Source organism: Nycticebus coucang, chromosome 3, assembly GCF_027406575.1.
Source record: "Nycticebus coucang isolate mNycCou1 chromosome 3, mNycCou1.pri, whole genome shotgun sequence".
Lineage (NCBI taxonomy): Eukaryota > Metazoa > Chordata > Mammalia > Primates > Lorisidae > Nycticebus > Nycticebus coucang.
This window is the reverse complement of record NC_069782.1, coordinates 147,595,430-147,849,607: the sequence shown is the minus strand read 5'-3', so window position 1 is coordinate 147,849,607 and position 254,178 is coordinate 147,595,430. Positions and strand designations below refer to the sequence as shown.

Genomic DNA, 254,178 nt, shown 5'->3' with positions numbered 1-254,178 from the left:
GTAAAAGTGTAAGAATTAATTCCATACTTTCAGAGTGAAGGAAGGAAAAATAGCCTCTTCTCCAGTAATTTACTTAAAAGCCAATGATTTTCTGTTAATGTAGATAAAGAAAGAATCCAAACCATCATTTGTGGTTTTTATATGACCAACATCTGTGAAGTGATGACAAGACTAAAGCCACTCCTTTGTTTTGCATGGTAGCCTATAATGGAATGTGGATACAATCTTAACAAAGTGGAACTGCATCTTAAAAGAAGAGGAGGAGGTGAGCTGCGCTGAATGCAACATCAAGAACCTTTATAAGCAGATGACTCATAGGTGACGTGGGATGGAGCTCCCAGGGTTTCAACACTGCTGCAATGACATAAACTCTCTTGCTCCAGAGACTGTGGGCCTAATTATTTTTGAGACTTGAGAATGAAGCTTTTATGGTATGTGAATATTTAATTGACCCTATAAAAGGAAAACATACTTTCTCCCTCCTTGAAGTCTCAGCTAGCCAGCTGTATGCTAATTGAAATCTAACAAATACCTGAAAAACATGATGCTTTGTACAGACTGCTATTTTTGGCAATTACCTAAAATGGAATACAGTATATAACTTTCCCAATTGATTTTCAGCAGTTTAATTCCCTTGTATAATAAATAGCATCCTATTGGCGGCGCCTGTGGCTCCGTTGGTAAGGCGCCGGCCCCATATACCGAGGGTGGTGGGTTCAAACCCAGCCCCTGCTGAAGTGTAACCAAAAAATAGCCGGGCGTTGTAGCAGGCACCTGTAGTCCCAGCTACTCGGGAGGCTGAGGCAAGAGAATCGCTTAAGCCCAGGAGTTGGAGGTTGCTGTGAGCTGTATGATGCCATAGCACTCTACTGAGGGCCATAAAGTGAAATTCTGTCTCTACAAAAATAAATAAATAAATAAATAGCATCCCAGAGCAAAGATGTGGATTGATGCACCATAGAAATGAGCTTGTGCGAGAACTGGCAGACATGGTTGGAGCACTCACTCCGCGTAGCTGCTATAGTCTCCTCCGTGGAGAGAGGATGCCATCTAGCACAGACCTGGAGAGCTGCAGCCAGCCCCCAGATGGTAAAAGCTCCTCATTTTGTGGTCTAAAATAGGTGTATGAGTATGTGAGCGCAAAACAGTGTCCATTACTGCAAAGGGAATTCTGCTCATGAAGTGGTTACTGGGTCACAGAACATATCCATTACTGATATTTCAAGTTCCACAATCCTCACATGCTTTAGGATCGGACTGGAATACCAAGGAGTCCACTCCCCTTCAGACTAAATCTGACTTCTCTGTGTTTTGGGGGAGGTAGGAGGAAAGTTACCCTGGAGAGACACTAGTTATTATTTGTCCTAGTACCTTAGAGCTGTTAGAACAAAATACCTTAGACTGTGTAATTTGTAAATGATAGAAATTTACTGCTTGTAGTTCTGAAGGCTGTGAAGTCCAAGATCAAGATACGAGCAGATTCAGAGAGTCTCCTGGGAGTTCTCTGCTTCATAGGTGGCTCCCTGTTGTTCACGTGGAAGAAAGAGCAAAGGAGCTCCCTCAGGCCCATTTTATAAGGGCACTAATCCCCTTCATGAGTGCTCCAACTTCATGACCTAGCCAACTCCCAATGACCACATCTCTTAATATATCAGGAGGGCATGAACAGGGGCAAAAGGCAAGATCAAGAGTGCTCTACAAGGTGTCCTTCCAGGTGAGCAGATCCTATAATGCGGAGGAAGGAGAAGTATTGCAAAGAAAGGAAATGGTTCCTGAGAGGTTCCTATGGAGCTAGGGAGGTGATAAAATCTGTGAACAGAACAGCTCACATGCTGCTTTGTTTGCCATGTTTGCACTGTAATTTCTGTCTATTATTCCTAAGCCTTTAGTTTAAAATGATTGCCAGTCTTAGCTTGCACTGGGGCATAAAGAGGAAGGCATGGGACCATCCTAGGCCCTAGGGGCATGTATAAGAAGATCAGTAGTGGGTGGTGCCTGTGGCTCAGTCCGTAAGGCGCCGGCCCCATATACCGAGGGTGACGGGTTCAAACCCGGCCCCGGCCAAACTGCAACCAAAAAATAGCCGGACGTTGTGGCGGGCGCCTGTAGTCCCAGCTACTCGGGAGGCTGAGGCAAGAGAATCGCTTCAGCCCAGGAGTTGGAGGTTGCTGTGAGCTGTGTGAGGCCACGGCACTCCACCGAGGGCCATAAAGTGAGACCCTGTCTCTACAAAAAAAAAAAGATCAGTAGCATCCCAGAGAGGCTCCTGGAGCAAGAAAAAGAGGGGAGCTGAGGAGCCCAGAGCAGTCTTTGTAGTGGGAGTAGACTGGAAAGATTCTTCCAAGAGGTCCTGGGAATGGGGGCTGGTGAAAGTGTGGCTCATTTGATAAGCTGAGCAAGCAGTGGCTTTAATTGTTAGACTTTGGAATATTGATGTTTGTGACATTTTTTGGTAGTGGCAATGGACTCAATGTTTGTGCCCCACCCTGGCCAAATTCTTATTGAAATCCTAAGCCCCAATGTCATGGTATTGGGAGGTGGAACCTTTGAGAGATAAAGTCATGATAAGCATTGAGCCTTCATGAATGGGATTAGTGCTCTTATAACAGGGACCCCAGGGAGCTCTCCCAAACTCTCCCCACCACTTAAGGATACAGCAAGAAGTCAGCAATCTGCAACACAGATGAGGGCCCTCACCAGCACTTCCCATGCTGTCAGCCCGACCTCAGACCTCCAGCCTCCAGACTATGAGAAACAAGTTTCTGTTATTTATGATCCACCTAGTGTACGCTACTTTGTGACAGCAGCCCAACATGTCAAAGCAAAATCCAATTATGAAAGGCACCAGTATTTAATCATTTGTTACCTCCTTTCTTTGGCCTTTTTTGAATGACTATTAAGTAAGAAGCATAGTTAGGCATCATAACAGACCACAAAGATGAGTAATGTTTTTTTATTTCATTTTGAAAAACATTTCTGTGAAGATGAAATCACATTATGTTGCCCGGGTTGGTCTCAAATTCCTAGCCTAAAATGAGTCTCCCAAAGTGCAGGATTACAGGCATGAGCCACTGCACTCAGTTAAGCCTTTTTTTTTTTTTTTTTTTGAGACAGAGCCTCAAACTGTCACCCTGGGTAGAGTGCTGTGACATCACAGCTCACAGCAACCTCCAACTCCTGGGATCAAGTGATTCTCCTGCCTCTGCCTCCCAAGTAGCTGGGACTACAGGTGCCTGCCACAATCAATGCCTGGCTATTTTTTGGTTGCAGCTGTCTTTGTTCTTTGGCAGGCCTGGCCTGGATTAGAACCCGCCAGCTCAGGTGTATGTAGCTGGTGCCACTTTAGCCACAGGCGCTGAGCCATGCCTGGCTATTTTTAGAGGCGAGGTCTCACTCTGGCTCAGACTGGTCTCAAACCTGAGAGCTCAGGTAATCCACCCACCTTGGCCTCCCAAAGTGCTAGGATTATAGGCGTGAGCCACTGTGCCCAGCCAGCTTTTTCATTTTTAGTGGAGACAGGGTCTCACTCTTGCTCAGGCTTGTCTCAAATTCCTGAGCTCAAGCAATCCACCCACCTCAGCCTCCCAGATAAACCCTTTTATTTATAAGCTTCTAGGTGCTCAAGATCAAAAAGTCACACACAGAAGAAATTGCAATAGAAGACAGACCAACGTAAGAAAGACTGCTGAAAGGAGAATATTTTAAACTGTTTGGATGCAGTGTTGGCAAAATCCCCCAGAAACTCTACTTTCAATCACTGCAGAAGGAGTATAAACTGGCCCAGTCTTTCTAGAAGGCAGTCTAGCAATACATATCAAAAATCACAAAAACAGGGCGGTGCCTGTGGCTCAGTCAGTAAGGCACCAGCCCCATATACCGAGGGTGGCGGGTTCAAACCCGGCCCCGGCCAAACTGCAACCAAAAATAGCCGGGTGTTGTGGCGGGCGCCTGTAGTCCCAGCTGCTCGGGAGGCTGAGGCAAGAGAATTGCTTAAGCCCAGGAGTTGGAGGTTGCTGTGAGCTGTGTGAGGCCATGGCACTCTACTGAGGGCCATAAAGTGAGACTCTGTCTCTACAAAAAAAAAAAAAAAATCACAAAAACACGTATAACCCTTCGTCATAGCAGTGGAGAAATAGATAAGAATGTGTGCAAAGATTTTACAAGGATGTATAAAGATTATGTTATTGGTTATCATATGAAGAAAAGTTGAAACACAAATTTCCAAGAATAACAGATTGGCTAAGTGAATTATGGAACAACTCTTCAGTGGTATTCCTGCCAAAAATATTTAACCTGAATCTAATCATGAGGAAGTATCAGACAAACCAACTGGGGGACATTCTGTAAAAGAGCCAGACTGTGTTCCTTAAAAATGCCAAGGTCGGGCGGCGCCTGTGGCTCAATGAGTAGGGTGCCAGCCCCAGGTGCTGGGCGGGTTCAAGCCCAGCCCTGGCCAAAACTGCAAAAAAAACAAAACAAAAACAAACAAAAATGCCAAGGTCAGGGAAGATAAAGAATGACTGACGAACTATCCCCATTTAAAAGAAACTAAGGGGCTAAGAAAACTAAACACCATGTGTGATTTTGGATTGGATCATGGTATAGGGCAGGGGCAGTGGGTGGCTAATATAAAGAACATTGATGGGGGCTGTGCACAGTGGCTCACACCTGTAATCCCAGCACTTTGGGAAGCTGAGGCAGGAGGATCACTTGACCTGAAGAGTTCAAGACCAGCCTGAGCAAGAGTGAGATCTTGTCTCTACTAAAAATAGAAAAATTAGCTGGGCATTGTGGCTGGCACCTGTAGTCCCAGCTACTTAGGAGGCTGAGGCAGGAGGATCACTTGAACTCAGGAGTTTTAGGTTGCTATAAGTTATGATGATACCACTGCACTCTAGACTGGGAAACAGAGTAAGACTGACTCCCAAAAAACTCCTTATTGTTATTATATAAGAGAATGTTCTTGTTCTTAGATTAAGGGGCTTTAAAAAAGTGAATTAGACAGCTATTCAATCTGCAAAGTAAGATAGACATCAGAGATGATTAAGAAACAAAACATGGGCTCGGCACCTGTAGCATAGTGGTTAGAGTGCCAGCCACATACACCCAGGCTGGCAGGTTCGAACCCAGCCCAGGCCAGCTAAACAACGATAACTGCAACAAAAAATAGCTGGGCATTGTGGCGGGTGCCTGTAGTCCCAGCTACGCGGGAGGCTGAGGCAAGACAATCGCTTAAGCCCAAGAGTTTGAGGTTGCTGTGAGCTGTGACACCACAGCACTCCACTGAGGGCACATAGTGAGACTTGATCTCAAAAAAATAAATAAATAAATAAATAAAATAAAATACATTGATCACCAAAAGAATAATGCTTATGATAACTGTCTTTTTTTTGGATTTTGGCCGGGGCTAGGTTTGAACCCGCCACCTCTGGCATATGGGACCGGCGCCCTACTCCTTGAGCCACAGGTGCCGCCCATGATAACTGTCATAGGCATTCAGGGAAAGGAGGTGTCAGCTTAGGGGTGTCGGAAGTGGCTACTCATGGTGTGTTTTTAGCTGGGTGGTCAACCAGATTTATCTGAATCTGCTAGGAGTCTGCCATGTGCCAGGGACTGTGCTGAGTGCTGGGAGTATAACAGTGAGCAAAATGGGCATGATCCTGCCCCATTAGGGCTTCTATTCTTAGGGTGAGCCCAACTAATACCCATTAAACAGACAGATAAAGTGATTACAATTGTAAGTTTCCACTCAGAGGAAACAAGGGCTGAGACAGAGAATGGCAGAAACAGTCACTGGAGAAGTCGTTTTGGTGAGGATGACAGCAAAGCCATGACCTAAGTGATGAGCAGGAGCTAGCTGGCTGTGAGTGGAAGGCAAGAGCATTTCAATCGAGAGGGCCACCTGTGCCCCAGTGAGGGGCAGGTGTTGGGAGGCAGAAGTAGAGCTACATGGCTGGAGCAGGAAAAGGGCAGAGGGACCCACAAAGAGATGTCTGGAAAGAGGCAGGCATGTGGACCTGCAGGCCCACAGGCCAGCTAGTACCTTCTACGGATTTGGGCTTCCCTCCAATAAAATGAAAGCCAGATAAGATGCCCTGGTTGGTGTTCTGAGAAGAATCACTTTTGCTGCTGGGCAGAGAATGGATTGGAAGGAGGTAAGAGTGAAAGCAGAGAGACTTAAGTAGAAAGCTTCAGGGCCCACGAGGGGGTGGAGAAAGGGAAGCAGTCAGACTGGGGAGGCCTCAGGCTTGGATTTGTGCAATGTCCCAGATAAAGTTCCATGTACTGTTACGGAGACAAGCTGATGGGACCGAAAAGATGGCGCCACCCCATGCCTATCAGCCTGGTTCCCAAGTCCAAGGTTTCTAGCCTGGAGTGCGTCGCAAATACATATTTCCACTTAAGTCCTATAATCAGCTGTGGGTGGCTTTTTGTACTATGGTTTTTCTTGTGCTGTGTCTTAGTTTGGGTTCCACTAGACCAGAAGACAAGGATTCAAGTGCAAGTGGCTTATATGGGAAGTTAGATAAGGGCGGGCAGCCAGTAAAGCCTGCATTAAGTCACTTCTGTGGATGACTAGGACTTAGTCTGTGGGGAAACTCTAGGAAGCATATACCTATTGTCCACCCAAAAGGCGAAGGAGCTGGTATTTCTTTCTTTTTTTTTTTTTTGTAGAGACAGAGTCTCACTTTATGGCCCTCGGTAGAGTGCCGTGGCCTCACACAGCTCACAGCAACCTCCAACTCCTGGGCTTAAGCAATTCTCTTGCCTCAGCCTCCCGAGTAGCTGGGACTATAGGCGCCAACCACAACGCCCGGCTATTTTTTGGTTGCAGTTTGGCCGGGGTCGGGTTTGAACCCATCACCCTCGGTATATGGGGCCGGCGCATTACCGACTGAGCCACAGGCGCCGCCCAGGAGCTGGTATTTCTTTTTTTTTTTTTTTTGTGGAGACAGAGTCTCACTTTATTGCCCTCAGTAGAGTGCCATGGCATCACACGGCTCACAGCAACCTCCAGCTCTTGGGCTTACGTGATTCTCTTGCCTCAGCCTCCCGAGTAGCTGGGACTACAGGCGCCCGCCACAATGCCCGGCTATTTTTTTTTGTTGTTCCAGTTTGGCCGGGGCTGGGTTTGAACCCACCACCCTCGGCATATGGTGCCGGCGCCGTACTCACTGAGCCACAGGTGCCGCCCAGGAGCTGGTATTTCTATACCAACACCCTCCACCCAGCCATTGCTGAGGGCTGCCCAGCAGGAATGTTAATTCACTAGTATTTCTGCCTTTCTGCAGGGCCGGACACACTAAGCTTGTGCAGTTCTGAAGACAGGCCTTTGCACAGACATGTGGCTGTTGGCAGTTGAACATCTCTGGGGTCCAAAGAAGTGGCAGAGTCCCAGGGATACCAGAGAGATGCAAAAGAGCCAGCTGTATCCTATGCTGTTATGCAGCTGTTGTTTACTTATAAAATATATCTCACATGGTGGAAGTAACCTAAACCTTTTTGACAGCCACCAAACCTTCAGAAGCACTGAAAGAGGAACAGGGGAGAAATGATGCTGGCCAGGACAGAGGTGCTGGCAAGAGGAGGTGGAGAAAAGACAGTGTGTCCTTTGGGTGCCGGCAGGTGATGGAAGACAGGGTATCACTGGGGTGCTGGTGGGCTGGGGTAGGAGGGAAAGGTGGAAACTGGAGGGGGAAGAAGGTTTCCTACCCATCTCTAGGTCATAGCTGAGACCCTTTATAACAAAGACAGATTAACGAGAGAAAAGCACACCTATTTATTTAATGAGTCCAATTTCTGAAGCTTCCAGAAATGGAGACCAAAGAAACAGAGAGAGCTGGGTATTGTCATGCTTAGATTCGATGAAGACCAGATGGTTGGGCAGATTAGACAAAGTGCGATTAGACAAAGGAGATGTGATCGCCTGGAAATAAACACAGGGGCACTTGGCCAGGCCTGTTTGTTCAGATTCTCCTCTCTAGAGATAAAGACATTCCTTCCTCTGGGTAGAAGGTGGGTGCCTCTGGAATGAGGGTCTCCTTCAGAGGAAGGTCGGAGGATTCTTTTATGGCCTGCTTCAGAGGTGAAGGCGGAGAAGGTCAGAGAGTGACCTTCGTCTTTTGCTGTTTTCCATATGCCACAGTGCCATGATTTGGGAATAGGTCATGCTGAACCCCATGGGAACCAAGAGGACTCCTAGTTTCTGGCTTGAATGGTGGTATGGATGGCAAGGCCATTTACTGACCAGGGGCCATTTGGGGAAGAGGGAAGCAAGGAGCAGATTTGAGGCACGAAAGCCAAGTTTGGGTTTGTGCTGAATAAGTTTGAGGTGCATAAAAGGCATCTGTGTGGCCGTGTCAGCAAGCTGGCACTCAGAGGACAGGCCTACACTGGAGACAGCTCTAAAAGAGGATCAGTTGCCAGTGTTAGGGGGAAAGGACAAAGCACAGAGGATTTTTAGGGCAGTTAACCTATTCTGTAGCTACAATAGCAGATACATGTCCTTACACATCAGTCAAAACCCACAGAACGTGCAACACCAAACCCTAATGTAAACCACAGACTTGGGCAGACAGCGGCTTATGGATGTATACTCATTGATTGTAACAAATACACCACTGTGGTGTGGGGTGTTGATGGTGGGGGAGGGTTCAGGGAAGGGGCTGTAGGAGAACTCTCTGTATTTTGTTCAATTTTGCTATGAAGTGAAACTGCTCTAAAAAATAAAGTCTGGGCAGGGAGATAGACAACAAGAATAGGGAGAAGGAAGGCCCAGAAGTAGAAAGACGGGCGGCGCCTGTGGCTCAGTGAGTAGGGCGCCAGTCCCATATGCCGAGGGTGGCAGGTTCAAACCCAGCCCCGGCCAAACTGCAACAAAAAAATAGCCGGGCGTTGTGGTGGGCGCCTGTAGTCCCAGCTGCTTGGGAGGCTGAGGCAAGAGAATCACCTAACCCCGAGAGTTAGAGGTTGCTGTGAGCTATGTGACATCATGGCACTCTACCCGAGAGACTCTGTCTCTACAAAAAAAAAAAAAAGAAGTAGAAAGACAAGCGATGGAATTGGAGAGCAGACAAGGGACCTTAGGGAAAGGATCTCACTGAGGCCTGGCATGCGCGTGCTTCATAATAAGCCTATGTGGTGAGGGTTTTTACGTGGAGACACTCAGGCTCTGAGAGGGGAAAGAATCCATGGGAGTTTGGATGGAGGCAGCTCAACTCCTTCCATTACTCCAGCACCTGCTTTGGAGCAGCACAAGGTCATCCTGGAGAATGCTGGGGGTAAGGATCACAAGAGAAGCCTCAGCCAGGAGACAGGACTCAGTTCCAAGACTTCCCTTTCCCTGAAACCAGGAGAGAAAAGTCTAGGGCTCCTCTCCAATGGCATAAAAGGGGGGTGGGGGTGGGAAATGAATGTTTTTCTTTTGCCATGGAAAGAGAAAGAACTCAGTAAAACCCAGAGCAATGCTTGCCATCTCTAATTGTAGCCCCAGCTACCAGAATGTTAACTTGTGGTTCCAGGGAGGTATTTTCCTAATCATCATAAAAAGAAGCATATATCTTTTCATTTGTCTTCCCCTCAACTAGGTCCAAATTTTTTTCTTTGGACTTTCCAGACTCAAAAGGGAGAATTTTAGTTATTTTCTATTCTTTTGGTAATGAGGACAAGGCCAGTTTGTCTTTTTCTTTTAGGGGAACAATTTGTATCCTTGTTGTGACAGCTCAAGAAAGGCAAATAAAATGATGTTTCTTTCTCGGAATGCATGTGGAAAGAACGTTTTGGCTTCCCTGCCAGCTGCTGCTTATTCATTCATTTGACAACCTTCTGAGTAGTCACTATGAACCAGGAGCCAGCATATCCATTGGGACTACAGAAATGAGTAAGACGTTGAGTTCACAGCTGGGTAAGACCCAGACAAGACAATAGAAGATTCCACTGCCACAGGACAGGGGCCAGGAGAGGATGAATGAGAAGGGCAAGTATGTGGTACTCCTAGGACCTGGGAGGGGTCACTGACCAGGATGGATGGGGGAGGTGGTCAGCGAAGACTCTGCCAAACAGCTGTTCATCCCCTGGGTAGAGTGCAGTGGTTCCATAGCTCACAGCAACCTCAAAGTCTTGGGCTCAAGTGATCCTCCCAAGTAGCTGGGACTAAAGGCACCTGTCAGAATGCCCTCTAGTTTTTCTATTTTTAGTAGAGATGGGGTCTTGCTCTTGCTCAGGCTGGTCTCAAACTCTTTTTTTTTTTTTTTGAGACAAAGTCTCACTTTATCACCCCACGGTAGAGCGCTCTGGCATCATAGCTCACAGCAACCTCAAACTCCTGGGCTTAAGAGATTCCCTTGCCTCAGCTTCCCAAGTAGCTGGGACTACAGGAACTGCCGCAATGCCCCTTTAGAGATGAGGTCTCTCTCTGGCTCAGGCTGGTCTCAAACCTGTAAGCTCAGGCAATCCACCTGCCTCGGCTTCCCAAGTGCTGGGATGACAGGCACGAGCCACTGCGCCCGGCAGGTCTCTAACTCTTGAGCTCAAGCAATCCACCTGCCTCTGCCTCCAGAGTAGCACCTCCTGAGTAGCTGGCACTATAGGCATGAGCCATCATGCCCTGCCTCCTAAGGCTGATATTGGTGACCAAAACCCAATCATAGTTACCTTTTGTTGGAATGAATAAATGGGGAACTCTGCTAGTCCTTCCAGGGATGTCACTCACCACAGATGAGTTGGAGGCCATTTGTTTGCAAATCTTAACAAGCCATTGGAAAACTCTCCTATGAAATTCCTTTGGGCCTTTGGGCCAGAGTCTAGCGTATTTCATTCCTTTTAGGAGAAGTAGCAGCAATCAGCAGACCAGGGATCTACACAGACATGGGCATAGGAACCCCTGTGTGACTTGAGGTAAGTATTTAGCCACAGGCAACTGCTTCAGATTCCTGTTTGGTTGAGAAGTGATAAGCAGTGAAACTTCATCTCCAATGGCACAAAGCCCTGGGAACTGGGTGCTCTGCTTGGTGCAAGGCAAACAGTAAAGTTTGTGGAGCATGTCTAGAAGGTCCGTGTGAAGAATGACTGTTGAATGCTTGAGATTTACAGAGGAAAAAATTACAAAATGTCCTACCTTGATTTACATTGAGGGGAAAAAGCAAAAAGATACCTGCAAGGCAGTGTGCTTTTTTTTGTAGAGACAGAGTCTCACTGTATCGCCCTCGGGTAGAGTGCCGTGGCATCACACGGCTCACAGCAACCTCTAACTCTTGGGCTTACGCGATTCTCTTGCCTCAGCCTCCTGAGTAGCTGGGACTACAGGCGCACACCACAACACCCGGATATTTTTTTGTTGCAGTTTGGCCGGGGCTGGGTTTGAACCCGCCACCCTCGGCATATGGGGCCGGTGCCCTACTCACTGAGCCACAGGTGCCGCCCAATGCATCTGAACTTTAAAATGAAGCCAAAATGAGCAAGGTTAAATTACGAGTGAAGTCCACTCTGCTGTGTTGCCTTGCTTTGCACCATGCTGTACATCTTCACTAAATGAAGTGCTTGCTTCAAAGTACCATGCTCACCACTGAGCACTTGGCTTTACTAATCATCAAACTGCCTGTGTATTCAGGCTAAACAATATGTGCTTACGATAGGACAGAGAGGCTCCCTCCAGAATCCTAGGAAGAGAGAAGAGGTGGGCAGCAAAGGACTGCGGGCATAGGGCCAAGCAAAACTCCCCCCTTGGCTTGACTTTGGTCCCTCCTCCCCATTTTTGATTTGAGCTACAGCAGCTAAGTATAGGGAGAAAACAAGAAGGCTGAAGTGTGGGTGATGTTGTCTCTTAAGATGGCTGGTGAATGGGTGGTGCCTGTGGCTCAAGAAGTTGGGTGCCAGCCCCATATACCAGAAGTGGCAGTTTCAAACTCGGCCCCAGGCAAAAACTGCAAAAATCAAAACAAAGATGGCTGGTGAAATGGTGCTGAGCCTAAACTCCAAGCCTGCATACGCTGCTCAGTCAAGAGTAAGGGCAAGTTCCAAGTTCTAGTCCTACCTCCGTTTCTAGCCAGTGAGGCAACTTTGAGAAGGTCTCTCCACCTCCCAAACTTGCAGTTATTTTGTCGATTAAATCTGTAGGTTAGGGTGGCACCTGTGGTCAAGTGGGTAGTGTGCCAGCCCCATATACCAGAGGTGGCAGGTTCAAACCCAGCCCCGGCCAAAAAAAAAAAAAAAAAAAAAAATCTATAGGCTAGACAGCACATAATTTTGTTATTGCTCGTCCTTATTTCTTCTTTAAAAAAAAAAAACAAGATGAAATTCACATAAAATTGACCATTTTGAAGTGTACAATTCAGCAGTATTTAGTAAACTCACAATGTTGTACAGCCACTATCTACTTTCAAAACATTTTTATCACCCCAAGAAATAATCCCTGCCTGTTAAACAGTTAGTTCCTGGCCGGGTGAGGTCTCACACCTATAACCCTAGCACTCTGAAGTTCAAGGCAGGAGGATTGCTTGAGCTCAGGAGTTCGAGACCAGCCTGAGCAAGAGTGAGACTCTGTCTCTACTAAAAATAGAAAAACTAGCCGAGCATTGTGGTGGATGCCTATAGTCCAGGCTACTTGGGGGCTGAGGCAAGAGGATCTCTTGAGCCCAAGAGTTTGAGATTGCTGTGAGCTGTGACGCCATAGCACTCTACCCAGGGTGACAGAGTGAGACTCAATAAGTAAATAAACAGTTCCCATCTTCCTCCTGCTCCTTGCTGCTGGCAACACTTGATTTGCTTTGTGTCTCTGTGGATTTGCCTATGCTGGATACTTCATATCAAAGAAAACATACAATATGTGTCTTTTTGGGTCTGGCTTCTTTCACTTAGCCTAACATTTTCAATATGTGTCTTTTTGTGTCTGGCTTCTTTCACTTAGCATAACATTTTCAAGGTTTATTCATATTGGAGCACATTCATTCCTTTTTATAGGTGAATAATATTTCACTATGAAGTATAGTATGATTTTGAGCTCCTAAATTATGATCTCCTATTCATTTATTTATTTATTTATTGAGACAGTCTCACTCAATTGTCCTGGGTTGGAGTGCCCTAGTATTGTAACTCACAGCAACCTCAATTCTTGGGCTCAAGAGATCCCCTTGCCTCAGCCTTGCAAGTAGCTGGGACTATAGGCACCTGCCACAATGCCCCGCTATTTTTAGAGATGGGGGTCTGCTCTTGCTCAGGCTGGTCTCAAACTCCTGAGCTCAGGCAATCCGCCCATGTTGGCCCCCCAGAGTGCTAGGGTTACAGGCATGAGCCACCTTGTCCGGCCATCTGCTGAACACACACACCTAACAAACAAGGATTAAATGTGAGGCAGGTGCTGAGGGGAAATGGTTGGGCGGTATTTAGGTGATAAGCACACTTGAGACACTAAGTTGGTAATGGAATGAATAGTGGTTTGGGAAATACCTACTTGGAGATTGCAATTTATCACATTTACTGTAAAGCCACTGTGTGATTTTTATCTGTGTTTGATGTACTTACTTCAAAGTACCATGTTTACCACTGAGCACTTGGCTTTAGTAATTGACAAAAAAACAAATTTTTAATTTCTCACTATTCTCCCAATTTGGGGAAGAGTTCAAAAGTGAAGCCCACACAATAAAGCTTTGCGGTGTCTGACCCAATTAGCTTATTAACGGACTAAAACTATGTTAGTAATAATATAACTTAAGCCAGAAGGCTTTACTGAGGCCAAAATAGGAAAGGGATCCTTTCTCAGAAATGGTAGTAACAGTAAACCACACAAGGGCAACAAAAAAACCAGTAGGAAATATGGAAATACTTAGTTCCTCTCCTGGATTAGTTCTTCTTAGTTTGGGCGACAAGTAGTTAGACAAAACGTCGTTTTCCCAGGCATTCAGCCCTAAAGGAAATGTCTCACTCAGGGAGGACGCCAAAGGCGGGGAGGCGTGGCTCTCACAAGCCCCTCCCCTCCCTGTAGGCCCCGCCTGCCTGCGTCTCCGACCTCCTGGTGACTCCCGCGCACGCTGAAGATGGCGGCAGCTGTGGGCAGGTTGCTCCGGGGCTCGGTGAGTGGCTGTCGTCTGGGGACAGGCGTGTAGATGCCTCGGTGACTCCAGGAACGTGCTTTCCACACAGATCCCGCTTCGGGCCTCGGGCCATTCGCTCTTCCTGGACGGTGTCAGCGGGTAACGGACCCAGAGGCCTTCTCCCGGGTCCTTGCGCCTGCGCAGAACCGCCCTTTTCCCTCTTGCCTCCTTGCGGTGTGTTCCCCAAGTCCCTACCCGCTGTGAGCCTCCGGTCCCCAACCCTTCTCCACCTAAGCATACAGTCCTGGCCCCGCTTTGTCACAGACTCTATGACTTTTTACTTAAGATGAAAGAACGATGCCTATATATCAAGGCATTTCTGTCAACAGCCAGTTAAATGACGGATAGAAATGTGCAAAGTGCAAAAGTAGCAAAAGGAGTCGTCTCTGGTCTCCATTTACAACCCTCCCCTTTCCCCGTGTGTCTCCGTCTTTGTTTGCCCTTATTTCCTGCTTTTCTCCTGGCAAAGCCCAGTGCTCTCTTGTTACCCACCTTTTTCATCAACGCAGGCCCTTCTTCTTCCTGAGTCATTAAAGTTGAGCAAACATTTCCCTTGAGCCCTGTCCAGACTCTCCCAGAGGTTGAACTTTCCTCTACTTATTTACTTGGTGGGGCTGGAGGCCTTGTCTTTTCTAAGAAGGCCTTGGCATAGTAGAACATGCTGAGCAGATAGTGCCGAGAAAGGGCTTAACATACACCGGGCCTGGTGGAGTCCTCCTGGTTTTTGAACCCTGTATTGCTTTTAAAAGCATAGAGTTTTTGATTGTTCAGTCTTTGTGTTCTTATAGTTCCCCTCCACCTTCCAGTCAGCAGAGGAGTGGGAGCAGAAGGCAATGTTAAGAACATGAAAACCCCTTCAATGCACTTAGAAGTTTTGGGTTTGGTATTTGGTTCACAGGGACAGCTGAAGCAACCATTGGCATGATGACCTTTCAGTGGGAGCAGCCTTCCTTAACTGTCCAGAAAAACTTTCTAATTCAAAGTGTTTCTCTTTCCAGGTTGCTCGACATGTGAATGCCATCCCTTGGAGCATTTCTGCTCCTACAGCCCTTAGGCCTGCCACTTGTGGAAGAACGCATTTGACAAACATATTGTGGTCTGGTTCTAGTCCAGCCTTTAGCACCAGTAAGTGTTATTATGCCTATGTTGGGCCCAGGTAAAGGAAACTCAAATCATCATTTTTAGATAGGGGCTGGCTTTACATTAGACTCACCAGCTTTTAAAAACATTGCATTGACCCAGTCTCATCCCCAACAATTTAAATCAATCTCTGGGGTGAGACCAGGATATCAGTATTTTTTTTTTGGCTGGGGCTGGGTTTGAACCTGCCACCTCCAGCGTATGGGACTGGCGCCCTACTCCTTGAGCCACAGGCGCCGCCCGATATCAGTATTTTTTAAAAGCTCCCTGGATAATTCTAATGTGCAGGCAGAGGTGAGAATCATTAGGGCAAACTGCCCTTGTCACATTTCCATTTTGGTTATCAGAGCATTTAAGCTTCTAGGTTGAGGAGCATAGGGTGGGGGAATTCAGATGCCTTCTGGGTCTGCTGTGAATGAGGGGGTGTGAGTGGTGGGCAGCCTGTGGGGACCTGAGAGTGTAGCTGCTTTAAGATTCAAACGTGTCTGCCTACTCCACCTAGCCTCTTAGGAGCCAGAACCATCTAATGGAATCCTCCATGATCTGAGTGAAGCTTAGCTGTTCTCTAGGATACAAGCTTTGCCGAGCTCAGCCTCCTTTAGATTTGTCTAGTCTTTGAAAAAGCCTTAATGGTTTGGGGGGGTATACTTCAGCAAAACCTTCATTGTCAGTGGAATGTTCTAAGACGTTTCTTACATTTTTACTACCTTGAAACTTTAAAATATTTCTAATAGTGACTTGATGCTATAGGTTAAAACTTTCCTCCACTAGTCCAATCTTCATCCCAGCAGTTTGCCCTGTTTCTGTTCATGGCTGTCCCAGGCATTTTGACATTGGATATCCTTTGTCCCTCATTCCCAGTAGAAGCAAGTCTTCTCCAGTTTTGACACATCTCTTGCATCCATTCCTGCCTCTTCTTTCTGCCACACTCCTCCCCTCATACCTCTTACTGAGATCACTGAAATCACCTCCTAACATGTGTCCCCTCTTCTTGCCCCTCTTACCCTCCTCCCAGACTATCTAACTAAAAACAGCTGCCTCCCCTGGTATCCCCTCCATGAAACCTCCCACGATTCCCTGTTATCTCTCCTGTTAAAGGCAGAATTGGCAGCCTGGTGAGGCCGCTGAAGCATGGCCTTCAGCGTTTGCTGCCAGCTTCTCCCTGTGAGATTGCCACAGGCATATGCCCTGTTCCTTCCTTCCTGCCACTTCCTCCTTCCCATGTGCTCTGTCCCATCTAGACTTGGCAAAATCTGAACCATGTTTAGAATCCATGTCTCCCTTAATTCTATCCTAATTCCATCCATACTTTTTTTTTTGAGACAGAGCCTCAAGCTGTTGCCCTGGGTAGAGTGCCATAGCATCACAGCTCACAGCAACCTCCAACTCCTGGGCTCAAGCGAGTTTCCTGCCTCCACCTCCCAAGTAGCTGGGACTACAGGCGCCCGCCACAACACCTATTTTTTTGTTGCAGCCATCATTGTTGTTTGGCGGGCCCAGGCTGGATTCAAACCTGCCAGCTCAGGTGTATGTGGCTGGTGCCTTAGCCATTTGAGCCACAGGCACTGAGCCCCATCCATACTTTTAATTTCCATAGTGCCTTGAATTGAATTTGTGTGCTATCTGGAACTATCAGGCTGGGCACAGTGGCTCATGCCTATAATCCTACCCTGTTTCCCCGAAAATAAGACAGTGTCTTATTTTAAGTTGTGCTCCAAAGATGCGCTAGGTCTTATTTTCAGGGGACGTCTTATCTTTCCTGTAAGTAGGTCTTATTTTCGGAGGATGTCTTATTTTCTGGGAAACACGGTAGCACTCTGGGAGGCTGAGGCAGGTGGATTGCACTGAGTTCACAGGTTCGAGACCAGTATGAGCAAGACCCTGTCTCTAAAAATAGTTGGGCATTGTGGTGGGTGCCTGTAGTCCCAGGTACTTGGGAGGCTGAGGCAAGAGAATCACTTGAGCCCACAAGTTTGAGGTTGCTGTGAGTTATAACACCATGGCACTCTACCAAGGGCAACAAAGTGAGACTCTGTCTCAAAAAGAAAAAAAAAATAAAGGTGTAATTTGTTGGGATGCACCCTTAACTCAGTGGGTAGGGCGCCAGCCACAAACACCAAGGCTGACGGGTGCTAACTAGCCCGGGCCAGATAAAACAACAAGGACAACTGCAAACAAACAAACAAAAAAAATAGCCAGGTGTTGAGGTGGGTGACTATAGTCCCAGCTACTTAGGAGGCTAAGGCAAGAGACTCTCTTAATCCCAAGAATTTGAGGTTGCTGTGAGCTGTGACACCATGACACTCCACCCAAGGCGACAGCTTGAGACTCTGACTCAAAAAAAAAAAAAGAACTGTAGAAGGAGAGGTTACGGTACAGTTGGCCCCCTATCTCTGTCATGAGTTTCTCATCATGGGTTTAACCAACCACAGATCAAAAATATTCTGGGGGGAAAAAAGGGTGATTACAGGCGCCGGCCCCATATTATCAAGGGGCCCCAGCCAAACTGAAACAAAAAATACCCGGGTGTTGTAGTGGGCGCCTGTAGTTCCAACTACTTAGGAGGCTGAGACAAGAGAATTGCCTAAGCCCAGGAGTTAGAGGTTACTGTGGGCTGTGACACCACAGCTCTCTACCGAAGGCGATAAAGTGAGACTCTGTCTCTTAAAAAACAAAAGGGTGATTATGTCTGTCCTGAACATGTACCGACTTTTTGCTTGTCATTATTCCCTAAGCAATACAGTGTAACAAGTATTTACATAGCAATTACATTATATATATTAGGTATTATAAATAATCTAGAGATATACATAAGGTTATATGTAAATACTATTTGGCAGAGCTCTTGAAACCCCCTCCCCATGAATATCAAGGGATGCTGTACCTAAGACATAGAATTGAACTGAATTTTTAATTGACTTATACTACTAATTAATTATAATGAGAAGTTTAAATAAAATCAAATACATGTGTAATGTAGCAAATGATGAACTACATATGTGGGTGGGTTTTTTCCAGGTTCCTCATACCACGCACCTGCTGTCACCCAGCATGCACCCTATTTTAAGGGTACAGCCGTTGTCAATGGGGAGTTCAAAGACCTAAGCCTTGATGACTTCAAGGGAAAATATTTGGTGCTTTTCTTCTATCCTTTGGATTTGTAAGTGTAATTTTTATGATGCTTTAATGTCATTCTTAGAGTGAGCACAGATCCTGCTTCCACTCTGAAATTGTCTACCTCTTGTTACTCTTTTTGTCAAGGGAAGGATTCTTCATGTGCCTTTCTCACTGATGGCCTTGTGATTACAGCTTGCATCTATAGCTAATTTACAAGTGATAAACTTAGAGGGTGGAGTGGTATTCCTTCTGGTAGAGTTGTCATATGGCTCTGGAGCAGTGGTTTCTTAAGTTAGCCTATAAAGAAGTTTACACTAGGCTCGGCGCCTGTGGCTCAAGCGGCTAAGGCGCCAGCCACATACACCTGAGCTGGGGGGTTCCAATCCATCCTGGGCCCACCAAACAACAACGACAGCTGCAAAGAAAAAATGGCCGGGTGTTGTGGCAGGCGCCTGTAGTCCCAGCTACTGGGGAGGTAGAGGCAGGAGAATCGCTTGTGCCCAGGAGTTGGAGAATGCTGTGAGCTGTGATGCCATGGCACTCTACCCAGAGCGACTGATTGAGGCTCTGTCTCAAAAATAAAGTTTACACTATTCGGAAGGATAAATGAGAAAAGTAATGATTATAAAATGAATTTTTCACTATTTGATTTAAATATAACTTTTTTAAACTTAATTTTTATTACATCATAACCGTATGCATTTATAGGGTACAATGATGGGGTACAATGTGATGATTCGATATACAATGTGGAATGCTGAAACCAAACTAATTAACATAACCATCACCTCACTTATTTTTGTAAATTTTTTCTTTTTATTTTTTTTTGAGACAGAATCTCATTATGTCACCCTCAGTAGAGTGCTGTGGTATCACAGCTCACTGCAACCTCAAACTCTTGGGCTTAAGCGATTCTCTTGCGTCAGCCTCCCAAGCAGCTGGGACTACAGGCTCCCACCACAACGCCCAGCAATTTTTTTTGTTGTAGTTGTCATTGTTGTTTGGCAAGCCCGGGCCAGGTTCTAACCCGCCAGCCCCAGTGTATGTGGCCAGCACCCTTGCCACTGAGCTACAGGCGCCTACAACTTTTTTTCTTAAAATGTGTCCTCTCCCCCATTTTTGATGCAATTCCTAAAAATAAAAAGGTGTAAGGAGATAGTGGTTCTTTAGCCAGTATAACACTGGAGTCTGGTGAGATGTTAATCATTTTGCCTTTTTCATTCTTAGGAAGTTGAACTAGTTTTGGATTGATAAAAAAAAAAAAATCCATGTTTTTAAATTCTCTGATGAGAACTTCTACCCTTTTTCCTAGCACCTTTGTGTGTCCTACAGAAATTGTTGCTTTCAGCGACAAAGCCAATGAATTTCATGATGTAAACTGTGAAGTTGTTGGAGTGTCAGTGGATTCCCACTTTACGCATCTTGCCTGGATAAATACACCAAGGAAGGTATAGTATTGTTCGACTTGCCTTTGCACTTGTGATATTAAAAACAGAAAAGATCCCATGAAAGACCAACCTAGAATTTGTCAGAGCATGACTAGCTGAAAGGGACTATTTGTAGGTCCTTGCCTCCTGGCAATGTCTCTTAAGCTCTGTCCTTATCTCTTTGGTGTTGCATATGTATTTACTACCTACTACACTGGTATTTTTTACGGTTTAAACATAATGGAAACAGGCTTTATGGGCAGGGAGGCAGCTGGGGTCCATTGCCGTCCTTCTCACCTGTACTCTGTAGGTCCCATGCACCCCAGAGGCTTACGAGGTGGTGGTTAGGTTCTCTGATTTCACTGTTTTGCGTGATTAGTATCCTTGCCTAGAAACTTGCTTGGAAGAATCAGAATTTCTAGCTATGCTACTAGACTATCAAGAACAAATTATTCAAAGTGGGCAGGGCATGGTGGCTCATGCCTGTAATCCTAGCACTGGGAGGCCTAGGATTGCCTGAGCTCATGGGTTCGAGACCAGCCAGAGCAAGAGCAAGACTCTGTCTCTAAAAATAGCCAGGCATGGGGCAGCGCCTGTTGCTCAGTGAGTAGGTGCCGGCCCCATATGCCGAGGATGGCGGGTTCAAACCCAGCCCCGGCCAAACTGCAACAAAAAAATAGCTGGGCGTTGTGGCGGGCGCCTGTAGTCCCAGCTGCTCGGGAGGCTGAGGCAAGAGAATCGCGTAAGCCCAAGAGTTGGAGGTTGCTGTGAGCCGTGTGACACCACGGCATCCTACCCGGGGGTGGTACAGTGAGACTCTGTCTCTACAAAAAAAAAAAAAAAAAAATAGCCAGGCATTGTGGCAGCTGCCTATAGTCCCAGCTACTTGCGAGGCAGAGGCAAGAGAATCTCTTGAGCCCAAGAGTTTGAGGTTGCTATGAGCTGTGATGCCACGCAGTCTACTGAGGGCAACAAAAGTAAGACTCTGTCTTACAAAAAAAAAAAAAAAATATATTCAAAGTGTTTCTTTATTACTCTTCCATTTTTTTTGTTTGGAAATTTGTCTTTTAACTAAAAGAAAGCTTTAAGAATTAGGCCAGGCATGGTGGCTCATGCCTGTAATCTCAGCACTTTGGGAGGCCACCAGGAAGATTGCTTGAGGCCAGGAGTTTAAGACCAGCCTGGACAATGTAACAAGATACTATTTCTACAAAAAATTTAAAAATCACTCAGACATGATTGTGCATGCCTGTAGTCTCAGCTACTCAGGAGGCTGAGGTGGGAGGATTTCTTGAGCCTGGGAGTTCAAGGCTATAATGAACAATGATGACGCCACTGCACTGTAACCTGGGCAACAGAATAGGTCCTATCTTCGAACAAACAAACAAAAAAGGACAAGGTCTATAGTAGTATCTGGTTTTAAATTCTGCCTCTGCCCTTTTCTAGCAGTGACATGGAGCAAATTATAACGTTTGTATGCCTCAGTTTCCTCATCTTGATAATAGTAACTATTCTAGGGTAGTTGCAAGAAGGAAGTAAGTTAATGGAAAGATTTCAGAATAGTAGTTGGCTCATTGTTAATACTCAGTTACTGTGACCTATTTTCCTTATTGTTGGTTTCAAACATTGTAGTACATAGTCAAGAATGTTGTGAGATCATACCAGGTAACAGCCAGTTGTGTTGCATTTTTATTAGAATGGTGGTTTGGGCCACATGAACATCGCACTCCTGTCAGATTTAACTAAACAAATTTCCCGGGACTACGGTGTGCTGTTAGAAGGTCCTGGTCTTGCACTAAGGTAAGATCCTGTTCCTTATAAACTTAAAATCACTTTCATGCATAGTATTATCCTTTTTCTTAGGGGATTTATATTTTCCTTGGTAAAGTATTTTTAAAATAAAATCCTTACTTGTAGTCTTTTTTTTTTTTTTTTGAGATAGCCCTCAGTAGAGTGCCATGGTTTCATAGCTCACAGTGACCTCAAACTCTTGGGCTTAAGCGATTCTCTTGCCTCAGCCTCCCAAGCAGCTGGGACTACAGACACCTGCCACAGTGCCCAGCTATTTTTTGTTGCAGTTATTGTTTAGCTGGCCCAGGCCGGGTTCAGACCCTCCAGCCTTGGTGTACGTGTTGTAACCACTGTGCTACAGGCACTGAGCCCAACTGTAGTCTTTTAATAAGCTTCCTGCAAGGGTTGGAAGTCTTTCAGAAGTGGGTGAGACTTGTATGCCCCCTCTGCCACCCTGGGTCTTCTTCTGAAGAAGGGTGTCTGTGTCTTGACGGTCACACTGCTCCATGTTCCCTAACTGTCCTCTGGGAGTGAAGCCATTGGACTGTTTGGAAAGGGGAGGGCTAGCTGGGTAAGAGTCAGTCTCCTGGGATGGTGGTAATCGTGGATGGCTCCTGGAATCAAACAGACTTGGGTTTGAATTTTTTTTTAAACTCAGCTACTTAGTTAAGTTGTATGACTTTTGGGCAAGTGATTTGACCTGTTTGGACCCCAGTTTTCCACCTCATGGGTTAGGTGTAAGAACTGAATAAGTGGGGTAGCTAGAGTTTTTAGCAAAGACAGCTGTTGTTAATGACTTCTGTCCCAGATTGTCATTTCTGTCCATTAAACTTAATCAAAGCCTTAGAGCTGGCATCCTGAAATCTAGTGAGAACAGAAGAGATTAAGCAGAATTTGACCTCCGGGAAGGAGGAGAAGGTCCCAACTTGATGTGTTGTGCCTCATAGTTTTATTAGGACCCGGCTCACCAGTTCTCTCTTGTAGCTAACCTCTGGCCTGTTCTCAGGGTGACATCTTGGCCTTTGGGCCTTTTTGACTCCAAGGTTATTGTCTTCCTTTAGTAACCTAGAATCTAGCTCTTTCACAGCAGGCAGTGACAGGAGAAAGTGCTAGCTGTTTTTATCCCAGAGTTCCCTTCTCTGTGGGGAGTTGCTAACTTTGCAGTTAAGTCCCTACTGGTTTTAATGTCAGGATTAACGAGGGAGAGAAGCTGAGTGTGGCTAGTAAGATGAGACTTTCTTCCCGGATTCCATGGGCCCTGCTCCTTCCCAGCTCTGCCTCTGCTTTCACCAGTGGATTCAACTGGATTCACCTCTAGGAGCAAGCACCAGGACCAGTTTAAGCCTCAAACCCTGGACCCCCAAGTGCCAGGCCTAGGGAGGGAGAAGAGCACCTCTTTACCTTGAGCTTTCTGTAACTTGCCTTTTCTCTGAGTGGTTAACACTTAGAATTCCCACATTCTTTTAAGAGGACTATTAAAACCTCTGGGTTAAACAGTTTGGGGCAGGTGTGCATGTGTCCCAGTTACTCAGGAGGTTGAGATGGGAGGATAACTTGAGCCCAGGAGTTCTCGGCTGGGTGAGCTATGATTGTGTCTGAGAATAGCTACTACACTCCAGCCTGGGTAATAGTGAAACCCCCATCTCAAAGAAAAAAATCAAAGCCCTCTAGGTTAAACATGTCTGTATGTATCGCAGTAACATAGGAACAGAAGGTGAACACAGACCATAGTCATCTCATTACATTGCTGCTAAGTGATGAAAAGTGATGGGCTTGGTTTTCTGCTCTGCATAACTTAGGGCTAGTAAATTTTTCGAAGATTTCCCTATGGGATTTTCTCTCATTTACCCAAGAATTTACTCATTTAATATATAACTGATTGAATGTAAATGTTTAATATACATCTCTTTCCCTTCCCATTTGCTTATGATTTCTTGCCCAGATTTGATATGATTTCCAACCCAGAGAATGTTTGCCAAATCACTAATAAGTAAAAAAGTCTTCACTCTAGTTCAGTGATTTTCAGATACTGTGTGACAGGGCACAATTACAAATTTGTAAATGTGACCATATCGCATATTTTCAATGGTGACCTGGTCCAGTCCTACCTTTGTTAAAACATCTATCATCATGAAGATATAATTTCTTGTACAACATTAAAAGCATATTATAGAGCTTAATATTTTTTTTTTTGCAGTTTTTGGCCGGGGCTGGGTTTGAACCTGCCACCTCCAGCATATGGGGCCGGCGCCCTACTCCTTTGAGCCACAGGCGCCACCCTATAGAGCTTAATTTTATTAAAAGGAGAATTAAAGATATACGAGGGCAGACGTTCTGGTGCTGTTGAGGTACTAATGAGGACATTCTGATGCAGAGGTCTCTTCATAATTGATCCCAATGGAGTCATCAAGCATTTGAGTGTCAATGATCTCCCAGTGGGCCGAAGTGTGGAAGAGACTCTCCGTTTGGTGAAGGCGTTTCAGTTTGTAGAAGCCCATGGCGAAGTCTGCCCAGCAAACTGGACACCGGATTCTCCTACAGTAGGTTTTTTTCCCTAAAAGCAGTGGGGTCCTATCAATGTCCCAGGTCTTTTCCAACTTGTGGGCTGTTGACCAGGAATATCCACAAAAGGGAGCTGACCCTTGAAGGAAGGATATAGATGGTGTGCAAATGGGTGAAGCTCCTGGTAGGTGAAAGGTGGGGGTGGGGAGGGCAGGGCACCACCATTAAGGCAGGCTCTTAACGTGACTTTCATCCATGTGTTTGAAAGGAAACAGACTAATCTTGAAAAATTTAAAGAACTCTAGGTTAGAAATCTGTAGCTTTCAACTCATTTTTGAGACTATTATCATGATAAAGTCATCTTTACCTGATAAAATGTTTTTGTATTTTCAGATCAAGCCAAATCCGACTGCTTCCAAAGAGTACTTTGAGAAGGTAAATCAGTAGATCACCCCATGTGTACCTTCTCATGCAAGAGTAGAAGCACAGTTGGAACCTGCTTTTAGCATTTCAGAGATGAACCAATTATGCTTGTATTCATAAATATTTCCCTAACTATTTTGTTTTTGTAATGCTGGCTAAAGCTTTTAAAATGTGGTTAGTTGCTAATATGAAGAGTTCTTTATTGGTAGCATCTTGATGGCTAACTAGGTAGTTTCTACAGAATGTTTAGTTGAGATCTTGTCTTTAAAGGATAAAGGAAATGCTCTTTTTTCTTAGCCTTACTTAAACCTTTGTCTTCACCAAAGTAGTACAACAAGCTTTGCAAGCTTCTGATCAAGGGTCCTGAAATTTTCTCTTTGAATTTCTTTGTATTACATGGAATCATCTTTTAAGGTAATGAAAGTCACAGTTTAGGGCGGTGCCTGTGGCTCAGTCGGTAAGACGCCAGCCCCATATACCGAGGGTGGCGGGTTCAAACCCAGTCTCGGCTGAACTGCAACCAAAAAATAGCTGGGTGTTGTGGCGGGCGCCTGTAGTCCCAGCTACTCGGGAGGCCGAGGCAAGAGAATCGCTTAAGCCCAGGAGTTGGAGGTTGCTGTGAGCTGTGTGATGCCACGGCACTCTACCGAGGGCCATAAAGTGAGACTCTGTCTCTACAAAAAAAAAAAAGTCACAGTTTAAGTCATTCACATCAACAGTCTAATTTAACTCTCGCAATGATGTATGTGTGATTGAAACAAATGTGAATCATGTTATTAAAAAACCACAGCAACAAAGTGACTTAACTGATCATGTGGGATCCTCATCCCTGAGATTAATAGTTCACATAGTCATTTTACTGATTTTATTCATTAACTAACTTAGTGTCTACCTATGTTTCTAAGTATTGATTAGGTGTGATATAAAGGTATTTATTGAATCCAGAGATTGCATTTTGAAATTATTATAATTCTTTTCTTTCTTGAAATGTTCATTGTAAAATATATAATAAAAACAATTTGCATTTCAACACTATTAACTGTTGAATCAGCTTATTCTGGGACTCAGCTTTTCCTTTTCTGATTGTATCAACAAACATTTATTGGGCATTTACCTCGGGGGCCACAAAGACAGATAAGATGCTGCCTCCACACTCAAGGAACTCAGTTTAGGGGAAGATACAAGATAGATATGGAAACATTTATTCCTTATTCAATAAATTCTTGAGTGCATATCATATGCTGTGTGCTGTTCAGGAGGCACAACAGTGAACTGAAAAAAGTCAAGCCTCAGGCCGGGCGCTGTAGCTGACACCTGTAATCCTAGTGCTCTGGGAGGCCCAAGCAGATAGATTGCCTGACCTCACCAGTTTGAGACCAACCTGAGCCAGAGCGAGACTCCTTCTCTAAAAATAGCCAGGCATTGTGGCAGACACCTGTAGTCACAGCTACTCAGGAAGCTGAGGCAAGAGAATCGCTTAAGTCCAAGAGTTTGAGGTTGCTGTGCGCTATGACGCCACAACACTCTAGCAAGGGCAACAAAGTGAGACTCCAAAAAAAAAAAAATAGTCAAGTATATTCTAGAAGGGAAACACAATAAAATACATAGAAGGAAAGTAAGGTGGAGTAAGGGACTTGAGCAGAAAGTTATAGGTGTTCTAGATTAGAGGGTTGTCCAGGAGAGCCTTAGGAGAAATCCCTCTGAGTCTGTTTTCTCACTATAAAATGAGGGCAATCCAATGAAGATCAAATGAAAGAAAACTAGAAAGTGAGGGAGTTAGACAAGGTACCTCAAGTGCAAATGCCCAGAGGCTAAAGTGGGCCTGGAGGAGATGCGGGGACTGAGGGGTGGAGGGGGTTGGGTAGTGTGACCAGTGGTGAAGGAGGGGATGGTGATAGGGGGTACAGAATGCCTTATAGGCAAGTTAAGGACTTTGGGCTCTGTTCTGGGATATGAAACATCAGGAAGGTTGGGCAGCACCTGAGGCTCAATGAGTAGGGCACTGGCCCCATATACCGAGGGTGGTGGGTTCAAACCTTGCCCTGGCCAAACTGCAACAACAACAAAAAATAGCCGGGTGTTGTGGCCGGCACCTGTAGTCCCAGCTACTCAGGAGGCTGAGGCAAGAGAATCACCTAAGCCCAAGAACTGGAGGTTGCTTGGGCGATAAAGTGAGACTCTGTCTCTAAGAAACATCAGGAAGGCTGTGAAAAGAATAGTGATAGTGACATCAACTTGTTCTAATGTCACTCCAGCTCCTTTTTTTTTGCAGTTTTTGGCCGGTACTGGGTTTGAACCCGCCACCTCCGGTATATGGGGTCAGCACCCTTCTCCTTTGAGCCACTCCAAAGGTGCCGCCCGAGCTCCTTTGTTAAGACTGGACTATAGGGGTCCAAAGTGGAGAAGCAAAGTCAGCTGGGGACTTTGTGACATGCTTGAGTATAGAATCAACCAAATAATACATTCCACTCACTACTGTGGGTGCCATAGATGGATTTCTGGGGCATAATGTGAACACAGGAGGGGGGGTCCTATTCAGCTCTGGAAGTCAGGGAAAGCTTCCTAGAAGAGGAGAGGCACTCAAAGGGCAGTGGTTCTCAGCCCGTGGTTGCAACCCCTTTTTAACAATGAAAATATATTGCGGGGGCGGCCCCTATGGCTCAAGGAGTAGGGCGCTGGCCCCATATGCTGGAGGTGGCAGGTTCAAATCTAGCCCCGGCCAAAAACCGCAAAAAACAACAACAACAACAAAAGAAAATATATTGCGGCATTAGGAAGGTTGAGAACCACTAGTTTATAGAAAGGTGAGCCAGGTCACTTAGGCCCCTGTTACTGGATGGAGGCCAAGGCAGGGAGGCATTGGCCAGCTGGATATTAATGGCAGATGCTGACACTTCCACTGGTTACTGGAAGGAGGGCCAAGGCGGGGGTGGGAGGGGGCACCAGGGGGGGCATTGGCCATCTAGGTATTAATGGCCAATGCTGACACTTCCACTGGGCCAGGAGCTGTGTTAATGCACGTACAGTTTTAGGTTCAAACAAAATCCTGGGGTAGGTACAATTCATCTCCTCATCTCACAGATGAGAAGTAGGCATGGAGGTATTGACTCGACCAGGGTCACAGAACTAAGTGTGTGGTGCCCAGGCCTCTGCAGGACCCCTGGGCACCAGAAAACACCGACCCGTGGCTTCCACGAATTCAAGGGCAGTACGCACAGCCTCCGTGCTGAGGAAAGGGGTGGAAGGAAGGGAGCCCATGTTTTTTTGCTTCAAATATTATCTATATGATCTGGCATTCAACAAAAGAAACTGGATTTGTCCCAACATCCAGGAAAAAAACTGTCGGGCTGTGACATAGTGCACTGTGCCCGGGGCCCCAGGCTTGGTTTAATGCTGTTGTCACCTTTTTGAAATTCTCAGTTTTTGAATAAACGGTGCTGCATTTTCAATTTTCACCAAGCCGTAAAAATTGTGTAGCCGGCCCCAATGTAGCTGACCAATACCGTGTACTCTTGACTCTATGGGCAACTGAAGGGATTTTCGAGGCTAATGTCCACGGGGCGAGGTCGTGGGGTACCCCCGGGGTCTTCGCAAGGGGTGCTGTGATGTGGGAGGAGGGCGGAGCCAGAACTGGAGGATTTCGCTCGCCAGAACGCGGGGACTCCGGGCAGGCGGCGCGGGTGCACGCGGGGACTCCGGGCAGGTGGCGCGGGTGCGCGCGGCCGGGGGCGGGGTTCTCCGTCGGGATCCTCCTACGCGCGCGGCCCGGCTACTGCGGCGGCGGCGGCCCCTCCAACCACAGCAGAGCTTCCAGGAAGGAGGAAGGGCTGGGTCCCGGTGGCTCCCTTGGTACAGGGGCGCGGCCGCCCGCATGGAGCCCAACGTTCGCTTCTGGATCTCCGAACGCCAAGTACGGCCCGGGCCAGGCGCGGCTGGGGGCGGGGAGGACGTGGGCCCGGCCGCGCTGCGCGCAGTGGGGCTGGCGCGGTGACCTTGAGCAGGCCACGTGGTCGCCCAGCGCCTAGTTTCCTGGTCCAAGATTCGGGCTTGGAGCGCGCACCACCCATGTTCCTTCCCAGCTTAGGCCGCGGAGGGGGACAAAGGGGCAGTCCAAGCTTGTCGAAGGCCATGGCCACAAGGTCCCCAGCAGATCTCCCTATCTAGTCTAAGCAGTGTCTTAAGCTGTGGCTGAGCAACAATCAGGGAGAAAATCAGGTCTGGAAAGGCTTTCTTTGGGAAGCTACTCTTCCAAGGGAAGTAACGCGGGCCTCACCTCCCTGTGTCTAGGGCAGAGCTGTCCAATAGAAATGTGATGGGAGTGGTCTCTGTCATTTGAAATTTTCTAGTGGCCACATTAAAAAAGTGAAAAGAAACAGCTGCAATTAATTTTAATAGAGTACATTTTGCCCAACAGGTGCAAAATGTTAACATATTAACATAAGGAATAAGAACATTAATGAACTATTTTACATCCTTTTTTTGTGCGGTCCTTGAAATCCGGTGGATGTGTTTTTCCTGCGGCACATCTGGGTTCAACTTAGCCACAGTTCTCAGCTCCACAGCCTTGGCGAGGGACTGAACAGCAGGGCTGTGGGGTATTCCCTTTTTTTTTTTTTTTTTCAGGTGGGGAACTTGGAGAAGGGACAGGGAGCTCAGGTTGCCCCCAGCAGAATAGGGACTTAAAGCCAGAACTACCGCGAAGTTTGGGTCTTGTTGGAGCAAACCACGTCTCCTTTCTGACCCCGCTGTGTTTATCTAGTTTTACTGGGGTGTCCGTTCTATATTACTGGAATTAAACCTCACCATGATCCTCAGAGTGAGGGACAGATTCAGAAACCTTCACAGATTCAGAAACCTTTTGAGGTCATACATGGAATATGAACAATAGGCTGTTTTGAACCCCAAAATCCGGGCTCCTAACCTTTAAGAGCAATCTGATGTTGAAGGGTTAAAACACAGACTGCTGAGTCATTTCTTGCTTGTGTTGCCTTGAGCTCATCACATCCACCAACCCTAAGCCTCAGCTTCTTCACCTGTAAAATGCGGAGTTTGTGAGTGATACCGGACTTTCAGGTACTTGGTCTTGGTGATTTGAAGAATAAATCCGCGGACCACAGATGGGTGGTAAGACAATTTATTCCCGGAAAAGAATACGTTTACACTAAAGCTCCTGGAGAGAAAACCCAAGTCGGGGAGAAAAGCTCTCTCTTGTCTAGCGGTACATATAGGTGCACAGGTTCCTTGGCCAGGAAATGAATGGACACAGTCCCTTCCGCTGGGGCAAGGTGAACGAATGTATTAATGAATGGACACAGTCCATTCACAGAATTGAGGCCTAGGAAACTTACATGAAATTGACCAATTGACCTAAGCATAGGAAATGGAGGTTCCTATTCAGTCATAAGTGTAAAGGGAAGGAGACACCCAGCTGCTAGTGTCTCCTCACCAGTTGTTTGTTCCTTTTGGCTATTGGAGCCTCCAGTGGGGGTGGGAGATTTCCCCCGCCCCCGCCTACCCTCCAGCTCCCTGGTTCCTCTGCCGGCTGCCGCAGCACCAAAACAGCCAAGGTGGAGGCAGCAGCTCTGCTGAGCTGGCTGGGGCGCCACCACCCCACCTGTCCTGTATCATGAGGATTCCAGACGATGAAGCTGGTTAAAGGCAGATCACAGGATAAGGCTCCAGTTTATAGTTTCTCCCCCAAAATGTCAACGTTCATTGTTACCATATAGCTTTAGTTTTCTACTGTTGTTAACCTTCTCTCTGGTACTTTTCTCTGTCTTCAGTCTTTTGTTCGACGATTTCTTCAGTGGACAGATTTATTAGATCCTCTGAATCTATTCATTTCAGTTGTAAGTATTTTCTTGTTTTAGAGATAATGAATTACATGTTTTCAAACTTGAAAACCATGTGTCCCCTTTATAAGCAATTGAAAGAACAGAATCTATATATGATTTTGTTTTTCTTGTGGAATGAGTGTGTTAGGTTGTAAGGGGATAAATAAAAGGCTAGTGTGGCAGCACCAGTGGGGAAGCAGTTGGGGCCATCTAGCAAGTGGGAGGCCTAGATCTGAATGGCACATGGGGCTGTCCTAATGGAACCTGTTGGGAAATACAGTCTCTGTAGCTACTTGTACCATTGAAATCAGGTGTGCAGGGGAAATACACTATGTGCTGGGGGTGAGCTTGTGATTCCTAAGTCTGTGGATAAAGCTGAACAATGTTGAGATTGTTTCTTGGTTTCTGATTATAGGAACAAATAGAAAAAGCAAGGCAACTATTGTTCACAAATGAAGATGCATCTACACAGGCCTTGGAGGACCAAAAGGTATGTCTTGTGTACACAGGTGTGGCTGGTTTCTGCCTGCCTGGTTTGAAATCAGGTGGAATTTTGGTGGCTAATTTTGTCATTGTTATATACTGCCCAGGAGACCAACTTTTCAAAACCAGGTTCGTTTTTTAAATGTAGTTAGAATTCCACAGGATAAACTAGACAGATCGCGGTTCCTCCTATGCAATGAAAACTGGTGGGAATTCTCTATAATTGAGTCCTGGAGGCCCTTGACAAACTGCAGAATTCAGTCAGAGTTTTCTGAAGTCAGAATCTATTTTCTGTTACGAGTTAGAGTTCCTGCCCAAAGGCTCAAACCAAGGATTCTTTTGAGACAGAGTCTCGAGCTATCGCCCCTAGGTAGAGTGCTGTGGCGTCATAGCTCACAACAACCTCCAACTTGGGCTCAAGGGATCCTCTTGCCTCAGTTTTTCTATTTTTAGTAGAGACGGGGTCTTGCTTTTTTGCTCAGGCTGGTCTTGAACTCATGAGCTCAAGCAATCCACCCACCTCCACCTCCCAGAGTGCTAAGATTACAAGCGTAAGCCATCACGCCCGGCCAAACCGAGATTCTTTATCTACCTTGCCATACAGAGCTCACAGACATTAGTCCCATAAGACAACCTCTGGGGAACTCAAATATTTAACTTGGTTTTTCTAAGAACTTGTTGGGGCGGGCGGCACCTGTGGCTCAGAGGGGTAGGGCACCGGCCCCATATGCTGGAGATGGCGGGTTCAAACCCAGCCCCGGCCAAAAACTGCAAAAAAAAAAAAAGAACTTGTTGGGGATTCTGGCTGACAGCATGGCTCTATTGTAAGCCACTTGGCTAGTGGCATAGTGTCACATCATCAGCTTACAGCTTGCTCTGAGTAGGGGCAAGGAGCTCATCTGAGGGATAAGTTAGGTGTTGGTCCTCTCCAAGGTTAGACATAGGACCTTTGTTTATTCATTTGATTCACTCATTTTGATTTGTTTCATCCATGTTGTAGAAAACAGTTCTGGCCTTCATTCTTGGGGCAAAGATGACCCCAGAAATGAGACTGATGAGATTCTTTGCTGCTAAGCCACTGCTAAAAGATACTGCTTTCTTTTCTCTTCTTGTCTTTTAGATACAAGAAGCTTGGAAGAGGAGTCTTGTAAGTTTCACCCCCTTCCGAATTTTTAGCCTCCTAAAATAACAAAACGAAACATCCAGCTAACCTTTGCGCCTCCCCTCTAAGTCAACAGTGCATCCTGACAGCAGCCAGCTGATCCCCACTCTCTTTCGACCTGCAGGTGAGTTGGTTCTAATTTTCTTTTTTTTTTTTTTTTGTAGAGACAGAGTCTCACTTTATCGCCCTTGGTAGAGTGCTGTGGCGTCACACAGCTCACAGCAACCTCCAACTCCTAGGCTTAGGTAATTCTCTTGCCTCAGCCTCCCAAGTAGCTGGGATTATAGGCACCCACCACAACACCCGGCTATTTTTTTTTTGTTGTTGTTGCAGTTTGGCCGGGGCCGGGTTTGAACCCACCACCCTCGGCATGTGGGGCTGGCGCCCTACCCGCTGAGCCACAGGCGCCGCCCCAGAGTTGGTTCTAATTTTCAGAAGTGGGTTGGAGCTTGGCATCCGTAGCAGTGGTTAGGGTGCCAGCCACATACACCGGGGCTGGTGTGTTCAAACCCAGCCCAGACCTGCTAAACAGCAGTGACAACTGCAACAAAAAATAGCCAGACATTATGGTGGGCTCCTGTAGCCCTAGCTACTTGGGAGGCTGAGGCAAGAGAATCGCTTAAGTCCAAGAGTTTGAGGTTGCTGTGCTCTATGTGCCATGGCACTCTACGGAGGGCAACATAGTGAGACTGTCTCAAAAAAAAGAAGTGGCTTGGGTAGAGGTGGTTTGTAGCACTAAGAAATCTATCTGCCTTATTTATGTTTTTTTTTTTTGCAATTTTTTGGCCGGGGTCGGGTTGAATCCGCCACCTCCAGTATATGGGGCTGGTGCCCTACTCCTTGAGCCACAGGCGCCGCCCTATCTGCTTTATTTTATTTTTAGTTTATTTATTTATTTACTTATTTTTAGAGACAGAGTCTTACTTCGTCGCCCTCGGTAGAGTGCGTCACAGCTCACAGCAACCTCCAGCTCTTGGGCTTAGGTGATTCTCTTGCCTCAGCTTCCCAAGTAGCTGGGACTACAGGCACCGGCCACAACACTCGGCTATTTTTTTGTTGCAATTTGGCCAGGGCCGGGTTTGAACCTGCCACCCTCTGTATTTGGGGCTGGCGCCCTACTCACTGAACCACAGGTGCAGCCCTATCTGCCTTATTTTAATATTTTTCCCCCTAGCAAGATTCCTAATGTTGAGTTGGGCACCACACCTTAAAAAGAATGCTCATGGCATCTGGGGTTTTCGGTGGAGACAAGCAGCCTCAGGACCCAGAGCTGTGTCCAGTCCTATGGAAAGATACGGACTTTGAGAATGGAGTGACAGGCCTGCAGGTGGATCCACCCTGCTCCCTCATGTACCAGGGAATGTAGCAATTACTTCATGGTTCTAGAACTCGTGCTAGAACTAGTATTAAGGATACCATTTAGGCTCTGCGCCTGTAGCTCAAGTGGCTAAGGTGCCAGCCACATACATCTGAGCTGGTGGGTTGGAATCCAGTCCAGGCCTGCCAAACAACAGTGATGGCTGCAACCAAAAAATAGCTGGGCATTGTGGCGGGTGCCTGTGGTCCCAGCTACTTGGGAAGCAGAGGCAGGAGAATCGCTTGACCACAGGAGTTGGAGGTTGCTGTGAGCTGTGACGCAACGGCATTCCACCCAGAGCTTGAGGTCTGTCTCAAAAAAAAGGATACCATTTAGTATTCTCTCTCATTTATCTTTTGTTTTTTTTTTTTTTTTTTTTCGTAGAGACAGTGTCTCACTTTATGGCCCTCGGTAGAGTGCTGTGGCATCACACAGCTCACAGCAACCTCCAACTCCTGGGCTTAAGTGATTCTCTTGCCTCAGCCTCCCAGGTAGCTGGGACTATAGGCGCTCGCCACAACGCTGGGCTATTTTTTTTTTTTATTTTTGTTCTTTTCTCTCTCATTTTTATCATATCTAAGATGAGAGGAATAAAGTCCAAGATCTTTCCAACTATAACTCTGTATCTGATATAAACAAGACACCGGAAACAACATGAATATTCATCGATTGAGACTAGTTAACTAAACTATTCTTTAAAAAGAATGAGGATGGCTTGGCACCTGTCGCTCAAGCGGCTAAGGCGCCAGTCACATACACCTGAGCTGGCGGGTTTGAATCCAGCCTGGGCCCGCCAAACAACAATGACGGCTGCAACCAAAAAAAAAAAATAGCCAGGCGTTGTGGTTGGCTCCTGTAGTCCCAGCTACTTGGAAGGCTGAGGCAGGAGAATCACTCGAGCCCAGGAGTTGGAGGTTGCTATGAGCTGTGATGGCACGGCACTCTACCCAGGGTGACAGCTTGAGGTTCTGTCTCAAAAAAAAAAAAGAATGAGGATGGTAGATGGAACACAGACCAAAAAATGAAAAAAAAAAAAAGTTAAGTCCTCTGTGCTCATATGGAAAGATCTTCAGAAAGTAGTTTTCACATAAAAAATGCAAAGCATAAAATAGTGTATGCTGTTCCTAGTTGTACGATTAAAGGCCATGTTTATGGGAGAATCTGTGGCTACCTTCAGGAGGGGGACTGGGATGGCAGTGGGAGGCCTTTCTGTATAATGTGCTGTTTTGATTTTTTGTCATAGTTACAGTAATTTTATGCACATGGTTTATGTTTTTATTACAAAAAAAAGAATGAATAATATATGTCCTCTGAGGTCTGTGCCTTTAGGAGGCTGGAGAAGAGGTTTGCAGGTGGGTGGCGCCCTCTCAGCCTCCTGCCCCGGCAGCTACAGGCACTGAGGTCTCTTCCTTCCTTTGCCAGCGTTCCTGCCTTTCACCGCACCCATGGTGAGTAAGCTGCTACTCGCTGTTAGGAAGCTGCCAGGGCTTTAGGAAGATGCCCACCCATCTCTTAAGCTCAACTGTGTCCCTCCAGCTCTGGACCCCTGTCCCGTGACTGCCTGATGGGTGGCTCTGGGCCCCACCTGTGACCACTGGCTGCTGTTCATGTGTGTAGTATATCCATTTCCCCATACCCCGCTTGCCCATTCGGACATCTAGGCCTCTCAAAGGCCCATAGCATCACACATTCTTTTTTTTTTTTAAACACCCACCACAGGTTGAGCATCCCTAATCCGAAAATCCAAAATACTCTAAAATTCAAAACTTTTTGAGCACTGATGTGACACCATGAGTAGAAAATTCCACAGCAGTCAAAGCTTTTTCACATGCACAAAATTATTTAAAATATTGTACAGATTACCTTCAGGTTATATGTGTAAGGTATATATGAAACACGATTTTTTTTTGAGATGGAGTTTCACTTGGTAGAGTGCCGTGGTGTCACAGCTCACAGCAACCTCAAACTCTCAGGCTCAAGTGATTCTCTTGCCTCAGCCTCCCAAGTAGCTGGGATTACAGATGCTCGCCATGATGCCCAGCTTTTTTAAGAGATGGGGTCTTGCTTCAACTCTTGAGCTCAGGCAATCCACCTGCCTTGGGCCTCCCAGAGTGCTAGGATTACAGGCGTGAGCCACCATGCCCAGCCCTCATAAAAGGATTTTGTGTTTAGACTTGGGTTTCCTCCTAAGACATCTCATTATGTATATGCAAAGAATTCAAAATCTGAAAAAATCTGACATCGGAAACATTTCCAGTCCCAAGCATTTTAGATAAAGGGATACTCAGCCTGTATGTCCAAAGCATCACAGAGGACATTACAGTGAGTTAAGAGATGTTCCCGGTCACAAGCTCCACGTAATTGTCTCTGTCCTTCTCTCCTCAAATCCTCCACTGATACAGCCCCTCCCCTGGGACCTGGAGTTGCCTTCCCAGCATGATTGTCTCACCTTGGCTCTCCGATGTGCTTTTGCCCACATCACTGGCCTGTGTCTGCCTCCCCTGTCAAGTGCCTACCTCCTGGCCACCCTGGGGGACTGCAGGTCTTAGGCAGGGCCCACTGAGCTCCTGGGTGTCCTCAGAGCTGCCAGTTCAGTGCCGTGTAGGTGTGCGTTGAACCTTGGCCTGTCTGCTACATGACAGCCCCTGCACCCCCCATTTTCCTCTCCCACCCCAGCTCCTAGGGGGCTCACTTGTACCTCTCCCCTGGAAGGTTCTTTGCTCCTGTAAGCTCTCCCTCTCCCAAAGTACTTGTAACTCTGCTGTACTTCTCTTCTTTAAAGGTATTTTTGTCGATGATGCCAGCCAGAGGGATTAAGTCCATAATTTTACCTCAGGTAGCAATTATTTCTGTCTCACGATTACTGAATTCTCTTATGCTTGAAACCAAAATGTGGTCCATCTGCCTCTGCTTCTTCAGGTTTCCTTGTACACGTACATTACGGCATTCACCTTCATCAATGGAAACGCAAGTTACGTGAGTATTATGAGTATACAGTGTTGTGTGAATGATGCCCCATGATCATATCAATGTGCACAGCTATGATTTAATAAAAAAAAAAAAAAATATATATATATATATATACAGTGTTGTATTATATTTCTTTGAGGAGAGGTTATGTGTGTGCTTTTTTTTTTTTTTTTTAATCCTTTCTGGGCAAATCTGTGGTATTTTCCAAATTTGTATTTTCCTTTTTTGGTAGAGTCACCATCAACCAGAAAGTTTATTGCTAGGAGCAGGAGCAGTTGTTTCTTCAACCTTCTTTGGGGTAGGTATTTTTATTTATTTTTATTTTTTTGAGACAAGACTCTCATTCTTTTGCCCTCAGTAGAGTGCTGTGGCGCCATAGCTCACAGGAACCTCAAATTCCTGGGCTCAAGCAATCCTCTTACCTCAGCTTCCCGAGTAGTGGGGACTACAGATGCCTGCCACTATGCCCAGCTAGTTTTTCTGTTTTTAGTAGAGATGGGGTCCCACTCTTGCTCATGCTGGTCTTGAACTCCTGAGCTCAGGCAATCCTCCTGAGCTCAGGCAAACCTCAATCTGTTGGACAAGTTTACATGACCTCTCTAAGCCCCTGTTTACTCCTTGGATGAACTTGGAGAGTGTCTCAATGTTACAAGAATTAAAACACAAAAATAGGTGGAGGGCACTGGCAACAGTCCCACCTGTGATAGAAACTAGGTCAATGTGAGCTCTCTGGTGTTAAGTATGTTCAGCTTATTTTTGGTCCTATGCAATAATGATTTTTCTTTCTTATTTTCTAGTTAATCCCTCATTTCATCCGAATGAAATACTTCCTGGTTAACCCTTTGATCAAAAGAGCCTTACCTGTCTTCTTTCTTGGTGAGCAGGGAGCATGCAGTCTGGGGCTTGTCTTTGTGGTCTGTGAGCCTTTCTCTGTCTCCAGAGACACCCAAGTCTATTGGCGACATTGTCATGGATGACAGCTACCATTTGTAGCCTGCTGGCCCCTCCCAAATTAGATCATTGTAGATACCCTATTAATTACCAATGGATGAACATAAGCCTGGAAGCACAACTTACATTTTAAAGACCCTCCATACAAACCCTCTACATGCATGATTTCACTTAAACAGCTCACAGGTAAGAAGTGTTATTATTGCCATGTACAGATGAGAACAAGGTGCAGGGATGTTAAGTCACTTGCCCAGAGTTGCATAGCAAGCAGGTGGCAGCATGGGGATCCCAGCCTGGTGGTCAAATGCCAGACAGAATAACAGAGATATTAGCTAAATATTTTGAGTTTGCCAACCTGCAAGCTCACTACACCATGCTCCAGATTTGGGTTTAGGAATCACAGCAGTTTGAATCATTGGCAGACTGACTTTGGTAGTGAAATTGGAGAATTATGTTACAGAAACCTGGTCCAACCAGCTTAAGCAAAGATGAGAGCTGTATGTCAAGGATCCTGGAGTTTCTTCTGGAATTCTGTCAGGGAGTTGGGCTGGGCCTCCAGGGTGCTGAGAGTTTGACCTAAGACTGAGTAGCCAGCAGTTCTGAGGGTTGGCCCAGCCTGTGGCAGGTGACCATCCAAGGGACAGGAAAAGGGCAGCCATGAGAGAAAGAGGCTGAAAGTGGACAGAGACCCGGAAAGATGTTCCTCAGCTGGACCAGGCCTCATCCTTCTGTTGTGTCCTCTTTACATCTACAGCCAATGTTAGCGCCGGGAATGTCTTGGCGTCCCGAAGTTTTGAACCTGTTCGAGGGATTCAGGTCATGGACAAAGAAGGCAATGTTATAGGCCATTCCAGAATTGCTGCGAGAAAGGTAAGGGACATGATGGAGCCATAGCTACTTCTTCTTTGGGCAAAGAATTGATTTTTCTGTTTTAGAGCTGGTGACAAATTACATCTACCTTCAGCCTATTCTTACCCTGCCCTCCCTACCAGTATGCTGAGAGGGAGGCTTTGCATTTTGTCCCCTCTCATGTGTAAAAGATGGGGCATTGGTCTGGGTTCTCCAAAAACACAGAACCAATAGGATATATGTATATACCTGTTAAAGGATTTATTTTAAGTAATTGGCTTGCACGATTGTGGCTGGTGAGCTGGCAATCTGCAGGGTGGGCTGGCAGGCTGCTCATTGTTGATGTTAATCACCTTGACCACATCTATAGAATATCCCACAGCGATACCTTGATTAATACTTGATTAAATATCTGGGTGCTATCACTAAGATGAGCCATGAGGCTGACCGTGATAGAGGCCATCTAGAAGGTTCTGGGATCCTCTCAGTTTGAGATCTTGTTCCTCAAGTTCCATATCTGCCCTCCCTTTTCCTCCTCAGCAGATTTTCTTTTTTTTTTTTTTTTTTTTTTTTATTGCTGGGGATTCATTGAGGGTACAATAAGCCAGGTTACACTGATTGCAATTGTTAGGCAAAGTCACTCTTGCAATCATGTCTTGCCCCCATAAAGTCTCAGCAGATTTTCTTTTTTTTTTTTTTTTTTTTGTGGTTTTTTTTGGCTGGGGCTGGGTTTGAACCCGCCACCTCTGGCATATGGGACCAGCGCCCTACCTCTTTGAGCCACAGGTGCCGCCCTCTCAGCAGATTTTCTTACGGACCAAGGAGATGGACTTAGGAAATCCAGTGCTGTGATCTAAAACTCTTAATAAGGCCTCAGTCTGAATAATTTTTACTTCTGAATAGTTTATTTTTTCCCTCGATTCAACACAGTGGCTTCTGTGTATATTCAACTAAGAACCTGCCACAGTCTCTAGTAGTTTCATTTTGTTTGTGGACTTTTAAATAATATGTTTTTAGCAGTGAGATCTTTTCTGGTCTTTGTGAAATGGTTTTAGCTGAAGAATTACTATGTGAGGCAGTTGTTTACAGATGCCACAAAGAGTGGCAAGGAACAGCCCCAGACACCAAGGGGAGGGACTGCCTGGGCATCTCCCAGGGTCAACACACAGGTGGATTAGCCAGCCAGACGTCCTCCGACTGGCCAGCATGTTTGTGGAAGACGACGAGGTCTGAAAAGTGGCTGTTCTTTCTTTTGGTAAATACATCATTATTTGGTTCCCAAAACATAGTACCCTAAATCCTGGAGAATGATGGATGAAGCTGAATGAAAAACCATCAGATACAGGTGAATTTCTGCTAGCCCATCTGGTAGCATGGCCCCTTTTTGAAATGAATTACAATAGGGATGTAATAATCATAAGTAGCAAGAAGTAGAAATTGCTGCCAGAAAGAAAATAGGTCTTGAATTTGAAGTGAAGGTTCTGGGCCTAAAAAACTACCCTAGTCTATTTAAAACAGTTGTGTGGTAGGCTGGGTACGGTGGTGCATGCCTAAATCCCAGGACTCCAGGAGGCTGAGGTGGGTGGATCTCCTAAGCTCAGGAGTTCGAGACCAGCCTGAGGAAGAGTGAGACCCCCGTCTCTAAAAATAGCCAGGCGTTGTGGCGGGTGTCTGTAGTCTCAGCTACTTGGGAGGCTGAGGCAAGAAAATTTGCTTGAGCCCAAAAGTCTGAGATTGCTGTGAGCTATGACGCCACAGCACTCTACCAGGGGTGACAAAGTGAGACTTGGTCTCCAAAAAAAAAAAAAAAAAATAGTTGTGCGACTGTCACAGCTGCCCGGTTGCAGAGCATTCATTTCCCTGTCTTTACCACATGTCAGCACTATGCTCCCTTTTATTAGCAAGCCATGTTTCATTGTGAGGATATGCCATTCTGCTTATCCCTTCCCTGGGCGACGAACCAGTGGCTTGCGTCCAGTCTTTGGCGTTGATGGGTAATGCTGCTCTTAAGGTTCACTGGCCCTGTGTATGTGGAGGTGTCTTTGCTTTTCTCCTTAGCTCAGTCTGAACTTTAGGGCATTAGTGTTGCCATGAGCTATTCATAAAGCCAGAGGGAGAGTGAGAGCAAATTTTTACTCAGCAAGTTGTTCTCAGGCACCTCCTTCCTGCCAGGAATGGTGCTGGGCTCTGGGGACACTCACCAGTCAGCCCCACCTCTCCCCAGGGGCACTAGAGAGGTGGCCTCAGTCCTGGCTGGCTGTCTGGAGCCCTTCACACCAGGAGGGACTTCTTTTTTTGCAAGAGAGCCAGGGTACTATAAAAGAAAAGGTTTAATGGTCTACTTAAAAAAAAAAAAAGTTTATCTTTCTCTAAAGAATGCAGTGTCTGCAACTGTGCGTAAGCATAAGCATTCTTTTTTTTTTTTTTTTGGCCAGGGCTGGGTCTGAACCCGCCACCTCCGGCATATGGGACTGGCGCCCCACTCCCTGAGCCACAGGCGCCACCCATAAGCATTCTTTTATCATTTCCCTGTCACCAAAAGGTTTATTTTCTTTGGCTGAAATTTCAGAAACTGCGTAACCAGCAATATCTGATTGTAATAGGGCACCTTTGATCAGATTTCAGGCAACTCGTGATGTTGTTTTCCCCCAACTGCCTCTCAGTTGCAGACAATGCCTCCTCATGACAGGTGTCTGGTCCCTGTATACACAGACAGACGGAGAGAGGCGGGCCTTGCCCCACTGACGTGAAAGCAGCAGCCACTTTCGTCCTGAAGTTAAGAGATTTTACTTAATATTCCTAAAACTTTGTCTTAAAAACAACTCTCCTAGCCAGGCACGGTGGCACACACCTATAATCCTAGCACTCTGGGAGACCGAGGCCAGTGGACTGCTTGAGCTCAGGAGTTCCAAGACCAGCCGAACAAGAGTGAGACCCCATCTTTACTAAAAATAGAAAAATAAGCTTGCTCTTATGGTGAGTGCCTAGAGTCCCAGCTACTGGGGAGGCTGAGGCAAGAAGATCACTTGAGGAGTTTGAGGTTGCTGTGAGCTATCACACTACAGCACTTTACTCAGGGAGACAGAGTCTAACCCAACCCTCCTTGGCTTCCTCTGTTGTGCCAGGGAAGAGGCATTCCCTGCCGAGGGAATAGCACCGCAGAGTGCTGTGTTGCCACAGTTGGGCAGAGGTGTGAGCAGAAACAGGGACCTCGGGCAGAAGTCAGGAGCCTAGGAAGGTTGTAGCCAAGTCATAGGAAATTGGCAGTGAAAGGAACAGGGCTCAGGGGCTGGGTGTACACATTTGTTCTAGACACAGGCGTGTGCTGTCTATGAGCTGTGTCCTGCTCAGCGACTGGGCTTTATAAGTTAACGTGTGAACCATTTCATAGTCAAAGTTTCCCTTATCTGTCTCTAGAATTCCTGGGGTTAAAAATATTTTTTCCCCCTAAAAGTCCTTTAAAGTGTCCTCAAGGGTACATGGTTTTGTGTGTATGACCCATGTAGTAAATTATGTTTAAATGTTTAATATATATTGGCTTGGTGCCCATAGCTCAGTGGTTAGGGCACCAGCCACATATACCGAGGCAGGCAGGTTTGAACCCATCCCGGGCCTGCTAAACAATAATGACAACTGCAACAACAACAAAAAATAGCCGGGTCTTGTGGTGGGCACCTGTAGTCCCAGCTGCTCGGGAGGCTGAGGCAAGAGAATCGCTTAAGCCCAGGAGTTTGAGGTTGCTGTGAGCTGTGACGCCACAGCACTCTACTTAAGGTGACACAGTGAGACTCTGTCTCAGAAAATAAATAAATAAATGTTTAATACATGGAGTAATGTACATTATAGAAAAGAAGATACAATATTATAAACTGTAGATACAGATCTGCAAAACAAAATTTTACAGCACAACACTTGCGATTACACAGTGAAGGTTGGGTACGGACAGGTGGCGTCATGTGGGCATGATGTCACGCTGCTGTATGTAGAGCTGGTAGGGAATCACTGGGAAGCTGGTTAGGATGGGAGGCCAGTGGCAAAGTCCTGGGTTGAAAGGACAAAATGGAGCGAATCTCCGTGGCAAACCCCACGTTTCCACCCAGGGGCCTGCCATTTGGTTCTATAGCAGGGAGTTGTCTGGAAGCTGCCTTTGCTGATACTTAGTAGTTTATTTGGGACGGTTTGGTGACCTGATAGATTGTGGAGTCAGGGTGGTACCAGTCCCAGCTGAGCTCTGCACACCCACACTGGGAAAAGGAAAGGCATGTATTTGAAGTGCAGACCTCCGGCATTCTTTGTCTGAGTAAGAAAGAGGAGTTGCTCTTTGCCTGTCTCTGGCAGCGTCGTAAGATCCCTGGGAATCATCTTTCACCTTGTACCAAGCTGCTCTTCTCATTTTCACTAGGCCGTAGCAGAAACTGCAACCTCCAGGGCAGTGCTGTTCGGGACCTCAGCTGTCATTCCCGAAGTCTGCGCCTACTTTTTTAAAAGGTGAGCAGAACACTCCTCTCTCCAGGTAGTAATAAACATTTTGACAATTAAAATTTGTATTGTCAGATGCTGACCCTGCTGAGAAAGGTGGGAGGAGGTTACCTCAGTAATGTTCCTGAAAGCTCTGTCACCACGGTTAAGATAGTAAGATTTAAGATTGACTGGGGGCAGGTGTGGCAATCCAGATGTGCGTATCCCAGCAAACCTGGAAGCCAGCCTAGGCTCTGTCCTCAGCTAGCTCTGTCCTCCGCATGTCCAAGGACCTGCTGAGGCGCACTTCCTCACTTCTATATCAATGGGTTCGGATGTTTGCAGGCTCTCCCGGCTCTTTGTGCTGTGAATATTGCTCAAACCTTTTCCCCATTCCAAGCATGTTTTAAATTAGCTTAAATGGCCCCCGATCTAGTGTGAAGCAAGAGATGGCCTGGCAAACAGAGGGCCCGGGAATCAGACAGGACGCCTGTGGTTGCCTGTGTGAACCAGCCTGCAAGAGTTTAAGCCAGAGGGAGATGTGGGGGTTTAGGTACCAGAACAGGCCAGGAGCAGAGCCTGTGGCAGCTTGGACAGAAGCTCCCCTCTAGACACTCCTCCTGGCCCTTGTGGCTCTTGGCTTCCGTCTGACCTGTTGGATCAGCTGCTTTATGTTGAGAAGGGACCCAGCCTTGAATGATTCCCAGCTCATGTCCTCAGAGCCTCCTAATCAGAGATGAAACACAGCCAGCCCAAGGGAGGCAGGAATGTTATCCTCTCAGTTCAGAAGCCCCCAGGGGAGGAATCGATTGGCTCGAGTTGGCTCACATGCTCACTGCTGCTCCCACCCACCCTCTCCAGGGTGGCATATCTGGGAAGCCTCCTTGAGAACCACACATGGAGTGTGTTCTCAAGAAGCGGGGGCGTTCAGGCGGCACCTGTGGCTCAGTGGGTAGGGCGCCAGCCCCATATACCAAGGGTGGCGGGTTCAAACCCGGCCCCGGCCAAATTGCAACAAAAAATAGCCGGGCGTTGTGGCGGGCGCCTATAGTCCCAGCTACTCGGGAGGCTGAGGGAAGAGAATCGCCTAAGCCCAGGAGTTGGAGTTTGCTGTGAGCTGTGATGCCACTGCACTCTACCGAGGGTGATAAAGTGAGACTCTGTCTCTACAAAAAAAAAAAAAAAAGGAAGAAGCAGGGGGCATCCTGGACAGGGCCTCTAGGTGAACCCAAAGGAAGGGTACAGAGATTTTTATTTTGTTAGGGGTCTCAAAGTTGGAGGTCTGTTAAAGCCAGAACCTTTGTCCCATAAGGCCCTCGTGGATGGCACAGTCTGCTTGCTGGGGGCAGGTGGTCCTTGTTTTCCAGAGCCAGGATAGGAGGTAGTACCTGAGTGGGAGTCACCTCGGTGGGCTTTCTAACTCAGTGCCCTCATTTTGCATCTGAAAAAAACCCACAGCTCCTTGGGGGTGAGCAGCTCCCCTGAGCTTCTACCAGACACCCTCTCATTGTCTCTTAATGCTTTCCGAAGGTCAAGGTAAGAATGTCACATGCGTGTCAGGATAGCTCAGGTCAAGAGCACCAGCTTGAGAATCTCTGACCTTCATTTTGCCATAGGATTTTGGGTTCTGGGGGGGTTTGAATTTTTTTTTTCTTTTTGAGACAGACTCTCACTCTGTCACTCTGCATAGAGTGCCATGGCATCACAGTTCATAGCAACCTCAAACTCTTGGGCCCAAGTGATCCTCTTGCTCAGCCTCCCAAGTAGCTGGGACTACAGGTGCCCATCTAGATACCCAGCTAATTTTTCTATTTTTATTAGAGACAGGGTCTCGCTCTTGCCCAGACTGATCTCAAACTCCTGAGCTGTAGCAATCTACCAGCCTCAGCCTTCCAGAGTGTTAGGATTACAGGCGTGAGCTACCGCGCTCAGCCCATAGATTTTGAATAAATTCCTTTACTCAGCCAGTCTATGCCTCTGTTCCTCTCTTTTGCATGAAAGGGGTAATGCTAACACAACGCTCACAGGCTCTGTGTGGACCAAGTGAGCGAGTGCAGGTGATGTGTTGAACACTACACTGGTGGAGTCTAAGCGCCCAGCCAGTGTCGTTGTGCTATTGCCGGTTAGTAAGTTGAGCAGGAATTAGCCGCCACTGGGGCAGAAGGCCAGCCTGCATGTGGCCCTGGATGTAGTGATGTAGAGTGATGTAGTTACTAAGTCATGTAGCTTAGCATCACTTGTGAGCTGTACCTTGTCTCTTACAGGACCCAGTTTTTCCTGAAAAATCCGCGGTCATTATGGACTTTGAAACTGTCTTGCACCATCCTGGTGATGGGACTGATGGTACCAGTGTCTTTCAGTATGTTTCCACAGATGGGGCAGGTGAGTGTCTCACATTCGACTTTCAGAGAAAGTTACTTATTTCCTTGTTATAAGAATAAAATAAATAAATTATTCTCCTCCTAAAACAAATCTGCAAAGTTTACAAAAGTAGAAAACAAAGTACCATTGACCCTTGAACAACATGGGAATTAGGGATGCCAACCTCTGATGTAAAATATCTGAGTGTAACTTCTGACTCCCCAGAAACTTACGTCCTAATAGCTTCCTGTTGACCAGTATTAAGACTACAAATCACACTAGCCTACATCTATCACCAATGACTCATACTGGTTCTTTCTAATGAATTGACCATTACATTTCCAAAGTTCTGAAATGGCCAACAGACCATAGAAAGATAATTCTTTAGGCTCCTGCTTGAAACCAACAGCTTCAGCAAACTGCTGGCCTTGATTCAGGGCCAGTGGAACCCTGTTTCAAAAAAAAAGAGGGGGGGAACCCGAGTGCGATGACCCACGCCTGTAATCCCAGCACTTGGGAGGCTGAGGTGGGTGGATTGCCTGAGCTCATGAGTTAGAGACCAGCCTGAGCCCGAGCGAGACCCCATCTCTAAAAAATAGCTGGGCATTGTGACGGGTGCCTGTAGTCCCAGCTACTTGCGAGTCTGAGGCAAGAGAATCACTTAAGCCCACGAGTTTGAGGTTGCTGTGAGCTATGACAGCACAGCACTCTACTGAGGGCGACAAAGTAAGACTGTCTCAAAAAAAAAAGGAAGGAAGGGAAGGGAAAGAGAGAGAGAAAATCCTGAGGAAAGTGAATAGAGTGAATGTATTTACCACTTACTAAGTGAAAGTGGATCATCCTAGCGGTCTCCATCCTCATCTCCTTCACATTGAGCAGATGGAGGAGGAAGAGGATGGCCCCGTCTTGCTGTCTCAGGTGGCAGAGTGGGAAGACAATCTACATATAAGTGGACCCACGCAGTTCAAACCCACGTTGTTCAGGGTCAACTAAGACAGTATTTACACACAATTCTATCCCCCAAATCTCATGTGAAATTTTGGATTCTACTTTCCTTAACAGTGTATCGTAGCATTTTTCTGGGGCATAATAAACCTGTTTAAAGATGCTTTATTAAAGAAACTTGACTCCATAATATTCTATATCAATGCTCCCTCCAGTGGAGCTTTCTGCAGTGATGAAAATATTCTACATCTGTGCTGTCCAACATGGTCATTACCAGCCACCTGTGACTGTCAAGCTCTTGAAGTGAGGCTGGTGTGATGAGGAACTGAGTTTTAAATTTAATTTTAACTTGTGCACCCATGTGTGGCCAGAATTATGGGTAGAATTCTGTGTAAATACTGTCCCAGTTGACCCTGAACAACTGTATTGGACAGCTCAGTTCTGTGGATGATTTGTAACATATTATAATTTATGATGAGTCAGGGTGCCTGGATTCAAGTTCCTAGCTGCTCAGTGACCTTGGTCAGTTAGCTCAGTTTCTTATCTTTTGTTACAGAGAGTTGAAGATAGTGGTATCTCTGCAAAGAATTGTTGCTCAGTAGGTATCAAGGACATTTTTTTTTTTTTTTTTTGGCCAGGGCTGGTTTTGAACCCACCACCTCCGGCATATGGGACCGGCGCCCTACTCCTTGAGCCACAGGCGCCCCCCTCAAGGACATTTTTTTTAAGTCAGAAAGCCGTCTTTTTAAATTTCTGAAGCTTGGCCATAAATTTCTAGGGAGTGTCAAGGACATTATTGATGCTGGTGGATATTAGCAATTCCTTGGCTGAAAATTTCAGTTGTTTGTTTCTGTCAATGACATTTATATTAGTAAGGTCTTCAGAAGCCTTTATGCTTAGACCTTATTCAGCACCTAAATTCTATAGATTTAGGTTTATAGCACATTAATTCAGGCAACCTTGCCAGCACATACGTGTAAGTTCTAAATTATTTTAAATACTTATACTTACTTTGGGGCTTAGGACATGGAGCCAGCATGTTGTTAAAATAAAATTTTGGAAGGTAAAAAAAATTTTTTTTTTTTTTTTGGAGATAGAGTCTTACTTTGTCACCCTTGGTAGAGTGCTGTGGCGTTACAGCTCACAGCGACCTCCAACTCCTAGGCTAAGCAATTCTCTTGCCTCAGCCTCCCGAGTAGCTAGGACTATAGGTGCCCGCCACAACACCTGGCTGTTTTTTGCTGCAGTTTGGCCGGGGCTGGGTTTGAACCCACCACCCTTGGTACATGGGGCCAACACCCTACTCACTGAGCCACTGCCTGGCCAGGCATGGTGGCTCACACCTGTAATACTAGCTTTCTGGGAAGCTGAGGCAAGTGGATTGCTTGAGCTCACAAGTTTGAGACCAGGCTTAAGAGCAAAATCCTGTCTCTAAAAAAAAAAAAGGCAGTGCCTATGGCTCAAAAGAGTAGGGCACCGACCCCATATGCCGGAGGTGGCGGGTTCAAACCCAACCCCAACCAAAAATAGGCATTGTAGCAGATACCCGTAGTCCCAGCTACTTGGGAGGTTGAGGCAAGGGGATTGTTTGAGCCCAGGAGTTTGAGGTTGCTGTGAGCTGTGACGCCATGGCACTGTACCGAGGGTGACAAAGTCAGACTCTGTCTCAAAAAAAGAAAACAAAACTTTTTTTTTTTTTGAGACAGAGTTTCACTATGTCACCCCCAGTAGAGTGCTGTGGTGTCACAGCTCACAGCAACCTCAGACTCTTGCGGTATAAATGAAGCCTTTTGGACGTATTACTTCTGAGTATGCTGGCACTCCCCGAGAGTAGAGCATTTGGCTTGTCTCCAGGCTGGCCTGTGCCAAGGGCCTTTGAACCTTGGTGGATCTCCGGCCCTGTCCTCTGGCGTCCTCCCAGTCTCTTGCTCAGGGCACAGATTTCCGATGGGGCACCTGCCTGGGCAGACCTGGGGCTGGGTGCCAGGATATAGCAGCAAGTGTTCCCTGCCCTATGTCTGCTGTTAAGGAGGGCTACTGTAAAAGAAGTGGTGACATCTGGGCCACCCAGGGCTGTGGTCAATGGGAGCCACAGAACCCAGGGACCCTGACCTAGTCTGGAGCCAGAATCTAGGCTCTGTGGTGTTTGGCATTAGCTGGCCATAGCTCTTGCCAGTTTTGTACTATTTTGAGTCATTACAAGTGGCAGGATTCATTTTTCCAGTACTATGAGTAACTTAGAGTCTACATCACATTATGATTTTTAGCCTCATCCCCTGAGACCTTTGTGCTGTGGCCTCTTTCTGCAGCTGGGCCCTGGCAGGCATGTGGTCTTCCCTCTAGAGGATGGGCCTAGTACATCCCCTCAGTGGTCGACGAGAGGCGGCCCTCCCCCTTCACTGCTACCATCCTCTGTCCCCCCCTGTGGGCTGAGGCCACTTACTGGCCTTCTTCAATCAGGTGGCCACTAGCCTAAAGTCACGGGGCTGCATGAGCTGTACTTGGTTCCTCAGGCCAGCAAGGGAGAGACACTCCTCCTGGCTGCTGGTGTGATAGCAGTGTAGCAGGATAGTGGAGGAGTGGAATAGTACTGTGGGGGTGTCAGGAAGGGAACAGCCTATGTGAAGTCACGGATTGTAGGAGAGGGGATGCCACAGTGTGCCTCCATTTCAACAAGAGTGGCTTCGGTGGGACTGTGCCTGACAATGTCTTCACAGTAACTCTTCAGAGTAAGCTTTGTTAGTCCCACTTTGCAGAGGCCTCAGCTGAGGCTCAGGGGAGATGTGCCGTCCCCCATCTGTTATGTGGCTGTGAAGCGAGAGGCCCTGAAGCCTGGGCCCAGCTGTGACCTGGCTGGTTGGTGACGTGCCTCACAGTTCCCATCCAGTGGTACAACTTCACGGTGGAGACAGGGAGGGAAGTGTTTCCAGGGCACAGCGGCTTATTCAGGTTGTGATTTGGAAAGATTCCTCTTTGGATCCTGGCTGGCAGGTGGACAGTTAGGAGGCTGTGGAAGTAACTCAGGCTGGAGGTGACAAGGTTTGGACTAGTCCATGTTGGCAGTTCAGAGAGAAATACTTGAACTGGATGCACCAGAACTTGGGAGCACTCGGATCAGGAGTGAGGGCAGTGATGCCGAGGAAAGGGTCAGGGCACCCAGGTTTCTGGCTGAGGGTGATGCCAATAGCCAGAAGAGAACCCAAGAAGGAAGCGCTGGCACTGTTACTAGCTAGGGTTACATTTGGCCATAACGGAGACGTGGAAACAGTGCCTTGAACTAGGAAGAAGTTTATTTCTTGTTCCTATAAAGTGTAAGGTACACGTAAGATGTCATCACATCATGCAGCCCTCAAGAACCTGTCTCCTTCCAGCTTAGCATGCTGCCACCAATCTGGGGGCACAAGATGCGCCATCCACGGTCCCTGCTGCCACGCACCACTCCGCTTTGCACTGGCCAGAACCCATCCTGTGCTGAGCCTTACTGTGAGGGGGCTGGCAATGAGGTCTTCGCGGTGGACCTGTTTAAAATCCTGCTGCTGTGGTGTTACCATCACACTTTGGGAGGAGCCGCAGCTACCGTAGCGGGCCCCAGTCACCATCACCACAGCCATGAGCATCAAGGTTGAGACCCAGCAGCTGCCCGTTGCCCTGCCCTCAGCACTGCTGACACCAAGCTGGGCACCACGGGCAGCAGCGCAGGGAGCAGTGGCCTGGGTGGCCTCACATTGGTAGTGCCTGCCAGCAGGGACAAAAAAGTCACCACAACAAAGGTTTTGGGAACAGTAAAATGGTTAAATGTAAGAAATGGATATGGTCTCATCAGCAGGAATAACACCAAGGAAGACGTATTTGTACATCAGACTGCCTTAAGAAGAATGACCCCAGGAAGTCCCTTTGCAGTATAGGAGAAACTGTGGAGTTTGATGTTGTTGAAGGAGAAAAGGCTGTGGAGGCACCAGGTGTTACAGGCCCTGGTGGAATTCCAGTCCAGGGCAGTAAAGACACAGCAGACCGTAACCATTATAGGCACTATCCATGTCGAAATTACCAGAATTGCTGAAATAGCAAGAGTGGGGGAAAGAACCAGGCATCGGAGAGTGCTCCCGAAGGCCAGGCCCCGAGTGCCGGCCCTACCGCGGGCGAAGGTTGTCACCTTACTACATGCAGAGAGCCTTTGGGCGTCGACCACAGTGTTCCAACCCCCCTGTGCAGGGAGAAGTGATGCAGGTACTGACAACCAGGGTGCAGGAGAACAAGGTAGACCAGTAAGACAGAGTATGTATCAGGGCTATAGACCATGATTCCACAGGGGCCCTCCTTGCCACAGACAGCCCAGAGGACCCCATGAAGAGAATAAAGAGAATCAAGAAGATGAGACCGGCTTGGTGCCTGTAGCTCAGTGGTTGGGGGGCCGGCCACATACACCAGGACAGGTGGGTTTGAACCTGGCCAAAGGCCTGCTAAACAATGACAACTACGACAACAAAAACAAACAAACAAACAAAATAGCCGGGCGTTGTGGTGGGCGCCTGTAGTCCCAGCTACTTAGGAGGCTGAGGCAAGAGAATCGCTTAAGCTCAAGAGTTGGAGGTTGCTGTGAGCTGTGATGCCACAGCACTCTACCAAGGGCAACACAGTGAGACTCTTGTCTCCAAAAAAAAAAAAAATTCTGCTGCTGTGGGAGACGAGAAACAGAGCAGGTGTAGTCTTGGTAGTCTGCCTTATATGGAAACAGCCGTTACTCAACAGTAAACATGGCTGAAATGCTATGGGGAGATTAGAGAAAAAACAATCACCCTGACCAGCAAGGCTTCATACGGGTGGCAGCTTTTAGAAATAGGTGGATTTTAACAGGCAGCAATGGGAGAGGGAATAGGGCATTCCCAGTGGAGGGTGCAGGATGGCTGAAAGGGCATGTGGGGCTGCATGTCACTGGCAGGGCGGGGGAGCCTGCACTGTCCGGCTGAGGAGGTAGGCATTGGGGGAGTCAGGTGAGGCTCGAAGGGGGCCCAACCCCAGTGGAGTGGAGGCAGGAAATAGAGTCAGTCTCCCCACACAACCCCAAATACCAAGTCTTGCTGGACCCTGAAAATACCCTGTTGGTCCAAAGTGGGCATGGAGGTATATGAGCAGGAGCCCTGGGATGGTGGGGGCCCCGACTCCTGGCCCCAGCTCCCGTGGCCGACTCCAGTTGCAGAGAAGGCCAAGAGGGGCTCCACCAGGCTCCCACCCAGAATGTCTCCTCAGACATACTATGGACTGCTGCACCTTTCAAGTCTGGAACCTTGAGGACCCTAACAGTGTTAGCTAGTACATGGATCACTACAAAAGTTTTGAGACAGGCTGTGTTAGGGTCCATTATTTCACTTCCAAGAAACACAGGCAACAGCATCCTTTCTGATTCACCCGTGCAAGTTTCAACTGGCTCAGTTTCTCGGTGCTGCTGGGAGGGCTTCATGTGCTTCTGTCTGCGTGGATTTTACGTTTCTTCATTTTTGTGTACCTCAGAGCTTTCATAATGACCCACACACACCTGCAACCCTGCTAGACTGGAAGTGTGGCTGGGTGTTAGGTGGTATTAGGGGATTGTTGCTAATTTTGTCAGATAAGACAGTGGCATAGTAGTTATATAACCATATCTCCATAAAAATGTCAACAAAGTCATGATTGCAAGAGGGACTTTACCTAACAATTGCAATCAGTGTAACCTGGCTTATTGTACCCTCAATGAATCCCCAACAATAAAAAAAAAAAAAAAAAAAAAGAAGAATGAAAAAAAAAAGTCAAAAAGTCTTTATCACTTGGAATTTTGTATTGAAGTATTTGTGGGTGAAATGACATATCTGAGAATTACCTTAAAATACTCAAAAAACTCCCATTACTGGGTACGGGGAGTGTTTGATGAAATAAGATTGCAGAATGTTAATAGGTACTGCTGAGTGATGGGAACATGAGGGTTCGTTACATTCTGTCTCCGTTTGTTTATAACTGAAATTTTCTATGAAAACGTTTTTTAAGAAGTTAGAGGGTTGCTTTCAGAAAACGAATTGTTTTTAGGCCGGGCACAGTGGCTCATACCTGTAATCCTAGCACCCTGGGAGGCCGAGGCAGGTGGATTGCTTGAGTTTAGGAGTTTGAGACCAGCCAGAGTAAGAGCAAGACCTCTCTCTCTAAAAATAACCGGGCATTGTGGCAGGCACCTGTAGTCCTAGCTACTTGGGAGGCCAAGGCAAGAGGATCACTTGAGCCCAAGAGTTTAAGGTTGCTGTGAGCTGTGATGCCATAGCACTCTACTGAGGGTGACAAAGTGAGAAAAGAAAATGAATTGTTTTTTAACTTGGCTTCTAAAGCAAGAAAAATTATCAATATTAATATTAGGAATTTGTGTTTTTCAGATACAGTGCAGTAAGCTGGAAGAGGCAATTCGGTCTTCAACAGAAGAAACACAACTATTCTATAACAGAGGGGTATAGGGGTGAGTTGCAGGTGAACTTGTTTGTTCCTGCTTGAAAACCACCTTCTTTCAAGGTTTCAGTTTACAGGACTTTGCCAGAGACTTTGCCCTGGGGACTCCAGAGGCGTCTGTACTAACATTATGACTTAAGATTGCATGTGCTGAGACCATTCCAGGCTGGTGTGTCTTTAATATGATGGGTGTATCCCCTAATCTTGACACCCCCATAGGCGTGCTGAGGCCATGGGTGGGGTGAGGACCAGCCCATGAAATCACTAATAAACTGTCTCAGGTTGAGTGTTTGAAGAAATATTCGATACAGGCGTTAAATCGCTAGTCTAAGGATAAACGTGACCCCTGTGGGGAGCCGTTTAAGTCCTCCACCCCCGAAAGCAATCCTGTTTCTCGACTCGGCTTACTTGATTCCAGACAACTACTTAAAATCTCTACCACCCTCCACCCTACGCCTTTCCTCTCCCTGGCAGAGGACTCTGCTTCCTCTTTTGCCAGGAAAATCAGGGGTATTGGCCAGTGGTGGGACTTCCTGGCTCTAACTCTGCAAACCGCCTTCCCTGTCCCCACCTTGTCCTCCACGCGAGGCTAGCTATCCCTCTTAACTGGTACCACATAAATGAGTCACCTGCTTCACTAAAAAAGCAAACCCCTTTCATAGCTAGACTTCTAAAGAGCTATCTACTCTCACAATCTCTGCTCTGCCTCCCGTTCTGCTAAGGCTTCTCTCATCCATGCCCCACTGCCCCTGCACTGCCACACTGCTGGGAACTCAGACTTGTCACTGAGTGGCCCATTTTGTTTTGCCACTGGGATGGATGTCCCACAGATACCTCAAAATCAGTCCGTTCAGACCTAGGTCAGCTTTCCCTCCCAGTCTCCGGAAATGACACCAGTTGTGTGAGACAGGATCGTTGGTGGCACCTTTCCCTTTCCCTCCAGCACCCCATTAGGTAGACAGGGCCCAGTGTAGTCATCTTAAGCCACCTGACGTCCACTGTTGCGGTGTCAACGCAGTCCCCTCCTGCTGCTGCCTGGTCTGTCTCCTGCCATCCCCTTCAGTCTGGGCTGTAGCCTGCTCTTCTAAACCACACCTGCGGAACAGCCTTAAATGCCTCGCCAGTGCATCAAGATCAAGACCAGATCCCTGGCCTTGCCACACCCAGTTCCTCCCAGAGACTGTAGTCTCTTCTCCCAGCCTTCACACGAGCTTGTCCCTCTGCTCCAGGGATACCTGCTTGTGCTTCAGGTCTGACTTTGACATTAATCACTCCTTCCAGGAGGCCTTCTAGCATTCACAGTCCTGAACTAGGTGTCTCAATACTGGCCATTCCACAGTATAATGGCCTGTTGGCTGATCCTGTTCCCCCAGGAGACTATGTGCCTTGATCAACAGGGACTGTCTTGCCCATCGGGGCAGCACTGGGCATGGCAGAGTAGGCACCCAAACATCTGTACTAGAGGAATGTGTTCAGCACATGCTACCCTACATCACCAAAAAACATTATCTGGCTTTTAATTTCCCCTTGGCCAGAATGATGGCTTTTTCCAGATATGATAAAAGAAGTTTCACAACAACCTAAAAGGACAAAAATCAATACAAATGATCTCCGTCTGGTCACAGGCTTACATAAAACGAAACTAAAGAAAATGCGCAAATTTATTTTTTGGCCTGGGGACTGATGCGGAAGATACATTTTTCTGCATAACTCAATCTGTACCTCCTTGCCTTCCCTTCTGTGTGACCCCTTACCCTCCCTCCAAAAAAAAAAGGTTAAAAATACCCAGTTTTGTTTTCCTCTCTTTAGTTCAACCCTTAACCCTCACCCCCATGTCCTTCTTAGAGATAAAGGAAACATCTTTCAGAGCCACATTAAATAAGAGAAACTGGTATACATTATTTTTTCTTTTCTTTTTAAAGATGACTCTTAGAACCCTGAAATATATATACGTGAGACAACAGATATAAAAGGTCTTCAGCCAGGCCCTTCTGAAGGAATCTTGTGCTAAAAATGCCTGCTTGTCTGACAAGCTAACTATTGAACATCTTTACAACAGTACCATGGTGGCTTCTCCTGGCTCATTTTGTGTAAGAAGTCATTGATAACTGCTGCAGGGCCTACACATCAGTTGTGATTGGTTTAAAAAATAGACTGGGTGTGTGTGTCACTCTTTGTTTCAACTGAATATCCTACTAACAAGCCTTACCTATTCAGTGAGTTTTAGCTGTAAATCTTTCATTCCCTTCCTCTTTCCATATCTTTTTTCTTTTCTTGTTCCTTTTCATTTCTCTTAAAAATTTTTTGTGTGTTATCAACAGAAATTCATATTTGGTGTGGCCTAACTGTATTTCAGAAGGCCATCAGATCATGAGACTGCTTCTTTGAAACATTTTTGTGCTATTGTTTAAAAAAAAAACAATTAAAAAACAGTTGGCATTAATAAAAATGTCAATGTGAAAAAAAAAAAAAAGAGAAAATGGGCAAAGGCTCCAGGAAATGGGGGATGGGAGACTTGGGCAGGAAAGAGGGACATCTGGAAGTTGTGGCTTCAACTTTGAATAGGTCTTTACTGATTCCCCAGGGCTTCTCCCATTGAAAAAGGTTTGTTTTTTGTTGGCTTGGAGTGGGCAGAATTAGACAAAAAGGGCACAATTCTTCACCTACCTAAAAAGTTTGTTGGGTATCAGAATACTTCCATTTTATTTCTGTATCATAGATTTGTAATTTTAACAACTTCGATCATTATCTAATGTAGTAATATAAAAAAAAATGAGAAAGAAGAAAATGTTAGTATTCATTTTCATAAAGTGCAGATTTAATTTCAATTGTTTGCCTCAGTAAACGTCACCTCATTTCAGGACACACACACCCCGCCCCCATCCAAATGAGGGGGGGAGAAAAGGGTATTTTTAATTTTTACTTAACAAATGTCTAATACTAAAAAAAAATGAAAGACCTAATAGAGACAAATTTTTTACAGACATGTTTCCAGGTAAGATTTCTAAGGACAAAAGTACTAAGTAAAAAATAATCTTTCATAATACGAACATACATAATAAAATAAGGAGTACATCATTTAGACCTCTATGCTTATTTGGCAATTTTAAAGTCTCCAATGATGAAAAAGGTACGTCGTAACTGAAAAGAAGTGGCCACGTTGCTTCATCAAAGTTGTCTGAAGACATTTTCTGGTTTTGGCCCCTGTAAGAAGTTAACGCTTATACTCCCTTACCATAACGTCACTGTTTTAGTCCTACAGACATTTATATTCAAAATGGGCTTCCCATTTTACCATGTAAGGACTGGCATTTTTTTTTTTTTCAAAAGAATATTATTAGCAACTGGGTGAGTATTAATTGGCTTAAGTTTGCCAAATGTTTGCTTCTGCGACAGTATAAATATGGATTATTACAGCAGTCTACTGAAGTATAAAATCTATGCACAATATAGGCAAAATCTTCAAAGGCCAGGAAAAAACTTTTTTATGAAAGTGCAATTACAAGATCTTTTGAATGATCTTCTTAGACAGTTCTGCAGAAAACTTAGTAGTTTGGCTCAGAAAATAAGAGTTCCTCAGGAGGAATTTAAGTTCTTCCTAGAAGAATACAAAGCAAAATTTCAGGCAGCTTTCTGAAAGTAAACCATTAGTTTATGGCTATACCATGAGACAAACTGGAACTTATAATAAGGAAGGCTTTCGCATTCATGGTGATTTGCACAAGAACTTCGCAGCTTTTTTTCTTATTCCAGGACACTGGGCCATTTGGTAATGTTATATATAGTAGTTACAGCACTTTGTCCAACACTGACAGTGGACAGGAAACTGTATCAGCTAGGAGAAAATCAGAGGAAGCGTTTTCATGTGCTTCAATGTTTTTAAGGTCAAATCATTAAAAATATAACGTTTCTCTGTTACTTTCAGTATTTTACATAGTTAATGGACAGAGTGAAAGGGTTTTCTATCAGTCGTCAGGAACACATTCTGGCAGAGTCAGATTTTCAGCATCTGTTCGGCTACTGCTAGATGATAAAGGAAGTTTTCTGTTGCTGGTGGAAATCGTTTCTGCTTCAGTGCCTCCAAATTGAGGACTCGCTTTTCTCCATCATCCGAAACTTCTGAAAACAGTGCTAGGTTGGCTAAGATTTCTCTGGTTTTTAGGGCAATATCCTTTAATAGAAAAGAAAAAGATGTAATATTTTAGTATTCAAAAATTTTAATAGCTATGCTCTAGAATTCTTCCTGCCATTTGAAAAGTTTATTGGTACCTAACAATTGCAATCAGTGTAACCTGGCTTAACAATGAATCCCCAACAATAAAAAAAAAAAGAAAGAAAAGTTTATTGGACTAACTTTATAAAAACTGAAACTAACTTAAAGTAATTTAGAAAAATCAGTGTGAAAGATTTTGTTTTTTACCACATCAACCATTTTTAAGTGTATAATTCAGCAGTTTGCAACCATCACCACTATCTAGACTAGGCCAGGCGGCTCACTCCTGTAATCCTAGCACTGTGGGAAGCCAAGATGGGTGGATCACTTGAGCTCAGGAGTTTGAGACCAACCTGAGCAAGAACGAGACCCTGTCTCTACTAAAAATAAAAAAAAATTGCCAGGCATGGTGGTGCATGCCTGTAGTCCCAGTTACTCAGTGGACTGGTGCAAGAGGATCTCTTGAGCCCAAGAGTTTGAGGTTGCTGTGAGCTATGATGACACCATGGTACTCTACTCAGGGCAACAGAGTGATATTCTGTCTTTAAAAAAAAAAGTGTGGGGGGGGCCAGGTGGTGGCCTACATCTGTAATCCCAGCACTCTGGGAGGCTGAGGTGGGCGGATTGCCTGAGCTCATAGGTTCAAGACCAGCCTGAGTTACAGCAAGATCCCACCCCTAAAAATAGCCAGGCGTTGTGGCAGATGCCTGTAGTCCCAGCTATTCAGGAGGCTGAGGCAAAAGAATCACTTGAACCCAGAAGTCTGAGGTTGCTGTTAGCTCTGACGTCACAGTACTTTACCAGGGGCAAGAAAGTGAGACTGTGTCTCTCAAAAACAAACAACAACAAAAGCAAAAATCCCACTATCTGTTTTCAGAACTTTTTCACCAACCCAAACAAACTTTATACCCAAAATAATAACTTCCCATCCCCCCTTCCTTACCTGTTTTACTTTCTCTGTGAATCTGCCTACTCTAGGTATTTCATGTAAGTGGAATCCTAAGATATTTGCCTTTTTGTGTCTGGGTTTTTTCATTAGCATGTTTTCAAGGTTCATCCATGTCATGGTATGTTATCAGATCTTCATTCCTTTTCAAGGCTAAATAATATTCCATTGTATGGACAGACCACATTTTACTTACCCATTCATCTGCTGAAGGACACCTGGGTTGGTTCTGCTTTTTGGCTATTATAAATAACACTACCATGAGCATTTACACACACACACACACACACACACACACACACACACACACACACGTAGAGTCACTTGCCACATAATGACATTTTGTACAATGACAGATTGCATATACACTCCTGGTGCCATAGGATTATGATACTATATTTTTACTGTATCTCTTCTGGGTTTAGATATGTTCAGATACACAAATAATTAGTATCATGTTACAGTTGCCTACAGTATTCGGTACAGTCACATGCTGTCTAGCTGTGCAGCTTTGGAAGCAACAGGCCACACCAGACAGCCTAGGTGTGTGGTATGCTGCATCGTCTAGTACACGTTTGTATACATGAAAGTTAACTCATTTCTCAGAGATATCTCTGTCATTAAGCAATACAACTGTTTGAATCCCTGTGCCCAATTCGTTGAATTATTATATCCAGACACAGAATTGCTGATTCATATGGCAATAATTCTTTTTTTTTTTTTTTTTATATTTTTTTTTTTGTAGAGACAGAGTCTCACTTTATGGCCCTCGGTAGAGTGCCGTGGCGTCACACAGCTCACAGCAACCTCCAACTCCTGGGCTTAGGCGATTCTCCTGCCTCAGCCTCCCGAGTAGCTGGGACTACAGGCGCCCGCCACAACGCCCGGCTATTTTTGGGTTGCAGTTTGGCCGGGGCTGGGTTTGAACCCGCCACCCTCAGCATATGGGGCCGGCGCCCTACTCACTGAGCCACAGGCGCCGCCCGGCAATAATTCTATGTTCAAAAAAAATTTTTTTTAAGACAGAGCCTCACTTTGTTTCCCCCAGTAGAGTGCCAAGCAGTAGAGTGCCATGGCATCGTAGCTCACAACAACCTCAAAACTCTTGGGCTCAAGCAATTCTATTGCCTCAGCCTCCCTAGTAGCTGGGACTACAGGTGTCCGCCACAATGCCCAGCTATTTTTTTTTTTTTTTGTAGAGACAGTCTCACTGTACCGCCCTCGAGTAGAGTGCCATGGCGTCACACGGCTCACAGCAACCTCTAACTCTTGGGCTTACGTGATTCTCTTGCCTCAGCCTCCCGAGCAGCTGGGACTACAGGCGCCCGCCACAACGCCCGGCTATATTTTTTTTTTTTTTTTTTTTTAAGAGATGAGGTCTTGGCTCTGCGCCTGCCACATTACACCTGAGCTGCTGGGTTCGAATCCAGACCAGGCCTGCCAAACAATGACAGCTGATACCGAAAAATAGCCGGGCATTGTGGCGGGCGCCTGTAGTCCCAGCTACTTGGGAGGGGGAGGCAGGAGAATGGCTTGAGCCCAGGAGTTGGAGGTTGCTGTGAGCTGTGATGTCACAGCACTCTACCCAGGCTGACAGCTTGAGGCTCTGTCTCAAAAAAAAAAAAAAAAAAAAGAGAGAGAGATGAGGTCTTGCTCTGACTCAAGCTGGTCTTAAACCTGTGCGCTCAGGCAATCCACCTGCCTTGGCCTCCCAGAGTGCTGGGATTACAGGGGTGAGCCACCTCACCCAGCCTATGCTTTAAATTTTTTTTTTTTTTAAGATACAGAGTCTCACTCTTATCACCCTCGGGTAGAGTGCTGTGGCGTCACAGCTCACAGCAACTTCCAGCTGTTGGGCTTAGGTGATTCTCTTGCCTCAGTCTCCTGCTGAGGCACTATGGGTACCTGCCACAACACCCCGCTATTTTTTGTTGCAGTTTGGCAGGGCCCGGGTTTGAACCCCCTACTCTCGGTATATGGGGCCGGCACCCTACTGACTGAGCCACAGGCACTACCCATGTTCTAAATTTTTGAGAAACCCTGCTATTGTGGTTTTTTTTTTTGAGACAGAGCCTCAAGCTGTCACCCAGGGTAGAGTGCCGTGGAGACATAGCTCACAGCAACCTCTAACTCCTGGCCTTAAGTGATTTTCTTGCCTCAGCCTCCTAAGTACCTGGGACTACAGGCACCCACCACAACCCCCAGCTATTTTTTGGTTGTAGCTGTCGTTGTTTGGCAGGCATGGGCTAGATTTGAACCCGCCAGCTCTGGTATATGTGGCTGGCACCTTAGCTGCTTGAGCTACAGGCGCTGAACCCCTGTATTTCCTACAAGTCTTCTGCCTAGAGTAAGTAACCCTGCACTTGCAACAAAGGTTTTGTTCCTGTGAGGCAGCTGAGGACTCACTAAAGCTCCCATTAAAATTGTGGGGTTTTTTCTCATTTGCTGACATTAATTCATTCAAATATTTCTGAACCCCTATAATATAGTGAGGACTTTCGCTCCCCCTCCCTAAGGTGTCAAACAATATACTGTCACCTGTTTAGCACTTAGTCCATGAAAAACATAATGATTCAAAACTCAAATTAACATTTCACTTACATTGTAAGAATAGTGTTGTTTTTCTCTCTTTTTTTTTTTGAGATGGGGTTTCACTCTGTCACCCATGGTTAGAATGTTGTGGCACAAGCATAGCTCACTGCAACATCTTAATCCTGGACTCAACCATTCCTGCCTCAGCCTCCTGAGTAGCTGGGATTGTAGGTGCACAATACCATGCCCAGCTAACGTTTAAACTTTTTGTAGAGCTTGGGTCTCACTGTGTTGCCCAGGTTGGTGTGGTACTCCTGGCCTGAAGCAGTTCTCCACTTCCGACTCCCAAAGTGCTAGAATTAAAGGCAGGAGCCACCATAGCTGGCCAGAATAAGTGTTTTTACTCTAATGATGGTGGGGGGCATGGACATGTGGTTTACATTGTAGCATCTTCAGAGTCTCAGTGTTCTTGTCCTTAGGGCAAGACCTGTCTACTTCTAGCCAAAGCAAGCAGAGCCACCAGCACTGACACGTCTCCTCCTTCAGAGAGCTGTCTCCCAGTCCCCAGTATTCTCAACCTCAGCCCCTTGTTCCTGTCATAGCATTTATCATGGGTCATGATTATCTTGTCATTTATTCCGCTACTGCACTAAAGTGCAGGCACCGTGAGGGCAGGGAGTTCGCTTCCCCTGCGTCCCCTGCCCAGTGTGACGCCTGATGCATGCTGAGCTCAGTGAACACTGCCTACAGTAAATGTGCTGGTGGGACCAGGTGAGCTGAGCCTGCGTGTCAGAGGGCCCCACGTGGCACAGGTGCAGATGGGGCAGACAGTTCTTCTGGGCCCTAGGTTCCAGGGTTAGAGACGAGCCTAGACCAGACAGGGCCTGGGAGAGAGGAGGCATAAAGCACATCCCCGCAGAGAGAAGTAAGGAGCTAGAAACCGGCCAAATGCAGATGGGCAGCAGACAGGAGGGGGCGGGCCAGACAAGCTGCAGTCACCACGTGGAGAGGCTCAGGAAATGAAACCCATTTGCCACCCCAGTCTGGCAAGGGCAGAGGCAACAGTGTCAACTGGTCCATACAGACACTTCGGTCAGCCTGACAGGTGGACCCCACAAAGGAGCCAATCTGCTGCGTGTGATCACGGAGCCTGCTAAGTAGGACAGAACCTAATTATGTGATTTCTGCTGTCCTGGAGTTAACACAGCAAAGCTAAATTTCAACAGTCTATTTAGGTCCCGGTGCTTAGCAGCAACCTTCTCTTTACAATTTGTTCCTTCATGAAAATTCTCCTAGGTGGAGAGAATGCACTGGCTGGCTCACAACAGCATTCCAGGTGACCTGGCAGTTACATTTCTCACTGACAGTGGTGGCTTCAGCACCAGCCCCTCATCCACCTGTTCTGGAGCCTGACTGGGCCGTCATTACCGTGGCCACCTGCAAGCCCTCCCGTGCACCTGCCTGCTGCCCTTTCCCCCACCTCCCACTCTGCTCAAGTGCACAGCTCCACCGCAGAGTACTGCTAGTGATTTGGAAGATGAGTTACCTGTATAACCTGGTTGTCTGATTTCTCCGGATCTTCTCCAGACTGAACAATTAGCTGACCAATTTCTTTGTGCAATTTGCCCATTGTCATGGCCTCTGATGAGATAAGAAGATAATGTGTTGAATACTTAGAAGTTTATATAATAAAAAATAACCATGCCATCTATCTGAAAACTTAAAAAGACCATACTGAGGCAATTTTCAAAAAGCAGCTGACAATCCCCCGCCCCCCATTTCCACTGAAGCGAGTATGACCGCACATTAGGACGTAAGGCACAATACAATCGTGATTGCTATTTCACAGCCAAAACACAACACATACCAGACCAAATTTCCCCATCACACCCCACTGACAGGAATTTTTGTTTTTCTTCCCAGACAAAAACTAATGAACAATTCTGACTACAGTAAGTTAGGAGTGTAAGCCAAGAGCCTGACTTTCTCATTTCAGTCTTCACAGTTAAGAAATTTCTCTTTCTGGGCGGCGCCTGTGGCTCAAGGAGTAGGGCGTCGGTCCCATATGCCGGAGGTGGCGGGTTCAAACCCATCCCCGGCCAAAAAAAAAAAAAAAAAGGAAATTTCTCTTTCTGGTGGGAAGGTTGCAAAAGAGCTTCCTGTCAGTTCTGCAGGAGCCCCCTGAGCACTCGATGGGTTATAGTCCTTAGGAATGAGCAAAGGAAACAGCCTGAGTGACATTAGTCACATACATTGCTACCATCTGCGGCAAGGAGGTTAACAGAAACTTCTGCAAGGGACAGGCTCGTACGTACCATGTGGTGCTGACTAGGATGAGCCCACTATGGGCTCAGAGTAATACAGGGCAGCAGGAGAGAGAGGGCCACCCTCTCTAGTGCCCATCACATTGGCTTTACAAAAGGCAGTATCTCCTGCAGATCTGATTCTATAGTTTGAATTTTTCACCATGATCATTCATCATGTTTGTAATTTTAAACAAATTAAAATCAAGTATAGTTCTATTAATTTGAAGTTGCTCAATAAAACCTCACATAATCAGATTCTATCCAACAAAAACCCCTAATGAGTGAGCATTCAGCTGTCCCCACTTTTAGGAAAGATAAGTGACAACACAAAAGTTATTATCAACCATCCCATCTGAAATCAAAACCTGGTAGAGGTCTGGGCTCAACACACATTTAACCTAGTCTTTTCCACTTTATGTAGCTGTAATTTAGGACAATTTAAAATTTCTAGGACAACACTAAAACACAATCATTAGCTCCAGAGCACTTTGATCCCTTGGGCTTACTGAGACGATTTCCATACAGGAGTCAGTTAACCCTTGAGTACATGCTCTTTAACACTTGTGTTTCTCTCCCTCATGTCAACTGGGCTTAGTGACTTGCTTCTCACACCACACACAGAAGAAGGAATAGTGTGTGGCTTCCAAGACTAGGCTATAAAAAAAGCACTGTGGCTCCTCTCTTGGGTCACTCTTGAGGAAGCCAGCTGCCATGCTGTGAGAACAGAGGCCCTATGGAGAGGCCTATGTGTCAAGGAGCTGAGGCTGCCTGGCAACAGCCACTGGGTCAGCCTGCAGGTGACTTCTAGCCTCACTTGACCCCTCAGATCTTCAGATGATTCTGGTGATAGCTTTTTATTTTAAAGAGGGATGAGGTCTTGCTGTATCACCCAGGATGGAGTACAGTGGCACCAACATAGCTCATTATAGTCTCAGATTCCTGGACTCAAGCCTTCCTTCCACTTTACCCTCCCAAATGGCTGAGTCTATAGGCATGCACCCCCATCTTTGGCTTTTTTTTTTTTTTTGAGACGGAGCCTCAAGCTGTCACCCTGGGTAGAGTGCCGCGCCATCACAGCTCACAGCAACTTTCAACTCCTGGGCTCAAGTGATTCTCCTGCCTCCGCCTCCCAAGTAGCTGGGAATACAGGCACCTGCCACAACGCCTGCTAAGTTTTTTGGTTGCAGCCATCATTGTTTGGCAGGCCCGGGCTAGATTTGAACCCACCAGCTCAGGTGCATGTGGCTGGCGCCTTAGCCACTTGAGCCACAGGTGCCAAGCCTATTTTTTTTTTTTTTTTTGAGACAGTTTCACTATGTTGCCCTCGGTAGAGTACCATGGCATCACAGCTCACAGCAACCTCAAACTTTTAGGCTGAAGCCATTCTCTTGCCTCAGCCTCCTGAGTAGCTGGGACCACAGGCTCCTGGCACAACACCTGGCTGTTTTTTTGCCAGCCTGGGTGTATGTGGCTGGCGCCCTACCCACTAAGCTGCGGGTGCTGCCTTCTTTTTAAAATTTTTTGTAGAGACAAGGTGTTGTTCAGGTTGGTTTAAAGTTCCAGACCTCAAGGATCCTCCAAGCTCAGCCTCTTGAGTAGATAAATTAGATTTTAGCCACCATGTGTGCCCCTGACAACATCTTGATTGAAATCTCATGAGAGATACTGGGCCAGAACCACCTAACTATGTCACTGCTAAACTCCTTATCTACCCAAACTGTGAGATAATAAATATTTGTTGTTTTCAGCCACTGAGTTATGAAGTGATCTATTGTAGCAATAGATAGTAACCTTGTTGAAACAGAAAAGTAGACGAACAAGAAGAGTAGACTATTTAACTTAACATATATTGTGCAGTATAAGCCCCCAGGATGTACTGCTAACAGGTGTACATCTGTAAGAATAAATGCTGTGGGGCGGTGCCTGTGGCTCAAAGGAGTAGGGCACTGGCCCCATATGCTGGAGGTGGTGGGTGCAGACCCAGCCTGCCCCCGCCCAAAAAAGAATAAATGCTGTGTTCTAGACAGAAAAACCCCTCTAGCTTTATCAGAGTGGGTACACAGGACCTCAAAAACTGGTTTTAGAGAATCAGCCTAAAAAATACAATTGCTTGACCTATATTCTGGGTCAGGAACAGAACGGAGAACTAACCTTTTGCAAGTGGAGCAATGGTAATTTCATTATCTGCCAGATTCACAAACACATCGTAGAGGTCTGGTCTGTTGCTTACCTCCAAGTCTACAAACCCAGCGATGTAACCTGTGTTACAAAGATGAACATCAACCATCACTGGAGTGGGAAGAAATACAGAACATATAAAAAGAGAACTGAATCTAGAAGCTCAGCAGCTGCTTTTCCCCACTGCATTGTTTATTTGGGAACATTAACTGTACCCTGTGGCATTTATTAAGAGTACCTTATTGTCAGCTGCTTGAAGAAATTCACACAACCCAGACCTACTCAGGTGTGAGAAAATGGGGTATGAAAGAATGATATTCCTGATTACTGAGGCAAGGAACAGACACTTCAATAAATTTCTTGGGCCAGAGAAAAAATTAAATTGCATACCAAACTACCAAACTTAAACACTACACCAAAAAAAAATAGTTCCAAGTAGGTTAAAGACTTAAGTGGAAAAGAATGAACGTTTAGGTACTCTACCGAGGGCCATAAAGTGAGACTCTGTCTCTACAAAAAAAAAAATAAATAAAAATAAATAAATAAATAAATAAATAAAATATGTGAGAATATCTTCCTATTCTTAGGATAGAGAAGATTTGCTTAAATATAAAAACATAAACTCTTAAGCCTAATAAATTCCAATACATTGTAATGAAGAATCAGTTCATCAAAAGATTCTGAAGAAAATGAAAAAAAAAAAAAAAATACACAAACTTGGAGATTTCTGAAGCACATGTAACCAGCAATAGATTCACATCCTGAACATATAAAAAAACTATGAATCAAAAAAAAAATCAAATGGAAAATTTAGTAAAAGAAATAGTCATTTTGTAAGAAACAAATGGCAAAACCATATAGTAGTATGTTTAACCTCATTTAGAATCAGGAAAATGCAAATTAAAATCACAATGGAATATCACTGCACACCCACCAATGTGGCAAACTTTTTTCTTTTTTAAGAGACAGGGTCTTGCTTTATTTGCCTAGGCTGGAATGCATAGCTCACTGTAATCTTGAATTCCTGGGCTCAAGTAGTCCTCCCACCTTAGCCTCTCAAGTAGCTAGGACTACAGCAAGGACTGTAGGTGTATGCCACTACACCTGCCTCATAATTTTACTTTTTGTAGAGATGGGATCTTGCTATGTTGCCCAGGCAGATCTTGAATTCCTAGGCTCAAAAGATCCTCCTGCCTCTGCATCCCAAAGTGCTGGGATTACAGGCATGAACCACCATGCTGGGTTCAAACATTTTAAAGTTTAATAATACCAAGTACTGTTGAGGATGTGAAGCGGTGGGACCTCTACTGTATTGCTACTGGGGTAAATTGTACCATCTCTGAGGAAAACATTTGGCATTACCCAACAACTTGAGGATTTGCAGACCTTATAACTCAGAAATTCTACTTCTCAATATATATAACCTAGAAAAAGCTTTGCACTTCAAAGTACAACAGTATTCCACTTTGTCATCTGTGTCATGAGCCTATGAATGTTCCTTTTATTTTGTGTAACTTGCATGACCAATATGTATTATTGTATAACTAAGAAATATTTCTATTTGGTATTTTTTTTGGAGACAGAGTCTCAAACTGTTGCCCTCAGTAGAGTGCCATGGCGTCATAGCAACCTCAAACTCTAGGGCCTAAGCGATTATGTTGCCTCCGCCTCCTGAGCAGCTGGGACCACAGGCATCCATCACAACGCCCAGCTATTTTTTTCTTTTTCTTTTTTTTTTTTTGGTTTTTGGCTGGGGCTAGGTTTGAATCCGCCACCTCTGGCATATGGGACCGGTGCCCTACTCCTTGAGCCACAGGCGCCGCCCTATTTTTTTCATTGTTGTTGCCGTTGTCATGTTTTAGCTGGCCTGGGCCGGGCTCGAACCTGATGGCCCCAGTGCATGTGGCCAGCGTCCTACCCACTGAGCTATGGGCGCTGCTCAAAGAAATATTTCATAACTTAAAAAGCAACAGCAAAAATCCTTACCATTTGTTATCACTGTAATTTTATGAAAGAACCTATTACTATGATAAAAGTATAAAGGGCATAATAATCTTAATTTTTTTCTTTCTTTCTTTCTTTTTTTACTTTTAGCAGTTTTTGGCAGGGGCTGGGTTTGAACCCGCCACCTCCGGCATATGGAGCTGGCGCCCTACTCCTCTGAGCCACAGGTGCCACCCAATTTTCTTCTTTTTTTAAAGATAGAGTCTCATGGGCCAAGCGCAGTGGCTCACATCTATAATCCTAGCACTCTTGGAGGCCAAGGCAGGTGGACCGCTTGAGCTCAGGAGTTCAACACCAGCCTGAGCAAGAGCAATACCCCATCTCTAAAACTAGCTAGGTATTGTGGCAGACACCTGTAATCCCAGCTACTTGGGAGGCTGAGGCAAGAGGATTGCTTAAGCCCAAGAGTTTGAGGTTGTATGAGCTAGGCTGTCACCATGGCACCCTAGCCTGTGGCAACAGAGTAAGACTGTCTTTTCTTTTTTGAGACAGAGTCTCACTTTGTATTACTAAAATTATTACTAAATTATTGCTAGAATATATTATTAAATTATTGCCAGAAACCTATGTTCAGAAACCTAATGTTGCCTAATAATTACTAGGCAACATTATTTCAAAATAATTGTAATTTTCCTTTGAGAAAAAAAATATGGAAATGATCAAAGTCTAAATATGCAAAATAAAATCACTGGTAGGGAACTTTTAAGATTAGAACTTTATAAATTAAAAAAAGGTTGCATTTTTCAGGCGGCACCTGTGGCTCAGTCAGTAGGGCACCAGCCCCATATACCGAGGGTGGTGGGTTCAAACCCGGCCCCGGCCAAACTGCAACCAAAAAATAGCTGGGTATTGTGGCGGGTGCCTGTAGTCCCAGCTACTCGGGAGGCTGAGGCAAGAGAATCGCTTAAGCCCAGGAGTTGGAGGTGGCTGTGAGCTGTGTGAGGCCATGGCACTCTACCTAGGGCCATAAAGTGAGACTCTGTCTCTACAAAAAATAAATAAATAAATAAATAAATAAATAAAGGTTGCATTTTAGTGATAGTTGCACAACATGAAGGTACTTAATGCCACTGAACTATACACTTAATTAAACATGGTTAAGATGAGGCTAGGCATAGTGGCTCAGGCCTGTAATCACAGCACTTTGGGAGGCCAAGGCAAGGTGGTCACTTGAACTCTGGAGTTCAAGATCAGCCTGTGCAATATAGGGAGACCCCATCTCTACAAAACATTTAAAGATTAGCTGAGTGTAGTGACATTTACCTATAGTCCTAGCTACTGAAGAGAATGAGGATCACGTGAGCCCAGGAGTCTGAGACTACAGTGAGCTATGATCATGCCACTGCACTCCAGCCTGGGCAATAGAGCAAGACCCTGTCTCTAAAATTAAAAAAAAATTTTTAGGATCGATGCCTGTGACTCAAGCAGCTAAGGAGCCAGCCACATACACCTGAGCTGGCAGGTTCGAATCCAGCCCGGGCCTGCCAAACAACAATGACGGCTGCAACCAAAAAATAGCTGGGCATTGTGGTGGGCACCTATAGTCTCAGCTACTCGGGAGGCAGAGGCAGGAGAATCGCTTGAGTCCCGGGGTTGGAGGTTGCTGTGAGCTGTGATGCCATCGCACTCTACCTGGGGTGACAGCTTGAAGCTGTCTCAAAAAAAAAAAAAAAAAAACTGGGGGGCAGCGCCTGTGGCTCAAAGGAGTAGGGCACTGGCCCCATATGCCAGAGGTGGCGGATTAAAACCCAGCCCCAGCCAAAAACTGCAAAAAAAAAAAAAATAATAATTTTTTTTAATGCATAAGGTAGTAAATTTTCTATCATGTGTATTTCTCACAATTTACTTTTGAGAGATAAAGTCTCACTTTGTCACCCTCAGCAGAGTGCCATGATATCATATCTCACAGCAACCTCGAACTCTTGAGCTCAAGTGATTCTCTTGCCTTAGCTTCCCAAGTAGCTGGGACTACAGGCACCTGCCACAACACCTGGCTATTTTTAGAGGTGGATCTCGCTCTGACTCAGGCTGGTCTCATCAAACTGTGAACTCAAGCAACCCACCCACCTCAGCCTCCCACAGTGTTCGGATTACAGGTGTGAGCCATTGAGCCCAGCCTATTTTTCCATCTTTAGTAGAGACGGGGTCTTGCTCTTGCTCAGGCTGGTCTCTAACGCCTGAGCTCAGGCGATCCACCTGCCTTGGCCTCCCAGAGTGCCCGGATTACAAGCATGACCCAACACGCCTGACCAAAAAAAAAAAAGTTTATAAAGGGTGAAAAAATTATTGTATTTGCCAAAGAAATAATAAAGGATCACTATTACCCTCAGGGATGCACACAGAACCCCCTCTTAAAGCAGACACTTCCTCCCCTGGATCCTCTTGTCTACCTGTGCACATCTGCAGGGCTTCCAGCTCGTCTGCGCTGAGGTGCACGTAGGAGTGAAGAATGGTCCAGTCCTGTCGATGCCACACCAGGGCAGGCAGAGTCCTGGGGAATTAAGGCAAGAATCAAGTGGCTGGGCGGTGCCTGTGGCTCAGTCGGTAAGGCGCCGGCCCCATATACCAAGGGTGGCAGGTTCAAACCCAACCCCGGCTGAACTGCAACCAAAAAAAAAAAAAAAAAGAATCAAGTGGCTGTTGGTCCACCCTATGAAGACTCAGCCTGCCTCTTCTCTTCCCAAAGAGGAAATGAAGAGGGTGGGATCATGCAGCTAATCAGGGGCATTGTAAGGCCAAGTCTCCAAAATGCTAGCATACACCTCTGGGCTTCAAACTAAAGCAATGCGATGTTTTCAACTGTGCATTTTTGGTCAGATCAGAAACAAAAAGCTCAAGATGAAGTTTCAAAAGATCTCATGGTGGCAAGGAGTGATGCTTCTCAGGTTTTCCTCCAAAATCTCACTCTGCAGACTGCCATAGAGAAGGAACCTATAGGTAAAGTCCAAACTAGCCGCTGCTAGAAATCTTGTGGAGGTCTCCCCTTTATACTTAAAATTCTAGTCAAACTTGCAAACCATGTGTGTTTGTTTTCATGTAGCCCAAGTATCCCTGAGAAAAATGTGAGGTAAAACTGCAGGAAAATGTGTTGAACTAATCTGTGGCTTCGTGAACTCACTGGTGCCCTGCTGAATATCTCACAAGCTTGGACATTCCAGTTTAAGCGGCATACATATGGGGAAAAGATGATGGTATAGAAAAATACAGGGTTTGGGAGCCACAGAAAGCAGAGGAAGTTCTAGCCCTTGCACATAGATCTGAGGCCATCGTGATTATAGCATTGGTCATTTCTAAAGCATGTACTACGGGCAAGGCACTAAGCACTTGACATAAATGATTTCCAGTCCCCAAAACAAACTTATGAGGTAGGTATTATGACCCTCATGTTACAGATAAACTTAGGCTCCAAAACATTCAGTATCTTTTATGTGGTCACAGATCAAATAAGTTGCCCTCTGAGGATTTAAGCCAGGTTTTACTGAAGCCTTTCTTCATTTCATTATCTTACCACATAACCTCTGCCAGCCTCAGTTCTCGCATTCATGAAACAGGGTCATAATACTTCCTTGCAGAGTTCTTGTCATGAGTATACTTAATAATTAAGATATCTTATACAATTCCTGGCACACAGTAAAACCAGCACAAATTCTAAGTCCCCTTCCTTTTAAAAAAGGATCTTAAGAACAAGGCAGATTTAATAAACAAAAACTCTTTTACAAAGCTATGTTATAAAAATTAGAGAGTCTTAGACCAGGCGTGGTGGCTCACACCTGTAATCCTAGCACTCTGGGAGGCCGAGGCAAATGGATTGCTTAAGCTCATAGGTTCCAGACTAGACTGAGCAAGAGTGAGACCCCACCTCTAAAAATAGCTGGGCATTGTGGTGGGTGCCTGTAGTCCCAGCTACTTGGATGGCTGAGGCAAGAGAATCACTTAAGGCTTAGCACCCGTAGCACAGTGGTTATGGTGCCAGCCACATACACTGAGGCTGGCGGGTTCGAACCCGGCCCGGGCCAGCTAAACAACAATAACAACTGCAAAAAAAATAGCCGGGCATTATGGCAGGTGCCTGTAGTCCCAGCTACTTGGGAGACTGAGGCAAGAGAATCGCTTAAGCCCAGAAGTTTTGTTTTTTTTTAGAGACAAAGTCTCATTTTTTCACCCTAAGTAGAGTGCTGTGGCATCGCACAGCTCACAGCAACCTCCAACTCCTGGGCTTAAGCTATTCTCTTGCCTCAGCCTCCCAAGTAGTTGGGACCACAGGTGCCCACCACAACGCCCAGCTATTTTTTTGTTATTGTTGCAATTTGTCAGGGGCTGGGTTTAAACCTGCCACCCTCAGTATATAGGACCAGCGCCCTACCCACTGAGCCACAGGCACCGCCCTTAAGCCATAAGTTTGAGGTTGCTGTGAGCTGTGACGCCAAAGCACTCTACCGAGGGCGACATAATGAGACTCTGTCTCAAAAAAGAAAAAAGAGAAAGAGAATCACTTAAGCCCAAGAGTTTGAGGTTGCTGTGAGCTGTAATGCTACCGCACTCCACCGAGGGCAACAAAGTGAAACTGTCGCGAAAAAAAGTCTTCAGTAAAACTGAACAGGAGGAACAACTCATCTAAAACAGGGTCAGCAAACTATGGCCATGGGTCAGCTACCTGTCTTTGTAAATAAAGTTTTATTAAACATAACCATGCTCATTCATTTAAGTGTGTATTGTCTATGGCTGCTTTTGTGTTATCCAAGCAGTTGAACAGTTGGGACAGAGAATATATAATAACAACAAAATTATTATATTCACAAGCATAAAATATGAATTCTCTGGCAAGAAAAATTTGCTCCCTCTCTGCCCCGAAATATTCTTATTTCTAAAGTTGAAGATCAATCTGTCCAAATTCAGTGACCTTGAATTATTAGTTATAAACTGAAACATTAGACCAAAATGGTATTTTACCCTAAAATCCACACTATTTATACCAAATGTACAACAGAACAGAGCACACAATAATACCTAGTGCCCCAAACTATCTGCCAACAAAACTTTCACTTTTAAACAATTAGAGATGATACCTGGTAAACTCCTGGACGGCTTCTATTTTAGGGTGATAGACGACAATTCTTTTCTTTAGCATCAATGCTGTATGTAAGATAACAGTTTCCATTCCAAACTGAGATACAATGTCTTCCAAAAAATAAATTATAATGTTACTGCATTAAATATTATATAAGGAAATAATTTTTATCAGAAAACATTCTTACATAATACAAAATTATTTTTAATACACAGAATAAATTTAGGCAAATGTTGTTAAGCACACAGAAACCTTATTTGGTGGAGAGGTGTATCTATCCTGCATCTGCTTGCCAGGATGTGTGTTCTAATTGCCTACAACTGACCTAGATGCACATTTGAAATAACTCACAAAAAATTGAAACAAATGCTATGAAGGGAAACCAGCATCTTTCTGTATCATGAAAACTTATTAATTAAAAAAAAAAAATTTCCACTACCTCCCCCTCTCCCCCCAGTATCATTACTTAGGTCCTTTTCAGCTAGGAAGACAAATACCCAACACCTCAACCAGGATGCTCAGAAATCAGAAGGGACAGCAGGACCAAGAGCAAAGACAGGTGCTATGAGAGGCCATAATTGAGGACAGCCTCACCTTCAAGCTCCCTTCTCCCTCTTGAGGACCCTGAAGTCTTGGACCTGGGCTGTCTCTGCAAGTTTGGGGGTAGGGGGAAGGACAGAGCCTCACTATGTCACCCTCAATAGAGTGCCGTGGCATTACAGCTCACAGCAACCTCAAACTCCTGGGCTTAAGCAATTCTCTTGCCTCAACCTTCCAAGTACCTGGGACTACAAGCACCCCCCACAATGCTTGGCTATTTTTTTGTTGCAGTTGTCATAGTTTTTTTTTGGTTTTTGGCCGGGGCTAGGTTTGAACCCATCACCTCCGGCATATGGGACCAGCGCCCTACTCCTTGAGCCACAGGCGCCGCTCCAACAGTTGTCATAGTTTAGCAGGCTTGGGCCAGGTTCGAACCCACCTGCCTCAGTGCATGTGGCCAGCGCCCTAACCACTGACCTATGGGTGCCAAGCCTGTCTCTGCCATTTTGGATTTCCCGTCTGGGAGGTGAGTTAGGGACTCTGGGTCAGGGCTTGAGCTTTTCAGATGGAATAGATAACCGCTATGATTTAAGGAAAGAAAAACTGTGAAAGTCAGTGGAGACCTTGAGCTATGAAATTTAGCTTACTGGTGAGAGAACATTTCGATAACAGAATAATACGGAAAATCTATTTTCCTTTGAGAGAATTATAACCCAATAAGGAAATAGAAGAGGTGAAGTATTCCTTCCCCTGTGTAGAAAGCAAATACTATATAGATAAAAATAATGTATGGAAAAATGGCACAATGAAATCTAATGAGAGATTTTCTTTGGCTTGGGATTTTGTTATTGGGATGGATTGGTTTTTTTTTAGACACAGAGCCCTTGGTAGAGTGGCGTGGCATCACAGTTCACAGTAACCTCAAACTCTTGGGCTCTTGCCTTAGCCTCCCAAGTAGCTGGGACTAGAGACAGGGTCTCATTCTTGCTCAGGCTGGTCTCAAACCTGGGAGCTCAGGCAATCCACCCGCCTTGACCTCCCAGAGTGCTAGAATTACAGGCCACCTCGCCCAGGACGTTGGGATGGGTTTTTGTTCTTTCTTTTCTTTGTCTTTTCCTCTTTCTTTTTCCTTCTCTTTTCTCTTGTCCCTTCCTTCTTCCCTCTTCCCCCTCCCCACTTTTCTTTTTCTCTTTTACTTTTTTTTGAGACAGAGCCTCAAGTTGTCCCCCTGGGTAGAGTGCTGTAGCATCACAGCTCACAGCAACCTCCAACTCCTGGGTTCAAGCGATTCTCCTGCCTCTGCCTCCCAAGTAGCTGGCACTACAGGCGCCCGCCACAACGCCTGGCTATTTTTAAGTTGCAACCATCATTGTTGTTTGGCCAGCCCAGGCTGGATTCGAACCCACCAGCTTAGGTGTATGTGGCTGGCGCCTTAGCCGCTTGAGCCACAGGCGCCAAGCCATCTCTTTTACTTTTTTACCTTTGATAGATCCAGCAAGATATGCCTTTCGAGCATCAAAATCCTTGCAAAGGAAAGAGCCATTTTCTTCACTCTGACATATCCCCTTTGTGAGAACTGCAATATAACTCTCCATCATTTTAACTGGGCTCCCATGTTTCAGATATATTCTGTAAGGAGGACAAAAAAAGAAGCCATGCTTTTATTTGACACGAACCACATAGAGAAATGCACCAAGGCTAGGCATATATACTTTCTAAAGACTCTTAAAGCCAATTTACTCATATACTTCTGAATGCTTGAATCTTTTCATAACATGTATTACTTCTCTAATTTAATTCAAAAATATACTTAAAAAATAAAAAAACTTTAGGCTTGGCGCCTGTGGCTCAAGCGGCTAAGGCGCCAGCACATACACCTGAGCTGGTGGGTTCAAATCCAGCCCAGGCCTGCTAAACAACAATGACAGCTGCAACCAAAAAATAGCCGGGCGTTGTGGCAGGCACCTGTGATTCCAGCGACTTGGGAGGTGGAGGCAAGAGAATCGCCCAGGAGTTGCTGTGAGCTGTGATGTCACTGCACTCTACCCAGAGCGACAGCTTGAGACTTTCTCTCAAAAAAAAAAAGGAAAGAAAAGAAAAAAAACTTTAAAGAGACCTTCCACAATTCCTTGAAATCAGCTCTCTTCTTACATCTGGAGTAGTTTGCCAGAATCTCTAAGGCAAGAGAATGAACTATGGACTTTCGGAGGCCCCACGATTCTCAGGAATATCACATACTTCATCTCTTTCTATGTCTCATGTTCACTACTGGTGTTCTTGGTCATACAACTCTGTTTTATTGCTGGAATTTCCTTTGACAAGAAGTTTTACGCATTGTTCACAGAGAAAGCAGTAATTAGTGGTAGAACCCATGCTTATTAAAAGAGTTCCCAGAGGTAGCTATATCTAGAGAATTAAGAAATCAAAACTCTTTAAAGTTTCAGGTGATAAATGCACATTAGACATTTATCATCGAGTTGAAGCGTCCAGAAAATGATGACAGGAAACTGGGTGCATTTATAGCTCACATGTGGAAGAGTCAGTCTTTTCCCCTTGACATGTCTTCCTGTGAGCAACTAAAACCAAATTTTGCTTAAGAAACATGACCGAGTCTACCTGGGCCTTTCAGCAGCTGATGGGATAGAAAATTGGGAAGAAAATAAAATAGATGTTTAAGACAGATCACTTGAAAATTATACGTATTGTAGATGAAGTGAAAAAAAAAAACGAGTATTTTAACTGCTACCAGATTTTGTCAATCAGCAGTGTTTTTTATTATTTCAACCCACAAACTGGGGGAGGGGGAAGGTAGAGAACAACAAATACGGTAAGTTCTCATTCATGTAAAATACATTCTAAGCCATGAACTCACACATAGGCTTCCATGGGAGAAAGGTCTCTGGTAGGGTGTAAAGGACATGACATCACAGGAATTGTGTGGAGTGAGGGTTGGGAGGTATTACTAGAGGCTGGGGGGGACTGTCTTCTCACTGTGTCTTGTACACAGCCCATGTGTACTCTTCTGTATTATTTTTTATTATAATTATATGCTTTATTACCATCAAGAAAAAAAAATAAAATGCCATTAGCATCATAAAATACAAACAATATACAATAATGGAGACAAGAAACATAAGGTTTGTGGCATAAGATGATTTCCACATGACAACCCTGGACCATGAGAGGTGGAAGAGTGATCCCCCAACTATTCTACCAGAAAAGCCCCCCAAGGCCGGGCACGATGGCTCATGCCTGTTATCCTAGCACTCCGGGAGGCTGAGGTGGGTAGATTGCTTCGGCTCATGAGTTCGAAACCAGCCTAAGCAAAAAGTGAGACCTCGTCTTTACTGAAAAATAGAAAAACTGAGGCAAGAGAATCACTTAAGCCCAGGAATTGGAGGTTGCTGTGAGCTGTGATGCCACGGCACTCTACCCAGGGTGACAGCTTGAGGCTCTGTGGAGACAGAGGGCTGAAATTTGCTTTCTCTGCAGAAACCTGTTATGTAACTATTGACTTAGATCTTCATTATTGTACATTAGCATTTTTTTTTCTTTGTAGAGACAGAGTCTCATTTACCACTTTTGGTAGAGTGCCATGATGTCGCAGGACTCACAGCAACCTCTAGCTCTTGGGCTTCCGCAATTCTCCTGCCTCAGCCTCCCGAGCAGCTGGGACTATAGGCGCCCGCCACAACGCCCGGCTATTTTTTGGTTGCAGTTCAGCCGGGGCTGGGTTTGAACCCACCACCCTCGGTATATGGGGCTGGCGCCCTACTCACTGAGCCACAGGCGCCACCCTGTACATTAGCATTTAATACAATTTTCATACAGACCTACACAATATCCTAGTGAAGGCGGCATATTTCTCTGGGTTAAAATCTTTGGCGGTCAGAACAATAGAAAAATGAGTCACCTGTCCAAAAGAAACAAAAAAAGTATAATTTTTGAAGACACTTTAATAGAAATAGTATTTATTACAATGTTCTAACAAATTTCTTATACAAGACATAGCAGTATTAAAATGAAAAGACCAAAATGTCAGAATCCTCACGTGCTTCTTTATCCTTTTGTATGTGTATTATGTGTTTATTTATATAGACAAATATATTTAATTTCCTGATAAGAATGCAATATTTTAGAAAATAATTTTTTTTCTTTTTTTTTTTTTTTCTGCCAGGGCTGAGTTTGAACCCACCACCTCCAGTATATGGGGCTGGCACCCTACTCCTTGAGCCACGGGCGCTGCCCTAGAAAATAATTTTTTTTTTTTTTTTTTTGTAGAGACAGAGTCTCACTTTACCGCCCTCGGGTAGAGTGCCGTGGCATCACACGGCTCACAGCAACCTCTAACTCTTGGGCTTGCGATTCTCTTGCCTCAGCCTCCCAAGCAGCTGGGACTACAGGCGCCCGCCACAACGCCCGGCTATTTTTTTTTGTTGCAGTTTGGCCGGGGCTGGGTTTGAACCCGCCACCCTCGGCATATGGGGCCGGCGCCCTACTCACTGAGCCATAGGCACCGCCCTAGAAAATAATTTTTTAAAACAAAAATACTGGGCGGCGCCCGTGGCTCAGTCGGTAAGGCGCTGGCCCCATATACAGAGGGTGGCAGGTTCAAACCCGGCCCCGGCCAAACTGCAACCAAAAAATAGCCAGGCGTTGTGGCGGGCGCCTGTAGTCCCAGCTACTCGGGAGGCTGAGGCAAGAGAATCGCTTAAGCCCAGGAGTTGGAGGTTGCTGTGAGCTGTGTGAGGTCACACAGGGCCAAAAAATGAGACTCTGTCTCTACAAAAAAAAAAAAAACAAAACAAAAATACTTCACTCGAATATAAAAAATTTAAGTTCCTAAATTTCCCCAACCTCATCAAAGCAGATTTACATTTGCTAAATCAGACCTATGAATTTAGCCATTCTAAATACCATTTTTTCCTTTTTTAATACTGTTTCACTATTTTATTTATGTGTACATAATATGTACATAATAAATGTACATTATTTTCAGGACACATGGCAATTTGATACATTCCTGTAATAATGTATAAAGATTAAATGAAGGTAATTGGGATATCTATCCCTTTAAATATTCACCTTTCCTTTCTTTATTTATTTTTTAATTTGAGACAGAGTCTCACTATGTCACCCTCAGTAGAGTGCCGTGACGTCACAGCTCATAGCAACCTCCAACTCTTGGGCTTAAGTGATTCTTTTGCCTCAGCCTCCCAAGTAGCTGGGACTACAGGCACCCACCACAACGCTTGGCTATTTTTCTTTTGCAGTTGTCATTGTTGTTTAGCTGGCCTGGGCCGGTTTCAAACCCACCAGCCCATGTGCATGTGGCCAGCGCCTTACCCACTGAGAAACAGGCACCGCCTATCTTTTCTTTTTTTTTTGAGACAGTCTCACTCTGTCACCTTGGGTAGAGTGCCATGGCATCATTACAGCTTACAGCAACTTTGAACTCTTAGGCTTGAGTAATCCTCTTGCCTCAGCCTCCTGAGTAGGTAGGACTACAGACATGTGCCACTACACCCAGCTAGTTTTTCTATTTTTAGTAGAGACAGGGTCTGGCTCTTGGTTCAGGCTGGTCTTTCAACTCCTGAGCTCAAGCAATCCACCAGCCTTGGCCTTACTGAGAGCTAGGATTACAAGCTTAAGCTACCAAGCCTGCCTGGCCTATTTATCTTTTCTTTACACTGGGAACATTCAAGTTGTTCTTTTAGTTATTTTGAAATAAGCAATAGATTATTGTTAACTAATCACCCTGTACTGACTGCTAAAAACCACTCTCTTCCCCATATTTTGGCACTTTTGGAAAAGAAAGAATGCTGTCCTTTTTTAAAAAATAAATAAACAGGGCGGCGCCTGTGGCTCAGTGAGTAGGGCGCCGGCCCCATATACCAAGGGTGGTGGGTTCAAACCCAGCCCCGGCCAAACTGCAACCAAAAAAAAATAACCGGGCATTGTGGCAGGTGCCTGTAGTCCCAGCTGCTCGGGAGGCTGAGGCAAGAGAATCACATAAGCCCAAGAGTTGGAGGTTGCTGTGAGCCGTGTGACGCCACGGCACTCCACCGAGGGCAGTAAAGTGAGACTGTCTCTACAAAAAAAATAAAAAAAACAAAACTATAGTCACCCTGCCGATCTACTGAATAGCAACTGCTTTTCTTTTTTTTTTTTTTTGTGGTTTTTGGCCGGGGCTGGGTGTGAACCTGCCACCTCCGGCATATGGGACCGGCACCCTACTCACTGAACCACAAGCGCCGCCCAGCAACTGCTTTTCTTTAATAAGATAGGAAGATGGAAAACACAAAACACAGCTCAGTAACAATCATATAGTTCCTGAATTATCAACTCGCTGCAGAGTGCCATAAACTAAAAGGCAATAATAAGTTTTATTTGTCTTTTTTTTTTTTTTTGAGACAGAGTCTTACTCTTTTGCCTGGGCTAGACTATAGTGACATCAAACTGACTGCAACTTTGAACTCAAGTGATCCTCCTGCCTCAGCCTCCCTAGTAGTTAAGACTACAAGTACAAACCACAACACCTGGCTCATTCTTCTTTTTTTTTTTTTTTTGTAGAGGCAGAGTCTCACTTTACCGCCCTCGGTAGAGTGCCATGATGTCACAGGACTCACAGCAACCTCCAGCTCTTGGGCTTATGTGATTCTCTTACCTCAGCCTCCCAAGCAGCTGGGACTACAGGTGCCTGCCACAACGCCCGGCTATTTTTTTGTTGCAGTTTGGCCGGGGCCGGGTTTGAACCCGCCACCCTTGGTATATGGGGCTGGCGCCCTACTCAGTGAGCCACAGGCGCCGCCCAATTCTTTTATTTTTTTATAGAGACAGGGCCTTGCTATGTTGATTGGCCTCAAGTAATCCTCCTGCCTTGGCCTCCCAAAGTGCTAGGATTAAAGGCCTGAGCTACTATGCCCAGCAGAAGAGATACGTGGGTTTTTTTTTTTTCTTTTTTTTTGAGACAGAGTCACTTTGTCGCTCTCCATAGAGTACCATGTCGCCACAGCTCACAGAAACCTCAAACTCTTTGGGCTTAAGGGATTCTCTTGTGTCAGCCTCCCACATAGCTGGGAGCTACGCCACCATAGCACTCTAGCAAGGGGCAACAAGTAAAAATAGAAAAAAACAACTAGGCCTGGTGGGCACCGGCAGTCTTATCTACCCAGGAGGCTGAGGCAAGAGGATTGTTTGAACCCAAGAGTTTGAGGTTGCTGTGATGCCATGGCATTCTACCTAGGGGGACAGAATGAGACTCAGTCTCTAAAAAACAAACAAACAAAAACCCCTACCAAGAAAAGCCTATTTAATACATGGGTTTCCCTAATTCTTGCTAAATTCTTAATATATTCTTTTTTTTTTTTTTTTTTTTTAATTTTTTTTTGTGTGTGTGGTTTTTGGCCGGGATTGGGTTTGAACCCACCACCTCCGGCATATGGGACGGGTGCCCTTCCCCTTTGAGCCACAGGTGCCACCCTCTTTTTTTTTTGAGGCAGAGTGTCACTTTGTCACCCTTGATAGAGTGCAGTGGCATTATAGCTCACAGCAACCTCAAACTCTTGGGCTCAAGTGATTCAGCCCAAGTAGCTGGGATTACAGACACCTACCATAAGGCCCAGCTATTTTTAGAGAAGGGGTGGTCTCGCTCTTGCTCAGGCTGGTCTCAAACTCCTGAGCTCAAATAATCTACCCGCCTCAGCCTCCCTCACTGCTAGGATTACAGGTGTGAGCCACTGAGCCTTAAATTCTTTTTTTTTGTTTTTTGTAGCGACAGAGTCTCACTTTATGGCCCTCGGTAGAGTGCCGTGGCATCACACAGCTCACAGCAACCTCCAGCCAACTCCTGGGCTTAAGCGATTCTCTTGCCTCAGCCTCCCGAGTAGCTGGGACTACAAGCACCCACCACAACGCCCAGCTATTTTTTGGTTGCAGTTCAGCTGGGGCCGGGTTTGAACCTGCCACCCTCGGTATATGGGGCCGGCGCCTTACCAACTGAGCCACAGGCGCCGCCCGAGCCTTAAATTCTTAATATAGTCTTATCATCCACATGCAAATAAAAACAATTTTTTTCTTAATTATACCAAGAATAATCATATTCTTTAAAACAGTTTTTATTTATGGAAAATGTTTTTTCCCACTTTTATCATAGTCATGACTTAGAAACGATATTTCTATTCCATCAGACTGCAAGTAACTTCAATAAAGGAAAGAAACCACATATTACTGTATTACTCACCACTGTATCAGCCACAGAGTCTATTATGTAATATACAATAATTATATAATATACAGTATATATATATATATATATATTTTTTTTTTTTTTGTAGAGACAGTCTCACCTTATCGCCCTCGGTAGAGTGCCGTGGTGTCACACAGCTCACAGCAACCTCCAAATCCTTGGGCTTAGGTGATTCTCTTGACTCAGCCTCCCAAGTACAGGCGCCCGCCACAACGCCCGGCTATTTTTTTGTTGCAGTTTGGCTGGGGCTGGATTTGAACCCGCCACCCTTGGCATATGGGGCCGGCGCCCTACCCGCTGAGCCACAGGCACGGCCAATATACAGTATATATTTATAGAATGAATGAGAATGGAGAGGGAAGGAGGGAGAGGTGTGGGGCCTTGGTGCATGCCACACCTTCTGGGGGCAAGACATGATTGCAAGAGGGACTTTACCTAACAAATGCAATCAGTGTAACCTGGCTTATTGTACCCTCAATGAATCCCCAACAATAAAAAAAAAAAAAAAAGAATGAATGAGAATGAAGAGTGAAAGAGAACATTTCCAATGAAAATAATGTTCCATATTTTCAAACAGGGGTGTCTAACCTGAGGGCTGCATGCAGATTATTCGAGGATTGTTTTGCTTATCTGTGGTGTCTAATATCATGAAAAGTATACACAGAGCCTATTGGTAGTGTTTGTGTAGTTAATGTAAGGCCCAAGACAACACAACTCTTCTTCCAATGTGTAGCAGAAAAGAAAAAAGGTTGGACATCTCTGGAAGCTTTGCACTACTGGAACAATCTTACATCACTTTAAATATTTTGGGGGGTTTAACCTTACCTTTTTCAAAACTGAAGAATCTGGAACTTCAATTGTTGTGATATAAAACCATGTCCTTCTATACTGACCAAAGACAAAGGGATGGAGAAGTTTGTTTTCATCCATAAGGCAGCATTTTCGCAGCAGCAGATTTCTTAGCATGGCTGTCGTAGAAGGATAACACCACACCCATAGAACTTCTCCATTTGTGTCCTTTTCTATGGTGGAAAGATGGTCACTGTGAGAATGTCAAACAGCAGCAAGGAAGTGAATTGATTGGTTACTCAGAAGCACTTGGTGGAATCAATTTTAACATCCCTTTTTATAAAGCAACCCAGAATATGTGAGACCCCAAATTCCCACCTACCTCTACAGTTCAAATGACCTAGTTCTCATGGATCTTGAATTTTAGAACATCTGAGTAAAATGCTTCTTATAAGAAATTGTGAATGAACGAAAATTGAGCCTGAGAAGTTTGGTAGTTTCTCCCTATTTCCTCCCACACAAATGCTTATAAACTTATTAATTACGTTTCATTTTTATCTAGTTGGAAGAATCTTTAATAAATACAATGAAAAGTTTTGTTGAATACAGAACTAAAGATGAAGAAAGTGATGAGATTTCCTTCAAATCACATTACATACCAATTGTGTAAATTCTGTATTTAAATTTTTTTTTTTTTAAATGGTTATGTTTATTTATTTATTTATTTTGGTTTTTGGCCGGGGCTGGGTTTGAACCCGCCACCTCCGGCATATGGGACCGGCGCCCTACTCCTTGAGCCATAGGCGCCGCCCCTGTATTTAAAATTTTTTAATAGGGCGGCGCCTCTGGCTCAGTGAGCAGGGTGCCGGCCCTATATACCGAGGGTGGTGGGTTCAAACCCGGCCCCGGCCAAACTGCAACAAAAAAATAGCCGGGCATTGTGGCGGGAGCCTGTAGTCCCAGCTACTCGGGAGGCTGAGGCAGGACAATCGCCTAGGCCCAGGAGTTGGAGGTTGCTGTGAGCTGTGTGACACCACAGCACTCTACCGAGGGCGATAAAGTGAAACTCTGTCTCTACAAAAAAAATAAAAATAAATAAAAAAAATTTTTTAATAAAGGTTATATAGTAATATATAGTTTATCACTAAAGTAAACACTTTATTAAAATAGAACAATTGGCTAATAGTAAAAACTTGAGGTAAAGGGCAGCATTGTGGCTCAAAGGGGTAGGGCGCCGGCCCGTGGGTTCAAACCCAGCCCCAGCCAAAAACTGCAAAAAAAAAACTTGAGGCAAAAAGTACCTAAACTTTACAGAAACAGTTACAAAACATATAGCAGTTAGAATCCAATTTTTTTTTTTTTTGAGACAAAGTCTCAAGCTGTCACCCTTGGGTAGAGTGCCGTAGTAGAGGCTTAAGCAATTCTCTTGACTCAGCCTCCCAAGTAGCTGGGACTACAGGCACCCGCCACAACACTCAGCTATTTTTTGCTTGTAGTTGTCGTTGTTTGGCAGGCCTGGGCTGGATTCCAACCCACCAGCTCTGGTGTATGTGGCTGCTGTCTTAGCAGCCTAAGCTACAGGCACTGAGCCAGAATCTAATTAAAAAAAAAATATATATATATTTTTTGAGACAGTGTCAGTTTGTCGCCCTCAATTGACATTGTCCAACAATGACAAACCCCAACCAAAAAACAGCCGAGCACTGTGGCAGGCGCCTGTAGTCCCAGCTACTTGGGAGGCTGAGGCAAGAGAATTGCATAAGCCCAGGAGTTGGAGGTTGCTGTGACCTGTGAGCCATGGCACTCTACCCAGGGCTATAGACTGTGTCTCAAAAAAAAAAAAAAAAAAAAAAAATGAAAGAAAGAAATAGGGAGAAACTACCAAATATCTGCCTTGGCCTCCCAGAGTGCTAGGATTACAGACATAGCCACTGCGTCCGGCCTAAATATATTTTATTAATATTAGTATATGCTAGTTGTACATATTTTGGGGGACATGATATTTTGATACCTGATACAATGTGCAATGATCAAATCAGGGTAATTGGAATATCAAACATTCATCTTTTCTTTATGTTGGGAGCATTATAAACCTTCACTTCCAGCTATTTTGAAATATATAATTATTGTTAAGAATCCAATTTTTTTTTTTTTTGAGACAGAGTCTCACTGTGTCACCCTCAATAGAGTGCTGGGGCATTTCTGTCACAGCTCACAGCAACCTCAAACTTTTGGGCTTAAGCGATTCTCTTGCCGCAGCCTCCCAAGTAGCTGGGACTACAGGTGCCCGCCACAACACCGGGCTATTTTTTCTGTTGTTGCAGTTGTCATTGTTGTTTAGCTGGCCCAGGCTGGGTTCAAACCTGCCAGTCTCAGTGCATGTGGCCGCAGTACTACAGAAGCCGAGCCGCCAATTTTTGATGTAATAGGTTTTTTGTTTTTTTGAGACAGAGCTCAGTTTGTCGCCAGCCCTTGGTAGTTACTGTGGTGTCACAGCTCACAGCAACCTCAAACTCTTGGGCTCAAGTAATTCTCTTGCCTCAGCCTCCAGAGTAGCTGGGACTACAGGCATCCACCACAACTCCTGGCTAGTTTTAGAGATAGGGTCTTGCTCTTGTGCAGGCTGGTCTTCAACTCGCGAACTTAAGTAATTCATCCGCCTTGGCATCCCACAGTTAGTTTTTGTTTTTATTAAATCCTTTATTTAGCAGGGCAAGGTAGCTCACACCTGTTAATCCTAGCACTCTGGGAAGCTCAGGTGGGTGGATCGCTTGAGCTCTGGAATTCCAAGCCAGCCTCAGCAAGAGCAAGACCCCCGTCTCTATAACTAGAGACCAGGCATTGTGTGGGCGTTGTGGTGGGCGCCTGTAGTCCCAGCTACTTGGGAGGCTGAGGCAAGAGGATCGCTAGTGCCCAAGAGTTTGAGGTTGCTGTGCGCTAGGATGCCACCACACTCTACCGAGGGCGACAAAGTGAGGCTGTGTCTCAAAAACAAACAACAACAAAAAAAACCTTTTATTTTGGAAAATATATTTCAAAAAGTAGGGAGAATAATAAAATGAATTCCATCTCAATCACTCAGTTTCAGCAGTTATCAATGCCTGGCTTTGATAGGGGAGAAAGGGTACCCCTTCCTCTATTATCTTGAAGCAAATCCCTTTCAAATTCACGCCAATATGAAAAGTAAAAACCCTGCAGAACTTAAAATACGATCATAAATCATCTTTTTCTTCACTGTTACTAAGTAAAATCAGAGCTTAACTCAGTCTTATTTCAGTAGTACCTTCTGGCAAGACTGAGATGCCTGAGATAAGTAGGTTTTGCTTTAAAGCAGTTTTAAAATCAATCACCTTAGAAATGAACACAGGAAGCCATTCCCACATAAATGCCCTCCTTTGAGACACTGAGAAATAATTGCATTTCTCCAGTTTTGCTAAGACTAACCAATGTTCTTGTACACTGGGGAACAGAGTTTGTAGGAGTGTGCAAAATCCCCAGAAGAAAAGGATTTTTCAAAGGGAACAGAGGTTCCTGCACCCATTGAATTAATGGTTCCCCAACCGAAGCACTCCATGCGGCTTCTACACTTTCTGGGTTGCCCAAAGATTCCAATGTGGGATTTTTTTAATTATGGAAAGGTAATCAAATTCCTCAAAAATATCTTGATTCCACCCCCTGTGATTATGTAGCCACTCCAGCCATTCGAATATGCACAAGCTTGATCACATGTCGCGGGAGTTCTCCACTGGTGGGAGCCGGGGCTCTGGGGCTACACCGAAAGGGTCGGAATCTCAGCTCTGCCAGCCACGAGCGTGTGTCCGTGCACAAATGACGCCCTTGGCCTCCATTTGCTCCTCCATAAAATGGACATCGGACGCCCTACCCGCTCCGAGTTGAACAGGAGATAATCCGTTTAGGTAGCCCCCAGACTCAGCAGTAAGCTACCAGGTCTGGGGCCGCTCGATCCCCCCACCCGGGCTGGCCGTACAGTCTCGCGTGGCTCCCGACCATCCCAGGCAGCCGCCTCGCCCCGCTCCGCTGGACCAGGCCCTGCCCCCTTCCCGCCGCGCGACCGGCCAGCCGCTCCCGCCTGGCCCGGCCCCGCCCGCGCGGCGGCCCCCAGCAGCTGCCCGAGCCTGGCACCCCCGAAGTCCCGGCTCCGCCGGGCAACCGACTTGTGCAGGAGGAGCTCTCCATCCTGGGATCTGGTGGTCCCCCTGGGACCCACGCCTGGCCAAGGGCGGACCAGCAAGGACTGCGGGTTGGGTCCCCGCGCCAAGGCCGGGCTCCGCAGCCCCCAGCCCAGGCCCAATGTGAAGGGGGCCGCGCCCTCCCCCAGAGGGCGGCTCCGGGGGCCGCTGAAGAGGGGCCGCGCCGGGCGAAGGCGAGGCAGAGGCGAACTGGGGTGCGGGCCTGCAGAGCAGGGCGCCTGCGTCCTCACCGATCAGCCCGACTCCGAGCATCAGCTGAGTGTCGGCCGCCTCAGCCGCAGCCATCTTCCGCCGCAGCGCGCGCCGCTCCGGCTCCCAGCCCGCCGCCCGGCCCGGCCCGCAGACCCCGGCCCCGCCCGTATCGCCCCAGGCTCCGCCCTGCCCGCAGCCTCCACCCTCTGGCGCCTGCTCTGCCTGCAGGCCCCGCCTCCTCCCCTAGGCCCCGCCCCCCGGCCCCGCTTCTGGCCGCCCGGACTTCTTGTTACAGTTCCCTCTTTTCCTGTTCTGTCTTTGGCCCTTCAGTTTGGAAACTTCCTTCCGCCTCTACGTCCTTCCACAGTTTCTCTAATCCAGATCTCCAACTTCTTCCTCAATTCATGCCAATCTTCCTACCCCTTCTCAGTTTTTCCTTACTGTACTTCCAACCTCCAGTTTGGCTCAAAAGAGCAGGTCGCCATGTTCCTAAATTGAGGCATCTTAGCCAGGCGCGGCGGCTCACGCCTGTAATTTTAACACTCTGGGAGGCCGAGGTGAGTGGATCTCCTCAATTGAGGAGTTCAAGACCAGCCTGAGCCAGAGTGAGACCCCGTCCCTAAAAATAGACCGGTGTTGAGGCGGGCACCTGTAGTCCCAGCTACTCGGGAGGCTGAAGCAAGAGAATCTCTTGAGCCCAAGAGTTGAAGGTTGCTGTGAGCTGTAACACCACGGCACTCTACCGAGGGCAACAAAGTGAAACTGGCAGAGAAAGAAAAGGAAGGCCTAGTCAGGCTTGTGGCAGGCAGGCAAGAAAGGAAAAGAAAGCCTGGTCAGGCTTGTGGCAGGCACCTGTAGTCCCAGCTACTTGGGAGACTGAGGCAAGAGGATTGCTGGAGTCCAGGAGTTTGAGGTTGTTGTGAGCTAAGATTACACCATGGCACTCTATGCAGGGTGACAGAGTGATAGTTTGTCTCAAAATGAAAAAAAAAAAAATTATGGTGTCTTTCATACCTCAGGAGACTTTAAGTAGTATATTTATATACATAAATATTGAGTCACTATAATCCCATCTCTGCAGAAAGCCCCAAGCTGTCACATGTATGTATAGGATGGGAGGGCTGCACACACCAACTACAGGTGTAATTGACTGAAAAAGGTTTAGGGCCGTGGACTCCACAACCTTTCAGTCCTTTACAATGAAAATGTATTCATATATGAATTGTCTAATAAAAATACAAATATAAATATTTATAGGCTCAGCACCTGTAGCTCAAGCAGCTAAGGCGCCAGCCACATACACCCATGCTGGCAGGTTCAAACCCGGCCTGGGCCAGCTAAGCAACAATGACAACTGCAACAAAAAAAATAGCTGGGTGTTGTGGCGGGCGCCTGTAGTCCCAGCTACTTGGGAGGCTGAGGCAAGAGAATTGCTTAAGCCCAGGAGTTGGAGGTTGCTGTGAGCTATGTTTGAGACTCTGTCTCAAAAAAAATAAATAAATAAAAATAACAAATATATATATATATGTATGTATGTATAAATGTCCTAGCTACCCAAGAGGCCTCCCTTGGTAGAGTGCCATGGCATCATAGTTCACATAGTCACCTTGTCCCTGACCCATGACAGGAACTGGAAATATTTCCTCAATGAATGAGCTAGGGAGCAGCTCCATGCCCCCAAGGCCTGTGGATGCCATCTTTGGCTCTGAAATGTGGGAAGCATTTAGAAAATAAATGAAGATAACAATAATAGACAATAAAACTAATGATTTGAGGGAGAATGTAGTGGATGCAGGGAGGGGAAGGATGATGAAGGCTGGTCTGTCCTCTGATGGGGTGGGACACAGGGCCAGGGGTAGAGAAGCAGTTTATGGGAAGGTAGGAGGATGACCACAATGGATGCCTTCCTCCCCCCTATTCACCACCTGTGCTGTCTAACCTGCCTGACAGGTTCACCAGGGTGAAGAGGAAAGGAGTAGAGGCTGGGAAGGAGAGAAGGAGGCATTCCTAACCTTTAGCAGCAAGACCGACTTCTGTGCTGTCATAGACAGATGGAGCTGGGTTATAGAACAGACAACCTTGGGTGGCGCCTGTGGCTCAGTGAGTAGGGCGTCAGCCCCATATGCCGAGGGTGGCGGGTTCAAACCCAGCCTCGGCCAAACTGCAACAAAAAAATAGCTGGGCGTTGTGGCGGGTGCCTGTAGTCCCAGCTACTGGGGAGGCTGAGGCAAGAGAATTGCGTAAGCCCAAGAGTTAGAGGTTGCTGTGAGCTGTGTGACACCACGGCACTCTACCCGAGGGCAGTACAGTGAGACTCTGTCTCTACAAAAAAAAAAAAAAAAAGAACAAACAACCTTGAGTTTAAACCCCACCTCTACCCATCTTAGCTGGGAAACCTTACTTGTTGCCTATCTTCTCTGTGCTTGTTTTCTCAGTGATCAAATAGAGTTAACCATACTTTCCCCTGTGCCTCTCCCAATAAAGGCTCGAATCAGGGGAAATCTTTGTGCTAATTTAATAGATAAGGATAACTTTGTGTAGGTGGTCTCCAGGACCACCCCCAGATTCAGTGATTTTATAGGAGGACTCCCAGGATTTAGTGTACAGCCATACTCATGACTATAATTTATTTATTTATTTATTTATTTATTTTTGAGACAGAGTCTCACTTTGTCACTCTGGTAGAGTGCCATGACCTCATAGCTCACAGCAACCTCAAACTCTTGGGTTCATGTGATCCTCTTGCCTCAAACTCCCGAGTAGCTCGGACTACAGGCTCTTGCCACCACCCTGACTATTTTTAGAGATAGGGTCTCACTTTTGCTCCAGCTGGTCTTGAACTCCTGAGCTCAAGCAATCTACCCACCTCAGCTTCCTAGAGCGCTAGCATTACAGGCATGAGCCAATGGCTATGATTTATTACAACCAGAGGATACACAGCAAAATTAGCAAAGGGTAAAGTTACATGGACTGATGGAGGAAACTTTGCCCAAACTTTCAAGAGTTTTCTCCCAGTGGAGTAACACAGGACACACTTCATTCCTCCAGCAACAAGTTGTGACAATACTTATGAAATATATCAACCAGGGAAACTTTTTTTTTTTTTTTGTAGAGACAGAGTCTCACTTTATGGCCCTCGGTAGAGTGCCATGGCATCACACAGCTCACAGCAACCTCCAACTCCTGGGCTTAAGCGATTCTCTTGCCTCAGCCTCCCGAGTAGCTGGGACTACAAGGCACCTGCCACAACGCCCGGCTATTTTTTGGTTGCAGTTTGGCCGGGGCCGGGTTTGAACCCGCCACCCTCGGTATATGGGGTTGGCGCCATTACCGGCGGAGCCACAGGCGCCGCCCCAACCAGGGAAACTTTTTAGCACTTAGGACCAAAGCTTTTTCCTGAGGGCCAGTTATACGGGTACACTCTGCCTAGCTTGGTGCCAGAATTCCAAACTCTCTGGATTTACATTGTAAGTACAAATAGTTTAGGCATAGTCCGTCCTTCTTATCAGTCCTGAGAATGCTGGCAACACCTCAGAAATCCAAGTTCCCAGACACCAGCCAAGCGCCTACCTTGCCAACAGGCTTTTCTAAGAATATCAGTCTCAGGCCTGCTGTGTTAATTATCTCTGCATAGTCTGCTCACTCCATGCTCCCAGGCAAAGAGTTCAAGACATTGTTGGCACTGATGTGGATTTGGGCATTTTCCAGGGGACAGGGGACCCCAGTGTTTTCTACAGATGTTCCAATTCCCAGGTCCCTGCCAGCCAGATGTAGCCCTTTGTTTTCATCTTTGTTTCCATAATTAGATTTAAGTGTACATTGGGCAGGCATCAGCCATGGACCACTAGGATGACATTTCTTTTAGTATAAGGGATTCAGGCTCAGTTGCAGACTGGAGGGTGTCTCTGACACTCTAACATTCTGTCCAGGCAGTTAAATTGTTTCCAGCATAAGTGAAGATTCCAGAATATTCCCAAGAAGAAGTTGTACCTTTTGTATTCTCCAACGTTTCAAAATGCCGATATTGGAACCTGGGCAGATCTCAGGCCCCAAAACGTCCAGCGTTGTAGCTATGTTGCATTAAATAGTTCAGTGAGAAAAAATCAGAATAAATTCTGACCCTTATTTACATTTTCCAAAGAATATTAAAGAGAGCAGAATTTATTACCTACAATGAAATGTCTTCAAATTCCTCTCCCACATATTTTTAAAATAAACATTTTATTTAGAATAGTTTTAGATTTACAGAAAAGTTGCAAAGATGGTACTGAGGTTTCCACATACCTCACATCCAGTTTCCTCTCTTATCAACAATTTATACTAGTACCATACTTTTGTCACAACTAAGGGTCTTATTCTATTACTCAGGCTAGGGTGCAGTGGTACAATCATAGTTCACTGCAGCCTCAAACTCCTGGGCTCAAGTGATCCCCTTGCTTCAGCTTCCCGAGTAGCTGGGACTACTGGTGTGTGCTAGCATGTCTAACTAATTTTTCTTTCTTTCTTTCTTTTTTTTTTTAAGAGATGGGGTCTTGCTATGGCGTCCAGGCAGATCTCCAACTCCTGATCTCAAGCAATTTTCTTGCCTCAGACTCCCAAAGTGCTGGGATTACAGGCATGAGACCCTTCACCCAGATCAATACATTATTACTAACTAAAATACATGCTTTATTCAGATTCCCTTAGTTTTTACCTCAATTATTTTTCCTGTTCCAGGATTCTGTTTCGGACAAAACATCGTATTTATTGAACATACCTCCTCAAGGTCTTCTTCACTGTGGTAGTTTCTCAGACTTTTCTTGTTTTTGACGACTTAGCAGCTTTTCTTTCTTTTTTCTTTTTTTCCACAGACGGAGTCTTGCTCTGTCACCCAGGCTGGAGTGAGGTGGTGCGATCATAGTTCACTATAACCTCGAACTCCTGGGCTCAAGCAATCTTCAGGCCTCATCCTCTTAAAGTTCTGGGGTTACAGTCATGAGCCACTGTTTCTGGCCCATGTTAGCAATTTTGAGGAGGATTACTTGGGTATTTCGTAGACTGTCCTTGTGCAGGGATTTGTTTGTTTTTTATTGTGATCAGACTGGATTAAACATTTTTTTTTTTCTTTTTTTGAGACAGAGCCTCAAGCTGTCACCCTGGGTAGAGTGCCGTGGCATCACAGCTCACAACAATCTCCAACTCCTGGGCTTAAGCGATTCTCTTGCCTCAGCCTCCCAAGTAGCTGGGACTACAGGCGCCCACCACAATGCCTGGCTATTTTTTGGTTGTAGTTGTCATTGCTGTTTGGCAGGCCTGGGCTGGATTCAAACCTGCCAGCTCTGGTGTACGTGGCTGGTCCTTAGCCGCTTGAGCTACCGGCACCAAGCCAAGGATTAAACTTTTTTTTTTTCAGTGGTAAGATAAGACTTTTATCAGAAGTTAGAAAGGAATATAGAAGAAGTAAAAAGCACCAGAGCTTCTGGAAGGGGGACAGAACTGACGAACTGCCTTGGGAGTCTCCCAGATGGGCTCTTTTATCTAGGGGTCAGGGGTCCTCAAACTATAGCCCGCGGGCCACATGAGGTGGTGTGATTGTATTTGTTCCTGTTTTGTTTTTTTACTTCAAAATAAGATATGCGCAGTGTGCATAGGAATTTGTTCATAGTTTTTTTTTTTTTAAACTATAGTCCGGCCCTCCAACAGTCTGAGGGACAGTGAACTGGCCCCCTGTTTAAAAAGTTTGAGGACCCCTGGGAGGATTACACATGGCTGGCAGAAGTTTAAACTTTTTTTTTTTTTGAGACAGAGCCTCAAGCTGTCACCCGGGGTAGAGTGCAGTGACATCACAGCTCACAGCAACCTCCAACTCCTGGGCTCAAGCGATTCTCTTGCCTCTGCCTCCCAAGTAGCTGGGACTACAGGCGCCCACCACGAGGCCCGGCTATTTTTTGGTTGCAGGCGTCATTATTGTTTGGCGGGCCCGGGCTGGATTCGAACCTGCCAGCTCAGGTGTATGTGGCTGGCGCCTTAGCCACTTGAGCCACAGGCACCGAGCCAGTATTAAACTTTTTTTTTTTTTTTTTTGGTAGAGACAGAGTGTCACTTTATGGCCCTCGGTAGAGTGCTGTGGCCTCACACAGCTCACAGCAACCTCCAACTCCTGGGCTTAAGCGATTCTCTTGCCTTAGCCTCCCGAGTAGCTGGGACTACAGGTGCCCGCCACAGTACCCGGCTATTTTTTGGTTGCAGTTTGGCCAGGGCCGGGTTTGAACCCGCCACCCTCGGCATATGGGGCCGGCGCCTTACTGACTGAGCCACAGGCGCCGCCCCGGATTAAACATTTTTAAGAGGAAGATCCCAGAGGTAAAGTGTCATTCTCATTGTACCATATCAAGGGTATGTCAGGTATTAGCCTTAATGAATTGGGGTTGGAAATCTTGTCAACAGTGTTTCACCAAGTACAGAGGTGCCTGTGTCAGGCAACTCTCACTGTATCTCTAGATTCTGCAAATTTAAGGCAGAAAAAGTGGCCTGGCATGGTGGCTCACGCCTGTAATCTTAGCACTCTTAGAGGCCAAGGTGGGTGGATTGCTTGAGCTCAGGGGTTTGAGACCAGCCTGAGTGAGTCCCCATTGCTACTAAAAATAGAAAACCTAGCTGGGCATTGTGGTGGGATCCCATAATCCCAGTTACTCTGGAAGTTAAAGCAAGAGGATAATTTGAGCCCAGGAGTTTGAGGTTGCTAAGAGTTATGATGCCACAGCATTCTACCCGGGGCACAGGGGAAAAGAAAAAAAGGGTAGGAAAATTGGAATGCAGACTCAGTTGAGCATATATTTAACAAATACAAGTGTGAAAAATTCTTTACCTATTAAATGTTCTGCCAGACTCCAGAGAAGGCTGAGGGGGGACATGTTTGTGGGAATCAGTGCACGCTCATGCCACCATAATTTGCTAAGAAGTTCAGTTCTGCTTGGCGATTTAGGAGGTTATACCCAAATACACAAGAAACAACCAGGGCCAAGAAAGCAGAGTGAGTAAAACACTGTGTGTAGTGGTTTAGGGTGTGGTTTGGAAGCAGGCTTCTCTGTTAAATATGTTGAACTTGATTGGAAGGAAACCTGGAACCACGGGTTTCTCCACTGTAAAGTTGCTCTGTTTTTGTCTGTTTCTTTACTGTACTTTTAGGATGGAAGTCACCATGCACAGCCTATGCGCTTTCTTGTTTTGTTTTATTGAATTGGCCAACACTTCATTCTATCCCACAGAGTATTCTCAGATTATATTCTTTTTTTTTTATGATTAAATCATAGCTGTGTACATTATGTGATCATGGGGCACCATATACTGGTTTTATATACAATTTGAAATATTTTCATCACACTGGTTAACATAGCCTTCCTGGCATTTTCTTAGTTATTGTGTTAAGACATTTATATTCTACATTTACTAAGTTTCACATGTACCCTTGTAAGATGCACCATAGGCGTGGTCCCACCAATTACCCTCCCTCCACATATTCTTAGGTTATAACTGGGTTATAGCTTTCATAAGAAAGCCATAAATTAGTTTCATAGTAGGGCTGAGTACATTGGATACTTTTCCTTCATTCTTGAGATACTTTAAAAATATGGAACGCTTCACGAATTTGTGTGTCATCCTTGCAAAGGGGCCATGCTAATCTTCTCTGTATCATTCCAATTTTAGTATATGTGCTGCTGAAGCCAGCACTCAGATTAAATTCTGAAGTGGTGGGTTATGCACCACCTCCAAACGTATTTACGTATTCATTCTTATTTTTATCAGTATTGTAAACTATCTTATTCATCCAGCGCAGGCTCTGAAATCTCCACCGTCCTCGCCAATAACTCTAGCTGCTGCCATCCTCTTCTTCTTTCTTTCCTTTTCTTCCCTTGTAGCCTTTTTGATATCTTTATTTTCCCCTTTCTCTCTCTTTCATCTGTTTCTACTTGAATTGCCATGCCACTTCCCCAGGTGTCCTCTCAACCGATCAAGCAATATACCTGACACAGTGTAGGTGAAATAAGGGGTAGAAGGGAGCAACGTCCATTGGGCAGTACCAGGCAGGATACTTTAGCAGTTGAGGGTCAGAAAGAGGCTATGACTATTTCAGGCATTAATTATTTGGTCCCTCTTATGTGCACAGATGTGAAAATGAGTTCCAGAGAGCAATGCGTCAGGGACTATGCTAAGAGCAGTACATTTAAACCTCACAGCAACTTTAGCAAAACTGTGGCCAGAGCGATTACCTGCCCAATATCAGAGAGCTAACAAATGGCAAAGCTGGGATTAGAAGCCATGTCTGACTACAAATCTGGCACACTTGGGAGAAATGAAATGCACTCCCTAGTATTTATTTTATTTTATTTTTGGAGACAGAATCTTATTCTGTGCCCTTGGTAGAGTGCCGTGGCATCATAGCTCATGGCAACCTAAAATTCTTAGGCTCAAGTGATCCTCTTGCCTCAGCCTCCTGAGTAGCTGCGACTATAGGCCCCCACCACAACACCCTGCTAGTTTTTCTATTTTTAGTAGAGCTGGGGTCTCGCTTTTGTTCAGCTGGTCTCGAACTCCTGAGCTCAGGTGATCCACCAGCCTTGGCCTCTGAGAGTGCTAGGATTATAGGCGTTAGCCAGCACGCCCAGCCTGCACCCCCTAGTTTTAATAACACCAATGTAGAGTATAATAACATGTTTATTTTCTCAGAGTCCCAGTATGAGATTTTTGCTTGAGCAGTCTGATTTTGTATAGTTAAACCTTAAGCAATCTGGCCCTTTGCTTCCATTGAGCTATGCCTCTGTTTTCATGTCATGCAAGGCTAAGTAGCTGTAAAATTTTAAACTGTGTTAGTATTTCACTCTTTTCTAACAGCAAATCTGGAGAAAACTGCTAAGGTCTCTATGTGAGTTTGCTATTGGTATGCAACAAATTAACAGCTTAAACTACCCCCTTTCATCTGCTCACCATTCTGTAGGTCAGTAGTCCAGGTCCAGCACAACTGATTCTTTGATGGGCTGGAATCCAGTGGAGTCCCTTGTGTTAAGTGCCACCTAATCAAAATGAACTTTGAAACAGGCCAGTTTAAAAAAAAAACAAACAACAGGTTCACATTAACCCATCAGAAGAGGCCCAGTTTATTAGAGCTGACATGATAGGGAAGTCCCTTCTATTTTAACTGCATAGGGAAAATAACTTTTATTTATTTATTTATTTATTTATTTATTTATTTTGAGACAGAGTCTCACTCTGTGGCCCTGGATAGAGTGCTAATAAAAGCTGAATTAGATCTTAAAACTAAATTTGTTGGAATTTTGTCTTTTTTTTTTAGACAGAATTACTTGGTCGCCCTTTATAGAGTGCTGTATTGTCACAGCTCACAGCAACCTCCAACTGTTGAGCTCAAGAGATTCTCTTGCCTCAGCCTCCGAAGTAACTGGAAGTACAGGCGCCCGCCACAATGCCCGCCTATTTTTAGAGACAGGTCTCACTGTGGCTCAGGCTGGTCTTGAACCGTGAGCTCAGGCAATCCACTGCCTTGGCCTCCCAGAGTGCTAGGATTACAGGTGTGAGCCACTGTGCCCGGTTTGTAAAGGTCCATAATCTAATACCTATGTCCCCAACATGAAAGCCTACACCTGTGATTTCAAGTTTCCTTCCAATCATTTTAACATATTTAACAGATAAGCCTATTTTCTTTTTCTTTTTCTTTATTCATTTATTTTCTTTTTGAGACAGAGTCTCACTATGTCACCCTTGGTAGAGTGCTGTGGCATCACAACTCACAGCAACCTCCAACTCTTGGACTTAAGCCATTCTCTTGCCTCAGCCTCCTAAGTAGCTGAGACTACAGGTGCCTGCCACAATTCCCGGCTATTTTTTTGTTGCTGCAGTTGTCATTGTTGCTTTAGTTGGCCCGGGCTGTGGTGTTTTTTTCTTGTTGTTGTTTTTTTGTAGAGAAGGGGCCTGCTATGTTGTCCAGACTGGTCTTCCAGCAATCCTCCTGCCTTGGCCTCCCAAAGTGCTGGGATGAAAGGCATGCGGTTGCCATTACTAGCATGGAGGCAGGGGAAACCAGGAGTCTGGTTTGGGGCAGGTTGGATGTATGCAGTGTGTTAACAGTTTAACAGATGTGTTAAGGGTGCCAGCCCCATATACTGAGGGTGACAGGTTCAAACCTGGCCTTGGCCAAACTGCAACAAAAAGATAGCCGGGTGTTGTGGCAGGCGCCTATAGTCCCAGCTACTCAGGAGGCTGAGGCAAGAGAATTGCCTAAGCCCAAGAGCTGGAGGTTGCTGTGAGCTGTGATGCCATAGCATTCTACCGAGGGTGACAAAGTGAGACTCTGTCTCTAAAAAAAAACCCCCAAAACAAAAAACCCATATATTTTAAATATGTATCTGAGTGTGAGAGGTTTGGCTTTCAGGAAAGAAGTCAAGGGCTGGTGATGCAATTTTGTAATTTGTAAGTCAGGAAATATTTCTAAAGCCATGAGCTAGAACTAGGAGATGAGCATAGTTAGAAAAGGACGAGGTTCAGGGGCTGAGCCCTCAGCTATTTTAACTGCAGAGAGAGGTTAAGTAACACCAGCGAGAAGTAGTCAGCAAGGTGGGGAGAAAATCAGGAAAGGGCGATCCTGGAGGCCAAGTGAAGAAAGTGTTTCAAGGAGACAGAGTGGTCGACCCTGCCTGTGAGAGGAGGAGGAATCAACATTCTCGTGCTTGGAGGGGTTTAAGGTAGGAGCCTGAGACCAAAGAGTAGGGGGAGGGAAGGCAGATGGTAAGAACGCAGCTGCAGGCGGGAGCAGGGGCGTAGAGGGCAGAGTGCCAAAGTTCTTTAACTGCTTCTCTGTTTGCAGCGCAGAGAGGAAAATAGAGCACAGAGGTGTTAGAGGATTGGAGAGAGACAGGAAAAAAGAAGAAACAGTCATCTGCGAACAAGGGCCAGGCAGGACCTAGAGAAGTGTAGTAGGGAGGCTGGGGATTGCAGGCTTGAACTCAGCGTACACGGTGGCATATTCTTCTCTGGCCAAAGGATTAGGTGGAGGTTTGGATTTGACCAGGGTTGGGGTTTTGCCAGGTGAGTGGGATAAAGGGAGAAACTTAATGGAGTCTAAGCTGGAAAAGAGGAAATAGAGGACATGGGCAGGGGGTGGGGGTGGGGACGATGAGGGACAGTGAAAAGGAAGTAGAATTGATGGATTGTAGGTCAGAAGGGTGTTTAGAGTTGGGGCCCGCTAGAGTTAATGATAGGAGGTGGCTGGAAAGTGAGGTTTTAAAATCAAGATTTTGGAAACTGAGACTTTTGGTATGATCAGTTATAGCACTGAGGTCAGCAAACTATGGCTTGGGGCTAAATTTGTCCTGCTGACAGTTTTTGTGCAACCTTGAGTTATGAATAATCTTTATATTTTAATCTTTATTTATTTATTTAGGGGCACAGTCTCACTATGTTGCCCTCGGTAGAGTGCTGTGACATCACAGCTCACAGCAACCTCAAACTCTTGGGCTTAAGCGATTCTCTTGCCTCAGCCTCCCAAGTAGCTGGGACTACAGGGGCCCACCACAACGCCCAGCTGTTTTTTAGAGACAGGGTCTTGCTCTGGCTCAGGCTGGTCTTGAACCTGTAAGCTCAGGCAATGCACCCGCCTTGGCCTCCCAAGTGCTAGGATTACAGGTGTGAGTCACTGTGCCTGACCCAAGAATAATCTTTCTATTTTTTAAATACAAAATACTGGCCAGGCATAGTGACTCATGCCTGTAATCTTAGCACTGTGGGAAGCTGAGGCAGGAAGTTGACTTGAGGCCAGGAGTTTGAAACCAGCCTAGGCAACATAGCAAGACCCTGTCCCAACAAAACAGAAAAATTAGTTGGGTGTGGTGGTGCACGCCTGTAGTCCCAGCTACTTAAGAGGCTGAGGCAGGGAGACTGCGTGAGCCCAGGAATTAGAGGTTCCAATGAGCTACGATGACACCATTATACTCTAGCCTGCACAACAGAGCAAGATTTTTCCCACAAACCCCCCACTAAATGCAATATAAGGTACAAAAAAAGACTATTGTCACTTCATTAAGCACAGCTGCTCAGACTTGAAGACATTGCCTCTCAGCAAGCTTCCTGACTTACAGTCTAGACCAGGCGTCCTTAAACTTTTTCAACAGGGGGCCAATTCACTGTCCCTCAGACCGTTGGAGGGCTGGACTATAGTTTAAAAAAAAAAAACTATGAACAAATTCCTATGCACACTGCACATATCTTATTTTGAAGTAAAAAAATGGGAACAAATACAATTCACACCGCTTCATGTGGCCCGTGGGCCGCAGTTTGAAGACGCCTGATCTAGCTAAACTCTGAGGTATGACCATGTGTGTGAGTGGCTGAGGTAAGGTGGAGGACTCGATCATGAAGGCAAGGTATTGGAAGACCGTCTATATGGACACAGAAATCACCAATGATTATGACAGCAGTGTTGGAAAGAGTGACAGGAAACCAGAAATAAGAGTCAAGAATGAGGGATGTGACTTGGGATCTGCAGATAGTAGAAAATCTGCAATGTGGAGGAATAGCAGGTGGTCTAGTCTGATATGTTTCTCAAAGCTCAGAGTTGAAGGGAAGAGCAACAAAGAATGCCCTGGAAGTAGTTAGTGGGAAGAGCTAGCTGGTCACTGATACAACCTCCAGGAACCAGTCGTTTTAGGGAGGGCTGCAGGAGTAGCAAACTGCTCAAAGGGGCAGTTAAGTCACCCCTTGGCTGTCAGGAAAGGCTTTGCAGGGGCCCCTTCAAAGCTGAGGCTTGAAGTATTGGCAGCCCTTAGCAAGGTAAAGATGGGTGGAATGGGTATTTAGGTATAGGACAGTACTGTACCTTTGAACGCTGACCTTAGTAAATCACAAATGAACTTCAGCACAGCTGCAGGTTCAGAACCAATGCAATTAGGAGCTTTGGGTGAAGAACGTTGTTTTTTCATTAATATAGGGTGTCCCCAAAGTTGCCATACATAGAGAAAATGGAAATCATATCTAAATGTATCTTTATTTACAAAATATTCATTATGGGGCAGCGCCTGTGGCTCAGTGAGTAGGGCGCCGGCCCCACATGCGGAGGGTGGCGGGTTCAAACCCAACCCCGGCCAAACTGCAACAAAAAAATAGCCGGGCGTTGTGGCGGGCGCCTGTAGTCCCAGCTGCTCGGGAGGCTGAGGCAAGAGAATCGCGTTAAGCCCAAGAGTTAGAGGTTGCTGTGAGCTGTGTGACACCACGGCACTCTACCCGAGGGCGGTACAGTGAGACTCTGTCTCTACAAAAAAAAAAAAATATATATATATATATTCATTATAACATTTTACAAAGATGTGGCCAAGATGTAGAGAATGTTTTGTAAAATTTTGTAAATAAAATGATAAATGTGTGGCTTGGTGCCTGTGGCTCAAGCAGCTAAGGTACCAGCCACATACACCTGAGCTGGTGGGTTCAAATCCAGCCCGGGGACTTGCCAAACAACAATGACGGCTGTAACCAAAAAAAAAAGAAAAAAATAGCCAGATGTTGTGGCGGGCACCTGTAGTCTCAGCTACTTGGGAGGCTGAGGCAAGAGAATCGCTTAAGCCCAGGAGTTGGAGGTTTCTGTGAGCTAAGATGCCATGGCACTCTACCCAGGGTGACAGCTTGAGGCTCTGTCTCAAAAAAAAAAAAAAAAAGATAAATGTGCAAGTACTTTGTAAATTGTAAATCATACTTGATTTAAAGCTGTATATTATATTGAAAATATGTCTAATGCAGTAGCACTGAGAATCTTGTTTAATCCACTGAGTCAGACAAAAACCCAAATGTTATATTAGAGAAATTATCCAGTCATATGTAATTCAAAAGTACTTTGATTAGGAAAAACCTTCATGGGCCGTGCCTGTGGCTCAGTGGGTAGGGCGCTGGACCCATATGCCGAGGGTGGCAGGTTCAAGCTCAGCCCCGGCCAAACTGCAACAACAAAAAAAATAGCTGGGCGTTGTGGCGGGCACCTGTAGTCTCAGCTACTTGGGAGGCTGAGGCAAGAGAATCACCTAAGCCCAGGAGTTGGAGGTTGCTGTGAGCTGTGTAACGCCATGGCACTCTGCAGAAGGAGATAAAGTGAGACTCTGTCTCTACAAAAAAAAAAAAAAGAAGGAAAAACCTTCATCAGCCTGATTACTTCCTCTTACAATTTCCTAAAAAGGTGTCTATCATCTTTAGGTTGCCTGTTTTCTACCAAGTAAGCATTAATTAACAGCAAGTAATTATGTTTTCCTCCTGGCCTAGACTGGATTGTCAAGTCCCTCATAGTGTAGTGTACTCATTTATTTTCACCATTAAGTCCTTGAAAACAGGCTTCTTTTTTTTTTTTTGTGGTTTTTGGCCTGGGCTGGGTTTGAACCCACCACCTCCGGCATACGGGGCCAGTGCCCTACTCCTTTGAGCCACAGACGCTGCCCCCAAAACAGGAATCTTTATCTTTTATTTATTTATTTTTTTTTGAGGCAGAGTCTCACTGTCATCCTGGGGTTGAGCACTGTAGAGTCATAGCACACAGCAATGTCAAACTCTTATGCTCAAAAGACCCTCATGGCTCAGCTTCCCAAGGAGTTGGGACTATAGGCACCTGACAAAATGTCCAGCTAATTTTTCTTTCTTTTTTTTTTTGCAGTTTTTGGCCGGGGCCAGGTTTGAACCTGCCACCTCTGGTATATGGGGCAGGCACCCTACTCCTTGAGCCACAGGCACTGCCCCTAATTTTTCAATTTTTAGTAGAGAGGGTGTCTTGTTTTTGCTCATGCTGGTCTCCAACTCCTGAGCTCAAGTGATCCTTCTATCTGGACCTCCCAGAGTGCTAGTATTATAGGCATGAACCATTTTTTTGGGGGGGGGATCTTGATTTTTTTTCATATTTAAATTTTTATATACATAAAGAGACCATATATAAATGACAAGAAGGCAGGTGCATTATACTAAATTATCCTTGCTTATGTAAGTTTACAATATTAAATTAAAATACAATAAGATATGTACTTGTGTTTAACATTAAAGAGAGGCAATGGTACCTCAGAACTTATGTTAATGGAATCTGTGCATTTGATTTCTCTTTATTGTGTTTGCGTGTGTGTGTGTGTATGCCTGCACCTATAGGTTTCATTCTTTTTCTTTTTTGCAGTTTTTGGCTGGGGCTGGGTTTGAACCCGCCACCTCCAGCATATGGGGGGCTGGGGCCCTACCCCTTTTAGCCACAGGCGCCACCCTAGGTTTCATTTTTGTGTGTGTGTAGTCAATCTCCAGAATTATTCTTTTTTTTTTTTTGTAGAGACAGAGTCTCACTTTATGGCCCTCGGTAGAGTGCCGTGGCATCACACAGCTCACAGCAACCTCCAACTCCTGGGCATAAGCGATTCTCTTGCCTCAGCCTCCAGAGTAGCTAGGACTACAGGCGCCCGCCACAATGTCCGGCTATTTTTTGTTGCAGTTCAGCGGGTACTGGGTTTGAATCTGCCACCCTCGGTATATGGGGCCGGCGCCTTACCAACTGAGCAAAAGGCGCTGCCCCAGAATTATTCTTTTTTTTTTTTTTTTTTTGAGACAGAGCCTCAAGCTGTTGCCCTGAGTGCTGTGGCATCACAGCTCATAGCAACCTCCAACTCCTGGGCTCAAGCGATTCTCCTGCCTCCGCCTCCCAAGTAGCTGGGACTACAGGCGCCCATCACAACAGTGGGCTATTTTTTGGTTGCAGCTGTCATTGTTGTTTGGCGGGCCCAGGCTGGATTTGAACCCACCAGCTCAGGTGTATGTGGCTGGTGCCTTAACTGCTTGAGCCACAGGCACCAAGCCCAGAATTATTCTTTTTAAATTTATTTTTATTTTTTTAAAGTTCAATATGCAAATCCCCATTGTATACCATTATCAATTAGAGAATTAAAGTTAACATGACAACACAAAATATGAAATACATAGAAATGATTCTTCGGAAACATATATTTCTATATGGAAAACTTCTAGTTAATATTGAAAATATAGAAAGACACGTCTGTATATGTTGCAAAATTGTCATTAATGATTTTTTTTGTTTAGGTGTTCCTTCTGTTATAACTCGAGTTATTGTCTCCCTAGGGATATCAGTATACCACATAGAAAATTCAGTTTGCTCTGAGGATTCAGAAGATTATAGCAAGCAGCTGGCCCTCTGGGGGGCACACATATCTGATATTGGGTATTGTTATATATGCAAGTACCTGCAGGCTTTCCTGTATATTTACAGTAAGAGTAAACCAGTCACACAATTTTGATAGTTTGTCTAGTTTGGGTTACCTTTTATATGCATTTTTTACAAACTTCATCATGTCTTACACCTAAGATTAAAGAAGGAAGATGAAAATGTCCAAAGCAAAGAATCAGTAATCAGTCCCACGCCACTGCTGCTCATCCTCAAGCTTCTGTCCTGCATAGACCAGTCAGTTGCAGGGATGTGCCTGGGGCAGGGCTTTAGTGTTTTTTCAGGGTAAGACGGTGGGGACGCTCTGGGTGTCATTGGACCGTCCACTCCCCATCGCTGTCTGGTTTCCAGGCAGGGATGCCATTCACTCTCACTGCTGTTGGTGTGGACAGGATCACCAAGTAGGGGCCTTTTTCACCGTGGTTTCAGTGGGCTCAGGCTCCACACCTGGTTATTTGGGGAGTCGGGGTGCACTCATCTTGATCTTTTTCTCTCTAGCATCCAACATCCTGGTTGTTCTCTGGTGCTGAATATTCACTAATTTAATAGGTAAAATTATGCTGAAAATTAACATTACACTTACTCATTCACCAAAAAAGGCATGATTCTAAATAATTTTAAGGACTTAAATGATCATTGGCTATATTACCAAATGCTTCATATATTTCAAATAATTTGAGAGGGAAAAAATTAATTTAATGTAGGGATACTGGATTTAATTTTACCTCCAAATTTTCTAGTGTTTGTCTTGTTATAAGTCTATGCCATTAGTAATAATCAATATGGCCATTTTACCACTTTCTTTGAGATACACTGTAGAGTTTAAAATTTAGGCCAGGTTTCATTTTATTTTATTGTTTACATCCATAGTCTACTAGTTTTCTACCTACATATTAAAAGAAATATTTGTCCTTACGTTTAGTTCTTTAATTTTGACTTAATTATTATATATACAAACAAGTCTTCTGATCTTGCCCATAAAACAGTTCCTATAGCGTCTTAGTACTTTTAATTGTTTTTTTTTTTTTTTTTTGTAGAGACAGAGTCTCACTTTATGGCCCTGGGTAGAATGCCGTGGCCTCACACAGCTCACAGCAACCTCCAACTCCTGGGCTTAAGCGATTCTCTTGCCTCAGCCTCCAGAGTAGCTGGGACTACAGGTGCCCGCCACAACGCCCGGCTATTTTTTGCTTGCAGTTTGGCCGGGGCCGGGTTTGAACCCGTCATCCTCGTTATATGGGGCCGGCGCCTTACCGACTGAGCCACAGGCGCCGCCCACTTTTGTTTTTATGTCAACCTTGCCTGGCTTTTATTTATTCATTATTTTTTTGAGTAAGCTCAGATATATAGAATGGTCTAACCATTTTGGAAGAAGAACTCTCTGAAATTAATTTAAAACCCTTTTTTCTTTCTTTCCTATTTTTTTTTTTTTTTTTCTCTTTTGGCCAGGGCTGGGTTTGAACCCACCACCTCCGGCATATGGGACCAGCACCCTACTCCTTGAGCCACAGGTGCCGCCCTTTCCTATTTTTTTTTTAAAGACTAATTTTTCTCCTGTTGCCCAGGTTGCAGTACAGTCCTGCAATCAAGAGTTCATTGCAACCTCAGACTTCTAGGCTCAAGGAATCCTCCTGCCTTAGCCTCCCAAGAAACTGGGACTGTAAGTGTGAGCTGCTGAACTTGGTTCCAAATTTTCTTTCTTTATAGCAGAACATCTAAGAAAAAAAATTTTTTTTTTAAAGTAGTAGATTGAAACAGGCAAACTTCGTGGAGGCAGAAGTAATGAGAGACACTGTGTGAATATGCATGATGGTTTCTTTTTTCTTTTTTTTGAGACAGAGCCTCAAGCTGTCGCCCTCAGTAGAGTCTGTGGCATCACAGCTCACAGAAACCTCAAACTCCTGGGCTCAAGTGATTCTCCTGCCTCCACCTCCCAAGTAGCTGGGACTACAGGGGCCCGCCACAATGCCCAGCTATTTTTTTGGTTGCAGCTGTCATTGTTGTTTGGTGGGCCCAGGCGGATACCAACCTGCTTGTATGTGGCTGGCGTCTTAGCCGCTTGAGCCACAGGCGCCGAGCTGGTGGTCTCGTTAATATAGTTCCCTTCATCAGTTCACCTATCCCATCTATTATTACAAAATGTGTATTACACTTATTTTATGTTTTTTTTTAATGTTTTTTGGGACAGTGTCTCATTATGTCACCCTCAGTAGAGTGCCATAGCGTCACAGCTCACAGCAACCTCAAACTCTCGGGCTTCATTGATTCTCATACCTCAGTCAGCCTCCCAAGTAGCTGGGACTACAGGCGCCGGTCACAACGCCCAGCTGTTTTTTTTTTTGGTTGCAGTTATCATTGTTGTTGGCAGGCCCAGGCCGGGCTGAACCCACCAGCCTCGTGTATGTGGCCAGCGCCCTACTCACTGAGCTACAGGCGCCGAGCTTGTGTATTACATTTATAATAATTTATTCCACTGGTGCTTTTTTTTTTTGTAGAAACAGAGTCTCACTGTACCGCCCTCGGGTAGAGTGCCGTGGCGTCACACGGCTCACAGCAACCTCTTAACTCTTGGGCTTACGCGATTCTCTTGCCTCAGCCTCCCGTGCAGCTGGGACTACAGGCGCCCGCCACAACGCCCGGCTATTTTTTGGTTGCAGTTTGGCTGGGGCTGGGTTTGAATCCGCCACCCTCGGCATATGGGGCTGGCGCCCTACTCACTGAGCCACAGGCGCCGCCCCCACTGGTGCTTTTTTTTGTTGTTGTTGCAGTTTGGCCAGGGCCGGGTTTGAACTTGCCACCTTCGGTATATGGGGCCGGCACCCTACTCACTGAACCACAGGCACCACCCGCTACTGGTGCTTTCTAAAGTTTCCTCCTGAGTTCATCTTTATTTCATACACAAGACTTAAGAATTAGATTCAGTTTGGGCGGCGCCTGTGGCTCAAGGAGTAGGGCGCCGGTCCCATATGCCGGAGGTGGCAGGTTCAAACCTAGCCCCGGCCAAAAACCAAAAAAAAAAAAAAAAGAATTAGATTCAGTTTAAATGACTTTCAAGTTCTAGATGAAGTAATCTGTGAACATTAAAATTATTAATCAACAATAAGACAGGGTTTATTATAAATCGATTTTTTCACTAACATTAATTTATTGTGTTTTTAATGCGTGCTGTATGTAAAAGCGACCACACTCTCAAGTATTTTCACATATTACACAAATGATTTTTGCCCTACGCGGACTGCTGCCCTCAACTTCTCTAAGGGTCTTCATTCATCAATTCCTGAGACAGTAACTTTTTATTTTACCAAGTTATAAAATAACTTTGCCCGTTTGTTTACTTGCTAGTCTATCATGATTGAGCGGCGCTGGCCTAATGATACCTGCTTAATACATTCCCCTTGACCAGGCGCCGTGGTTCATGCCTATAATCCTAGCACTCTGGGAGGCCGAGGCAGGTGAATTGCCGGAGGTCACAGGTTCGAGACCAACCTGAGCAAGTGCGCGACCTTGTCTCTAGAAACAGCCGGGAGTTGTGGCGGGCGTCTGTAGTCCCAACTGAGGCAGGAGTCGCTTAAGCCCAAGAGTTTGAGGTTGCTGTGAGCTGTGACGCCACGGTACTCTACCGAAGGCGACAAAGTAAGACTGTCGCAAAAAAAAAAAAATCCCCTTAAATAAATTCACCATTTTCATTTAATCAATACAAGTCATCTCTAGCTGGATGGCACGCTAGTGTAATTTCGGATGAGTGCGCACAAACCTGGTTGAAAATGAATCTGTGCAGATGCTTGCGATTTCTCCAGACTGAAACTCTGACCCCAGACTCATCTTTCCCACCCCTATTCTCGCTTGAACACAGCGGCTGAGGAGCACCTGCCTAACGACACCCCGCGAAGTCCCAAGCGTGCACTGAACCCCACGAGCCCGTGCCCTCTGCGCACGCCAAGGACGACGGGAGGCCACGTCAGCCTGCGTGCGTGACGCCAGCGCGCCTGCGCACGGGAAGGGGCGGGGCGCGCCCGGAAGCCCGTCCCTACATCCGGGGCCTGGGCGGCGGCAGTGCCGCCGCTCGCGGGTCACGTGGCTCCTTCCTTTCCGTCTCTGGCCGGCTGGGCGCGGGTGACTTCTTGGCGAGGCGCGTGGAACCTCACTCTGGTTCCCCTTCGTTTCCTCTCCCGGCCCGGGCCAGTAGGGAGTTCACTGGCGCCCGGTGAGCTGAGCCTGCCGCCAAGATGCCGGCCTATTTCCAGAGGCCGGAAAATGCCCTCAAACGCGCCAACGGTGAGTGCGGGATCGGGGCGCGCCAGGCTGGAGCGTCCCGAGGCCTCGGAGGTCGAGGGCTTGGGCCTCCTTCCTGCTGCTTCGCCGCCCGGACTGCGGCCGGATAGGTGGTCGATGTGGCCTGGCCGCCGTCGTCCCAGCCAGTGGTTGCGGATGGTTTCGCTTTGCACTCCAACTGACTGGCGGCTGGGAGGCGCGGAGCCGGGAACCGTCGTTTCGGGGCTCTTCCTTTCCCCCGCCGTCTCCTGGTGCCTCAGGATGGGGGCCGCGACCCGAAAGTCAGGCCCTTCCCTGGGAGGAGCTTCTTTACTCCTGTCCACCTCCGGCTGGCTTTCTAGACCGCTGGGCTTTCGTATGTCTAGGCCCCGCGCCCCGGGCCGCCATCTGGGAGTGCCGGGGAGTAAGAAACATGGCTCCCTCCCGGGGACAGTGCACGCGAGAACCTCGGCTCCACCTCCCGCCAGGGCCGGGAGCCCAGTAGATCCACCTCCGGCCCTCCTAAAGTCGCCTCCGCTCTCCAGGTCTCTCTAAGTGCTTTGCTGGGTCGGGGTCCACTTAACTCTTCTCTTTAACCCATTCTCTTTACATCCACGGAGAGGCCTCTGACCCATTTAATTTGTTTTTTGGCATTGGTTAGGAAGCAGTCCGAAAGCGTATTGTGAATCAGTGGAAGTTGGAACAGTTAATACTGAAAAGGACTTCAGGGCCTCTCTTAAGGAACCAGTTTAGAATGATTTTCTCTCAAGGTCACTCAGGAAGTTAGTTCAGGAAGGAGTAAAACTAAATCTCTTGACATCCAGATCTGTTTTTGTTTTGTTTTTTTCTCCGTACAGCTCTGGTACCTGCCTTTTCTATTTCCATGTGTACTTAATAAGCCTTTGGCGCTTGCGGGAAAAACTTCTCTTAAAGAGGCATTTATTACATGGGCAGTATGGAGGTGCAACTCTCTTTGCATGTCTCTGGTTTTTAAAAACTTTGTTTAGGTTTTTTTTTTTTTTTTTTTTTTTTTAGCGGTTAGTGCAAAGGTCTTATTTTCGCCTTTCTTCCTACCCAAACAGAAGTTTTGAGTGTTAAGACTCATGCTACAGTTTATCATTAGGAGAGCTTATTTTGTTAACTTGTTAAAGTTCATCTTTCGAAAAGATCAGTTGGAATCAGTACATAAAATTGATACTGCTGATTACCTGTTAGGACCAGAAATGTTCTGGGCATGTAGGTTTTTTTCTTCTTTATTATTATTATTATTTTTAAATATAGCAGTTAGGGGAAAGAGGGACCTGGCCTGTGGAATAGAATAATTGTTTTAAAAAGTATTAAAACTGCAACATAGACCCTATAATTGATGATTCTAACCATAACCAGTGATCTAATGGTTAGAACAAGCAAGATATTGATGAGTAAGAACATAGAAAATGGAAAGTTATTACTAGGAAACTGTAGCAAAGGTAGGGGTTTTTGATATTTTGAAACTTGGAACTGTATTATGGTGTACAAAATGATCAAATTGCTGCTCTGGATAGCTGTGTAGATCTCTTTTATAGTCATTTGTATGCTTTGCCAACAGGTATTTGTTTCTCATGTTAGGCGGCTGACGCGCTGTAATCTGGGTTGCTTAACTATTACATGTATAGTGTGTTTAGGCCTTGTTTCCTTCATTGCTTCTCCCTCTGGAATTATATGAACAACTATTTAAGTGACTTTAAGATTAAAAAGGATATGAAATGTGTATCAAATCTTTTTTCTCTTTTCTTAGTTGACTTAGCCTTGATTCAGGAAGGAAGAGTTGACGAAAAGCATCTGAAATTAAACTAGGCAAGATGAAAAAGGGATGCTGTGGTGAGGTGAAAACTTGGAAATTTTGTAAAGAGTTTCAAAAAAGTGGCTACATGACTTCTTGCTTGCAGCTCTTTTAAATTATGGGACGGGGGCTCAACGCCCATAGAAGAGTGGTTATGGCACCCAGCCATACACACCAAGGGTGATGGGTTCGATCCCAGCCCGGGCCAGCTAAACAACAGCAACAACAAAATAGCTGGGTGTTGTGGCAGGCGCCTGTAATCCCAGCTACTTGGGAGGCTGAGGCAGGAGAATCAATTGGGCCCAAGAGTTTGAGAGTTGTAACGCCATGTACTGTACTGAGGGTGACTGAGTGAGACTCTGTCTGGGGTTTCTGTGATAAAGGTGAGGCATCCCTTTGGTCTTACGGAGGGAGCTCTCCTCAAAGTGAATGCATTGTGGGTGGCACATGGCGTTGCTTACAAAACATGAAAGAAGAATATCAAAGGGCAATTCTTTTTTTTTTTTTTTGTCAAAGGGCAATTCTTTCAGTGAAAAAATCTCATTTTTTAAAGTTTGTTTATTTATTTATTGTAGAGACAGAGTCTCACTTTATCGCCCTCTGTAGAGAGCGGTGGTGTCACACAGCTGACAGCAACCTCCAGTTCCTGGGCTTAGGCGATTCTCTTGCCTCAGCCTCCCAAGTAGCTGGGACTACAGAAAATAATCTCATTTTATCTAAAATGTATTTATTTGTTTATTTTTTGAGACAGAGTCTCACTTTGTCACCCTTGGTAGCGTGTCATGGCGTCATAGCTCACAGCAACCTCAAACTCCTGGGTTTAAGCGATTCTCTTGCCTGAGGCCTCCCAAGTAACTGGGACTACAGGCATCTGCCACAAGGCCTAGCTATTTTTATTTTTTTTTGGCCTAGCTATTTTTAGAGACAGGGTCTCGCTCTTGCTTAGGCTTGTCTCCAACCTGTGAGCTCAGGCATCCACCTGCCTCAGCCTCCCAGAGTGCTAGGATTACAGGTGTAAATGTTTTATCTGTAACATTTGAAACTAAATTTATTCAGACCTAATCTGTTGCATTACCTTAATTTTTTTTTTCTTTTTTTTGTTGCAGTTTGGCCGGGGCTGGGTTTGAACCCACCACCCTCAGTGTATGAGGCCTTACTCACTGAGCCACAGGCGCCTCCTGCATTACCTTAATACAATGAAAATAAATTTAAGTAGAACAGTCTTTCAGGTGATCCTAAGCACATACATCAGCAATATTTGGGGGAAAAATTGAAGTAATGATTCAGGAAGATAGGAACTTGGCCCAGCAGGTACAGTCAAGAAATTCATATCACATAATCACTTGGAGAAGGTCCGTTTTCCATTTTCCATTAACACTGTTAGTAGTGCCAGACCAGTTGGTTCTCACCTTATAATCGCCTTTTTAGTTTACACTCTACAACCAGTGCATTAAAAAAAATTGTTATTAAATCCACAAATTGAGTAACATGGCTTATCAATTTGGTCTGTTGCACAAATAAACTAGTAAAAATGAAGGTCTGACTTAAACATTTTCTTCATAGATAAAAAAACTTTCAGTCATGTATCTGAAAGGTAAACTCAGGATGCCTAGCCTCTTAGTAATAATTTATTTTTATTATTTCTATAATGTTAATCTGGAAATTAACATTAAGTATTAAAGCCTTTAGTGTGTGGGAGTTCATTCCAGCCTCAAAAACTGCCCTCCCCCCACATCCTTTTTTTATGTAAGTTAGGGTAAATGTTGTCTTTTTTTTTTTTTTTTTTTTTTTTGGCCAGGGCTGGGTTTGAACCCGCCACCTCCGGCATATGGGACCGGCGCCCTACTCCTTGAGCCACAGGCGCCGCCCAGTTAGGGTAAATTTTGAAGACTCAGTAACATGGATGATCATGAAAAATCTATTCTCCTTTCAGCTTTTTCTTTTAAAATACATCCTTGTCCTCGATCCCTGTTTTCTTATTTGGTGGAGTGTCCTTTAAAAAATTAGTATTTTTTTATATGTTTGCTTTGCCTTGAGACTTTCTAAGTTAGAGAGTATGGGACTTAGAATCATAAATTTTGATTGGCTGGTTAGGAAGTGAAACATGGCTTTTAGTTCTATCCCTAAACAAAACTTACTTTTCAGAATGACATTAAGAAACCACTGTCTCCCATTTAAAAATAAGAAATTGGGAAAGTGGGTTGTTTTTAGACAATTTTACATTTTGTCTTCATACTGGAACTAGCTCTCAACTTTAATTTGATTTGTGCCTGTTCCGTGTTAGAAACATATTGATGATGCCCATGTACAGTTTTAAGCCCTCCGTATAAGATTAGAAGTTCATTGTGGTAAGTCAGTTTGGTGTTGGTGCTGTGATTTTCTTTTTTTTTATTTTCTAGACAGAGTCTCACTTTGTTGCCCTCAGTAGAGTGCTGTGACGTCACAACTCATGGCAACCTCCGGCTCCTAGGCTTAGGCAATTCTCCTGCCTCAGCCTCCCAAGTAGTTGGGAGTACAGGTGCCTACAACAATGCCTGGCTGTTTTTTGTTGCAGTTTGGCGGGGCTGGGTTTGAACCTGCCATCCTCTGTATATGGGCGGGCACCCTATCCACCCAGCCACAGGCACCGCCCGGTGCTGTCATTTTCTTGATGTAAAGTATGAAATTGATTAAGGACATCGTCATGTTTTTGCTCAAAAGACTTTGTTAAACAGTTGTGAAAAACACCCAAAGTCCTGTTGGATTTGGGATAGTAACCTTAGATGCACTTTAGGAAGAAAATAGGCCCCTCCCCCTTGAAACAGGAAAGGCTTATTCCAACAAAGTATCTAGTTGCATTACATGTTTGTTTCATTTAGTAAGTTTTTTTTTTGTTTTTGGAAGCCTAACTCAATTGGAGATTTTCTCCAGTTAATAGTGAAGGGTTTTGTATTTATTTTCATGTAAAGAATATGGTTTGACGGGCGGCGCCTGTGGCTCAGTGAGTAGGGCACCGGCCCCATATGCCGAGGGTGGTGGGTTCAAGCCCAGCCCCGGCCAAACTGCAACAAAAAAAAAATAGCCGGGCGTTGTGGCGGGCGCCTGTAGTCCCGGCTGCTCGGGAGGCTGAGGCAGGAGAATCGCCTAAGCCCAAGAGTTAGAGGTTGCTGTGAGCTGTGTGATGCCACGGCACTCTACCGAGGGTGATAAAGTGAGACTCTGTCTCTACAAAAAAAAAAAAAAAAAAAAAAAAGAATATGGTTTGACATAGTGTAAAAACTTATTTCAGTGTACTGTTTTGTGATTTGTCCTGTTGCTTTTTCTTAAATACAGAGTCTTACTTGTTGCCCCTTGCTAGAGTGCTATGATGGCGTAGCTCACAGCAACCTCAAACAATCCTCTTGTATCACTGTCCCAAGTAGCAGGGACTGTAGGTGACTCCCTGTAGAGACTGGGTCTATTCTTGCTCAGGCAGGTCTGAAACTGCTGAGCTCAAGCAATCCACCTGCCTTGGCTTCCTAGAGTGCTGGGATTAGAGGCGTGAACCACTGTGTCTGGCCTGTGTTGCAAACTTTAATGTATTGGACAATTGGAATATTGTTTGTGGTTTTCCTGGAGGAAAGAATGTTGGGAAGCACCATTCCTGGAAGATGTAATAGTTAAAGGAAGAAATAGTATAAAGGGAATTAATTGAATTTGTAGATCTAGTAAGACCCCCAAATAAGGAATATTTTTTCCTGTTGTTTGGTACAGAGTTATATGGCAGATAGTGCTACACATTATTAGGTTAAATCTTTTTTTTTTTTTTTTTGTAGAGACAGTCTCACTGTACCCCCCTCAGGTAGAGTGCCGTGGGCTCACAGCAACCTCTAACTTTGGGCTTACGCGATTCTCTTGCCTCAGCCTCCTGAGCAGCTGGGACTACAGGCGCCCGCCACAACACCCGGCTATTTTTTTGTTGTTGTTGTTGTTGCAGTTTGGCCGGGGCTGGGTTTGAACCCGGCACCCTCGGCATCTGGGGCCGGCACCCTCGGCATCTGGGGCCGGCGCCCTACTCACTGAGCCACAGGCGCCGCCCTATTAGGTTAAATCTTTAAAAGAATTCTTTGTCCAAGATTTTTTTCTTCTTTGGAAAGTAGTGTTTTTTAAAAATGGAGATGCAGTGCTTTGAGACTTTTCTGTAGTGTGATGTTTATTTCTCCCAAATTATTTTTATTTTACTTTTTTTTTTTTGTGTTTTTTGGCCGGGGCTAGGTTTGAACCTGCCATCTCCGGCATATGGGACCGGCGCCCTACTCCTTGAGCCACAGGCGCTGCCCTTCCCAAATTATTTTTCACTTTTTTTTTTTTTAGACAGAGTCTCACTTTATCATCCTTGGTAGTTGCCGTGGTGTCACACAGCTCACAGCAACCTCCAACTCCTGGGCTTATGCGATTCTCTTGCCTCAGCCTCACCAGCAGCTGGGACCACAGGCGCCGGGCGCCGCAGGGCCCGGGCTATTTTTTTGTTGCAGCTTGGCCGGGGCCAGGTTTGAACCCACCACCCTTGGTATATGGGGCCAGCGCTCTACTCATGGAGCCATAGGCACCACCCAGGATTTTTTTTTTTTTTTTTTGAGACAGAGTTTGAGGCTGTCGCCCTGGGTAGAGTGCTGTGGTGTCACAGCTTGCAGCAACCTCAAACTTTTTTTTTTAGCAACCTCAAACTCTTGGGCTTAAGCGATTCTCTTGACTCAGCCTCCCAAGTAGTTGGGACTACAGGTGCCCACCACAACATCCAGCTAGATTTTTTTTTTCCTTCAGTTTTTGGCTGGGGCTGGGTTTGAACCCACCACCTCCGGCATACCGGGATAGCGCCCTACCCCTTTGAGCCATAGGCCCCAGCTAGATTTTGGTCGTAATCATTGTTTGGTTTTAGCCGGGGCCGGGTTTGAACCCTCCACCTCTGGTGTATGTGGCTGGCACCCTAACCACTGAGTACAGGTACCGAGCCAGGAAAGAGTTTTTATTTTGTGTGTGTGCATGTGTGTGTGAAATTTGGCAATTAATGAATTTTAAGTTGAACTTAAGTTGTCTTTGGTTGTGTAACCTCTTTTTCCTCTCTGTTAAGTGTGCAAAAGAAAATAAAAGTTGAGGAAAAAGGTAAAACTTTAACATTTAAAAAAATGTGATGAAAGAGATGTTGATTTTGACTGAATTTCAAAGTGTGCGATAAACAGAAAACTTAAGATTGGAACTGGATTTTGAAATGTTGCCACCTAGAATGCCTTTAGGCCTAGGTAATAGTAAATTCTAAGTTACTTTGCTCTATACTCAAAAGTTTTTTTTCCAGTTTTTTAAAGTAACACTTTTAAAGTAACTTTTAGACTAGTTCGAGATTCATCAAATAATTGTGAAGATAATATAGAGGTCTCATTTACACCACATCCTATTTCCCTTGGTAATTAACAGCTTACATCAGTATAGTATATTTGTAACAAGTAATCAACCAATGTTGACACATGGCACATTATTTATTAACATCCATGTTTTTTTTTTTTTTTTTTTTAATTTTCTATGCTTTCTCTAATGCCCTTTTCTGTCCCGGAAGCCCATCCAGGATACCACATTATATTTAATTATCATGTTCCCTAAGGTTCCTTTTGTATGTGTGTTTCTTAGTCTTTCCTTGTGTGTGTGTTTTAAATAGTGGTGTGTACTACTTTACTTTTATTTGATGACCAGGACAGTTTTTCTTTTTCTTTTTTTTTTTTTGTAGAGACAGAGTTTCACTTTATGGCCCTGAGGAGAGTGCCGTGGCATCACACAGCTCACAGCAACCTCCAACTCCTGGGCTTAAGCGATTCTCTTGCCTCAGCCTCCCAAGCATCTGGGACTACAGGTGCCCGCCACAACGCCCGGCTATTTTTTGGTTGCAGTTTGGCCAGGGTTGGGTTTGAACCCGCCACCCTCGGTATATGGGGCCGGCGCCCTACCAACTGAGCCACAGGTGCCACCCTGACCAGGACAGTTTTTAAGGAGCACTGGACTGGTCAGGTATTTTGTAGAATGTCCTTTGTCTTACTAACAAAATACCACAACCTGGATAATTACAAAGAACAGTTCATTTCACAATTCTAGAGGCTAGCAAGTCCAGGATCGAATGCCCACAGAGTCAGTGTCTAGTGAGGGCTGGTGCCTTCTACTTCTTACTGCCTTTGGCAGATAAACACTGTCCTCACTTAGTAGAAGGATGGAAGTGCAAAAAAGGGACTAGCTACCATCTCAAGCCCTTCTGTAAGGGCACTCATCCTTTTTTTTTTTTTTTTTTTTTTTTTGCAGTTTTTGGCCAGGGCTGGGCTTGAACCCACCACCTCTGGCATATGGGACCAGCGCCTTACTCCTCTGAGCTACAGGCGAAGGGCACTCATCCTTTGAAGAGGATATGCCAGCTTAGACTGGTGTAAATAGGTGGAGAGATACTTGGAGAGATACTCCAAGTTCACAGAAGTCTCAATGCTATTAATTTCTTGAAACTTAAGCTAGAAGTTCAGGGCAATGTCAATTAAAATCTTATTTTGTAGGTACCTACAAACTGTAAATTTTTTATGGAGAGACAGAAGCCACTAATACAGTCAACACAATACTGAAGAACAAAGTGGAACACTTAAAAACTGATTTCAAGACAGCAATTAAGACTGTGGTATTGGGGCGGCCCTGTGGCTCAGTCAGTAAGGCGCCGGCCCTATATACCGAGGGTGGCGGGTTCAAACCCGGCCCCGGCAAAACTGCAGCCAAAAAATAGCCGGGCGTTGTGGCGGGTGCCTGTAGTCCCAGCTACCCGGGAGGCTGAGGCAAGAGAATCGCTTAAGCCCAGGAGTTGGAGGTTGCTGTGAGCTGTGTGACGCCACAGCACTCTACCGAGGGCCATAAAGTGAGACTCTGTCTCTACCAAAAAAAAAAAAAAAAAAAAGACAGTGGTATTGGCAAATACTAGACACACTGATTAATAGAGAATGATCAGAATTGAAAGCCCATTTTAGAAATAGACCTATCTAAATATGGTCAGCTGATGTTGAAGTAGCCCCAGTGTCTTAACATGTTTTTCTGTCTCAAGTTGTGTGAATTAGCAGAAATTTCATCAGACAGATGAGTATGACTCAGGGTTATACTTGAACTTTTCTGTGTTTGCAGGAGAAGATTTTCCCTAATCACCTCAATTTCTAGAACTTTAAAATCATAGCATAAGAGTGAAATTCAGTTTTTTTTTTTAAATTCAGTTTTATTTGTAGACCAAGTACTTTATTTTGAGAGTACCAGCCTTTTCATTGTTTTGCCTTGAATAATTATGACACAGCTTTAAAAGTCAAAAGTAATGTGACCTGAAGAAAGCTGGTTATGATTTAAGACATTAAAACAGCAAGTTATAGTAAGGTTTGAACTTTTGTATAGTGTACATAATTGATTTTAATTCTTCTGAATTCCTTTTTCAGAATTTCTTGAGGTTGGCAAAAAGCAACCTGCTCTGGACGTTCTTTATGATGTTATGAAAAGTAAGAAACATAGAACATGGCAAAAGATACATGAGCCAATTATGTTGAAATACTTGGAACTTTGCGTGGATCTTCGCAAGAGCCACTTGGCTAAGGAAGGATTATACCAGTATAAGAACATTTGTCAACAGGTACAAACAGAACTGGGTCTTGTATTTTTAATAAGTGCTTTTAGTAATTAGCAGAAGAGCTTACTTTTCCAAGTTAACATTTTATATCTCATAAACTTTGCTTTTAAAACATTTTATTCTTTGTTCGAAAAAAGTAGTTTTAAGTTCTGAGGTCTGGTGTGTTTTTTTTGGTTAGGTGAACATCAAATCTCTAGAGGATGTTGTTAGGGCATATTTGAAACTGGCAGAGGAAAAAACTGAAGCTGCTAAAGAAGAATCTCAGCAGATGGTCTTAGACATAGAAGATCTGGATAATATCCAAACTCCTGAGAGGTAGGTGTGTTAAACTTCTAATATTTTAGTAGTGAACTCTTTACAGTATTTTTACATGTGTCTCTGTACCCATTTGACGATGCTTCTCAAAAAGAATGCTGATCTTTTGAGGTTTTTTTTTGTAGAGACAGAGTTTCTCTTTATGGCCCTAGGTAGAGTGCCATGGCATCACACAGCTCACAGCAACCTCCAACTCCTGGGCTTAAGCGATTCTCTTGCCTCAGCCTCCCAAGTAGCTGGGACTACAGGCGCCCGCCACAACACCCGGCTATTTTTTTGTTGCAGTTCGGCTGGGGCTGGGTTTGAACCCGCCACCCTCGGTATATGGGGCCGGCACCTTACCGACTGAGCCACAGGTGCCGCCCGATCTTTTGAGGTTTTAAATGTAGGATAACCAAAAGTGTTAAGTAACATTCAAAATTCATTAAGTGTGGAAAATTACAGCCTTAATATGTAGAAGGGCACACGTTAACTGATTTGTATAGTAATACAGTTTGGGAGTTCAGAGAGTAAGGTAGTAAGTGACAACATCACAAAGTATGTACAGACTTGTAGGCAGAATTTGCATTATTTTATGATCATTGGTGGTTTTTTTTTTTTTTTAATTTTTTTTGTAGAGACAGAGTCTCACTTTATGGCCCTCGGTAGAGTGCTGTGGCCTCACACAGCTCACAGCAACCTCCAACTCCTGGGCCTAAGCGATTCTCCTGCCTCAGCCTCCCGAGTAGCTGGGACTACAGGCGCCCGCCACAACGCCTGGCTATTTTTTGGTTGCAGTTTGGCCGGGGCCAGGTTTGAACCCACCACCCTTGGTATATGGGGCTGGCGCCTACTGACTGAGCCACAGGCACCGCCCCGGTGGTTTTGGTTTTTAATCACTTGGCAAAGTAGAAAATGATGTCTAAAATTATTTTCAACTTTTTTCTGTCTTTGTAGTGTTCTCCTAAGTGCTGTAAGTGGTGAAGACACTCAGGATCGTACCGACAGATTACTTTTAACCCCATGGGTTAAATTCCTGTGGGAATCATATAGACAGTGTTTGGACCTTCTTCGAAATAATTCTAGAGTAGAGCGCCTCTACCATGATATTGCCCAGCAAGGTAAAATAAGAACATCAAATCTTAAGTAAATTGATGAGAAAGGTTGCCTTAAGATTGGATTTTGCAGATTTTCTTTTCTCTATAGTACTTAAATGTTTATAAATTTTGAAATACAGTATTAGTATTCATATGGGTATTAAATTTCTGCACAAGAAATTTGTTTTAGTAGTTGAAGGAGTTCTGTATGAATACATTCCATTGTCTGAAAAAAAAAATGAACATTTCCATTGCTTTCTGGTAAACTGAGTTTCACTTTTGATTCTGTTACTGCAAATAAGGTACTTAATTGTTCACTGGGTTTCTAATGTCTCTTTAAGCTCTGGATTTAAAGGATTCTATGAAAGATGTGTAAAATAATTCAGGATCATCTTAGTAAATAATCCAGTTGTTGGTGGCACACAATTGTCCCACGTATTCAGGGCTGATTTCTTGAGACCAGGAGTTTGAGGTTGCAGTGAGTTATGATTGTGCCACTGCATTCATGGACAGTAGAGCGAGACCTCATCCAAAAAAAAAGAAAACAAAAAAAATATTTTATTTTCTCCCCCATTCTCATTTGTTACTCTTTCCCCCCCACCCCCCAGAGTCTCACTTTGTTGCCCTCGCTAGAGTGCTATGACTTCATAGCTCACAGCAACCTCAGACTCTTGGGCTCAAGTGATTCTCTTGCCTCAGCCTCCTGAGTAGCTGAGACTACAGGCCCCCACCACAACACTTGGGTATTTTTAGAGACAGAGTCTTGCTCTTGCTCAGGCTAGTCTCGAACCTGTGAGCTCAGGCAGTCTACCTGCCTTGGCCTCCCAGAGTGTTGGGATTACAGGCACGAGCCCTGCCCAGCCTCTCATTTGTTTACCTTTTACTGCAGTGAACACATCCTTTTTGTGGTGCCTGGGTCACCACCTGAGAGTGGCCCTTCGGTTTTTCCTCTTTTATTTATTTATTATTATTATTTATTTATTTTTTGCAGTTTTTGGCCAGGGTCGGGTTTGAACCCACCACCTCCCGTATATGGGGCCAGCGCCCTACTCCTTCGAGCCACAGGTGCCGCCCTATTTATTTTTTTAAGAGATGAGATCTCCCCCTGTCACCTAGACTGAAGTGCAGTGACATGATCATAGGTCACCGTTACCTTGTACTCCTGGGCTCAAGTGATCCTTCTTGCCTCAGCCTTCCTTCCAAGTAGCTGGAATTAGTGGCTCGCTGACTTTTTCTTTTTTTTTTTTTGTAGAGACAGTTTCATTTTATTGCCCTCGGTAGAGTGCCGTAGCATCACACAGCTCACAGCAACCTCCAACTCCCGGGCTTAGGCGATTCTCCTGCCTCCAGCCTCCCGAGCAGCTGGGACTACAGGCGCCCGCCACAATGCCCGGCTATTTTTTTGTTGCAGTTTTGGCCGGGGCTGGGTTTGAACCTGCCACCCTCGGTATATGGGGCCGGCGCCCTGCTCACTGAGCCACAAGTACCGCCCTTCTTCTTTTTTTTTTTTTTAAGAGACAGGGTCACTGTGTTTCCTTTGCCATTAACACAAGTTTGTGTTGCTAGACTTAACAGGGATGATCAGCATTTGTTTATTCAAGTGTTTTTTTTTTTTTTTTTTTTCTTTTCAGTTTTTGGCCGGGGCTGGGCTTGAACCTGCCACCTCCTGCATATGGGACTGGCGCCCTACTCCTTTGAGCCACAGGTGCTGCCCTGTTTATTCAAGTGTTAATTGGCTTTATGCCTAAGAATGTTTTCCCAGGAATATTGGAACCTGTGTTGTTTTACTTATATGGCTAATACATATAAAATTTCAGTTAATACAACTAATTTTGGGCTTTTTCATTACTATTGTTATAATTTATTTTTTTTTTTGAGATACTGTCACTTGTCACCCTCTGTAGAGTGCTGTAGCTTTATAGCTCACAGCAACCTCAAACACTTAGGCTCAAGCTATTCTCTTGCCTCAGCCTCCCAACTAGCTGGGGCTACAGGTGCCCACCACAACCGCCGGCTATTTTTAGAGATGGGGGTCTCTCTCAGGTTCAGGCAGGTGTTGAACTTGTGAGCTCAGGCAGTCCACCTGCCTTGGCTTCCCAGAGTGCTAGGATTATAGGCATGAGCTACCACTCCCAGCACACATTTTTTTTTTTTTTTTTTTTTAATTTTGAGACAGACTCCACTCTGTCACCCTGAATCGAATAGAGTGCCGTAGTGTCATTGTAGCTCACAGCAACCGCAAACTCTTGGGATTGAGCAACTCTCTTGTCTCAGCCTCCCAAGTAGCTGCGACTATAGGTGTGCACCAAAATGCTCAGATAGTTTTTCTATTTTTAGTAGAGACAAGGGTCTGGCTCTTGCCTACGTGGTTCTGGAACTGCTGAGCTCCAGCAGTCTACCCACCTCGGCCTCTCAGAGTGCTAGGATGAACCACTGCACCCAGCCTGATAGAAGTAAATATTAACTTGAAGTTAAACTGCATCTCTTTGTTTTAGGCCTGTTGAAATAGAATTATTATTATTATTATTATTATTCTTTTTTTTGTAGAGACAGAGTCTCACTTTACTGCCCTCGGTAGAGTGCCGTGGCGTCACACGGCTCACAGCAACCTCCAGCTCTTGGGCTTATGTGATCTCTTGCCTCAGCCTCCCGAGCAGCTGGGACTACAGGCGCCCGCCACAACGCCCAGCTATTTTTTTGTTGCAGTTTGGCCAGGGCTGGGTTTGAACCCACCACCCTCGGTATATGGGGCCGGCGCCCTACTCACTGAGCCACAGGTGCCGCCCATTATTATTTTTTTTTTTTTTTTAAGAGACAGTCTCACTTTGTCGCCCTCAATACAGTGCTGTGACACCATAGCTCACAGCAACCTCCAGTTCTCAGGCTTAGGCGATTGTGTTGCCTCAGCCTCCCGAGCAGCTGGGACTACAGGTGCCCGCCACAATACCTGGCTATTTTTTTGTTGCAGTTTGCCCGGGGCTGGGTTTGAACCTACCACCCTCGATATATGGGGCCGGCACCCTACTCACTGAGCCACAGGTGCCACCCTAGAATTATTATTTTTAAGGGCAAAGGAAATTTAAAAAGTATTCTAGTACTGCATATATGACAGTGGAAAACTATATTTAATGATGAGCAAGTATATTTTAATGTATATTTTAATGATGGAGCAAGTAGTTCATACGTACACATCTGTATATGTTGGAATTATGTTACTGTAAACTCCCCTGACTTAGATAATTTTAATTAGTTAAAAAAATTTACTTTCTAGCCAGGCGTTGTGGCGGGCGCCTGTAGTCCCAGCAACTCGGGAGGCTGAGGCAGGAGAATCACTTAAACCCAGGAGTTGGAGGTTGCTGTGAGCTGTGTGACGCCACGGTACTCTACCGAGCGCCATAAAGTGAGACTCTGTCTCTACAAAAAAAAAAAAAAAATAATAAAAAATATATGTATAAAAAAATTACTTTCTGTGTAAATTAAGTTTACTGTATTTTAGCCTAGAATTTTTTTACTCTTCCAGGATTTCAAGTAATGGGTCTTTGAAAAATGATTTTTTCCTAGGTCTAAATTCCAATCACTTGTTACTGTCAGAACCATTCCTAGGGAAAAACTGATTACTGTCTTTGATTTTTGTCAGAGTTTAGTGAGGATGAAATGAGTTGATTCTCATCACATCACACATCGAAAGAATAATGATGAGTTTGTTGAATCTTGTTAAAATAGTTTTCAAAATAAAACCTATTCAAATATTTAAGTTGACAGTGGTAAGTACCTAATATATTTTGCAATTATGCTTATAGCTTTCAAATTCTGCCTTCAATACACCCGTAAGGCTGAATTCCGTAAGCTGTGTGACAATTTGAGAATGCACTTATCACAGATTCAGCGCCACCATAACCAAAGTACAGCAATCAATCTTAATAATCCAGAGAGCCAGTCCATGCATTTGGAGACCAGGCTTGTTCAGTTGGACAGTGCTATTAGCATGGAACTGTGGCAGGTATGTTATTGAGTTATTAGTTTTTCTTTCGTTAATAATATAATCTGTTTTAATTTTTACCCTCTTAAAATATCTTTCATTTTGGTATGTGTTGGCCAATTTCAGTTGATCAGGTGAGAAATTTGAGGTTTTCTGATGGGCTAGGAAGAGTTCTAGGACAAGAAATCTCTGAATATTTTGGTTCTAGTTGCCTTCTAAGAAATCTGGGCCTAATCATGTAATCTCAAAGCCATTTCATTTCATATAAAACAGTGTGATGCTGTTGCTCGGAGCATGTTTTCGTGATTAGTGTCAGTCTGTGAACTGTTCAGTCCATAATGAACTGAGTATAGAGGAGAAAAGCATTTACAAAAGTGGTTTTTTTTTTTTTTTTTTTTTTTTTGAGGCAGTCTCACTCTATCACCCTAGGTAGAATGCTGTGGTGTGATAGCTCTCACAGCAATCTCAAACTCTTGGGCTTAAGCAATGCTATTGCCTCAACCTCCTGAGTAGCTGGCCCTATAGGCGCCTGCCTCAATGCCTGGCTGGTTTTTCTTTACTTTTTTTTTTTTTTTAAAGACAGTCTCACTATGTCACCCTTGGTAGAGTGCTGTTGTGTCACAGCTTACTGCAACTTCAAACTCTTGTGCTAAAGCAATTCTCTTGCCTCAGCCTCCCAAGTAGCTAGGATGCCACGATACCTGGCTATTTTTTTGTTGTAATTGTCATTCTTTTTTTTTTTTTTTTTGTAGAGACAGTCTCACTTTATGGCCCTCTGTAGAGTGCTATGGCCTCACACAGCTCACAGCAACCTCCAACTCCTGGGCTTAAGCAATTCTCTTGCCTCAGCCTCCCGAGCAGCTGGGACTACAGGCGCCCGCCACAACGCCTAGCTATTTTTTGGTTGCAGTTTGGCCGGGGCCGGGTTTGAACCCGCCACCCTCGGTATATGGGGCCAGCGCCTTACCGACAGAGCCATAGGCGCCGCCCGTAATTGTCATTCTTGTTTGGCAGGCCTGGACTGGGTTCGAACTCACCAACTCCAGTGTATGTAGCTGGTGCCCTACCCACTGAGCTACAGGCGGTGAGCCCTGGTTGGTTTTTCTATTTTTAGTAAAGGTAGAATCTTGCTCTTGAACTCATGAGTTTAAGCAGTCCACCCACCGTGGCCTCCCAGAGTGCTAGGATTACAGGTGAGCCATTGTGCCTGGTCTTAACAAATTCTTTTTTTGACAGAGCCTCAACTGTCATCCTGGGTAGAGTACTGTGACATCACAGCTTACAACAACCTCCCAACTCCTGGGCTCAAGCGATTTTCCTACCTCTGCCTCCCAAGTAGCTGGGACTATAGGCACCTGCCACAATGCCTGGCTATTTTTTTGGTTGCAGCCATCGTTGTTTGGCAGGCCTGGGCTGGATTCGAACCCACCAGCTCAGGTGTGGGTGCTTTAGCCACTTGAGCCACAGGCGCCGAGCCCTTAACAAATTCTTAGTAGCAGTCTTATTATAATTCTTTTTTTTTTTTTTAAGAGACAAGAGTCTTACTTTGTTGCCCTGGGTAGAGTACTGTGACATCACAGCTCACGCAACACCTTCAGCTCTGTGCTTAAGTGATTCTCTTGCCTCAGCCTCTTGAATAGCTGGGACTACAGGCGCCCACAACAACGCCCGGCTATTTTTTGATTGCAGTTGTCATTGTTTAGCCATTACGAGCTGGGCTCAAACCTGTCACCTTGGGTTTATTTGGCTGGCGCCCTATTCACTGAGCTATGGGAGCTGAGCCCCATCTATTTTTTAAATTTATTTTGTTGTTGTTGTTGCAATTGGGCCGGGGCCAGGATTGAACCCACCACCGTCTGCATATGAGGCTGGTGCCCTACTCACTGAGCCACAGGTGCTGCCCTGTCTATTTTTTTGTTGCAGTTTGTCTGGGGCCGGGTTCGAACCCGCCACTCTCGGTGTATTGTGAGCCACAGGCGCTGCCCCAAAATTTGAGTTTTTTGTGTCTTATTTTTGTAGTAATTTTATACATGGTGGCCATGAAGTTTGTGTGAAATTTAAAATAATGAGCAATTTGAAATTGCATACAAACTTTATGGCCTCCCTGTATTTTATAAAAATAATCGTTGGTGGCTCTGTGCCTTATAGCTCAGCGGCTGGGTGCTAGGCACATACACCAGAACTGGCAAGTTTGAACCTGGCCCAGGCCTGCCAAACAATAATGACAACTATAACAGGAAAAAAAAATAGCCGGGTGTTGTGGTTGGGCGCCTATAGTCACTCCCAGATACTTGTGAGGCTGAGGCAAGAGAATTGCTTAAGCATTTGAGTTTGAGGTTGCTGTGAGCTGTGAAGACACAGCGCTCTACTGACGGTGACATAATCAGATTCTGTCTCAAAAAAAAAAATTGTTGGTGACAGATTAGAAATTTAAAATTAACAGCTGTATTCTTTACTATATACAGTTAATTGGGTAAGTGCCATCCTAGATTTACTTCAGCTTAGTAAATGTCCATGTTGGATATCATACATTGGAGATCTCAGTGGTGAGAAGCTTGTCCTCTACTGGCCTTTATTCTCTAAAAATTCTGCAAAGACATTGCTGCAGGATCTTGTAGCCATATGACTTCTAAAGCTTTTGTATATTTGATGAAAAAATGTATAATTGAAATTATGGAGGCAGAAACTAAGAATTGGGAGTCGTTCAGCCAAGTGAAAATGCTGTTTGATTTCCTTCTCTTGCCTATAATAGTATTTTCCTTTTCTGTGGGGGTACCTATCTTAAAATAAAACCTGTAGAAGGCAAATAAATATACTTAATAAAGAAAAAATGAGTAAATGAAGAGATATTCATTCACTATCTTCTCACTTATAAATAATTGCTATTCAGTGTAAATGCTTCCAGGTTTATTTTATTTATATATATTTTTTTGAGACAGAGTCTCACTATGCCACGCTCGGTAGGGTGCCATGGTGTCACAGCTCACAGCAACCTTAAACTTCTTGGGCTTAAGCGATACTCTTGCCTCCGCCTCCCAAGTAGCTAGGACTACAGGCACTTGCCACCATGCCTGGCTATTTATTTTTATTTTTTTTTTTGCAGTTTTTGGCCAGGGCTGGGTTTGAACTCGCCACCTCTGGCATATAGGGCTGGTGCCTTACTCCTTTGAGCCACAGGTGCCGCCCTATTTTTTTTGTTTCTGTTGTTTAGCTGGCCCAGGCTGGGTTGGAACCTGCCACCCTTGGCGTATGTGGCTGGCATCATAACCCACTGTGCTACGGGCACTGAGCCAGATTTTTTCTTTTCTTTTTTCCTTTTTTTTTTTTTTGGTTGCGGTTGTCATGGTTGTTTAGCAGGCTCGGGCTGGGCTCGAACCCGCCACCATCGTTGTATGTGGCTGGTGCCCTACTCACTGAGCTATGGGTGCCAAGCCCCAAATTTGCATTTCTTTAAGGTGATTTTTTGTTTGTTTGTTTTTTGCATTTTTGGGCCAGGGCTGGGTTTGAACCTGCCACCTCTGGCACATGGGGCCGACTCCCTACTCCTTTGAGCCACAGACACCGTCCCTTTCCTTTTTTTTTTTAATTGTTGGGGATTCATTGAGGGTACAATAAACCAGGTTACACTGATTGCATTTGTTAGGTAAAGTCCCTCTTGCAATCGTGTCTTGCCCCCAAAAGGTGCGGCACACACCGAGGCCCCACTCCCCCTCCCTCCTTACCTCTCTCTGCTCTTCCTTTTCCCACCCCTCCCTCCTTCTTTTTCCCTTTGCTCTTCCCTTCCCCTACCCCCACCATGACTTTTAATTGTCATTAATTGTCCTCATATCAAAATTGAGTACATAGGATTCGTGCTTCTCCATTCTTGTGATGCTTTACGAAGAATAATGTCTTCCACTTCCATCCAGACTTTTTTCTCTTTTTTTGGCCGGGGCTAGGTTTGAACCTGCCACCTCCGGCATTGTGACCGGCGCCCTACTCCTTGAGCCACAAGCGCCACCCGATTTTTTTTCTTTGTATTCCTCTAAATCAGCAGTTCTTAACCTGTGGGTCGGGACCCCTTTGTAACAATGAAAATACATCCTGCATATCAGATATTTACATTACCATTCGTAATGGTAGCAAAATTACAGTTAAGTAGCAACGAAAATAATTTTAGGGTTGGGGGTCACTACAATGTGAACTGTTGTATTAAAGGGTTGTGGCATTAGGAGGCATTAAGAAGGTTGAGAACCACTGCTGTAAATGATAGGATGATATGCAAATATTTTCTTTTTAGTTCTATCTACTTTACAGTATTTCCTAAAGAACTTAGAAAATGTGTTTGAGTTAGTATCGTCGTAATTATGGTAGTTTTCTCACATATATCTGATGTTAAAAAGCAGATGAATGAAAAGAACCACAAATGAAGGCATTTTATTTACTGCTTGTATTTTTGTGTGTTTCATGTTGTAGCTTTCATAAAGAGACTTGAGTTAGATTTTTTTTTTTTTGAGAGTGCAATGACTAATTTATTCTACTAATTTTAGGAAGCATTCAAAGCTGTGGAAGATATTCATGGGCTTTTTTCCTTGTCTAAAAAACCACCTAAACCTCAGTTGATGGCAAATTACTATAACAAAGTCTCAACTGTGTTTTGGAAATCTGGAAATGTTCTTTTCCATGCATCTACCCTCCATCGTCTTTACCATCTGTCTAGAGAAATGAGAAAAAATCTTACACAAGATGAAATGCAAAGGTAAGAATATTATAGTTAGATAATGTTGAAATTCTGAAACAAAAGCCTTTTACTAAATGGTAGAATGGTATTATGTTTTGGATCGGAGATTTCTCAGCAGAGTTTCTGCACTGTTGACATTTTGGGTTAGATAATTCTGTGTTGTGGAACACTGTCCTGTGCATGATAGGATGTCCTATGTTAGGATGGGTCTATTTTTAAAACGAGTTAAATAGGAAAGTAAGTTCTATCTAGTCATTTTTTTTTTTTTTTTTTCCCTTTTGAGACAGAGTCTCACTGTTGCCCTGGGTAGAGTGCCATGGCATCGTCATAGCTCACAGCAACCTCAAACTCTTGGGCTTAACCAATCCTCTTGTCTCAGCCTCCTGTGTAACTGGGACTACGGGTGTCCACTTGTTTTTCTATTTAATAGAGATGGGGTCTCTCTTGCTTAGGCTTGTCTGAACTCTTGAGAGTTATGCTAGTCTATATTCTTTGAAACTATTTCTTCTTTTACTTTTTTTTTTTTTGCAGTTTTGGCCAGGGCTGGGTTTGAACACACCACCTCCGGCATATGGGGCTGGTGCCTTACTCCTTTGAGCCACAAGCGCTGTCCCTTCTTCTTTTACTTTTTTGAGACAGGGTCAAAAGCTCAGGTTGGAGTGCAGTAGCACCATCATAGCTAACTGCTACCTCAAACATCCTCTTGCTACAGCCTCCACAGTAGCTAGAACTATAGGCACACACCACCATGTCCAGCTGTCCATGATTCTTTTTATTTTTTATTTTTTTGGTATAGGTAGAAGTTTTGGTATGTTGCTCAGGCTGGTCTTGAACTCTTCGCTCTATTGGTCCTCCACTACCGTGCTAGAGCTACCATCCTTGGCCTCATCCACATCTGTTTGATATAGGGGTTTTTACCCTCCTTCAGAGAATACTATGATAATCATGACCATTGGGTACATTGTTTGGTTTAATCTTCACAGTGGGATTTATGACTCAGAAAATTAAGTAACTTGCCTAAATCTCAATTTTGGAAAGACTGAAGGTGACATTCCAGCCTTTGACTCTTGTCCTCTACCCACAATCCCTAGCATCCCACAGTGCTCTGAATTCATCCTGATTTTCCTCTGGCTTTTGGTTCCTGTCTTCCCCTCACTACCATGACTATGATTACTTGTTACATGTTTTTTTTCCTTTTACTACCATTCATTTCCTTAGGTTTTTTAAGCTACTGCAAATATTTTTGTAAGGACGTGTGGGTATATGAATGTGCCTTTCTGCCATTTAACCATAAATTTTTTCTATGGTGGGTATGTAAAAGTCTCATCCTTCAGATTTTCATTAAAGCATAGCTCATTTCTCTCTCAATTAGTCCTATGCTGTGAATATGGTTCACTATGGTGTCGTAAATATTCTGTCACTGGCATGTTTTACCAGATGATTAAAGAGAAATGCTTTTCTGCTTACTAAATACCATTTACAGACTTAACAAATTTAATTTTGTTCTTTGTAGAATGTCTACTAGAGTCCTTTTGGCCACTCTTTCCATCCCTATTACCCCTGAACGAACTGATATTGCTCGACTTCTGGACATGGATGGCATTATAGTTGAGAAACAACGTCGCCTTGCCACACTCCTAGGTCTTCAAGCCCCACCCACACGAATTGGCCTTATTAATGATATGGTTAGTATAAGTTTGAGCATCTTTTTGTTTTTTTGAGACAGAGCTCACTTTGTCGCCCTTGGTAGAGTGCCTTGGCGTTGTGGCTCACAGTAACACAGTAACCTCAAACTCCTGGCTCAAGTGAATCTCTTGCCTCAGCCTCCTTAGTATCTGGAACTACAGGCACCCACCACAACACCTGGCTATTTTTAGAGAGGTGGTCTTGCTCTGGCTCAGGCTGATCTCCAACTCGGGAGCTCAGGCAATCCACCTTACTCAGCCTCCTAAAGTATTAGGATTATAGGTGTGAGCCACTGTGCCCAGCCTAAGATTGAACATCCTTATAGCTTTGGACAGAAAACTTTAGTTTAACAATTAATGTTTTAGGGCGGCACCTGTGGCTCAGTCGGTAAGGCGCCGGCCCCATATACTGAGGGTGGTGGGTTCAAACCCGGCCCCGGCCGAACTGCAACAAAAAAAATAGCCGAGCGTTGTGGCAGGCGCCTATAGTCCCAGCTACTCGGGAGGCTGAGGCAAGAGAATCGCTTAAGCCCAGGAGTTGGAGGTTGCTGTGAGCTGTGTGATGCCATGGCACTCTACCGAGGGCCATAAAGTGAAACTCTGTCTCTACCAAAAAAAAAAAAAAACAACAAAAAAAAACAATTAATGTTTTAAATACTGGGAATTCTGATTGACTGCCAGGGGATTCTGATGCATGAACAGGTAACCAGTGGTGAAATAAGCAGTGTTCAATTGAGACAGTTTCTTTCTAGTGTGTGAGTTAGATTAAATTGCTGTGAGCTTCGATGTAGCAGGACTTGGGCCACCTGTGAGGAAATACTGTGGACACTCAGAGAACAGGGTATGATGGGCAAGAAGAGTCATGGTGTGTTTCAGGGGGCTGCAGGAAAACTAATCAGGCTGATGAGAAGGCAAGGTAGATTTTGGGCTGATTTTGGACAATTAAAGTATTTCCAACTTTTTTCTCTTTGAAACATTGATTTTTTTTTTTTCTTTTTCTTTTTTGAGATAGTCTCACTTTGTCACCCATGGGAGAATGCCGTGGCGTCATAGCTCATAACAACCTCGAACTCTGGCTTAAGTGATCCTCTTGCCTCAGCCTCCCCGAGTAGCTGGGACTACAGGTGCCCGTTACGATGCCCAGCTGTTTTTTAGAGGCAGTCTTATTTTTTGCAGGCTGGTCTGGAGCTCAAGCGATCCACGTGCCTCAGCCTCCCCGAATGCTAGGGTTATAGGCGTGAGCCACGGTGCCCAGCCCCATTTATTTATGTTGTTAAGCAATGATTTTTAATCAGCATTGTGCAGTGAAATTTTGTGTTAAATAGAGTACTTTTTAAAATGTAGATTTCCAGATTTAGGCACCTAATTTCCAGGTTTTACATCAGTTTCAGAATGTTAGAGCCTAAGATACATTTATTTTTTATAATGTTTCACTTTGTTGGAATCTTTCAGTGGAAAATTTATTGTAAACACTTATTAAGTGTCTGGCAAGTAATACTTAAGATAGAACTTGTATTCCAGAGGATTTAGATTCTGGTGGGTCTCATTATAGTTTGACTTAGTGCTTATCGCAGTGATCACCTCTGGCAAATTACTTTGGGATAAGGGAACAAGAGGGACAAGTGTTAGAGGAAGGGGTGAAGGAAAACCAGTAAAGCAGTCTGCTGCATGTGCTTCCATGTGCTGCTCTGCTGCCACAGCCCACAGAGTTTTACTTTGTGTCTTGTATACATTTTATTTTTTAAGAGACAGTCTCACTTTCACCCTTGGTAGAGTGCCGTGGCCTCACAGTTCACAGCAACCTCCAGCTCTTGGGCTTAGGTGATTGTCTTTCCTCAGCCTCCCAAGTAGCTGGGACTATAGGCGCTGCCAATAATGCCCGGCTATTTTTTGGTTGTAGTTGTTGTTTGGCAGGCCCGGGCTGGATTTGAACCCTCCAGCTGCGGTGTATGTGGCTGGCACCCTAGCCTGTAGTTCTTGTTTTTAGTAGAGATGGGGTGTTGCTCTTGCTCAGACTGGTCTTGAACTCTCCTGAGCTCAAGCATTCCACCCAGCTTGGCTCCCAGAGTGCTGGGATTACAGGTGTTAGCCATTGTGCCTGGCCGCAATTTTTTTTTTTTTTTTTTTAGTGTGTGAAAGGCATGGATGGATTTTATTTATTATATCTACAATTTAATTTGAGGTAAAATGTAAACAACACATAAATGCCTATTTCTGCTACCATGTGATATAATTCTCCATTGTGAATGGTGATAAAACTAATTAAAACTATGCTATCCCATAACTCTACCTTTTCATATTGCTGGTATTTTACAGATTCTTTTTTTTTTGGTTTTTAGCCAGGGCTGGGTTTGAACCCGCCACCTCCGGCATATGGGACCGGCGCCCTACTCCTTGAGCCACAGGCGCCGCCCTATTTTACAGATCTTATTGTTTGTGAAATGTCAACACATGTTAAGATTCTCCTACAAATGGTGCAAAATAGCAAACAGGTGCAAGATTAGCCTCACTCGCCACACTGGTGCCTCAATGTTACGAAAATTAAAAAGTGATGCAGGCAATGACAATCCCTTGGGACTGATCCAAGCTGGACCAGTGCTCCAGAGAATTTCACGCTACAATGGGTTACATGTTAGTGAGGCTTTAGTGTCATCTAGCTTGCCAAAATACTCAATACTCGACCTTTAAATCTGGTACACCATGCACTTTATTTGGACGAAAAGTAAAAGTGGAAGAGGTTCTCTGTATATTTTATCTGTAATTCACACGCAGAGATACTGACCTCTGTTAAGTGATCCAGATGGTTTTTCTTTTAATTATGATAAAAAATATGAGCCATGGGCGGTGCCTGTGGCTCAGTCGGTAGGGCGCCGGCCCCATATACCGAGGGTGGTGGGTTCAAACCCAGCCCCGGCCAAACTGCAACCAAAAACTAGCTGGGCATTGTGGCGGGCGCCTGTAGTCCCAGCTACTCGGGAGGCTGAGGCAAGAGAATCGCCTAAGCCCAGGAGTTGGAGGTTGCTGTGAGCTGTGTGAGGCCACGGCACTCTACCGAGGGCCATAGGGTGAGACTCTGTCTCTACAAAAAAAAAATATATATATGAGCCATGATAGAAGCTTAGGAAAAAATTTAGTCAAATAATATAGATACTAACTGTTCACTCAGTCATTAAGGAGAGCCGTGAACAAAGGATCATTTAAATGATTTTTCAAATAGAAAAAATAAAGAATAAACTGTCACAGTAATTTTCTTTACTGCAGAAGCTAAAATGTTCCAGCAGGAGATATCTTTACTTGATTGGAAAATAAACACCATAGCTGAAGGCTCTGCTGAATATTTAAAAAAAACTGTTGAGACTCATTCCTGTCATTTCCCCCCAAATTTGTGTCTTTTTTTTTTTTGGTAGAGACAGTTTCACTTTATCGCCCTCAGGAGAGTGCCCTGGTGTCACACAGCTTAGAGCAACCTCCAACTCCTGGGTTTAGGTGATTCTCTTGCCTCAGCCTCCTGAGTAGCTGGGACTACAGGTGCCTGCCACAATGCCCAGCTATTTTTTTTTGTTGTTGTTGCAATTTGACTGGGGCCAGGTTTGAATCCCCCACTCTTGGTATATGGGGCCGATGCCCTACTCACTGAGTCACAGGCACTGCCCCCAAATTTGTGTTTTTTTTTTTTTGTAGAGACAGAGTCTCATTTTATGGCCCTCGGTAGAGTGCCATGGCATCACACAGCTCACAGTAACCTCCAACTCCTGGGCTTAAGCGATTCTCTTGCCTCAGCCTCCCCAGTAGCTGGGACTACAGGCGCCCACCACAACGCCCAGCTATTTTTTTGTTGCAGTTCAGCCGTGGTCGAGTTTGAACCCGCCACCCTTGGTATATGGGGCCGGCGCCTTACCGACTGAGCCACAGGCGCCGCCCCTGTCACGGTAATTTTTGTGTGACAGTTTATGTAAAGTTATTTGCGATGTGTGCAGTTTTACTGTTATCGGTAGTAGCATAATTTATTGGCCACAGCAGTTGTGTCTTTGTGACTATTTTATTGATTGTGTTTTTAAGTGTTTTCATTTCCTTGTTAAGTTCTTTTTTTTTTTTTTTTGAGGCAGAGCCTCAAGCTGTCACCCCCAGTAGAGTGTTGTAGCTTCACAGTTCACAGCAACCTCCAACTCCTGGGCTCAAGCAATTCTCTTGCCTTAGCCTCCCCAAGTAGCTGGGACTACAGGCGCCCGCCACAATGCCTGGGTATTTTTTGTTTGCAGCTGGCGGGCCCGGGCTGGATTCAAACCCGCCAGCTCAGGTGTATGTGGCTGGCACCATAGCCGCTTGAGCCACAGGTGCCAAGCCCCTTGTTAAGTTCGTAAGGGTGTTTTTACTAAAAATGTCGGACAAATGACTCAACTTGGTTGTACTTTGGATTCTCCTTTGGCACATTTAAAGGGGATTGAGACTAATCTTGAAATCATTTCCCAGATTTCTAATCTTATAATTTAATCTATGCTCACTTCAGGATTGTAGTTGGAAAATTTCCTTTAGCAGTTACACTTTTTGTTTTGTTTACTGTAGGTCAGATTCAATGTATTGCAGTATGTTGTCCCAGAAGTGAAAGACCTGTACAATTGGCTAGAAGTAGAGTTTAACCCACTAAAACTCTGTGAGAGAGTTACAAAGGTAAGTCTTTGTATTTTTTGGTTATGTTACCATGGAGCTGGCCTTATTGTGGTTTGGAGCTTGTATTTATATTTGTGAAGAGAAGAGAGAATTGTGTCTGAAGTTAGTGCACAGTTCATTGTCTTTTTTCGTCAAGAAAAAGATTCTTTTATTTATTTATTTATTTATTTATTATTTTTCCAAAGTCTCAAACATAGACAACTAATATTTATAAATAAAAATAGAAGATCATTTCAAAAAACAGATCATGCTAAATCTTCTAGACCATAGAAAAAGAAGAAACATTTCTCACGTGCTAAATCTTTGTAAGTAAATTAGCAGCATGACTAATTTAGTTGTTGCTTGTCAGTCACCTTCAGATAAGTATCAACGTTCTCATGAGTCATATTTGTGTTGTGCGATGTTTTTGTATGTTAAGAAAACCTAAGAATTGTAGATATTTTAGTTTGTTAACGTGGAAAGTATAACTTTCTCAAAATTCAATGGATTTTTATAGGTTCTGAATTGGGTTAGAGAACAACCTGAAAAGGAACCAGAATTGCAGCAGTATGTGCCACAGCTGCAAAACAACACCATCCTCCGCCTCCTGCAACAGGTAAAACAAACATTTTGTGGAAGAACTTTGGTTGTGTGTTTTTCTTGCAAAACTAAAAGCTGGAAAATCTAGAATTTCTGAGTGAGGACCTCCTCATAGTCTCCTCTTGTCAAAATTAATCTTATTATTTATTGATTTGAAAAACAGAATTATGGGCGGCGCCCGTGGCTCAAGGAGTAGGGCGCCGGTCCCATATGCCAGAGGTGGCGGGTTCAAACCCAGCCCTGGCCAAAAACCAAAAAAAAAAAAAAAAAAGAAAAACAGAATTATTTACATGTTTTGTGTTTTCTTTTCTTCCTGAACACTATTTTTGTTCCTTTTTTCCTTATTGGTAATAATGTTTGGCTACCTTATTGCTTTTACTACCTACATAATTTTTAATAGTCTGAAGTTACCATGGTGTGTTTATTCAGACACTCTTGATAGAAATCTGTATTTCTAGGTTTCCTGTTAGAAAATGTTGCAACATTAGGCATCTTCCATGTATGTATCTTTGCATACTGGTGTGACTTTCTGGCATAATAAGTAGAATTAGTCATATAGTTTACATATTTGAGACAGCCTTTACCCCTTCTACTAATACTAGGTATTATCTTTTAACATATTTTAGTTCAACTTCTTGAGTAAATTTGAGTGTTATGGTTTATAATGGCCTAAATCCTCCTGTTTGGTTTCCATTTGCTTCATTTGGAAAGGAGGGGCTTTTATTGTATGTCTACCTCAGCATTTGTGCACATTTCATTGACCTGCTTGCTTTATATGTGAGCAGTGTTATTTCTTATGTGCTATACAAATAGTTGAAGGTTAATTAGCAGTATAACTGTAAGTAGTAATGCTGCCAGTCTCCTTCAGACAAGAAACTATAGAAAGTGGTTAAATGTATTAGGTAAATAACAGGTCTTTATCTACAAAAGATGTGACCATTTAGGTTTTCTGTTTTGGGAAACCAGGATTTTAAAAGATATGTTTGAAAGATAGTATAATCCATGTATGATGGTTCAAAGCAGAATTGGAGTTGATAGCCTGGAATTCTAATTCCAGCTTCAGCAATGCTCTGATTTTCTGAGCTTCAGTTTTTTTTTCTTGGGATAAAATGGGCATGAATTCTGTTTGCCATGACTGTCATGATATTGTATATAAAAAATGCTAAGTAAATAGTGGCTGTTATTAACCCCGTGTTTTCTATGCAGGTGGCACAAATTTATCAGAGCATTGAGTTTTCTCGTTTGACTTCTCTGGTTCCTTTTGTTGATGCTTTCCAACTGGAACGGGCCATAGTAGATGCAGCCAGGCACTGTGACCTGCAGGTATGTGCTCTCAGCGAATGCTGAGGTGGAAGGCCTTGGAGAATTGGAAAGGCTCACGCCGGTAATCTAGCACTCTGAGAGGGTGAGGCTGGTGGATTGCCTGAACTGAGGAGTTTGAGTCTAAGCAAGAGTGAGACCCCTTTTCTACAAAAAAAAAATAGAAAAACTAGCCGGGTGTTGTGGCAGGTGTCTATAGTCCCAGCTACTCAGGAAGACTCAGGAAGCTGAGGCAAGAGAATCACATGACCCCAAGAGTTTGAGATTTCTGTTAGCTATGATGCCATGGCACTCAAACACAGGGTGACAGAGTAAGACTCTGTCTCAGAACAAACAAACAAAAAAACACTGGAAAGCCATCCTTTGTTTCTCAACCTTTGATATAGTAGCACTAGTTTAAAGCTTTGCTGGGTGAGTCTTTTCTGGCTTTTGTAGGTAAGATTTTTCTGTTTCATTTTTCTCTCGTTTAGTTGAATATTTTAAAGACATTTATCATAGAATGACTTCCTATTTGCATATAGATTTAGCCATTAATAATTTAATTTTCAAAGGTTCGTATTGATCACACTTCTCGGACCCTGAGTTTTGGATCTGATTTGAATTATGCTACTCGAGAAGATGCTCCAATTGGTCCCCATTTGCAGAGCATGCCTTCAGAACAGATAAGAAATCAGCTGACAGCCATGTCCTCAGTACTTGCAAAAGCACTTGAAGTCATTAAGCCAGCTCATATACTGGTAAGCATCTTTAGGGCTAAATCAAAAGCTTTTTTGCGGGACTCTTATGCCATGTTTTGCACAAGGTTTGAGGTGGTATCAGAAGTTTATTATATTCCTATGGAATTGTCCTGGGCAGTTTCATTATTTTAACATATTTTTATCAGATGCACAGATCATTGAGCTACTTTCTATGGAATAAAATACTATACCACACAGGTAAAGCGGTAATGTGGATTGTGTTGTATAAAACAACAGCCGTACATCTGTTGACATCTAGAATAATGGGAGTACAATGATTGGGTTTTTCCTTCCTGCTTAAGTTATTTCTTGGTTGTGACTTTGTTAGTATTTTTCCTTGGCTTGAGCACATAAGTGGATTTGGGTGCAGAGAAAAGTTGACCTACCAAATGGAGGTTCTTCATCTATCTCACTGCTATTAAAAGACTGAATAGGAGTAGCCCCAGCATTTACTATTAGAAATGAGTAGCTTAGACAATGATGCCCATTATTAATACAGATACAAAGCAGGGGAGTGTGTAAGGATTGTTTTGTAGTTTGACAACTAGGAAATTTTACTTTCAGTCATTTTCTGAAATACATTTGTTTTTGAAGCAAGAGAAAGAAGAACAACATCAGCTGGCTGTTACTGCCTACCTTAAAAATTCACGAAAAGAGCATCAACGTATCCTGGCTCGCCGTCAGACAATTGAGGAAAGAAAAGAGCGCCTTGAGAGCTTAAATATTCAGCGTGAGAAAGAAGAATTGGAGCAGAGGGAAGCTGAACTCCAGAAAGTACGGAAAGCTGAGGAAGAGAGGCTGCGCCAGGAGGCAAAGGAGAGAGAGAAGGAACGGATCTTACAGGAACATGAGCAAATCAAAAAGAAAACTGTTCGTGAGCGTTTGGAACAGATCAAGAAAACAGAACTGGGTGCCAAAGCATTTAAGGATATTGACATTGAAGTATGTAATATATTACCTCTTAAAAACTTAGTTTTGTCTGTATTTTTTTTTTGTAGAGACAGAGTCTCACTTTTATCGCCCTTAGAGTGCAATGGCGTCTCAGCTCACAGCAACCTCCAACTCCTGGGCTTAGGCAATTCTCTTGCCTCAGCCTCCCGAGTAGCTGGGACTATAGACGACCACCACAACACCTGGCTATTTTTTTTTTTTTTTTTTTTTGTAGAGACAGAGTCTCACTTTACCACCTTCAGTAGAGTGCCATGATGTCACAGGACTCAGAGCAACCTCTAGCTCTTGGGCTTCCACGATTCTCCTGCCTCAGCCTCCCAAGCAGCTGGGATTACAGGCGCCCGCCACAACGCCCGGCTATTTTTTGGTTGCAGTTCAGCCGGGGCGGGTTTGAACCCGCCACCCTTGGTATGTGGGGCCGGCGCCTTACCGACTGAGCCACAGGTGCCACCCACATGAAACAATTTTGACTGCAGCCAGGCTCGTGAGGTCACGTGTGGAGTTTTTCACTTGGGGGGTCATGTAGATACTCAGGATTTTCAGATTGAGATGCTCAACCCTTAGTAAAATGTAAGTAGATGTAGATTGGAAGAGCGAGCAATTCATGTTAAGAATATTTTTCCTACAATGTTTTTCCCTGCTGGCAAGTGGAAATAAGCCTCATTACACAGTATTTTTTTTTTTTTTTGTAGAGACAGAGTCTCACCTTATCGCCCTCAGTAGAGTGCTTTGGCGTCACACAGCTCACAGCAACCTCCAAATCCTTGGGCTTAGGCGATTCTCTTGACTCAGCCTCCCAAGTAGCTGGACTATAGGCGCGTGCCTGGCTATTTTTTTGTTGCAGTTTGGCCGGGGCTGGGTTTGAACCCGCCACCCTTGGCATATGGGGCTGGTGCCCTACCCACTGAGCCACAGGCGCCATGCTACACATTATTTTTTATGATTTCTAAATTAACACCATTGTTAAAGTCAACTTAAGGCTTGATTCTAAAAAGCAGTGAGCTATACTAACTGTGAGGCATTTCTTTTTCTTTTTTTGGCCGGGGCCGGGTTTGAACCCACCACTTTTGGCATATGGGGCCAGCGCCCTACTCCTTGAGCCACAGGCACTGCCCGAGGCATTTCTTTTATATCCTTAGTAACAGTGTATTTGTATTACTTTCAGGACCTTGAAGAATTGGATCCAGATTTCATCATGGCTAAACAAGTTGAACAGCTGGAGAAAGAAAAGAAGGAACTTCAGGAACGCCTAAAGAATCAAGAAAAGAAGGTAAATAGAAAGGACTGGCAAACTTAACATACCAAGCTAAAAGATATTTTTTAAAACTATATCTGTTTTCAATTTCAGATTGACTATTTTGAAAGAGCCAAACGTTTGGAAGAAATCCCGTTGATAAAGAGTGCTTATGAGGAACAGAGAATTAAAGATATGGATCTGTGGGAACAGCAAGAAGAAGAAAGGGTAAATTTTTTGTTGTTTAATTATAATATTTTTATACTATATGCTGTAATTAAGTCCTTTGCCAGTAGTGGAACCAGAATTTCAAAATTGCTTTATTTTATAGTCTTTCTTAGAAATGGTGCTGTAGTGTCTGCTCACTAACAAATTGGTGGAAAGATGGAAATTTTTATAATAGAAATTATAAATGAAACTTTGAAAACACAAAAGACAAGTGAATGGCCCATTTTTATAAACAGCCTTATGTTTAACTGGGAAAATTGGCACATGTTTACAATTCATAGTTTTAGTTTCATTACAAAATTGTGCAGTTATCACCCCATTCTAATTACGGAACATGGCTCAAAAAGAAGTCACTCTTGTTTTTCTCCCCACTGCCCACCTCTGTCATTGACCCAGCCATATGTAACTCCTAATCTGTTTTCTGTTTCTAGATTTGCCTAATTGGACATCTCATACAAAGGGATCATGGCACTCAATATAGTCTTTTCTTTTTTTTTTTTTTTTGCAGTTTTTGGCCAAGGCTGGGTTTGAACCTGCCACCTCTGGCCTGTGGAGCTGGTGCCCTGCCTTTGAGCCACAGGTGCCGCCCTATATAGTCTTTTGTAACTAAACAGGTCATTCTATAGTTTTGCTGGTGTGTGTTATATTTGGTGATACAAAAGCAAGACTTGCGTGCAAATGCTTGTCAGTGCCAAGTATGTAATAAAAATAAGTGATTCTGGCAAAGAAAAGTAACCATAGCAAGAGGCTAAGCATATCTGGGTAGACTGTGGGGTGGAGAATGCAGCCATTTCTTGGTTTCATTTGATTGTTGTCACTTGGAGATTGTGTCCTCAGTTTGTCAGTCCTAATTTTTAAAGGAAGAGTAGCAATTTTGTGATAATTCTCTTAACATATAAAGTAGAAAATGAATTAGAAGAGTGGTACAGGGCGGTGCCTGTGGCTCAGTGAGTAGGGCGCCGGCCCCATATGCCAAGGGTGGCGGGTTCGGACCCAGCCCCGGCCAAACTGCAACCAAAAAAAAAAATAGCCGGGCGTTGTGGCGGGCGCCTGTAGTCCCAGCTGCTCGGGAGGCTGAGGCAAGAGAATCGCGTAAGCCCAAGAGTTAGAGGTTGCTGTGAGCTGTGACACCACGGCACTGTACCCGAGGGCGGTACAGTGAGACTCTGTCTCTACAAAAAAAAAAAAAAAAAAAAAGAAGAGTGGTACAGATCAAGTTGGAGTGACCTGGAGCTTTAGACTTAGGGCATAGGCGAAAAAGCCTTATACCATCCTGCCTTAATGTCTAGTTTTTGAATATGAAAATAAAACCGTAGTGCTTATTACTGTTTGGTGTTTATTTCCCCATGTACAGGCATGTCTTGTTTTATTGTACTTTAGATAGGTTATTTTTTCTGAGTTGAGGGTTTTAGCAACCCTGTGTCATGCAAATATATCATTGCCATTTTTCCAACAACGTGTGTGGTTCACGTCTCTGTCACATTTTGGTAATTCTTGTAAATATTTCATACTTTTCATTATTATTATACCTGGTACAGTGGTCTTTAACATTACTATTTGTTTTGAGGTGCCATGAACTGCACCGACATGAGATGAACTTCACTGACACATGTGGACTTTGCTCTCTCTGCTGACTGGTTTTTCCCAGTCTCAATGCCTCTCCTTGAGCCTTCCTTCCTACTGGCTGAGATAGGATAATATTGAAATGAAGCCAGTTAGTTACCCTACATTGGCCTCTAAGTGTTCAAGTGAAAGGAAGATCATACATCTTGTACTTAAAATCAAAAGCTAGAAATGATTAAGTTGTGTTGTAAGCTGAGATAGGCTGAGAGCTAGGCCCTCTTGCACTCTAGTTAATCAAGTTGTGAATGCAAAGGACGAGTTTTTAGAAGAAATTAAAAGTGTTTCCAGTGAACACATGATTAAGAAAGGGAAATAGAAGTGGCACCTATGGCTCAAGGAGTAGGGGCACTGGCCCCATATACCAGAGGTCGTGAGTTCAAACCCGGCCCTGGCCAAAAACTGCAAAAAAAAAAAAAAAGAAAGGGAAATAGAGCTGATGAAAAGTTAGTAGTTTAGATAGAAGATCATACCAATTCTTAGGGGCTCTAGGGTATTCAGAATAATAAATAGCCTAAGCCAAAACCTAATCCCAACCCTCTTCAGTCTGTGAACGGTGAAAGATGCAAGGAGACTGAAGGAAAAGCTTTGATGCTAGCAGAAGTGTTAAGGAAAGAAGCTGTTTCCATAACCTGAAAGTGCAAGGTGAAGAAGCACATGCTGATGGAGAAGCTGCAGCACATTGATCTGGATAAGGTCATAGATGGAGACAACACTAAACAATGGATTTTCAGTGATGAAATAGCCTTCTGTTGGAAGAAGGTGCCTTCTACAATTTGCATAGTTACAAAGGAGAAAATGCCTGGCTTCAGCTTTTTTTTTTTTTTTTTTCCTGGCTTCAGCTTTAAAGCACAGGCTCTCTTGTTAGGAAGTAATGAAGCCGGTGACTTTAAGTTGCAGAAGCTAAGTCTCATTTATTGTTTTGAAAATCCTAGAGCCCCTGAGAATTTACTCTGCTTGTAAAAATGGAAGAACAAAGTCTGGATGGAGCACATCTGTTTATAGTAATGGTTTACTGACCATAAGCCCATTGACCTCAAATAAAAAAAGATTTCTTTTGCCAAAGCATGGTGGCTCACACCTGTCATCCTAGCACTTTGGAAGATGGAGACAATAGATCCCCTGAGCTCAGGTGTTCCAAGACCAACAAAGCAGGATCAAGACTCTGTCTCTACTTAAAAATAGAAATCAAACAAAAAAAGCCAGGCGTTAAGGGGGGAGGGCACCTATAGTGAGTCTCAGAGGCAAGAGGATTACTTGAGCCCAAAAGTTTGAGGTTGTGAGCTATAACACCATGGCACTCTATCCAGGTTGACAGAGTGAGACTCTGCCACAAAATATGTATGTACATATACATATATATATATATATATACACACACACACACATATATATGTATTTTTTTTTTTGAGACAGAGCCTCAAGCTGTTGCCCTGGGTAGAGTATTGTGGCTTCACAGCTCACAGCAATCTCCAACTCCTGGGCTCAAGTGATTCTCTTGCCTCAGCCTCCCAAGTAGCTGGAACTACAGGCACCCACCACAATGCCTGGGGGCTATTTTTTGGTTGCAGCTGTTGTCGTCGTTTGGCGAGCCTGGGCTGGATTCGAACCCGCCAGCTCAGGTGTATGTGGCCGGCGCCTTAGCCGCTTGAGCCACAGCTGCTGAGCCTATTTTTTTTCAAAATATTAACTGCTTATTGATGATGCACCTTGATTACCCAGGATATCTGCTGGCATTGTACAGGGAGGTTAATGTTGTTTTCATGCCTGTTAACACGATATTCATTCTTGTAGCTCATGGATCAAGGAGTAATTTAGATTTTCGAGTCTTACTTGAGAAGTACATTTTGTAATGCTGCAGGTGCCACAGATAGTGATTCCTTCTGATGGAAGTAGGCAAAGTAAATTGAAAACCTGGAAAAGGGGCGGCGCCTGTGGCTCAGTCAGTGGGGCGCCGGCCCCATATGCCGAGGGTAGCGGGTTCAAACCGGGCCCCGTCTGAACTGCAGCCAAAAAATAGCTGGGCGTTGTGGCGGGCGCCTGTAGTCCCAGCTACTCGGGAGGCTGAGGCAAGAGAATAGCTTGAGCCCAGGAGTTGGAGGTTGCTGTGAGCTCTGTGATGCCATGGCACTCTACTGAGGGCCATAAAAGTGAGACTGTGTCTCTACAAAAAAAAAAAAAAAGAAAACCTGGAAAAGATTCTCCATTCTAGATGTTATTAAGAACATTCATGATTTCATGGGAGTATGTAAAAATGACATTAATAGGAGTTTGGAAGAAGTTAATACCAATTTTCATGGCTGACTTGGAGGGTTTCCAGGCTTTAGTGGAGGAAGGAACTACAGATGTGGTAATAGCAAGAGTTGGAGATTTAGAAATGGAGTCTGATGTGGCTGAATTTTTGGAATCTCATGATTAAACTTGAACAGAGGAGGACTTACTTTTTGTGGATTAGCAAAGACACTGACTTTTGAGATGAAATCTACTGGTGAAGGTGTTGTGGACATTGTTGAAATGATAACAAAGAATATAGAACGTTATTCAAGCTTAGTTGATAAAGCATTCTAATTTTGAAAGAAGTCTTGAAATGCTGTCAGAAAGAATTAGAGCAATCTTTTGTGAAAGAGCAAGTCAATTGATAACGGCACATTTCATTGTTGTCTTTAAGAAATTGGCACAACCACCCAACTGTCAGCAACCATCACCTGATTGGTCAGCAGCCATTAAAATGGAGGCAAGAAGCCCCTTTAGCAGCAAAAAGATAATGGCTCCTTGAAATCTCAGATAATCATTAGTGTTTTTTACTAATAAAATCTTTTTAAATGTGTGTACATTTTTTTAAAGACATTATTGTATACCTAATAGACTGTAGTATAGTTTAAATATAACTATGCATTGGCAAACTTAAAAATATCTGTTATTTAGCCGGGCGTTGTGGCGGGCACCTGTAGTCCCAGCTACTCGGGAGGCTGAGGCAAGAGAATTGCTTAAGCCTAGGAGTTGGAGGTTGCTGTGAGCTGTGTGAGGCCATAAAGTGAGACTCTGTCTCTACAAAAAAAAACATATCTGTTACTTGCTTTATTGCCATATCTGCTTTATTGCTATGATCTGGAACCGAATCTTCAGTAATCTCTGAGGTATGCCTGTACATTATAGTTTTCATTCATAAAAATTCCTGGTGCCCTGGGACAGGTGTCTGTCCCAGGAGTACTTTATCTACTTGTTTCTAATTGTCTTTTTGGGGACCTGTTGGCATAAATGATAATTCATTTTTATGAAATGTTGTGGCCCAATGGAAGAGATAGAGGTGCTGCTTTTAATTTTTCAAGAATATCAGTCATTGGGCGGCACCTGTGGCTCAAGGAGTAGGGCGCCGGTCCCATATGCCAGAGGTGGCAGGTTCAAACCTAGCCCCGGCCAAAAAAAAAAAAAAAAAAAAAAGAATATCAGTCATTTTGTTGGGAGGAAATTAGTAAACAAGAATGCTTTGGCTTGGCGCTTATAGCTCAAGCAGCTAAGGCGCCAGCCACATACCCCAGAGCTGGTGGGTTCGAATTGGGCCTGGGCCTGCCAAATAATGACAGCTACAACCAGAAAAAAAAAAATAGCCGGGCGTTGTGGGCGTTGTGGCAGGTGCCTGTAGTCCCAGCTACTTGGGAGGCTGAGGCAAGACAAACGCTTAAGCCCAAGAGTTGGAGGTTGCTGTGATTGCCCATGGCACTCTATCCAGGGTGATAGCTTGAGGCTCTGTCTCCAAAAAAAAAAAAAAAAAGAATGCTTTGAAATTTAACTGTGCTTTGTAACTTGCAGATTACTACTATGCAGCTAGAACGAGAAAAGGCTCTTGAACATAAGAACCGGATGTCACGAATGCTTGAAGACAGAGATTTATTTGTAATGCGACTCAAAGCAGCACGACAATCCGTTTATGAGGTGAACTTATTGATTTTAAGGAGACATTTATTCATCAGCTTTTTAGTGTTCCCTTAAGAATTCTCCTTTATCACAGTGGTATTTTCTCTTTTGAGTTAACATGTGTAGTGGCCATTTAACATTTTGATAGAAATTTTTGGCAAATATTTTATGAACTAAATAGTCAATCACCTAAAGAAATTTTTCTAAAGGTGAAAGTTAACTACATAGCCTTCTTTGATACAAGTATTTGTTCACTATTTGATTCAGAAAAAAAAATGATTTTAAGTCTTGATTTAAGTTCTCATTTAATATTGTTTATATTTTGTATAAAGATAAACCCACTGGGTGTAGATAATATCAACTGTATAAATTTTTTAAAATTTGGCATGCTGATGAAACTTTAAAAGTGAAATTTGGAAATTACAGTTTTTGTGCTTAGAGATTGCCTTCTAAGAAATTTGTGAAGCTTTCTGCTGCTTTGTTGCTTTTGACAAAGTTTTTTTTTTTAATCTCTTTTTGGTAACTATTAAATTGCAGGAAAAACTTAAACAATTTGAAGAACGATTAGCAGAAGAAAGGCATAATCGCTTAGAGGAACGGAAAAGGCAGCGTAAAGAAGAACGCAGAATAACTTACTATAGAGAAAAAGAGGAGGAGGAACAGAGGAGGGCAGAAGAAAAAATGCTAAAAGGTAGCTGTATAAACCAAGATTGGAGGTGTGGTAATGTAAGGTTGATATTAGATCCAACTTTTAGTAATCTTATTTAGAAAATATAGGCGTCAAGGTAATTGGCCTCGTAGTACTGTAATTATATCTAGTTCTCAACCTTGTTTGCTGTGTGTGAAGATACTATCTATACCTTCTATCAACTTTTCACGAATTTGATACTCTATTAGAAATTCATGCTTTTTGTTTTTAATAAATGTATTCTGTGTAGGTAACATTTATTGAGGAATACATGTCAGGTGAAGGTATTCAAACGATTCTGTATATGTAATCCTAGATGTGCAGAAATCGGGGGATCCTAATATCTTAAGTCATTGTAAAACCGTTGTTGAGTGGCATAATCTTTGTTCTCTTGACTATTTTCTGCCATTTAGCTGATGGCAGACTATTTTCACATTTACTTCTGTACTCTGCTACCTGTTGTAAAACAAGAAAAGTAGACGTGACACTAGGGGAAGATTGTAGCTAGATGGCAGACAAGTAACCTAATATATTCTGTAGAGCGTGAAGAGAGAGAACGTGCTGAACGAGCAAAACGCGAGGAAGAGCTGCGAGAATATCAGGAGCGGGTCAAGAAATTAGAAGAAGTAGAAAGAAAAAAACGCCAAAGGGAGTTGGAAATTGAAGAAAGAGAACGTCGCAGGGAGGAAGAGAGAAGACTGGGTGATGATCCACTTTCTAGAAAGGCGAGTTTAGAAATTCATGCATTTATTTTGTTTTAAAGTGATGTATTTTTTCAGCCATTTTTGCTTAAGTGATACCTGTGTAAAAGTTTGGGTTTGATATTTTAAGTCATTTACTTTCATAATCTCTTTCAAATTAGGTATTGTTTTGTCCAAAGAATGGAAGGTTCCTAAGGAGGGAAAAATTAGACCTATTTTAGCAAACATAGAATTTTATAGGCTTTAGAATAGTTGCCAAGAATACTTAACAAGAATGAATGTCATGAGTGTATTTGATCAATAGCTAGCGCTCCTTAATATGGTACAGAGGGATTGTTGTCGAGTTCCTTGAGAGAAGTTGCTATAAATGTAGAGAATGATATGAGTTCTTTAATTCTTTGCTACTCAGAGATTTTCTGGTGGAGCAGCAGTGTCAGCATCCCTGGGGAGTTGTTAAAAATCCAGTCTCTCAAGAGGGACTTTACCTAACAATTGCAATCAGTGTAACCTGGCTTATTGTACCCTCAATGAATCCCCAACAATAAAAAAAAAAAAAACTGGAAAAAAAAAAAATCCAGTCTCTCAGTTCCAACTCCAAACCTTCTGAATCAGAATCTGCAGTTTAACAAGATTCCTATGTTATTCAAACACTGATCTAAGTATTTATTTATTGCTGTTTTTGGCTGGGGCTGGGTTTGAACCCGCCACCTCTGGCTTATGGGACCAGCGCCCTACTCCTTTGAGCCACAGGCGATGTACTAAATACTTATTTTTAAGATGCATTTAGGTCTGCACCTGACTTGTGTTCCCTGTTGTCTCATCTTTAGAATTCTCCCTTCTCATTGGTGTACTGTTGTCTTTTTCTCTGTCTCTACATTACTACCTTAATTCAAATTTTTCTTTGCCTATATAGTTTACTGGTCTGTTTCCTTCCTAGTCTGTGATCATAATTTCCCCTCAGTTTCAGACTTCATCCTCTACATTGTGATGGGCTTGAATTTTTATAATATAGCATGTTTGCTGCACTTGCTCTTGAGTTTCAAACCTCTACTTTGGTTGGTCCTCGTTGCTGAGAGCCACAGGTAAAACATGCCTTAACATTAGGGCCCTTCATGTGCACTGCCCTTTTCTTTAGTTTCATCTGATAATATATTCTTCTGAGTTACGTGTGTTCCAGCCATTCTGAGCTAGTTTTCTGCCTTACGTGTCTGTGACAGATACTCATTTGCATGCTCTTCTTTTGCTTAGGATGTTTGGGAGTGTTGCTTATTTTTTAAAATAAGAGATAAATAGCTCAAGTATTTCTTGTATTCCTTTTCTCTACTCCTTTATCTGTGCCACAGCTGTATCAAATGTTTATCTTTATGAGCGGACCTTATAGTTTTCTGTGGAGTCTTCAGTTTTATAATATATGTGGATAATTTTTTTAGTTTTGTTACTCATGTTGCTAGTTTAATTTCTTATTTTTCAGTAAGAGTGATCTGTGTGATTTCCAGGTTTTTGGAATTTAACATACTTTACTTTGTGTCCTAAAAATGATGTTCAGGTTTTTTTTTTTTTTTTTTTTTTGAGGCAGTCTCGCTTTGTTGCCCTCATAGACTGCTGTGGTGTCACAACTCACAGCAATCTCCAGCTCTTGGGCTTAGGCACTTCTTTTGCCTCAGCCTCCCGAGTAGCTGGGACTACAGGTGCCCACCACAACGCCTGGCTGATGTTCAGGTTTTTTATCAATGTTCGGTTTCTGTCAGGCACAAAGTTCTGTGTGTGTGAAATCAGAGATACTGTGTTGTTTAAATCTGTGGCATCCTGTTAATTTGATGGGAACTTCGTCTCCTAAAGCAAGTGAGGAAACTTAACCTGCTTGAGACAGAGTTTCACTCTGTTGTCCTGAGTAGAGTGCGGTGACGTCATCATAGCTCACAGCAACCTCAGACTCTTGGGCTCAAGAGCCTCTTGTCTCAGCCTCCTCAGTAGCTGAGACTATAGGCTTGTGACAATGCCTGGCTATTTTTAGTACAGACAAGGTCTCGGAGGCTGGTCTCAAACTTCTGAGCTTAAGGGATCCTCCTGCATCAGCCTCCCAGGGTGCTAGGATTATAGGTGTGAGCCACACTGCACCTGGCCAGTGTGTGGTCTTGCTTATTTTTCCCTTTTTCCCACTTTTGCATTTTCTTTTTCTTTTTCTTTTCTTTTTTTTTTTTTTTTTTTGCAATTTTTGGCCAGGGCTGGACTTGAACTCACCACCTCTGGCATATGGGGCCCATGCCCCACTTTTGCATTTTTGGTCAGAATTCACGCTCTAGAGCAGACAATTTTCTTAAGGAACTTGTGTTTTTCTCTATTGCCTTTTCAAAGTCCTCTTCTTACCTTTTCTAATGTTTTTCTTTTTACTCTTTTCATCATTTGTTCCTCTGTACCAGCTTCTCTGAGACCCCTGTTCATCAGCTAGACCTTTTTTTTTTTTTTTTTGATCTATTGACTGAAAGAAGTTTTGGCAGTCTCCATTAACTTTTTTAGAATTGTATGTTTAATGGCTATCACAGACCTTTTTTTTTTTTTGTAGAGACAGAGTCTCACTGTACCGCCCTCGGTAGAGTGCCGTGGTGTCACACAGCTCACGGCAACCTCTTAACTCTTGAGTTTACGTGATTCTCCTGCCTCAGCCTCCCGAGCAGCTGGGACTACAGGCGCGCGCCACAACGCCCGGCTATTTTTTTGTTGCAGTTTGGCCGGGGCTGGTTTTGAACCCACCACCCTCAGCATATGGGGCCGGCGCCATACTCACTGAGCCACAGGCACCGCCCTCACAGACCTCCTTAAAATCCTTTTCTGAGTTTCTGATATACATACTTGTACTGGGTCCTTTAACAGCATGACTACTTTGAGTATAATTTACAAGACAAATGTGAGGGTGGGAGAAACTTGGTCTTCTGGCTGTGGGTGTTTTCCTTTATTATAGTTACCATAGTTACACTGATAAGTTCTATTTTCTCTCACAGTGTTCTCTTGGGAAAGTCTCTTAGCACAACCTCACCTTAATAGTAGCCCAGTATTAGCTGTGGTGACGGGGACCAACTATTATCTGGCCAATCCTGTCCTTCACCACTTTTCATCTCTGGTTATTAGTGGAGGGTTTCATTGGCAAGACATTTTGTTTGTTTTGAGACAGTCTCACTTTGTTGCCCTTGGTAGAGTGCCATGTATCTCATAGCTCACAGCAACCTCAGCCTCTCAAGTAGCAGGCGCCTGTCTCAACGCATGGCTATTTTTAGAGACAGGGTCTCTTGCTCAGGCTGTTCTTGAACCCGTGAGCTCAGGCAGTCCACCTGCCTCAGCCTCGCAGAGTGTTAGGATTATATATAGGTGAGCCCTGCCAAGACATATTTTTAAAATATAATTAAGGAAACCAAGGTCCTCTTACTCATGAACTATTTGACATTATTAGTTATTCCTAGTTTTGTAGGTTTTTATTTTAGTCTTCCCACCATACCAGTAAATACTGTTTTAAAATATCTTCTAGCCTGGGCGGCGCCTGTGGCTCAAGGACTAGGGCGCTGGTCCCATATGCCAGAGGTGGTGGGTTCAAACCCAGCCTCGGCCAAAAAACCAAAAAAAAAAAAAAATATATATATCTTCTAGCCTTCTCAGATTATGGCCTTAGGTTATTTATTTTTAGGAGCAACTGTGCCAGAGGGTATTTGTGATTGAAATTGTATGCATTGACCTGTAGAAAGGTTGCACCAGACTGTTTTCACTGTAAGGTAACATCCTTTTTATAACATTTCATGATAGTACAATACTTTGAAGAGAGAAATATTATTAATTTAACCACTTTTTATTAGATATTTCATTTCCTCCATTAATCTTTGCTTAGGAGGCACCATAATATACATTATAAGGCACTTGTTTTTTTCACATAGTCTTAAAAGTAAGTTTCTAGGTTGAAAGAAATTTTTAGACATTTTAATAGCTCCACGTGGTGCTCCCAGGTTGCTGCTTCATGTGGTGTTTTATCGATCAATAAAACCACCACAGTATTTAAGAATACCATTTTTATTGGACTTTTAGTCCAGATTAAGAATGAAATAAAATTTTAAAACTTGCTTATATTTAAGTGCAAGTGTTTCAGTGGTAATAGCAGTAGTTGTAATAGTAAACTGTTGTCATTGTGATACCTTTTGCTAACTTCGATAATGTAGGACTCTCGTTGGGGAGATAGAGATTCTGAAGGCACATGGAGAAAAGGACCTGAAGCAGATTCCGAGTGGCGAAGAGGCCCACCAGAGAAGTAAGTGGAATCAGGGAAAGTACCACCTAATCATAGTCCTGTTAACAGCTTATCAGTAGTTTTTGAAACTTAGTTTATTTTGTAGAGCTAGAGAAAGAGAAGCCTGAAGAATTGTTGTGCATGTCTGATTGTGTTACTCTTGTTTTTTATAATTTTCTTCCATATTGCCATACCTACTGACTTTTAAACATCTTGAGAAATACATCCTTCAGATTTTTTTATTCCCTAACGGGTATTGAATGAACAGTTCCAGAACATCTTTTCATTTAGAGCAGCGGTTCTCAACCTGCGAGTCGCGACCTCTTTGTAACAATGAAAATACATCCTGTGGGCGGCACCTGTGGCTCAGTGGGTAGGGCTCTGGCCCCATATACCGAGGGTAGCAGGTTCAAACCTGGCCTTGGCCAACTGTAACAAAAAAATAGCCGGGCATTGTGGTGGTCGCCTGTGTCCCAGCTACTTGGGAGGCTGAGGCAAGAGAATCGCTTAAGCCCAGGAATTGGAGGTTGCTGTGAGCTGTGTGATGCCATAGCACTCTACCAAGGGTGATAAAGCAAGATTCTGTCTCTGCAAAAGAAAGAAAAAAACATACATCCTGCATATCGGATATTTACATTACGATTCATAACAGTAGTAGCAAAATTACAGTTATGAAGTAGCAATGAAAATAATTTTATGGTTGGGGGTCACCACAACATGAGGAACTGTATTAAAGGGTTGCAGCATTAGGAGGCATCAGGAAAGTTGAGAACCACTGTTTTAGAGTAAATAGATTGAACCATTCTTTAAAATAACAGCCAACAATAGGGAAGAAGGCTCGCTTTAATTCCTGTTGAGAAATTAAGTTTAGGCTCAGCGCCTGTAGCTCAGTGGTTTACCTGCACTGGGGCTGGTAGGTTTAAAGCCCGCCCAGGCCTGTTAAACAACAATGACAACAACAACAACAAAATAAAAAATAGCCGGGCGTTGTGGCGGGCCTGTAATCCCAGCTACTTGGGAGGCTGAGGCAAGAGAATCACTTAAGCCCAAGTGTTTGAGGTTGCTGTGAGTTGTAATGCCACAGCACTCTACTGAGGGTGACATAGTGACATAGTGAGACTCTGTCTCAAAAAAAAAAAGAAAAAGAAAAATTAAGTTTAGTAAGGTCATTGTAAAAGATGTAGAAGTCACTAAAATTCCCTCATTAAGGGGCAGGTAGACTCTTTACAGGTAATTGCTTTAGAGATCTATTTGCTCATGTAAAGTAGTGGATTCTTGGTTAGTTTTTTCTTAGGAAGATGTATTTCTTTAGGACCAGGATGAATGAATTTAGACCAAAGCTGATATAAAAAAAAGTGAAATACATAATTCCTCAAGGGATCATATACTTTTTAAAAAGTTTGTTGTTATCGCACTGTAGGGAATGGAGACGGGGAGAAGGGCGGGATGAGGAGAGGCCTCACAGAAGAGATGAAGAGCGACCCCGGCGTTTAGGGGATGATGAAGACAGAGAGTCTTCTCTTCGTCCAGACAACGATCGTATTCCCCGGCGTGGCCTGGAGGATGACAGAGGCCCCAGACGTGGTCCTGATGAAGATAGATTCTCTCGGCGTGGGGCAGATGATGACCGACCTTCTTGGCGCAATACAGATGATGATAGGCCTCCCAGACGAATTGGTGATGATGACAGGCCTCCCAGACGAATTGGTGATGATGACAGGCCTCCCAGACGAATTGGTGATGATGACAGGGGAAGCTGGCGTCATGCAGATGATGACAGACCACCTAGACGGGGACTGGATGAGGACAGAGGAAGTTGGCGAACAGCTGATGAGGACAGAGGACCAAGACGTGGGATGGATGAGGACCGGGGGCCCAGGCGAGGAGGAGGTGCTGATGATGATCGACAATCCTGGCGGAATGCTGATGACGACCGGGGGCCCAGGCGGGGCATGGATGACGACCGGGGGCCCAGGCGGGGCATGGATGATGACCGGGGGCCCAGGCGGGGCATGGATGATGACCGGGGGCCCAGGCGAGGAGGGTTGGATGATGATCGAGGACCTTGGAGGAATACTGATGATGATAGAATTTCCAGGCGTAGTGCAGATGATGATAGGGGGCCTTGGAGAAACGTGGATGATGATCGAATTCCTAGACGGGGTGATGACTCAAGACCTGGTCCCTGGAGACCTTTTGTCAAGCCAGGTAAAAATTCTGGTATTCAGAAATTAGATTGGATACTTTATGGGATCTGCTTGGTGAGTTTACATGGAGAAGGAAACTAATGGATGATAGATTGGCCATCGTTGTTTTTTAGGTAAACCAATTTTCTATCTTTCCTTTTATATCTGCACAAAGCCTTCACTGTCAGAAATTTGCTTTTGCTATCTCTCCCTCAAAACAAATAACCTCACCCCACTTTCTTCTTCAGTGGTATTATTGTTGTGCTCTCTATTTTCCTGCAGCCTTGTTGACTGCTTCTTTTCGAAGACTATTCCTGTACCCACACCATCAATATCGATGTCTTCATGTTCCGTCTTGGACCAGCTTATTTTTAAAAATAATTAAAACTGAAGTGTATGGAGTAGTCACGGTCCTACCAGCCTTGGATTTACATGTGGAAGAAGAGTTTATTTTCTTCCTTAGTGCTAGACCTGTTTATCTCTCCACACTTTAATATTTTTTGTGGAGACAGAATCTCACTATGGTGGGTCAGACTGGTCTCAAACTTCAGGCCTCAAGTGATCCTCCTCAGCCTTCCAGAGTGCTGGGAAGTCATGAGTCACTTCACCATGCTTTATTACTCATGAGCAGTTGTAGGGTATACAAGTCTGTGACATATGTCTCTTACCATTCTCTCCAGGCAATTTCTGCTTTTTTTTTTTTTTTCTTGGTGAGGCAGTCTCACTTGGCATCACAGCTCACAGCAAGCTCAAACTCTTGGGCTTAAGTGATTGTCTTGCCTAAGCCTCCCAAGTAGTTGGGACTATAGGCACCTACCATAGTGCCTGACTTTTTAGAGACGGGGTATTGCTCTGGCTCAGGCTAGTCTCTCAAACTCCTGAGCTCAGGCAGTCAACCCGCCTCGGCCTCTCAGAGTGCAAGGATTACAGGTGTGAGCCACCGCGCCCAGCCAATTTCTGCATATTACATGCAGGTGACACTGCCTGTTGTACACAGTGTATCTCTACCTTCAAGTCCTGGTGATTTAAAACACAATTTATTCAAAACTCCACTTAACACCACCATCACCACCACCCACACATACCCACTTACCCACCTACCCCTGCTTTTTGTCCATCTAACTGAGGTAGGAATCTGGGTGTTCTCTTTTACACTGGTCTTACAAACTCCCCCTCGAGACAGAGCCTCAAGTCATCGCTCTGGGTGGAGTGCCGTGGCATCACAGCTCAACCTCCAACTCCTGGGCTCAAGCGATTCTCTTGCCTCTACCTCCCAAGTAGCTGGGACTACAGGCGCCTGCCACAACACCCAGCTGTTTTATTATTATTATTATTATTTTTTTTTTTTTTGGCCAGGGCTAGGTTTGAACCTGCCACCTCCGGCATATGGGACCGGCACCCTACTCCCTGAGCCACAGGCGCCGCCCCCAGCTGTTTTTTGGTTGCAGTGGTCATTATTGTTTGGCAGGCCCGGGCTGGATTCAAACCCGCCAGCTCGGGTGCATGTGGCTGGTGCCTTAGCCGCTTGAGCCACAGGCGCCAAGTCTTTTTTTTTTTTCTTTTTGAGACAGTCTCATTTTGTTGCCCTGGATAGAGTGCTGTGATGTCATAGCTTACAGCAACCTCAAACTCTTGGGCTCAAGGAATCCTCTTGAGTCAGCCTCCCAGATTGCTAGGATTATAGGCATGAGCCACTGTGCCTGGCCCTTTGCATCCTTTCATTTAGTTTTGCTTTTTTGATGTTCCTCAAATCTACCCGCTTCTCTATTCTTCCTGCTAATACTTGATTCTTGGTTACCATCATTTTTTTCCACTCTCTGTTTTTGCATTAGGGACGTGGCAGTGACCAGAGCGATCTGTCCTAAGTGTAGATCTAAGCAAGCAGCTTCCTTGCCTTTACCCTTAGTGATTTCTGTTGCCTACTTCTGTTTCTTCCAGTCTAACCTCATTCCACCATTGAGCCGTGTGACTTTACGCAAGCCAGTTTAACTTGCTTCATGTAAAATGGGGTTAAAAGTATTGCTGTGGTTATGTTTTGTAAAGTTACTATGAGTACTGAACAGTTGTTCCTAGAAGACATACAAAGTTAGGTTCTTGTGAGCCTTCGATCACAGTGTAATTTATTAACATTGAAATCATGACCAACAGAATTGTAACTCATGCCTGAACAAAGCTTATCTAATAATTTTCTCCCTATGACACATCATAGCCACCTTTTGTTTGGGGACATCAGGCAGACATTTACTACTGTGCTGGGGGCCATTTTAAAAGTGAAATCAGTAGCAGCAATCACAAAGATAGGAAAAACATGGCACCCAGTAGACTCTGATAAAAGACCCTTGTTCTGCAGTGTTTGAGAGGTGAAATAAAATGGCTGTCACTCAGCTGGCAATGTGTGTCAAGCAATCCCAGTTTTTTGGTGCCCTGAATGTCTTTGTATAAATGCCATGAATATTAATTTGGGGGTTACATAAAAATTCTAGTAAGTAGGCAAATTCACAAGTAATGAATGCACACATGAGGATCATATAGACTTCAGCGCTATGGAATGGATTAAACTTACGTTACTATAGGCAGAGGGGTTAGGATAGTGTTTTAGCACAGGTAAGAGCAGTGTTAGTGACAATGATAATTTAACTTTGGAGCTGTAATTTTCATTGGAAATCTTTGCTTCCTTTGGCTCTTTTACACATCACATATATATACATTTTCCTGGATTCTGACATCTGTGGTTAAGTATGATCAAAAAATTTATAACCTTGTTTAATGACCACATGATGGTAGATGGTAAATGGTGGAGGATATGCTAGGGAAGTTTTTTTGGCTTTGAAAAATGTTCCAAGGCATAAATGAACTCAAAATTGGGGCTCTATCAGAGTAAACTCTTTTAAGTTTTCTGCTTAAATGAGTGATATGATATTGGAACAGATTTTCTACCTGAAATCCCTGCATACAAGAGGAAAAGTTATTAAGATTTTCAATGATATTTTTGTTTTTTATTTATTTTATTATAAAATCATAGCTGTGTACATTAATGCAATCATGGGGCACCATACACTGGTTTTATAAACAGTTTGACACATTTTCATCACACTGGTTAACATATCCTTCCTGGCATTTTCTTAGTTATTGTGTTAAGACATTTATATTCTACATTTACTAAGTTTCACGTGTACCTTGTAAGATGCACCACAGGTGTAATCCCACCAATCACCCTTCCTCCGCCCATCCTTCCTTCTCCCTCCCCTCCCTCCCCCCTCCCCTTCCCCATATTCTTAGGTTATAACTGGGTTATAGCTTTCATATGAAAGCCATAGATACTTTTGTTTCATGTAACACTCAAACCAGACTCTGTAAGTTTCCTATAGTTACCTACGTTAGAAAAACTGTATTTAATGATAGGCAGTTGTAGTCTGCAATGATGTGTATATGGTCTTAGTTAAAATTTTTTTTTAAATGAAGTTGGAGTGTCTTAAGTTAGCAATTAGAATGATGATGAATTAGTGGCAACATTAAGATCTCTATTCATGATTGATAATCTGTAGCTTGACTAGAAAAATATTTTGCTTCTTTAACAATTAGGTGGATGGAGAGAGAAAGAAAAAGCCAGAGAAGAGAGTTGGGGTCCACCTCGAGAATCAAGACCATCAGAAGAACGGGAATGGGACAGAGAAAAAGAAAGGGATAGAGATAATCAAGATCGTGAGGAGAATGGCAAGGAGCCTGAGAGAGACAGAGAGAGAGATGGGGACCGAGAGGATCGCTTCAGAAGACCTAGGTTTGATATTCTAAATAAAGTGTTCAGTTGCAGTTGGGATTCTCCTAAGTACTCTGTTATGTGTTCCAAATGACTTTTGAGAAATGGTGTTCCTCCCACCACCTTTATGTTTTGGAATCCTAATGCACATTAAAAAAATTTTCTTTTAGAGGTCATCTGATTGAACATTCCCTCTTTGAATCTTTACTCTTTCGTAAGGAAATTAAAATCTAACCTGTGTGGCTGTCTACAGGTTGTGTGACTGGTAATGGAGCCAGTTATGGTGTCTTAGCCAGTTCATTGCTTTTTTCTCTGTGGTTTAGGGTGATCAGTTTCTTTTCTTTTTCTTTTTCTTTTTTTTTTTTTTGGAGACAAAGTCTTAAGCTGTTACCCTGGGTAGAATGCTGTGGCATCATAGGTCACAACAGCCTCAAACTCTTGGGTTTAAGCAATTATCTTGCCTTAGTCTCCCAAGTAGCTGGGACTACAGGTGTTTGCCACAATGCCTGGCTGTTTTTTAATTGTAGTTGTCATTGTTTTGCGGGCCTGGGCTAGATTCGAACCCGCCAGCTCCCTAGCCACTTGAGCTACAGGCGCCGAGCCGGTGATCGGTTTTACAGCCTTAAATTATCAAAAGCCCTTTTGCTTTTATTAGTGGTAATAGTTTTAGCTAGCTCCCTCTGCTGAAATGGCTATGCACAGATAAATGTAGACCAGTGCTATTCAATACAATTTTCTGCAAGGATGAAAATGTTCCATATGGGTACTAATATAGTAGCCACAGTCACATTTGGCTATTGAGCACTTTGGAATATGGTTAGTGCTACTAAGGAAATATCTTCTTTTGATTTTAGGTAAACTTGGATGGCACCTATAGTTCAGTTGGCAGGGTGCTGGCCACATACACCTAGAGTGGTGAGTTCAAACTCGGCCCAGGTGTGCTCATTAACAATGACACCTGCAATCAAAAAATAGCCAGGTGTTGTGGCGGGCGCCTGTAGTCCCAGGTACTTGGGAGGCTGAGGCAAGAGAATCGCTTAAGCCCAAGAGTTGGAGGTTGCTGTGAGCTGTGATGCTATGGCACTCTACCTAGGGCGATAGCTTGATTCTGTCTCAAAAAAAAAAAAAAAGAACAATTATCTTAGCTAAACTTAAGTAGCCACATGTGGCCACCATATGGAATAGCACAAATCCATGCCTGAAGTTGTCGGGTTGAGACCAAGTTAGGGGTTTAAACTTTCCTCATTAAATTTTTTTTGAGATGGATTCTCACTTTGTCGCCCTTGGTGCCATCACAGCTCACAGCAACCTCAAACTCTTGGGCTCAAATGATTCTCTTGCCTCAGCCTCCCAAGTAGCTGGGACTACAGACACCTGCCACAGCGCTTGGCTATCTTTTTAGAGACAAGGTCTTGCTCTGGCTCAGGCTGGTCTTGAACTCGTGAGCTCAATCTACCTACCTTGGCCTCCCCATTAAACATTTGTAAATTCAGTATCAGTATTAACTAGGATAGGATTCACATAATTACTCATGTAGCCAAACAATAGCAAGAACTTATTATTTTATATGGTTACAGGGATGAAGGTGGCTGGAGAAGAGGAGGACCAGCTGAGGAATCTTCAAGTTGGAGAGATTCAAATCGCCGGGATGATAGGGATAGAGATAGGGATGACCGTCGTCGTGAGAGAGATGATCGTCGTGATCTAAGAGAAAGACGAGATCTAAGAGACGACAGAGACCGGAGAGGACCTCCTCTCAGATCAGAGCGTGAAGAAGGTACCAAGGCTTCATGCAGCTGAATGATCGGGGAGCCATCTTTTTAGGGAGGATTTAGGATTTTATTTAATAATCTTGTAAATTTGTATGGACACCAAAAATAAGTTAAATGGGTGACTTTTATTCAGCTTGGAATTTATGATTTTCATACAGTTGATTCAATGGTCCAACTGTGAAGTGAGCACATCTCTAAATTCAAAGCACAGCAGTAGACTGAATTGGATAATAAGCAGTATATGTCGATAAAATGTATTTAATAAAAATAGTTTGTCAGTTACTTAAAAGTAAGGTCATGGCAGATAAGCCAAAAGTGCAAACATTTTCTCTGAAAATTTGAGAGTTGAAACTTTGGTTAAAAAATACTTCCAGGATGCTTAAAATGCTTTTTGCTTGTCTTAGAAACTTAAAATATTTTGTACAATAGGATTATAAAAGTGTTTCTTCTCTTATGACCTGTCCCTTATCCCTAAGACTTGGTCTGTCATCCTGGTAGAGTGTCATGGTGTCAGCCTAGCTCATAGCAACCCCAGACTCTTGGGCCCAAATGATCTCCTGTCTCAGTCACCTGAGTAGCTGGGACTATAGGCCTGTACCGTGCCTCTGGCTAATTTTTCTGTTTTTTTAGTAGAGCTGGGGTCTTACTCTTGTTTAGGCTGGTCTCAAACTTCTGAGTTCAAATAATCTTCCCAGCTTGGCACTCCTAGAGTGCTAGGATTACAGGAATAACCACCTTATAGCCATAATTTAAAACTTTTAATATTTTTATGACTCATTTGCAGTTAGTTCTTCAATAAGAGGCAAAGATCCTTTTAATTTTAAAATTTTCATTTAGCCAGATTTTTGCCACCTTGTACGGTTGGTTTATACCAATTATACATGCTTTAATTGGTTTGCTTAAGTTATTTTTGAGTTTGAGCCAACAAAATATTGTACAAACTTAGCCTTTTTTTTTTTTTAATTTTTAGTAAGTTCCTGGAGACGTGCTGATGACAGAAAAGATGATCGGGCAGAAGAGCGGGATCCTCCTCGTCGTGTTCCTCCCCCTGCTCTTTCAAGAGACCGAGAAAGAGACAGAGACAGAGAAAGAGATAGAGACCGAGACCGAGAAAGAGATGGTGAAAAGGAGAAGGCCTCGTGGAGAGCTGAGAGGGATAGGGAATCTCTCCGTCGTACTAAAAACGAGACTGATGAAGATGGATGGACCACAGTACGACGTTAAGTCTCAAGATAATGGATTCAAACTGATTCTTACATAGGTTTGATCACATTCAAGGATTATTATACTTGTGCTTCAACCAATCTAAATTGGATTCTTTACTGTTTCACCATAACACAAAAAGCATGAACTTGTATTAATCCTATCTAATAGATTGATCATGCACCATATCCACAGAAGGTTGGAAAACCATGCCATTTTCTGGAATTTAGGGTGTTGCATTATTTCATCAATCATTTGTTTACAAAAAAGAAAAATTAAAAAATAAATTTAAAATGTGAACCCTTCAGGTATTGAGTAACACCTGTATCTTGGTATAGAGCTGATTTTTGTTTTTTCTTTTGATTTTGAGATATCTGGTATTAATTGCAATGAGGTAAGGTTCTGTTAAAACGTATTTGAAGACCTTTTAAAGCAGTGGATCTAAAACAGTTTTCATACTATTAGTGGTTGAAACATACCTCTATAGATATTTTGAGGTATTTACTATTAACTAAATTTAGAAAGTTTTTAGATTCACTATAAGTGCAGTAAACATTACAAACATTGGATACAGTGGGATTTTTCTGTAGATTTTACTTGAAAGAAGGTGAGTATAAAATAATTTGCAATTGTTATTGTAATGACAAAAATACTGCTGAAGTGTGAATCCAAAACAGTACAGCTTTTAAATTTTAAAGCATTTGGTAAACTATTGCTGAGTTTTTTTTCTGTTGCCAATAGCAAACTGCTTTTCCATTAATGGAGAATTCATGCCTTTCAAGCATTTTAAATATGACAATATTTATAAATGTGTGGTTTGGAGGAATTGTTTAAATTCTCTTTCCTAATTTTCTTTTCAGGGTAGATTCTTTCAACAAGTAATTTGTAGTAATGGCTGTGTTGACTTCAATTTTGGAGTGTTGTAGCTATGTTAAAGATTAATAACTATTTGGTCTCATTGAAGCCAACACAGAACTTGCTGCTGTGTTTTTTCTTCAGTGATAAATAAAATACTTACAGAATTTCTTTTAGTGTTGATTTGTGGTTGTATTTAGTGTTCTAACGGTAAGTTTGCATATTCAGTTTAGTTCGTTATTTATTTTATTTGAATTTTTATCAGTGCCATTAAATGTCTCTGTTTAGTATCAAAGGAAAGATAAAGTAACCTAATATAACATAGAAAGCAAATATGTTTCCCCTAAAACGTCCTCCTTTGTTAATGTAGGAATTCCTTAGTTTCCTTGTAATGCCATCCTCTCAAGTTTGTGTGCATGTTGTATGAGTGAAGTACCACCCTGGAGTTTTACCTGAAATTAAAAAAGTCATAGTTAATTTCAGAGGACATTAATTACAAACTGACTGGCTGTCGGTGCTTAACTGACAGTAATTACTTGTATTACTGACTATTTACTTTTGGTGAGAATCCCTGTTGGTACAGCTGTAAGGCCAGAAGAGGGAGTAATTCATGCTTTTTTAACTAATCAGACCCTTTTCTTTCTGATGTTACCAATGTTGAGAATCATATTTTTAGCACTTAACCTTTAATTTGGCATCTCAAACATGTTGAAGTCTTAAAAGATATTTTTGGGAGAGAGAACCCTTTCTAATAGAATTTAAGAGCAATAATAGTTGGGGCAGTAATAGCTTTTTTTTTTTTTTTTTTTTGCAGTTTTTAGCTGGGGCTGGGTTTGAACCTGCCACCTCCAGCATATGGGGCCGCTGCTCTACTCCTTTGAGCCATAGGCACCGCCCAGCAGTAACAGCTATGTGTTTTATGTTACTGGAGAGCTCTGTACATGTGCAATGACAACAAATTTCTCATGCTGCTCTCCTAACTTTTGTCCTGGCAGTCAGAGGGCAGAGCAGTCTCATACTGTTGCTTTGTGATCCTGCTCTTAGATTTCCACTATCCTGGCTTCACAACCTTCCCTCCTCCACCCAGTATTTATAAGCAGGTGTTAAAGGAGTATTTTTCAACCTTTTTTTTATCTCATGCCACACTTGACCCTATAGTTAAACGGTGGGACACTTAAATTATGTTCATTAAAAAAATTTTAAAAATATACTTTCTGTGCTTTGAACTTCTTTCAAAAGTAATTTAAAAAATTTTTTTGCAGGCTCAGCACCTGTAGCTCAGCATCAGGGGCACCAGCCACATACACTGAGTCTGGTGGATATGAACCTTGCCCAAGCCCACCAAACAACAACTGCAACAAAAAAATAGCTGGGTGTTGTGGCAAGTGCCTGTAGTCCCAGCTACCTGGGAGGCTGAGGCAAGAGAATCATCGCTTACACCCAAGAGTTTGAGGTTGCTGTGAGCTGTGATTGCACGGCATGGCACTCTACCAAGGGTGAAGTAGTAAGACTCAAAAAAATAATTCGCGACAGATGGTTGAAAATCACTGCATTAAAGGAAAGCTGAACAGGCTCAATGCCTGTAGCACAGTGGTTACAGCGCCAGCAACACGCTAGCTGGGCCAGCTAAACAATGCAACGAGGCTGGCGAGTTTGAGCCCAGCCCAGGTCAGCTAAACAATGACAACTGCAAGAAGGAAACAGCCGGGCACTGTGGGAGGCGCCTGTAGTCTCAGCTCCTTGGGAGGCTGAGGCAAAAGAATTGCTTAAACCCAGGAGTTTGAGGTTGCTGTGACGCCACGGCACTGTACTGAGGGTGACATAGTGTGACTGTCTCAAAAAAAAAAGCTGACCAGTCAAGTTACTCCTTCACCTGCGAGTTGTTCTTCCATGTTCCTAGTGGCTTTTGCATTTTGAAATGGGAATAACATTGCCTTTAACACAGATCCGAGGATAGGCATCATTAGCTCAGGGGCTCTGCACCCCATTAGTTGTCTATAGTGCCTACCAGGAAGAGGCTAGCATTGGTATAGGTGAGATGTTTTTGTGGGAAGAACCATGTTTTGTTTTTTGCCAAAGCCAATTTGTTTGTTGATTTATAATTTTGTAAGTCTAAGTGAAACATGTGGGACGCTATGGAAGGACTGTCCCGTAATGTTCTGGTGGCTGAGAACAAACTAGAAAATTAAGACCAACACAAACTTTCCTTTTCCTTTAAATACATGTATTTGTGATATACTTTAAAAATGTGTAACTTTAATTTGATAAATATGACAGAAGTTCTAATCAGAACTAACAATTCTGCAACTTCCAAGAAGGACTTTGTAGGAAAATAAAAATTCCTTAAAAAGCTACCGGAAGTAAGTCTGTACAGAAAATAAGTTTAAGGCAATTTGTGCCTCCATAGTTATTAGTAAAGCACTTTTGAGGATTCCCTATACTGGTTTGCTTCTTAACCAAATATACAGCATGTTTATATGAAAAAAATTGTCACTACTTTGTGTGTGTGTGTGTATATATATATATTTTTTTTTTTTTTTTTTTGCAGTTTTTGGCGGGGGGCTGGGTTTGAACCCGCCACCTCCGGCATATGGGGCCTCTGCCCTCCTCCTTTGAGCCACAGGTGCTGCCCAAGTATATTTTTTAAACTTTGAAAAATTGAGTTTCTTTGCCCTAAACAGTTTTGCAAAGTGTTTAAAGTTTCACACTTAGCTCCAAAGATTGTTTTTAAGTGAATGTGACTTAAGTATACTTAAAGTGAATTCTATAAGATTAAACTATAGTGGTGTTCTGAGTATGTTTTAATTCCCACTATTTCAATGTTAGGAAACACACATTTGGCACACGGTGGAGGGTCTGACGGGGGGCGCTTTTAAACACGTTAACTGCCATGTGAGTTGTATTGAACTCACGCTAGTTTTGAGTGCAGGGCTTTGTGAAGCTGTGAAACCTCAATAGTTTTTGCTGTTTGGCTCCAGCTAGTTTGCCCAAGTGCACTTGTCTGCTGGACTGTTGTCTGATTTCCATAACTTGATTGTGTACTTCACCTAGAGTGAGTTTCCTTGGTGGCTGTTTCAATGAAATTGATCAGATAGTATACAGCCATGTAGTATTCTTACAAGTACTTTGGGGGTGGGTGGGTATGATTCAGAGGTGTCATCCAGGACCATTCAAGGTCTGCTCTAGATAGAACTAAATACTTCTGGAATGACAAAGGACTCAATTCTCAGAAACAAATTCAGTTGAGTATGTTGTGAGTCACAATTTGGGGTGAGCAGTGTAAAAACTGAATCTAGCACTGTGTGAGTTGCATATAAGCCATGCACAGAAAAACATTTTTAAATTAGTATTTTGTTTTTGAAGTTTTTATTTTTATAATGAAACACTAGCCCCAAGGAAAATTTTTTTTCTAGTGTGGCAGTGTGTTAAATGGACTAATATAATGGATGAGTAATTGACTTGAGGGCTTTCTGGATGCTTCTCCCAACACTATCCTGACTGGAGGACTTAGGTAAGCTCCATGTTCATCACATTCCCAGTTCTGGTAAAATAGTAATGGTTCAGAATAACAGGTTATATACATCCCATCACAGTGATTCCAATATATTGAGGATATAGCAAAGCCACAAACCTGAGACCTTAGAAACATTTTCTATGCTTGACTCTTGGCATATGAGGTAGCTAAATTAATCCTGACACCTTGGTAGTCCTCAGGGCCTGGAGAATCCACTGTTTACAGTGGCCCCTTTGAAAAGGTAGAACAGAAGAGGAGAGGTAACAGGGAATTCATGTTGACCTGAAAAACTACCCAAAAAGCAAAACTGAAACTGGTACCTTTTCTAGCAAAAAAGAACAAGTAATGACATGGTTTTATTAAGCTAAGGCCCCATTAGACATGCAGTTCTCTGGTCTGGGGTCAGAACTAATAGGGGTGGATTGTATTTTTTCCTAAGAAGCAGTGTGCCTGTGCCTTATCCCCTCAGTTCTGATGTAGACTTACAGTGACTTAGTATTTACCACAGTGTGTAGTATACCTAAAAATGAGTGTTCAGATTAAGTTGCTGTAGAGGAAATTAGCTGTTTAATATGAACGAAGGAAACTTGCAGTACTCCAGCTAAGTCTGCCTATTGGAAGCTTTATCCACATTGATTACTAACAACTGCTGGTAACTTTTTACAAACTTGCTTTTGTACGTTTCTGAGTTCACCTTAGTTCTGTTTTTGCCCATGTCCGTCTTGAAGGTAGCTTCATGCCATACTGTGGAATTCAGCATTAGATAAAAAGAGGGTGGTAAATGAAGTAGGGGGTTGGAAACCACTGCCTATGAAAGCAGGTTTAATCTCCCTGGTAGATAATTGGTGGGGTTCCAGAAAGGGTCCTCCAGTAAGAATGAGAATGTGATAGACCACTGGCAATTCCTTTAATTAGTGCTTATTCGGCTTTAAGGACTTGCCTATATGCATAAAGCCCAACAGTCCGCAAACCTTGAGCACAGGTTATTCACATTCTGCAGCTCAAGAGACCAAACTTCCATTTAGTTTTGAGAGGCAACAGCTGGAGTGAGCCTTCCTTCGCTGGGGCCCTGAAATTGAGTGATCCAGGATAAATTTCCCCTCTTGATCTTAGTATTTTGTTTTTAAAGAACTTGAAGTGTATGGGTGTGTAGAGAAGAGGCCAAATAGGAAAGTTAGAGGTGAGGTTAATTCATACACTGTTACTGTACAAATACACATTTTTTTAAACAGCACCATTTCCAAGTTATACACAATATGATTGACTCGGCACAATTTTTAAAGGTGGAAAAAGCTAGTTGCTAGTTCAGTAATAAAAGATCTGATACATAAGAGGATAAGGAGTTGTATTCTACCCGCTACAGATTGTGCATTTTACTAGGACGTAAACAAGCCACAAGGAGGAATACCCGCCCAAATTAATACTGGAAAGTTTACAAAACCTTCACTTCTCATAAGGTGATGCTAGTAGGGGCTTGCTTCACCTGTGGTTAAGGACAACTAAGTATTATTTCAAATAAAATAGCCATTTTGCCACCATTCCATAAAATCGCCAATTTTAAGCTCAGTACAGAGGCTTTTAAAAAAATATTCTAGACCTAGTAAAGTGCCTCCATTCGTAAAATGAAACATTCAAAGTTAGACAATTTCATACTGACGCGCATCTAAAATAGGTCGACTTATACAGTAAATAAACTAAGCGCCTCTACGTTGCCATATCTCAGTTACTGGAATACCAATAACACACCCAGTCTCCGCGGTTCTGGATGTGGGCAAACTAGAAACTATAGAGACAAATCGAGATTTTAGCGTCTAGTCCCAACCGCTCGAGAGGAAAATACTCCATACGGTAGGCTTTTTGGAAAGCCACCAAGACGATGTCCCAAGTTGAGTCAAATGCTGAGCTTCACGGCTTCCCAACAGCGAGGGAGAGAGAACTGCGCAAACCAAGCCGGCGACCCTAGCGGCGTCAGGTGCCGGCAGTCAGAGCCCAAGCCTTAGCGCAGCTTCTTGCCTGGCAGGCCGTCCCTGGCGCTGCGTGGCGGCGGACGGGCGGCGGGCGGCGGCGGCGGCACTTTGGAGAGCGGGCAGTACTTGATGGTGTGCGCGTTGTCCCCGCTGGCGCCGCACAGGGGGCACGTGTAGCGGCGCAGCACCGGGCACAGCACGCGCCCGTCGGGGCCCTTCAGAATGTGGGTGGTGTAGAGCGCCACCGCCTCCTTGTTGTTCCGGCAGAACACGCACACCTGCAGGTCGGGCTTGAGTAGCCGGGCGGCCGTCGCCCCGGAGGCCCCGTGCACCCGGGGCTCGGCTGCCCACGCCGGGGCCCGCTCCTCGCGCGGTGTTACCTCAGCGGCAGGCGCGCAGCCCAGCAGAACAGCGGTGGCGTGACCCGCGAAAGGACTCAGCTCCGCAAAGCGCTCCTCCAGCAGCCCGGCCTCGGCGGGGCCCGTGCACAGCTCCAGCGCGCGCAGCTCCAGCGAGCCCCCCAGGTAGTGGCTCCGGGACCCCGGTTCGTCGCTGTCGTCGTCGTCGTCATCCTCATCGTAATCTGGTGGCCCCAGGGTCGCCCCCAGCGCCCAGGGCCCGGTCGCCGCGTGGGGAGAGCAGCAGGATGAGGAAGAGGAGGAGGAGGGCGGGGAGCCGGAGCCGCCGCCGCCGTCTCCGCCACGGCCGCACCCGAAGCCGGGCTCGCCGTCCACCGCCTTGGTTATGAGCGTGGCGAGTCCCAGGTAGTCGTTCCAGGAGCTGAAGGGCTGCGGGTGCGCCGGGCCCTGAGCGCTCACGTAGCGGGCGCTGGGCACGAGCGCCATGGACTGGGGGGCGGGGGCGCGGCCGCGGCGGGGCGAGCGGGGCGCCCAGGGGAAAGCCTCCATTGGGCGGGCCGCGCACCCGCCTCCCGCCGCCGGCGCGGGCCGGACGGAAGGGACGCGCGGAGCTTGCCCGCTGGTCTGCCGCGGGGTGGGGCCGCTTCGCCGCCTTTTATCCCGCCTCGCTCCTCCCCGCCCACCCTCCGCACCTCCCGTCTCACAGGCGCGGCCCTGCCCCCTGCGTTCCCCCGCCCCGGCCACCTCGCCCGCGCCCCGGACGGAGGCGGAGCGGCGGCGGGCGCGCCGGGGGCGGGCGGACAGGCAGTGCGCGCGCTCCGCTCTGGCCCGCGTGCCTCCGGCGCCCCGACCAGCGCCGGCCTCCCCTGTTGCCCAGCGCTTTCATTCTGGGAGGGTGCCGCCTCGGGCTGCGGAGCTAATTGGCTGCCGACCGGAGCCCCCCCTGCGCCGCAGGCGCCGCTCCGGATGCTGATTGGTGGAGTCCGGGAAGGGGCGTCCCCTGCCCTGGCGGGTGGTGCGCGGAAAGTAGGGGAGAGGCGGACCGGGGAGGGGCTGCTGCTGGAACCCTCCGGCGTTGGAGCGCTGAGCTCTGGCTTTGGAATAGGTGACTGGCCCTGGGTCTCCTTCGGCCTAGGTAGTGAGGTTCTCCGAGGACAGGGTTTGGGATGGCGCCAGGTAAACACACCCACCTCTCAGTCCTTAATGCCCCAGGCCCATATTCAGAGAAACCCCTTCGCTTTTCTCCCCTTCTCATCAACATCAGCAAGAAAAGCTGTTGCGAGGCAGGACTGCCGGCGATGGAAGGATGCAGTTCTCACATCACAGCCGCCCAACGATCAAGTAACTTCCGTTTGCACAGCGCGTTGGAACGCTTTCCACGGGGAGAAATCCTTACACATCCTGAGATTCAGAGAGGTTATAGTTCCCGCAGTAAGCCGCAGAAGAACGCAGACTTTCCCACAGTACGCAGCAGCGTTCTACAGGTGCTCAGAGACTGGGTGACCATTGGCCTGTGTCTTAGGTTGGGGTGGGGCTGGGCCAGTACATCTGCTGGCCGGAGAGTTTAGGACTGCCCAGAGAGCCTAGGACTGCGATTGAGGGTGTGTGTGTGTGTGGCCCCTCACCCTCAGGAACCTGGCTCGAAATCTGGAGCGTATGTGCAGTTTAAAAAACAAAGCAGGACGGCGCCTGTGGCTCAAGGAGTAGGGCGCCGGTCCCATATGCCGGAGGTGGCGGGTTCAAACCCAGCCCCGGCCAAAAACCACACACACACAAAAAAAAGCAGATTCAACATCATAATTTAACACTTTGAAACGAATATTTGTTGTAAGAAATGTGGAGAATAAAAGTCAGAAGATGAGTTTTCATTAGGAAATTAGAAGTGGTCTTGCCCTTTGTGGGAAAAGGGGCAACTTACTTTCTTTTTCTTTTTATTTAATTGCAAGTAGGAAAGGTTTTAGGTATGAGGTTGCTTTCAGGATGGGGCCTTATCCTAAGACCAGGATAAGGAAAATGCTTCCCCTGGTAGCCAGGTGGTTGGCCCCATGGGCTTCTCAGGGCCTGGTGGGAGTCTTTCCTTCCTCACTCTGTACTATGGCTATTGAAACAGTGAAAGGGGGCAGCCCTCATTAGATCTAGCTGTGCCTAGCAGGTTGAGAATGGCCCAGCAGGCGACATCCAGAACCTTGTGCTGGTGTTAGTGCCTGTTAACATTTGTATATGTACTGCTGAAGTGAACACTGTCGTGGTTAATATTAGAACTAATGAGTGAATTAATCAGAATGTCAGCAGTGGAAGGGGTCTTTGGGATCATTCAGTCCAATCTTACTTTACAGATGAAAAACATGAGATCTAGAGAAGAGTAGGACTTCATTAAGGCCACATAGTGACTATGTGACAGCCAGAATGAGGACTGAGGTCCCATCACTCTTGGCCAGGTGGCCTTTCCACTACACCATAGACTCACAAGGTTTCAGACTGGGAGTCTGTGCTTGCACCAGCAGAAGTCAAATAGCACGGGGAATGCTGGAAAGAAGAGAAGGGAGGTGAGAAGCTGTGCCCTGGGGTGGGGCCCCTGCCCTCAGGGAGTAACCGAGGGCCCTGGCTGGCAGGCCCATGGCAGGATGAGGCAGCACAGCGAGGCCTGTTCTGACTGCCTGACAGGTCAGGGGTGGAAAACACACTCTTCAGTCTCCTCCTTCCCTCCAGGCCCCTGATGGTTGATAGGAGTCCGGAAACCAGGCAGTAATATTCTGCACTTGCCCCCTTAGTTCCTTTCCCAAGTTTGTGTTGGCACTCCTGTTAGAAAGCCATTCCTTTATTTCCTCCCCCTCTCCCACCAAAAATAAATAAAAGCCTCAGTGCTGTGGGGCTCCTTCAGAAGCCTGGCAGGTTGCTGACACTGGACTCTGAGCTTTTGCCACGAGAATGCTGGCCCCCAGAGCGGTATGAAGATGATTATTCTATAAATGGAAAATTCCGCAGTTCACGCAGTCCTGCCGCCTGCACTCTTTCAAGGTATGCAGACTTTTCAAGCTCTGAAGAGTGGGAGCCTCCGCTCTGGGGAAATCTCCAGCAGGGAAACTTCACAGCTGCCAGCTGCTGTGTCTGACCTCCTTGGTCAGGCCAAAGGCAGGACAGTGGGTACGTGCGGCTGTCTTCTTCCTCACGTGGCTTTCAGCCCTTGTGTGATAGGAGAGAATAAAAACTTCTGAGTGGGGCGGCGCCTGTGGCTCAGTCGGTAAAGCGCCGGCCCCATATACCGAGGGTGGCAGGTTCAAACCCGGCCAAACTGCAACCAAAAAATAGCCGGGCATTGTGGCAGGCGCCTGTAGTCCCAGCTACTTGGGAGGCTGAGGCAAGAGAATCGCTTAAGCCCAGGAGTTGGAGGTTGCTGTGAGCTGTGTGAGGCCACGGCACTCTACCGAGGGCCATAAAGTGAGACTCTGTCTCTACAAAAAAAAAAAAACAAAACTTCTGAGTGAACATGACTGGGAGATGCCCTGGAAGGACCTGGAAGAGAACAAGCATGTGCTGGGTTCCAGCCACATGCTGAGCCCCTGGCCGCTGCCCTTGTCTGCTGTAAAACATAAGTAGGAGTTTGACCCAGAAGGGCAGTCGGGACGTGAAGGCCACATGTGTAAAGGCTTTTTTGTCTGTGGGCACATGCTGGCCTCAAGACCCTGGGAGCTTTTGCTTTTGATGGCCATAGAAAGGCCAGAGTTGGTGCAGGTCCAGCTCTGGGTTAAATGAAGTTGCTTTTGTCACCAAGCACAGGCCTCGGCCTGGCTGTGAGCACTCAGCTGCCTTCAGGGTGATGCGACTCACTTCAGAAATGTTCTTAGAGCTTCTAAAGAAGTTCAGTTGCCTTTTGTTTACTTTCCAGGAGTCTGGAATGAGACAGAATAGCAAGCATGTGAAAGTTTCTTCAGGAGACATCCTCAGACTGGCTGAGGCAGGAAGGCAGGTGGGCACTGGTCTCATTTCAGAAGCTGGAGGTGCTGCTGGCACGGGCTGAAGGCTCGGGCAGGGCAGGGGTGGTTGATGTGAGGGCATCTTGGGCTCTGCATTCCCATCTCTGTACAGTCTTCGGCCCCAGCCATTTCCTTTGCTAGCAGCAGAAGTGAACCAGGAGGGGAGTCTTGAGCCTCTTCAGAAACATGAGGTCAGCCCTGGGGAATGAGGCAGCTTGGCCAGTGTCCAAGCAGCTACAGAGATGTTATTTGTCAGGCCCGGGGTTCCTGCCTACCCACCTACCCAACCTTTTGCAAAGGTAGGAAGTGCTTTATTTCCCGAGCCTTAGGGTCAGAGGGGGGTGAGGCACAATTGGGCCCACTGAGGGCTCTGTCCTCCAATGGTGTTCACTTTGTCTAGTCTATGTCATGCCTCTGTCAACCCCGGAGAGTCCTGGGGATGGAGCTCCTGCCCTCTTGGGATTCAGGGTCTGCCATAGTGGAAAAGCCATGTGGTGAGGTGGGGAGCGGGGGGAGTTTCCTGGGCCCTGTGGCTGGGTTTGCATCCTGGTCTTTGTGTGAGGTCATGTGTGGCCTTGGACGGGGGACTGCACCTCTCTGGACCTTGCTCCTTTCTCTGGTTAGCAGAAGAGCTCATCAGGGAAGGTGGCACTGCATGTGCTTACCAGCTGGCAGCCACCCCACCTACTTGCTTAACTTTGTTCTGAGACCTTCCCTCAGCCACAAGGGATGAGCTGTGACAACTTCAACCCAACCAGAAACATCCTATTTCCCCTGGTCACAATTAGGTAAGGAGAGGGCCAGTGAGTTGGTTCTACTCTTGGAATATAAGCAGATGTCTGATGTCTGCTAGGGGGAGTCGTCAAAGGTGTTTGCTCCTTTCATAAAAAGGGGTCTCTGGCGGCGCCTGTGGCTCGGGTGGTAAGGCGCCGGCCCCATATACCTAGGGTGGCGGGTTCAAACCTGCCCCGGCCAAACTGCAACCAAAAAATAGCCGGGCATTGTGGCGGGTGCCCGTAGTCCCAGCTACTTGGGAGGCTGAGGCAAGAGAATAGCTTGAGCCCAGGAGTTGGAGGTTGCTGTGAGCTGTGTGATGCCATGGCACTCTACTGAGGGGCATAAAGTGAGACTCTGTCTCTACAAAAAAAAAAAAAAAAAAAGGGGTCTCACCTTTAGCTCAGATTAGGGAGCTGCTGCAGCCTCGAGATGACAAGTCTTAAGGACAAAAGGCTGGCTAAAAAACCCTGGTGACATTTTTGTTGGTGACATGTTAGGAAAGACAAACATCTTTGTTTCAGCCACTTTCAGTCAGGTATCTTTTTTTTTTTTTGAGACGGAGTCTCACTATTGCCCTCAGTAGAGTGCTAGGCCATCACATCTCACAGCAACCTCAAACTCTTGGGCTTAAGCATTTCTTTTGCCTCTGCCACCTGAGTAGCTGGGGCTCCAGGCACCTGCCACAACGCCTGCATATTTTTTGGTTGTAGTTGTTTGGCAGTCCCAGGCTGGGTTCGAATCCGCTAGCTTCAGTGTTTGTGGCTGGCGCCCTAGCCGCTGAGCTATAGGCGCCGAGCCATCAGTCAGTTATCTTTTTACTTGCATTCATTCTTTTATTGTGTGTGAGTGTAGAGACAGAATCTCACTTTATTGCCCTCGGTAAAGTGCTGTGGCATCGCAGCTCACAGCAACCTCCAACTCCTGGGCTTAGGCGATTCTCATGCCTCAGCCTCCCAAGTAGCTGGGACTACAGGCACTTACCACAATGCCCGGATATTTTTTGTGGCAGTTTGGCCTCGGCTGGGTTTGAACCACCACCCTCAGCGTATGGGACTGGCGCTTTACCCACTGAGCCACAGGTGCCGCCCTACTTGCATTCATCCTTAATGAAACTTATAGCAATATGGAAAACACATTTGGTAATCCCATCAGAAAGGTAGGAGACAGTATTCTGGCCAGATGGAGGTGGCAGCCATGTGAGAATTCTATGTGTGTGGACGCGGGCTGGAAGGGGCTGCGGAGAGTGAGAACAGGTGCCTCTGTTCTCTCTCCCACCCTGCCTTGGGCCACAGGCTCTGGGCTGGCGGTAATAATAGCTGTGTGGCAGCACAGGTACTTTACACACACTGCCTCTTGTGACCCCTCTCCCGAATGCTGCAGGTGCTGTGACCACCCTCAGGCAGGGCAGAGATTTGTACCTGTGCCTTTCTGGCTCCGAAGCTGGATTTGTGCCTCTTTAGATGCACTGGGTCATTCTCTGGGGTTCTGGGGTCCAGGCGTGAGGGAGGCCAACCAGTAAGATGCAGGGACAGGAGGGAACAAGAGTCATCTGGGATAAAACCAGGCACATTCCATTCTGTGACAGGGATGTCCCCCAATCCCATTTAAAGCCGTCTGGATATTTGTATTTATCCAGCAGTAGGTGCTCTGGTGAAGTGTGTGGTCTTTTCTCTCTGCAGCACCCTTACTTCTCCCAGCTGTGTAGTTTTCTTTTAGAAATCTGGAGTGTCCCAATTTTGCTAGAGCAGGCTCTGCCTGGAGGCTGACAGGCAGAGGGCAGAGGCCCCGGGCTGAGGGTGCCCATAAAAGTAGTAACAGTAGCTCATAGGCGCTGAGCCCTGCGGTGCACTAAGCACTCCCTCAAATCATTTTTGCAATCCTCCCAGCAGCCCCACAATGATACCCATTTTACAGAAGGAAAAATGAATTTTCGGGGGCGGCGCCTGTGGCTCAAGGAGTAGGGCGCTGGCCCCATATACTGGAGGTGGTGGGTTCAAACCCGGCCCTGGCCAAAAACTGCAACAATAACAACAAAAATGAGTTTTCAGGAGGCTGAAAGCCTGCCCTGGATCTCACAGCTAGTTGGTGGCTGGGATTTCTCCAAGGCCTGTGTTGTTAACCCTTGTACCTCCTGGCCCATGGATTTGAACCGGATTTGTAGCACTCTTAAAGTTTGCTACATCCTGCCTCCCCGTCTCCTCCTGGGATCCCTAGTCTTGGAGGGAGGAGTCCCACATAAAATGGTAAACTGTAAGGTAAAGATTGCTCTCCTGTGGGCCTGAGAGCTCCAGACAAAGGGAGGGGAAGCAGAGAGATGAGGGCAGTGGAGGGAAAGGGACTAGACTGCCAAGCAGGGATGCTGTGTATGGTTCTGCAGGTTGTGCACTGCACAAGGACTTCTCATCCAAGGGGGCACGTTTTACTTCATAGACACAGTCATATATTTGCATGAAACTATTATATGAGAGTTTTCTTTTTTTTTTTTTCTTCACTCTGTCGTTCTGGGTAGAGAGCTATGGTGTCATAGCTCACAGCAACCTCAAAACTCTTGGGCTTGAGCAGTTCTGTTGCCTCAATTTCCCAAGTAGCTAGGACTACAGGCACCCGCCACAATGCCTGGCTATTTTTAGAGACAGGAGAGGAAGACGGGAGGGGAGGGGAGGTCTCCCTCTAGCTCACACTGGTCTTAAACCTGTGAGCTCAGGCAAGTCGCCCGCCTCAGCTTCCCAGAGTGCTAGGATTATAGGCATGTTCCACTGCGCCTGGCCTTCATGATAGTTTTCTAAGATCTGGAGTAGAGTGTCTTCTTCTAATGAAATCAGTATATTGTGGGGGGCGCCTGTGGCTCAGTGAGTAGGGTGCCAGCCCCATATGCCGAGGGTGGTAGGTTCAAACCCAGCCCCGGCCAAACTGCAACAAAAAAATAGCCGGGCGTTGTGGCAGGCGCCTGTAGTCCCAGCTGCTCGGGAGGCTGAGGCAAGAAAATCGCGTAAGCCCAAGAGTTAGAGGTTGCTGTGAGCCGTGTGACGCCACGGCACTCTACCCGAGGGCGGTACAGTGAGACTCTGTCTCTACCAAAAAAAAAAAAAAAAAAAGAAATCAGTATATTGTGACAAGGTTTCTGACAAATGGAAAAAGGTGACATGTGGAAGAAGTCCCTTTTCCTCATTTACCCAAAGCCCAAAGCGTTGGCTGTGGCCAAAGCATGAAACGCTGTGCTTTTTGAAGGCAGGCCTGAAGCTTGGCCAGGTGCCTGTGGGCCCTCCAGGTGCTGTGACTCTCTATTTGAGCTGATGAGACAGGTGTGTTGCAGGTGATTCAGCTACTCCCTCACAACTAACATTTAAACCTCGCTTAGGTTAAGTTAGACCTCCCTGTTCTTATCTGACTTGCACTGACATTCTCCCAGCTGTCCTGAGTTCTTTAGGGATTTTTTTTTTTTAACCCTGCCGGTCCTTCTCCATGACAGTTTTGTTAGCAATTATGTCTGTCATGGGGCGTCTACGGCTTATTGATCAGAAGGCAGGGTGGTGACCTAGGATGGCGGGTGGGCCCTAGGGAGCTGGTGGAGCATCTATGTTCCATATAGATTCAGTAGCCTCAAGCAAAGTCATTTGCCTTCTTTGGATCTTAGCTTTAATTTTCTCAGTTTAAAATAATTGGGTTGACCTAAGTGATTTCTTGGTCCTTTTCAGCTGAAAAAGGCCAAGGAATAAGTAACAAATAAGACTGACACATCCGACCTCATGGAGTTTATACTCTTAATTGGGCAGACAAGTAAATGGGTGATGATGCTTTAAGGAGGGGGGACATGTTACTTTCCTATTGCTGTAAAAAATTGCCTAATGTAGTGGCTTAAAATGACACACTTATTTTCTTTTGGTTTTTGGCCGGGGCTGGGTTTGAACCCGCCACCTCTGGCATATGGGACCGGCGCCCTACTCCTTAAGCCACAGGCGCCACCCAGACACACTTATTTTCTTACTGCTCTGAAGATCAGAGGTCTGAATGGGTCTGGCTGGGCTAAGTTCAGGGTGTTGGCAGGATAGCACTCCTTTCTGGAGGTTCTGGGGAGAATTTTTTTCCTTGCCTTTTCCAGTATCTAGAGGTGGCTGCGTTCTTTTGACTCATGGTCCCTTCCTTCTTAACAAGCAGTGACAGTAGGTTGCTGAGTCCTTCTCAAGCTGCATCTCTGTTTTTTCTCCTGCCTGCCTTTTCCATTTTCAAGGACTGTTGTGACTACAGCAAGTTTGCCAGGATAATTTCCCTATTTTAGCATTGATTAGCAACCTTAATTCCATTTGGGACCTTAATTCTTTGCCATGTAAGCCCACTTGTTCATAGATTCTAGGAATTAGGATGTGGGCATCTGTCGGGGCCTTGTTTATTACAGGAATAGTAGAGAGGCTGTGGTACCTCCTGGCAGGGGCACCCCACCAATGCATGGGGGTGTGTTACGGGTCTCAAGACTATGGTATATCCAGAGCCCAGCAGGGCAGGGGAATTTAGATTTCCTCTATTAGTCAGGGCCTGGTGCAGTACAGGGGAGGTGGTGGGGTAAGGGAGCCCTACACAAAAGTGCGTGCGTGTGTGTGTGTGTGTGTGTGTGTCCCTCAGGTAGATGGAAAGTGACTGTGGAGGGTTTGACTTGTGAGGAAGATTAGTGAGCAAAGGAGAGAATACTTGTGTGGGAGACTTTAAACTAATTTGAAATGATAATGGTGTTATTTGTGGTGAAAACAAACTAAAAGCCAAGTACAACAAAAAATACCCACCAACACAGCTCATGAATTAAGAGGGAGGCGCCGGAGTGAAGTGCTCTAAAATCCTTTATTGTTCAGAAGGAGGGGAGAAATACCCAATTATCAATATTTTCTAACTTTGGGGAAATTTCAAGAATTATAAAAATAAAGATCATCGTATAATGAATCTTAATTTACCCTTAATAACCAACTAATATTTTTTTTGAGACAGAGACTCACTGTGTCACCCGCAATAGAGTGCTGTGGTGTCATAGCTCACAGCAGCCTCAAACTGTTGGGCTTAAGCAATTCTCTTGCCTCAGCCTCCCAAGTAGCTGGGATTACAGGTGCCCTCCAATAAGGCCTGACTATTTATTGGTTGCAGTTGTCATTGTTGTTTAGCAGGCCTGGGCTGGGCTCAAACCCACCACTTTTGTGTTGTTGTTGTTGTTGTTTTTGAGACAACCTGGGACTACAGGCTGTAATGCACATTTTATAAATAAAGATACATTTAACTATAATTTTTCATTTTCCCCTATGTATGGTGACTTCATAGGTGATCTTTGGGATGCCCTATATGTTTTTCCAAAACAAATAAATATATATGGCAAATATTTCACCAAAACAAATATGCATGACAAATATTTCCTAAAATGTATTTGTCATATATATGAAGAGAGAAATTTATAAACTCTCCTTAATATATACACACATAAAATGCAAAGTGTTAAGAAATTTAACAGAAAAGTAGAAAAGTGGGCAAAGAACACGACCAAATGATTTAGAGATAAAATGATTTTAAGTAGGTGAGAAAAAGGTTAACTCCTCTAATAACCAAAGAAAGACAAATTTAAACATGATGCTATTTTTGCCTGTCAAATATTTTTTTAAAAACTACCAGATTTTGAAGAATTTGTTGAAATCAACACTTTCCTATACTTGCATTTTTGGAGAGCTATTTGGCAATGTTTATTAAGAGCCTCATAATGTTCATTCTCATTGGATCAATGATTTGACTTATAGGAATTTTTTTTTTTTTTATGAAACAGAGCTTCAAGCTGTCGCCCTGGGTGGAGTGCCCTGGCATTACAGCTCACAGCAACCTCCAACTGCTGGGCTCAAGCGATTCTCCTGCCTCCGCCTCCCAAGTAGCTGGGACTACAGGCGCCCACCACAATGCCCGGCTATTTTTTTTTTTTTGGTTGCAGCCATCATTGTTGTTTGGTGGGCCTGGGCTGGATTCGAACCCGCCAGCTCAGGTATATGTGGCTGGCGCCTTGGCCTTCTGGGAATCTTTTTCAAGGAAATAACCCAACTCAGGTGTATGTGGCAGGCGCCAAGCCTTCTAGGAATCTTTTTCAAGGAAATAACCCAAGATGCAGTTAGAAATTCCAGCAAAAATAGTTATTGCAGGATTGTTTGTGATAGTACAGAATTGAAAACAACTTAATGGCTAAATAAAAAGGAGCAGTTAAATCATGGTACATATACATGAACAGATGACGAACTGTTAATATGGTCAAAGTTATGTTTTCTATTTTTATTTTATTTATTTTATTTTGTTTTGAGACAGAGTCTCACTCTGTTACCCTGGGTAGAGTGCCATGGCATCATCATAGCTCACAGCAACCTCAAACTTTTGGGCTTAAGTGATCTTCTTCCTTCTGTCTCTCAAGTAGCTGGGACTATGGGTGCTAACCACGACGTCCAGCTAGTTTTTTCAATTTTTAGTAGAGAAGGGGGTCTCACTCTTGCTGAGGCTGGTCTCAAACTCCTGAGCTCAAGCATTCCTCCTGCCTTGGCCTCCAAGAGTGCTACAATTACAGGCATGAGCCACTGTGCCCAGACTAAAATTATGTTTTCTATTAATTTTAAATGACAACGGTGGATATGCATGATACACATCTGTAACAATGATACAATTCTAGAGTATTAACAATGGTTCTCCCTGGACTGTGGGAATATAGAAGATTTTCTCCCCCTTCTTTCAATGAAGTGGTCCAGAGCTGGGCTTTGGGGTCAAACAGACCTTCCATCTTCAAAGCTAGCAGTGGCCAGTTGAATCTTTCTCACTTTGCACCTCCCCTCTTGCTTAAATTAATTGTGATTGCCGCTGAAATGTGATCTCTCCATTTAAGATCAGCTGACTAGCAACCTCAATCCCGTCTCCAACTTAATTCCATTTGCCATGTAAGGTAACATATTTGCAGGTTTGGGTGGCCATTACTCTGCCTCCCACACCAGCAGTGGGCCCTTGGGCAAGTTGTTCTCTTGAACCTCAGTTTCTTCGTTAGTGATAGGGTTTTCCAGCCTTGGCACCGTTGATATTTTGAGACAGATACCCTGTGTCCTGTGCATTGGAGAATGTTTAGCAGTATCCCAGGTGACTCCATTAGATGCCAGTAGTAACTGTCCCCTGCCCCCTAAAATGGCAACCAAAACTGTCTTCAGACTTAGCCTTAATGTCCCTTGTCCCAGGCAAAATCACCCCTGATTGAGCACTGGTCAATAAAATGGCTGTAGTTATCCACTCTTAGTGTAGTTGTGAGGGTCAGATAGTAAGATAGTAACTGTAAAAGGTTTTGCAGGGTGACAGTGGCATAGCAAGGTACCCCTGCGTAGTACCTGAATGAACATTACTGTGATAGTCATTAAAACAAACATTATTAAGAAATAAACTTTTAGTGGTTGGGCAGTAGACTCGAAGAGCAAATACCCTCAAAGTCTACTGGGCATGGCGGCACCTGGAGTCCCAGCTACTCAGCAGGCAGAGGTGGGAGGATCCATTGAGCCCAGCAGCGTGGGCAACATCATCTCTTTAAAAAAAAAAAAAGAAAAACAGGGCGGCACCTGTGGCTCAGTGAGTAGGGTGCAGACCCCATATACCGAGGGTGGCAGGTTCAAACACGGCCCCGGTCAAACTGCAACAAAAAATAGCTGGGCGTTGTGGCTGGCGCCTGTAGTCCCAGCTACTGGGGAGGCTGAGGCAAGAGAATCGCCTAAGCCCAGGAGCTGGAGGTTGCTGTGAGCTGTGATGCCACGACACTCTACCAAGGGCGATAAAGTGAGACTCTGTCTCTACCCCCCCCCCAAAAAAGAAAAAGAAAAACAGAAAGAAAAGAAAAAAATGGAAAAAAAAAATCTCAAAGGCAAAGAGTGCTTTTTCATTGAAAATACTAAAAGTAGGGCTGTGGCTCAAAGGGGTAGGGCACTGGTCCCATATGTCGGAGGTGGTGGGTTCAAACCCAGCCCTGGCCAAACCTCCCCCCCAGAAAAAGAAAATACTAAAAGTAAATTTTAGTTATTTAAGTAGTGGGTTAATTCCTATTGTAAAAATACAAACAATATACACAAGACTGATATTTCCTTCACCTCCCTGATTCCTACCCTCTATTTTTCCCTCCTTAAAGGTGACTCCTGGAATGTAAGCACCACAAGGCAGAGACTTACTGCTTTTTTTTTTTTAATTAATTAGTTAATTTATTTATGAGGTGGAGTCTCGCTCTGTTGCCATGGCGTCATAACTCTTGGCAACTTTAAACTTTTGGGCTCAAGCAAGCCTCCTGCCTCAGCCTCCTGAGTAACGACTTACTGCTTTTTAAAATCATTTTATCTTGGGCGGTGCCTGTGGCTCAGTCGGTAAGGCGCCGGCCCCATATACCGAGGGTGGCGGGTTCAAACCCGGCCCTGGCCAAACTGCAACCAAAAAATAGCCGGGCGTTGTGGCGGGCGCCTGTAGTCCCAGCTACTCGGGAGGCTGAGGCAAGAGAATCGCTTAAGCCCAGGAGTTGGAGGTTGCTGTGAACTGTGTGAGGCCACAGCACTCTGCTGAGGGCCATAAAGTGAGACTCTGTCTCTACAAAAAAATAAATAAATTAATTAAATAAAATCATTTTATCTCTGGAGCTGGGAGTGGTGTCAGGCACACAGTAGGCACTCAGTTCATGTTTGTTGAATGAATGAATGAGTTGCATGTGTATATTTCATTTTTTTTTTTTTTGTAGAGACAGTCTCACTGTACCTCCCTCAGGTAGAGTGCCATGATGTCACACGGCTCACAACAACCTCTAACTCTTGGGCTTACGCGATTCTCTTGCCTCAGCCTCCCAAACAGCTGGGACTACAGGCACCCGTCACAATGCCCGGCTATTTCATTTATTTTATTTTATTTCCTTGCTTATTTTTTATTTCTTTACTTTTTTTTTTTTTTTTTGTTGAGACAGGGTCCCACCCTATGCCCCTGAGCAGAGTGCAGTGGGCGTGGTAGCTCACCACAACCTCAGACTCGGGCTGCAGGCACCCCGCTGCCTCAGCCTCCAGAAGCTGCTGGGATTACAGGCGCTCGCCACGGCGCCCGGCTGGGTTTTTCCATTTTTTTCACGAGTCGGGGTCTCACTGTCGCTCAGGCGAGTCTCGAACTCCTGAGCTCAAGCGATTCTCCCTCCTCAGCCTCCCACAGTGCTGGGATTACAGGCATGAGCCACCGCGCCCGGCTATTTCATTTTTTTTAAACAAATGAAAGAGGTGAGTTGGCCGGGTGTGGTGGCTCACGCCTGCAATCCTAGCACTCTGGGAGGCCGAGACAGGTGGATTGCTTGAGCTTGAGTTTGAGACCAGCCTGAGCCAGAGCGAGACCTTGTCTCTAAAAATAGCTGTGGCTGGTGCCCATAGTCCAAGCTACTTGGGAGGCTGAGGCAAGATGATCAGTCCAAGAATTTGAGGTTGCTGTGAGCTATGATGCCAAGACACCCTACCAAGGGTGACAAAGTGAGACTGTCTCAATCCCCCCCCCCAAAAATTAGAGGTGGAGTATCACTAGGTTCCCCAGGCTGATCTTGAACTCCTAAGCTCAAGCAATCCTTCCTCAGTCTTCTGAATAGCTGTGATGACAGGTGCCACCATGGCCAGCTTGTTTTAGTTCTTTTAGGAAACTTTGCTACACGCTTGGCACTTGTAGCTCAAGCCACTAAAGCCCCAGCCATATACACCAGAGCTGGCAGGTTCGAATCCTGTCTGGGCCTGCCAAACAACAATGACAGCTACAACCAAAAAATAGCCGGGTGTTGTGGCAGGCACCTGTAGTCCCAGGTACTTGGGAGGCTGAGGCAAGCGAATCACCTAAGCCCAAGAGTTTGAGGTTGCTGTAAGCTGTGATACCATGGCACTCTACCAAGGGCGACATAGTAAGACTCTGTCTCAAAAACAAAAACAAAATACAAACATCTTGAAGCACTCTCAGTGTTGAAAGTCACATTAGGTAGGCACAGTGATGGTCAGTTTTCTAGAGATCTGATTTTCAGCCATTTAGGATGAGACTGAGAAGTGGGAAGCAAGTGGAAGGCTTTAGCTAATGACCTCAGCGTTCTACTTGAGCATGTTTGCTATGCAGAAGAGTCAGCTCCTCTCTCATAGCCTATTAAGTCTCGCTTTCCATGCATCTGTAACATGCTCTTCCATCTGGTTTCTCAGCTCAGACCATGGGCAGGTGGTGACAGAGGAGCTGCTGATGCAAAGTAATGCCTCTTTTTCAGCAAAAATCGCGTAAGCCCAAGAGTTAGAGGTTGCTGTGAGCCATGTGACATCATGGCACTCTACCTGAGGGCGGTACAGTGAGACTCTGTCTCTACCAAAAAAAAAAAATGAAATATACACATGCAACTCATTCATTCATTCATTCAACAAACATGAACTGAGTGCCTACTGTGTGCCTGGCACCACTCCCAGCTCCAGAGATAAAAATTGCGTTTCACTGGCTTAATTCAGGTCACATGCCTGTCCCTGAACCAATCACTGTGGCCGAGGATTGGAATGTTCTGACTGGCCAGGACTTGGTCATGTGCTCACTTCTGGATGTGAGGGGAACAATTTCCAGGATGTCAGGGAACAACAGGCAGGGGCCCAGAGGCAGTTGCTGATACTCTGCTCCCATCTTTATCTGACCTGGGAGGCAGAGATGAATTTGGATCTTAAATTGCTCACACTCTGGGGGAGGCAGACAATATACAACAGACTATAATACCAGCCAGATAGTTTCAAAGCCTGTAGCAGCAGTCTACTCAGGGGCTGTCAAAGCTAGAAGGAGACATTAATGACCATTAGTGGGGGTCAGGAAGGGCTTCTCAGAGGAGATGACCTTTTGCCTGGCCTGCATCTCTTTACTTTCTGCCCGAATTCATGAGCAGCCAAGCCCTGTAGGTGACTCAGGGCCAACCCCTGGGGCAGGACCTCAGGCTCTGTTCCACCTAAGGGAAAATGCCGAGAATTATAGCAGCAGCAAACCTGATTATCGGGAACTGAAAGGCTTCTAAGGACGCCTTCTCCTCACATCTAAATATGGAAATTTAATAACCATGCGTGATATAACCCCCTATCTCTATCTGTACCACTCCAGAAAGACAATTAGTCTTGGTGTCTGCAATTTTACAGACATTAGGAGGCTGGTGTAAAAAACATGGTTTCATGAGTTCAAGGGTCTGAGGTCACAGAAGAGGAATCATTGATAGAGCCATAGAATGGGAGAGCTGCAAGGCCTCAGGTGCCAGGCAGGGGTCTTTGCCTGGGGTCTATGAAGACTCCTAAACTGTAGGTGAGATTGTGTGTGTGTTCCCTAGGAATCGGAAGGAATGCCAGTGATATGCTTGGGGTTTGCAGATCACAGTGGAAACACACAGGCAGTGGGAGGGAGAAGAGCACCAAGGTGTGAGCCCTCGAGGGGTGTAATGTGGGGGCCCTCTGGGCAGCGCCGTGATCCGAGGGGCAGGGCCACGATTTGTTGGCAGGGCAGGTGGTGAGACTCAGGCAGAGCATATCCCCTGCTTGCTGGGGGCCCTTCCTTTTCATCTAGAGGCCCTCCAGGGCCGCCACTTCTCATCTTCACCTGGGAGCCGTGTCCTCATGGTGTCTTTCTGGGCTGCTCAGAGAATGTGGTGAGACCCTGGAGCGGCCATAGCAGAAGAGCGGCTGGGTGGTGGTCAGGGCCCCTGCACCAGGTGTAGAGGGGAGCAGGAGTTGCTGAGTGGCTCAGGGCTGTGGTTCCCAACTGGGGATGATTTTGTTCCCCCCAGGGGACATGCAACAATGTTGAGGGACATTTTTGGTTGTTACAACTGGTGTGGGGTGATGTGTTGCTACTGGCATATGTCAAGGCCAGGAATACTACTAAAAATCCCACATTAGACAGGAAATCCCACAGAATAAAAAAGTATCTGGGCTCGGCACCTGTAGCAAAGTGGTTATGGTGCAGCCACATACACCAAGGGTGGCAGGTTTGAACCCAGCCTGGGCCAGCTAAATGACAATGACAACTGCAACAAAAAATAGCTGGGCATTTTTTGTTTTTTACACCAGCCTCCTATGTTGATTCTCAGTGGTTCCTCATGCCCCATCAATGTCCCCCCAAAATAGCTGGGCACCTATAGTCCCAGCTACCTGGGAGGTTGAGTCAAGAGAATCGCTTAAGCCCAAAAGTTTGAGGTTGTTGTGATCTGTGACGCCATGGCACTCTACTAAGGGTAACATAGTGAGACTCTGTCTCAAAAAAAAAAAAAAATTGTCTGGTCCAAAATGTCCTCAGGGACAAGGGTGAGTGGTCGGGCTCACCTGGCTAGGGTGAGCACCCGTCACCTGAAGGGCCTTGGTGTGCCTGTGGGGAAGTGGGTGCAGCAGGGACCTGTGTGACACAGTGATCAGACAGGATAAAGATCCCTCAGATGTCATTGGACAGAGGACAGAGGAACTGTCACTTCACACTGCTCCTCAGGTCTTAGTACAACATAAATTTAGAAGCTAACACAGAGATCATTGAGGGGAAGGGGACCCTTCAATTAAGTTTCTACCACCCAGTGAAAAGAGGGCTTGCAACGGAAATGAAGTTAAAGAAAAAGTGCAGTTCGCTGTGGTTGAACTGCAAGGTCTGACAATTAAGTTCCTGAACTTGTCCTAGAAAAATTACTCCATATCTCGTGTGAATATCCCTACCATCACCTTTAAAATACTTCCCTGGGGAAGCTATTCACAAATGCCGGCACCCAGTCAACCCTTCAAAACAAATTTGGAACTCTCTTTCTTGAATGGCCATCAGAGCTGTCCCTGTATGAAGTCTGACAGTTAAGTTTGCAAACTTGCCACTGTGCACATATGTTGCAGCACTGTACAAACAACTCAGTAAGGTTTCATAACCTGGGTATATCAGTGTCTCACACCTGTGTTTGTGTTGACATGTGGCAGTGTCTTGTGGAGTGATATTCATTATTGTTGTGTGTTTTTGTGCTCCACTCAGACTCGATGTAGGCTCTTACTGTTCTGTCCCCCCCACCCCAGTTGTTTCCACGGCCACCTGGTATTCTGTTTGACAGAGAGGGTATTGTAGGTCATCCTGTTTTTCCACTCTTGCAACCATGCTGCATAAACATGCCGGCAAGCACATTTTTCCTGCAGGACAAACTAGGTTGATTCTCAATGGTTCCTCATGCCCCATCAATGTCCCCACATAAGTGAAATGGAGGAAAGGATTATGAAGACTCTGGCTCGGCACCTGTAGCACAGTGTTTATGGCACCAGCCACATACAACCAAGGCTGGGTTCAAACCTGGCCCGGGCCGGCTAAACAACAATGACAACCAAAACATAGCGAGGCGTTGTGGTGGGCGCCTGTAGTTCCAGCTACCTGGGAGGCTGAGGTAAGAGAATCGCTTAAGCCCAGGAGTTGGAGGTTGCTGTGAGCTGTGATGCCACATCACTCTACCTAGGGTGACAGCTTGAGACTCTGTCTTAAAAAAAAAAAGAAGACTCCTCCAGGGACCTTCCCAGGTGAAAGGGCTGGTAAGGACCTGTCAGCCAAGAAGCTGTTGGAGGAAGACAAGGAGGAAGAAGGTCAGTCAGGAAGGTTTGACCTCAGAGGGAGGGAGGTGGAGCAGCCATCACAGGTGCCTAAGACATTTGCTACAAAAGGAGAGAGAAAATAAGCTTGTGGGAGCTTTTGTGCCTTTAGAGAAGTAATTGCCTTTGATGGTCTGTTAATAGGAGTCATTATGTGGTTATTAAGAAGGGAATGTGATGAGCCCAGCTCAGACTTGCTAAGTTCAGGGGTCTCTAGGCTTAATGTTATTTCTGCCTTGCAAATAAGGAGCCAGCACCTTCTCTGGAGCCCCTTAGAATGGGGGGGTGGGGGGGAGGGTGGAGAGTTAGTTTCTTAGCTTGGCAGGATGGGGCAATGCTGGAGGGTGTCTATTAATTCTTAGGGCTAGTTGGGGGTGGGGCAGAGGCAGGAGCAGAGAAATGGTGAGCAAGATGGGGTCAGAAGAGGTGGGAAGAAAGGAGAAACAACACTAGCCCCCAGGCTAAAATTCTGGAGCCTGAATTCTGGCCAGAATCCAGCATCACCCGGGAGCTATTACCAGTGCGGGTTCTCAGGCCTCTCCCACCCTGCTGATTTAAGTTCTGCATTGAACAAGACCCCTTGGCCATGGCTCTGCAGATTCAAGTTTGAGAAGCACTGGTTTGATGCTCACCAGGGTGTGGGCTGAAAGACGGCCAGTGGGTCTGGAGCTTGCCACGGGGCCTTCAGAGCCCAGGAGCAGCCTGTGGAGAGGCAGGCAGGGCCAAGGTCTGACCTTGCAGAGAAGATGAGCTGAAAGGATGCCACGTAGAGAAAAGTGCGCAGGAGAAAAAGAAAGCAGAAGAGGATGTGGCGACTCTGAGCAGGTGGCCAGCAGTGTTACTAAGGTGACCTGCGTGGAAAGACCTAAAGGAGGTGGGGGAGCGAGGGTGCAGAACCAGGGAAGGAGCCCGGAGCCCGCACAGCTCTTACAGAGCTGGGTTCCGCCCTGAGAAAGGCCCCTCTCCCCTCCCCGGTTGTGTGCTCGGCCCTGACACATTGAAGGCAAAGCCAGGAGGGATGGGAGCAGTTCTGGGCCCAAGTCACCTGCAGCAGCTGGAAAGGACCATCTCTGTCCTCTCCTGGCTCTGTCCTCTGATGCTTTCCAGTTGTCACTGGGGATATCAGGGATCTGCCTGACACTCAGCTCTGGGACATCTGGTTTTCTTCCCAAAGCCACCCATAGAAGGACAATGACAGTTTGGGGGTTGCTAAAGGCCTCCTACACAGCTCCCCCTTCATGGAGTGATGGCCAGGAGGGTGACCCATTCTAGCTCCCTCCAAGGACTGGTTGAGATTGGGTGAAGCTGATGACCCCTGGTCATGCAGCCAGAGCCTAAGGCAGCAGAGAGTGCTGGCCAGCTGGAGCCCAGAGAAAGCATGGCCGTCCCCGGCCTGAAGATTTATGATACCAGGCAATGGGACTGGCGGAATAAGTAATAAGCAAGAGCAAAGGAGACACGGCCCTGGAGTCAGGATTAGGGCACCAGAGTCCTAGTTACCATCAGTGCCACTGATGAGCTGTGTGACCTGGGATAAGTCACTTTACTTGCGGGCATTAGTTTCCTTATCTGGAGATTAAAAAAAAAAAAGTATCTACCTGATCTCACCTAATGTCACAATGTGAGGGTGTTCACCATGGCCCCTGGGTGAAGGGCTCAACTACAACTTGAACTTTACCTTAGAATTGAAAACAATGTAACCTAAACATTTGTACCCTCATGTTAATCTGAAATTTAAAAAAATAATATCTACCTGTAAGGCTGTTTTGGTTATAAATGTTATCAACTGTCAAAAATAAATAGTAATGCAACTTATGTGTATTTCGTTCTTCTGGCCTCTGTGGCTTTAGCAATTCCATCTGGGGAATATGTCCTGCGTGAGGAGCCCCTGTGGAGAGGGGTGCATGGATGGCCACCACAAGCCTGGGTGCGGTGGGCAAGCGATGTGCCAAGCACGGCCCCCACTTCAGTCCCAAACAGGGAAATGAGCCTCCTGAGCATGCTGGAGCCACCAGCATCACCTTACCTGAGGACCTTGGACTGTTGCAGGCTACAAACCTCTCAAACGTTCATCTGGACAGAATTTCCCTTCCGCTGGCTCCTGGGGCATTTTCTCCTTCTCTTGGGAAACAGAAGGCATGGGGGAGGGGGAGGTTCCTGAAGCTCTGTAGCAAGCACGGAGGGAATCTTTGCTTTGCTCACACTTTCCAATCTGGCCACGTCAGTGTATGCAGATGATGGTCAGCAGGGATGGACCCAGAGGCTCAGTCCAAAATGCTTTTAAATATGCTCAAGATGTCATCTTGGAGCTGTACTTGGGCTTGGGGATGGCTCCGAGCTTCAGCCACCTGTCAGGGTGTGTTTCTCCAGCCTCTGAAGTCCAGCTGGCAAAGGCAAAGTCCAAGTCCAGACTCCTCCATTCAGTGCCCATGGCCTTGCAGGGCCTGGTGCTTGGGCCTCCTGTTCCCACCCCCTGCGGCTGTCCTGGAGGCCAGCACGTGTGCACTCCTGTGTGTGCTGATCTCTCTGCCCAGCCACTCCCACCCTCTTTTCCTCCCAGATCACTCCTCCTGGAGTCCCTGCAGAGGCCCATGGCTCTGCCTCCTCTGCCTTTGAGGGGTGTTGCCCACAACCTTCCTCCTCAGCAGCTCTCATTCTGAATCCCCAATGACTCAGTGCCTGGAAGAACTTTCCTCCGGGCTTCTGCCTTCTCCCCAAAGCCAAAGGGCTCTTTATTTTTGCTGCCTAGAATGAAGTCTTCTCATTACAGCCTGTGCTCTTATTTTCCACTAAACTGTCAAAGAGTTCCCATTTCCTGAGCTGAGTGGGAAAGAGAAAGGGAATGAAATTTATCTGGCGATGGTTTCACATGAAGTGCACAGTGGGAGCCAAGCTTTATCAGACCAATGGGATCTGGCTGAAGTGTTTCCTTTCTTGCCCTTTTCTCTCCCTTCCCTTCTCTTCAATCCTTCTAGTGCTGCTCCATCCCAGATCAAGTCAATTGGAATCTTTCGGGTTTGGGACCAGGCCTGGATTTTTTTATTTTTATTTTTTTAAGGAATTCCAGGTGATTCTAATAGGTAGCCAGGGCTGCATGCCATGACTCTGGTAAATTGTCATTTGAAACAGAAATCCCACTGAGGCCACAGACACCGAAGGAGAATAGCAGTTAGTTACAGTGATATCACTGGAACATGGTATGTTTCTCTTTTTTCCTATTCTCTTCCACATTGGCTTCTATCTCAAGTCCTAACCACAGAGTCACAAAATGGCTGCAGTAGCTCCAGCCTTCATATCCCTTCAGCTTCAAGTCTTTTGGAAGGAGAGGGTGATTCTCTCCTAGAGTCGAGCTGATGACCCACTGTATTTCACTGGTGCTTGCTTTCCACGATTATCTAGTTATGGTTTCACCATAATTGTGAGGACGATTGTCTTAAAAGACTTTGGGGGAGATAGTCACACATAGGAAATAAGTATTGTTAAAGCAAAAGTTACTTCGATGTTTTCTTTGATGATTTTCTTAGATATTTCATTAGGGCAAAGGTTACTTTATTATTATATTGTTAGAGTAAAGGTTACTTTTCTATTGTTTAAACATGTTGTATTGTTAGAATGAAGACTACTTCAGTGTTATTTTCTGTCAGATAAAGTTAAAATTTTCTAGGTTTGTTTCCTTGTATTTCATTATAAAAATATTAGAATTGGGCGGCGCCTGTGGCTCAAAGGAGTAGGGCGCTGGCAGAGGGTAGCACTGCTACCCTTTATAATAATATGTTTTTTCCAATTTTGATATCAGGTGTACCCAGATCAAGTAGAATGATTTTGAAGTATTTCTTCTCTTTCTATTGTCTATAAGATTTAGCATGATCTGTTTTACGAAATTATCTTTTACTTTTATTTATAAATATTAGTTGTCTATTTTTTGATACTTAGAAAAAATAATAAGAAGAAGTTATGACTCCATATTGAATCTCAGAGTCAAAGCATTCTATAATAGACATACTCTTACTTGACAATATGAATGTTACTTTCCTTGCATTATTATTATTGGTTAATATTTCGATGTAGCAATTGTCTGATTCCTTTTCTGAATGTATATTCGTTTGTTCTTTATGAGGTTTTTGTTTCTAGTCCTTATCTTAAACATTGTTATTGTTATCAAATTTGAAGCCTTTTTAATTTTGTGAAGGCAAAACAATGGTAAACTTATAAACACAGTATATGTAAAACCAACAAACAAACAAACAAACAAAGGAATAGGGTGCTGGCCCCATATACCAGAGGTGGTGGGTTCAAACCCGGCCCTGCCCAAAAACTGCAAAAAAAAAAAAAAAATTAGAATTGAACTGAGGTAGAACAGATTTGAGAGGCTGCTCTTACAGAGGCTCCTTCTGACAATAAGGCTTGTTGGACTTAATACCTGTCTCTGCATTTGGCTGACAGTGACAGGCTGCTGGACCCTCTTCCTCCGGTAACAAAGTATCTTCATACAAGTCTGCTTTCATCCATTATGCTCTTTCCAATCTGGAAACTCAAAGGCCTTCATCTTGAATCATTTCTTTCTTTTTTTGTAGAGACAGAGTCTCATTCTATTGCCCTCAGCAGAGTGCTGTGCTGTCACAGCTCACAGCAACCTCCAACTCCTGGGGTTAGGCTATTCTCTTGCCTCAGCCTCCCAAGTAGCTGGGACTACAGGCACCAGCCTCAACGCCCAGCTATTTTTTGTTGCAGTTTGGCCGGGGCTGGGTTTGAACCCGCCACCCTCGGTATATGGGGCCGGCACCCTACCCCCTGAACCACAGGTGCCGCCCCTTGAATCATTTCTTTGATATTTTCTTGCACTCTGTTTTTCCTTTGCTCTTTTTTTTTTTCTTAGAGACGGACTCTAATACCTTGTCGCTCTTGGTAGAGTGCTGTGGCCTCATAGCTCATAGCAACTTTAAACTTTTGGGCTCAAGTGATTCTATTGCCAGTTTTTCATTTTTTTAGTAGAGACAGGGTCTCATTCTTGCTCAGGCTGGATTCGAACTCATGAGCTTAAGAGATCCATCCGCCTCAGCTTTCCAGAGTGCTGGGATTTCAGGTGTGAGCCACCGCACCGGCCTCTTTGCTCTTTGTGAAATGCCTATTATTTTGATGTTGCATTTCTTGAAATGATCCTTTCCTTTCTTTTCTATTTTCTTTCTTTACCTTTTGCAAATATTTTCTCATGTTTAACTTCCAAGACTTCTACTGAGTTTTAAAATGTATGTTATCTTAAAGCTATCTTTGATTCTCTAAATGTTTATTTTTTAAACAGTGCCTTGTTCTGATTTCATGGATTTACTATTTTTGCTAATCTCTTTGAGAATCTAAGATCTCACCAAGACATGAATGATACCGCCTCCCCTAAAGGTGTTCTTTTCCTACATAGTTTGCTTCTTCCCAGATGCATTTATAACTTAATTATCTTGGTCTGTCTTTCTTGGTAAAATTTTTCCTTAGGGATGTGGCAACCCAGCCATCAAAGTCAGATTTAAAAGTAGGTGCTAAAATGCTGACTGGATGCCTGACTTGTGTGAGTGGGCTTGTGCAGTGCAGGCTTTGCTGGAAGGCGGTGGTTTCAATTTTTGTGGCACATTAGAATCACCTGGGGAGTTTTTACTTTGTTTTTGAGGGGGAGAGCTTTAAAAACCAGTTTGGCTGGCCTCTCCCTCAATTAATTAAATCAGACTCTCTAGAGGGTGGGGTTCTTGGATTGGCAGGTTTATAAGGCTCCCCAGGTGGTTCTAATTGTAGTCAGTTGAGAACCTTGCTGTAGGGTGATTTAGTTCAGCTGTCTTGAGAAACAATCATAGCAGAAACATAAGTAGATTCTGGAAATTTATAATCATCTATGTCAAATCTAGTATACCATTCCTCCACCTGTAACAAAGAAATGGTGGGGAATTATACAGAGTAAGTATAGGAAATTGTCTTCTGTGACGGGGTTAATTCTAAATTAAGTATTCCCTGAAAGAATAGAGAAAACTTTGTTTTCCCCACGTCTGTCATTCATCCTCAGGGGACACAAAACAAATGTCAGCACCTGTAGCTCTTTTCTCTTGAGTTAGATTCCCCAATGAAGAATTTTCCAACCCCCTGCTTTTTTGGCCAGCAGTGTGAGATCTGAGAGGAGGGAACAGCCTGTGGGGCTCGATATCCAACACGTATGTAGGCTTTAATTTAATTTCCTGTTTTCGGTCCAGTTCTCCCACCTCGTAGGTCCCTGGCATCCCTCGGTGCAGAGGTGGCTATTCTATTTCCTCCAGAGAATCAGCATCCAGTTTCCAGTTTGACCAGCTATGGGGATGGGGCCAAGTAGTTAGGGTCTACTTAAGTAGTTAAGTCGACTTTCAGCTACTCATTTACAACCCTGTGTTCAGTGTGACCACCAATCCCTCCCTGCTGGGGGCATTTCTGAGTCTCAAGAACCCACTCAGCTTTCTTGGTTCATCTGTTACCAACTTCCAAAATGTTGTTCCTGCTGTTTGTCATTTTATTCTTGTGCGTTTATTCGTTTAAGGAATCCTTTTATTGTTTTAATGGATTTGGGGAGCAATCAAAGGTGATGCATTCACCATTACCATAGGAAGGATTTGTGCTATCACTTTGTATGGATATGTGAATTTATTTTAATTTTTGGGAAAGGCTCATTTAACAATTGCAAAGTTAACTGTTCAGGTGTAATTTATTATTCATGAGGGACAGATTTCACTGTGAACCTTCTACCAGGGTGAGGGCTGGTGTTGAAAGAAAGACTCTTGAACATTTGATGGGACACTTGTTTTTTGTTTTTTTTTTTTGAGACAGAGTCTCACTATGTCGCCCTCGTTAGAGTGCTGTAACATCACAGCTCACAGCAACCTCAAACTCTTGGGCTTAAGTGATTCTCTTGCCTCAGCCTCCCAAGAAGCTGGGAGTACAGGCGCCCACCACAATGCCCAGCTATTCTTTTGTTGTAGTTGCCATTGTTTGGCAGGCCTGGCTGAATTCAAACCCACCAGCCTTGGTGTATGTGGCTGGCACCCTAGCCACTGAGCTGCAGGTGCTGAGCCAAGGGACACTTTGTTTTTTTAGGGATGAGGTTTGCTATGTTGCCCAGATGTTTTTTTTTTTTTTTGAGACAGAGTCTCACCCTGAGTACTGTGCCATGGCATTATAGCTCACAGCAACCTCAATCTCTTGGGCTCAAGAGATCCTCTTGTTTCAGCCTCTCGAGTAGCTGGTACTATAAGTGTGCACCACTGGCTATTTTTTTTTTTTTTAATTTTTAGTAAAGATGGGGTCTCTAATAGCATACCTGGCTATTTTTTTTTTTTTTTAATTTTTAGTAGAGATGGGGTCTCACTCTTGCTTAGGCTGGTCTTGAACTCCTTAGCTCAAGCAATCCACCTGCCTCGGCTTCCCAGAATGCTAGGATTACAGGCACAAGCCATCGTGCCCAGCCCTACATTGGTCTTGAACTCCTGGCCTCAAGCCAGTCCTCCCATGTGGGCCTCCCAAAGTGCTGTGATTATGGGTATAAGCTGCCACGCCTGTTTTTTTTTTTTTTTTTGGTAGAGACAGAGTCTCACTTTATGGCCCTCAGTAGAGTGCCGTGGCATCACACAGCTCACAGCAACCTCCAACTCCTGGGCTTAAGCGATTCTCTTGCCTCAGCCTCCCAAGTAGCTGGAACTACAGGCGCCCGCCACAACACCCCGCTATTTTTTTGTTGCAGTTTGGCCGGGGCCGGGTTTGAACCCGCCACCCTCGGTATATGGGGCCAGCGCCTTACCGACTGAGCCACAGGCGCTGCCCTTTTTTTTTTTTTTTTTTTTTAAGGGGCACCTATGTTCCCAGTTAGATCAGAAATATTAGATCAGCACCTCAGGTGCTGCTGAGTGGGGAGCTCAGGGTTTCTGGCCACACTGCCACACCTCTTTCCTGTGTGAGTTTCCATTCACAGTTGCTGCTGGAATGTTTTCTGGACTTTTCTTTCTGGGAGAGCTAGAGTTACATATTTGATTTTGTTTGGACATAAACATTTCTTCCCTTGTTGCCCAGTGCCAGGATTGGCAAGGTTAGACTCTGAGCTGTGGACTGAGAAATTTGACTGAAATAAAAGCAGGCAGAGTGTCTGGATAGTGGGTTTCAGGGAGGTGTCTTGAAACAGGAATTCAACACGTGGTTCTATTTTTTGACCAAGAGCATCAGGTAGCAGGGGGCTGGCCATGAGTCCGTAGGGAAGCTGTTGCCTAAGTGACTCCTTGGTCTGCCAGTTGGGGAGGGGGTTGGCACAGCTGTGGCCAGGTTGGGGACCAAGTTTCCTGTGTAAAATCCCAGATAGCAGGTTGGGAATAAGGCTCCTGGAAAGCCAGACTCTTGGCAGGTGGCCGAGGGCAGTGAACTTTTGATCATTTCAGCATTTTCTCCTCCAGGTAGAGACAGCTCTGAGGAAGGAGAGAGAAGCCATGTTACAAGACAGGAACCCAGGCCTTCTAGCTGAAAGAGCTTACCTCTTGGTAATGAGGCAAACTTTTTCTAGAAAGGGCCAGATAGCAAAGATTTTAGGTTTTGTGGGGCTTAAAGTTTCTGTTGCATTTTATTTATTTATTGTTTTTTTGATGGTGGTGTTCTTTACAACCCTTTAAAAATGTAAACCTTTTTTTCTTTTTGAGACAGAGCCTCAAGCTGTCACCCTAGGTAGAGTGCCATGGTGTCACAGCTCACAGCAACCTCCAACTCCTGGGCTCAAGTGATTCTCCTGCCTCCGCCTCCCAAGTAGCTGGGACTACAGGCGCCTGCCACAACGCCTGGCTATTTTTTGGTTGCAGCCGTCATTGTTGTTTGGCGAGTCCAGGCTGGATTCGAACCCACCAGCTCAGGTGTATGTGGCTGGTGCCTTAGCTGCTTGAGCCATAGGCGCCGAGCCAAGAAATGTAAACCTTTATTCACTTTTTTTTTTTTTTTTTTGTAGAGACAGAGTCTCACTTTATGGCCCTCAGTAGAGTGCCGTGGCCTCACACAGCTCACAGCAACCTTCTACTGCTGGGCTTAAGCGATTCTCTTGCCTCAGCCTCCCGAGTAGCTGGGACTACAGGCGCCCGCCACAACGCCCGGCTATTTTTTGGTTGCAGTTTGGCTGGGGCCGGGTTTGAACCCGCCACCCTCAGTATATGGGGCCGGCGCCCTACCGACTGAGCCACAGGCGCCGCCCTTTATTCACTTTTGGACCATGTAAGGCTTCAGGCTGGATTTGCCACAGTTTGCCAACCCCTGTATCACAGCACTGTTTATTTTCCTCCTAGAGCCTCCCACAGTCTGGACTACCATCCTGTTTATTTTCTTTCTTCTTCGTAATGTGAACTCTGCAAGGGCTGAGGTCTTGGCTGCTTTATTCTCTGCTGTGTCCTTAAGGCGTGGCACAGTGCCAGGCAGAGAGGGGTCACCCTGACATTGGCTGAACAGATGAGTGCATTAGGAGTTCTAGTTTCATCTCCGGTAACTCGTGTGAAACAAGGGATCTTCCAGAAGTCATGTTCTGAAATTCTAGCTCACAGACCAAGGTGGGGTCACCGATGTCTCACGTACTCTGTGTGCTACTGAGGAGGCCACATTCGGGCATGAGACTGGCGCTTGCCCCTCACCCGCATAACACCACGTCATTGGGGCTTCTTGTCACCCTCAAAGAGGAATTCTTCTGTAAAAATGAGTCTGGGGATATCAATCTTCCAAACAGGCATGATAGTGAAATTATTAAAAACCAGTAATAAGCAGGCACTAACCAACAGGGACAGATGGTAGCTGTCAACAAACGGAGCTGCTGTGGTGATGCCTGCCAGCCGTTCTCCCCACCCACTTCTCCAGCCCCATCCCAGGCTATCCCCTCTCCCTGGGCTTTGACCACAATAAACTTCTGCTTTCTATTATCCCTTTTTTGTTCATGCTGTTTTTCCACCTGGAATGTCATTCCTCAGGCTTCTTTTCTTTCAGTGGGCAAACTCCTATACATCCGTTAAGGCCCAACTCAACCCCCCAGGCATACCTAGCTGCTCCCTTGTCTGCATGCCCATGACACTTTGACCCTTCTTGGTCATAATACTTCTATGAGATTGTTGTCACTGACTTGGGTTTGTCTCTCCTCTGGACTTAGTCGCTGGTGTCTGGCTCCTAAAAGCACTCAATAAATGTTTACAGAATGAAAGGGATTTAAATCAAAAGAATGAGACTCACAGGGAAGATTTCAGAGTGTGAGTCTGGGTTCAATCTGACATTTCCTCTCCTGGGCTTTGACATTTGGCTTCATCACAGGTTGCAAGTGGGCATTTTTGTGAGACTCTCACACGTTGAAAAACTTGGATGGCAGAACTGAGCAGCTGGTTTCTTAAGAACTGGCACTGGTCCTGATGGTGCCCCAGGCCCACTGCAGCCATCTGGAGGAGGCGGAGCTGTGAGGCTGGGGGCAGGACAAGGGCCACGTCCAGGTCGGATGGTGAGGGAGCAGCCTCAGTGTCAGGACACCCAACTTGGTGTCAAGGCATGCATTGGGTGAGCCACCTCACCTCTGCATTCTGCTCCTCTGATGCTTCCATTGAAATGCTCCTTTCTTCCCAGCTACTCGGGAGGCTGAGGCAAGAGAATCGCTTAAGCCCAGGAGTTGGAGGTTGCTGTGAGCTGTGTGAGGCCACGGCACTCTACCGAGGGCCATAAAGTGAGACTCTGTCTCTACAAAAAAAAAAAAAAAGAAATGCTCCTTTCTGAGATTCCCTCTGAGGTCCCTTCCAGAGCTATAGCAACAGTGACTCCACAAAAGAAGTGTTTGGTGATCAAATCAGATGGTTTATCTGCTGATCAAGAAATGCCACCCATTCTTTAAACACCTCTGCCCACGAAGGTCTCCTGCAGCTTCCCGTGAGAATTGCTCCTTGGGACCTCCGAGTTTCTGTGATTCTGAAATATCAACAGCTGCCCCTCAGAGCAGTCACTGAGGGTGGGGCAGAGTGCTGAGCGCACATCTGGTGCCTGCTCACCCCCACAGTAGAGTGGGGCTCAGGGGTGACATGACCGGCTGTCTGTGAGCTCCTCTGTCCCCCCCAGGCCACCTGCAGGCAATTCCTGCATACACTGGTGATCTTCTGTATCTCTTCCCAAGGATGTTCTTGGGTGGAGGGAAGGACCCTGGAGCATTCCCCAAATTCTCAGCCACCGAGGGCAGGGGTCTGTAGATACACTCTGTTGAGTATGGGATAGAAATGGGGTAATAGTCTGTGGAAAGGAGAGGAGGACCAGTCCAGGGACCAAAGAGGAGTTTATTAGGGAAAGGAACAGAAGTAGGATTTGACGGACCTTCCAGCTTATGAGTCTTATTGGTATACCAGGAATGTGGGTGGGGGGCAGCCATGGGAGGGACTACCCCCTGCAGAGGGACCACTGGCCAGGGTGTAAAGTCCATACTCTGCAACATTCCGGGTTAATTGCCCTGCAATATTCTGGAAACGTGGTTCCTTAACCATTGTTCTGCAGTTTGACCTTTGGCTCAATTAATTTGATTTTTTGGGCCCAATTCCTCATTAAAATGGCCGTACTTCTGCTAAGGGGGTATCTAAGGTCTGAGAGTCCCTTACCTACACACCCCACAGAAGGACAGCTCAGGGGTGTTCCCCCCTCTGCCACAGTGGAGTGTGCTCATTAACTCACCTGTCCTTGGCTTTCTCCTTTACCTCACACTTTCCCACCGTCCTACCTGTCCTTAATGGAATCATGTTCCAGATTAACAACCTGCACCCAGGCCCTTAGGTCCAGCTCTACTTTTGGGGAACCCAAACTAAGACCCTTGCCTGGGAACCCACAACTGTGAATGGTGAATCGATTCGAGCCAGGTCAGGTGGCCATTTAGCCCCCTCATATATTGTTGGAGGATGGGTCCATGGAAGCTTCTTGGGTCCAGGTTCTGTGTGTTTCTGGCCTCAACCCTTGACTTCAGTCTGGTCTGGATGATCTTTCCTAGATGTTTGCTGACTGAAGCCAGAAGCTGAAGCTTGGAGATAATCCTGCCTCTTGCTTCAGGCCAGTCTGTTGGCTGAGGGAGTGGAGGATGCCACCCTCAGCCGTGCCTCTGGTCACTCATGCGGTTTCTCTTTTCCAGGCACACATCTGGCATTTGGCTGGTTCCATGAACTTGGCAAAGCAAGGAGGGTCTTCTGCTCAAGGTGCTTAGTGGGCACAGTGGCTGTGAAGGGCGCATACGCCCTGCCTAGAAGTTCAGAGGCCAGCTTGGCACACCAGATGGGGCATACTTGGAACAAACATTTAAGGCCAAGGATGTTTCTGTTCTGAATTGAGGGACACAGACTCCAAGTGTTTATGGCTGCTCAAGGAGGGAGGCTGGAGTGTTCCAGGGAGAATTTCCGGAGACGAGGCAAAGATCAGCAGGTCCTGGCAGGAGACAGGGGACACCGAGTGGGGCCCCCGGGAGAGCTCAGGGATTATTTATAAAGGGGAGGTGGGGACAAAAGAAACCCACCCGGGATGGGGCAGGACCTCAGTGCTAGCTCAGGGAAGGGGTGCTTACGCCTCTGGCCAGAGCAAGGAGCCAGCAGCTGCCAATGTGCAGCCCATCTGGGAGGAGTGCTTCTCCAGCCCCCTCTCCCCACCCTCCCGCCTCTGGCTGGCACCTTCCATGGGCATGGGGAGGGGGGCAGGGAGGGAAAAGGTGGGAGGATTCGGAGGATACCCAGTGGTTCCTGGCCTGTGTTTTCACCTGTCAGTGTCCAGGACAAGGGCAGCTGCCTGTGTTTGCAAGCTTACTGCCTCCTGTTTAATCAGAAAACGTGTCAGTCCCGGAACTCTGTGTGTGGCTTTGTTTTTGACTGGCTGCCTTGCTCTCTCTAAACCTAAAGCAGCTGAACAGCCTTGCATTTGGAATAATCGCTCCATTTGCTCCTTTGCTTGTATTGCCCTGACCTTCAAAGAGCCATTTTCCAGAATCATCGCTAATGAACCCTCACACGATGACAGTAAAATATCCCCACGCTTGGGGAAGAGAAAGGAGAAACCTTCTGGAGTGATGCTGCCCGGCCCCGATGATGTCTTCTTGGGAAATAGCCTATGTGACCCACTCCCCAGCTCCTCAGGCCTGTATTTTCAGCCCCTCTGATGATGAGAATGATGCTGCCTTTATAAATCCTGCATTTATAAGTCCTTTAACATTTGTGTGAAATCCACCTTCCCCCATCGAGTAACAGAATGGCTGACAGCTGACCATCATTTTTATTATGTCTTTCCCAGCTGGACACAAAAGGCCAAGAGCCGAAGGAGAATTGGCCTTGTCAGTCTACGGAGTGGGAAGGATCCTGCCAGTGGATGAGTTTGGAACGTATGGTGAGTTTCCCAAGACCTGAGAGGTGCCTTTCACCAGGACGCTGGGGCTCTGGGCTCTACATAAGATTTGCTCTTTTCCTCCCCGTGCAGCGCTCAACCCACCTCGGAGCTCCACCTGTCCAGATGGCCTGATATGCAGAGCCCCGTCTGGGTCTGCCTGGTCCCTCCTGGCTGGAGGGGGAAACGAATCCTTGTGTGAGAATCCTCTTAAACCCAGACTGGGAATGAGTAACAGCTTAGCTATTGGCCTTAGCAGTCATCCTGCTGCTGTTAGCCAGCTGCAGGAGGCTTGGTTGGGACAGGGGCAGCCCACTGAGGGGTTGCAAGCTGCCACTTAGCCAGGTCTCCAGAGGTGCATGTACAGGACACAAGAGTTCTTGTGTGGTCTGAGGTCTCCTCTTAGAAAACATTGTCCTAACATTGGGCTTCAAAGGCTGTGGGCCTCCTGATCTGATCTCTAATTTCCAAACTTGTCATTAGAAGACCTTGGTTCTCATCCCTGGAGGGGCCCCACGTAAGTCTTTCTCCTGCAATTTTCACATGGTAACACCAAGGGTCAGGTAGTGATATGAGGTCCCTCTGGCTCTGATCTCCCAGTGTCACTGTTATCTTGGGGTCCCTTTGCTCATGTCCTAGCCCCAGGCTACAGCCGTTGCTCAGAGAACCTGAGGCTTCCAGGCTTCCTTTTCTTTGATCTTGGAAAGTCTTGGCAGAGAGTGAAGCATGGAACATCCCCCATTCTACAAATGAGAAACTAGAGGCCTGTCAAGGGAAGTGGCCGCAGAACTCTGCCTCTGGGCCTCCTCACCTGCCTCTTCCCCTCCCTCCCTGTATAATTCAGTTATTCCTCATTCCACAACCTGACTGCTAAGGTTGAGCTGTGTTCCCCACCCTGCCCCTAATTTAGATATTTGGGTCCCAACTCCTGATAGCTCAGAACATGACTTTATTTGGAAACAGGGTTATCACAGATGTAATGAGTTAAGGTGAAGTCATTCTGGATTGGGGCAGACCTTATGGAAAGAGGAAATTTGGACAGAGACACTGAGAGAAGACCACAAGAAGACAAAGGCAGAGATGCGGCGAGGCTTCTTCAAGCCAAGGGATGCCAAGCAAAGCACCGGAAGCGGGCGGGAGGGTTCTCCCTCAACCCTCGGAAGGAACCAGCCCATTAGGACATGGATTTGGGGTTTCTGGCCTCCTGTACTGAGACAATACATTTCTGTTGTTTAAGACACATAGTTGTCATGTTTTTACAGCATCCCTAGAAAACTAAGACACTGCCTATAATGTCCAGTTGTCAGGGGCTTATAAAGCCCCATTGAGCTGCTCTTCCCATTCCTCCTGCCTCTTCCTGTCCCTGTCTTTGTCCCCCTGTGTGTGCCGGCCATGCCTACCCTCTGCAGACTCATTTTTAAACAGCTTTATTGGGGTGTGATGGACTTACAATAAACTGCATGTAAAGTGTGTAATTTGATGAGTTTTGACATATGTATGCCCTTGTGCAACCCTCCCCACTGCCAAGATAATGAAAGGTCAGTCCCCAAAGTCTGCCTCCTCACTGCACCCCTCCCATCCTGGGCAACTGCCATAGATTAGTTGCCACTTTCTAGAAATGGAATCTTCCATCTAGAAATGGAATCTTCCAGTAAGTACTCTTTTTTTTCTGTACTCTCTGCCTTAAAATTACCCCCACCCCCACAGGCTCCCCTGTGGGCCCCTCTGGGCCTGAGAACTGGGTGTGGCTCCCTGGGGCTTTTGGGGACAGGACACCAGCATTCTGGTGTTAGGCCCTTGGAGTAGACGCCGCCCCCATGGCAGCATGAGGCAAGAGCTGGGGTGTGGCGTGTCTGCACTGTGCGGGAATTGATCTCAGTGACTGCTCAGGCAAGGCTAGGGTGGTGGTGAGTTAGCAGCCTGCTGTACTGGGCCAGGTGGGGTCTGGCAGGCAGACAGGAGGGGACTCATCTTAGGGTCCCTCGAGGCCAAGGAGAGGCAGGGCCTGGGCAGGTGAGTGAGGCCAATGTTCAGTGAGTTGATTCAGCTTGGAACAGTACAGACGCGTCAAGGCAGGACAGCCCATGTTGGGGGGCCAGCTGAGCAGCGGTCCAGGCTTCATGTTCCTCACTGGACACTTCTCAGTATTCCCCTCCCTCTGACAGGTAAGCCACAACTCTGGAACATGGTGCTACTAAATGGAGTTGGGGGCATTATTGAGTCACTTTTGTTTTTTTTTAATGAGGTTAAAACTTTTTTTTGTCAAAGCACAAAGTTTCTACTGTATGATTTATTCTTTTTTTTTTTTTTTTGAGACAGAGCCTCAAGCTGCTGCCCTAGGTAGAGAGTCCCGTGGCATCACAGCTCAAAGCAACCTCCAACTCCTGGGCTCAAGCAATTCTCTTGCCTCAGACTCCCAAGTAGCTGGGACGACAGGCACCTACCACGACGCCCGGCTATTTTTTTTTGGTTGCAGCCGTCATTGTTGTTTGGTCGGCCTGGGCTGGATTCGAACCCACCAGCTCAGGTGTATGTGGCTGGCGCCCTAGCTGCTTGAGCCACAGGTGCCAAGCCATATTCTAATAAGAGTCATTTTAAAGGAAGCTACAGCACCAGTGTGTTTTATAAATCAGAAGGATGCACACTTCCCATGGCTGCTGCTTACCTGAGAGCTGTTAAGTCTGGGAAGCGCGGAGCACACCAAGAGCGAGGGGCTGCAGCTGCTACTTACTAACCTGAAGCCACTGGGATACGCTCCTCACATCAGATCAGCTCCAGGTACTGTTTTTTGTTTTTTTTTTTTTGTAGAGACAGAGTCTCACTTTACTGCCCTTGGTAGTGTGCTGTGGCGTCACACGGCTCACAGCAACCTCCAGCTCTTGGGCTTATGTGATTCTCTTGCCTCAGCCTCCCAAGCAGCTGGAACTACAGGCACCCGCCACAACGCCTGGCTATCTTTTGATTGCAGTTTGTCCGGGGCTGGGTTTGAACCCACCACCCTCGGTATATGGGGCTGGCGCCCTACTCACTGAGCCACAGGTGCCGCCCATCTCCAGGTACTGTTTTAAGGGATGCACCTGCTGGGATAATCGAACGTTCACCTGAGACCTTCCCCAGGAACTTTCCATGCATCTTCATGGGGAAGCTGTGTGGGGAATGACACAGGTGCAGGTGGCCCTGGCACAGGGGTCTGTCAGGATATTTCCTGTGGGCTGAATCACCTGCATCCCTTCCCGATCCCGAGGGCTTGGGAGCAGGTACCACTTGTCACTTCTGCCTACTCCCAACACGTGAGGCTGTCTCCATGACTGGGGGACAAGATGGATTTTGTGTCCACCTCCTGGCATCTCACTCAGGACCCCACCCAGCCCGAGGAAGAGACAAGTGTTGTGATATTTCTGCAGGCCAGGCAGCTTCACTGTGGGAGCACATGGAGCAGCTCCGGGCGCCCCCTCCTGCTGTGTGTGTGCTTCTGTTTAGGACTGGGTGAAACCCAAAGTGAACTTTCTTGGAATTTCAGTGGAATTTCTTGGCAGAGCCTTACCTTAGGACGGAGGAGGCGCCAGGGAAGAGAGTGGGTGTTCTGTTCCTGTGGCTTCTCCCCCTGGCCTCTCCCCTTTCCTGCAGGCCCCAGTCTGCCTGTACACTTGGACCTGTCTACAGGGCTGAGTCGGTCTTGTGCTTTGCTCAACTGCTGGAGCCCTTGGGCTGACTCCTGCCTGATGGCAGTGGGGACTCTACTACGTGAGTGCTTCCTGTGCCCAGGCCACTAAGTCATTTCATCCTCACAAGAGCCCTAAGTGGAAGGCACTGTTCCTTTCTGAGTTTTCTAGAGAGGTTGTTTAACAACCCAAGGTCGTACAACTAGAAAAATAAGTGGAGGCAGGATTCAAATCCAGACTTTCCAACATGAAGTGTGGCTGTGGGCCCAAGAGCTTGTCATGTACAGCTGGCTTCAGCCTCTTGCTGTCTTGCCTCCTGCCTGAGTTCTCCAAAGGCCCTTGCTCCCTCCTGGCTTCTTGGGGCTGCAATGGCCTTCCTCCTGACTGACTCCCCCTCATTCTCAGGAGCTGACTCAGTCACTGCCTCCTGTAGGAAGCTTTCCCACCCCCAAAGTTCGGACTGGTACCTCCACTGGTGTTCCCATGACATCCTGGGGGTCCTCCCAGCACACTGCTGACAACCACTGTTGTAATGGGGGCTTTCTGTTTATCCGTCTCCTCCACCAAAGCAAGTATCTTGAGGGTAGGGCCTGCTCATATGTTTGATGAATGAATGTCTGGTGAACATGTGTCTCTTGTGCAGCGTCTGGGATTATCAACTTTGTTTCTGGTTAGCGATGTGGCCTGCTTGCCGAGGTTCCCTCTCTTCATGCTTTTCTATGCCTCAGTTTCTCATCTGGAATTGGAGGAGACTCAGGGTTTGTCCTTGTGGCATTGTTGTGAGGCTTAAATGAGTGAGTCCAGGGAACGCGCACAGAGCAGTCCTGACGTGTGCGAGCTGCCAGTACTTTATGCAGAGGAGGGCTGGGCGGGCTCTGCCCTGGGCTGACCTACTTCTCCTCTGGGCACTACTCTGGCAGTGAATGACTCAGCATTTTAAAATCTGACTTCTTTTTTAAGGAGTCAGATCATTCTCTTGCCATACCAAAGATATTCAGCAAGATCAAATACCAACTATGTGTATGGGGGCAGGAACACAGGACGGTCCTTGGCTTCTAAGCTGCTGCGTCTTCAGGCTGCAACGCCCTTCCTCCTGGCTAATGTCCACTTGCTCTCAGGGTCTGAGTCAGTGACTGCCTCCTCCATGAAGCCTTCCCTGAGCACCCCCACTCCCAAAGTCTGGGCTGGTACAAAATGGGGCTGGAAGTGACCCTCCTGTTGCAGAGTTGTAGATGGTCCTGCGATTTTAACCCCTCAGGGAGGTGAATGTGTTTTCTATGGGGGCTGTAAACTCCTGGGAGGCCCTTTCCTCTGTTACTGCTGCATTCTCTCTTGCACAGGTTTTCAAATTCTGCTCTGCAGAATCTAATCCCACCAGAGGCTCTGGGAAGAGGCTTGTGGTCACATAAATTTGGGACAGCCACTCCTGCCTCCCTGCATGGACATTCACAGGCACATTGGCAACTTAAAGGACCTGACAAGTCTGGCAAGAAAGAAGTACATGGAACTGTTTAACCCAGTGTTTCCCTGACTGCTCAATCATGGAACCTCTTTCCACATAATATTTAAAGGTCACAACCATCAATATCTTGTAATTCCAGAGCACGCTTTGGGAAACCCTTCCAAAGTGACTGGCACATGGTTTGCTTTCATGAAGTTGAAGCCACATACAGCGATTACACTTGCAATGTCCTTATTTCCAAACAAGGTCACATTTTGAGGCAATGGTGGCCTTTTGGGGGAACATAATTCAAACCATAACAAGTGCCCTGTCATGCCAAGTGGTTCTGGGTTGAGAGTTCACTGTAACTGTCCAGAAAGGGTTAACATTAGGTTAACCCCTGCAGGATGGGGCACACTTGGAGGGGCCACTTGGAACTAGATCTTCCCGCCCTGGTGGGCCCAGAGCTTCTGGGACAGGCAGCCCTGTTCAAAGAGTGGCATGGGGTCTAAGTACCGTGTCTGCCCTCCCCAGCTATTGTTCTTCTGGGGACAGGGCTGCAGTTATATCTGCCGCCGAGTGTTGGCATAGACACGGGCTTTGTTTTCTCCCTCTCTTTCCAGGGAGGCTGGCCATCATTTCTTGGAGGTAAAAGGTTGTGAATTTCAGGTCCGTCCTTTTTCCGTGGTGGCAATATTGGGCTGCACTGTCTGCCCTGTAACAGAACTGTGTTTCAGATGCAGCCCGTTGTTGGCTTGGGCTGTGCACTACTGGCTTGTAATTGGGAAACCTGGGCCAAATCCAGATGTGGTCCTGTCTCAGCTTCCAGGAGAAAGTCAGTGTTTTCTCAGTGGTAAAGAGGGTTTGCTCCCAGGAGCTGGGATTGACAGAGTTAGTCAGGAGGTAGCTGGATGCTTCTTACTTGCTGGGAGAACATGGGCATCTCTACTGACGCGAGGAGGTGGTGTGGGGTGGGGTGGGGTGGAGACCTCAACAGGGAGCACATGGTTTAGCCACAATGATCAGGCCTTACGACACCAGCCCCTGATCCAACTCTGCTGGTGACAGCCTGTTTGTCAGGTCATGCGCTGGCCTGTGGCTACCCTGGAAGTGGCAGGTTCATTCATTCAGGTCCTGTTTGCAGTTATGTTTGGAAGGGTAAACAGTAGTCAGAGAAGTAAGAGCCTGTGCTTTTGAAAGACACGAAGCCTGTGAACATAACTGTGGTTAATGACCTGAGAAATCGGAGATTTGCACAATTCCTGAACTGTCACGGAGTTCAGCTACTGTAGTTCTTACCAGCAGTGAGGGGCAGGCTGGGAAGAGAGCCTCGGATTTGGGTTGGGGTCAGCCCTGCTCACTGCACCTTGGCCATACCCTTTATTAGGTTGGCGTGACCCCTAGAAAGTGGTCTCACCACGATCTCCTGAGCTAGTGCCCTAGAAAGGGGATGATGACGGTGCAGCCAGATAGGCCTATAGCTCAGGGGCTGCTGGCATTGAGTTGTCAGGCAGAAAATAAAAAAAAAAAATTATGCATGAAGGTTATTTTCTGTATGGTGAAGAAGGAGGGATAGGTTGTCTGAGGGGTGCCTGGGGCAGAGATGGATAATGGTGTCTGTCTCCCCCAAGCCCCTGGTTTTGAGCCTTTCTTGAATAGGAAATGGAAATACCTGCTTTGGTGAAATGTGGTGAGACTTGGGGCTCAGGCAGCTGCTTGGGGACAGTGTGGGCCTCTGAGTGGAGCCTGGAATGCAGCAAGGGCCAAGAGGGCACTTTTTGTGCTCTGGACGTCTTGGAAGATGGTGTCCTGCGTGCTACAATAAGGGGAAGGTGGAACCTGTCCCCTGAGTGGCTTGTGGACAGCAACGGGCAGGCCAAAGTGGAGAAAGGCGACAGATTCTGCCTGAGCCAACAGGAGCCCCAGGAGTGCCCGGGGGCACCAGGGACAGAGGTGCAAAGTGAGGCTGATCTGGAAAGTGGCCTCAGGCCATTGTGGGCTTGGTGGCCGTACCCACCTGAAGGGCTATGGAGGACACGCAGGTCACTCTGCACCATACCTGGTTAGTCTGGGGGTCAGTGGCAGTGTGCGTGGGAAGGCATGTGACACCTCAGAAGGGCCATGACAAACTCCAGCGCACCCACTCAGCCACCACCTCTTAATGATTCCAAGTCTCAGTTTCCCCACTGGTAACATGGGGATGAGGAAAGCGATTTCCTTCACCTTGGGTTGATCCAAGGATCAGATGACATAAATAGTTCTTTCTTTTTTTTTTTTGGCCGGGGCTGGGTTTGAACCCACCACCTTTGGTATATGGGGCCGGTGCCTTACTCTATTGAGCCACAGGCACTGCTGGACATAAATAGTTCTTCTCAGAGATTAAGTGACAACACACAGACACACAGCTGAGAGCATCAGTGCAGGCTCCTGACCACTTCACTCGACTTAGTGATGTGTTCCTCCATAGCTGAGGTTCAGGAAATGCAGTAGAATGCTGCTTCCGTGGGTCCATACTGTCCTGTTAGTGCCCACAAGTGCTACCTGCAGAAACCCTGTTGTGAATACACCCCCGTGGAGGGAGAAGACAGGCCCTGTACCATGAGCAAGGGAGGCAGTGTGGCCACTGAGGCCTGGCTCTGCTGCTTTGGGCATTGCTTCCTTTAATCCTCACACTGGTCCTGTGAAATGAGTCCTATCACTCTTATTCCCAAGGTGCGGACAAGGAAATCAGGTCTTAGGGAGGCTGGAGAGTTTTCTATTTTTTTTTTTTTTTTTTTTTTTTGGTTTTTTTGGCCGGGGCTAGGTTTGAACCCGCCACCTCCGGCATATGGGACCGGCGCCCTACTCCTTAAGCCACAGGCGCCGCCCTGGAGAGTTTTCTATTATTGCAAGAGAGTTAGAGGCAAAGCTAGGATTTGAACCAGGTGCTTTACACCATAGTCCAGACAATCCACTCTTTCATTTTGTTGTTAAGAGCCAAGAACTTGGGCCCAGTTATCCAGTGAGTGAGCACACCTAGACCCCACCTCTGGGTAACCTGCTCAGGACACCCCACTGTGCCACACCACTAACAAGCAGTTTCCAGGTGGGAACTGCCAGGATGTGCCAGAGCCTAGGTTTCCTCCAGGAATTACATTAGGGGATTAAGAGGCAGAGATTGTTTCAGAAGGAGCTGTTGGAGCCAACAATTATTATTTTCTTATACAATGGGTAAAACTTTCCCCTCCTTCCTTGCTCTCCTGCTAAAAACCTCAATTGGGTAAGGAAGAGAAACGGTAGTGTGTGTTATTTGGAAACTGTTTAGTGCAATTACTGCTGCAGATTTTACTGAATTTGAAAATGATAGATGGCAAATCTTAACTTCCCAAGCTCTCTCCTGGCAAGCAGTTTGTTAAAGACTAGCAGTGCGGCTAATCACTGCTGCATATTGCCCATGAATACACGTTTTTCCTTTTTATATAACACATTATGCTAATCACCCTGTATTCCATTTTTCAATAAAAGGTCAGCAGAGCACTGTTTGTTCAGAATGTGCAATTTAAACTTCATGTCTGTCATTAGAGATAATCTAGGTTTGCTGTATCAAGTGGGGTTGTCATAGAAACTAGACCCGCAAGCTCTGTTTACGGCCTTGGAGAATAAACACTTTGCATTTATTTCTCTGGAAAGGAAAAAAAGAAACCTCCAAAACATCAAAAATCATCGGACAATTAAGTAAGGTTTGAAAACAAAGCAGTAATAGCCCAGAAGAGAGAGCTATGTCATTCATCAAAAATCAATAACTGTCACGTAGTTGGTATACGAGGCATTCAAGCAGGTGACTGATGGAAGTGATCAAATGCTTCCCCTGGGAAGAGCAAGTGAGGGAGAGAGGAGGTGTTACTATGCCAAGTACAGAATTAAGTGTGCTAATGGGCTTTATCTAACCTATTATACCCTTGAAAAATATTTCGTGTAGATTACATTGAGTGTCCAGTCAGGCTTTTTATGCCATGTGTTTGGACATTCATTTGTGAACCCCAAATTGCCCAGCTGATTCCATATTATGGATTCTCTGATCTTCCCTCCTCTGAACTCCTCCCTCCCTGGGAATAGTTCAGGAATCCTGGGCTTCTGCATTTTAAGACTTGCTTGAATAGCGTTACCGGATTTATCATATAAAAATAGAAGATGCTCACTAAGTTTAGAAAAATTTTTAGGGTAAGTATGTCCCAAATATCGCACGGGACATACTTATGCTAAGAGGAGCCATTGGTTATCTGAAATTCCGGTGTTCTGGATTTAATCTGTTGCTCTGTGCCTGAAGTGTCTGAGTGGGGGTGTGGGAGGTAATTTCTCTGACCTCTCTGCCAGCCTCACGCTTGTGCACACAGGACGTGTGTGCATGACTAATCCTGTTAGGTTACAGTGTAATTGTGGCTCTAATTTGCTGAAGGCACCCACAAAGTCAAGTTCAAAAAAGTCACTGGCTCAGAAATGCCCACTCAATGGGCATAGCTGCTCTATGGGGGGAAACATTTGGGTTTTTTATTTTCCATTGAAAGAGGGTTATTGGATCTTCTTTCTTGGGGAAGGAACTAACCATCCCTAGTTATTTTTGGAGCTGGTCCCTGGTCATTTTTTGGAGCTGGGCCAGAGAAAGGATCTGAGGCTTGTCTGTTAGGTATAATGTTTAATCTGGGGCAAAAATAAGGTTCTGTGAACGATGGCTACAGAAATCTAGTAACTGGCAGCAATGCATTCATTAGTCTTTACTGGATTCAGGTTGAGGGAGTTGGTTAAACACACACATTCATTTCTACGAGTGGGAATTCAGCACTCGCTGCCCTGGGTCAGGTGCTCTGTGGATCCAAAGCCAGATGAGGGTCAGTTCTCCAAGGAAAGCTCCCCCAGTTGGGAGAGAGTTGAATGCATATGTCACCCTGGAACCAGCAGATGCAGCCAAGAGCTCAAGCAGAGTCAGAAACACAGTGCTATGGGGAACGTGGAGAAAGAGGACATGAATTTCATCTGGAAAGTCCAGGGAGTCTTGGCGGAGGTAGGGAGTTCTCAGCTGACCTTTCGGTGTCTATTTATTAAATCAGATTAGTTGGGCAACGCCTGTGGCTCAAGGAGTAGGGCGCTGGCCCCATATACCCGTGGTGGTGGGTTCAAACCTGGCCCCGGCCAAAAAAAAAACAAGAAAGAAAGAAAAAATAAATTAGATTCGTTAATGTTAGGAAAGTTGCCCCGTTAATGTTAGGAAAGTTGCCCAGAGGCAGAGATGCAAGTTGCCCATCTGGAGGTGGAGTTAGCAAAGGCTTCCTGTCTTAACAGCAGGGAATGGGGACGTTTGACCCCATCCTGGGTGAGGATACTGGTTAAGGATGGGGTGTGGAGTCAGGGAGGCCTGGACTTGCATTCCACTCTGCTGGTCACCAGCTGAGTGACCCTGGGGAGCCATGCACCTCTTTGTGCCTCAGCTTCCTCCTCTGTGTAATGTAAATGATGATTGTATCTGCCTCATAAGGTTTTGAGAATTAATTGAGGTAATGTAAGTAAGCCTTTAGCATAGCCCCTGGCATTCCCTAAGGGCAGGAAAAGCATTATTGTTCTTGTCCTAGTTATGGCTTTACTATTGCTTTCAGCCCCTTAGATTCTGATCCTGCCTCCAAGCCTTTGTTATGTCAGAAGTGCCTTTCCTTACTAGTTGTCACCCTGCCTCCCAGTTCTTCAGCTTGTCTGCACCCTGGTAGCCTCTGTCCCACCCTTGAGCTGATCTTGGCAGAGGAGTTCAAGTCCTTGGACTTGCCCTCAATTCTTAGTAGCTCTTGTCATTGTTCCAGACCTGGGTCCTGGGCTCCCACATGGATTGGTGGCTCTGCGAGTGGTCTTGTCCTGTGCCCTGGGCTATGTTCTTGACTTTGGGTTAGGCTGTGACTTCCCCGCCAAACCCACACTTCTCTTCATTTCAGTCTATAGTCCAGGCAGGATTGGAGAAGACTTCACAGAGGGAGGAATGGTGTGAGCAAAGGCAAACACGCGAAAGCAGGGAATAGGTTTGAAAAATGGCAGGTAGTTCAGAAGAATGAGATCAAAATGCTTGGGGGAGATCACTGGGTAAGGTAGAGTGGCAGGTGGCAGCTAGGCTGGGGAGGGAATTTCTTGTGGACATGCAGCTCTGCTCTGCCCTTCCATATGGTCTTTGTGAAAATGTCAATCATGGTGACCTCTGCTCCTGGGACCTAGGCTGTTCCATCACAGCTGCGATCCCCTTGTTCAGGGCCTGGGCAGAAGGTATAAGCAGAGCTAATCAGTGTTCCCTGAGATTGCTATACATAGAGAGAAATTCTAATGAGTTAACTAAGCTCATCAGTTATTTAATGCCACGATGAAGCTGTGTAATGAGTAACCACAAAACCTCAGCAGCATACAACAATGAAAATTTATTTAGCTCCCAAGTCTGTGGGGCTCTGCTGATCCGGGCTGGGCTCACTCACGTGGCTGAGCATTGGCTGCGTGTCTGCTGATCTTCACTGGCTGTGGCAGTTCATCAGTGGGCTAGCCCAGGCACGTTCTGATGGAGCCAGTGGAAGTGCTTGGTGATTTTTCAAGGTTGGCTTGCATTACGGTTGCTAGCATCCTTTTACCCAAAGCAAGTCACGTGGCCAAACTCAGAATGCAGGAATGAGGAAACAGACTCCACCCACTGAGCAAGAGGAGCTGCAAAGTCTCATGAACAAGGCATTCGTTTTGGAGGGTGGAGAGATTGGGAGGATGAAGACAGTCACTCTATCACACTATGCTGAGCTAGGTAGATGTGACGCAGGGCAGCTGCTGGCCATTTTGCCTCCTGGGGGAGAGAACATATCTGAGAGTGAAACCAGGGAAAGAGAGGCTGAGCCAAGCAGTGGGGAATAAGCCAGAGCCCTGATCCAGCTGTACCTGCAGCTTCGTTCCCCATGGGCTTCCTAATTATATGAATAAGCAGGTTCCCTTTTGGATTCAGCTTGTGTGAGCTGTGTTCTTGGCAGTTGCAGAGGAATGAAGCCTAACCAACATTGCTCTGAATGCCAAGGAGAGGCATTTGGAAATTAAAAATGTCCAAGGAAAGAACCAATATGTTCTATGTCCATTTTTTTTTAGATAGGGTTTCAAGCTGTCACCATTGGTACAGTGCCGTGGCATCACAGTTCACAGCAACCTCTAACTCTTGGGCTTAAGTGATTCTCTTGCTTCAGCCTTCCAAGGAACTGGGACTACAGGCACCTGCCACAACGCCCAGCTATTTAATTTTTGTTGTTGCAGTTGTCATTGCTGTTTTAGCTGGCCTGGGCCAGGTTTGAATTCGCCACCCTTGGTGCATGTGGCCGGCACCTTGCCAAGTGAGCTATGGGTGCCGCCTGTTCTAAGTCTTTGTTTGAGGAATGTAGTAGGGCTTATGCAACCCTTGCAGTGCTTCAAATACAGGAACGATGAGTCCTGCCTTAAGACGAGGCAGTGGAAGGGGACAAGGGGATATAAGGGACACTTTGCAGAGAAAGAATTAATGGGATTTTCTAGCTGTGTGTGAGGTATGGTGAGAGAACTGAAATAAAAGAAAAGTGGGTTTTCTCTCCCGAAAGATGGGATGAAGCCTTCAGCGATCTGGTAAACTAGCTTTCCTCTCCACAATGAGCTCCCATTTATAGTGTTCGCCTATTTCTGTGGAGTAAATACTGCTATCATGGCTGATTTCAAGGGATCAGCAGCCTAACAGTCAGCTGGGCAAATTTCTGCATATTTAATAAAGACTCTTGGGAGCCAGCATGACCAGTTCCAGCACACCAGGGGTCCAAGGTGCAGGTAATGTTACCTAATAAGCCAGATCCTGGGTACCTTAAATTGAAATTGTCTGCGGGTCTTGCAAATGAAGATGCCAGGAGGATATTGGGAATACAGCTTTGGGGCTCAGAAGGGAGGTTCAGCCTACATAGAGGTGGGGAACATGGCATTGTCATTGCTGGAGAAGGGTAATGATTGTGTGGCAGGATTTACCTTTTGACTAGAACTTAGGGGACTTGTGTCTCTCAGGCCTGATCTGGCTTACATGCTATTAGTAAGAATTAAAGTTTGCTGTTGTATTAGATTCCTAGGGCTGCTGTAAAAATTAGGACACAGTGGGTGGCTTAAAACAGCAGAAATTTATTCTCTTATGGTTCTGGGGGCTGGATTTCTGAGACATCCAGAAGCGAGGTGTACCAGGGTTGCTTCCTTCTGGAGGACCTCAGGGAGAGACCATCCTGTGCCTCTCTCCTGGCCTGTGGAGCTTCTGCCGATGCTCGATGTCCCTTGATTTATTTATAAATGCATCGCTCCCATCCTCGCCTCTGTCTTTACATGGCTTCTGTGGTCTCGGTGTGCCCTTTTTGCTCTTCTAAGGACACTCATTGGATTTGGGGCTCACCCCAGGCCAGTACGATCTCACCTCCACCCTTACCTTAACTACACTACCAAGGGCTCTGTTTTCAAATTAGGTCACATTCTGAGTTTCCAGGTGGATGCGAATTTTTGGAGGACATTATTCAACCCACTGTAGTTGCCAGTGACTAAAACTTGATGGATTTCACAGAAAATAGAAATTCCTAATTTCTCTTGAACAATGCATCTGGCTCAGCGCACCTGCAGTAGGCTGGGGTGGACAGGCAGCTGCCCCTTCTCCCCAGGCCCCTGGGTGCTTTGCTCAGCTCTTCACCTGCCCAGCCCTTGCCTTAGCTCAGCTGGAGCTCAGTCCCCGAGCATCAGGAGGCTGGAATCTGCCTCCTGCTCTTCCATCTCCTTTCTAAGGATGTCTCCTTAGCAACAGACATTCATTTATTCTGTGCACGAGCCACTGTTTAACAGTATTTATTTCCAGAGTCAGAAATATTTGATTCCAATTAGGGGCACCAAATTGAAACCCATGCAGCATCAAAGATGTAGGTCAGGTGATAATTGAGAGCCCTGTGCCCCAGGACAGGGAGGGATTATGCAGCCTCTGGAGCTGGCAGGCCGTGTAGTTTCTGTCCTGATCCCTGTGTGCTCTTGAGTTAGCAGCTCAGCCTTAGCTGGCCTAAGTTTTGCTCCTGTGAAATGTGAGAACTTGAGCTGCCATGGGTAAAGTGGCTAGCACAGTCCTGGCATACACTAGAGACTTAATAAATGTATGGTGAGGGCGGCGCCTGTGGCTCAGTCTGTAAGGCGCTGGCCCCATATACCGAGCGTGGCCGGTTCAAACCCGGCCCCTGCTGAACTGCAACCAAAAAATAGCTGGGCGTTGTGGCGGGCGCCTGTAGTCCCAGCTACTCGGGAGGCTGAGGCAAGAGAATCGCTTAAGCCCAGGAGTTGGAGGTTGCTGTGAGCTGTGTGATGCCACGGCACTACCGAGGGCGATAAAGTGAGACTCTGTCTCTACAAAAAAAAAATAAATGTATGGTGCACACATGATGAATGAATGAGTTGTTGGAACTCTGCATTGCTTCCAGCTGAAGTAGGAGAACTAGTTCAGATGCAAGTAAGAGTCTCCACACCACACGGACACAATCAGAAAAGAAGGTGATGGAGTGTTCGCAGAGAGATCATCCTTGTCCCTGCAATCAAATAAACTGCATCATTTTTCAGTCAACAGAAATGTACTTCCAGATGAAGAGATGGTAATTCCAAAAGTAGTAATAATGACGGATATCAATACTTAACAGATATGAAATTTACTTAGCAAAATAAGATGGTTTCAAACATCTAGGATAGCATTTCTAGAATGCGTTCTAAAAGAAGTGAATAGGTGCTCTATGCAAAAAAAGTTCCTGGTTAACATAATTTGGGAAAATAACTCAAGTATAAATGCTTTCCTTACTGCAGGTCCTTTCAGAGCCTCTGAATTTTTTCTTTTTCCTTTTCCTTTCCTTTTTTTCTTTTTTTTCGTAGAGACAGAGTCTCACTGTACCGCCCTCGGTAGAGTGCCATGGCGTCACACGGCTCACAGCAACCTCCAGCTCTTGGGCTTACGTGATTCTCTTGCCTCAGCCTCCCAAGCAGCTGGGACTACAGGCGCCCACCACAACGCCTGGCTATTTTTTTGTTGCATTTCGGCCAGGGCTGGGTTTGAACTCACCACCTCCAGCATGTGGGGCCGGCGCCCTACTCACTGAGCCATAGGCGCCGCCCTTTCCTTTCCTTTCTTTTATTTTTGAAACAGACTCTCCTGTCACCCAGACTAGAGTGCAATGGGGTCACCATAGCTCACTGCAACCTCAGACTCCTGGATTCAAGTGATCCTCCCTCAGCCTCCCAAATAGCTGGGGCTACAAGTATGCACCTGGCTTATTATTCTTATTCTTATTCTTATTCTTATTATTATTTTGAGACAGAGCCTCAAGCTGTTGCCCTGAGTAGAGTGCTGTGGCATCACACCTCATAGCAACCCCCAACTCCTGGGCTTAAGGGATTCTCTTGCCTCCACCTCCCAAGTAGCTGGGATTACAGGCACCCACCACAACGCCTGGCTATTTTTTGGTTGTAGTTGTCATTGTTTTTTGGCAGGCCTGGGCTGGATTTGAACCCGCCAGCTTTGGTGTATGTGGCTGGTGCCTTAGCTACCTGTGCTGAGCCTGGCTTCTTTTTTCTTTTCTTTGCAGTTTTTGGCCGGGGCTGGGTTTGAACCCGCCACCTCCGGCATATGGGGCCGGTGCCCTACTCCGGCCACAGGCACCGCCCTATTTTTGGCCCGTTGAGCCACAGGCACCGCCCTATTTTTTCTAATTTTAGTGGAGATGGGGTCTCACTGTTGCTCAGGTTGCTCTGGACCTCCTGAGCTCAAGCAATCTGGCTTTGGCCTCCCAGAGTAATCAGATTACAGGCATGAGCCTCTGCACTCAGCCACGGCCTTAATATGTTACTGTGTAGTATGACTTTCCCTTTTGTCGGGGTGGGGACTAACATTGCATGGAACATAGCACTGGGTAACATACCACAAATTTCGATGAATATCGTCCCCCACCAAATGCCAGACATTCTTGTAGGTTTCATGAGGGCTCTAATCCTGGATAAAACTATCAGACTGCACAGTCCTGTGATTTTGGTTATTAAATGGCAGGCTGATCAAAGGGCTTTTGGTATGGACGGAAAGACACCAGGCAGTGAGCCCATCTAGGAGTTGGCATCTTTAGGCCACTGGTGAGAGATTCCTGAGGCAGCAGGCACTCTGCCTGGATAGGAGGGGCCGGGGAGAGTCCCCGCAGGGCCCAGCTGCCCACACGTACTCTCATCTCTGTTTCTGCTTTCAGGTCCTCCTGGACCAAATCTAATCTGCAGCGGAGCTTCCACAGCACAGTACTTGAGCACAGTTGGGCTCCTTGGGTCCAGGGGTTGCCTGCTATTGGAACTGTCACCTTTTATCTCTTTCTCTGCCACCAAAATCTACCAGCTGACTCTGCCCAACAACGTGCCTCCCACTCAGATCTGAGGATCCAGGCAAAACTCATGGGTTTTAAAAATTATTCTCCCAGCTACAAGAGAGGTAGAGAAATGAGTCTGCTATCTAGGTGTCCTTGTGCCCACGTGAGCACACGATTCACTCCTGAAGGAAGAAACTGGGACAATAGAAACAGGATACAAGAGGTAACAGTCTGCCACAGTGTCCCTTACTTTACTTTGTTAAGATGCTCTTTCTTTTGTTTATATATTTTTTTAATTTAAAAGATTACACATGCTCACCAATGAAAATTTTCAAACCGTTGACAATCTTTAAAAGAAAAGAGCGGGGCAGTGCCTGTGGCTCAAAGGAGTAGAGCGCCAGCCCCATATGCCAGAGGTGGTGGGTTCAAACCCAGCCCTGGCCAAAAACTGCAAAAAAAAAAAAAAAAAAGAAAAAAAGAAAAGAGCAATAATCACAAATTTTGTTTCTTAGAGATAACCAGTACTAGTGCTGTAGACATTGTCCACCCTCCTAATTTTGAAGTCCTCTTTTAAATTTGATTTTATGGCTTGCCTTTTCACCATATATTTCGCATGTTGTTGAAAAATCTTCACAAATATTTTTTTTTTTTTTTTAATTTGGCCGGGGCTGGGTTTGAACCCGCCACCTCCGGCATATGGGACCGGCGCCCTACCCGCTGAGCCACAGGCGCCGCCCCTTCACAAATATTTTTAATTATGACAAAAGATTCTGCCTTGTGGCTGTCATTACATATACCATAATTTAGTTAGTCATTGTGCTAATGGATGTTCAAACTGTTAGTGATTTTTCTTTTTTAACAAGAAAGAAAATTTCCTGGGCTTTGACCTCGTTTTGGGTTATTTCCTCAGGTTGGGTTACTAGCAGTGAAATTAGTGGTTCATTGAGCTGAATGTTATTGTTTTTAGATATACAATGCTAAATGGCCTTTCTGAAGGTGAACATACTCAGTTCAGGAGTGAGAAGAAACAGAGGTTTAAACAACATCCTGTTTGCCTTCATTTTGGTGGTGGTGGTGGTGGTGGCAAAGGGTCACACCTTTGGTGGCAAAGGTCACATTCTGCCCTGTCTTCAGCTAACTGATGTTCCAACACACTGGTGTGGTTGTGCTGTTGGGAGGGTGGGCGTGGTCATTATAGTCCACAGATTGGCCACCCACTCCTACCCCCCCGATCTCATTTACCCTCCAGAGAGATCTTGTTTGTGCCTCCACCTTTTCAATATTTTCCTCCTCCTCTCTGTCCCTGGCTGCTTCCTTGAGGGCTCTGATGATCAGAAAAGAGTCAAAAACTACCACCTCAGCCCTGGCTTATCCATTCTGGAGGATTAACTTCATGGCTGTCCTTAGTTACTTTTCTGTCACCAGTTGCCATGGTGATGCCACCAGTCCTATTTGAAGTAGGATTAGGAGGTATAATCTTTGGAGCCAGGGCACACATGGGATCAATTCCTCATACACTCATAGAGCTGGTGTTGAATGAACTGGACATGGGATGCCTCTTCTGGACCGAAAGCTTATATACCCCCAGAATTTGTATGTTGAAACCCTAATACCTTATGTAATGGTATGTGGAGATGAGGCCTTTGGAAGATCATTGAGTCATGAGGGTGGAGTCCTTATGATGGGATCAGTGCCCTTACAGGAAGACAGAGGACAGACAACTCCCCACCATGAGGCCATAACCAGTAGGAAGGCCCTCACCACGAACTGAATCTGCTGGTGCCTTGATCTTGGCCTTCCCAGGCTCCAGAACTGAGACAGAGGAGAAATTTTGTTGTTTAAGCTACCTGGTCTATGGCAGTTTGTTCAGTAGCCTGAACTAAGACAACCAAAGGAAGTTGAAACTTGGCCTTCCATGAACCTGAAGAGGAGACCTCTCTGCCTTTCCTGTGTTAAAAACATTAAATTAAAAAATAAAGGAATGGGGCTTGGCACTCCTAGCTCAGTGAGTAGAGTGCCAGCCACATGCACTGAGGCTGGTGGGTTTGAGCCTGGCCTGGGCCCGCTAAACAACAACAACAACAACAACAACAACAACAAAAAGCCAGGCTCTGTGGTGGGTGCCTGTAGTCCCAGCTACTTGGGAGGTTGAGGCAGGAGAATCATTTAAGCCCAAGAGTTTGAGGTTTGAGCTGTGATGCCACAGCACTCTACCAAGGGCAACAAAGCGAGACTGTCTCAATAAAAAAAAAAAAAAGGAATGTTTATTTTAGAATATTTTATTATATACAGAAAAATTTCAAAGATGGTATAGAGAATGCTCATATGCATATTTCACCCCCAGTTCCCCATTTTGTAAACATCTTACTGTGGCATACATAAACAAATATTGGTATATTATTATAATATTAATTAAACTCTACACATTATTCTTATTTCTTTAGTTTTCAGTAAATGTCTTTTCTGTCTCAGGATCCTCCACAGTATCTTAGTTGTCACATCAACTTAGGTTTGTATTGCTTGTGATCATTTTGCAGAATTTTCTTTTTTTTTTTTTTTTTTTTAATTTGGCCGGGGCTGGGTTTGAACCCGCCACCTCCGGCATATGGGACCGGCGCCCTACCCGCTGAGCCACAGGTGCCGCCCTTTGCAGAATTTTCTTTGTTTTTGATGACCTTGACAGTTTTAAGTACTGATCAGATATATTGTAGAATGTCCCTTAGTTGGAATTTGTCTAATCTTTTGTTTCTTAATTAGACTGAAGTTATGCATTCTGGGGAGAAAGACTACAGAGGTAAACTGTCATTCTCACAATATTAAGAGATCACTGTGGGCTCGGCACCTGTGGCTCAAGTAGCTAAGGCACTAGCCACATACACCTGAGCTGGTAGGTTCGAATCCAGCCTGCCCTGCCAAACAACAATGACGGCTGCAACCAAAACATAGCTGGACGTTGTGGCAGGTGCCTGTAGTTCCAGCTACCAAGGAGGCGGAGGTAGGAGAATTGCTTGAGCCCAGGAGTTGGAGGTTGCTGTGAGCTGTGATGCCACAGCACTCTATTCAGGGTGACAACTTAAGGCTGTCTCAAAAAAAAAGAGATCACTGTGGATGCTGGTGAGGAGTGATTATCAAGTTTCTCCACTGGAGAGTTGCTTTTCTTTCTCTCTGAATATACTGTTTGGATAGAAGTCACCATGTGCAGTCTGTTTAGTTAAGGAGTGGAGAGTTATACTCCATTTCCACGAGGACAAGTATCTATATAAATGATTTGGAATCCTGCATGGAAGTTTTATCTATTCTTCCTCATTCATTCAATCATTTGTTTATATGAGTATGAATGCATTAATTTTTTGGTACAAATTATATGTGAATATTTTAATAATAGCTTTATTCAGATTTAATTCACATATCATAAAATTTACCCACTTAAAGTGTGTAATTCACTGGGTTTATTATTATTCTTAGAGACAGAGTCTCACTTTGTCACCCTTGGTAGAGTGCTGTGATGGCACAACTCACAGCAACCTTCAGCTCTTGGGCTTAGGGGATTCTCTTGCCTCGGCCTCCTGAGTAACTAGGACTACAGGTGCCCACCACAATGCCTGGTTATTTTTGTTGCAATTTGGCTGGGGCTGGGTTTGAACCCACCACCCTCGGTATATGGGGCTGGCATCCTACCCACTGAACCACAGGTGCCACCCCAGTGGGTTTTTTTCGTTTTTTCGTTTTTGAGACAGAGTCTCAGGCTGTCACCCTGGGTAGAGTGCCATGGTGTCACAGCTCACAGCAACCGCAAACTCTTGGGCTTAAGTGATTCTCTTACCTCTGCCTTCCAAGTAGCTGGGACTGTAGGCACCTGCCACAATGCCCGGCTATTTTTTGGTTGCACTTGTCATTGTTGTTTTAACTGACCTGGGTTCGAACCCGACAGCTTCAGTGTATGTGGCTGGTGCCCCTCCCCATTGACCTATGGGCACCGCCCCACTTCAGTGGTTTTTGGTGTATTCACAGAATTGTGCAACCATCGCCACAATCAATTTTAGAACATTTCATCACCCCAAAGGGATTGCTACCCAGCAGTGACTTCTCATTTCCTCCCCATGCCACCATCCTTAAGCAACTGCTGATCTACTTCCTGTTTCAATATAGTTGCCTATTCTGGACATTTCATAGGATACATACAATATGTGGTCCTTTGTGACTGACTTATTTCATTTAGCATAATGTTTTTAAGGTTCATCCATGCTGCAGGATGTATCAGTACTTCTTTTCTTTATATTAAGGCAAGGTCTCACCCTACTGTCCATGCTGGAGTACAGTGGCATGATCATAGCTCACTGTAACCGTGAATTCCTGAGTTTAAGAGCTCCTCCCACCTCTGCCTTCCATGTAGCTAGAACTATAGGCACACACTACCATATCTGGATAATTAAAACAAATTTTTTTGGAGGTGGAATCTTGCTGTATTGTCCAGGCTGAACTCAAACTCCTAACCTCAAGCGATTCTACCAAAGTGCTGCAATTATAGGCATAAGTCACTGTCCCTGGCCTCATTTCTGTTTTTTTTTTTTTTTTTTTTTGTAGAGACAGAGTTTCACTTTATTGCCCTGGGTAGAGTGCCGTGGCATCACACAGCTCACAGCAACCTCCAACTCCTAGGCTTAGGCGATTCTCCTGCCTCAGCCTCCTGCCACAACGCCTGGCTATTTTTTTTGTTGTTGCAGTTTGGCCGGGGCTGGGTTTGAACCTGCCACCCTCGGTATATGGGGCCGGTGCCCTGCTCACTGAGCCACAGGCGCCACCCCAGCCTCATTTCTTTTTATTGCCAAATAGTATTCCACTATAGAGGTATAACACATTTTATTTATCCATTTATCAGTTGATGAACATTTGAGTTGTTACTTTTTGGCTATTATGAATAATACTTCTATGAATAACCATGTATACATTTTTGTGTGAACACATGGCTTTACTTTTCCTTGGGTAAATACCTAGGAGTGAAATTGCTGAGTAATTCTTTTTCCTTGAGACAGAGTCTCATTATGTCACCCTTGGTAGAGTGCTGTGATGTCACTCAAAGCAGTATCAAACTCTTGGGCTTAAATGATTCTCTTGCCTCAGTCTCTCAAGTAACTGGGACTACAGGTACCCACCACAATGCCTAACTTTTTTTTTTTGCTATGGTTGTCATTGTTGTTTAGCAGGCCTGGGCCAGGTTCAAACCCGCCAGCTCCGGTGTATGTGGCTGGTGCCCTAACCACTGAGCTATGGGTGCCAAGGCAGTAATTCTATACTTAATTTATTATTATTATTTTTTTTGAGACAATCTCAAGCTGTTGCCCTGGGTAGAGTGCTGTGGCATCATAGCTCATAGCAACCTCCAACTGTTGGGCTCAAGTGATCCTCTTGCTTCAGTTCTATTTTTAGTAGAGATGGGGGGGTCTCACTTTTGCTCAGGCTGGTCTCAAACTCATGAGCTCAAGCAATCTGCCCGTCTCAGCCTCCTAAAGTGCTAGGATTATAGGTGTGAGCTACTGTGCCTAGCCGATAACTTAACTTTTTATTTTTTGTTTTTTTGTATACTTAACTTTTTGAAAAGCTGTCAAGCTATTTTCCAAAATGGCTATACCACTTTATATTAACACTAGCAGCATATGAAGGTTCCAATTTCTTCATATACTCACCAACACTTATTATTATTACTATTATTTTTAATAGTAGCTATCATTGTAGTTTTGATTTGCGTTTTCTTTTTTTTTTTTTTTTGAGACAGAGTCTCCACTTTGTCACCCTCAGTAGGGTGCCATGGCGTCACAGCTCATAGCAACCTCAAACTCTTGGCTTAAGTGATTCTCTTGCCTCAGTCTCCCAAGTAGCTGGGACTATAGGCACCTGCTACAACACCCGGCTATTTTTTTGTTGTAGTTGTCATTATTGTTTGGCAGGCCCCAGGCTGGGTTTGAACCCGCCAGTCCTGGTGTATGTGGCCCACTGAGCCATGGGCGCCGCCATTCTTCTAAGAGTTTTATAATTTCAGCATTTATATTTAGGTCTTTAACCCATTTTGAATTAATTTTCATATGTGGGGTGAGATAGAGATCTGACTTCATTCTTTTGTATATGGATATCCACTTGTCCCTGTAGTACTTATAGGAGAGACTATTCATTCTCCATGGAATGGTCTTGGTGCTCTTGCCAAAAATCAATTGTCTACAAATACAAGGACTTATTTCTAGGATCTCAGTTCTATTCTATTGATCTGTGTGTCTGATCTTGTACCAGTACCACACTCTCTTGATTACTATAGTTTAGTAAGAAGTTTTGAAATCAAAAGGTATGGATCTTCTAAATTTGTTCTCATTTTTCAAGATTATTCTGGCTATTCTGGGTCCCTTTAATTTCCATATAACTTTTAGGATCAGCTTGTCAGTTTCTGCAAAGAAGTCAGCTGGGATTTTGACAGTGATTGCATTGAATCTGTAGATGACTTTGGGGAATAGTATCATCTTCATAATGTTAAATCCAATCCATGAATGTGGGATTTTTTTCCATACAAATTATATTTTCATTAAAATATTCTTTCATACTAAATAAATAAAAGGTAGTATGCAAAGCAATGTACAATTTGTCATGTCATATGTTTTATACTTGTTACTGTTGGCATGTCATATCCAAAATAGTTTTTTTTGATATGAATTGGGAATGAAGTATGTTATTATGATTTTGCACATCTGTCTACTGATACCTCAATACCATCTTAGGCTAGGATATATCACAAAAAGTGTGTGACAATACTTGTATATTATGGAACATTTGTTATATCATTGAACATGACATTATATAAAATTCAGAAGGCATCTGTGTGTCAAGATTCTTAAAAAAGGTAATAAAACTAAAGTGGCCCTTGTATGTTGAAAATGCATGGTCTGCCTCTTGTCTGAGTAAAAGCCCAACTGAAATAGTTGGATATTTACCAAAATTGGATTTTGCCAATATTAGAGTATTATCTTGATCCATCCAGCAAGATTGCTTGCTGCATTGTCGGACAAAAAACTGTGGTGGAGCAATATGCCCTGGAAATTATTAAGCTTCTTTGTGACTTGGAGGAAAATTTAGAAACTATAGCAAAGACTCTGTCGAACATTCTCATCCATCCTGGAATTACTAAAATCTACTCCAGTATTTTGAAGGAGATCATAGAGAAACTGTCATTTCCTTTGATTGGGATGAAGCTATTAACATTCCTTAGTGGAGCCCGTTCATGGTTTCCATTTGTTATTTGCGAAACAGCAGCATCCAATGAAGATTTTATTTTTGGAGTCCTTTTGGAAAGTGCAACGACCTCCTGTGGTTTTGGTTTTTGAATTAATTTTTAAATTTTGAGATAATTGTATATTCACTTGCAGTTGTAAGAACCAGTACAGCATGAACTCTTGTACCCTGTATGGCATTTCACCCGGTAGTGACATCCTGAAAATCTATAGTATTCATCATCATAACCAGGATGTTAACATTGATACAGTTGAGATGTAGAACATCTCCATTACCACAGGGATTCTTCAAGTGGCCCTTTTATTTCTTATCTACTTTCCTCTGTCCCCAGCTCTTCCTTGATTCCCAGAAACCACTCATCTGTTCTCTATTTATGTATTTTTGTCACTATAATGTTTTGTAAAAGGAACCATGTGGAATGTAACCTTTCAGGACTGGCTTTTTTTTTTTCCCACTTAGGATAATCCTCTGAAGATCCATCCATGTTGTTATATATATCAATGCTTTGTTCCTTTTTATTACTAATTAATGTTCTATAGTGTGTATCACAGCTTGTTCAGTTATACATCATTGGAGGATGTCTGACTTGTTTTCAACTTACGGCCATTATGAATAAAGTGGTCATAAATCATGTACAGTGGTGTGAGCATAAATTCTCATTTCTATGGGATAAATGTCCAGGAATGCAATTGTTAGGTCTTATGGTGATTGTGTATTTATTTATTTATTTTATTTTTATTTTTTTTTTTGTGGTTTTTGGCCGAGGCTGGGTTTGAATCCATCGCCTCCAGCATATGGGACTGGCGCCCTATCCCTTTGAGCCACAGGCGCTGCCCTGTGTATTTATTTTTTAAAAGAAACTAACAGCCTGGCGCCTGTAGCTGAATTGGCGAGGGCGCCGGCCACATAAATCTAGGGTGGCAGTTTCGAACCTGGCCTGGGCCTGCTAAGCAACAATGACAACTGCAACCAAAAAATTGCCAGGTGTTGTGGTGTATGCCTCTAGTCCCAGCTACTTGGGAGGCTGAGGCAAGAAAATCGCTTAAGCCGAAGAGTTTGAGGTTGCTGTGAGCTGTGACGTTACAGCACTCTATCCAGAGCGACAGCTTGAGACTCTGGCATCCCAGCTCACAGCAACCTCAAACTTTTGGGCTTAAGTGATTCTCTTGGCTCAGCCTCCCAAGTAGCTGAAAGTACAGGCACAACGCCTTGCTATTTTTTGGTTGTAGTTGTCATTGTTGTTTGGCAGGCCTGGGCTGGATTCGAACCCACCAGCTCCAGAGTATGTGGCTGGCGCCCTAGCCGCTGAGCTACAGGCGCTGAACCAGAGCAGAAGTTTTAAATGATGAACTTCAACTTAACAATTTTTCTCTTTTTCCTGTGGATGTACGATTGTTGCAGCATGACTTGTTTAAAAGACTATCAGCCATTCATTGAATTGCTTTGCACCTTTGTAACAAACCAGTTGTATGTACTTGTATGAGTCCATTTCCAGGTTTTCTATTCTGTTGCATTGATCTATGTGTCTGTCTCTCCACCAGTAAACAGTCTTGATTATAGTACCTTTATAGTCTTTTCAAAATTGTTTTAGTTCTTCTAGGTCTTTTCCATATAAATTTTATAATAATCCTGTCTGTGCCTTCAAAATTTCTTTGTGGGATTTTGAAAGGAATTGGTATATCAATATGGGGAGAACGGACATCTTTATTGTGTTGTGTTTTTCAATCAATGAATGTGGTATATCTATTTATTTAGACATCCTTTGATTTCCTTCATCAGCATTTTCTAGTTTTCAGTGTGTAAGTCCTATCCATATTTTATTAGATTTACACCTAAGTGTTTCATTTTCTGAGTAATTTTAAGTAGTATTGTATTTTAAATTTCCATATCTACACGTTCATTGCTAACATGTAGGTATATAACTGTGTCTTGTATGTTTACCTTATATCTTGCAACCTTGCTGAACTCATTTATTCTAGGAATTTTCCAGATTTCTTTGGAATCTATGTTGACAATCACATCATCTACAAACAGAGACAGTTCAAGTTCTTCCTTTCCTATCAATATGCCTTTCATTCCTTTTCTTGCTTTATTGCACTGGCTAAAATTTCCCACACTAGATTAAGAGTTGTGAGAATGGATATCATTGCTTTATTTCTAGTCTGGATGAAAGCATCCAGTCTTTCATCATTAAATATAATGTTAGCTGTAGGTTTTTGTAGATGCTCTTTATCAAGCAGGAGAAGTTCTCACTATTTCTATTTTCTGAGAATTTTTTCCATGAATTTGGTAAAATTTATTTTGTTATCAATTGATATGAGCATGTGATTATTTCTCTTTAGACTGTTAATATGATGGGTTTTGTTATTTGCTTTTGGAAAATTAAACCAGCCTTGCATCCATGAACAAATCCCACTTGATCATGGAGTATAATTCTTTTTATATATTGCTAAATTATATTTGTTAATATTTTGTTAGGGTCTTTCGCGTCTACATACCTGAAGGATATTGGTCTATAGTTTTCTTTTTTTGTACTGTGTTTGTTTTGGTATCAAGGTAACAATAGCTTCATAAAATAAATTCAGAAGTGTTCTTTCTTCTTTTATTTTCTTGAAGAGATTGTGTAAAGTCACTGTTAATTCTTCTTTAATCTTTTTGTAGATTTCTCCGGTGGAAGCATTTGGGTTTTTTTTTTTGGATGCGGTCTGGTAGTGGTTTTTAAATTACACACTAGTTTTCATTAACACTTAGAGGGCTATTCAACATCTATTTCATATTGGATGGGTTATGGTTGTTTGTGGTTGTTGAGGAGGTGGTCTGTTTCATCTAAGTTGTCAAATTTACTTTAAGTAGTATTGTATTTTTAATGTAATAGGAGCTGTTCATAGCATTCCTTTTTTAATCCTTGTGCTATATTCAGTGTCTGTAGTCTTTTTCATTCCTGATATTGGTAATTTGCAACTACTTTCTTTTTCTTCATCAGTCTTACTAGTGGTTTATCAATTCTATTTTTTTTTTTTGAGACAGAGCCTTAAGCTGTCGCCCTGGGTAGAGTGCTGTGGCATCACAGCTCACAGCAACTTCCAACTCTTGGGCTCAAGTGATTTTCCTGCCTCTGCCTCCCAAGTAGCTGGGATTACAGGCACCTGCCACAATGTCCGGCTATTTTTTGGTTGCAGCCATCATTGTTCAGCAGGCCCAGGCTGGATTCGAACCTGCCAGCTCAGGTGTGTGTGGCTGGTGCCTTAGCTTCTTGAGCCACAGGCCCTGAGCCTATCAATTCTATTTTTTTTATTCAAAGAATTACCTCTTTGTTTTATTGATTTTCTCTGTTGTTTTTCTGCTTTTGATTTCATTGACTTTAGCTCTTAGCTTTATTATTTCCTTCATCCTGCTGCTTTGAGTTTATTTTGCTTTTTTATCTAGATTTTTGAAGTGGAAGTTTAGGATTTCAGACTTTTCCTCTTTTCTAACATACATATTTAGTACTATAAATTTCCTTCTTGACACAGCTTTTGCTGTGTCCCACAAATGTTGATACGCTGTATCTTCATTTTCATTTAATTCAATATATTTGTCAATATCTTTTGTGGCTTCCTTTCAATTCATGAGTTACTTAGAAGTGTATTGTTTAGTTTTCAAGTGTTTAGAGATCTTGCAAACCTTTTTTTGCTATTGATTTCTAGTTTAATTCTATTGTGTTTGCAGAACACATCCTGTATGAATTTAATACTTTAAAATTTGCCGAGACTTGCTTTATGGCCCCAAGTATGGTTTATCTTGGTATATGTTCCACGAGTACTTGAAAAAATGTATATTCTGCTGTTGTTAGGTAGAGGTTTCTATAAATATCAATTAGATCCTATTGATTTATAGTGTTAAGTTAATTTTTGTTCTTGCCAATTTTCTTTCTTTCTTTCTTTTTTTTAGACAGAGTCTCACTATGTGGCCCTCGATAGAGTGCTGTGCTGTCACAGCTCACCGCAACCTCAAACTCTTGGGCTTAAGTGATTCTCTTGCCTCAGTCTCCCAAGTAGCTGGGACTACAGGCACCCGCCACAACGCCTGGCTATTTTTTTGTTGCAGTTGTCATTGTTGTTTAGTTGGCCCTGGCTAGGTTCAAACCTGCCAGCCTCAGTGCATGTGGCTGGTGCCATAACCACTGTACTACGGGTGCCAAGCCTCTTACCAATTTTCTATCTGGTTATTTTACCAATTGTTGTGAGAGAAGTGTTGCAGTCTATAATTATAATTATGAATTCACCTATTTTTTCTTTATTAGTTTTTACATTTCTGTTGTTTGGTATATGCAATTTAGGATTGGTATGTCTTTTTCGTCATCATATAATGTTCCTTTCTGTCTCTGATAATTTTCTTTGATCTAAAGTCTACTTTATTTCATGGTGATATAGTCACTTTCTCTTCCTTTTTGATTAATGTTTGCGTAATATATTTTTCTATTATTTTCTTTTAACCTGCCTATTTGTAATATTTTGAATGAGTTTCATGTAGGCAGCATATACTTGGGTAATGTTTTTAATTTACTATGCCAACGTCTGTCTTTTAATTGGTATATCTAAATCATTGACATCTAATGTGCATTTATATGCCAGAGTTAAGTCTGTCATTTTATTTTTTATTGTCTGTTTTGTTCTTTTTCATTTCTATGTTTTTTCTGCCTTCCTGTGAGTTACTTCAACATTCTTTAGAGTTCCGTTTCTATTTACGCACAGAGTTGAGCATATTTGGCATTTTTTAGCTGCTGCTTTAGGTATTATGTTATATATACATATCTTATCGCAGACTATAGGTATTGTCCTTTTACCAGTTTGAGGTATAGAAATCCCAGTTCCCTTTATGTTCCTTTATACTTTCTCATTTATCATATAGCTTTCATAAATATTTCTTCAATATACACTGAGAACCACATCAGACAATTAGAATTTTTGCATTAGTCTTCAACAGGAATTTACATAATTTAAGAGGAGAAGGAAAATCTTTTTAATTTGCCCATATTTTTGCTTCACATTTCCTTCCTTCCTAATGTTTCAAGGTTTCTTCTTTTCTTGTTTTCTTTCTTTCTTTCTTTCCTTTTTTTTTTTCTGAGAGAGAGCCTCAAGCTGTCGCCCTGGGTAGAGTGCCATGGCTTCACAGCTCACAGCAACCTTCAACTCTTGGGCTCAAGTGATTCTCCTGCCTCTGCCTCCCAAATAGCTGGGACTACAGGCACCCACTACAATGCCCGGCTGTTTTTTGGTTGCAGCCATCATTGTTGTTTGGCGGGCCCAGGCTGGATTCGAACCAGCCAGCTCAGGTGTATGTGGCTGGTGCCTTAGCCACTTGAGCCATGGGTGCCGAGCCTCTTGTTTTCTTTCTTAATAGAGAATCGTTCATTTAACCATTCATTTAGGGTAGGTCTTCTGGGGACAAATTCTCTTTTTCTTTGTCTGAAAATGACTTGACTTTTTCTCCATTCTGGAAGGATCTTTTTGCTAGGTATGGGATCCTGGATTAATGGTTCTTTCATGATCTGACAAATACTATGCCACCTCCTTCTGGCCTCCATGGTTTCTGATAAGAAATCCACTGTCATTATATTTGTTTTTCTTTTTCTTTCTTTTTTTTTTTATTGTTGGGGATTCATTGAGGGTACAATAAGCCAGGTTACACTGATTGCAATTGTTAGGTAATGTCCCTCTTGCAATCATGTCTTGCCCCCATAAAGTGTGACACACACCAAGGCCCCACCCCCTCTCTCCGTCCCTCTTTCTGCTTCCCCCCCATAACCTTAATTGTCATTAATTGTCCTCATATCAAAATTGAGTACATAGGATTCATGCTTCTCCATTCTTGTGATGCTTTACTAAGAATAATATCTTCCACTTCCATCCAGGTTATTGTATTTGTTTTTCTTCTAAAGATAAGGTAGATTTTATCTCTGGCTGTTTTCAAGATTTTTTCTTTGTAGTTTTAAGAAGTTTAATTATGGGGAGCCGTTGTGAGCGATCTGCCCTGGCAAGCTCCGCCCTCAGGGTCGCAGAGCTAGAATCAGGTGGGAGCCGGTAACCCAGTGACCAAGTAACCTAAGGGTGGGGTCTGAGCCACCTTGCAGCCCTAACCCTCAGGGGCAGAGTGAGACTGGTTTTGGCACACTGGGTAAGTGGATAGCCACTTTAGCAGTGATTCCAGTGACAAGCACTTTCCTGGGAAAGCTTCTGCTCAGCAAGTTTACAAGTTCAAAGTGCCTTTTAAGTGGGCTGAAGAGAGATTTAGGGTGTTTACTTGCTGGGGTTTGAGAAATCAGCAGCCTCCAGTCGTATCAGATCTGTGATTAACATCTCATACCCCAGAAGACCACATTTTACCCAGATAATATTCAACAACATATACATACCGCTTTGTTTTTGGTTGTGTTTTTTTTTTGGTTTGGTTGTTTTTTTTTTTTCTTTATTTTGATGTTGCTGATGTTGTTTTGTTTTTTAATTTCAACCTTTTCCATACAGATCCTATTTCTTTCTCAGTTTTTCTAGTTTAATTATAATTTCCCATTGCTGCCTTTTTCAATAACTAGAACTTCATTTTTGCTGGTATTTCTACCGCTATTATTTGGTTTTTCACTCAATTTTATCCCGTAAAGTTTTCTGTTTGCTTGTTTTGGTTTGATTTATAGCATTTTTGTCTTTCCTCTCTACTTGGTGGAGGTGGGGTACTGTGTCTGATCAGATTAGCAAAGAGCTGCTGACCTCAAGGGAACCACCCAACTGGGCACCCCCAGAAGGTGGGGTTTTTTTAAGGTTGTGTCAAAGTACCCTACTGTACACTTATATTGCTCTGTCTCCCTCTTTCTGTGCCTCTCTTCTTTTTGTCAATATTCCTTTTACCCACCCCTCTCCTTTCTCTATCTTCCTTTGTTTTTCTTATCACTTGGTCCTCCTTTCTTTCATCCCTTTTTTGCTCTTCAACCTTCTCACCCTTCTGGTACTGTAACCCTTAGTCCACAGGCACGAGAACTTAAAGAGCAAGAGGAAGTGAAAGGAAAATTAGGGCAAGGAAACAGATAAAAGAAATCACTCATGAGGAAGAATCAGCAGAAAACTCCAGGCAACATGAAGAACCAGTCCAGAACAACCCTGCCAATGGACCATGAGGTAGCTACTGCAGATGATTCCACCTATAAAGAAATGCTAGGAATGACAGAAAGGGAATTTAGAATACACATGTTGAAAACAATGAAAGAAATGATGGAAACAATGAAGGAAACTGCTAATAAAGTGGAAAATAACCAAAAGGAAATCCAAAAACAGAATCAAATAAGAGATGAACGATATGAAGAATATAAAAAGGATATAGCAGAGCTGAAGGAACTGAAGAAGTCAATTAGGGAACTTAAAGATGCAATGGAAAGTATCAGCAACAGTTTAGACCATGCAGAAGAAAGAATTTCAGAGGTAGAAGACAAAGTTCTTGAGATAACTCAGATAGTAAAAGAGGCAGAAAAGAAGAGAGAGAAAGCAGAACGTTCACTGTCAGAATTATGGGACTTTATGAAGCGTTCCAACATACGAGTTATAGGAATTCCAGAAGGGGAAGAAGAATTCCCCAGAGGAATGGAAGCCATACTAGAGAATATTATAAAAGAAAATTTCCCAAATATCATCAAAGATTCTGACACACTCCTTTCAGAGGGATATTGGACCCCAGGTCGCCTCAACTCTAACCGAGCTTCTCCAAGACACGTTGTGATGAACCTGTCCAAAGTCAAGACAAAAGAAAAGATTCTGCAGGCTGCCAGGAGTAAGCACCAGTTGACCTACAGGGGCAAATCCATCAGAGTGACCGCAGACTTCTCTAATGAAACTTTCCAAGCAAGAAGACAATGGTCATCTACCTTTAATCTACTTAAACAGAACAATTTCCAGCCCAGAATTCTGTACCCTGCTAAGCTAAGCTTCAAAATTGACGGAGAAATCAAATCATTTACAGATATACAAACATTGAGGAAATTCGCCACAACAAGATCAGCTCTACAGGAAATACTTCAACCTGTTCTGCACACTGACCACCACAATGGATCAGCAGCAAAGTAAGAACTCAGAAATTAAAGGACAGAACCTAACCTCCACACTGATGCAAAAGATAAAACTAAGCAATGGACTCTCACAAAATAAGACGAATAGAATACTGCCACACTTATCAATTATCTCAATAAATGTTAATGGCTTGAATTCCCCACTGAAGAGACACAGATTGGCTGACTGGATTAAAAAACACAAGCCATCCATTTGCTGTCTGCAAGAAACACACCTGGCTTCAAAAGACAAATTAAAGCTCCGAGTCAAGGGCTGGAAGACAAATTTTCAGGCCAATGGAATTCAGAAGAAAAGAGGAGTTGCAATCTTATTTTCAGATACATGTGGATTTAAAGCAACTAAAGTCAAAAAAGACAAAGATGGTCACTTTATATTGGTCAAGGGAAAAATACAACAAGAAGACATTTCAATTCTAAATATTTATGCACCCAATTTAAATGCTCCCAGATTCTTGAAACAGAGCTTACTCAGTCTGAGCAATATGATATCTGATAATACGATAATAACAGGGGACTTTAACACTCCTCTTACAGAGCTGGACAGATCCTCTAAACAGAAATTAAACAAGGATATAAGAGATTTAAATGAGACCCTAGAACAACTGTGCTTGACAGACGCATATAGAACACTCCATCCCAAAGATAAAGAATATACATTCTTCTCATCACCCCATGGAACATTCTCCAAAATTGATCATATCCTGGGACACAAAACAAATAACAACAGAATCAAAAGAATTGAAATTTAACTTGTATCTTCTCAGACCATAAGGCACTAAAGGTGGAACTCAACTCTAACAAAAATGCTCGACCCCACCCAAAGGCATGGAAACTAAACAATCTTCTGTTGAATAACAGATGGGTGAAGGAAGAAATAAAACAGGAAATCATTAACTTCCTTGAGCATAACAACAATGAAGACACAAGCTACCAAAACCTGTGGGATACTGCAAAAGCAGTTTTGAGAGGAAAATTCATCGCTTTAGATGCCTACATTTGAAAAACAGAAAGAGAGCGCATCAACAATCTCACAAGAGATCTTATGGAATTGGAAAAAGAAGAACAATTTAAGCCTAAACTCAGTAGAAGAAAAGAAATATCCAAAATCAAATCAGAGATCAATGAAATTGAAAACAAAAGAATCATTCAGAAAATTAATGAAAGAAGAAGTTGGTTTTTTGAAAAAATAAATAAAATAGATAAACCATTGGCCAGACTAACGAGGAATAGAAAAGTAAAATCTCTGGTGGCACCTGTGGCTCAAGGAGTAGGGTGCCGGTCCCATGTGCCGGAGGTGGCGGGTTCAAACCCAGCCCCAGCCAAAAAAAAAAAAAAAAAACCACCAGAAAAGTAAAATCTCTAGTAACCTCAATCAGAAATGATAAAGGGGAAATAACAACTGATCCCACAGAGATACAAGAGATCATCTCTGAATACTACCAGAAACTCTATGTCCAGAAATTTGACAATGTGAAGGAAATGGATGAATATTTGGAATCACACCCTCTCCCTAGACTCAGCCAGGAAGAAATAGAGCTCTTGAACAGACCAATTTCAAGCACTGAGATCAAAGAAACAATAAAAAATCTTCCAACCAAAAAATGCCCTGGTCCAGATGGTTTCACTCCAGAATTCTATCAAACCTTCAAGGAAGAGCTTATTCCTGTACTGCAGAAATTATTCCAAAAAACTGAGGAAGAAGGAATCTTCCCCAACACATTCTATGAAGCAAACTTCAACCTGATACCAAAACCAGGAAAAGACCCGAACAAAACGGAGAATTTCAGACCAATCTCACTAATGAATATAGATGCAAAAATTCTCAAGAAAATCCTAGCCAATAGATTGCAGCTTATCATCAAAAAAGTCATTCATCATGATCAAGTAGGCTTCATCCCAGGGATGCAAGGCTGGTTTAACATACGCAAGTCCATAAACGTTATCCACCATATTAACAGAGGCAAAAATAAAGATCACATGATCCTCTCAATAGATGCAGAAAAAGCATTTGATAAAATCCAGCATCCTTTTCTAATTAGAACACTGAAGAGTATAGGCATAGGTGGCACATTTCTAAAACTGATTGAAGCTATCTATGACAAACCCACAGCCAATATTTTACTGAATGGAGTAAAACTGAAAGCTTTTCCTCTTAGAACTGGAACCAGACAAGGTTGTCCTCTGTCACCTTTACTATTCAACATAGTGCTGGAAGTTCTAGCCAATACAATTAGGCAAGACAAGGAAAGAAAGGGAATCCAAATGGGAGCAGAGGAGGTCAAACTCTCCCTCTTTGCTGACGACATGATCTTATACTTAGAGAATGCCAAAGACTCAACCACAAGACTCCTAGAAGTCATCAAAAAATACAGTAATGTTTCAGGATATAAAATCAATGTCCACAAGTCAGTAGCCTTTGTATACACCAATAACAGTCAAGATGAGAAGCTACTTAAGGACACAACTCCCTTCACCATAGTTTCAAAGAAAATGAAATACCTAGGAATATACCTAACGAAGGAGGTGAAGGACCTCTATAAAGAAAACTATGAACTCCTCAGAAAGGAAATAGCAGAGGATATTAACAAATGGAAGAACATACCATGCTCATGGATGGGAAGAATCAACATTGTTAAAATGTCTATACTTTCCAAAGCAATCTACCTATTCAATGCCATTCCTATCAAAATACCAACATTGTACTTTCAAGATTTGGAAAAAATGATTCTGCATTTTGTATGGAACCGGAAAAAAGTCCATATAGCTAAGGCACTTCTTAGTAATAAAAATAAAGCTGGGGGCATCAGCATACCAGATTTTAGTCTGTACTACAAAGCCATAGTGCTCAAGACAGCATGGTACTGGCACAAAAACAGAGACATAGACACTTGGAATCGAATTGAACACCAAGAAATAAAACTAACATCTTACAACCACCTAATCTTCGATAAACCAAACAAGAACATACCTTGGGGGAAAGACTCCCTATTCCATAAATGGTTTTGTGAGAACTGGATGTCTACATGGCAAACACTGAAACTGGACCCACACCTTTCCCCAGTCACAAAAATTGATTCAAGATGGATAAAGGACTTAAATTTAAGGCATGAAACAATAAAAATCCTCAAAGAAAGCATAGGAAAAACACTGGAAGATATTGGCCTGGGGAAAGACTTCATGAAGAAGACTGCCATGGCAATTGCAACAACAAAAATAAATAAATGGGACTTCATTAAACTGAAAAGCTTCTGTACAGCTAAGGAGACAATAACCAAAGCAAAGAGACAACCTACACAATGGGAAAGGATATTTGCATATTTTCAATCAGACAAAAGCTTGATAAGTAGGATCTATAGAGAACTCAAATTAATCCACATGAAAAAGGCCAACAATCCCATATATCAATGGGCAAGAGACATGAATAGAACTTTCTCTAAAGATGATAGATGAATGGCTAACAAACACATGAAAAAATGTTCATCATCTCTATGTATTAGAGAAATGCAAATCAAAACAACCCTGAGATATCATCTAACCCCAGTGAGAATGGCCCACATCACAAAATCTGAAAACTGCAGATGCTGGCGTGGATGTGGAGAGAAGGGAACACTTTTACACTGCTGGTGGGACTGCAAACTAGTACAACCTTTCTGGAAGGAAGTATGGAGAAACCTCAAAGCACTCAAGCTAGACCTCCCATTTGATCCTGCAATCCCATTACTGGGCATCTACCCAGAAGGAAAGAAATCCCTTTATCATAAGGACACTTGTACTAGACTGTTTATTGTAGCTCAATTTACAATCGCCAAAATGTGGAAACAGCCTAAATGCCCACCAACCCAGGAATGGATTAACAAGCTGTGGTATATGTATACCATGGAATACTGTTCAGCCATTAAAAAAAATGGAGACTTTATATCCTTCGTATTAACCTGGATGGAAGTGGAAGACATTATTCTTAGTAAAGCGTCACAAGAATGGAGAAGCATGAATCCTATGTACTCAATTTTGATATGAGGACAATTAATGACAGTTAAGGCTATGGGGGGGAAGCAGAAAGAGGGAGGGAGGGGGTGGGGCCTTGGTGTGTGTCACACTTTATAGGGGCAAGACAAGATTGCAAGAGGGACTTTACCTAACAATTGCAATCAGTGTAACCTGGCTTATTGTACCCTCAATGAGTCCCCAACAATAAGAAAAAAAAAAAAAGAAGAAAAAAAAAAGAAGTTTAATTATGGTTAGTCTTCATGTGGATTTCATTGGGCTTATTCTGTTTGGTGTTCACTCAGTTTCTTAAATCTGTAGGTTTATGTCTCTTCCTCAACTTGGAAAGCTTTCATCCATTATTTCTTTGAGTACTTTCTCAGCCCCACTCTCCTTTTCTTCTCCTCCGGCAATCTCATGACATTGATATTCGATTCATTTTAGTATCACAAGTCTCTGAAGCTGTTCCTTATTTTTTTAAATTCTGTTTTCTTTTTGTTGTTAGGCTTGAGTGATTTCTGTTGTTCCATTATGTAGTTTACTGATTCTTTTCTCTATACCTCGATGCTTCTATTGAGCCCATCCAGTGAGCTTTTAATTTCAGTTACTGTATTTTTTTGTTTATATATATAAACATACTGTATTTGCTGAGACTTCGTAGTTTTTCTTTTCTTTCTTCCAGCTTTATTGAGGCATGATTAACAAACAAAAATCATATATAAGGTCTACAACGTGATGTTTTGATATACATGTATACATGCATATATATTTTGATAAGACTATGATTATTACAATCAGAGACTTTCTGGTTTTTCATTTGCTTCAGGCACATTTGTCATTGCTTGCTGAAACATTCTTGTCATGGCTACTTTAAAAATTTTGTCACATAATTCTTAACATCTCTGTCATCTTGGCGTTTGCATTTTTTGGTTGTCTTTTTCTTTTAGTTTGAGCTCTTCCTGGTTCTTGGCATGATGAAACCTGGACATTTTTGCAGTTATGAGACTGTATCTTATTTAAACCTTCGTTCTTTTAGCTGGATTTCTCTGATGCTGCTTTTGCAGAAGTTGCAGCACTGCCTTATTATTCCTAGGCAGAGGTCAAAGTTCAGGGTTCCCACTTTGCATTCACTAGCATCTGAGGTGGAGGTTGCCTTCCCACTGATGGGTATGAGTTCTGGTACCCTATCTGTTCTTTACTGATACTTCTAGGGTGAAGGGTGAGGGTTCATTCCCACCTGGCAAGGATGGGATAAAAGTCCTGGCTTCCTACTTGGCCTTCTCTGACAATACTTGGTCTGGGGTGTTAGGGAATCTCCTTACAGCCTCATGAAAGTGGAAATCCAGATACCTCACTTGATCTTACTGATATTGTAGGAGTGGGACTTTAGAGAAAACATACCTCCATATGTCCAGGTTTCATCATGCAAAGAACCAGGAAGAATTTACTATAGCTTTTGATTGGAGAAAATGATTATTGGCTAAAAGAAATTTTTCTTGCTAGATGTCCCCCCTAACCCCTTGGCCTTTGGGCTAGAGAGAGCAGAATTTTGTTGAGGATTTTTCTTTTTCTTTCTTATTTTTTTGTTTGTTTGCACATGCTGGCATTTCTGTTTTCTGGTTTTTCCCACTCCATGTGTGAGATATATGAAGGAAAAAGAAAACTCAGGTCATTTATTTAATCCTTAGGTCCATACTGGTCTGCCTTCTTCTCCCCACCCTTCAGAATCTTTTTTGTTGAGACAGAGTCTCACTCAGTTGCCGTGGTGGAGTGCCATGGTATCACTTTAGCTCACAGCAGCTTCAAACTACTGGGCTCAAGTGATCCTTCTTGCCTTAGTCTTCCCTAGTAGCTGGGATTAGGCACACGCCACAATGCCTGGCTAGTTTTTTTTCTAATTTTATTTTATTTATTTATTTATTATTTTGTTTTACTTTAAAAAACTTTTTTATTATTAAATCATAGCTGTGTACATTAATGTGACCATGGGGCACCATACACTGGTTTTATAGACCATTTGACATATTTTCATCACACGGTTAACATAGCCTTCCTGGCATTTTCTTAGTTATTGTATTAAGACATTTATATTCTACATTTACTAAGTTTCACATGTACCCTTGTAAGATGCACCGTAGGTGTGGTCCCACCAATTACCCTCCCTCCACCCAGCCTCCCCTCCCTCTTCCTCTTTCCCATATTCTTTTTTTTTTGTAGAGACAGAGTCTTACTTTATGGCCCTCGGTAGAGTGCCGTGGCCTCACACAGCTCACAGCAACCTCCAACTCCTGGGCTTAAGCGATTCTCTTGCCTCAGCCTCCCGAGTAGCTGGGACTACAGGCGCCCGTCACAACGCCCGGCTATTTTTTGGTTGCAATTTGGCCGGGGCCGGGTTTGAACCCACCACCCTCAGTATATGGGGCCGGCGCCTTACCGACTGAGCCACAGGTGCCGCCCTCTTCCCCATATTCTTAGGTTATAACTGGGTTATAGCTTTCATATGAAAGCCATATTAGTTTCATAGCAGGGCTGAGTACATTGGATACTTTTTCCTCCATTATTGAGAAGGAGGAAACATATTCTTTACTAAGAAGAATATGTTCCAGTTCCATCCATGTAAACATAAAAGAGGTAAAGTCTCCATCTTTCTTTAAGGTTGCATAATATTCTGTGGTGTACATATACCACAGTTTATTAATCCATTTGTGGATCGATGGACATTTGGGCTTTTTCCATGACTTAGCAATTATGAATTGGGCTACAATAAAAATTCTGGTACAAATATCTTTTGTTATAAAGTGATTTTTGGTTTTCTGGGTATTTACCTAGTAGAGGAATTATAGGATTGAATGGCAGATCTATTTTTAGATCTCTAAGTGTTCTCCAAACATCTTTCCAAAAGGAACGTATTAGTTTGCATTCCCACCAGCAGTGTAGAAGTGTTCCCTTTTCTCCACATCCATGCCAACGTCTCTGGTCTTGAGAGATTTTGTGATGTGGGTTAATCTTACTGGAGTTAGATGATATCTCAAAGTAGTTTTGATTTGCATTTCTCTGATGATTAAAGATCATGACCATTTTTTCATACGTCTGTAGGCCGTGCACCTGTCTTCTTCAGAGAAGTTTCTCTTCAAGTCCCTTGCCCAGCCTGTGATAGGATCACTTGTTCTTTTCTTGCTTATACGTTTGAGTTCTCTGTGGATTCTGGTTATTAAACCTTTGTGGGAGACATAACCTGCAAATATATGTTTGCTTGCTTTACTTACTGTGTTCTTGGATGTGCAGAAGCTTTTCAGTTTGATCAGATCCCAGTAGTGTATTTTTGAAGCTGCTTCAGTTGCCCGGGATACTCACCCAGACCGATTTCTTCAAGAGTTTTCCTTGCACTCTCTTCTAGTATTTTTATAGTTTCATGTCTTAAGTTTAAATCTTTAATCCAGTGATAGTCTATCTTGGTTAATGGTGAAAGGTGTGGGTCCAGTTTCAGTCTTCTACAGGTTGCCAGCCAGTTCACCCAGCACCGTTTGTTAAATAGGGAATCTTTTCCCCACTGAATGTTTTTAATTGGCTTGTCAAAGATCAAATAACGGTAAGTAGCTGGGTTCATCTCTTGGTTCTGTATTCTGTTCCAGACATCTACCTCTCTGTTTTTGTGCCAGTACCATTCTGTTTTGATCACTATCGATTTGTAGTATAGTCTGAGGTCTTGTACCATGATTCCTCCTGCTTTGTTTTTATTTCTGAGTAATGTCTTGGCTATTCGAGGTTTTTTCTGATTCCATATAAAACGAATTATATTTTTTCAAGATCTTTAAAGTATGACAGTGGAGCTTTAATAGGGACTGCATTAAAATTGTATATTGCTTTGGTAATATGGACATTTTAACAATGTTGATTCCTCCGAGCCACGAGCATGGTATGTTTTTCCATTTGTTAACATTCTCAGCTATTTCTTTTCTTAGAGTTTCATAGTTCTCTTTATAGAGATCTTTCACGTCCTTTGTTAGATAAACTCCCAAGTATTTCATGTTCTTTGGCACTACTGTGAATGGAATAGAGTCCTTAACTGTTTTTTCAGCTCAACTATGGTTGGTATATATAAAGGCTACCGATTTATGAATGTTGATTTTGTAACCTGAGACGCTGCTGTATTCCTTGATTACTTCTAAGAGTTTTGTAGTAGAATCCCTGGTGTTTTCCAGATATACAATCATATCATCTGCGAAGAGTGAAAGTTTGATCTCTTCTGACCTTATATGGATACCCTTGATCGCCTTTTCTTCCCTAATTGCGATGGCTAAAACTTCCATTCCAATGTTAAAGAGCAGTGGAGACAATGGGCAACCTTGTCTGGTTTCTAATCTGAGTGGAAATGATTTCAATTTAGTTCCATTCAATATGATATTGGCTGTGGGTTTGCTGTGGATGTCCTCTATCAGTTTAAGAAATGTCCCTTCTATACCAATTTTCTTAAGTGTTCTGATCATGAAGGATGATGGATATTATCAAAAGCTTTTTCTGCATCAATTGAGAGAATCATATGGTCTTTGTTTTTTAATTTGTTTATGTGCTGAATTATATTTATAGATTTACGTATATTGAACCAGCCTTGAGACCCTGGGATAAAACCGACTTGGTCATGATGTATAATTTGTTTGATGTGTTGCTGGATTCTGTTTGTTAGGATCTTGTTGAATATTTTTGCATCTATATTCGTTAGTGATATTGGTCTATACTTTTTTTCTTGTTGGGTCTTTTCCTGGTTTGGGGATCAAGGTGATGTTTGCGTCATAGAATGTGTTGGGTAGTATTCCTTCTTTTTCTATACTTTGGAACAGGTTGAGTAATATAGGTACTAGTTCCTCCTTAAAGGTTTGGTAGAATTCTGATGTGAAGCCATCTGGTCCTGGGATTTTCTTTTTAGGGAGCTTTTCTATGGTTGATGCTATTTTAGAACTTGATATAGGCCTGTTCAACATTTCCACTTGATTCTGGCTAAGTCTTGGAAGGTGACGTGCTTCTAAGTATTGGTCAATTTCGTTCAGATTTTCATATTTCTGAGAATAAAGTGTCTGGTAATATTCATTAAGGATTCTTTGAATTTCTGAGAAGCCTGTTGTTATTTCATCTTTGTCATTTCTGATTGATGAGATTAGAGATTTTACTCTTTTTTTTCTGGTTAGGTTAGCCAAAGGTTTATCTATTTTATTGACCTTTTCAAAAAACTAACTTTTTGATTTATTGATCTGTTGTATTATTCTTTTGTTTTCAATTTCATTTAATTCTGCTCTAATTTTGGTTATTTCTTTTCTTCTGCTGGGTTTGGGGTTGGAATGTTCTTCTTTTTCCAGTTGATTGAGATGTACCATTAAGTTGTTAATTTCCTCTCTTTCTGTTCTCTTGAGGAAGGCTTGTAGTGCTATAAATTTCCCTCTTAGGACTGCCTTTGCAGTACCCAGAGGTTCTGATAATTCATGTCTTCATTGTCGTTTTGTTCCAAAAAGTTGGTAATTTCCTTCTTAATCTCATCTATGACTCAGCTATCATTCAGCATAAGGTTATTTAACTTCCATGTTTTTGCATGAATATGCAGATTCCGGTTGTTACTGAGTTAAACTTTTATTCCATGGCGGTCCAGGAAGATGCAAGGAATAATTTCTATTCCTTTAAATTTACTGAGGTTAGACTTGTGATCTAAGATGTGATCGATTTTGGAGTATGTTCCATGGGCTGATGAGAAGTATGTGTATTCAGTTTTGTTGGGATGAAATGTTCTGTAGATGTCTGCTAGATCCAAATGTTGGATGGTTAGGTTTAAATCTAAAATTTCTTTGCTCAGCTTCTTATTGGAGGATCTATCCAACACTGCCAAAGAAGTGTTGAAATCTCTGACTATTATGGAGCTGGAGGAAATCAAGTTGCTCATGTCTGTTAGAGTTTCTCTTATAAATTGAGGTGCATTCTGGTTGGGTGCATAAATATTAATAATTGAAATGTCAGCATATTGAGTATTACCCTTAACAAATATGAAGTGACCATTCTTATCCTTCCTTACTTTTGTTGGTTTAAAGCCTATTGTATCTGCAAATTGAATTGCAACACCTGATTTTTTCTGATTACTACTTGCCTGAAATATGGACGACCATCCTTTCACCCTGAGTCTATATTTATCTTTTAAGGTAAGATGTGATTCTTGTATCCAGAAAATATCTGGCCTTAGTGTTTGTATCCAGTCAGCCAACCTGTGCCTCTTTAGAGGACAGTTTAAGCCGTTCATATTAATGGAGAATATTGATAAGTCTGGTAAAATTTTGGATGTTGAGTTTTTCAAAAGTCCAGTGGACGTTTTTAATCCTTTCACCACTGTGGAAATTTGAGTTTGATCAAAAGTTTCTGAGTGAATTTACTTTTGTGGTAGAGGTTGGACTGGTCATTATGGAGGATAGGTCTGAGAATATCCTGAAGAGCTGGTTTGGTTATGGAAAATTTCTTCAACATGTGAATTTCATTAAAGTATTTATTTTCTCCATCATAAATGAAACTCAGTTTAGCTGGATACAGGATCTGGGGTTGAAAGTTATTTTGTTTTAGGAGATTAAAAGTCGATGACCAACCCTCTTCTGGCTTGAAAGGTTTCAGCAGAGAGATCTGCAGTCATTCTAATATTCTTCCCTTTGTAGGTAATGGTTTTCTTATGTCTGGCTACTTTCAGAATTTTCTTCTTAATATTAAGTTTAGTGAAGTTAATTATGATGTGCCTGGGGGATGTCTTATTCGGGTTGAGTTGTGTTGGGGTTCTGAAACTGTCTGCTATCTGAATTTCAGAATCTCTAGGCATGTCTGGAAAATTCTCTTTCATAATTTCATGGAGAAGGGCCTCTGTGCCTTGTGAAGCCACTTCATTGCTTTCAGGGATTCCAATGAGGCCTATATTAGCCATCTTCGAATTATCCCAGAGGTCTCTGAGAGAATGATCCATTTTTGCTCTCCATTTCTCTTCCTCTTTGAGAGTTTGGGAGCGTTCAAAAGCTTTGTCTGCAATGTCAGAAATCCTTTCTTCTGCTTGCCCCACTCTGTTACTGAGGGATTCTACTGTATTTTTCAGATCTTTGAGGACTGCAAATTCTTGCTTCCATGTGTTAAAATCTTTGCTGGTTTTGTCTTTAAATTCATTGAATTCTTGAGACAACTTTTGAATTGCTCCTCGAATTTCTAATTCCAAATGTTCCTCCATTGTATTAATCTTGTTTGCAATACAAATTCTGAATTCGATTTCTGACATCTTGGTTATCTGTTTATGAATGGGATGTTCAGTTATGTCTGCCATATCTTTCCTTGGGGAGGTTGATCTACTCTGGTTTTTCATGTTACCAGAGTTTTTCTGCCGATTCTGCCCCATGATTATTTTACACCATTTGACTTTTCCCCTGGAGCTTTGCCGAGGACCTGTACAGTGCTACGGCCTGAGAAACTGGGGACCTGTTTGGTGTAGTGGGGCTAAGTGGCTCTGTCTTATTTTCGGTTTGTCTCTGTGCGACCCTAGTGAAACAGTTACTCTGGGTTGAAGTCTCAGCTGTGGCAAAATACCAGCAAGTAAATCACTCCCCCACCCCCACCCGGCAACAATTGGAAAAGGAAAATCAAATCTTCCTACAACTACACGCCCAGGGCACCACTTGGATAGTCCTCGGGAGATTGGCTCAGTTCAAAATGTCCAAATCAATTGTCTCAGTCAGCAGCTGCCTCTGGTGGAAGAGTTTAAAAGGTCTCTGGCAACTAGATGACAGCGTTCTGCTGACAACTCAAATATGACTTGCTTTGGTGCTCTGTGAGGTCAGGAGGACCCACACAGCAAATAGATTACTCTGGGAGGGTTGATGCCTCCTTCCCCACCTTGCACCTCTGTGACCCCCAGTCACTGATAACCCCACAGGGCTGTGACCCAGTTGCCTCCAATGAGCAGATACTCCAGGGGGTTGCACCTGCCTGAATTACAAGGAAATCTATGTCTCTTCAGCCAGGCCACTGCTCTCTGCCTCTATCCAGTAGGTGGAGGTGAGGCCTGACCACCTGGGGCACTTGATCGAGGCTGGGTGGTGTTCACTCAGTTCCAGACCTGCCCCTTGATGTTAATGACTGAACAGAACAACTTTGCAGAATTTGTTTCTGTCCCGGCTAAATTCCCTGGTCCTGCGTTTCTGTCCCAGACCTGTTCTGGTGGTTGCCACCTGAGAAGATGCCTGGCCTTCTCTAGTTGCCCAGAGAGACAGGGAGTGTGACTGCAGAATATTGAGGGGTGAGCCCTATGGTTGCCAAAAACAGCTGTTGTTCTGGCCTTGGGGCACCGCCGCTCCAGCATGGTTCCCTCTCAGCCAACTGGCCTCTCCTCACTCCTGTGCCGCAGAATCAGCACTGGCCAGCAGGAGTCCAGGCCCTGTCTACACCCCTCGAAAAATCACCCAGGAATCTGGACTCTTGGGGGACGGGCCTCCAGACCTCAGAGTGAGAGTGGAGGGGAGTGCTGGGAGCTCAGAATTGTAGGTAGAGAATATATACAGTTTTACACAGTTTTATGCCTGGCAGGAGAGTGCCATGGCATCCTAGTAGGGGAAGTAGGTCCAGTTTTTAGAGGGTCTCTCCTGTGGAGTATAATGGGAGGACTTTTGAACTCTGCTTGTTTGTTTATGGGGTACTCTGAGCAGTTCTCATGGGAGAGGGGACTCCCGTCCGCTTGGTGATGGATTTTGTACTTTTTGTTTGTATCCTTGGGGTCGCAGCTCACCTCAGCAGGGTTGATGTGCGTTCTTCAACCTTCTCCTTTGGTGCAGCTATAATCCACCAGGTTACTTGCTAAATTTCTGTTTTTTAACTCTCCTTCTGGACAGGAGCCTCTGTGGAAATCTGGCTTCAGTCAGCCATCTTGTCTCTGCCCCTATTTATTTATTTTTGAGACAGTCTCAAGCTGTCGCCCTGGGTAGAATACTGTGGCGTCACAGCTCAGAGCAACCTCCAACTCAGCGATTCTCTTGCCTCAGCCTCCCAAATAGGTGGGACTACAAGCACCCGCCACAATGCCTGGCTATTTTTGGTTGTAGTTGTCATTGTTTGGTGAGCCCGAGCTGGATTTGAACCCACCAGCTCTGGTGTATGTGGCTGGTGCTCTAGCTGCTTGAGCTACAGGTGCCGAGCCAATTTTATTTATTTATTTATTCATTTGTTTTTCAGAAAGTGTCTCACTATGTTGCCCTGGGTAGAGTACTGTGATGTCACAGCTCACAGCAACCTCCAACTCCTGTGCTTAAGTGATTCTCTTGCCTCAGCCTCCCAAGTGGCTGGGGCTATAGGCACCCACCACAATGCCTGGCTATTTTGTTGTTGTTTTCATTATTGGTTAGCAGGCCTGGGTCAGTTTCAAACCCACCAGCCCTGGTGCATGTGGCCAGCGCCCTAACTACTGAGCCACAGGTGCTGAGCCTTTTTTCTAATTTTAGTAGAGATGGGGATCTCTCTTAGGCTGGTTTCCAACTCCTAAGCTCAAGCAGTCCTCCCACCTCAGGCTCCCAGAGTGCTAGGATTATAGGCATGAGCCACTGTGCCCAGCTCAGAATCTTGTTATGTGTGCTTTATATATAATATTTTGGGTTTTTAGTTGTATATAGGAGAAGAATAGGGAAAAGTATATTTATTCCATCTTTTCAGAAGTGGACATCTTCCCTGGACTCATGGATATTTGTACTTTAGGTTCTATCCCAATACTATCTTTTCTTTTTTTTGGCTGAAAGTTTTTCAGCTATGGGCATTGAATATGTCTGTTCTTTTTTCCTTCTGAGCTGCTTCAATGGCCAGGGAAGGAAGGAACCTAATTGAAGGGCCTCCATATCAGTGTAGAAGGCAAGGCTCAGCTTCCTTCATTGGGCTTCCACATCCTTTTTTTTCATCTGACAGCTTGAGTAAAGGTTTAACTAGAAGGTATTTCTGTGGTTCTTCTAGTATCTGTCAAACATAAGTTGGAGGTGGGCTAATTAACTGATCACAATGCTTCAAAACCCTAGTCCCTGCTCCTCCCTTGAGCCTTGATCTTGTCTATTTGATCGTGATATTTCTTCCTCCCACCTTAGCTTGTAAGGCAATGGGATACAGCCAAGGTGATCACTTATCTTGGATGACAGCAAGTAAACATGAAAAATGTGCTGGGGAACAGAAAAGGACAGTGATCAGAAAGGCTTTTTCTTTCAACCTAAATCATAATGTTTTGGGCGTCGGCTAGAGTTTTCCAAGTTATTTATAACTGTCCATCCCTGTTAAAGGATATATGTTTTATCTAAAAATAGGTAATCTTTTCTAATCAAATGATAAATGTGTGCATTCCAAATGGAAGCCCCATAGTTAGCCATTTCATTAACAGAAGTTCAGGTAAATAATGGAATTATTACCAGCATGACACTGGATCAGGTGCCTCAAGATGTTCAGTGTTTGCACCTTGGAGCTATTTGAATTTTCTTGGTAGAAGAACCTTCATGTTTGCAGAGATCGTCCTCATGACCCAAGCCTTTTAGAATGATATTTTAAGTACTTCTTATTCCTAGCAGCTAATTATTGAGGTTGTAGGAGGTTATGGTGTGTGTCTCCTTGGAGTTTATGTTGTATAGGCTTAGCATCTGGCTCTTTCTTTCTAATCCTTCTTGAGGGATCCCAACAGGGTACCTAGGCCCTAGACTTAGTAGGTATCTGATACTCATTTCCTCTTCCCACTTAGGGAAATTCACAGACTGTTAGAGCTGGCAGGAACCTACTTACCCTTTCTCAATCTTGGTTGCTCTTTAGCAATATCTGGAAAAATAAGACATGCTAATGCCTGGGCCCCACCTCTAGAGATTCTGACCTTTTCACACCAACACAATATCTCCATTGTTTTTGTTTTTACCTCCGTTTAATAGATAGAGACACTGAGGCTCAGATTAAGTTTTTCCCAGACCACTTTGTTTCTTGTGGCAGAGAAGATTCAAACCCAGCTTCCCTGAGTTTAAACTCCTGGATCTTAGTCATTCTGGAGCTAGGCCCTGACATGGGTTGGTTTCCTTCATCTTCATCAGTGGTTCTCTGGCCTGACTGAGTGTTAGAATCAGTTGGAGAGTTTTTCTTTTTTACAACCATGAGCACCTGGGCCCTATCCCTGAGCTTCTGGCATGGGGTCAATGCACTGATGAGCTTTTTAATATCTCCAGGTGATTGGAGTGGGCATCCAGGGTCTAGCACCACTGTTTAGGAGCAAACTTTGCAGAAAAGGGTCCCAATCCCCAGAGGTGGGAGGTGAGCTGGAGAGTGTGCCAGGGCAATCATGTGCTGCCCCATGTTTTGGCACAGACTGGGTATCTCGTCAAAGGGCGTCATCCCTCTATTTATTTATTTACTTATTTTTGGTTTATGTCATGTTTATAATATAGTTTAACTGGTTGAGGAATTTAGCAACTGTGAGATTGCATGGAAAGGTCCAGATTTCCGACTTCACTAGAAAGATAGGGTCTGGTAACACTCAGCTGGATCAAGCTGGTGACAGAATCGTCCTTTCCAGTTAGACAGGTACTCACTGCCTTCCTTCTGGCATTCCCACTGTTGGCCTCCGGGGGCACAGGACTTCGCAACTAGCGTGTTGCCATCATGATTGCCCCAGGGCATCCTCCATCATAGAGACTCGTGTGCTTAGTTGCAGACGCCTTAGGGCAGTGGTTTTTAACCTGACAGTAATTCTGCCCTTTAGGACTATCTGGCAAAGTCTGAAGATAAGTTTGGTTGCTGCGATTGGAAACACAGGGAAGGATGAGGGACAATGCTCCTCACATCTCTCGGATAGAGGCTGGAGATGCTGCTAAACATCCTACATCACACAGGACAGGCCCACAAATGAGAATGACCTTGCTTTGAAGGTCAATAGTGCTGAGAAACTCTGCCTTAAAGGTGGTGTCTGTGTCTCTCTCTTATCTCTGAATCCCCCAGGCTCCTACCTGGCTTGTGGCACGTAGTAGCTGGTCAATTAAATGCCAGTTGGCTGCCTAACTCGTGTCAGGCCGTGTTGGCTTTTCCCCACGTTTCTGCTGAGTTTAGGCCTAACGTGTAGTTGCTTTGCTTTGAGTGCACCATATGGTCCCACAGTAAACAAGAGAGTCAATAAAAAGCTTGCCATGGCTCGGCGCCTGTGGCTCAAGCGGCTAAGGTGCCAGCCACGTATACCTGAGCTGGCGGGTTCGAATCCAGCCCGGGGCCCACCAAACAACAATGACGGCTACAACCAAAAAATAGCCGGGCGTTGTGGCGGGCACCTGTGGTCCCAGCTACTTGGGAGGCAGAGACAGGAGACTTGCTTGAGCCCAGGAGTTTGAGGTTGCTGTGAGCTGTGATGCCACGGCACTTTACCCAGGGCAATAGCTTGAGGCTCTGTCTCAAAAAAAAAAAGAAAAAAGCTTGCCATATTCAAAGTCAGTGATCTTATGAATGAAATCCAGAGCAGGGACACCATTATTTCATTTGAAGAAGGCGACTAATTAAACACAAGATTGGAGCAAGCCCATTTGTTGGGCGATCCGGAGGCATTCTGCTGTGGAAGACTCATGGCTCATTCCCAGAGAAGGGGAATCGGGAGGAAGTCTTCATCATGCTTTTAATGATCAAGGTGTTCTTAAAATCAAGCCTTTCATTAACCAGGTGAAGAATGATACTGACCTAGTGGGAAGTTTCAGGCAGCATCAATTAATTATGAATGCTGCAAATGGTCTGCCTGGCAGCCAGCTCCCAGGCCTTTGCAGGGAAGGGCCAGACAAAATTCAGTTCATGCTCTGAGAGAGTGGATGTTAAGAAGCAAAAGCTGGGGCATGCTGAACAAGGCTCTGTCTCTCCTGGTGACCACTTGGAAATGGGGACCATGCTGTGTGTTTGGCTTAGCCTGACCTCCACGTGCCTGCTAAGTTCAGGATGAGGTGGCAAACCTGGTTTACTGGGGACTCTCTCAGCTTTAGTGCTGAAAATCCTGTGTCCTGGGAAACCCCTTCCTGGGATGCGGAAAGCCCTGATTGTCAGTGATGGGTATAGAAGGGTGTGGGAAAAGTACAAAACCCACCCCACAGTTCTAAAGACAGGGCTGAATGCAACATCTAGTTAGTGTCAAATGGATATCATTGGTCATTTGACTTCTGTAGTTGTGGTTACTGTTTTTACCCTAGACCTTTTGAAGGTGCCCTTGCTCACCCTTGCTTTGTATTCAGCCTGAAATAAACAGGAACAAATGTGGCCCCTGGGGTCAGGTATCTGGCTAGGTGTGTTCTCTGGCATGAGCTCGTAACAGCCCTGCGGCCTCGGGAAAGCTCCCCAGCCTCTCTGAGACTCTTTTCCCACATGTACAACAAGGAGAGTAAGAGGCTCCCCAGAGGCTTGTAATAAGCATTTAATAACACATCGCCATAGAATGCTGACTAGAAGGTTTGGTTCAGGGTAAGTGATCAATACATGTTAGTTGTTCCATTAATAAAATAATTTTGCTACTTCTCTGAAAATTGTTGTCACTGTTGGTGCCAGCAGCCGGGTGGGTGTGTTCAGGCAGGACGGGACAGCCCAGAGCTCTTCCCGGAGTACCTTTCCCACAGCACTTGCTCTTGTGTCAATGCACAGGGATGACAGGGACTTCTCTGGTGTGTGGCAGAAAGGCATGGGTGGGGTGAATGTCTTGGACCCTGTTCCCTGCTGGTCTGAACTCTCGATATCTGGGCCAGGACTTGGGGGTGGCCGTGGGGAGTGGGAAGGAGACCCTGAGTTTAGAAACACAGTAGACTCACCTGTTCTTCTCTCTAGAGGGCTCCCTTCCATGCAGGATGGCATCAGATGGGGTAGGAGGGTGATGTGGATCCCAAGTGTTTGGGGGTGCTGTCTTCTTGGCTATACCCACCTCAATGAGACAGGCCATGGGTCTGCAGCCCTGGAAGCCTCAAAGAACACAAGCCCCACACAGCTCAGGTCTGATTCCCTCTTTCTTCACATCCTCCAAATTTTAATTTATATAAAATTTGTATTATGTATTTCATAAATTATTTTTTTAAGCTTTTTTTTTTTTTTTTTGCAGTTTTTGCCTGGGGCTGGGGTTTGAACCTGCCACCTCCGGCACATGGGGCCAGCGCCCTACTCCTTTGAGCCACAAGTGCCGCCCCTATTTCATAAATTTTGGTGGAATTCACCAGTATAACTATCTGAGCCAAGAATAGATTTCTCTCATCTTTCTCAGTTCCTTTCTTCTATGTACTTTACATTTAGTTTGCTCTTTTTATCTAGTTTTTTGAGATAAAAGGTGAGGTCATTAATTTGAGAATTTTGTAATTTTTCTAATACATAGTATAGGCATTTAGTGCAATAAAATGTCCCCTAAATTTGTGACTTTAGCCAACAAATTTTTACATTACATTTCATTTTAATTCACTTAAAATACTTTATATTTCCCTATGATGTCTTCTTAGTTAGACCTCTGAGTTATTTAGAAATTTGTCATTTATTCTCCAGATGTTTGAGGACTTTCCAGAGACCTTTCTATTATCGATTTCTAGCTAAATTCTGTTGTGGAATGCGAAAGACTTGAATTTTATATTGGTTGAGACTTATTTTAAGGAACAGAATTTTAGTAAAGGTTCTGAGTGCACAAGAAAAAAAATGTATGTATAGTGTTTATAAATTTGGAAAATTTTCAGCCATAATTAAACAGTTTTTACCATGATTCTTCTCCTTTCTTCTCTTTCAGAGACTCAATTACATGTGTATGCCTATTAGGCTGCTTGAAGTTGTCCCGCAGTTCACTGATGCATTGCTCTTTTTTTTTGGGGGGGTCAAAGTCTCACTATGTTGCCCTAGGTAGAGTGCTGTGGCATCACAGCTCACAGCCACCTCAAACTCTTGGGCTTAAGTGGTCCCCTTGCCTCAGCCTCCCAAGTTGCTGGGACTATAGGCGCCCACCACAACGTCCAGCCATTTTTTGGTTATAGCTGTCATTGTTGTTTGTCAGGCCTGGGCTGGATTTGAATCCACCAGCTCTGGTGTATGTGACTGGTGCCCTAGCCGCTGAGCTATAGGTGCCGAGCCTCAGCTCTGTCTCTTTAACTCGGGGATCCTCCTGCATCCTCAGGTGCTACCTGAATGCTCCCCCTTTATGCTACAGTCAGGGGAATTGTAAGGTTCATCTGGTCTGTTTCCTGACTCCCTGGGATCACTGTCTTTCATTGTCTTATTTTCACCCTCTTGAAAATTATTGTTTCCAATATTTTTTCAGTTTTTTGATGTTATTGTTGCTGGAGACAGGGTGTTGCTCTGTTTCCCAGGCTAGCAAGCTTTGTCCAGTTTTTTAGTAGTTTAAGGAACAGGATTTTATGTGGTCAGATTCTACCTGTATTCTCCTTTAAGCTCACTAGTGTGATTGCAAACATCAGAACATTTTCTTATCTTTCTCTTCTTATCTAATCTACTTTTACAGAATGTTGTGATGACCTCCATGCTCTCCTCTGAATTCTGTGACTTAATACATTCTATTTTTACTTACTAATCTTGATTGACTTTCATCCTCTAATGTAATAGATTTCTCTTCTGACTAATATTATGTGATTACACACAGCACACTTTTTTTTTTATTTATTACAGCACACTTTTTTTACCCTCACACTCATCAACTAAGGAACTGGGAGCTCTGCTCAGGCTCACTTTTGTTGCCACTGTGGGGTGTTTTTCCCCTTTAAGCTTTTCTATAACCTTCACTCCAGGGTTTTGTTTCTCTCCTTCTTTTCCTGTACTGTTTTAGCTCACACCTTCCTCAGCAGTCGCCTGTAATGGCCTGGTTCTTTCTAGGCCCCCCTACTCTACACCCTGGCTTGTTCAAGTAGAAGTGATTTGTTAGGAAATCTAGTCAGCCCCCAGGATGGTTGGAATGGTTGAAGAGACAAACTAGAGATACATTCTCTAAGACTATCCTGTAGCACTGGGCGGTCAAGGGACCTGCCGTCTCTCCCTGGTCAGAAAGTTGCTGAATGGGGAGGTTTGCCTGCCCTAGTTCCTGTCTCCAGAACTGTACCACCCTGCCGGGATCCACGCCAGTACCTCTCTCTCTCCACACACAATTCCTTCCTAAGTCCCAGTCTTGTTAAAGCCTCTCTCTCTCTCCATGGAATTTAGTTCTCAGTCAAGGTCATGTGCACATACATGTGACTACTGGACCCCTGAAAGCTCTAGCAGCAAGGGAGTCTAGGAAAGCTAGAGCGTGAACTTGCCAGCTTCTGTGCAGAAGGAGGAGCTTGGGGCAGATGTTGAATGGGCAGCTTCCCTGCTTTTGCTCCCCAAGATGCCTCATATAGAGAAGGTGCTTGAGAGATACTGGTTTAAGTGTGTGTGTGTGTGTGTGTGAGAGAGAGAGAGAGAGAGAGAGATATCAGAAAGCACTAGACCCTAATTCGTGACTAGCAGGTAATTCTAAGTCCCCTCATGTATTTGTAAGGTTATGGGGTTTGAATAAGGAGTCTCAAATGTCCCTTCCAGTGTGAATAGTCCACAACCCTTGCTGAGAAGGAAATCAGTCAACAGAAGAAACTTTCACTTTTGATTTATTGGTGCCTATTTCCCTGAAAGGATGTGAAGAGATGATTGCTCTAGACATTCCTCGTACACCCATACACATCTTTGTGTAAGGGAGAGTGTCTGTGATTTTATTTTATTTATTTATTTATTTATTTAGAGACAGGGTCTCACTTTGTTGCCCTTAGTAAAGTGCTGTGGTGTCACAGCTCACAGCAACCTCCAGCTCTTGGGCTTAGGAGATTCTCTTGCCTCAGCCTCCCAAGTAGCTGGGACTACAGGTGCCTGCCACAATGCATGGCTATTTTTGTTGCAGTTTGGCCGGGGCCGGGTTTGAACCTGCCACCCTCGGTATATGGGGCTGGCACCGCATACTGAGCCACAGGCGCCGCCCAGGTGTAATTTTAAAAGCAAAACTTATTACTGATTTGGAAAAGCCAGGGAAGGTCCCTTCTGTCACTGTTGCTACATATTGTAAAGCAGTTCTCATTTGGGGGCCTAGAATATCTTGTGCCTTTAAGCTAGATGAAATAACTAAAGCAAATAAGACTTAGGGGGCCTGGTGCAACACGTGGCCCGAATGATCTCATGGTAGAAATCTAATTTTGTTTCTAGTTATTTGGGGTTATAGATAGGATTATATCTCTTGGGCACAGAAAGTTGTTAATCAAGAAAGGGGCCTCTTAATCCCTCTCCTAGTTTTAGGAGAGGGATTTAGCCGGCCCCATATACCGAGAGTAGTGGGTTCAAACCCGGCTCCGGTCAAACTGCAACAAAAATAGCCGTGTGTTGTGGCAGGCACCTGTAGTCCCAACTACTTGGGAGGCTGAGGCAAGAGAATCTCCTAAGCCCAAGAGCTGGAGGTTGCTGTGAACTGCTGAGACACTGTTAATGAGACACTGTAAAATGCCTTTTGCTGGTGAACAGCAAGTATCAGCTGGGTGTGACTAGCAGGCTTCTGTGGCAGGTTTGCTGTGGTACTGCAGCTCCAGTTGTTCACCAGCCTAATCCTGTCTGACTGTCATGGGGCAGAAATTGACAAAGATGGCTTATGGCTTCTGTCAAATTGCAGGCTGATAAGTGGGCATTTGAGACCCTTCATACGGCCTACACAATGGCATATGGGATAAGTTCTTAGAAATCAGCCACCAAATATTAGTGCAATCCCTCCAGCATATATATCGTATATAGAGTCTCACTGTCAGTGTAGAGGAAGGGCCCCTGTTGTTGAAATCAGAACTTCAAACCTGGTAGAATGATAGGAGAGAACTGAGAGCCCTCTCCTCCCTCTCTCCTCCTTCCATTTGCTGGTACCTGCTGTAGTCAGTGGGGAGGTGACAAGAGACTAGATGCAGTTTCTGTCTGCAAGGAGCCCAGGGAGCAGGAGTAACAGAGGGGTTATATTGATCAGTTATTGTGGCCTAACAAACAACCTCAAGATGAGGTTCAAGAATAAGTGTTTATTTTGTTCATGCATCTTTGGGTTAGCTGGAGGTTGGCTGATCTGGGCTGGGTACAGCTGGGTGGCTTGACTGGGGTCTTCTCTGTGTGGCTTTTGTTCTCCTCCTAGGACGAGCAGGCCTGGCAGAGCACGTCATCCTCAGGGGGAGGGTAGAAGTTCATCAGTGCAAGCAGGAACAACCAGGCTTCGTAAGGCCTAGTCATGGATGGACAAGCTGTCACTTCTGTCTCATTCCATTGGCCAAAGTAAGTCACATGACTCAGCTCTAAAATCAAAAGGTGGGTCAATATGCTCCTCCCTGCTGGGAAGAATTCCAAAGGTATATGACAAAGGGTGTTGATAATGCAGTCGGCCACATTTATTAACCAATAGAGCAATAACACATTGTATCAGAACTCTTTCAGATGCAAATATCAGAAACTCCTCTCAAACAAGCCAGGGCTGAAGGGGAGTTCACAGACCCTGCAGCCATCTGACCATGGTTGTGGCAGGGTCCAGAGGTTCTGATGATGTTGTCAGGGCTGTCTTTTATCTCTTGGCCTGTGTTTTGGTGCATTGGCTTTCTTCTGCAGATGGCTTTTCATGTGCATTTAAATAGGATGTCTTCAGCCTTCAAGACTTTGCCAGTTTACTGCTGGTACTGGAGAAAGAGAGACCCTCCTCTCTCACAGCTGGTAAGCAGATACCAAAGTCTTAGAAAAGTCTCTGGCCGATTTAAGGTCAGTGTCTGTCTCCATTTCAATCCTACTGTCAAGAGAGATGGAGCATTCTGATTGGCTCGTCTGTGTCAGGTGTCCAGCCCAGTGTTGAAAGTGCTGAAGGAACTGAAATGGGCAAACCAGGGATGGTCCAGTGGGAAGTGTAGTTCTCATAAAGGAGCAGTGGTGTGTTTTCACCAGATGGCAGAGGAAGCGGTTTTGGCTCACCTAAGTGCCAGATGTCCAATTCAGTGCAGGGTCCAGTGGGGACAAAAGACAGGAGTGGAAAGATCTCATTATTTGCCCACCTATTGCAGACACATCCCATTGTTGGTTCCACTCAACCTTTAGTGCCAACATGAGGGCCGGTGACGTGTTTGGGGCAATAGGCCATCACACAGAAAGAGTGCTGTCCTGGCAGGCAAAAGACAGGGGTACAAGGTCCCACCCAAAGTAGGGTTAATAATGGGCCATGCCAGCTGGCACAGAGCAGAAGCCAAACTAGGTGCTCTGTAAGGCCCCTTCTAGCTCCTGTACTTTGTGACTCTGTCTTCGACCTTGATCGCAGGATGAGCTGGAAGATCTCAAGGGTAACCTCCCCATCCCAACCATGTTGCTAAGACACTTAAGTGAGGTTGAGGTCAGGGAGGGGTCTGCCAAGGGTACCAGTGGCATTTGTATTGGGGCATTTTATGACTCAGGCTTTGGATTTCAGAGGAGACAGGAGCTTTGGTGGGGGAAACAGGATGTGAGTGCTTTAAATCCAATTTTATTGTGCACAGGCACTGGGCAGGGTGATGGCATTACAAGTACACAAGCCAGACATAGGCCCTGTCCTCAGAAAGATGTCTTGAGCAAGTAACTTAGCCTTTTTTTTTTTTAGAAAGAGACAGAGTCTCACTTTATCACCCTCGGTAGAGTGCTGTGAGGTCACAGCTCACAGCAGCCTCCAACTCCTGGGCAGAGGCAAGAGAATTGCCTCAGCCCCATGAGTAGCTGGGAGTATAGATGCCCGTCACAACACCTGGCTATTTTTTTGTTGCAGTTTGGCCAGGGCTGGGTTTGAACCCACTACCCTTGCTGTATGGGGCCAGCGCCCTACCCACTGAGCCACAGGCACCGCCTGTAACTTAGCCTCTTTGAGCCTCAGTTTCTTTGTCTGTAACATGGGGGATGATACCTACCCTGCTTACATCATAGTCTTGTTTCTAAGGGTCAGTTTATAGAAAGGCAAATATAAGACAGTATTTTGTAAAGGCCCCGTGCACCTGTCAGGGTTCTATTCCCACAGGATCCTGGTGTAACTGAGAGTGGTGATTGCATCCGTTTTGCAGTGACAGCTGTGCGCTCTCAGCGTTCCCAGAAGGCATCTCCCACCGCCCAGATGATTGGCTGACTTTTCACAGGAGGAAACTGGGGCGCAGAGAAGAGGTGTGTCAGGCAGACCAAGCGGCATGCTGGGAGAGGTCTTGTGAGCTCATCTCTGCTCCTTGCCTGTAACTGCTTCAGTGCGAGACTGTTGGCCAAGGGTCAGATGAGGCTCTGAGTCTTGGATGTCCAGGTTAGAGGTATTCCTGGCATCTCTTGGGCCTCAGCCACTTTAACCCTCTGCTGGGAGCGTGTGATGAAAGCAAGAGAGACCATGGCCTGAGGATGAGTTTTTGTTTTGTTTTTTTAGAGACAGAGTCTCACTTTGTTGCCCTCGGTAGAGTGCTGTGGCGTCACAGCTCACAGCAACCTCCAGCTCTTGGGCTTATGCGATTCTCTTGCCTCAGCCTCTGGAGTAGCTGGGACTATAGGCACCCACCACAACGCCTGCCTATTTTTTGTTGCAGTTTGGCTGGGGCCGGGTTTGAACCCACCACCCTCAGTATACGGGACTGGTGCTCTACTCACGGAGCCACAGGCACCGCCCGGATGAGTTTTGCTTAAGGACTCCATGGCCTGAGCCCCTCCGCCCAGGCCTGTCCCATGCATAATATTTCCTTCTCGAAAGGAAATATTCTTAATATTCTGCCTTTCTGCCTCATGGGAAGGAGTACATAGCCACCACTGCCCTACCTGCCCCAGGAGCACCACAGCCAGACTAAATGCTCAGATCCATGAACTCTGTCTCTGGCTGGGTGGGAGCAGGGGAAGTTCCAGCCTGCAGGATGGGTGCTGTGGTGGGCAGGGCTGGGGCAGGGCAAGGTCACCTGCTGGGGCCAGGCTGGAACAAATCACTCCGGTAGAGTCCATGTTCTTCCTGCTTCCACAAGGGGCTGGCAGGGGTCATGGTTCAGATGCATATGTAGGTATATGGGGGTGTGTAAGTTACAGATAAAAGGAAACTAGAGGGATAAGCAGAGAGGGTGGCAGAAGCCAGAAATTAAGTAATAACTTGCGCTTGAAGGCTAAATTTGGCTCTAAACTTTTTGGCAGACAGGACAAAAAGAGCAATATGACAGATGTCTTAGTCTCTGTCTAATCAAAAGAAACAGGTGTTCAGAGAAGGCAAATTTTTCCCCTTCTGGCACAAAGTTCTAGAAGGAATGTATCACCTGGATCCTTACATAAAGAACACTGGGTAATAGAAGTTCATTCCTTCAACAATAGGGGAGGTAGACATGGTCTCGGCCTCATCACTGACACCTTAGGAGCCATATTTGTGATCTTTGCTATTTCTTCTTTGTTCTTTTATGCCTCTTCTCCTCTCTCCTCCCTCCCCTCCTCCTTCTCTTCTCTTCTTCCTCCTCCTCCTGCCTTTTTTGTTTTAATGTCCATGTTTCCTTCTAGACCCCAGGCTCTGCACAGACAGGGGTCAGTGTGTCTTGCTGATTGCTGAGTCTCCACATATCAGAGAGATCTCGAAATGTGTTTGTTTAGAGAATTGAATGGTCTTTTAGTAGAAAAACAAGGATTTGGTGGGTAATTGGGGGGACACCTAACCCACCCCTGGGGTAGTCACTTGAGGGGGGAGATGGTTTACTAGGAAAAGTGACACCTCAGCCAAGACTGGAAGGACAAAGAGGAACGAGGCAGGGGTCGGGGGACGAAGACAGAGATTGTCGCATGGCAAGAGAGTAAGACGTGGCCCCAGCACAAGGATGAGGGAGAGTGAGAGACAGCCGGGGAGAGGTAAGCAGGAGCTTTAGACTGCAGGCAAGAGCCATACGTTACTGAAGAAAGTGGGGATCCCTAGAGGGTGTGATGTGATTAGCTGGGCTTTGGAAGGATGAGTCTGGCTTGAACTGGAGAGAAACCAAGAATAAAGGGGACCCAGGAACCTGGGTAAGGAAAGATGGCGACAGAGACAAGAGTGAGCAGAGGGCTTGGAGGATAGTGAACAGATTGAAGAGAGAAAGAGAGAGAGAGGGAGTGAGAGAATGAATGAGCTCAGCTTCTAGAATTCTGGGATGTGGGGATGAGGGAGTGTGAGTTTACAGTCACCCCCAGGCTTGTGCTAGATGACTGCATAGGTGGCAGGGCTCGTCACATGGGAACCCAGGAGGAGGGGTGGGCTTTATTAGGGAAAATAATGAGTTCAGTTTGGATGGCTGCCTTTCAGATCCTGGAAAAAAATATCTGGTAGCATGTGGGTCTGTCTCTCAGGAAGGAGCCAGCAATCAAGGTAGGGTTTGAAGTCATGAGCATAGAGAATGTAGGTGAACTCAGGAGGCTGCATGAAATACCCAGGGTGAAAGATGGGAGCAGGGAGAGGACCCACGCTGGACCCTGAGAACCGATCATTTAAGAGCTTGGTGGAGGAATAATAATCAGTAAAGGGCTGTAAGTATAAAAATAAGTGAGTATAGCGTCAAAACTGGACATTGGGACCCGAAGAAGGCCGAAATGATCAACTAGGCCAAATGCCACTAAAAGGGCAGAAAAGATAAGGATTGAAAAATGCCTTTGACATTTAGCAACAAAGAAGTCACCCATGACTGTTCCAAGAACAATTTCAGTGGGAGGTAGCGGTGATGGTGGTGGTGCAGTCATGGATTTCAGAATGGGAGGGAGGGAGCTGAGAGAGAGACATAGGGCCAATTCCTTAGAAGAAGTTTGGCTGTGAAAGGAGA

At 44.8% G+C, this 254,178-nt stretch overlaps 5 protein-coding genes and 3 non-coding genes across 12 annotated transcripts; 4 read left to right on the top strand and 4 right to left on the bottom strand.

Annotated features, from left to right (window-relative positions):
* Nucleotides 1-13,964: 13,964 nt before the first annotated feature.
* Nucleotides 13,965-25,522, top strand: PRDX3 (peroxiredoxin 3). Its single transcript, XM_053583868.1, has 7 exons — nt 13,965-14,066; nt 15,086-15,212; nt 18,246-18,387; nt 19,657-19,792; nt 21,468-21,571; nt 23,937-24,102; nt 24,458-25,522. Exons 1-7 carry the CDS (start codon nt 14,031-14,033, stop codon nt 24,509-24,511), a joined length of 765 nt encoding a protein of 254 aa, XP_053439843.1. The 5' UTR covers nt 13,965-14,030; the 3' UTR covers nt 24,512-25,522.
* A 2,059-nt stretch (nt 25,523-27,581) lies between these two features.
* SFXN4 (sideroflexin 4) lies at nt 27,582-52,608 on the top strand. The gene is made up of 15 exons (XM_053583522.1): nt 27,582-27,587; nt 28,053-28,397; nt 30,271-30,336; nt 30,737-30,811; nt 31,925-31,951; nt 32,036-32,090; nt 34,746-34,771; nt 36,106-36,159; nt 36,243-36,299; nt 36,526-36,591; nt 37,091-37,169; nt 37,999-38,114; nt 42,496-42,581; nt 44,816-44,933; nt 52,253-52,608. Exons 1-15 carry the CDS (start codon nt 27,582-27,584, stop codon nt 52,328-52,330), a joined length of 1,254 nt encoding a protein of 417 aa, XP_053439497.1. The 3' UTR covers nt 52,331-52,608.
* Nucleotides 45,219-45,355, bottom strand: LOC128582871 (small nucleolar RNA SNORA2/SNORA34 family). The gene has a single exon (XR_008379294.1). It is a non-coding gene; the product is annotated as a small nucleolar RNA SNORA2/SNORA34 family (small nucleolar RNA).
* Nucleotides 52,609-56,191: 3,583 nt separating the features above from the next.
* DENND10 (DENN domain containing 10) lies at nt 56,192-94,574 on the bottom strand. Of its 5 annotated transcripts, none has more exons than XM_053583865.1 (9): nt 94,514-94,574; nt 81,183-81,399; nt 75,943-76,022; nt 73,590-73,738; nt 71,568-71,679; nt 68,892-68,992; nt 64,471-64,578; nt 61,560-61,654; nt 56,192-56,493 (listed from the first exon to the last, which is right to left on the bottom strand). In XM_053583865.1, exons 2-9 carry the CDS (start codon nt 81,321-81,323, stop codon nt 56,317-56,319), a joined length of 963 nt encoding a protein of 320 aa, XP_053439840.1. In that variant the 5' UTR covers nt 81,324-81,399; nt 94,514-94,574; the 3' UTR covers nt 56,192-56,316. The 5 variants fall into 5 exon arrangements, with proteins under 5 accessions (XP_053439840.1, XP_053439841.1, XP_053439838.1 ...); XM_053583866.1 differs by having other exon boundaries at nt 81,183-81,379; nt 94,514-94,571; XM_053583863.1 differs by lacking the exon at nt 94,514-94,574 and adding an exon at nt 85,588-85,701 and having other exon boundaries at nt 81,183-81,379.
* LOC128582705 (U6 spliceosomal RNA) lies at nt 93,153-93,259 on the bottom strand. Its single transcript, XR_008379152.1, has one exon. It is a non-coding gene; the product is annotated as a U6 spliceosomal RNA (small nuclear RNA).
* An 11,233-nt stretch (nt 94,575-105,807) lies between the features above and the next one.
* On the top strand, nt 105,808-158,115 carry EIF3A (eukaryotic translation initiation factor 3 subunit A). The gene is made up of 22 exons (XM_053583856.1): nt 105,808-106,052; nt 115,302-115,492; nt 115,668-115,804; nt 116,741-116,904; nt 120,681-120,880; nt 125,389-125,597; nt 127,093-127,264; nt 131,828-131,932; nt 132,429-132,527; nt 133,718-133,834; nt 134,383-134,568; nt 135,163-135,510; nt 136,685-136,789; nt 136,868-136,981; nt 142,412-142,534; nt 143,054-143,207; nt 143,745-143,929; nt 148,105-148,193; nt 149,593-150,380; nt 153,941-154,136; nt 155,693-155,892; nt 156,858-158,115. Exons 1-22 carry the CDS (start codon nt 106,004-106,006, stop codon nt 157,109-157,111), a joined length of 4,185 nt encoding a protein of 1,394 aa, XP_053439831.1. The 5' UTR covers nt 105,808-106,003; the 3' UTR covers nt 157,112-158,115.
* LOC128582882 (small nucleolar RNA SNORA19) lies at nt 133,257-133,385 on the top strand. The gene has a single exon (XR_008379304.1). It is a non-coding gene; the product is annotated as a small nucleolar RNA SNORA19 (small nucleolar RNA).
* Nucleotides 158,116-162,637: 4,522 nt separating the features above from the next.
* Nucleotides 162,638-164,458, bottom strand: NANOS1 (nanos C2HC-type zinc finger 1). The gene has a single exon (XM_053583857.1). The coding sequence runs from the start codon at nt 164,332-164,334 to the stop codon at nt 163,456-163,458; it is 879 nt and encodes a 292-aa protein (XP_053439832.1). The 5' UTR covers nt 164,335-164,458; the 3' UTR covers nt 162,638-163,455.
* Between the last annotated feature and the right edge of the window lie 89,720 nt (nt 164,459-254,178).

Bases quoted from the DNA above. Each gene is read 5' to 3' on its own strand.
- PRDX3 (XM_053583868.1), top strand. From the start codon at position 14,031: ATGGCGGCAGCTGTGGGCAGGTTGCTCCGGGGCTCG. The intron at 14,067-15,085 runs GTGAGTGGCTGT...TTCTCTTTCCAG, and splicing joins GCAGGTTGCTCCGGGGCTCG to GTTGCTCGACATGTGAATGC. The intron at 24,103-24,457 runs GTAGGTTTTTTT...TTGTATTTTCAG, and splicing joins GGACACCGGATTCTCCTACA to ATCAAGCCAAATCCGACTGC.
- SFXN4 (XM_053583522.1), top strand. The intron at 30,337-30,736 runs GTAAGTATTTTC...TTCTGATTATAG, and splicing joins TGAATCTATTCATTTCAGTT to GAACAAATAGAAAAAGCAAG. The intron at 38,115-42,495 runs GTAAGGGACATG...CATTTTCACTAG, and splicing joins CCAGAATTGCTGCGAGAAAG to GCCGTAGCAGAAACTGCAAC.
- DENND10 (XM_053583863.1), bottom strand. From the start codon at position 85,642: ATGGCTGCGGCTGAGGCGGCCGACACTCAGCTGATGCTCGGAGTCGGG. The intron at 61,655-64,470 runs GTTAGTTCTCCG...TTATCTCATCAG, and splicing joins CATTGCTCCACTTGCAAAAG to AGGCCATGACAATGGGCAAA. The intron at 56,494-61,559 runs GTAACTCATCTT...TTTCTATTAAAG, and splicing joins CAGACAACCAGGTTATACAG to GATATTGCCCTAAAAACCAG.
- EIF3A (XM_053583856.1), top strand. From the start codon at position 106,004: ATGCCGGCCTATTTCCAGAGGCCGGAAAATGCCCTCAAACGCGCCAAC. The intron at 106,053-115,301 runs GTGAGTGCGGGA...TTCCTTTTTCAG, and splicing joins TGCCCTCAAACGCGCCAACG to AATTTCTTGAGGTTGGCAAA. The intron at 127,265-131,827 runs GTTAGTATAAGT...TGTTTACTGTAG, and splicing joins TTGGCCTTATTAATGATATG to GTCAGATTCAATGTATTGCA.
- NANOS1 (XM_053583857.1), bottom strand. From the start codon at position 164,334: ATGGAGGCTTTCCCCTGGGCGCCCCGCTCGCCCCGCCGCGGCCGCGCC.